Genomic DNA, 237,429 nt, shown 5'->3' on the forward strand with positions numbered 1-237,429 from the left:
GAGAGCAGACACTGTCTGATTTCTGTCCTTTTAAATATTAAAGGTGTGTTTTACAGCCCAGAATGTATTCTATGTTGGTTTGTGTCCTGTGTTCCATGTGCTGTGAGTTTATTTATAAGACACTAACAAAAATCCTTCATTCCCATATCTTTATTTGAACAATTTCTGTAATAGCTAGGAGAATACAGCATTAATGACGCACATTTACTAAGGACAACATTAGACAACTACAAATTTAGAGTGTAAATGTCAGTCTGATATTGTTTTGGTTTTCATCTTAGCACTAGATGATAACTAGTGAAAACCCATGTTTCAAAGGCTTTTGTTGATATGATGTGAATTATTAACTTATTTTTTAAAATTCTACGTGAGATATGCTCGGATGGTTTCAGTTTAAAACCAGAGTTAGTTGATAATGCCTTTCACTTCTTAGTATTTCTGCTTCTTTCCTAATGGATGAATATTTTACCTAAGAACTTTTCAATGATTAACTGTGTCATGTTTTTCGATGTAGATCAAAACAGAATTTCTTTTCCAGATCCAACAAGGAAAAATATTTGAAAAACTGCAATGTTCAGTTTCATTGTAGTTAAACAGCATATCCATTTCACAGTAAATTAATAATTCAAATTAACAATTCAAATACAATATGTTAAATGTCATGATGAGCTCATTTCTGTGTAACATTGGTAGAGCAATTTAAATTTTGCAAGGACGCAAAAAATTACTCCAGGAGTCCACAAAAAATACATAACCAGCAATCATAAATTACAACATACATATCCACATTTAAAGGAAAAAGTCACCATTTGTTGGAAAATATTAAATGGCTCAAGTAATTTAGAGAGCCTGAAATGTAGGCTAAAGTTTTATAACATATGATAACAATAAGATATTTGAAACTATTGACTGCAAAATGCATGAAAATGTACTGACCTACCAAGCATTGAATTATACATACCAGTTTCCACTCGAAAAACATGTTTCTTCCAAATATCTCAAGCTGTATCACAATACTAAGGAAACGTTAGTCATTTTCAGTCATTTTAGGAAGCTAATGACACTCATGAAGTTAAGCTAATGAACATTTTCACTAGACCAAATTAGAAAATTAAAAAATGTACAAAAATGCATTTTGGCAGCTATTTTACAAAGTACCTTTCAGTTCCTGATCTATTGAGAAATCTGCTGTATGTAACTCGAGGTTGATTTAATTTGGGGTAATGCAATGGATTAGAATTTACAGAACTCTTCTCTGTTTTCATTCAAACTTTTATATATAGTACAGGGTTCCTAAAAAAATTTTTTAAAGCATGTCTATGGAAGGTCTTACAGTTGTACCCTTTACCTGTATTAAGAAAAGATCAGGGGGAAACATGCCATTTAAGCATTACCAAGAAGCTAACTTCTTTCTTCCATATGTTCATTTGCTTCCTTGTGACACAATGCCCCCCCAAACTCAGGACCACTCTTTCCGCCCACATTCACCGGCTCTGAGACTGGTGCTGAGTTCTGATACCTGTTTGCAAATCACAGAAAAGAAAGGAAGGCGAAGTCCCAGGAGGGATAATCATGCAGGAAGGAGAGACAGGAATCCGTGGCTGCAGGCCACGCCCAACCAAAACCCTCTCAAAACCTTGAGAAACAAGGCAAGATACCCTCTCCCGGTAAGTCAGTCCCTTACAGAGGAGAAGTTCCCAGAGAACTTAAGGCAGCTCTCGGAGGGAAGGGAGCAGGGGTTAAGGCGGTCCACACAGCACAGCCTGAGAAGAAATCACACCGCACTTACCCATGAACAGTGGCCCCAGCAATCCCTGGAGCCTCTCTAACACGCATGCACGGAGCATGCCTCCCAGCTCCGGAGGCAACACTGGCAGCATGCACACACTGTAACATTCAGACACACTGACTTGTACGTGGCTGGCCCGGGGACAGGCCTCAGGAGGTACCAAGCGGCTTGGCTGCAGGCTGCTCAGCTCACCTGGCAGCTCTATGTGGCTCTGAGAGGAGTGGGCGTTGAGAGTGACCTACCTAACTTTGGGGAGGCTTGCACGCCTTCCAGCCAGGTTGAGACGCCTGCGTCTAATTAAAGACCTAAATGCAGAGTCTTGCACCCTCCAAGGGAGCTCTGACTCATCATAAAAATCAAACCTAGGTATAGCAGGGAACGGACAAGAAGAAAGCCACCAAGCTCTGGGCACTTCATCTTGTTAGCATGAAGAACCTGGGATGTGGCACTTGCTCAGTTCCTACATGCCAGTTGCCAATTCTGATAAAAGAGAGAGAAAAAAAAAGAATACCTCTTGCTGACCCAAGGCACCCCACAGCTGCCAGGAGAAACGGAAAAACAGAATGTCCCCTGCAGACTTTTCAGTCTCCTGCCTCCACCTGCCCACTGCACCGCCAGGGCAGCAGGCAGGAAAGGGACACCGCGGGAGGGCGGTGTGACCTCAGAGCGTCACTGACCTTCTCTTTCTCAAATTATCATCAGCGAGCTACCCTTTCGACCTTCCAGCGCTGTTGTGAGGATACAATGAGGTAACAGAGGACGTGTGCCTAAGAAAAGCATAGCCAGATGCAAGGTCCTGGTCTGCACTACTCTCAGCAGGAGATTTTAAGGGTCACACACTCGTTTTTGCTTTCTGTTTCATCCCCAACAGTTGAAGTTACCCAGGGGATCCTTGAGGATGCCGCCTGGGGAACTCTACATTCTGGTGACTCTGTGTGTGTGTGTGTGTGTGTGTGTGTGTGTGTGTGTGTGTGTGTGTGTGTGTGTGTGTGTGTGTGTGTGTGTGTGTGTGTGTGTGTGTGTGTGTGGGTGTGTGTGGGTGTGTGTGGGTGTGTGTGGGTGTGGGTGTGTGGGTGTGGGTGTGTGGGTGTGTGGGTGTGTGTGAGAGAGAGAGAGAGAGAGAGAGAGAGAAAGAGAGCTGGAGGGGCTCAGAGAAGGAGAAAAAGAGAAAGAGAGGGGAGGGCAGGTGGATATATGACTATTGTGTGAGGATTTCTCAGGATAGGACAGGTGCCCTTTTACCTAGGGTTAGCCGCCCTCACATGTTACTAAAAGATCTCATCTATATTCTATATGACACATAATTACCCAGAAAGAGCCAACTCAACTCTCAATTACCCACTGAAACAAAGGCAATAAAGCAAATCGTACAAACTGACCGGAATCCCCAAATATCCTTCCGGTAGGCTTTGGAATGTATCTTTTTGTACTTTTGCACTTGGTGATAGAAGTGTCAGATACATGGAGATTTTTCAAAACTTCCAAAGGAATCGCTTTCTGGATCTGACCTTCCCTCTTCTTTATAGTTACTCTCAGGTCAGGTAGACTAAAGCCTTAACCGAAGAAAAGCTACAAGGAAAACTGCTGTTTTCAGCCTTGCGTTCCCAGATGTGAGCGGAGTCTGTATGTAAGGTGAGTGGGGAGACTGTTGAGAAGGAGCTATTAAGACAGAACCCTGTTCTTTCAAGATCTTTTTTTGAATTCCCATTGTGTGTCACAGGGGAGATATGAAAAAGCAAATTAGTGACAATGTTAAGGAATGTACTGCCAAGAAGCGAGAACAACAATATCAAGCCTGAAGGGAGGCCGGGGGGCAACTGAGGACTGACTCCATTCGCTGCCTTGCACACAGTCAGAGTCAGTGAGCAGGCAGGTGATGTGATGCACGGTTGGGCTGTGGGAAGGGAAAGAGTGAAGGGTGGAATGGGCAGGTAGACGGCTGGGGAAGGTAGGTTTCCCAAGCTGGGTGAGAAAGTATGGTTGGAGAGAGGGTAAGCTGTCATCAGAGGGGCTAAAGAAAACCCCTAGTCAGCAGATTATTGTTGCAGCCTCAAGAAAGTAGCACACAGAGTCATTTACCAGGTATTGGGGGTCCCTGGTTGTAAGGTATTCTTGTTATGACTAAAGATCTTTGGGCTGCTAAGAGAAGTTAATTCAGATCCCCATCTGGGGTCCTGGGTAGGCCTCGGAGGAAGCTGGAGCCTGGAATAGTAGAATCTTTGTGTGACCATCACCGAACAGGAGAGATTCTGGCCCAGGTGTGGAATGGAGGCTCCAGCACTTTCCAGCACAAAGGCAGGAGACAAGAGAGAGACGTTTCAGGATACGAGCTGTCTGGGGTACGATAAAGGGCTGCAATGGCAGTAGAAGCTACAGTGTGCTCTTGAAGACCTGACAAGATTCAGGGTGTGCACAGGACATGTTACACAGGGACTAAGCTGGGGAAGGGACTGAGAGGATTTGCCAGTCCAAGGTGGACAGCCTACACCATGGTGGCATTTTTTTTTAGCATCTCCCCTATGCAATGAGTCAGTTCATTGAAAACCACATTGACAACTGGGGAAAAGTAAGAGAACCTGATTCAATCAGTAGTGTTTTGGCTGATTTTGCAAATAAATAAATGTATCTAACCTCAATGCAGCAGTACATGATTCAATAAAAATTACCCAAACTAATTCACGTTCAAAAAGCATGTAAATCATGTACACTTAAGAAGAGTTATAGCTACACCAACTTGTAATTTTACATTTAATTAATCCCCCAGGATTAAGAGGCACCAAACACTGATCTTTCCATTTGAGGGTGAACTTACTGAGTAACTGCATCTAGTTTCTCTATAATCAAAGTGCCAAGAGAAGAGAAATTTTAGATGTGGAAGGGTCCAACCCTCTTATTGTATAAACGAGGAATGTGAGGCCCAAATAAGTTAACAGTGTTTATCTTTTAATAACAATCTTTATCATGATTTGAAACTGACTTCCATTAATATTGCACGTTTTAATAAGATGTCATTTTTCATAGACCATCTAACAGTTAAGTTATATAAATCTATGTTTGTGATTCAGAACCAGAGTTTCTAATGAAAGTTAAGAATTTGCTCTTGCACAATCTGAAAGACCCACCGTCTAGGATTTCCAGGAAAAATTGAGAATATGTTTAATTAGGATTTCAGAATGAAACTTATAGGATCTGGGTCTTATTGAAGCATATCCTCTGTAAAATTTAGCAATCTTCTTATATTTCTTACATAAGTCTTAAAGTATTCCTAATACGATGCTCCTTAAAGTATCTAGTGGTACTGAGAACATTTACAGAAGTTGCAAAGCCTAAAAAAAAAAAATGGAACCATAGTATTTATTATACACCTTCTTTTGCATAATTTATAGGATAATCAAGGTTTCAAGACCTGAATCTTCTTTAGACAGTGACTGAGATTAATTCTTAATAAATTAAGAAGAAGAAAGAAAACCTGTCAGGATTGAAAATATGCAGTGCAGGAATCTGGTCTGGGAACTAAAAATAAGTCACTTCACAGAACACTGTACCCTGATGTGATATCCACCCAGGGAAAATGAATGAGCACATCAATGTAATACATTCTGAATAAATAATGACATCAACAGCCACTTTGCCTAATCCTATCCCTAAATGTCAAACATTTTGTCATATTACTACATGACTTCCCAGTGTCTGCTACTTGTGCAGGTGAATCTGTATATATTTGCACATAATCCAGTTAAAACTGATCTGACTGAATTGTAAACAGAGTTGATAAGAGAAGCTTATTGTTGTAGTGCCTAATAGGAATATCATTTATATATTAAAGAACACAGTATGTAGCAGCAATTTAAAATGCTCAGTAAACTACAGTACAAATGGACTTCTATGCTATATGGCAAACCAACATTCTCGTAATATCTCTATATCATAGTGACACATATAAGGAATTTTCTTGACCAAGTACTTTACATACTGCCAGTTTATTTCTTTGATCCAGTTTGACAACATCAACATAACTGATTCCTAAACTGATATAATATGTACTCAATGGCAATTTTTCTTTCAATTCTTCTGGTCCGCGTAGAGGAGGCTCTTTGTAGGTACCTTCCTAACAACAGCTCATTCCTGGAATTTACATTTTTACCATACCATTTAGATGCAGTGCTAAGGATTTAAAATAAATGCGGGCAGCTGGAGACCTTTTTTTCCCTTTTCCTTCTGTAATTCACCTGCATGTACCTCGGGATACCTAACTGGTCCAGGGTGACTGTTGCTGGTAAGGTTAACACAAAGAAGCCTATCGTTCTTTCCAAGACAATGAAAGTATTTAGGGAGATTTCCAGTTAATAACCTCTGATTTGAAAGATAATTAGTACTGTCTCTTTAAAAATGTCTTTTCAGTAGTTCACTGGAAATAACGGGTTCTTATTGTCACTGTTTGCCTTGACATCACATCACCTTCAGACCCGTGATATGAATCCCAGGCCCAGGCTGGCTGGAATCTGGATGGTTTCTAGTGCAAGGGAGGATGGGTTAAAAGGAAACGTGACAGGAAAGATGTGTTTCGCATCCATGAGCAGCTGAGGAGAGTCTTTCCTGTCTCGTAAACGCATCTGAGATTAAAAAAACAAAAAACAGAGCATCAGTTCTCCGAACCTATAAAGATTTTTTTCCCCCACCAAAAATCTACCAAAAAGTCCTCAACTAATAATGTTTATATTTGTTTTAAAATCACTTCCTTTTTCTAATAAGCTGTTATCAAAAAGTTAATGCACTGTTAAAATGAGATAATACAATAATAAAATACATTTTTTCTCAATAAACTGCAAAATTTTCATTCAAAAAACTGTGCTTGTGAATCAAAGAAAAAGAAAGCCTGGGAGATCTTACCTGTATAGTACGAATAAATGATACAGAGACTCTTTCTTCAAACTCATTAACTGGAGTATACAAATTCAACACTTTGACAATCTGTGAGAATGAAATGATCAAAGTTTTCAGCATATTATCAAACACACACTGGGTGCTTATAATCTGGAAAAGTAAAAGGATCTATGCAGATAGTTTGTAATTCTACTCAGGGCTGGGTTGGGATAAGGGGAGAGAGAGCTGGTCTAAAGGCATAGTTACCTTTACTATGTGAATTTTTAAAATAAGAATGTATTTATGTAACATTTATACATTTTAAAAAGTAATATAAATTTGGAAAAACAACAAACTACAAAAAGAACACTACATGAAAAGGAAAAGTGTCCCACTCGACCCTCTCAGTCTACCCTAGTGGCTACTGTTAATGATGTCCCTTGTTTCACCCAGCTGCTTTCTATACTTACCCTAGGTAAAATCTAGGTAAGATGTCTATACTACAAGACACATAAAGAACATTAAACAAGCCCAGGAGTCAGCACAGAAATAACTGGCAAAAGAAAAACAGGCCTTGCCTCATGCTGTTGCCACTGTCCTCAAATGCCCTTCCCCTCTTCTCACTTCCTTAAATTCAATGCCCAGCCTAATGGGACCTTCCTTGAACACAGTTATTGCCCCTCGGCACTTCCTTTAGACATCTTACTATAGAATTTGCTTCAACCTCATAGAGTAGAATCAGCTGGGTACATCTGCCTTGCCTACTACTGGAAAATTCCTTTTAGGGAAGGATTGTTTCTTATTTTTTGAAGTATCTCCCCAGCAACAGGTATGGTGCCTTGAGATAGGAGCCCCATGAGTCATTTATTGAAATGAACGAACAAGAATGATGTCTTAAAAATAGAGAAGTCTAATATCATTCAATTATCAAATAATATGGAAAATTACTTTTTGGAATACAGGCTGCACAGAATGCAGAGAATGTATACCCCATGAAAGCAAGGGCGTTGTTTTGTTCTTGGTTGTATCTCGGTGCCCACGGCATTATGCAGAACACGTAAACAATAAAGATTTATTGAATGTGGACTGCAGATGACTGTGACTCCCACCAAAACGTATTACTTTCAGGTAAAATCTCCTTTCTTTAAGATCTGCATAGATCTGTGTCTTCTCTGACACATGTGAAGACAAGAGCAATGGCCGGGGGGGACTCCTTACTTCCCTAAGCATCACCCTTGCTGAATGCTACAGGGTCTCTCAGCAGGGGGAGGCGCTTCACCTGGGCAGTAGTTAGAGCACTGCACATGGAACAGATAGCTTCTGCATCATCATCTGTCTTCTTTTTCACTTGTAAGAGCTGAGCAGCCTGAATGAGAGGTTCCAGGGTTTCCTTAGCCCCGCTAGTCATCAGATTCTTGTCACGCAGCCATTCTTCCAGTTGACTGACATTGTACCTGCCACAAAGAGAGAGAGAGGGAGAGAATGCAAATTTACTGAATGTCGTCATAGATGTCTTCATTTTTTAGGTATGGCTTTGTCAGGAATCTCAGTTAAAATGACAGGCAGTATTTTTGTTCAATTTTCTTAAATTTTACCAGCTGTGCTTAAAATTTTATTATAGCCATGAGGTTTATAATCATAATTATATAAGAGTAAATGACTGGATGATATAATTAACTTCAATGGAAGGTAGAAATAGAGCCATTACACCCAAAATTATGAAATAAAACCTGCTGAAAGACAAAACAGAATATCCAATATGGCCATGTCCTTATTAAACAGCTGACCAGAAAACGCTTCCCAGTTTGTCTTACAACATCAGAGGAGAGAATCGATAAACTTCAAGTACCCCTTCCTCCTTCAGTCAGACTCCACGGTAGTCACGAGAAACAAGATGCCCCCACACAGACCTTGTGCGGCAGCCCTGTTTAGGGAAGAGCCTGAGTGATGGAGTAGTGGCCTGAGGAAGCCCAGGGATGGAAGGAGAGAAGGTAAGTGGGGGAGGGGGAGCACTGGAAGAGACATGATCCCAAATGTGGAGAGAGATGTAGAAATTACAGATGCTGAGATTTCAAGAAGTGATCAACCAGGAGACAGTGGTTCCCATGCTAAAATGCTAAATGGACACAGGATGAGAACTTTGCAGTCAGGCAAGTAGGAGGCAGTTTGATATTATAACAGTGCTTCACATGTATAGAGAAATACATAAACAAACCTTAAAGAGATAAATTCCACTACCTGAATGAAAGGATTATCTTCTTAATTTAACTACAATGCATGTGTGTCAGAATGGAAAATTTGAAAAGAATGCCAAGGTTTCCTGAGATTAACTAAAGACTTATGTAAGAGAGATTCTTTTTTTCCTCTCTTGGTGAATATTCTGTTTTAAAATAAACGATTTGCTGGGGTGCCTGGGTGGCTCAGTTGGTTAAGCACCTGCCTTTGACTCAGGTCATGATCCCAGGGGGATTGAGCCCTGAGTTGGGCTCCCTGCTCAGTGGGGAATCTGCTTCTCCCTCTCTCCCCTGCTCGTGCTCTCTCTCTCGCTATTTCTCTCTTGCTCTCAAATAATAAATAAAATCTTTTAAAAAAAGAAAATAAATTATTTGCAAAAAAAATGCTGAGGAGTAACTGGGCATAAAAACTGAGTGCACATTTTTGTAAAAGATACAGGGGCATGTTTCCGGTTAGTAAGAGGTCTATTAGACATGTTCTTGTTGCCATGGTACAAAGGGTGTTTTGTCAAAATAAATTTCTAAGAGAAAGCAAACATTAGAAATCTTCACGATAAAAGAATTCGGTATTTTGTTAGGTACAATTAAAAACACACGCAAAAGGTGAGGAAGCAGCTATCTCAACTCGAAGTATTTTTTATCATCTCTCCATTCCCTCCAACGAATCAGTGTTCCGGGGAAGCAGGGTTCCCAGCTAGTGGAGGGGAGAACCTGTTGAAAGGCACAGTCTGGAGCAGTACCGCATGAAAGTGGAGAGGTCCAGCCAGGCAAGAGAAGACAGCTCCATGCGGGGTCTTCCCCGGCTGGTTGGCTGGTGGCAGCAGACATCAGCTACCCTGACCGCAAACAAGCCATCGGCCCCTGCACCGCGGCCAGCAGTAGGGCCGGGAGCGGACAACAGCGCAGGTGCTCTCTGCTCACCTGATCTGCATGCCTTTACTCCAGGAGCACATGTCCTTGCGCAGGAGGAGGTTGTTCAGGGTGACGGCCCCAACGATGTAGAACATCTGCTTGACCACCTGCTTGATCAGTTCAGGGTCCATGCCGTGCTGACACAGGACCGAGTGGAAGGAGTTGAGTTGCCGAAGGATGGAGTCCAGTGTGTAGGTGCCCTCGTCTGCGATGCTGGACGTTCGCTTTCTGAGCCCTGTGGGCTTCACGCCAGACACACCCTGAATGGTTTCGTGCTCCAGCATGCCAGAGACTGCAGGAGGAGTTCAAGCGTTAGAAGATGCCTATTACACGTGCATACACACTTGCTCACACATGCACACGCGTATTCTCATGCATTCAACTTAGGAAAGTGATCGGAGTATCAAAAGAAAGGGGAAAAGAACTTTCCGGAAAAGGGCTTCCAGATTTTAAACTTTAATGAAGGAATAATTCTTTTTTTTTAAAGATTTTATTTATTTGACAGAGAGAGACACAGCGAGAGAGGGAACACAAGCAGGAGTGGGAAAGGGAGAAGCAGGCTTCCCACTGAGCAGGGAGCCCAATGCGGGGCTCGGTCCCAGGGCCCTAGGATCATGACCTGAGCCGAAGGCAGACGCTTAACGACTGAGCCACCCAGGCGCCCCAGGAATAATTCTTAAATGCAAAAATTTCCCATGAAATTGAGAAATCTCAATGGTGCATTTTCTAAAATACAAAGCAGCCGCCTTGTACTAGCACAAGCTTGTGATATCTTGCGAGGGTTTTTGAGAAAGATGCACCAGTTAGGGAAAGGAGAAGAGATTCTCCAGGGACATCCGAGCCCCACAGGCAAACCAAGTGGCAAGAACAGCAGGAGACTGGGCAGTGGTCATGGAGAAGCCTTGGGAGGGGATGGTTATGTGGGGCTGGAAAACCAGGCCCTTCCTTGCCCCGAGCTTCCCACAGTAGCAGGGAGGCCTTGGGTTAGTCTCAGCCTCCCGGAACTCAGTCTTCCCAAATCTGGGGCACTGCTCCCCGCCCCACCCCTCTGCCCACTGCGCCCTCACAGTGTTTGGCTTATGCCTCCTCTAGGATGGTTGTGGGATGACCAGCCCCTGGCCTGGCAGCCCCTTGAGAACAGGGGCCACTCCTGATTCATTTTTATATCTCTTAGTCATTTTATAGCTCACAGGGCTAACCAAAGCTTCCACAGAACCTCACATTGACACAAAACATTGGCGGTTTTATCAAATCACTGGGAGATGGGGGCAGTGATTTAAAGTGGGACATCTCAGCAGTAAGCTTCCTGTTTAGCCAATAAAAATAGGCAAAAGTAGAGGATATATTGGCTGAAGTTGATCTTCTCTGCAACTGTGTCACCTGTTACAAGCTGACCTACACTGCTTTGAATACACACCTGTTAGGGGACAACTGAAGAACTGACCCCTGAAGTCATCCCCTAAGAAAAATCACTGCTGTCTCCCATGGCTTCCTCAGCCTTTTATGTTTCTGGTTGACTAACTGTGGGTCTGCGACAGAAGACAAATACTAAGGGCAATGAAGAAGTTGTGGGAATGTGGAAAACACATGGGTGGGAAAAGAAAGGGTAGCTAGGAGTAGCCTTAAGAAGCTGCTGATAGGGGCGTCTGGGTGGCTCAGTCAGTTAAGCGTTGCCTTCAGCTCAGGTCATGATCCCAGGGTCCTGGGATCAAGCCCCATGTGGGGCTCCCTGCTCTGCGGGAAGCCTGCTTCTCCCTCTCATACTCTCCCTGCTTGTGTTCCCTCTCTCGCGATCTCTCTGTCAAATAAATAAATAAAATTTTTAAAAGAAAAAAAAGAAGCTGCTAATAATTTGCCTGAAGATAACAGTTTGATATCTTAAAACAAATTTAATTCAATCCATTCAAAATTAGCAGCCTGCAATTTGTATATGCCTCCTTCCTACTTCATACATGCTACATATGCCAAGGAATATAGGTAGTGCAGTACATAAATACACACCCAGAGTGAGTACGCGAATATAAAGAGAGGTACGAGACTCACACACCTAGTTGAACACACACATATAGAAACACACACATGCACACCCCAGTCAGTTATCCAATGAGAAACCACTCCTTGCCTTTGACAATTCCATGGGGGCCTTGAGATGTGTAACTCATCATGGAGTGGCCGAGACCTAGTCTTGTTGCCATGGTACCCCCCTCCCCAGCCCTTTGACTGTAACCTAATAGGCAAAGGGCAAACTCTCCCCAGCCTCCTTTGTTTTAGGTGGGCCCCGAGGAGGCCCTGTGTAGCAGTTTCCTAGACTAAAGTTTAAAGTGTTTTTGAAAACTGGACAAGGAATGAGGTATATTGCTGGGTATAAAGCAGAACCCAAATTCAAGGAAGAGGCATCACCCAGTGGGGAGATTCACTAGATACTGCCATTTCAATCATGTGAAAGCAGTGATTTTGATGTATCCCAATTAGTCATGGCTGGGGTTCTGGGATCCCTCAGCTAATTTCAGGACTGAGTCTTACTACTTTATGTTCTTTGTATCAAGACATGCCTCCAAACAAGTGTCGCTGCTGCACACATGAGGCAGACAGAACTTGACGTCAGCCCAGCCCTCGCCTTACCGATCATTGGCTGCAGGATGTTCTCTAACACCCGCACGAGCTGCTGGTAGATCTGAATAGCCAAGTCACTTAGCACCTGCCGGTACTCAGCCAGGTCGAAATTGGTGAGGCAGTGTTCATTCTGGCGAGATGTGTTGTGTTTCATAAAGCCCTAGAACCAGAAAGCAAAGTTACTGACACCCATGAAATCAAATGTCTCTCCCAACTCCTTTGTTTGATCAGATTCCCCTGCTGTCTTTCCTCTGAAGAGTTTCCATCTGTTCCACTCTTGAATGCCAGACTGTCATTCTCAAACGCTCTGTTGTGTTTGTTTCCATCATAACCCCCTTCCACTTCTTATCAGCTTTTGAATAATATCTCAACTTGGCTAGCTAGCAGTTAAGCCCTTCCAATAGCTATGTCAGTGAAACAAGATGGGTGAACTTAATTTGGGGGGAAAAAAAAAAAGGAATGAGCGTTTTCACTTATGACGTCGCACATTTACTGCCAGACACTAAATTATCTCAAGTACTAATCTCCTAACTTCAGTTCTATTAAATAGAGTCCTATTTATAAATACTGCACCTGAAGGGCATACATAATCTTTTTAAAATAGACCAATTTCTACCGAGATCAGTGAATAAATAAAAAATTTCCCTTTATTATATTTCATGGTGACCATACATGATTTTCAATCCAAGCTTAGAACGGAATTTTTTGGTGGTATTAGTTAAAATGGAAAATCACCTGTACAGGCAGGTACTTTTGTCAGACACTGCCTACTTGATGGATTCTACCCAAAGCCAAGCATCGGCCTCCCTACAAACTACCTGACAACACGGTCTAGAAGTGAGGACTGACAGGACAGCTAGTGGCCCCTCAGAGGAATTCTAGTCTGTCTGTCCCATCTTCGCAGGGACTGCACCTTACTCATTTTTATGCCTTCCAACATTTGCCGGGACCGTCCTCTGCCCTAGCCTCTGGGTGCCCAGAAAATGCTACTGGTCAGCTTCTCTGCCTGCCCTCCAGGCAAAAAATGGAAGGCATGGACAGCCGTGGGTAGGGGCACAGGCTGCAGAGGCGGCAGCCCCAGAACCCCAACTCTGCTCCTTCTGACTAAGAGGACCTGGGCAAATTGATGAACATCACCCAACTTCAGTTTTTCGTCTATAAAACTGGGTTGTAATTCCTACCTCACAGAGATGCTGTAAGAATTAAATAACAGAGTGTATAGGAAGTGCTGTCTGATACATACTGAGTAGATCTTAATAAAGAATAATTATTAATATATTACATAGTTTTGAAGTCTGTCAAACACCTGATGAGCTTATCACTGCAAATAAAAGCAGAATAGGTTTTGGGGCCAATCTAAAGAGATATGCCTCAGTTTGATCACCTTTTACGTATTATGGAAAGCCAAAATTGATGAATTTCTTTAAATAGTTCAATATTTCTTATTATCAGCCCCCTGAAAAGCCCACTTCCACCTACTGACAAGAGGTTTCATGGCTTGTAATAATTCACTAACTAATGCCTGTTTTATTTCCGCTATGCTTTCTCATAATACAAACTCTCAGAGGGAAGAAACTATGTTGCTCTCCAATTCACGGTTTCATAAACAATGAACATCAAACAAAGCTATGAGCTTCCAACCCACCTCTGAATTCAGGTTTCTAAATTAACAAATGGGGGCCGCCTGGGTGGCTCAGTCTGTTAACCGTCTGCCTTCGGCTCAGGTCATGATCCCAGGGTCCTGGGACTGAGCCCCACAACAGGCTCCCTGCTCCGCGGGAAGTCTGCTTCTCCCTCTCCCTCTGCCCCTCCCCCCGCTCATGCTCTCTCTCTCTCTCTCTCTCTCTCTCTCTCACTTGCTCTCTTTCTCTTTCTCTCAAATAAATAAAATCTTTAAATTAACAAATTGTTAAATGTTCCATCTTTTTAATCTTTTCCTTAAAGAGGACAGAGAAAGTACATCCTGCTGGTTTTGTGATCAAGGTTTCCTCACCTCCTCGCCACTGTACTGTTTCAAACAGTGCAAAAATCGGCATGTGTTAGAGAGCCAGAAGGACACGGTTTCAAAATCATCACCTCTTTTCTGAAAGAGAGAAAAAGGCTAAATTCACTTTTCCGTAGGGAAATAGCAACCTGAAAGTAACTGAAAGACACCAGAAGGCCCACTTCTTTCAGTTACATTATAATTACAAAAATAAATCACATTGCAATTGTAAAGTCTTACATCATTGCTAGAAAATTTCAACCCTGTGTCAGTTGGTTGGTTGTTACTTTGCCTGGCATCTATTTTCTTGCCATTAGAAAAGGATGCCCAGTCATTCAGGTGATGTGAGCTTAGCAGTGCCTTTTGGCAGAAAAAAATTCATCAAACCACAGCTTACCCCAACTCACTTCCCTCAGGATTACTCAGGGGATCAGAAAGGACTAAAAGCACAAAAGGGAATCACAGACTATGAAGCAATGAAACCCAGCTCAGATGACAAATCTGGTCGATGATAAGATACAACTCCTGGGCAGAGAATCAGAAATGGGATGGAGGGAGTCCTGTGCAGAAGAGGAGAGAGGGAAGCTGAATGGCTCTGCATCGGGACCGGGGCTCCTGTCAAACAACCGGCTGCTAAATCTGAAGAGGGACTCGAGGCAAATACACTTCAATTCAAAACTGGGACTGGAGACAAACTCACATCAATTCTGAATGGCATCAAAAAAAAAAAAAAATGGCATCAGTATGCTAGTACCCACTCCTTTTTACTTTTTAAACAATTTGGTATAATAATTAGTCAAATTAGATAAATGTCTTCATGCAATTAGGATGAGAGGGAGAAAACATGAGTTGGTTTTGCTGTCTTTGTAGGAGCTGACTTAAAAGTTAGTAAAGCTTGCAGGCTAAATGTACTATAGCATCAATACACCAAAAATGAAATGAGTTATATCAGAAGACATTCATCACTTTTTAAATGTTAAATTTTCAGAAACTCCATGCTTTAGGAACCCCTGTAAAGCTAACTCCATACAGTATCTGCCCCGTAGGGATGGAGAACCCACGTTTGTCAAAGGTTCACTACCAGGGGTTGCAGGGAGGGTGTGTTTCATGAGGACAGAGCTTCAGGTGGGGAAGATGGAAAAGTTCTGGAGGTGGGCAGCGATAATGGCTGCACAGCAATGCGAACGCACTTAATGCCACCGAACTACGCACTGAAAAATGGTTAAGTGGTAAATGTTATGTTTCGTATATTTTACAACAATTAAAACAAAAGAGTGCATGAAAGACACCTTAGATTTGAGAGCGTCCACTGTGCATGTTAACTATCCACTTATCTCTGTCCTAAATGTTCTCATCCAACTTCAGTTAGATAATCAGAAAGCAAAGTACTTGGAGCACATTCTCTTAGTACCTCACAGAAACACGTGAGTTAATGTTCATTGTTTTTCTAGAGAGGCAAGAGGAGGATTATGCAAGGTGAGTCAGTGATTACTGAGTTAGGCAGGGCTTTCTGCTCTATTACATAATTCTGCTGCCTTATCCAAGTCTTTCCTCTCTGCTTAGTATACGTGTGTTGCTTCTCACATGGAACCAGGCATTTCAGGTAACAAGGAAAATTATGTGGTGAGTTGGAGAATAACAGGAAGAAAAGGTGGAAGAAAAATTTTAATGTTTTATCAGACATCTTTACGAACAAGCCATGTTGTACTGAACTTCTTTAATACCTTTTTAACTAGAGCGTCGTATTCCCTATATATATGGACCACATTAAATATTTTTAATTTACTTGTAAGGTCTCAAAACAGACTATTTCTGTTTATGAAGAAACTTAATTTACTCTGCAATTTAATGCAATTATATCATATTAATTTTGATTACTGTTCAACCTGAGCCCCACTGTACAAGAAGGCATATAGACACGTTACAAGAAAGACTGTTTCCTACAGTGGGAGTTTTCAGTGAAGACTGGAAAGTGTTCATATCCGCAACTTAGCCCCGACCTAAGGAAGGAAAAGACCTTGGTGCAGATTCTGTCATCATTTATGTTCACTACGAGAATTTTGTTGAACATGAACTGACCTTTAATACTTTTTTGATGCTGTTAATTGTTGATGTTAGCAACGACCTTACTTTCTGGTCATCATTCAGGTAGTCAGCATGTCGAACACACATGAACAGGATATATGCTGGTAACCCTGGAATCAAATTGACTGCCACCCCACGTGGCTTCAGTTCTGAAAGGAAATGAGGAAAAATAATCTTATATAACATTGAAAATCTTCATGAGGAGTGCTTTGTGAGATAGAAAAGCACAGTTCTCGTAAAAGAATTCAATCATTCAGGGTTAAGAGGTCATATTTAAAAAGCATATTTTAATAGCTCATCAAGTGGAGAAATTAAGGGTGGGGACATGTGAATCTTAGAACTCCCAAATTTATATCTCTTGCCCTGACTTCTCACTTGAACTCCAGTTTCATGTATCAACTGTCTTCTTGACACCTCTGCTTAAGCACGTCAAACTGAGTCCATCCCGAATGAAACCAATGATTCTCTCCTTCCAGGAGTTGTTCCCATCGCAGTAAATAGGCTGTTCCAGACTTCTGGCTTCTCAGGTTATAAGCTTTGCCAATATCTTTGACTCATTTGTTTTCTCACACCACACGTCTAATCCAACAATAAATCCTGTTGGCTCTACCTATAAAACACATCCAGAAACTTACTTACTCTACTAGCTACCCTACAATAGGCCACCATCATCTTCTCTTGGACTGTGGTGATGGCTTCCAGACTAGTCTCCTGATTCATCCCCTGCTCCCCAGTAGTACCTTTTACACACAATGACCAGAGTTATTCTATACACAAATGCCACTCTTGTTCTGAATATCTTCCAAGTAGCTTCTCTTCTGTCATTTATAAAGTCAAAAATCTTCACTATGGTCTGTGTGATCTGGCCCTGTTCCCCTTCCCCAGCTCACTGTGCTCTAGTAACATTTCTCCCTCTCATCCTAACTGCAAGACAGTCATCTAATTTAACTCGACATGAGTCTCCTTGCTGTTGGCTGAACATGTCAGGCATGCTCCCACCCCAGGGCCTATGTACTTACTATTTTCTGCCTCAAATGTTCTTTTCTCAGATATCAGTATGATTTGCTTCCTTACTTCCTTTGATCTCTGTCCAAAGATCTATGAAAGAGAACCTTCCTGACAACCTTATGTAAACTAGTACACTTGTCTTTACTCTTTCTCCTTTGACCCCATTATATGTATATTTTTTCTCTACTCTCCCCAAGCCCCCCAATGTAAGATCTATGAGAACAGGGATCATGAATTACTTTATTCATTACCCCGTACCTAGAAAATGTTTAGCATTTGGTAGGAGCTCACTAAATGTTTATTGATGAATCTTTGTTAACTCTATGCTTAAAAACCACTGGCTTCTTAACATTTTTGCTAAATGAAGATCATGGTGAAACTTAAGTGCCTCTGCACCTATATATAGTACGTGGTTTAATGCCATGAACCCCAAGAACATTAAATCAGGTATAACTGCCAATCACATTGCTGTCAGCCCACACCTGCCAGGAGGAATGCTATGCAAAGGCTGAACAGAGAGGTTTTTCCCTTTTTTAGTTCACAACTTTCAGGATGTGTGTATTCCCAACTCATTTCCCACTCTCCCTAAAGAGCCTTCTTGCAGAACCAATGGGCTTATGCCCCATCTTGACCCTACGCTTCTCTAAAATGCTTCTTCCGTGTCCATTTCATTTGTCCAGTCCTCTCCTTCCACAGCTGGAATCTTTCCCTTAATTCTTTTGTTTTTTCCCTATTACCAAAGTGTTGTTCTTGACATATTTAGTTGTGAAAGGAAGCAAGGAAAAAAATGAAACTCGGGAGGTTAAATGGCCCAGAGCAGTAGTGTTCAACTGTGGATACACTTCAGAATCCTCTGAAAGATTGAAAAAAATGTCTTCGACGTGGCCAGGCTCTTCCCTCTAGAGACTGTAATGTGATGAGTCTATGGTGGGGACCACACGTCAGTGCTTCTCCAGATGTTCTGGTCTGTAGCCAGAGTAAAGAAGGCCTGGTGGACCCTGGGCGAGTCTCCCTGCAGCTCGGTTGATGAGGCAGGACTGGTCAGGACGCTACAGCAGGACAAGGAACGGCGTGCACTGACGACGCAATCAACCAGCGTTGAATAGTCGAAAACTTAGTGACCAGTCTTCCCCACCACTGACACATGTACCAGAAAGACCTTCTACCCCGTGCAGAGAATACTTGCCCAGAATCAGGTTCTTGACAAGCTTCTGTTCATCCTCCTTCTTGTAGTCCAGCATGCCTTGGAAATCCTTTTCCTTCCTGGGAATGTTGACTGGACGGATGGGTTCATCAACGATCTGTCCTGGGGATATGTTCTCCATCTGGCCCACTTCATAAGAAATAAAAAGAAGAAAATTATTTTCCAGGTAGAAAAGATACAAGGGTTCCACATGCCTAGTAATTTTAAATGAACTCTATAACAACGGAAACTTGCTGTATTTGCCACCTAATTATCTCCTCTTGAAATACTCTTTTCTGGGGCACTTGGATGGCTCTGTCGGTTAAATACTCCTTTCTGCTAAAATTACGTGGATAGATGGCAAAATTATATGCTAATGTCACTCCAACAGCCACTAATGCTTGGCTATTATCAACATCAATGAACCTTACTTGATTCAAGAACTTTTTTTTTTTGGGGTAATAAAGTTTACTTTGTAGTGAGATTAAATGTCCGCAAAGTAAGTGGTTTAACTTCTTGGTTAACTAATTGGTACCGTCATAATGGTTAAAGATATTTAGACTTTAAGTAACAGAAGAAAAAAAAAAACAGTATTCTAAAAAGAGGCAGCAAGAGTATCAGAGATTTCCGCCTCACATTTAGCTCTATGAATCCAGTCATTAAAGAAAAAGAACATTTACTTTAATTAAATGTATCACTGCAATCAGTTCAAACCACATCAAGATAGCTGGTAGAATAGGATTTCTTACATTAATCACCATACATTCCATCATTAGTTTTGGATGTAGTGTTCCATGATTCATTGTTTGTGCATAACACCCAGTGCTCCACGCAGAACGTGCCCTCTTTAATACCCATCACCAGGCTAACCCATCCCCCCACCCCCTCCCCTCTAGAACCCTCAGTTTGTTTCTCAGAGTCCATCGTCTCTCATGGTTCGTCTCCCCCTCTGATTCCCCCCCTTCATTTTTCTCTTCCTACTATCTTCTTCTTTTTTATTCTTTTTAACATAAAATGTATTATTTGTTTCAGAGGTACAGGTCTGTGATTCATCAGTCTCACACGCTTCACAGCGCTCACCATAGCACATACCCTCCCCAATGTCTATCACCCAGCCACTCCATCCCTCCCACCCCCCACCACTAAGCAACCCTCAGTTTGTTTCCTGAGATTAAGAATTCCTCATATCAGTGAGGTCATATGATACATGTCTTTCTCTGATTGACTTATTTCACTCGGCATAATACCCTCTAGTTCCATCCACGTCGTTGCAAATGGCAAGATTTCATTTTTCTGATGGCTGCATAATATTCCATTGTATATACATAACATAATAAAATTAAATAAAAAAAAAGAACCTCCAAAATCTGTCCACCATAATAAAAATGTTCTCATACTTATGATAGTGATAATTTTGCAAAACTCTATTAACATATTAAAAACAATTAAATAGTATATGTAGGGTGAACTATATGGAATGTGAATTATATCTCAGTAAAGCTGTCATTAAAAAATAAAGACACCCAGAAATATCAAAAAAAAAAAAAGAATAGGATTTCTTTGCACTAGTCCAAATGAACTGTATCATTTTTCACAAAGGCCTCACAAGGCAAAGACCTAGCCTTCTTCTGCTACCCTTCATTCCCAAAGAAATCATGAGCAGATAAAACACTTCTATTTATTATGATTTCCTAGATATTTTTTCTTTTTTTTCTTTCTTGTTTGTTTTTAATCAAGTGCTAGAAGTCTTTTTTTTAAAGATTTTATTTATTTATTTGACAGAGAGAGTGAGAGAGGGAATACAAGCAGGGGGAGTGGGAGAGGGAGAAGCAGGCTTCCTGCGGAGCAGGGAGCCCGATGCGGGGCTCGATGCCAGGACCCTGGGATCATGACCTGAGCCAAAGGCACCCGCTTAACCGACTGAGCCACCCAGGCACCCCAAGAGCTAGAAGTCTTACCATGAGGTTGTAACCATTAAAGTACAACCACTGGTTAATGACCCTTTCAGATGTTAAAAACTGTCACTACTGTTAGTGGAAAGTGCTAGAGAAGGGTTATGCTAAGGATTAAAGGAAAGAGGTCTCCAATTTCATCACAAAATTGAGAAGTAAAGGGGAAATGCAAGGGGAGGAAGGGAACACAGAGTTATGATGGTGTTTGTGGAAATATATGCTAATAAGCAGGATTTTTTATTCTTTCATCTGCTGGAGGAGGCAGTTAAGAAATCTATTTGGGGATAGACTGAGTTGAATCTGTTGTCAAACAAACACAAGGCAGATCAAAATCATGAGAACCTTTAATGTTGCTGATTCTCCAACATATCAGTGGTACTTCTTGTCACTCTGGGCGATTTCCTGGGTTAGTTCTGGGAAGCTGGTTCCACAGGACAAGGTTATCAGGGAGAACACCAATACCTGCCAGTGTTCCTGCTTATGTGGCCGAGAGCCAGCCTAGTGACACCCAGTCCACTTCAGGCCTGCGGCATCAGACACTGGGCTTACCAGTGCGGAAAATCACCACCATCCATCAACACTATGGTATCAAAAGAGTGACCATACTGTGACTGGACAAGTCAGGGCTGTGGGCATCTAGTACATTGCAGACATGGTAAAATGTACGTCTCTATACAGGAGACAGGAAATTTAGGCCATCTAGTTTTACATGGATTACTTTTGGAGTTGGTTTAAACACAACAGCCTGGGGGTCTCAGAATCAGCCCATGGTGGCGTCTGCAGCTTGTGAAGTACAAAAGAGTAAAATCCCCACCATCTGTGGTACTAGTGGCTCTGAGCCACAGAAACAATTCCAAGGGGAACTGGGAGGAAACAGATTCAACATATCATGTTTATCAATAAAGGTACATATTTGGACTCTATCCAACCGCAAGAGAATGTTTCAAGCCCACTGATTTCATCCACTGATGATGAGATCTACCATTATTTTACATAACACTGAAGAAGGAAAAACACTGCCAATTAAACTGCAACCAGTTCATCAACAGTTTTTGAAAGATGCAACCTAATTTGAGATGTTAAAATGTAAAAATTTGAGTACCTCAGAATTTATGAAATATGGCAAATATTTTTACTAGGAGATTTCACGTTTTCAAAGCAAGCTTCATTTCTTTTTGCAAAACCTCTAACCAAGGTATTTTTGGTTCTGTACAAAAATGTCAGAGACAAAATTTGCCATACTTTCATTAAAATTTTCTCCCTGCCTTTGAATTCCCTCAGAGATTTGACTCTTTACAAAAATTCATAGATAAAATATGGATGTCAGATCAATACGACCTTGATTTATGTAACAAGCCATCTACTAATTAAAATAAAATGTCAAGATGGAAAAAATCACCTCAAAAAAAAAGAACAAGAGGCAGTACCGACGACTGTCAGGGACCTAATCAATACAGACATTAGTAAGATGTCAGAACTAGAGTTCAGAATAACGATTTTAAATATACTAGCTGAGCTTGAAGAAAGCATGGAAGATATTAGAAAAACCCTTTCTGGAGAAATAAAAGAACTAAAATCTAACCATGTTGAAATCAAAAAGGCTATTCATGAGGTGCAATCAAAAATGGAGGCTCTAGGGCGCCTGGGTAGCTCAGTTGGTTAAGCGACTGCCTTCGGCTCAGGTCATGATCCTGGAGTCCCCAGGATCGGGTCCCGCATTAGACTCCCGCTCGGCAGGGAGTCTAATTCTCCCTCTGACCCTCTCCCCTCTCATGCTCTCTCTATCTCATTCTCTCTCTCAAATAAATAAATAAAATCTTAAAAAAAAAAAAAATGGAGGCTCTAACTGCTAGGATAAATGAGGCAGAAGAGAGAATTAGTGATACAGAAGACCAAATGATGGAAAATAAAGAAGCTGAGAAAAAGAGAGATAAACTACTGGATCACGAGGGCAGAATTCGAGAGATAAGTTATACCATAAGACAAAACAATATTAGAATAATTGGGATCCCAGAAGAAGAAGAAAGAGAGAGAGGGGCAGAAGGTATATTGGAGCGAATTATAGCAGAGGACTTCCCTAATTTGGGGAAGGAAACAGGCATCAAAATCCAGGAGGCACAGAGAATCCCCACAAAATCAATGAAAATAGGTCAACACCCCAACATCTAATAGTAAAACTTACGAGTCTCAGAGACAAAGAGAAAATCCTGAAAGCAGCTCGGGAAAAGAGATATGTAACCTACAATGCTAGAAACATTAGACTGGCAACAGACCTATCCACAGAGACCTGGCAGGCCAGAAAGGACTGGCATGATATATTCAGAGCACTAAATGAGAAAAATACACAGCCAAGAATATTATATCCAGCTAGGCTGTCATTGAAAATAGAAGGAGAGATACAAAGTTTCCAGGGCAAACAAATACTAAAGGAATTTGCAAACATGAAACCAGCCCTACAAGAAATACTGAAAGGGGTCCTCTAAGCAAAGAGAGAGCCTAAAAGTAACATAGCCCAGAAAGGAAGACAGACAATATACAGTCACAGTCACCTTACAGGCAGTACAATGGCACTAAATTCATATCTTTCAATAGCTACCCTGAATGTAAATGGGCTAAATGCCCCAATCAAAAGACACAGGGTATCAGATTGGATAAAAAAACAAGACCCATCGATATGCTGTCTGCAAAAGACTCATTTTAGACCCAAAGACACCCTCAGATTGAAAGTGAGGGGGTAGAAAACCATTTACCATGCTAATGGACACCAAAAGAAAGCTGGGGTGGCAATGGGGTGGCAATCCTTACATCAGACAAATTAGATTTTATTTTTATTGTTTTCTTAAAAGATCTTTTATTTATTTATTTGACAGAGAGAGACAGCGGGAGAGGGAACACAAGCAGGGGGAGTGGGAGAGGGAAAAGCAGGCTTCCCATGGTGCAGGAAGCCTGATGCAGGGCTCAATCGCAGGACCCTGGGATCATGACCTGAGCCGAAGGCAGACGCTTAATGACTGAGCCACCCGGATGCCCCAACAAATTAGATTTTAAACCAAAGACTATAATAAGAGATGAAGAAGGACACTATATCATACTTAAAGGGTCTACCCAACAAGAAGATCTAACAATTGTAAATATCTATGCCCCTAACATGGGAGCAGCCAATTATATAAGCCAATTAATAACAAAAGCAAAGAAACACATCGACAACAATACAGTAATAGTGGGGGACTTTAACACCCCCCTCACTGAAATGGACATATCATCTAAGCAAAAGATCAACAAGATAATAAAGACTTTAAATGACACACTGGAGGGGCGTCTGGGTGGCTCAGTCGGTTATGCGTCGGCCTTCGGCTCGGGTCATGATCCCAGGGTCCTGGGATCGAGCCCCGCATCGGGCTCCCTGCTCTGTGGGAGGCCTGCTTCTCCCTCTCCCACTCTCCCTGTTTGTGTTCCCTCTCTCGCTGTGTCTCTCTCTGTCAAATAAATAAATAAAATCTTAAAAAAAATAAATAAATGACACACTGGACCAAATGGACTTCACAGATATATTCAGAACATACCATCCCAAAGCAACAGAATACACATTCTTCTCTAGTGCACATGGAACATTCTCCAGAATAGATCACATCCTAGGTCACAAATCAGGTCTTAACTGGTACCAAAAGATTGGGATCATTCCCCGCATATTTTCAGACCACAATGCTTTGAAACTAGAACTCAATCACAAGAGAAAAGTCAGAAAGAACTCAAATACATGGAGGCTAAAGAGCATCCTACTAAAGAATGAATGGGTCAACCAGGAAATTAAAGAAGAATTTAAAAAATTCATGGAAACAAATGAAAATGAAAACACAACTGTTCAAAATCTTTGGGATGCAGCAAAGGCAGTTCTAAGAGGAAAGTATAGAGCAAAACAAGTCTTTTTCAAGAAACAAGAAAGGTCTCAAATACACAAGCGAACCCTACACCTAAAGGAGCTGGAGAAAGAACAGCAAATAAAGCCTAAACCCAGCAGGAGAAGAAAAATAATAAAGATCAGAGCAGAAATCAATGAAATAGAAATGAAAAGAACAGTAGAACAGATCAATGAAACTAGGAGCTGGTTCTCTGAAAGATTTAAAAGATTGATAAACCCCTGGCCAGATTTATCAAAAAGAAAAGAGAAATGACCCAAATTAATAAAATCATGAATCCAAGAGGAGAGATCACAACCAATACCAAAGAAATACAAGCAATTATAAGAACATATTATGAGCAACTATATGCCAACAAATTAGATAATCTGGAAGAAATGGATGCATTCCTAGAGATGTATCAACTACCAAAACGGAACCAGGAATAAACAGAAAACCTGAACAGACCTATACCCACTAAGGAAATTGAAGCCGTCATCAAAAATCTCCCAAAAAACAAAAGCCCAGAGCCAGATATCTTCCCAGGGGAATTCTACCAAACATTTAAAGAAGAATTAATACCTATTCTTCTGAAACTGTTCCAAAAAATAGAAATGGAAGGAAAGTTTCCAAACTTGTTTTATGAGGCCACCATTACCTTGATCCCCAAACCAAAGATCCCATCAAAAAGGAGAATTACAGACCAATGTCCTTGATGAACATGGATGCAAAAATTCTCACCAAAATACTAGCCAGTAGGATCCAACAGTACATTAAAAGGATTATTCACCACGACCAAGTGCGATTTATCCCTGGGCTGCAGGGCTGGTTCAACATGTGCCAATCAATCAACGTGATACAATACATTAATAAAAGAAAGAACAAGAACCATATGATCTTCTCAATAGATGCAGAAAAAGCATTTGACAAAGTACAGCATCCTTTCTTGATCAAAACTCTTCAGAGTATAGGGATAGAGGGTACATATCTCGATATCATATAAGGCATCTATGAAAAACCCACAGCGAATATCATTCTCAATGGGGAAAAACTGAGAGTTTTCCCCCTAAGGTCAGGAACATGGCAGGGATGTCCACTATCACCACTGCTATTCAACATAGTATTAGAAGTCCTGGCCACAGCAATCAGACAACAAAAAGAAATAAAAGGCATCCAAATCAGCAAAGAAGAAGTCAAACTCTCACTCTTTGCAGATGATATGATACTGTATGTGGAAAACCCAAAAGACTCCACCCCAAAACTGCTACAACTCATACAGGAATTCAGTAAAGTGGCAGGATATAAAATCAATGCACAGAAATCAGTGGCATTCCTATACACCAACAACAAGACAGAAGAAAGAGAAATTAAGGAGTCGATCCCATTTACAACTGCACCCAAAACCGTAAGATACCTAGGAATAAATCTAACCAAAGAGGCAAAGAATCTGTACTCAGAGGACTATAAAACACTCATGAAAGAAACTGAGGAAGACACAAAGAAATGGAAAAACGTTCCATGCTCATGGATTGGAAGAACAAATATTGTGAAGATGTCAATGCTACCTAGAGCAATCTACACATTTAATGCAATCCCTATCAAAATACCATCCACTTTTTTCAAAGAAATGGAACAAATAATCCTAAAATTTGTATGGAACCAGAAAAGACCCTGAATAGCCGGAGGAATATTGAAAAAGAAAAGCAAAGCTAGTGGCATCACAATTCCAGACTTCCAGCTCTATCACAAAGCTGTCATCATCAAGACAGTATGGTACCAGCACAAAAACAGACACATAGATCAATGGAACAGAATAGAGAGCCCAGAAATGGACCCTCAACTCTATGGTCAACTCAACTTCGACAAAGCAGGAAAGAATGCCCAATGGCAAAAAGACTGTCTCTTCAACAAATGGTGTTGGGAAAATTGGACAGCCACATGCAGAAGAATGAAACTGGACCATCTCCTTACACCACACACAAAAATAGACTCAAAATGGATGAAAGACCTAAATGTGAGACAGGAATCCATCAAAATCCTAAGGGAGAACACAGGCAGCAACCTCTTCGACCTCAGCCACAGCAACTTCTTCCTAGACACATCGCCAAAGGCAAGGGAAGCAAGGGCAAAAATGAACTGTTGGGACTTCATCAGGATAAAAAGCTTTTGCACAGCAAAGGAAACAGTCAACAAAACCAAAAGACAACCAACAGAATAGAAGATATTTGCAAAGGACATATCAGATAAAGGGCTAGTATCCAAAATCTATAAAGAACTTATCAAACTCAACACCCAAAGAACAAATGATCCAATGAAGAAATGGGCAGAAGACATGAACAGACATTTTTCCAAAGAAGACATCCAAATGGCCAACAGACACATGAAAAAGTGCTCAACATTGCTCGGCATCAGGGAAATCCAAATGAAAACCTCAATGAGATACCATCTCACACCAGTCAGAATGGTTAAAATTAACAAGTCAGGAAATGACAGATGTTGGCGGGGATGCGGAGAAAGGGGAACCCTCCTACACTGTTGGTGGGAATGCAAGCTGGTGTAGCCACTCTGGAAAACAGTATGGAGGTTCCTCAAAAAGTTGAAAATAGAGCTACCATACGACCCAGCAGTTGCACTACTGGGTATTTACCCCAAAGAAACAAATGTAGGGATCCAAAGGGGTATGAGCACCCCGATGTTTATAGCAGCAATGTACACAATAGCTGAAATATGGAAAGAGCCAAGGTATCCATCAACACAGGAATGGATAAAGAAGATGTGGTATATATATACAATGGAATATTATGCAGCCATCAAAAGGAATGAAATCTTGCCATTTGCAACCCCATGGATGGAACTGGAGGGTTATTATGCTGAGCGAAATAAGTCAATCAGAGAAAGACATGTATCATATGATTTCACTGATATGAGGAATTCTTAATCTCAGGAAACAAACTGAGGGTTGCTGGAGTGGTGGGGGGGTGGGAGGGATGGGGTGGTTGGGTGATAGACATTGGGGAGGGTATGTGCTATGGTGAGCGCTGTGAATTGTGTGAGACTGATGAATCACACACCTGTACCTCTGAAACAAATAATACATTATATGTCAAAAAAAAAAAAAAAAAGAATATAGCAGGAAGGGAATAATGAAGGGTGGGAAATCGGATGGGGAGACAAACCATGAGAGATTATGGACTCTGAGAAACAAACTGAGGGTTTTAGAGGGGAGGGGCGTGGGGGGATGAGTTAGCCTGGTTATGGGTATTAAAGAGGTCACGTATACTGAAAGGAGCACTGGGTGTTATATGCAAACAATGAATCATGGAACACTACATCAAAAACTAATGGTGTAATGTATGGTGATTAACATAACATAATAAAATAAAATTTTTAAAAAAGAAATAAAAAAAATAAAATAAAATAAATTGTCAGCGTGAGGAAAATATAAGGCCTAAAAGAAAGAAGCCAGGACCACTTCTCAGTTTCCAAAGACTCGTAAGACCCTGGGGGTCATTTGGTCCAATATTCTGTCTAATACAGGCTTTCTTCTAGAAAAGCCTGAAGCAATCCCTATTTTCATTTTCTGCATTCTTTATACGTGAGGGGAAACTATTCCTGAACTTTTTTGTCCTGGAAAAGGAAAGGAAATTGGATAACTTTCTAAAAATTTATTTTTCCTCACTTTGGAACCAGAATGATCTTGACTCCAGGTTTAATATAGTCAAATAAATCCCTATAAGTCGAGAGTTTTCATCGGAAACTATGACAAAAAGGAGAGAAGTCAATGGTCCCTGAAGGCGTGTGCTCTGGTTCCAGTTTGGCTACTCCCTGGCTGAGGCCTGGGCAGTCACTGACGGTTCCTGGGCCTCCATTTTTTACTCCCATGAAATAATTAACTGATTTCTAGAATTCTTCTAGGTCTAAATTCCCTGACTCTGAAAGTCGAGATGCAACACCCACTCCTGGGTTAAAATATAGCACAAAGCGATCAAATTTGAAACACTCTCCATTTCGGCTTTATAATTTCTGCTAAAAATGATGTATGTTGGCGTTTTAAAAAAAGGCTTCACTGGCTCCTAAAAAAGTCTCCTTAATTAAGGGTAGCCCATAGGAGGAGGCAAGAATCTTGCTATTTTAAACCAGAAGAATGTAAGTATGTTATATTTAGAGAAAGATATAAGAAAACTTTTAGTTTTTAAAAGGTGCTTTGTTGTAGAAAGCTCCCTGTATTTTCTGTATAATGGAGGATACAGAAATAGGAAGAGAAAAGTGTTAGAAGAGCTTGTTACCTTTAGTCTCTAATCTGGGGGAGAAGGACTCAGCACGAGCCCAAGTCACATACATCTACCTCATTTTATTCCTTAGATATATATCATTTAACTTGAGATATAACTTTTCTTAAGAATACGATGTCTTTTTGTTTAATCTGTGAAGTGCCTTCTCAAATGCTATTTATGGGTTTGAGAACATAGCCGGCAAGATAGTTTGTTTAACTGATGAGACTGATTTCTGATTGATAATGGCTTAAAATCGCTGACATCTTGAAATATTGTAACCTCTCTCAATTAAAATATACATATTAAAGAAAGCTGAGTAAAAACTTATAAGTAGCTAATAAGCTAATAATAAGTAGCTTTGCTTTTCACCAAATTTTACTAATGTATTGCAAAGAAATCATTAAAGGTTAAAAAAAATCTACTAGTTAATATCCTTAAAATCAGTTCTTTTAGGCACTCTTGTCTAATTATCATCTCATGATATAATTAAAGCAGAGTTAAGTGCAGAGAAGTTCTCTGAATAAAGATTTTTTTAAAGTTTTGTTGATAGACATTATAGTCCATGTGTGTGACTTGGAGATTCAAAATTTTAGTGTAGTATATGAGTCGTGTAATGCTAAAGGTTTATAAATAATGACTGCAAAGTAACCTGTCTGATTTCTAAACAATATTTCAGCATTTGTACATCCAAGAGAGTACTATCCTCTTCAAAGTAAGCAACTTATGTTGCCATTCTAAGTATTTTTGGAACTTACTTATTCATTCAACAAACATTTATGATAGATCAGACACTATGCTAGGTGCTACTGGGTGCTGTGAAAACAAGGGGAAACAAGAGGTGGTCCCTATGCTCAGGAAGCTTATGTCCATTGAGGAAGCCAGTGATTCAAACAGAGAAATTGCTAAAAACATGACAGTGAAAACCACAAAAAATGTGAGCCATTGTGGTACCCAGAGGCCAGAGGCATCAAGCCTGCCTGGGTGATCAGGAGAGGCTACTCTTGAGAATGTGACATATGACTCTGGTCCCAAAGGATGAGCAGGACTTGACCAAGAGAAGTAGGAAGACCAAACAGAAAGGACAGTTATGACAGACCTGGCATGCTGGAAGAATGAAAACCACACAGAGTTAACATGGTAGACTCTTCTGAACATTCCAAACTACGCTGAGTGACATTGAGAGAATAGCTGGGTAGTCAGACTGCACAGTAACATTTTTGGTCAAAACTTCACAGGTTTGAAGGCAATTCCAAAGAGGTTCTCTAAATCTCTTGAACAATGAGAACATTGTTGGAATAAGCTTAAAACTTGGCTTTATCTCCATTCACTGCTACACGCCTGGTACCTAGGTAAATACTCAGTAAAGAAACAAACATACTAATCCAAAAGACAAGATTCATTTGCATATAATAACAATTGACATTTGATCATTTTTTAAGGTGTTTTCCCCATCATCATATATAAATCATGAAATGTTAAAAAAATCTTATTTCTTTATAATCATTCATATTTTTTTCCTCCATTAGATTCTTTGAGGACACAGACTTTGTCTTACTCATCATAGTATCCCTAGTACTAACTGTAATTATAATAATAGTTAAGTTGTATATAGCATCGACTATGTGTCAGGAAATACACTAAATACATTACACACATTAATTCATTTCATCCTTACAAACTGTCAGGTAGACACCTTTAACATTGATCACTCCCATCTAACAAGTGGGGAAACTGAGGCATAGAGAGGTTCAATAACTTGCCCAGTATCAGATGACTAATAGAAGAGCTGGGAGTTGAAGCCAAGAAGCTTGGCTCCAGAATCCATGTGCTTAACCTCTATGTTACACTGCCAAGCACAGTGTATAGCACACAGAAGATAGTGATTAGATGTTTGTTGAGCAAATTCTCTCTCTTCGCAAGGAACATTTTTCCCTACTTAGCAATGGAAACTTCCACTCCACAGAGGTCAGGTTTGCTGAAAGTCATTTTTGTTATCATTATAATAACCGCATGCAAACCTGTTAGAACACTGGTGTAGCAATACAAAAATCAGGATTCAGCAACTGTTATAAAAACATGTTGAAATACCTTCTAGTTCACCAATTTTTTTGGCAAATACTTTCAGTTGTTTTTTTCAGTTTCCGAACAGTCTTATCTTGTTTTTCAAGTTGTTCCATCAAATCCTAAAGATTAAAATGAGAAATATAATAGAAAGATCAAAATGGGCCTTCTAAAATGCACAGAGAAAAAGCACACACAAAATCACAGGCGCGACACTGTTAGTTTTACATAAAAGCTCCAGAAAAGCTCGCTGGTGGAGCCACCACCTGGCGAAACTTGGCAGGCATGGAAACGCAGCTACAGTAAAAGCCAAATGTTAAAATACACACTGCAGTAAATCCTTTACAGCGTGATGGAGAGCAGGCTCACTGGGGAGTCTTTTCCAGCAGGACTCCATGTGGGTAAAACAATTAAATGCTCGTAAAATGTACTGCTTTTTCAGTGGAATGCTTTCTCTCAAGGGGGGAGAGGCAAAATAAATGTTGACAGATGCTCAAAAAGTTCTGTGGGGACACAATTTTAGGGATGGCTGAACTGAGCTCGGGGCTTCTGACTGACACCCGTGTGTGAGACCCACCCTTCGGAGATGCTAACTTCAGTCCTGTAACTTAAGAAGTTTGGGGAATCTTAAAACGTAACTTGAAAAACTAACCACAGAGAAAGGATAGTGATCTGCTGACCTACGTCCTAATGGCAGGTGGCATAACACACCCATAACATTTCACAGGCGATAAAATTTTGCTTATAGAGGAAAAAGGGGGCAATTCCAAATGCTATATATGCAAAAAAACAACAACAACAACAACAACAAAAAACCCAGTACATTGAAGGGGACAGGGTAAAAAAGTCTGTGATGACTGGCTATTTAATCAAGAATTCTGAAATCACAGGCAATGTTAAGAGATCAATAAGTAGGGGCGCCTGGATGGCTCAGTCGTTAGGCGTCTGCCTTCGGCTCAGGTCATGGTCCCCGGGTCCTGGGATCGAGCCCTTCATCAGGCTCCCTGCTCGGCAGGAGACCTGCTTCTCCCTCTCCCACTACCCCCGCTTGTGTTCCTGCTCTCACTGTCTCTCTCTCTCTCTCTCTGTAAAATAAATAAATAAAATCTTTAAAAAAAAAAGATCAATAAGTAAGAAGAAAGTGGGTAACAGCAGGCTCGAAGCTTAGGAGAGAAGTCAGTCAGTGCTATCTATGTGTGGTTTTATTCAGGTTGTGCTGAAGGAAACATACAAACACAAATAGTCATTCACTTTCCAGTTCAGACAGCGCAGAGTTAGATACTAGGCCACTGATCCAAAGGGAACAAGTGCTAACATTTCCAAGTGTTCAGTTGTGCTTCTGGGATTTTACTTTATCTTTCCAATCACATTTCGCTTCCATCACACTGTAAGCCTAGCGTTAATAACAAACCCAACGTGACAAGGGACGCAGGACACTGAGAGAGATGACACCACTGGCTACAAGACAGCTGTGGGAAGAGATAGGTCTCGTGAAAGTTTCTGAACAGATTCCTGAGGAGGGGCGGGCAGCAGTGTGCTCTTCAGTAACAGAGGCTACAGGTAGCAAGGGAGACAACAGAAAAGCACTCTGAGTTTACATACAATCATCCGTTTGTAAAGTGAAATCCGATATGACTGATACTTCTTAGGGTCATCTGCATATAATTCCTCAAAATACTGAAAAAACAGGCACAACGGATATTTGTTTTTCTCTGTGTCTCTGAGGGGAATGTGACCTCTCAGCAAAATCAATTTAAAAATATTTTACAACACAAATAATAATAGTATATGTACTCAAAAGGCTGATTTGTCACCTGCCACTGCCTTCTAATCTTTCCAGGACAGAGGGTTCTAATTTTATATAGATACACACATACACATAAATGTTCACGTGCTCAGAGGCAACAGGCTGTGGCTCAGGCTCCATCATTCAGCAGGTTAAACAGAGCGGTGGCCCATATTCCTCTGGTATAGAGGTATTTCGCTCCTCAGACCTGCTCACAAGTTGCTGTACTTTTTTTTTTTTTCTGCAGTTAGCCACAGTGACAAGGGTGAGAAAGGCAAATAAAATGGAAGTGAAAATCATGGCAATGTTGGCACTCTTGGTGGAAGAAGAAAGCCCATCTTCGTGTTTGTGTGGGGAAGTAGGTGGGTAAGTGGGTTATGCACGGTAGAGTTTCCAAGAACACTAAGCATGGGTCCGTTGGGCTTTACTATTCTGCTCAAGTGTTTCCTAAAGAAATGCACAATTAAGATTGAGAAACTATATAATGGTTTTGAAAAGTGCATTATTCCCTATACTTAAGTTTGAAACCATTCTCCAGATCTAGTAGTCGGTGAGGTACGGGAAGCAGCTGACCTGCAGAGGGTCTTCTAAAACTCAGAGAAACTCATTAACTAGACTCTACCCCATAGAATTTGAGAGCTTAATTTACTTTTGTATAGCTATGAAAAACTGCCAAGAAAATTAATACTGCAGACAAGGTTGCAAAAGAAATGATTAATCGACTTAGTGAAACAATTGGGAATTTGCCATCCAGAAGCATCTCAATTTCAGTTTTGCCTTGTATTTTAAAACAATCATTTATAAGTACAGAATTTATACACTGATCAATTGTTATAATTCAGTATATTTATCAATTCTTAGGCATTGAAGTACTGTTAGTTTAATTTAAGCAATAATATACTTGAGAGTAATAAAAAACATTTCAAAAATATTCCATGATTCAAAACATTTCCCCCCACAAATTAGTGATATTTCAGTCACTTTGGAAAGAGTCCAACACTTGCCCTCACGTGCTTCTCCCATTCCCACAAAAGAGCCCCATGTAGCAAGATGCCTTCAGAGGGACAGAGAGTGAAAAAAAAACTTTTGGGTTTTGCATCTAATTAATACAAAAGGTGGTTGAATAGATGACACTAGAAAACTATTTGTAAGTGATCACTAATGGAGTTAATTATAATAATTCAGACTGTTAAATCTTCACAGAAAATCCAAACTATTTTATTAAAGGTCATTAAAACCCTGAATTAAAAAGAAAAAAGACAACTCACTACCAGTTCTAAATAGCTTTTCTCAAAACCAGGCTGACACTACAATATAGATTTTATATAGGTATGTGGAATTACAACTTTTTAATGACCTTTAATTTAATAAATATATTTAACAAACTTAAGTAGATTTACAAATCTGTCATAAAAGTTATTTTGCGACAGAAATATTTCAGAAAATATTTCCTGTAAAAGAAAGAAAGAAAGAAAGAAAGAAAAGAAATAGCTTGAACTCCGTGCCAGCATTCAGAATGTGGCAAGGGGAAAAAAATCTCCTCATTCATTGCGCTTTTGTTAGAACCAAAAATGTATAAACTTAACTCCTAATGTCCCTCCACCCTGACCTAGGACCTCTAGCCAATATCAAGCAAGAGCCCCCGTTTGGTTCTGCCAACTACCTTCCCTGAGCATAACTGCAACCCCTGCCTTTCTGCTAGAGATGGAGGCAGGACCAGCCCTGGTGGCCGCCTAGGGACCAGAGGTCAACAAAGCTTGTCCCGAGTCTCCATTGCGACAACCACAGAACAAACCTCCTTGAAATGGCAGAGAATCTGCAGCGAAAAGTGGAGGCAGCAGGTCACCTGAGTTCTCAAGCTTATCAAAAGCCCAGCACATGGTCAGGGGGACGTGCCAGAGCCTTCTGTCAGAAACACAACCTGGGCACGTGCCTTTTCGTTTCTACCCACATAGTCACATCTTCCTCACTCTGTCTCTGCTACAGAAGAAGGTCAGTATCAAGTGTCGGGCAGGGAGTTTTTCCCAGCCCAAACAGATGTGTTTGATCCAAAAGAAACTAGGACGGTCCTGCAAGGCCGGGCACTGCCTGCAGAGGGATGTTGTGGACCCGGCAGCTCCCCTTACCAAGTTTTCGTTGGTCAGCCTGGTGATCTCGTGCTGCAGGCTGGCCTCGATGCGGGCCTCTGGGGGCAGCTGCAGGTTCTGGGCTAGGAGCTGCTGCTGCCGGTTGTTCTCCTCCTTCAGGCTCTGGATCTCCCCACGAAGGGCTTCCGCCTCGTTCTCGTGGCTCCTCTTCTGTGACTGCAGCTGGGATTCCAGGAGCCTGAAGAGAAGCCACATGGGTGGGAAAGGGAGATGACCCCGCGTCGCTGCTTGCTGGCAGTGAGGCTTCAGGCTCACTCGCAAGGGCAGGAAAAGTGGGGAATTTCTAGTGTTTGTGTAACTTCGGACTTCGTTAAAAGTCAAGAAGCTCAAGCAAGGGCCAGCAATGGAAAGAAGTGAAGCGCTCTCACAATTGTCTTTCTGAATTGTGGACCATGCTACAAATATACCATTCTCGAAGGCCCTAAGAGATAGGAAAGTTTAGGCTCTTTTGAAAAGTTTATAAGAAATGATGACTAGGGGGCGTCTGGGTGGCTCAGTCGGTTAAGCGACTGCCTGCAGCTCAGGTCATGATCCTGGAGTCCCCTGATCGAGTCCCACATCGGGCTCCCTGCTCAGCAGGGAGTCTGCTTCTCCCTCTGACCCTCCTCCCTCTCATGCTCCTGCTCTATCATTCTCTCTCACTCTCAATAAATAAATAAAAATCTTAAAAAAAAAAGAAATGATGACTAGAATAATCAATTAAAAGACATACCTTTAATCTGGCTTACAACTTTTACAAACTAGCATTTAAGTTGGCAAAGACAGTACCTGTGTCACAGAATAACTCTGCACTGTAGAGGGCAAGATTACAAGCTCCCAATCTAATTAAATATGCCTTTAAGAATTTCAGTGTTACTAATTTCAGGCAGAAGGTATGACCAGGGTCCCATTTCTACTTTCTACTCTTATCTCTGGAGGACAGAAAGGCTGGAGTGGGACTCTGAAATATATACAGATTTACCCAAATCCAGACAGATCATTCTGAAATTTCACATACATGTACTTTAAATTTGTCATTTTCTCTCTCCCCCATAAACTTCCATATCAATAACAGAATCCTAACACAATGCAGTTTTAGAACATAGATGTTAATAGGACAAACAAAGTGGTTACGGCTTCTCTCAGCAAGCACACAAGTCAGCCGTGCCTGTAAGCAAACCAGGGCACCAGCCATGAGAGTACCAGGGAGAAACGGCATCCTCTCTTCACCATGGATCCCCACTTCTATATTCACCCCCTTTCCAAACACAAAGTTATGGTTAAGAATTAACTAACTTGAAGAAAGGAAAGACGTTCTTTCATCCTAATCCCCTTTGGTATCAACTGCTGGGCAAAAGTTACTGATGCCATTGCAAGCAGTTAACAGCAGACTAAAAATATTTTAGCGATTATAAAATTTCAGGAGTGTGAACCAGTAACTCCACAAAGTTAATGACAATGGCTTGTGATAACAAACAACGCAGAATAAGCAGGAGCTCCTTGAACAAATACTTAAGTATTTTTAAAATTTAATCACTAACGTGGTATTTTTATGAGATTTTAAAGATACAAATATTCTGAGAGCAGATGAGCGTCTGTGTTAGAAAGCTGTTGCTCTCCCAATTTTATTTGCTTTCCCCTAAACACATTTAACGTGTTGAGTTGTGTAATTATTTTGAACTGCAGCAGTGCAGGAGACCCTCCTGACTTGTGGTTTCACACATTTGGATTTCACAATAATCACACAGAATGCCAAATCAGGCACTCAAGACTGCTGTTAGGCAGCATGGTACTGTATATAAGAATGGAGTCTCACTGCCACAGGTGTTCGTATCCTTCAGATTGGTCATTATTCCAAACAAGAAACCACTAAGTAATAGGTATTAATCTCTCCCACTGTAGTTTGAGCTCTAGTTGAAAGGTTTTTTTTTTCCAACTCCTAGTGAGATATTCAGAAATTTTAGTGAGTGAAGGGAAGATCCTTCACTCATAGGCAGCAACTCTTATATTGACTATCAGTCCGTTTCAGCTTTAATTGCATCCCTTGGTGGAGAAAGTTTTTAAAGAAGGTGTTTGGCTGAATGTTCTAAGTTTTACTGAAATTCACCCAGGAAGATAATTAATGCATAAGAAACATAGAAGTTAAAGTCAGAAGGCCACTGTTAGTAAGAAAAACAAATTAATAACATTCCATTTTGAGGATACAAATATAACCTGTTGGCTTGTTTTAACCCTTCATAAACCAGCCACAGCTCTCCATCCTCATTCAACTCATGGCAATCCATAGCAGGTGATCTTCCATGCAAAAGGAACAACAATGCAAAACACAAAGGGACACAGGACGGTCATGAGATGATGATGGTCAAGAGCAGCACACGGTATTTCCAATATTTCATTAAGTCAAGACTGTTTTTATTAATTACAGATGGCTTTAAGATATTATCACAAAAATTACTTTTGTTTAATTTTTTTTAAAAATGGGTAACATGTAACATCACATGTCACTGGGTAGAAAGTAAAACAATAATTAAGGAGCTAGAGCTACTTTTTCTGCAGAATAAGAAATGACTGAAAAGGTGAGAAAGAGGTTCTGTTTTTTAACATTTTATTCAACTAGCAGAGTGATCTTATGCATCACATATTATATGAGAGACCGATCCCAACCAAGACAGTCACACACATATAGAATGAAAACTTCAGCTATTGTCTTCACGTGGCAACCTTCACGATCCATGTCAAAGTTAAGTTTTAAGTCTTACGTGCTCACTTCGGCAGCACATATACTAAAGTTTTAAGTCTTATGAGTAGAAACTTGTTTTTGCTTAATAAAATCCACTTTCTTATTTTTAAAATTGTCTTAAGAAATTCTTATAGGAGTAACATAATTAAGAATATGTCCAAAGTTCTCAGCTTTTATGATACAACTGTTAAAAAGATTTTTTGCATCGAAAACTAATGTTAAGATCTGGGGAAACTGCTTTTATATATATTTTTTAAGATTATTTATTTATTTGAGAGGGAGAGAGATAGCATGCTAGAGAGAGAGAGCACGAGTGAGGGGGAGGGAGAAGAAGACTCCCCACTGAGCAGGGAGCCCGAAACAGGGCTCGATCCCAGGACCTTGGAATCATGACCTGAGCTGAAGGCAGATGCTTAACCAACTGAGCCACGCAGGCGCCCCTGCTTTAATATTAAAGATGTGACACATTTTATTAAAAGTATGAATAGGAGCACCTGGGTGGCTCAGTCGGTTGAGTGCCTGACTCTTGATTTCAGCTCAGGTCATGATCTCAGCATCATGAGATCAAGCCCCGTGTCAGGCTCCATGCTCTGCACTGGGCATGGAGCCTGCTTAAGATTCTCTCTCTCCCTCTGCCCTTCCCCCTACCTGACTCGCTCTCACTCTCCCGTGCATGCTCTCTCTTAAAAAAAAAAAAAAAAAAGTATGTATAAATAATAAATAATGACAAAGTTGATTACAGGGTTTTTTACCTGGGGTGTAAAAATATTTTTGAGTATCTGCCATCAGACACTGTTCTACAACCTTCCACATGTATTATTTCATTTAGTTCTAGTAACCTACTGTGTGTCATTTGCCACACTGCAGAGGAAGACACAGAGGCTTAGAAATAAGATACTTTAGAGGTTACACACTGGCAAGTAGGAGAGCTCAGGACTATCTGGCTCCAGAGCCCAGGTTTTTACTCTTCCTATTAGACTTTTGTTAATATGATGTGTACAGAAAGCACATTCCAGAGAATGTTCTATTTACCATCCCCCACGGAGAGTTGATCTATTTTTATCGTCTCAATTGTATTATTAAACACTGATGACTTCAAAATTTGTATCTCAGCCCACATTCCTCTCCTATTCCAAATCTAGTTGTTCAATGGCCTAATGGATTTCTCTCCTTGGATGTCTTCCTAGCTCCTCAAATTCATTATTTATAAATCTACCAGTCATCCCCACTCTGTGCTTCCCCACACTGCAGACCCAGGACCATGAAACGGCATCACCACATCCAACCAAGTAGTCAGACACATGAGAGCCACCCTCTATGATTCTCTATCCCCCACCCACACACCCAAGCCACCGGGCTTACTGGTCTCACCTTACGTATCTTATCTATCTTTCAAAGGGTCCCATTTCTCTCAATCTCAACTGCCACCAACCAAGTCAAGTCACTGTGATCATTCAATTACAGTAACAGCTTCCTAACTGCTCTTTATGCCTTCAACCTTGTTCTACTATAATCTATTCTCTAACACAAAAGCCAGGGCTAGCTTTCTAAAATTCCAATATCATATCATTCTCCTACTTAAAACATCTCAACAACTTTGACTGTCACTGGAGTGAAGTCCAAATTGTCTTGGTTGTCTCCCCAACAGTCTACAAACTCTGTGAAAGTAAAAACTGCATTTACCTTCCTTACTGCTATATTCCCAGTGTGTGACATAGGGCTGAGCATGAAAACAGGCATGCGATAGATATCTGGTGATTCATTCAGAGTGGATGGAAGGACCGGGTAATATAGCTCCTTCTACACTAACACACTCTCAGATAGAAGATACGCTTATAATTTATGTCATAAATCAAGATTTAGGTTTAATCAAATGCTTTTTAAGCATTCTCCGTTCTCACCCATAAAACAAGATAATAAGTACCTTACATGCTGCATGGCAATATTCTTTAGTTTGTAAAGTATTTCTGTACACCAATCCTGATACTACACATCAGGAGACTTAGACTGCACACGAACAACACAACTTCCCAGAACTGTCCTTCTCTGTGACCATGACTGGCCAAGTTTTCTTAAGCATGTAGCCTGTAAGTTCAGAGCCCAAAGGCATGGAGGATCAGTTGGGAAGTGGGGCGATAGGAAGGCTGAAGGAATTCCAGAGATGAGCCTTCACTTGGTGATAATCTCAACTATAGGGAAAGTCTTCGATAAAGCTTCATCACTTAGTGGCTGTGCAAATCCTGTACCCTCAGGCAGCCTACCTGAAGCTCTTAGGTGTACAGTGACTGAGCTAAGTGCCATCTGCAACTTCACTTGGGTTTACAGTAAATAGGATAAAACTAGGGTTAGGATTTTCTCAGAACACCTTAGGGATTGAGACAAATACTTGATCCAACAGGGTCCCATCCTAGAAGTCATGGTACCCTTGTAGAATGATATGGCCAACAGTGAGGTGATTCCAGATACTTCATTACTTCTTTCCACACTAAATTTCATTCCTGAAAGCTAAAATTGTCCCTACAAACCGGGATTCACAAATAATCAACTATCCTGAACAAAAAATGAAAGTGACTACCCAAGACAGTCCAACAGTGAGCAACTGTTTTCTTCTCAAGGCTGAGACCCTAAAATATAATCCCCTGATATAAAAAACTAATGTTCTTGACACCTCTCATCAATACCTTATATTAAAAATGAGATTTTAACTGGGAATATATTGGAAACCTTGAATTCCCTCTGAAGGTCAGTTGATATCTGATAAAGCAATACATAAACACTTTGACTTACTGTACAAGAGGCTGCCCTGAAGACTAAAGATATTCAGGATTATGATTGAACTAAAATGAATAAAAAGAGAACGGACTTACCTGTTTGTTTCTTTCAAACCAATGTATGCTTGGGCTATTTCACCTTTATCTTTCATTTTTTGTACATCTTCCAAAAGTATTGTGGAATCTGTCATTGTGTTCTGAAGAGTAAAATGACACATTTCCACATTAACAGTCAATTCAAAAACTCTGGGCCACAGAGAACATTTTTCTTTCCTCCAGAACAGGGGGTTTATGTATTCTACCACACTTCTGTCCCACCGGAGCATCAGCCCAGCCTTGTGCAACTACGGGGGAGGGTCGGGCATAGGGAGTTAAGAGAAAGAGACATCTTCAGTCCCTCTCTCAAAAACCCTTACTGCTCCACTACAAGGATGGTGAAGAGTCTAGAGTACCACTGTCCTGTAAATAAAATCACTGATGGGCAGTGTGCGTTTTACATAATATATACATATTCCATTCCATATATATTTTACATTATATATATATATATATATATATATATATATATATATTCCATTAAGTAGCTTCTTGGTGTCCTTGCCTGATAATTGCTCTAATGCTCTGTTATAATATATATACTTCAAAGGGTATATATATATTTATATATATATGTATATACACTTTATATATAAAAATATAGATACATTTCCAAGTATGCATAAAGCATTAGAACAATAACCGGGTAAAAACACCAAGCAACTACTGAATGAACAGAGAACAAAAGCTATTCTTTCTACTACTTCCCATCTAGCTACAATAAAACAAATGCCCCAGTAAAACACTGTAAAGTTTGACATAAAGCTCATTTTTTCCCATTAAAAACTCAGTACAAAAAAGATAGATGATATGCTTTAGCAAAATTAGAAGTTTTTTCTCACACATTTAGATATATATAAACAGGAAGGATTTAGCTCCTTGTAAATATCTACCATCTGCTGCTATTCAGTTCTTTCTCCCCCTGTTACATTATAGCATGGTACATAAGTTTCTGGCAGGTCAGCATTACTAATGATTTTGTATAAAAAGCACTTCTCTGCTAACATTTTTACTTCCTTTTTTATTTTTCCTTTTTGGTCTAATCTGTCTGACAACCAATGTAATTTCCAAATCTTGCTTCTACTCAGCCACTCTCGGTCTCTCCTAAACCAGGGCAAGAACAGACTAAGAACTACTGCTCCATAGCCTCTAGAGAATAATACATTTTAGAACCCAAGGGCCCATTCTATTTGTCTCAGTAGTACATGTCTGATCTGTTAATCAATGTTTGCTCCAAAGCCAGGTCTCACAATGAAGTGGACTTAATAAAATACACTTTAAAAAACATGATCTTAGAGACCAGTTCTGAGATAAGTTCAAGACCAGGTCTTGATAAGAAACATACTTTTAAAAAAAAATCCCACTTTTCTCCTTGTGAGCTTATAAATGCATCCTCAGAGAAGACCAAATATAAGCTGATAAGAGCTATTAACAAGAGCTTATATTTTACTGAATTTAAAAAATTTTTCCCATAAACACCACATGGAGCATTTCTTTAGCTATGATTTCTATATATTTTAGTATATCTTTCATAGAAAAATTTTTTCTCTTTCCCTGAAAGACAGAAAATTTTTCTATTCTACAAAGGGCCATACTCAGATTTTTTTTTCATACTCAGATTTTTAACTTTTAAGTAGTAACTCTCAAAGACCCAATCCCTATATTAAATAATGCTGTATGTATTCTCTGATATCTGAAGACCTACATGATGTACTTTTGAACTTGTAGTAAATTAGGTAACTTGATCCTATTAACTAATCTAAAGGGAAGATGAGCTTCTTTATATGCTGCTTTCCTGACAATAAGCAGCCAGTCCTTCCCTCAGATCTGGCCTACCTTAGCTAAGAAGTGGTGGTTGGGCATGGGATCAGACTTGGACCACCAGCGTTAGGAAATTCCTAACTCACTGCTCAAAGTTTGTCTCCCCCAAGCCAGTGACCAGAAGTGTAGAAAGGGTTGCACCATGTAGGAAAATCCTACCCTTCCCAGGAAACGTGTGCTCTACTCCTGAGGCTCCTTCTCGCCGTTGGCCAACAAATCCACAGCTGCTAGACAAGAGCATGGGACAGCCTGTGCTTTTGGGTGTGCTCCAAGTTAAGGGACTCCCATCCTGGGCCCCCACACTTGTGGATGGCCTACCATAACTACTGTAGTGGGTCAGAGAACTGACTCTGAATTAGAAGTCATGGAGACCTCCCTGTGATCCAGACTGGAGCCTGCTACATCCATTATTTTTCCACTGACAAAGAGAGGGCTCAAATAGGAAATTAATTTGTAAATATCAAAATAGACTTGGTGGCCAGAAGCATCGACTGTGTATACTGGGGGAATACTTATAAACTAAAATTTAGAATTAAATAGAAGTACTTACTAAAATTTTTTAAAAAATTTATAATTACCTTGTCATCCTGAAAATCACAAGTCAGCAAGCACAAAAAACAAATGGAGAAAACAATAAACCCTTAGTTCCACAAATAAATCCCATCAATGAGCCCCATTATAACAGAGAAAAGCTAACTGTAAAAACCCAAAAATTAGTATTCACAGAACCAGCATAAGGTGAACATTAATATATATACTTATGTGATAATTCTTAATTTTCAGGAACAAGTGCTTGAAATTCTTTGAGTTGTTTTGGTTTTTCTAATTTGTGAGTATGTGAGAAAATGACCCTCCTGTTAATGTATATGTGTGAAATTCTTATCCTAGGTCTGTGAGAGTTACAGTAAAGTTCTGATAGGATGTCATTTGTCCAAGTGATGCCTTCCAGAATACTCACAGAGGCAGAGCAGATGAACTAGATTGGCTGGGCTGGATTATCACTTACCTCCCTAGGTGTCACGCACTATTGCCCTGCAAAGAAGTTGTGAAATGATGAGTCTCTTGGACTGGAAACTGAGTGGGACAGACAGCCATGTGTTTGAAAGGTCTCAATCAGTGTCATGGGTATTTTTCTTAGCAAAGAGCAAGCTGCTGCCATGTGTAGTCTGAAAGTTGGAGAGCAGGGGCGTTGGTGAGACAGGACCAGCCCATTTTACTGGCTAGAGAGCAGCTGTGAGCTGGGTGATACCATGCCGAGAGCATGTGATACCAGAACTATGTGCTCTTTTAGCTGGATTGTTTTTATGCCCCTTGGTTCATTTTTCTTTTCCTTTCCCTTAACTCAAGTTTCCTGTGAGAATACCACTTTGTCACAAGGGAACCAGAGAAAAGAATCATAATTTTGGACTCTGCTCCACCAGTATGCAGAGAGAGTCTTCTATCTCAAGGCCCAACCACAGCAGTAGTCATGGGAACCAAACAGAGACAGCCTTGGGGAAGGAGAGACGTACAGGGCCAGGCCAAAGGAGAGATTCCCGTTCCAGAATCTTCTCTCATTTCAGACTGAATGCGTTTGTGATTTGCTTTAAAATAAGAAAGCCCATTTCTTTATATAACTCTACTTATTCCTGGGATTTTTTTTCCCCTCCCAAGATTAGTTGCCAATATCTTATTTTCACAGAATTTGATATTTTCTGGATCAGTGTTGATCTCAGATATGAGTTGCCATTCTCAAATCCAAATGTTACATGCCAGTTTCAGTACTTTAACCACATGCAGAACTACCATATCTAAAAGAACTAGTCTCAGATCTTCCAGTTCATTAGATATCATAGTCATTTTTTATATGGTATGTCATGCAGCTGGAACACTTGATTGTCTAATTCTTGATAACACTTTGTTTGCTGCATGATCGTGGGCAGGGACACAGGCCAGGTTTTAAGATGATAACCCAGAGTCCCTCTGATGGCAAATAACAAAAAAGCCCATTTTTTACCAACACACGACAGCATCGGGTCTCAAATAACCTGAGGGCAGGAAGGACTTTGGAGGGCCATCTCTACCCTCTGGCATGGGTCCTTTCTATTGAATCACCACACACAGCCCCTCCCCAGTTGGGGCTCCCCCATTAGACAGAACTCCCTGAAGTGAACAGAAATCATCTCCATGGAACGTCTACTCGCTGATCTCATTTCTAACCCTTTTAAGTGTTATCTTTCCAGTTAAATGGGCTATTACCAACAAATAATTTTAAAGTCATATTTAATGCTTTCCCACAGCAAGAAAATTTATGGATTTTTATACTCAACAGAATTTTACTTTTTTTTTAAGTTTATTTATCTGATTTATTCATTTAAGTAATCTACACCCAACGTGGGGCTTGAACTCACGAACCCAAGATCAAGAATCACATGCTCTTCTGACTGAGCCAGCCAGGAGCCCTGAATTTTACTTTTGATGAAAACTTATCATGACCAGATTACCACTTAAAGATTAATTTTAAAAGCTCTTTGCTCCCAAAAACTAATGATGTAATATATGGTGATTAACATAACAATAAAAAAATTAAAAAAACAAAACAAAACAAATAAAAGCTCTTTGCTCATGAGTGAGAAATGACACTTAGAAGATCATTTGGGATTTCATTTATTTTTTGCTCACTTTAATTGGCATTTGAGAGTTTTAAAGCAACGTTGAGATTTTTTTAAAAAATGGTAATATCCTTTGGATATTATCCTTTGGATAATATCCTTTTAAAAAATGATAATATCCTTTGGACTATCCATTTTAGTCTAAATGCTAATTAGACTAAAAATGCTCGTGTTTGCTTCATTATAAATTGCAGGGAAAGGATAGAAAGAAAGAGTCCAGTCCCCAGACACCCACTTTAGTCACTTGCTCGTGCTTACCTTGGGTTGGATGGCCTCCTTCTGGCTCACCAGCTGAGACCTCAAGATGAGGACTTCCTCCTTACGGACATCAAGCTCCTCACTCACAGAGGTCAGCTGCTCCATGAGGACACGATAGGCTGGTGCACCTGGAGCCGTCACTTCTGGGGCACTTTTCTCACTAAGGGCCTTGCGTAGCTCATTTAGCTCATTTTTCAGTTTTTTATTTTCTGATTCCAGCTCTTGACGCTGTATGAAGAGACAAAGAATAGTTCACTGCTGTTATCCTCAACTTTACACTGGAATACTCATGTTCCCCTAAGATGGTAGAGTTCTTCTGGAAAAGATCATGAGAGCTACCCTAGTGAACGGCTTTCCAGGCTGTACTAGGAACTCTGTTCCACAAATTAAGAAAGTTGACATCAAGCGGAGTTGAGCAAGGTGAATGGTAGTTTGCTTCATCAACCCAAATTCCAGAGTCACATTTATTCTGGGCCTGCCTGGGTGTGTTCACAGGCCTGGAGAGATTGCTGAGTCCCAAGGGGCGAGTTTAGCCTAATCCTCAGAAGCCCAGGTTTTGTTTGCAGGTAAATATAGGGGCAAGTATGAGGGTTCAGCTGGTCAGGTGATTTCCAATGAACGGTTCAGATGAGCAGAACCCTGAAATCTCGAGTAGCATCCTCTTATTTCCTTTGTAAAACAGAATGGAAAGAACACTGAAATCTTAGGCTTTTAACTTTGAATTAAAAAATTACCATATCATTTAAACTAATAAAATTCCATTTAGTGTTTTGGTGACAACAAACAGTGTATTTTCCAAATTACTCTGACATGTGTATGACAGGCTTGTGAAGTTGCTGGCAGAAGTCTTCGGAGGTGGGAGGAAAGGATGGGCTCCTTGTGCAATCCAGATGGCCAGATTCATCCTTTACCTCTTCCGTACTTTCATATACTACCAGCCATCCTCCTGTCACCAGTTAGCACTGCCCTCTGCATACTCTGCTCAAACAGTGGCAATGGGAGAGTTCTGACACGAAAATACAAATGTCTCGGGAAACTGGCTGGGAAACAGTAAAGCACCATGCTGCCTTGTTTTTAGCACATTACACAGGCCTTATGAGAGTGGAAGTGAGACATTTCTATGTATAAAAGATAAAATATTTTATTGTTTCTTCCAGAGCAGTCACCTTGGGTTTAGAACACCATATCAGACCTCTTAACAGTTTATAACAGAACTATTTATAGTCTTTTTTTTTTCTAGTATAAGAATATATAATCCTTTCTCCCACCAACTAGTAACTGGTTTCGTATTGCTCATTTCTGCAACAGAAAACATGAATGTCTTTACTCGGACACTAAGCTCCGATGCAGTGTTTCCCAAACTTTTAAGTGCATCAGAATCACCTGGAGGGCAGATTGCGTGGCCCAACCCCCAAGAGTTTCTGATTCAGAAGGCCTGGTATGAGGCCTACAAATGTGCATTTCCAATAAGTTACCAGGTGATGTTGATGCTGCTGGCCCAGGGACCACATTTTGAGAAATACTAAGCTAGTACTCAGCAACTTTGTAATTTGGGCTTCTTTTTTCTTCCTTTTTATCTGGGCTTCATTTTTAACGTACTACAAAGAATGTCTTTATTTGTCCATTTTTGTGTGAGGCAGGCAGATGGAAAAGAGCTGGAGTTGACAGTCCTGCTCTCATTCTGTTGGCCTGTGCCATCCCATCCCATCTGCTGCTTGTCTTGTATGACCCATAGCATGAGTTGGTCCTCTAGACAAAGGGTACTAAAGGAAACAGGGAGTCAGGATAATAGAGATGACTCTTTGCTGACACTCTTTTCTTTCACTGCAAACATAAATACTACCCAAGTAGTACTTTCATTGAAGGAGCAATAGATTTATTCATGTTATAATTCAGAAAGGGTAAAAGGGCTCTTTAGAGTATTTTCAAATAGTACTTTTTTTTTTTTGGTAAAAATAAATTTTCAAACATATGGTGATAGGAACCTAGGGTGTTTAGAAAGTTTCCTTCTGTCTGGAGACCTAGATTCGAGATCAGACTCTACCACCTGATAGTAAATCCCTTAACTGTTCTAAACCTCAGTTTAATAATCTTTAAAAAGGAAATAACTTATCTCAGAAGTTGTGACAATGACTAAATAAGATAAGGTGTAGTTAAAACTTTTCAAACTTTATATAAAGTAAATACGAGGTATTATTAGTCAAGTGTTTATCAAATGTCAGTGGAAGAGTTCTAACTATCTTCAAGGGAAGGGGTTGATAAAGGAACTGTGGGTTGGGCAGGGTGGAGAACAGACATTCTCTATACCAATGCCACACAGCCTCAAAAGGAAGCAATAGGGGCGCCTGGGTGGCTCAGTTGGTTAAGCGACTGCCTTCAGCTCAGGTCATGATGCTAGGGTCGTGGGATCGAGCCCCACATCGGGCTCCCTGCTCTGCGGGGGAGCCTGCTTCTCCTTCTCCCTCTGCCACTCCCCCTGCTTGTACACTCTCTCTCCATCAAATAAATAAAATCCTTATAAATAAATAAATAAAAGGAAGCAGTTATCAGCAGTTCTGGACCATGGGAAATGGCAAATCCACAGAGGACAGGGTCCTATTAATGTAAATTATGTTCCACATCACGCTATTAGGAAATAATTTATCAGAACTAGACTTGAAGTATTAGTACTGAAAAAAAAATAATACAGAAATCCTCATGACAGTTTAGGGAGACCCTAGGAATTCTCAAATACACATAAAGGCTTTATAAAATAATGAGTTTCCTTATGCTATGTTGTGGCTTTTCTAACTCAGCTTTGGTTATAATCATAAACCTCACTATAGTTTTCTAGCTATTCTAGACTACAGTTTGCAAAAGGAGAAAACAGTAAAAAATAAACATAAGCAGAAAATGTCTGAGAAAGATAAATTTAAGACTAATAATTTAATAACCCAGAAAACTTTTAAAGCTGCGGGTGTCTTGATAGCTGACAGCCTGATAGCTCAAACTTCACAGGGCTCAAATGGTTCTGATTCCGGAAAGCAAAGAAAGGAGCCTAGTGAAGAACAACCTACCCTGATTTTATTTTTATTTATATTTTTATTTTTTAAGGTAAACTCTATGCCCACTGTGGGGCTTGAACTTAAGACCCTAAGATCAAGAGTCACATGCTTTACCAACTGAGCCAGCCAGGCGCCCACAACCTACTCTGTATCAAGGAATGGGCTCTTGTTTGTTTTATACCTCAGCTCTTGGGTTACCCAAGACGCTTTGTATTTCAGGAACTCCTGTTCCTTCCTAATCAGAGCCCTTCCCATGTTCGACTGCTCTGGGACCACAGTACCTGCTAGATAGACATTGCCTTCAACCATTAAGGAGACAATTCTCCACCTTCATCTTCCCCTTCCCAACAGTTTCTAAAAAATAAGTTAGAACACATTTCTATTCTAATACCTAGCAAACTAATACCTAGCTATCCTTCTCTATAAGTCCATAGTTTCAGTGGGGTTTGGTAGTTAGAGCACAGACTTTAGAGCCAAAGATACGTATATTCAAATCCTATTCCTGTCATTTTCTAATGGGGTGATCTTAGGAAGTTACTTATATCTCTTAACCTCAATTTCCTTATCTGTAAAATAAGCAGAACCCTGTAAAATGGGAACTAAAATACTTACTTGCAGGATTATTGTAATAATTACAGCTAATATGTAAAGTACAGGCATTTAAAAATGATGAGGATAATGACAGCAGCCAACTATAGGTGGGTACTTACTACGCGCTTGGCACTATCCAACTTTGCTGGGTACTTACTACGTGCTGGGCACTATTCTAAGCAGTTTACATGGATCACTTTATATAATCCTCATGACAGTCCAATAAGATAAATAGTATCATCATCCCCATTTTATAGATGAGAAAACTGGGGCAAAGAAAAGATACATAACTTGCACACAGCCATATGGTGGCAGATCTAGCATTTGAACCCAGGCAGTCTGGTGCTAGAATCAATGTCCTTTACTACTTTCTATCGCCTCAAATGGCAGCTATTACTCCTGTTTCTGCTTAGACTGAACTCTAGCTTATATGAAATAGAATCTATAAAAAGAAACAACATGAAGCTAGAAGTAATGCCTGAATAAGGGTGAAGCTAGAACCTTGGGTGCTCTTAAGGATGTTCTCTGAGAAAAAGAGAAACTCAGAGCAGGTTGCTTGCCAAAACAAGATATTCAAAGCCTTGGGCAGAAACTTCCCATTACCTTGAGTGACTCATATTCCAGTTCTGCACCTCTAATTTGTGGTTTTTCTTCTTCCTAGGGAAAATGTAAAGTTAAAAACTTTATAAATAAATAGTTATACTTTAATTTTCACATTTTTACTCAGAATATTTCCTTGCTCTGCAGAAAATAGCAGGGAGAGTTTAGCCCTCACTACGTGAACCAAATGCTGCTCGGATAAAGTACTTCTGGGCTGAGTTTCCATTAAAGAAGAGACTGCAGAATTGCACATAAGTCCCGGGCTCAGTGCTCAGTTTGCGCATGGCCCTGGGGTGCGGTAGCACTGCGTACCTTTGCCTTGCTGCGGAGCATCTGCTCCTCCTTGCGGTCCAGCTCATCCTGCATCACCTGCTTCTCCTGCTCCAGCTCTGTGACCCGCTTCTGGAGCTTGAGGAACAATGACATGTCCAGAGGCACCTTCTTCTCACTTGGCTCCTAAACCCCAGAAATCATAAGACGGTCAAGATGATCCAGAAGATGTAAAACCAATGCAGAAATAATGAGCAGTCCAATAGAGAAACAGGCAAGCTTATAGAAGAAATATAAATGGACAAAGAATGGCATGCCCACCCCAGCTAATGAGTAGAGATGTGCAAATTAAACAACAGTGAGGCACTACTTTTTCCGTTAGACTGGCAAAGACTGGAAAGATCAATAATGCCATGTATTAGTAACAGCATCTTATATAATACTGGTGGAAGTATAAGTAGGCCTTTTAAAAGGGCAAGTTAGCTGTATTTATTAAAATTTAAATGTGTATACCCTTTAACCTAACAATATACATTTAAGAATTATCCTACAAAACTTCTTACACAAGTACACAAGAATATATGGAAAAAGATGTTCATAGTAGCATTTTTTGTAACTGGAAAAAACTGGAAAAAAACCCAAATGTTAGTCAATAGAAGAGTTGCTTATAGTATAATCAAACTAAAATATTTCATAGCTGCTAAAAAAATGAAATAGATATACGAGTGGATAAGTATGTCCTAGATAAAAGTATTAAGTGAAATACACAAGTTGCAAGGCAGTATTTATGTTACGATCTTATTTTTGTTAAAAAATTAAATGCACATGACTTTTATTTTTAATTTTTTAAAGATTTACTTATTTATTTATTAATTTATCTATTTATCTATTTTGTTTTTTTAAAGATTTATTTATTTTACAGAAAGAACACAAGTAGGAGGGGCAGAGAGAGAGAATCTCAAGCCAGATGCGAGGCTCAATCTCACGACCCTGAAATCATGACCTGAGCTAAAACCAAGAGTCCGAGTGTTACAGGATTTTTTCTCCATCAGCACCCACGGTTCTTGGTCATGGCACTTCGAAAAATGAAGAGGTAGACCAGAGTGGTGGGTAGCAAAGTAAGGTTTATTGAGCGATAGCAAAGTGACGGTACATAGCTCCCAAGGAGGAAGGGGACCCAAAAGGGTTGCCCTAAAAGATTTTATTTATTTGACAGAGAGTACACAAGCAGGGGGAGCGGCAGGCAGAGGGAGAGGGAGAAGCAGGCTCCCCACTGAGCAGGGAGCCCGACATGGGGCTCAGTCCCAGGATCCTGGGATCATGACCTGAGCTGCAGGCAGATGCTTAACCGACTGAGCCACCCAGGCACCTGGTCAAAGTATAATTCTTACCTGCTTAGTGTGTCTTATATAGACTTTTTTTCAGATATCAAAACAAAATAAGTTTTTTTTTTTTTTTAAGAGAGAGGGAAGAGGAGGGGCAGAGGGAGAGAGGGAATCTCAAGCAGGCTCCATACCCAGCATGGAGCCCGATGTGGGGCTTGATCTCACAACCCTCATGTCATGACCTGAGCTGACAACAAGAGTTGGACACTTAAACCGACTGAACCACCCAGATGCCCCCAAAATAAACTTTTATAGAAAGTTTAGGAACTAAATACAAAGAAGAAAAATAAAGCCATAATCACATCTTCAGAGAAAACCTAGAATTTTTGTCCAGTCTCTTTTCTATAGATTTAAGTAACTGGAATATTTTCATTATAATTTTGTATTGTCTTTTAAATTTAGCATTTTATTACAAATGTTTTCCAAATTCATGATATGATATTTGAAACCATAATTCTTAATAGTTATACTGACATGTGTACCATCATTTGCTTAGCTATTACCTTACTGATGGGCATTGAAGTTGTTTCTAATTTTTTGCTATTGAAATATACTAAAATAGGGGCGCCTGGGTGGCTCAGTCATTAAGTGTCTGCCTTTGGCTCAGGTCATGGTCCCAGTGTCCTAGGATTAAGCACCGCATCGGGCTCCCTGCTCAACAGGAAGCCTGCTTCTCCCTCTCTCACGCCCCCTGCTTGTGTTCCCTCTCTCACTGTGTCTCTCTCTGTCAAATAAATATATAAAATCTTTTTAAAAAAAAGAAATATATTAAAATAAACATCCTAGTACATATATATCTAAATATTAATGTTTTTAAGTCTGCTAAATTAGTTTATACTTCCACCAAGCAACCACCACCATGCCTGCAACAACAATGACTGTTATCATTTTTTTAAATGGCTCATTGATAGACCAAAAGTGTATTTAATTGTAGTTTTAATTTACATATCTTTGCCTTTTGTTGAGGTTGAATTCTTTTTATATTTATTATCTATCTTTAGTCTTTTATGAATTCTTAGTAGTATTGAATTCAATATTACTCCAGTTCTAAGAAAAATCTAAGAAGAATCAATTTAAACTAAGAAGTGGGGCATTTATCTGTAGGCTATCAGGGTCATCTACCCACAAACTAGTTAGACCTGGACTTTTTCTTACTGTCCAGTCTTGTAATGTTCACCAGTAAGAAAAAGTTTAGGTATATGATCTTTGCCATAAAGTCTGTCCTGACTGAGAACAGACATGACATCCTGCCTGAATGTGAAATTACTATAGATTTTCATTCATATAAAAAATCATTTCTACACATCCCACAAATACTTGTATTTTAGCTTATTTACAATGTAAACATTCCATTCATGTGTTTTTAATGTTTGTCCATCTATTAATGATGTATGTGTCCCTGAAAATTTTCATTACTTAATCTTTTTTTACACTGTAATAGAAGACTTCACTTCCCAACTTCTTTTATTGTACTTAAAATGTCATCATTTGGGAATCATCCCTCTTAATCTTGAAAGGCATTTTTGTTTAAAAGGAATCTTCTCATTAAAATGGGATGGGGTGGGGTGCCTGGATGGCTCAGTCATTTAAACCGTCAAAGTCTTGATTTCGGCTTAGATCATGACCTCAGGGTCATGAGATCCAGCCAGAGTGTCACGCTCCATGCTGGGTGTGGAGCCTGCTTATGATTCTCTCTCTCTCTCTCCCTCTGCCCCCCACCCTGCCCAGGCTGGTGCCTGCTCATTCTCTCTCTAGAAAAAAAATTTTTTTTTAATTTAAAAGTGGGATGGGCTAACTCTTTAGATATTAGCAAATACTGCATAAAGAATGAGTTGATTGCTAGATAAAAGCAAAATTCTATAAATAGGAATATTAAAATAGGAGATGGAAGAATACAAAAAAATAACATCTGACAACCACAAAACTGCCTGAGGCATAAGGACTGGTAATTATTTAAGAGTGCTCCGATGGTGTCCATTCTCATCCCTAATGACATATCTAGTCACAGAGATACCATTTGTCTTCTCCATGCCACACAAGCAAGAAGGGAGATTGGGGGATGCCTGGGTGGCTCAGTTGGTTAAGTGGCTGCCTTCAGCTCAGGTCATGATCCCAGGGTCCTGGGATCAAGTCCTACATTGGGCTCCTTGCTCAGCGGGGAGCCTGCTTCTCCCTCTGCCTGCCTCTCCCCCTGCTGTGCTCTCTCTCTGCCTCTTTCTGAAAAATAAATAAATAAAAAATCATAAAAAAAAAAAAAAGAAGAAGAAGGAAGATTGGGCCATCTGGCTCAGAGAAGTTTCTGGGATTTTGCTTTGCTTTCCTTCCTTAGAAAGGACTTTATCATTCAGGGCTTTTCTAAGAGAGTGAAGCTTTGAAACTGACCTAAAAAATCATGGTCTCTCATCTGAGGAGAATCCAGAAGACAAGAGAATTTACTCACAAAATTACCAGCATACGTCTGCAATCATTCTGGAATTACTGCTAAGAACAGCTGAGAAGGTTATGGTGACCCTTTCCCTGGGTTTGACAGGTGTGAGGAAGCTCCAGGGCAGAAGCAGAGCTGGGATAATGAGTCGATGGCTACTAAGAAAGGTGCATGACAGAGTAGGGAGAAGCAAAGGTTCCAAAAGAAGGCAGCCCCAGACCATGGAGATGCTGTGGGTATGGGAAGGCTGCACGGCAGGTGAGTTCTCCAGAGGGAAACAGCCATGCAGGTGCCAGCCTGACTTGTGACCCACAAATTACAGGTTTGGCAAAGCTAGAAAGACGTCAATTCTTTTTTACATCCAATTTTGCTATCATTACATGACTGAGGTTGGAAACAGTCTGAAAAACTCCTATTTTAAATTAAAAAAAAAAAAATCAACTCATAACCAAGAAGGAGCCCATTATTTTCCTGGCACCAGATTCTGAAAGAGCTACTTGGGAATACTGCACATAGTAGTAAGTGCTCCTTTACTTTGTTAGGGGCAATTTGTAAACCTGGCCATTACAGAAGTAGTTGCAAGGAGAAACACAAACCTGGAAGTCAAAAGTAATCAGAAGTGCAAATTCACAGCCCATAGTCTTAGTCTGATACTTCTCTCCCACCCAACTTCCCTTCTGATAATCAATTTTTCTATTACCAGTTTTACAGATTTCTATCTTTCTGATCCTGACCACACCCAATCAAAATTGTAGGATAGTCACTGGAAACCTGTTTATTAGAACAAAAACATGGATTTATTGAACACTTACTATGTATCAAACACTGCTGCAAATGCTTTATAAGAATTATCTCAATCTTCAAAACATCACTCTAAAGTAAGATAATAATCATAGCATATCACTTCACAGATGAGGAAACTGAAGCAGAGAGAGACTGAGGCTCAGGTTATGGACTCAGTTCCAAGGAGGAGTTATTGTAGTCTGTCTAATGGTCAAGACAGCCCTTCTAACCAGAGCCAGGCACATTTCAGATGCATGCACTTAGTCACAAGGAACAAGATGACCAGTTCAGTGAAAAGCCTTTCCCATTATTGAGAGATTTCCAGGTGCATGACCTACTGCTGATGGTCAGTGCATGTGAAGGACAATACACAATACTCCAGATCTGTCTGTGACTTCTGGAGCACAGTTCATACTTCATTATTCAAAAGAGATGAGCAATATACAAAATCCCACTCTAAACTAACTCTTTTTTTTTTTTTTTTAAAGTAAGTTCCACACCCAGCATGGAGCCCAACTCGGGGCTTGAACTCACTACCCTGAGATCAAGATCTGAGCAGAGATCAAGAGTCAGATGCTTGACCAACTAAGCCACCCAGATGCCCCTAAACTAACTCAAGTTGAGAAAAGTTTCAGCAGAAATATGGGTGAGAATTAGAAACAAAAAGGTTAACTCTCCCTTCAAATCTGTAAGAATTTGGACAAAACTTGAGAAGAGTAGAGACAAATACCGTTACTAGTAAAAAGTAGGTAAAGCACAGAAGAGTTTTTGAAGTTAAAAATGTAACGTCCTCAATCAAAACTATCAATAAGAAGCCTCTTTGTCCGAGTTTAATACAAAATAATTTGCAACAAACACACCCTTTCTGTCATGGCTTTCCCCTTCCTTGCAGGAGCTGCTCAAGTTTTATTACACTGAAGCCAACAGTATATAAACATACTTACTTCCCTCAGACTGCTGCAAGTGAGTACTCCCATGAAGACCAACTGCATGCAATCCTAAAACTTTCATATCCACTAGAGGCTCAGAGGGTGTAATTTTGAAATCTTCAAAGTCTAACTTTGTGATAGTCTCCAAAGATGGTTACCAGTGATTGTTCCCAACACAAATGTCTTTTCTCCCATCAAGAGATGAAGTCCACTCCCCTTCCCCTGAGTCTGGGCTGGCCTTGTAATTTGCTATGACATAGAATGTGGCAGAACTGACAAGGTGCTGGTTCTGGGCATGGCCCCACAAGCACTGGCATCTTTTGCTCTTACACTCTCAGAACCCATTCACCATCCTGCTGAACAGAGAAGTCGCTCGGAGAGGCCCTAGGTCCTCTTCCTTGGGCTGGGATGCAGGGAAGTGCTCCAACCAACCCCATGTGCAGCAGAAAAACTGCCCAGTCAAAATTCAAAGAGTAGTGAACATGAGTAAATTGCTGTGGTTTGAAACCACTGAAATTTGGGATGGTTTGTCACACAGCAGCCAAAAACCTGGAACAACCTCTATCCTGCTATTCAGTGGCCATACTGCTCCATCAGTGGTCTGCAGGCTAACATTAGCTACAGAGAGAAACAGACTGGAGAACTGCAGTATAAAATGCCCGGATGGGAGGAACTAGAGTATGGGGCTCCAAACAGACCAGCGTCAGTTAGAATACTGGTTCAGCCACTTGCACGCTGTGACCTTGGATAAGTTAACTTAGGGTTCTTGTATGTATGATTCCAACTATATGACATTTTTCCTTAAAATAAACAATGAGATGGCAGAAACTTTTCATCCTGAGTAAAACTAAGACAAGAAAGGAAAGAATCATTCAATTTTCTTTGGCTGTTCTACCAGAAGCAGTCTATTTCTGACTTGGCCATTTTCTCAGAATACGATATAAAAATAGAAGAGTTGTGCCTGAATTACACATTAGCGAAACTGGTATCATATTTGAAAAGAAGATCTGAGAATTGGTTTGGGAACAATCTAACTTAAAGTCACTGTACTCTTGGAGTTATGGTAATGTGCCATTTTCGTTTCATACCACATAATACAAACACTAAGGCAGATTTATAAGCTACTTTTCTTGCATTTTTGTGGCCAAAAATCACATTGGTAAAAACTGTCATCAGAGGCAGCAGTTTTGCTAACTCTTGGGTACTGGTTATTTATACTATTCAAGGACAAAAGGCTTACTATTAAAAACAATTTACCTCAGTCTGAAATAAATTCATGACAAGCTATGTTTTTTTGTAATAGGGTATGTTAAGATGAAAAAGGGAATTACAAAAAGGAAAATCTGGTCATCAAAATTACATTAAAAATTAAAATGTCTATTAAAAAATATCTATAAGTATGCATGTAGATATAAGAAAATACATGTAATAATTAATAAGCTAATTAAGCACCCATTGGTCATTTATGAAATATGAAGAGTTTGAAACAACTGCTACATTTATGGGCAAATGACATCTGCTCCGCAATGGAAATGTTCTCTGTTAATAATAGCATGGTCACATCCTACTTGTAGTGATAGGTATCTAAAATGTACCTCTGTCCTCAATGGCATATCTTCAGTTTCTGCAATTTCAGAGCTAAAGGTGTATTCAGACTCATTGCTGCTGTGGGTGGAGTCTGTTCTCTTGTGTCCAGGCTTAGGCACATTCTACAAGGCAGATAAACCAAATATAATTAACACAATATAATTAAACCAGTTATAGTTAAGACAGCATCCACCATAACTTGGTTCTAACCCCCACTCACTAACTTGCTGTTTTCATGTCCAAATAGTCTGTTCCATGTTGTCCTTAACAAACCCTTATGAAAGGGTCACTTTCTGAGCTCCTCAAAGAAAAAGATGCACCATAGGGCATGACAAGAAAAGTCACAAAACCAAATGCTCAAACAAAAATCATCTGTGATTATTAGAAGAATCCCCTTTGGGTTTTTTCTTTTCTTTAAGATTTTATTTATTTATTTATTTATTTGAGAGAGAGAAAGACAGAGACAGAGGCAGAGGCAGAGAGCATGAGCAGGGGGAGGGGCAGAAGGAGAGGGAGAAGCAGACTCCCGGCCGAGCAGGGAGCCTGATGCGGGGCTCAATCCCAGGACCTTGAGATCAAGACATGAGCCCAAGTCAGATACTTAACCAACTGAGTCACCTGGGCACCCCCTGACCCCAACTTTGGGTTTTTGAAGTTGTGAGTGGCCAGTCACAATGGGTAAAGTGTAAGTATAATGCCTCAGCAACCAAACATTGACTTCAGCGTTGCAATGAAATAAAACTTAGTAAAAAGTTCATGAGATATGTTTAATGATAGCAAAATCATTTTACTGCACTGTATTTGAGCATAAATGGAAAAAAAGAGAGGGGTTCTACATCGGTGACTATAATTTCTGTCACTCTTGTGCATGAAGTTGAATCCCTGGAGTCAGCAGTGGGAAGGATGAGCTATCTGACGTCCTGGGGTTATTAATTCAGGGAATCCAGGTGACATTTCTATGACATGTGGTATTATGAAACTAACGTTCAGAAAGCTTATGGAAAACAGAGAAGTTAAACAACTGCAGTCTGTTCCTCTCTGCAGGAGAGTGACTTGAAGAAGGAAGGAATAAAAAGGCTGGATTTTGTGCCCCTCATTCCTAGGGTAGCCCCCTGCAGAAGAGGTGGAAAGGGTCAGTGGCCTGCATCTCACAGGGTTACTGGCTCTCAGAGCTTCAGAAAGACCTCTGGAAGCTTTTCTGGTCTGTTCAATTTCCTTTACTCCTCCTCCCAGCTGTAAGAAGAGCCAGAAGTCACAAAGAGCTTCTCTGCCTCTTTCCCTCCCATATCCAGCTTACATACAGCAGACCCATCCATATGACCAAAGGAAAGCCAGCATCCAGGGGCAGATGAAAGTCTCCCAGGCTACCCCAACCTGTACTCCAGTGCATAAGGAAGACCCAAGAACACCAGAACTTCTGAAACTATCTAGCAGCTAGGGTACACACTAAAGGAGAGAATCACCCCACATAAAGCAAAGGCACTCAGATTTACTGTTTACGTACACAGGTAACCTCACGTGAAGTTCCTGGCCCCAACCAACAGTTATATGGGAAGGTGTTTATTAATAAATTGGTCCTATCATTAAGAGAAACAAGTAGGTCCACAGAAATACCTGGACAAAGGTTTTTTAATAAGCTTATTAAAGATGAGTGAGACCTCTATTTTCCCTCATGTATGTGTTACTAAACAACAAATACCTTAAGGTATGAATAGAAGCAACACTGTATATTTGCTATTTAATGTAACTTTTGGATACAAGGTAGTGGTTAAACGCTCTGGGTCTGAATTAAGAGAGAGCCGGGTAGGAATTCCAGGTCTGCCACTTACTTGTCCCTTGCCCAACTTCTCCAGGCCTCACTTGGATCATTGGGAAAAGGTGAATAATAATATTATCTACCTAATAGGGATTATGTGAAGATTAAGTAAAATCGTGCAAGTAAAGAGTTAGCATAGTGCTTGGCATATAATAAGAATTCAATTAATGTGAGCGGATGCTGCCATCATTGTCAGGACCCTGCAGTAATGTAACAACTCTCCTGTGCATGGCCTTCTGTTCCCCAAGGTTTTAGCTCATATGCTATTCAAACACAAGGACGAACACCCTACGGATCAAATGCCCCTTCAAGATCTGTACCCCGTACCTCCTCTCCCAATCTGTCATGTCTCCAATAATCCCTTCTGTGCTTGAATCTGTTTTATTCCCTTTGTCCAGGTTAATGACCCCATTGTTGACATGCTGGACTCCCTCCTTACTTGGGATGAATCTTTAAACACTTCACAAGCCTGAATTCCATTGCCTCATTATCCTTTCACTGTCTGCTTGAATTTCCTTGGCCCTGGATTTAGTGTTTTCTTCCTTGCCTCTGCTCTACAACTGAATGTTCCTGAAGGAAAATCCTACAACCCTTCTTGGTACCAGGGCCAACAAATCTAGACCCTGGTAATCAGCAGCATGAACTTTGGCCTATGAATTACACAGATTACCAGAAGTCCTGAGGCAGTCTATCAATTCCCCTCCCTAACTAAAGTTCCCTGCCATCCATCTGAGGAGTCTATTTACCACAAGATGCTTCCTAAGCACTGTGGCAGTGAGGGCTCCACCTGTAGAACAGTGTCAATGAAATATTAGCCAAGTACCCATCTGCAGGTGTGAAGTTTGTACCTAAACACTAAAATAAGACATTGCTATTATTTAATTAATCCCATATTATTAAGTCCATTTTTTTTATTCACTGCAATTTTTGGAAAACATCTTCTGCAAAGACTGCAATCTTGACTGCATCTGGAGCTATGAAAGGAGACCTAAGAAGAGCTGAGAAGGAAGCAAGCAGACTCTGATCTTCCTTCCTCTGCTGTTTTCCTTTTCCCTCTGACCATTTTGTTAACTAAGAGGAATGACATGAGTCACAGGCATACAGGGGAGAGGATTATAGGCTGAGAAATCAGAAATCAAGCAGCTGAACTGCCCCCGGAACTTGATTACATTTTTTTCCACCACACTGCTGGGAACAGAATGGCTAGCAGGCAGAGACTTGCCCAGTGGGAAGGAACAGCCCTGCTAAGTTGCTGGAGGACAGCCATTACTGCTGGAGGGTCTTTTCTGGACATGGCTACCTCTCTAAAGAGGAGACCCATTAACCTCACAGATATTTCTGGGAATGTGCTCAGAAAGTGATGTATACATGGCATGTGCTTCTCTCATTCTATTTTCTGAGGCTCACAAGGCACGCAGTATTTTTTTTTTTTAACAAGGCATGCAGTATTAAAGAATCCAAGAAATTCTGTAGGAAAAACAATCTGTTTATCTCTGTTTCACCTAGTGACTCCCACACTTATATGACCCCAGTCATTTCTTTTCCCAGTGCCACTTCTTAATATCCCAAGTAACTAGTGGCTTTCGAAACACCTCATGGGACATGAAGCTTAGCTCTAACCATAACCAAAGCATAGATTCACCACAAATGTTGGCCCGGTTATCTAGTAAACGGAATTAAAATACACCCAAGAATGGAACTCTGGGGAACATGATATTCAAAGACAGAGAAAAAGGACTCTAGAGAAAGCTAAGAATGGGAGAATGTGAAGGGGGGAGGATTTCAACAAGGCCAAGTGCCTCAGGGAGATCGAGGAAGACAAGACCTAATGAGGGTCCTTCTGGGTTGTCAGTAGGTGTGATGGTGACCTACTCCTACTTCTAATTTCACTTTGTCACATATAAATCAGGACAGAGTAGCAAGGTTTGAAGTAACAGTCCAACCGTGGCATTTAAATTACCTTTTTAACCTTTTTGAGACTAGGTTTTCTCTCTTCCAGGTGACAAACTGATTTCTTTTGTGTTACATAATTTCCTTTATTTTGACTTTTTAAATGTCACATTTAAAAAAATGTCGTCAAAGGATCCAGATAGAAGCAAAATTCGAAGCAAATATTCTGTGCCACAGATATCAGATGATCTTGTTTTTGTAAGAGATATTGCAGAGCATTTCCAGCCATCTGTACCACCAGGTTACCTTCAAGGCTGATACTTACAGGGAACAAGAGAGCTAGGGAACTCTTTGTTTCCTGACAGTAGGTAGAATAAGGAGAACAGAAAGGCTGTGTAGAACTATTAAAAGTACAAGAGGTATGTTGGTAGATGCAGAAGAGTTCTTGAAATAGACAAGATAATTTGTTACAAACAGAGACTGAATTTTCTTTTTGTAGGAATATATCTTTGAAATCATAACAAAAAACAGTAAAGGAAATACTCAATTTTATAAATATTTGCTTTATATGCAAATTGTACATGAAGTCATTCAATACATATGACAAAGTCTACAGCCCGGTCTTTAAAGTGTTTGACTTTACAAAGTATTCATGAATAAAGTTATATGATTTGTGGGATCTGCTTTACAACAACTCAAACCATTGGATGGGGTGGGAAGGAGGGATAGAGTAGGGGTAGAAATGTGTTGACCGTTTTGGAACTGGGTAATGAGTACATGAAGTACATGGCGAATCATTCCACTATTCTACCTGCTTTTTTATGTGCTTAAATGTTTCCATTTTTAAAAAAGCAAGTGTTTGACTCACCACCATCAGAGTCATCTCTTCCTTGAGGTCATCATAGCGTTCTTCTAAGCGACTGAACTCATTCAGAAGGTTCTGATATCTCAGCCTTTCATCATTAAGATCGAGTTCCAGTTGTTTTGTTTCTTCTACTAACTTCTTCTCCATAGTCTCTGAAAGAAAGAGGGGAAAGCATAACAAAGATGGCTCTACAGAACTCAAGAGGACAAACATGTACACTGACTTCCAGCTTCTCTGCAAAGGGTTTTACTTTTAGCACCATGAACTATGAAGAGCACCTTGGTGAATGCAGGGAAAGCAAATATCATGACAAAAAAAGTAGTTTGTTAACAACAACAATCATCTACTGAGTTCTCCCATGTACTAGGGACACAGTGCCACTAGTCCATTCACCGGTTATAGCACATCCTTGATAAACTCCCACTAGTCATTGTTTAATAACGGAAAGTATTTTCTATTCCAATATTTTGTTTCAGACTATCATAAAATTCTTTTCTATAAATTAGACACTTCTCCAATCTCTGAGGGAGTGGTGACTTCTCAATGAACCCAGCTGTCCTATATCCTAGGTGAAACTCTTCGCTCACCTCAGTCCCCAGGCTGGGATTTTACACTATTGAACAATGCTGAACCACCACGGTCCTATTACTCCATTTCTAACCAGATAAGACCCTGATGCCCGGTCATCTGTGTTGTTACTTCTCTTGTGTGCTGCTGGGGGTACCCTGACCTTTCCATTTCCCACCCCACTCTGCTGTCTCTGTTGTCGGCGGCTTGCATTTGCCTGGGACATCATCTGGAGATGGGAGATGAGCCCCAGACTGCAGATAAAGCAAAGTAAACAGTCTCACATCTCAGCTGTATATTTTACCTAAATGAGTCCACCAGTCACATTTATCAATATTAAGCTTCCTGATATTTATATGGCCCATTTTATTCTCATGTTTCGTGGCTAAATCCAGCTGCGCTGCCTGCTTCGATTGCTTCACCATTTCTTTCCCTGGCAGCTCCATAGGGCGAGGGCTGCAAGTGTGTTGTCACAACTGCTTCCCTGATGCCCACCACAGTGTTTCCCTCATGTTGGGCTTCAATGTGTGAATGAATGAATGAAAGAATTTCTTCTCCCTATAACATTCTGTAAATTGTCTTTGATTCTCACCCATTTGCAGAAGCTGCATAAGGCTACCAAGAAATTTTCCCTAGGCAAATCCAATGTTAGTTCTTTGTTCTTCTCATCCAATTTCAAGTATTCTCATCATTCTGGATCTTTCCATCACATTCTGCATCCTAGCAGCCTTCTTTCCATGTCTTCAGTGACTGTTTTTACTATCCTCTAACAATTTTTTTTCTAGTTTCTTTTCTTCACCTTATCCTTTACTTGTGGTCATCCTATAAGGCTTAATTCCAGATTTCTTCCCTTGCCTTTACATTATGCCCTTCAGTTGGGAGGAAGGAGGTAGTGGGGGGCGGGGGGAGTACAAAGGGTTCTCTTATCATCTCAACAAAGCTTTAGTGGGTACCTTAAGGCCTATTTCTTCCTGTCTCTAATCTTTAATCTCAATTTGTTTTCAGGACTCTCTTTTTGGAGGCCCTAGCTGACATCTAAAATTTAATGCTCTAACAACTGATTTCATTAATTTTACTCATAAATAGGTACTTTTCTCCCTCAATTTCCTCATCAGTAATAATACACCATTATTGTTGTAGTACCTCATCTCAAAACTTTATATTGAAATACCACATCAAAAAGGATAACATTCTGGTGGTTCTTTTCATATACTATATCCTCACTCCAATCCATCTCTTTCTCTGTCTCCACCACCAATTACTATAGCTTTAATCTGTATCTTCTTAGCCCACATTTATATATATGTAGACTCCTTGTAAATTATCATCATTCTTATCTATCTTACAAATATCTAATAGAATAAACGTTCACATCTACTTAGTTCTCTATTCAAAAAATTAGAGTTGCCTTTTTTTTTATGTGGAAAAGAGTAATTGATCTTGGGAGGATAATATCCATTGGTTTAGCAAAAAATAAATAAATACATGTAGATACATATATATATATATATTAGCTCATGATTTCTTCCTAATTCAATGGAATCCTATAAGTCATAACTAATAAATCATACATGCAGAACAAAATTAATTTTTAAAATATTACACAGGATATTGACTATACATGAATTCACATTTGTACATAGAAAGACCAGATTTAGAAGTTCACCAACTAAATCAACCAAAATATTTACGGTGCTTGCCTCTTGGAACTTCATAAATTTACTGATGACAATCTCAACTGTTTAAAACATTTCCATTTTAAGCAAAGTTGTAACATATAAAACTTTGATCTAAGGCTGGCTGGAGTACGGTAGGTTATACCCACATGAGCCTTACCTGTCATCTCCTTAGCCTGCTCCACGATGAGATGATTGAGGGCCTCTTTTTCCTGCTTCAGCAAAGTATTTTCTTCCTTCAGATTTGATACCAGCTATAAAATAAAACAGTCAACTCAGATGGCTGCAGTAGGCAGAGGACGCCCAGTACTGAATATAAAGACCACACCACAGGCCCTCCTACCTCCACGTCTCTGCACCTCATTTCTTTGCGTAGGTCCATGTAGTCATTTTTTTGAACTTGGCTCAAGCATTAGCCCCTCCAGAGAGCCTTCCTGGAAACCCGCCCCAATTAGGTGTCTCTCCTACAGGACCCTGTATGTACCTCGTTATAGCCCTTATAAATGATTTACTTTTACTTCCCTAAATAGACTAGCAATTCCTGGACAACGGACATAATTGCTGTTGTTTTACTTTGTACCTTGAGCATTTAGCAACTGCCTGGCACCTAATAAGCATTTGCTCTTGAAAGAATGAAAATGCCTTCTCACCTCAACAACCTAACACAAAGCTTATGTGTACTCATGATTCAGGTATTAAGAGAGATGAAGGAGGTTAAGAAAGATATGAAGGGCATTTTGGTTCTGGACTTCACTGGATTCCTTCTGAAGCTCCCTGCTGTCTGTCTCAAGAAAAAGAATTTCCCTTTTTGCAAACTAGCTGCAAAACTAGTCCTTTCATTCCATGTGTAAGCACTGGCCTGACAACATTGTGAAAGTACTGAATGTCACAAAACTGTACACTTAAAAATGGTCAAAGTGGTAAATTTTATGTTATGTATATGTATATTTTGCCCCCCCATACACATACACACACGCGCGCGCAAACAAAACACATTGACCTTTCACTTTCTAGTTCCCAGTTGGATGAGGATTCCCAGGAAGCAAAAATCAAAACCAAAGGTAAATTTTGCAAAGTTTATAGTTTACTTAGTTCATTTTTGACATAAATATGTGCTTGTGATGAGTAAAATTTGAATTCCTGTCTCTAAGCATAAATTCAAGGAACTCTTTTTAAATTTTATTTTATTGTTATGTTAATCACCAGACATTACATCATTAGTTTTGGATGTAGTGTTCCACGATTCATTGTTTGTGCATAACACCCAGCGCTCCACGCAGAACGTGCCCTCTTTAATACCCATCACCAGGCTAACCCATCCCCCCACCCCCTCCCCTCTAGAACCCTCAGTTTGTTTTTCAGAGTCCATCGTCTCTCATGGTTCGTCTCCCCTGACAGCTTACTTTTTTTCCTTTCTTCCTTTCTTCCTTCCTTCCTCCCTCTCTCCCTCCCTCCTTCCTCTCTTTTTAAAGTAAGCTCTATGTCTAATGTGGGGCTATGACCCCAACTATGACCCCAAGATCAAGAGTCACATGTTAAAGCAATAACTTTAATAATAAAGAGAAAGTTATCAGGAGTTCAGAAACAGAGAAAGAGGGCTGTGTTAATATTCAGTTGGGTGGTGCACATAGGTTAAGAAAGAGTCTGACTCTCAGTTTGGGCTCAGGTCATGATCTCAGGGTTGTGAGACTGAGCCCCTTGTCAGGCTCCATGCTCAGTGGGGAGTCTGTTTCTCTCTCTCTCTCTCCCTCCCTCTGCCGCTTACCCCATGCATGCATTCTCTCAAATAAATAAAACCTTAAAAATATATATTCAGAAGTTAGTAGAGAAAAAGCACAGGAAATTGAGAGTGTTGCCAATAGTTACAGACAACAATCAACTTTGTTTTCATTTAAAGATGGTAATACTAGTGGAATTTATGAAAATCTATCACGGTTTTCAAATAAGCTTTATGTTGAGGTGCTTTTATTTTAAACAATACATTGCATTGCTGCTTGAGAACCTTAATGTTTTTTGTATTTAATGAAGTTTTGATAAAAACTTTGATATAAATTTGTAATGTAAAAGCACCAATCTATACGCACTGTTGTTGTTTTTCTATCTGCATAGCAGCCCTTGGCTATAATCAGTGTGCAGACATTTGGATTTTTCCCACTTTGGACTTCTCACACAGCCTTAATGCAGGTTTCCATAAAGATCTCTATTATCAGCTAATGACATTTCACTGCTTGATTGGCTTCTTAATCATGTTAACCCTTTTGAAGAAAAAGGAGTCTACACTTCATCCAGACCTATGTATTTAAAGAAAAAGAATGTAGAGTACGTACTTAGCCATTAATTCTCTTCTTACAATACTACTTTGCCTCTGTTCTTACTAGAGTCCAAAGGTTCTACTAAAAGACCTACAACTACTCATCCATCCTGTGGGAGACATGCTTGGAAAACACTAATAATGAACAATAAACAAACATTGTATTTCACCTTCGACTGAAACCAACCTTGAGCCACATGGGCCAGGTCATGACAACAGCACATTTCCTCTGTGAAAGGAGTAGATGGGGATATGAAAACTAGTTCCTACCTGCTCGGTTTCCTGTTTGTATCTATCTGCATGCTCCTCAATGGATTTTTTCTCTGACTGAGTTTGTTCCAGGTCTTTCCGGAGCTTGGCAATTTCTTCCTGCAGACTGAGGACCCGTCCAGTAGCAATCTTAGCTTCCTCCTCACTTAGCTGGAGACGCTCTAAGTCACTTCGTAGTTTCTCAGTCTCAGAGTTATATATTCCTTCCAGATTGGTCAGTTTCTCCATGAGGCATTTGTAGTCTTTGTTCTTTTAAACACACATATAAGTAACAGTAAGTAAACATATATATATATATATATATATATCAAGTGTATTTTGAGAAAACCGTATTTATTCATCGTATTCATGCTATATCATCATAGCATTGATGCCGTATCTAACCAAAATACTAACCACAACCTTTACAATCAATACCCTCTTGAAGTGACATAATGAGAGAAGAGAACAGGCAGAATTAATTCTGTTTTACATCATGAGCAACACAGATGTGATTTTCTCATGGTCACAAGGTAAGTTACTACAGTAAATTCTTAATTTCCTGATTCTTAAACCAGAAATAGAAAAATCTATACTTGCTTTTGAAAATAAATCAGTGTTCTACTGAAAGCCATATGCTAGCCAGGTGATTCAGAAAAATGATAAGATGGCCTCAAAATCACAAGTTACTTACAAATCTCTTTATTACCTCAAAACTCTTCCCACTCAGATGAATTCCTCCCTCTTCCTGATGAATCCCCTTTATTCTATTTTCTAGGGGTTTTTTTGTTTTGTTTTGTTTTGTCTTTTTGCCCTCCTCAGTATTTATGTATTACTAATTATTATGATATTGTTTGCATGTGCTAAAATATTACTTAGTAACTATCTCTAGGAAATCAAATTTTATCCCTGCAAATAGACTGTACATTCCTCAGAAGCATGGACATCTTCCTGCCTCTTTTACCATATCTCAATGCTAAACAACTCATCTGTAAAAGGAACCTTATACTTTATGCAAATGAATGATAATGATGAAAGAGATTTATACAGTATGAAGTACAATATGACTCCTGGTCATAAAGGATTGGAGTGCTAGTAAGTCTGGCTATGTTCTCAGAATAATTTCCTCCCTTCATCCTTGCAAGTATAAACTTACCTATGAGCTTGTCACTATTTCCATAATGACATTAATGTCATTATTATTTTACTTGTTTTTGCTATGATTGAAAAGTAAAGTCAAGGGGAGACACTGCTGAAAATAATCCAGTGGAGTTCCTTAGCAGGTCCCACTCCTGGGGCTTCTGAGTAAAACATACCTGCTCATCCACTTTGCGCTGCAGCTGCATGATCTTGTTCTCCATGCCAATGTGGAGCTTCTTGTAGCGCTCCACGGAACGGGCCTCGATCTTGAGCTTCTTCAGCTCGCGCTTGGCCATCATCCGCCGGAAGCAACACTGAAGGTAGATGATGGCATGCATGCTCTTCTTGTAGTGGGTGCGAGCCAGCCAGCCCCGGACCCACTTCTGAATGATAACTGCTTTGTGCTCACGGAGCATCTGCAGAGAAAGGTAAGTAAGTACAGGTAATGTCAGACCCTAGACCAGACTCGAGGTTCCACATTATCAACCCAGGTATGTCAGGCTGAGAATCCATATGCTGCCTAAAGGGAAGGATACAAAAAATTGAACCAACAATGTACTAGATGGATTTTACATATCACAAACCTATGCTTGAAGACATGAGGTATGACCAGTAAGCTGACTGTAGAAGCCAATGCTAGAGGTACTACAAAGTTTATTACTGATTTATTGACTTTTCCCCCTCAGAAACAAAAAAAAATGACACTCTTGTTTGCCACATTTGAGGAATACCATTTTAGTGAGGATTTCCCATTGTCATTTCAAATGTAGCAGGAATCCACGTATGAAATTCAAAGATGGTAGGGATGGAGCTTTAAAAGAAAAATAAAAGATGAAATGAACTAATCTTAATTTTGATTTTATATTGTATTTTCTAAAAAAAAGAAAAGAAAAGAAAGAAAAGATATTCCCCCAAACTTACAAACAACTTATAACAAGATTGCCTTATGAGATGAATTTGTCAGTAATGACCATCAAGTAGGGATTATTATAAACAATTTCCAGAAATGATAAAGAAAAAGTTCTTGAATTAAAAAAAAATTCTTGAAATTTATGAAAGGTTAAACTAGCAAAACTTTGAGGTCCTTCTAAGTCTATGATTTTATGGAATAACTACCATGTGATATAACTGATATTTAAATGTATGTACTTGATTAAGTATTAACAATTACTACAAATGGATATAATGTACCTCTTATGGAACTTTTTATATGTAAAAATCTCTAAAACTATTCAAATAGACAGTAGTTTGATAAAATCAGTAGAAGAATAGCTCCTGATTTTAGATTATTTAACAAAGAAAAAATGTAACGTTCTAGAGAATACATTTAATAAGTGGCTAAGTTTTCAATACAAAAAAAATCATAGGTGTTTAGGCGACCTTAACAGTCTCTTTGGCAATTGAAGGCTGCCCTTTCCAGCTGTTCTCCTAATGCTAAGGCAACCTTCAGTCTCCGCTCAGTCAGCCAGTCAGCGTGTATCATGCTGCAGTGAGGCGAGCAGACCGAGGTCTCACTGAGCATCACAATCCTGAGGGAGCCCCTTGTCTGGATGACTAGCGATGAAATGGATAAGACTCAGTGATGGAAACTGAAGGCTTTCAGACTTTAAAACTCAGGACACAGTGGCAAAGCTATTAATGCCAATTTTCCTATGCCATTTCCTTCTCTCCACGTTACTTCGGACACTGGTCCATTTCTGAAATTTCAGTCAAATGGAAACAGTATATAATTAGAGCTTCCACCCTCAATCTCATGTCCATCAATGAGTCAGAGAAATTAAATGACACCTGCTCTCCCTTTAAGATGCCCAATTCCCACGAAGGGAAAGCTTGAACTGGACATAGCTAGGAGCACTGATGGGGTGCTACTGGCCTGTATGTGAGCTAGCCTCTAACCTGCTGCCCCCACTGTGTCTAGTCACTGTGGGAGCTGAGCTGGCCAGAGCCTCTGCTAAACCGATGGCCTCACAACCCAGTTCAGATATTCCTGAGGAAAACGGGAGGGTAACCAGTTTGTTGTATCTAAGAGGTCAAATTTAATAAGGCTTTTCCCCTCCCTGAAAGCTCATGCCTGTAGAGAAAGAGCACCAGAAGGCATGGGCAGAGAGAAAGACCTGGAGAAGCTGTCTTCATAAATTTTCTTCAAAACACAGCTATATGTGTTTTACTCATTCAAGCCTCATTAACTTTCCATTTTTCTTTGTTGTCTAAAATTATTTCAAGGGCGCCTGGGTGGTTCAGTCGGTTAAGCTCCTGCCTTCGGCCCAGGTCATGATCCCAGAGTCCTGGGATCGAGTTCCGCATCAGGCTCCCTGCTCAGCAGGGGGCCTGCTTCTCCCTCTGCCTCTCTCTCTGTCTCTTATGAATAAATAAATAAATAAATCTTAAAAAAATAAATAAAATTATTTCAAAATAAGAAAGTAAGATGAACACATAAATAGGACCTGGCCACACTTATGCACTACTTGTGACCAGAGACATGTCCCTCAAATCACTCTACTGATGCTCCTTCTAATGGAGATGCGCACTGAGCTCTAAGATCCAGACTGTATTTCTGGCTTATTGAGAATATACCTTAAAGACAAACTCGAAACCTTGCCAAAACAAGAGAGAGAAAAATCTTCCATCAATTAGATCACATACTGTCAGAGGTAAGGATTAAGATTTATCTGGTGATCTGTTAGTCATGTTGATAATTGCTAGATATAAAGATGATTTGTCAAAAATTTCTGGAGCATCATATGCTAGTCAATACAACTTTTAACCACATTAATGTAATTTAGTTCCTTTTCACCATGTTAAAGTCTTCTAAGATTGTTTCATTCTTGGTATGATCTTCTACCCATCTGTCATATATTCTACCCATTCAAAGCTCATCACAGTTGGCTGAATAAAGGCTCCCAAGGACATCAGGTCCTCATCCCTGGAACCTGTGAAGATTACCTTATTTGGGAAAAGGGTCTTTGCAGATGTGATTAAATTAAGGGTCTTGGGGTGCCTGGGGGGCTCAGTTGGTTGGGTTTCCAACTCTTGATTTCAGCTCAGGTCGTGATCTCAGGGTTGTGGGATCAAGCCCTGCTTTCGGGCTCCATGCTGAGCACAGAGTCTGCTTATCCCTCGCCCTCCCCCTGCTTCTGTGCTCTCTCTCATGCTCTGTCTCTCTCAAATAAATAAAATCTTTCTTAAAAAATTAAGGGTCTTGAGATAAGGGGATTATCGTGGATTATCCAGGTGGGCCTCAAATCCATCACCAGCATTCTCGGAGGAGACAGACAAGAGAAGCAAAGTTAGACACACAGAGAAGATGATGTGAGGATGGAGGCAGAGGTTGGAGTGATGCGGCCACAAACACAAGGGACAGCAGCAGCTACCCAGCAGAAACCGGAAGAGGCGAGAGACAGATTCTCTCCTAGAGCTTCTGGAGAGAGTACAGGCCGGCTGACACCTTGATTTTGGTCCAGTGATACTGATTTTAGACTTCTGGTCTCAGAACTCTGAGAGTATAAATTACTGTTGTTTTAAGCCAAGTTGTTGGTAATTTATCACAGCAGCCACAGGAAACTAATATAGTCACTTTTTTAAAAAATTTTAAGACTTTATTTATTTGAGAGAGAGACACAGTGAGAGAGGGAACACAAGCAGGGGGAGTGGGAGAGGGAGAAGCAGGCTTCCCGCCGAGCAGGGAGCCCGATGCGGGGCTCGATCCCAGGACCCTGGGATCATGACCTGAGCCAAAGGCAGACGCTTAACAACTGAGCCACCCAGGCGCCCCATAGTCACATTTTTTCAAATTACATAAAGGGGAAAAAGGAAGGTATTTTTCCACTATCCTATTAATATATATATGTACTTTGAAACAGGATGAAATCAGAGAGGGAGACAAACCATAAGAGACTCTTAATCTCAGGAGACAAACTGAGGGTTGCTGGAGTGGTGGGCGGTGGGAAGGATGGGGTGGCTGGGTGATGGACACTGGGGAGGGTATGTGCTATGGTGAGCGCTGTGAATTGTGCAAGACTGATGAATCACAGACCCGTACCCCTGAAACAAATAATACATTATATGTTAATTTAAAAAATTTATAAGTAAATGTACTAATTTAATATTTAAAAATATATTTCAGTTGTTGGTTGTCTCCATTCAGTTCCTATGTCCACAGGAAGCCCTGTGGTATTCTGTACAAATCTGGAATTTGATTAATGTCAATGGAATGAATAAACAAAGTTGGAAATAATGCCTCACCTTGCGATATCTATTTCTGGCCAAATAACCTCGCAAATAAGACTGAAGAACAATAGTGGCCGATCGTCTTATCTTGTATCTCCTGCGGACTATATACATGCGCCAGTACTTCTGAATAATGGTTGCTGCCTTGGTTCTGCGCAGGAACTTAGTATAGCTGGCCAAAGAGAAGAGGGGTGCACAGTCAGTAATCAGACAAACCCAGGACCACATCCTGTAGAGACTTGAAGCACCAATATATGTTGTTATTGTTAGCATAATAAGTAGTACCTCCATTGCTATTATTCTAATATTGTACATGTTAAATCACTTATATTTGTATGGCAATTTATAGTTCCCCTAAACATTTTTGCATTCATTATCTGATTTGAGTCTTCCCTAACCCTGAAAAGTAGGATGTCCCATATTCCCTGATATGGGACAATAAAGAAAGTGAAGCTCAAAAAGTTTCTCTCTTTCTAGGATGGTGCTCATTACCCCAAGCTATGTCCCCTTTATACAGCTGATGGGCTGTCCACAGTAATCCCATACTTACTTACCACCAGCTTTCTTACATCTGGCCATTGCTAACATGTGATGTTTCTCCCTAATCTATCTGTTTGGGCATAAGTTCTTCACCGTCAATTCATCTCTACTGAGAGTTCTAAATTAAAATTATCCTCACATGTAAATCACAATGAAGTCTCATTCTCCTCTAGATCTTCTCAGTTAATTGCTCCTGAAAACTCCTCGGTGGAATCATTATTAATTAGTACATATTCATGACTTTCAATTTACAGATGATTTCTTCAAGACCACATAAAAGTACAAAAAAATAAAAAAAACGGAGGACACAAGTAGGCAGTGTTTTGTAATTTTTTTGAAGATGAATCCAAATGATTCATAATAAGGGTGAGTGAAATTTTATTCTATTTAACTGTCTTGGGAGTAAATCTGTTATTCTTTGAAACTAAGAAGAGGTGGGGTGTTGCCTTCTCAAATATTAAGACCACCGAAAACTGTCATCAGTTGGACAAGGAACCAGGTGAGCCGTCTGAGCTCAGGGGCCGTGAGTCAGGCTGGACAGGCCACCAAGAGACCTACCATCGGGCCTGGTAGCCTCGCACGTATCTCTGCACGGTGATGGCCGCCTTCCGCATGCGCAGGTACTTCTTTCGCAGCAGCCACCCTCGGATGGTCTTCTGGATCCGGATGCAGGCAGCCCTCAGCTTGTCTGCCCTCAGTTTCTCTAGATAGGCCACTTGACCAGCACGGAAAAAGATCTTTGTCTTACCAAACTGGTATTTGTCCTTGTCCTATTTTTTGGAAGAAATTGTACACTCAGAAGAAGAAATGATGACCATATAAATGGTCAATCTTTTCTCCAAAAGAGAAAAAAATAAGTCTAAAATCAGAATCAGTAAAGGGATCAATCTATTAGCTAAAACTTGGGCTACATCACAATTAACTAATGGAGCCAGATTTCTTATCCTAGGCAAGTTGAGCAAATAGAAGGGATTTTTAAGGAAAACTGCAGTTTAAGAGTTATTTTCCAGAATCATTCTACCTGGAAATTATTATCTGAGGCCAAAAATTTGGTTGTGGGTTACATGCAGTTATTATTTGCGTGTTTGGATTTTAAATATCTCAAGGAAATGGAGATGATGACACTCTCTCTGACTGACTCAGGCTGTAAGCATTACATCGGGCTGTATGTTCCGTGAAAAAGCTGAAGGGACAAAAACACCAGCATGAAGAATAAGGCAGGAAGCCACGCACACAAAGTAAGAATTAAACAACAAACAACTTGGCGTATTCTGATCAAGAGTTAAATTTGCAACAGTTGTCTGTTGCCTTTAATCAACAGTATCTGAAAATAAACAAACACAACACTATAAATGTATCTAAAATCCTTCTATGAATTTCAAAACTCCTTTTATAAGAACATAATCACTTGTATTGCTCACTGACTTTGTATTACAAGCAGAGTGGAGCAGTAAATACAGGCATGCATGCTATTTTTGGTCTACCACAGTCTTATCCACCTTATCTAGAAGGATGCAGGTTATTAATCATGCTCATGTCAAAAGAAGAGAAGAATTTATTTATAATAATCACTACCATGATCTGAAATTCTAAGGGAAAACAAAGAAAATCACTTTTCAGGGTAAACAGGTATCTCCTATCTTGTATGTGAACCCAGAAAAATCAGAAATCTCCATATATACCTAAAACATCTAAAACTATTTTAATTTAAATCCATAGAGTTTACATAGGCAGCTTAGCTGGAGACACAAGCAGAGCAAGAAGGTGGTTCCTCCGTCCCTCTCCCTGTCCCATCTCAGCTTCCCCACCCCACCCCTGCTCTCCTCTACCATTAGCCTCCTCTATCACACCCACACCCTGCACAGCCCTGAGCCCGGCCTGGCGTGGTCCAGGTGACAACACGGTCTGGGTGAAGGACTGTCCTTACTTTCTGCTCTCCATTCCCATCTGAACCTAGGTTAGAAAGGTGTTGGTCCAAACCCAAAAGCATGATTCTTTTTACACATTACTAAGAAAGTGGCCTTAGTTCTTCCAAAAAAACCCAAAACAAAAACAAGCTATTATTACCAAAGAAGAGAGATCACATTTACTTAATATTTAGTAATTAGGACTAATTACCTCAAAGTAAGGTAATCCATTCAAACCAGTATAAAACAAGTGAAAATATTTTTTAAAAAAACCTTTCATGAATCTTAAATTCTTCATGAACTAGATTACCTGTTCTCAAAATGGAGTCCTCAGACCAGCATCACAATCACTTGGGAACTCATTAGAAATGCATGTTATTGGGCCCATCCCAGACCTACTGAATCAAAAATTCTGTGGCTGGGGCCCAGCAATCTGTATTTTAACAAGCTGTCCAGATGACTCTGATGCATTCTGAAGTTTAAGAACTCCCTAGTTTGGCATACAAGACTTTTCAAACACCAACCTATGTTTCTTAACCAAATCCCTACCGTCCCATACATCAGTCTTATACTGGAAAAAAAAAACAACAAAAGAAAAAAAAACACTTTACTGTTTTCTGAGCAAATTCTATGCTTTCCTACTTCTTCACACCTTGCTCCCTATTAGGATGTCTTACTTTCATACAATCTTACCAATTCTTCAGGGCCTAACTCCAAACATACCTCTTCCATGGAATTGTTCCTCCTTCCCATAGCACATGCGGCTTTGTCTTCCTCTGATTTCTTTAGTATTTGATAGACACTAAGGCATATTATACTTATCTCTAAAATGCATGCATTTCCAAGAGAGACTATGTTACCTTAGGACAAGACTTGTTTTTTCTTAATCACACAGTATATGGCCTGATATCTTCCATAAATAAGCATGAGATGAACTTTTATCGATAATGATCAATCTCTAAAAGGAGTGTGTCTCAAGTCTGGGTCCAGACCTCTCCAGACCTCACCATCCTGTTCCCTGACAGTAGACCATCCCTTCACTAGGTCTAGCATCCTAAGCACAGGGAGCCTTGACCTCTAAGACACTGTGCCCCCCCACCCTCCCAACCCCAAATAATCTAGATTAGTGGTATTTGGATTCTCCAGGGCTTGCTTTGAAATGCTACAATCACAAGGCCTTTGGCCACTATCTGTTCAGATAAAGTTAAATGAAAATCCTTCTTACCAGTATCAGTTTCTCTAACACATTCTTGCACGTTTGCTTTCTGTCACTCAGCACATCCTTTTGCTTCATTAGGACACGGTAGCGGCTGAAAAATTCTTGGTAAGTCCACCTATATTTATAAAAAAACTCACATCAGCTTATTGGAAGAGGTTAAGAATCTCTCCCAGAGGATCCCTTCCATAGGAACCCTGCCACGCTCACCGTGAGGGGAAGCCCGCTGCACTGATGCGGATGGTTTCCAGGACACCACATGCTCTCAGCTGCTGCACTGCCCTCTTCTCGTCAAACCTATGTGAACGGCAGTGATACACAAAGAAGCTTGGCAACAGCCACAAATTACTCTCCCCAGTCCAGAGATCAAACTCTTTTGTAAGGAGCCAGATGGAAAAATTAGAAAAGAAAACATTCAAAAGTTGGAGTGGGGATCACAATGGAGAACTGTGTGTGACAGTGGGGAGGAGACAATTAGCAGTAAAAATAAAGAGCAGAGCCATAAACATTATCTGTACTTCACACCACAAACCTGTAACAAATACCACTGGGCATATTTAAAGAAATCTAACACTCCTCAGTACTTTGCCCATACTCATTAAATGGCTTGGTCTGATGAGCTGTTCTCTTAGTTCTTTAGCTCGCCATATATAGCTTCCGTAGAATAAAGAATGGCCAACTCTGGAGATTTCTCTAAGCACAAATTAAATATGCCCCATCCAGTTATTATTTTTTTAAATATTGGTGTTCTAAAAGTTCTATTCAACTTTGTGTGTACATACAAAGGACTTACAGTGTCCACACCGATATCAATTATTTTTATTTTGTACTATATCTTATATACTTTATTTTACTCTAGACAAATGACATCTTAACATTACACCGACACTAAGAGAGGAAGTAGCAAGGCCTGCCCCTTGCTGGATGGTCACTCTTTGTACTCTCCCAGCTAAGCCCTCAGCACCTTATCTGAGGCTTGTACTATATGTGGTCTTCTCGAGTGTTCTGTCGGCTGTGGGAGATGGAGTTGGCTGATGGAAGGTAACGGCCCCTAAGGTTGTCCAGGAGAGTGGCCCAGGCTGTGGCAGCTTTTTCTGCCTCCCATTGCCTCCGGAAAGCGCTTCTCGGCAATCAGGAGGATATAAGTCTTTCAGAACTGCCCTGCATCTAAGGCAGAACCTCAGAGGGCAGCATTGGCAAGGGGTAGGAAAATGAGCACTCGTACCCTATGCAGTGAGAGTGGGACTTACAACCTTTGGTAAGTGTGCCTAATCTGACCCACAAATTCCCCTTCTAGAAATATATTATCCTAAGAAGATACTCAGGCAAATATACAAGAATGTTTGGCAAAATGTATTTATCATAGCATAGTTGGAACGGTCATCATTTAGGGAATAATTTAAATAAATGATGACATATCTATATGATGAGATACTATGTAGTCATTAAAATGATGATGTGGATTTTTATTTACTAATATGTAAAGCATCCACAATTTATTAAGTTAAAAGCAGATACAAAACCACAATTATAGCACAAGCCCCTTTTATTAGTGTCTCTCTCGCTCGCACACACACACACACCACAGCAGAGAAGAAAGGGATATTGGTTGGTCAAGAAGGATGTATGTGAGTTAATACCAGTTATCCCTTAGTGTATAATGAATGTTTTTCAATTTTTTATGCTATTTTATATTTTTTAAAACCTGTTTTTACAATGCATGTGCATTACTTTTAAAATTAGCGAAAAACTGCCATTTTGAGGAAAAAAAGAAAAATTTCCCCCTCATACATTGTATTTGATGTAGGGCAAGACATTTGGTAATAGTAGACAGGCTCTGATGATTTCAACAGCTGGAAAGTAGCAGAGAGAACTGTGAACCTTTGCCAAAGCAGCCTTATTCCACCGGGCTCTGGTTTTAACTAATGCCCAAATTAACAAAAGCCCAGAAGGATCTTGAATTAAAGTAAATTCAAAACAGAAAGTAGAACTAGAAATGCTGGGCACCTGGGTGGCTCAGTCATTAAGCGTCTGCCTTCGGCTCAGGTCATGATCCCAGAGTCCTGGGATCGAGTCCCGCATTGGGCTCCCTGCTCCATGGGAAGCCTGCTTCTCCCTCTCCCACTCCCCCTGCTTGTGTTCCTTCTCTTGCTGTGTCTCTCTCTGTCAAAAAAATAGACTCTTTAAAAAAAAAAAAGAACTAGAAATGCCTGGTTGACCTCAACTTTTAAAATCTTCAAAAGGCCAGCTACGAATTTATTATCACATTCTCCAAAGGAAATGAAAACTTTAAAAAAAAAAATCTATTAACTAGTGATTTCCCTCTACAAGACATGAAGATGTACCCGAATATTTTTTTTCCTTCTGTTAGTATGGGAATCCTTATGAGACTCGGATGCTTCTTAATTCAGTAGTTGAGAAATACTTACGTGAATGGGAACTTGAAGTCATTCGGTTTAATGCAGCGCACATAGTGAGGGGTAGTGGCATTGAGGGTCTCCATAAGCAGGTGAAGGGAGTTTCGGAACTGCATGAAAAACAGAAGAGAAAGGGCCATCAAGTTTTATCAAAATCGATGTTGTAAAAACAATTTAAAAATTTTTCCAATGACACTAATGGAGATTTGGAGATGATTCTGCCTCCTGTGAACTTGACCCAGCCTCAGAAGGGGGCTGCTACTAAATAAGCATATAGGGCTTTAGGTTAAAATTTGCTTAAACTCTGCCGTTTATATGCTTATTCTACTAAATATACATTTGTTCTCCTCCCACCACTTTTCCTTGCCACTCTTTTCTACAGACTTATTTTCTTAGAGCTGTTTTAGGTTCACAGCAAAATTAATTGAAGAAGGATTTTCCATACACCCCCTGCCCCATCGCAAGCACCAGCTCCCCAATTATCAGTACCCCCAACAGTGCAGTACACTTGTTAAGACTGATGAACATGCTCTGACAAATCACAGCCACCCAAAGTCCATCACTTACATCAGAGTTCACCCCCTCCTTTAACATAGGCTCCTGTAGCTTTCTGTTGTGAACTCAGAATTTTGACTAAAAATATAATCTTACTTGAAGAATATTAAGTCCATTTATCATGTACACTGGGAATTCTGCCACAAGAGACTGAAAAAGTAGCAGGTGACTTCCAAGAGCGCAAGGAATGAGCAGGAGGGTGGGAGAAAACAGCCACCTTGGGGCTACCAACAGCGACATGAGGTCAAGCCTGGAGGCTCCAAACCTGTGTTGGGCCCTGCTTCCTATTTCACCTGGGCACACGGTCCCACACACGGGAAAGCAAACTGACTCGCCTCCTGTCCAGAGCCCCCAGCCTTGGTCAGGAACTGTGCATGTGTGTGGTATTTCCCACGCCCCACAGAGCCGAGGACATTGAAGAAAAGAGAGTGCTCTGCTCCTGCACTGAGGGAGCTGGTGCTCTGTACAAATACAGAGAGGAAATGGCCAGAGGACAAACCAAAGGCAGCAGTGGTCTGCGAGGGAGGATATGCACTATAAAAAACAAGACCCAGAGAAGATTATTTTGGGACAGGCTTAAGCAGAGTCATGGGTCTAAAGCTGGGTGGAGAGAGCAGGAGGGGATGGTGTTACGTGTTCTCATAGTAAGAGCTCTAGCCTTTCCCCACCTGAGGACCCCACCTGGGGGACTGACAGAGGAAGACCTGAGGCTTCAACTGAGCTGGAGGGGAAGGAGCCCTGCAGTGGCAGCTCCCCAGAACTCACCTGGTGCCCTACTGTTTTCTTGTGCTCTTTGGCCGCCTGGCCTGGTCTGCCTTTGGTGGGCTTTGCAGGAATACGAGTGAGGGGCATTCGCCCTGACGAGGTGGCTGATGTTGGACTGATGGCCTTCTCATCATCTTGAAATAATTCTGGTAGCATCTTAAACTGAGTCAGAAACAATAAAAGATAATTACACTCTAAATAAACTCAAGTGTAAACCTTCACAGAAGACTCGGAATCCACAGGGCTTCCCTTCCTTCAGTAACCCTTTCCAAAGTCTCATTCGAGAAATAATCAATATCTGTGTTAGGAAACAAAGACATGAGAGGAAGGTGACACCAATGCTACAAAAATATAGGAGGAAAAAATGCAGTGATTAAATCGCCTTCTTTGTGGGAAACAAAATCAAAACTACTCCCGTAACACTTGAAATCCTAATCTACAGAAAATGGCCACTATCAACATATTACTGGTCTTGAACTACAATTATTTTATAAGCAAAACACTAACGGAAAGTCCTATCTTATTACTTCAGTTCCACAAAATATTTTATCATCATGCTTCATTTGTCTACCTACTAACTCAAATGGTGAGCACCAGCTAAACAAAATCCACTGAAAATCTCAGCAAGAAGGGTGTCACAAACTAATTCTCCAATAAGATTAAAAAATAATCATAAATTAATAATTTTTGGAAAATAACACAGATTTATAAGGAAAAAAATTAAAAACCCTGCTCTTGTCCTGTATCCTTTTATATTTGTTAAGGGATTGATAACTTGATTGCATAATTCCTGCAATCCATTTTGTGTTGTATCAGATTAGCACTATGAAAGATTATTAAAAGATCTGGCATTTAACAAGTGGATAGATGGTATTAGTCAGTATGGAAGGGAGAAATTTTATGGAACGAAAGAGACTTCAAACTAACCTACAGGAACATCTTGACATACGTATATATCTTTTCAACAGTGACACATTCCGCATTAAGTAAATCCTTCAAATTAAATTACAACTACCTATTATTTGCCTAATAATTTCAGAGTATCTTCAGAAGAAATAATTTTCTTAGAACAGTGCTTCCATTAAAAAACAAAATCAGAGAATTTCATTTGCTCTTAATGTGTATTTAATCATAAGGGTAATTTAGGAAATAACTCATGATGTATAAAATAAATTGTTATACAAAACATACCAATAATGGTTGCTTGCTACACAAATGAATGTATCCCTTTTATAGAAAAAATAATATATTCCAGCTTGGTTGGCTATAAAGAGGAAAACATGTTGCACCACTATCTTGTATTACAATGTTAAAGCTGTGTTGCAAAGGGGAAAAATAAGAGTCTCTAATAGACTTGATTTGAAAACCCAAGCTATGTGTATCATGCACCATCCCCCAGCTCCAGCTGCAACAATGCTACAGACTGCAATTACTCCAAATGATTCCTCAGAACCCATAGCCACCTTGTGATAATTAAGGATCCACTAGCCAATAAGAAAGTTAGTCAGAAGAAAGACACGACTGATTACCGGTACCTGGGGAATAAGAACCTGTGAATGTTCCATTTAAGCTAAATTACCTAGGCAGAGTAGTGACACTAGAATTTTATGGTTTTCATCACTATTCATAAATAGAAATAATTTATAATCTAACTGAATAGTACTCCGGGATTGGCACTAGGAGAGAATTTTCTCCTATACATCAGTCCTATAAGCTATAAAGCATTAATGCCCAGTGCTTATGAGTGTAAGTAAAAAACTGACAGACACTTACAGAACTCAGTCATTATTTTTCTGAGGGTTAAAACTGGAACTTAGTCTTGGCCAACAGACACATGAAAAAATGCTCAATATCACTCGGCATCAGGGAAATACAAATCAAAACCATAATGCGATACCACCTCACACCAGTCAAAATGGCTAAAATTAACAAGACAGGAAGTGACAGATGTTGGTGAGGATGTGGAATATTACTCAGACATCAAAAAAAAAAATGAAATAATGCCATTTGCAACGGCATGGAGGGAACTAGAGGGTATTATGCTAAGTGAAATAAGTCAATCAGAGAAAGACAATTATCATATGATCTCACTGATACGTGGAATTTAAGAAACAAAACAGAGGACCATAGGGGAAGAGAGGAAAAAATAAAACAAGATGAAACCAGAGAGGGAGACAAACCATAAGATGCTCTTAACCATAGGAAACAAACTGAGGTTTGCTGGAGGGGAGGGAGGTGGAGGGATGGGGGAAATTAAGGAGGGCATGTGATGTGATGAGCACTGGGTATTACATAAGACTGATGAATCACAGGCCTGTACCTCTGAAACCGATAACACATTATATGTTAATTAATTGAATTTAAATTTAAAAATGTTTATAGAATATTCCCACAGAACTTAAAAAGACTATCTCAGAATAAACTAGGAAAACAAAAGTGCTGGTCAGTAGTCTAGATTCACATGAGTAATTATAGATTTTTAATGAATATCTGAATATTCATTTTGTTAAACTAAGTTTAGTTTCAATTAATTTGAGTGCATAAGGCCATGTTTCCAGTGCATCCGTTTAAAATGATACAGTGGGGCGCCTTGGTGGCTCAGTTGGTTGAGCATCTGATTCTTGATTTCAGCTCAGGTCATGATCTCAGGGTCCTGGGATCGAGCCCCAAGTCATGTGCCCCACTCATTGGGGAGTCTGTTTGTCTCCCTCTCCCTCTGCCCCCCAACCCCGCTAGTGCTCTCTCTGTTTCTCTCTAAAATAAATAAATAATTCTTTAAAAATACATACATACATACATACATACATAAATAATGCAGCAAAAAACCTGTTTTCTCTCATAGTCTCTCACAAAGGCACAAGAGAGTCTAGAACCACTGTGGAGACAACAATTTCACATAAAACTGAAAGACAACATTGCATAGTGGTTAAGAGCAGACTCTGAGCCAGACAGCTTGTGTTTTAATTTGGCTTGAAAACTTATTAGCTATGAAATCTCTGTGCTTCAGTTCCCTCATCTGTAAAATGGGAGTAATGATTATATCACCTCATTATAAAAATTACATGAGTTAACATTTGTAAGGCATTTAAAACAATACCTGACACACAGTTATGTATTTGATAAATTAAAAACTAATAGTAAATCTGATTTTGTTAGAAAAATCATTATTGTTAAAAAACTAATGCTTAAAAAAAACAAAAAAACTAATGCGTAAGTAATTAACACTTTAATGAATATATCCTGATTACAGAAAGCCTACATTGTTACCTTGCTGGATTTCAGAACTTTGATTTGTTCTTCAAAAACAGTGTCTTTATTCTTTTCCAAAAAGCCTTCACACTGGTATTCCACCTGAAAACACATGCAAAAATCTTCTTAACTAACAGACTTTTGAACAAATATTATAATCATTAACAACAAAAATATATTAGGTTCAGGCTATATGACTGGTTCTCAGCAAATTGGTTATCAGTTTTATTCTAAGAAACCAGTACTATTCTTGGGAAGAAGTATGTTAACTCTAGAGTAAGACTCCTCAAATACTGCTTTTCCTAGGGAACAGTGGTAGGGCTAACTAGTGATGGTCTAAAAGATCCCCCCAAGTCATAGGTAAGCAGACTCCTAAGAAGTTGACTGTCTTCTCCCATGCTGACTCAATCAGTCTCTATGCTGACCCCTCCAAGGTTTTCAGCAATCTGATGCATCAACTGTAATCAAACACATTAACATTTCTACACTGAAGTATGCAAATATCCAGCCTAAGTGAGATAAAGACGATACAGAACCTCATATTAGTTCAAGTCAGAGATCAGGTCTAGACATAAAATGAATTATGAAGACTTTTTAGTTTTGAGTTTCTTGGATTTCAGAATTATAGAGGATTGCAGGCTCATATTTATTTCATAATATAATTCCATTTAGGTTAAAGGAAGAGAAAACCAACAAAGCAACACTGAAAAATACTTTTCCTCTAAGACACTAAAGAATGCAAGTTTCAGCAAAGATAAAAATGATATCTCTTGACTATCAATTTTTTCCTCTTTGAACTTAAATATTCAAAAAGAAAAAAGATAATAAACATTCCTTACTTTGTCAGCAAAATGTTGGATGATGAAAGCTTTGTTTGATAGACGGGGCTTTTCAAAGAGTGCACATTTGTTCAAATGTGTGTTGTACAATTTTTGGGCCCAAGTGTCATCTGTGCCCTTAGGCATCTACATTCAAGGGAGAAAAGAAACAACAACAACAACAACAAAATAAGGTGAAAATTGTTATAAGGCTCTTCTGAGGCATCAACCAAAAGACCATTTTTTGGCTTTTCTAACAACTTTTATATGCAATTAGGAGCTCATTCCTCCCACATCACTCTGTTAGATGCCAAAACCTAATTACTAATGAAAAGCAATGACTGTGACCTTCTTATGGATGACTCAGCCCAATCTTTGGGCAACTCAATCTGTCTATACCAGGAATCATCAAATATTCTACCTGCTTTTAAAACAACTTCACAAATAAAAGATGAACTATCATGATTTTATGTGTGTGTGTGTGTGTTTTTTTAGGTAAGCTATATGCCCAATGTGGGGCTTGAACTCATGACCCCCTAAGATGAAGAGTCGCATGCTCTAGCGACTAAGCCTGCCAGGTGCTCCATATCAGGTATTTTCTTAAATTTGTTAAATAAAGGTAATATATGCACACAGTGAAATATTTTCATAATTCAGAAAGGTTTAAAATGAAGAAAATATATTTAAAATAAATATAATTATATTTATGGCCACTAGGTTCTTACTCATTTTTGTTATTGTAAAAATGGCCACAATTACTTCTTTTACATATATATCTTGGATACTTTTGCAAGTATATTCATAGGGTGAACTCCAGCAGTTCCACTGTTGGGTCCAAAGGTACATGTGCTTATAATTTTGATGAATATTGTCAAATTTCCTCAAAAATATGCTGTATTAACTCACATCCTACCATAAATGAATGGTATTATCAAATTTAAACTCACCTATCTGGGGCGCCTGGGTGGCTCAGTTGGTTAAACGTCCGACCCTTGATTTCAGCTCAGGTCATGATCCCAGGGTCCTGGGATCGAGCCCCATGCTGGGCTCCAGCCCCGTGTTGGGCTCCCTGCTCAGCGCGGAGTCTGCTTGAGATTCTCTCTATCCCTCTCCCTCTGCCCCTGCCCCAGCTCACATGCATTCTCTCTCTCAAAATAAATAATAAAATCTTAAAAGAAAAAAAAACTTGCCTGTCTGATAAGTAAAAAGCAGTATCCCATTTTTGGTTTGATATGCATTTTATTTAATTTCAAGTGAAACTGAGCATTATACTCATTCTTATTGTTGTAGGAAATCTGGATGCTTAGGAGATCAATCTATGGTATAATTTATGACATATAAACTAAAGAGGAGTTAAGAGAAAGGATAGGTTATTTGTCTAAGATCACTCAGTTAGCAGTAAAGCTGGAGATCCATTATTTTCCCAACATGTGGGTCTTCAAATATTAAAGCTAACACTCCCTTTCTACCATATATATCAGTGATAAAGAACAAGCAATTTTAAAATCATGGATATTTAGGACTATTATTTAAAATATCTTTTGTACAATTTCTTGCATTTCTTTAAATATGTCATAACACTGAACAAAAAAGTACCAAATATAACAAAGGTGGCTAACATTGGTAAGCAGTTGGGTGCCTGGGTGGCTCAGTTGGTTAAGCGACTGCCTTCGGCTCAGGTCATGATCCTGGAGTCCCGGGATCGAGTCCCACATCGGGCTCCCTGCTCAGCAGGGAGTCTGCTTCTCCCTCTGACCCTCTTCCTTCTCATGCTCTCTATCTCTCATTCTCTCTCTCTCAAATAAATAAATAAAATCTTTAAAAAAAAAAATTGGTAAGCAGTTGTGTCTAATGTCAATTTTTCACGTAACTGAGAAGCGACTGAAAAGAGAAAGGAAATTCTCCAAGTTTCTTTTTTTTTTAGATTTTTAAAAAGATTTATTTATTTGAGAGAGAGAGAGAGTGCAAGTGGTAGGGGAGGGACGGAGGGAGAGGGAGAGAATCCTCAAGCAGACTCCCTGCTGAGCACGGAGCCTGACGTGGGGTTCAATCCCAGGGCCCCAAGATCATGACCTGAGTTGAAATCAAGAGTCAGCCACTCAACCAACTGAGCCACCCAGGTGCCCCAAAATTCTCCAAGTTTCGACTATATTTAGAACCCTTTGGGTCTAGTGACCTTTCAGAATGCAAGTACGGTGATCTCTCACTCGTGGCCACCGTGACACCTCATGGTATACTAATGAATCTCTGCTTAAACCCACTGACCTCTGACCTTGACATATCTCTTGATAGACTAGGTACATCAGAAAATCATATTTACCTTGCATTCCTCATCCAGCAAATCTAGAATGCCCAGTTTAGATTCTATAAGATTAATGCAAGGCTGATTATCATAAAAATCTATGAGTGTCCATGGAATTTGTTCCTTCATATATTCTTCCTGTTCTAATTTGAAGACATGCTGAAATGAAAAAGAAAAAAAAAACTGGCATTACTGTATCATTATAAGTAATGTTAGTCAAGAAACAACATTTATAGAAAACACTCTAAGAGGATACAAACATAATATGAGATAGTCCATGGCTTCCAGCAACAATCTTGTGGGAGAAACATGTTTTACACACGGAGAGTGATATAAAAAGCAAATAAAAACCACAGATAGTAAAGCCTCAGCTATATAGGATGCTTGGTAAACAAGTAAATCTAGGTATGTAGATGTGTTAAACAGCTGACAAATGTAGGAATCTTCAATTTTTTTTATATGTATACATCCAATGCTGCACAATATACTTTTTGGCCTCAAATTATTGCACAGTGCTGCTAACAATGCCTTAGCTGGCCTTGGACTATGCAGAGCAGATGCCCCTTAGACTACTGAACCATGCCGGGTGACGCTTACAGCACAGCAAAGTAATTCTCTTAAGGTACAGTGATGTTGAAGTTCACGTGCCTCAGAATTAGATAACAGTGTTTTATGTCTGCCTCTATTATTTTCCACAGTCAGGGGATCTACAGCTCAATTTTCTGAATTCTACATCCAATGCTGCAAGCAGCTGCAACAAGGACCAATCCATTGCTCTTTCTGCTAAATGTTTTAGCCACCATCCTCACCATTGCTTCTAATCCCCATTCGCTCATTTAAACAAAAATATATATCGACCGTCTACTATGTGCCAGTCACTGCACACCATTAACAAAGTAGATGTGGGTTCTGCCCTCAGGGAGTTTAACTAGTGGGAAACACAGACAGAAATCAAATAATCACAAGGAATCACAAACTGTAGTAATTTTACAGAGGAAAATAATGTAAGCTATGAGAGCAAGAATCCAAGAATCCTCATCCAGTTTGGATATAGGGTGGTGAGGAAAGGCTTTCCTCCTATCACTCCTTCCTGTGTGATAGGAGCTCTGCAGATGAATGATTGTTAAGTTAGTCTAGATGGAAGGGCAATCCAATCCCTGATACAGTTCTTGCTTCAGGCTGCCCAACCAATATAGCAATCCACAATTTCTAGTGTCTATAAGATGTTAATGACCTCTACTCTTTGTTCTTGGGGATTTCTGCTTTCCTTTGTTCTTTTGTGTCCCTTCTTCTCTCAGATATTTTGATGCTTTTTCTGGAAAGAATAGCCCCCTGTGACTTTGACCAAACAACACATATTTTCTAGGACCCGAAGACCCATGAAACTTAGGTGTCACCAAGATTTCTGATACATATTCTCCTTGTGCACTTGGAACTTTCTCACTTTATTCTGTACTTATTATAATGCCCCTCTTGGCTCATTTGCAGCGTTTACCAGCTGCAATAAGCTTCAGCAATTTAAAAAAAAAACAAACAAAATGGTCACCCATATGAATATTTATGTCATGTTGATCAGAAAGCAAATTTCTTCTGCTCTTATGATGAATGAGAAGGCAAACAGGGCACGTGTCAGCAGGATGCCCTGACTGATGGCACCAATATTTTCCAAAGCAATGAGCCCTGTTCTTTTTTTAATTCAATAATTTATATGCAATCTCCACACTGACAGAAACACTGATCCAGATTTTAAATAGAGTTTGTTTCTTATACACATTTCTATGCCTAGTTTGGAAAAGTCCATGAGGCCTCAGAAATTTTGGATACTCAATTGTCAAAAAGACAATGTGGGCATGAGCTAGAGATCCTTGGTCAATATGTAATGACTGCGAGCTGTAAAAATGCCGATCATCATGTTTTTCATGCCCACTGCACCACCCACAATCCCTGCCAACGGAGTGGCCCAAAGCAGCCAAGTTCTTTACTGGGAAACCCCATCTTCCTAGTCACAGCTAGTCAAATGCTAGAGATCTGTGATGGAAAAATGAATGAAGTTAACCAGATTCTCTTTCTCAGGTGTAAGAATTTTTATATGGGTGAGAGGAGAGGGGTGCCTGGGTGGCTCAGTCGGTTAGGCGTCCAACTCTTGATTTCAGCTCAAGTCATGATCCCAGGGTTGTGGGATCAAGCCCCGCATTGGGCTCTGTGCTTGGTGTGGAGCCTGCTTCAGATTTTCTCTCTCTTTCTCTCTCTGCTCCTCCCGTCGCTCTCCCTCTCTCTCCAGGGCCAGGGCAGGGGTGGGGAGAGGATGAGAGGAGCAATCCAACCACTGCTGGGTTCACAGGGAGCCTGAAGTGATTGAGGAAGCAGAAACCTTGAGAAAATATATACAAAATAAAAGGGAAGAATAAGTCATCTGATAGTAAGAGGGAGTGGAGCAGCTATGCAGAGAGAAGCTAAGATGCAGTATAGTGTGTGTGTGTGAGAGAGAGACAGAGAAGGACAAACAGCCTTGATAGAGGCAGAGGGAAAGAGAAAGAGAAACAAGAGAGTCAGAAACACACATGCAAAGACATGGGGTCCTTGTCAAACAGACAGATGAGCCAATCCCTAATGAGGGCAGTGTTGGTTCCTCATATTTACAGTCATCTTGTGCCAAAACATACTAGGAAAGAGCCGGGGCTGTGGATGATTAAAGTATTAATCTCAGTAAAACCTTGAAAAAGATGATGCTCAGTTTAGTCTCTGATAGGTTTTTATTAATGTTTCTTATGTAAAGATGAGAAATACACCAATCACATTCTTATGGAAACAGTCATAAGTTTAAGGCTTGAAGATCACCTCTGCATTATTTCACTGTGCTAAGTAGCTTATTAACTTGCTAAATAAAGATGGTCCAAATTTTCATCAGAGTATACGCAATATTTTTTAAAAATCAAACAGTCTGGGGCGCCTGGGTGGCTCAGTTGGTTAAGCGACTGCCTTCGGCTCAGGTCATGATCCTGGAGTCCTAGGATCGAGTCTCACATCGGACTCCCTGCTCAGCAGGGAGTCTGCTTCTCCCTCTGACCCTCTTCTCTCTCATGCTCTCATTCTCTCTCTCTCAAATAAATAAATAAGATCTTTAAAAAAAAAATCAAACAGTCTGAAGGTTTGATGATGACAAGCAACAATCCCTTGTCCCATCCCTCAACCCAGTCTCACTCTCTGGAGGAAGCCATTTTTAACTTCCTTAGTTATTTCTTCTGATATTTACCTCTAAAGAGTATGTTTATCCACTATTTTTTTATGTATTCGTTGGAAACATCATCTATTGATTTCTTGAAGAGACAGATGAGGCTAAATTCATATATATCACCTCTCTACTGTGCCCCTCCCCAGCCCTCCCAATATTACTACTTTTAGTTCTTCTGATTTTTACTAATTTTGTAACTTAAAATACCCTTAAATTTCTATTTTTTGTTCATTAACTATAGACCATGCCACTTGTCCTCTCTCTTTATAAAATGAGGATACTAAGGGCTCTTTTCCTGTCCTTCAGCTCTCTTCTCTTCCATCTTCAGCTTCTATGGGTGACTTTCTTGTTTTTTGTTTTGTTTTTTGGGTGACTCATTTTTAAGATTTTATCTAGAGAGAGACACAGCGAGAGAGGGAACACAAGCAGGGGGGAGTGGGAGAGGGAGAAGCAGGCTTCCCGCTGAGCAAAGAGCCCGATGCAGGGCTTGATCCCAGGACCCTGGGACCATGACCTGAGCCGAAGACAGATGCTTAACAACTGAGCCACCTAGGTGCCCCTGGGTGACTCATTTTTAATATCCTCTTTCATCAGTACTAATAACCATCCCTAATCTTGCACTTAGAACTGTACCTGGCATGTGTTGATAACTTTACATATCCTAACTCATTTAATCTATACAACCATATTGCAGTAGGTACTATCATTATCCCCATTATACAGATGAGGAGACTAGGGCCCAGGAGGGTCAATTAACTTGCCCAAGGTCGCATGAATAATCAATGCAGAATGCAATTCCAACCCAAGCAGTTTACTTTGGAGGTCTATGATCTTCACTATTACAATCTACTGCCCCTCATTTTTAAATATCCTGAAATTCCCCAATACCATGATAATGCTTGATGATATTTGATATTACTACTCCACAAGAGCCATTCTCAAAATATTCCCATTGCCACTGTTGTGGTGAATGTCTTAGACTATTGAAAAGAGAGTATATAAAATAGAATATGTAAAAAAAATACATAGAAAAGAGAGTGCGTTCTGATTTTTCATGCTGGCATCTTGCGTATACAGCAAGTAGGAGTTAAGATAGTCTTCACTCTACAGGAACAACACACTGAAGGATATCCTGGGCTCCAAACTTCAAACTGCCTATGTTACTACCTAACACACTCTCTGCTTCCATCACTCAATTTATTTCAACCAAATTTTTACTATTCCCAGGTTGTAATCTGAAGATCACCTTGAGTCCTATCTGGGCCATACACCTTTCTTTAACATTGCACTCATTTATTAATCATAAGTTCCTCAGCAGCTCAGCTGTTCTAAAGCCCACATAATAATTGCAATTTACAACCTCATTTCAGAAACTAGACTTAAAACACAGAGTGGGAATTCAAAAGAATTAACTTATAAGAGAAATTGGTTGAAAAAGAAAATTCTTACCATATTGAATTGTTGTTGTAGTTTTTCATTTGCATAATTTATGCAAAACTGTTCAAAACTATTTATCTCAAATGTTTCAAATCTGTAAAACCAAAAATAATATGTGAAGAAGAGAAAAAGAAACAAACAGCTTTTTAAAATATTCAAAATGTGCCCATTAGAAAGAAAGAAATGGGAAATTTCTCAACATTCTGAAACCTTTTTTCCACATCAGTGAAGATAAAGGTTTATAAATCAGTAACATGGAATCTATACCCAGCAGATAGGCATCAGCCACATAGCAGAGAGATTTTTTTAAAGGCTCCAGCATGCAGAGGTGTGTATATATGTATTTATTTATTTTATTACTATTTTTTTTAGAGGTATTTAACAGTATGAGTTTTTGAGGGCTAATTCATCCCCAGGTGGGGAACAATCAGAATTATGATAAACCTATTGCTCTTGTCAATTTACAGATTCAGTGTCTAAATATTCACATAAAAGAGAACTGGGAACAGAGATCTCATAGGTTCTTTTGAAAAACTAAACAATAAAAAAAATTAGGCATTAAAAAGCAGAAATGTATAGGAAAGGTATTAACAGCTAAAGGAGGGTACCCAGAGGGGCGCCTGGGTGGCTCAGTGGTTAAGCGTCAGCCTTCAACTCAGGTTATGATTTCCGGAGCCTCAGGATCGAGGCCTGCACTGGGTTCCCTGCTTATCTGGGAGTCTGCTTCTCCCTCTGGCCCTCCCCCTGCTCATGCTCTCTCTCGCTCTCTCTCTTTCAAATAAATAAATAAAATCTTTAAAGGAGGGTACCCAGAGAAGGCAAACTAGCAAATGAAATAAGATTTTTAGAAATGCTCTTCTAATTTTTTCTCCTTACCAGTAGGAGACAGAATCTAGTACCCACTCAGAATTACTAGATAATCTCTAGAAAGAAATGCTCTGTGGCTGACCATTAAGCCAAATACACTTACCCGTATATGTCCAGTACTCCAATAAAAGAGTGTTGTTTGACAGCAGAATGGAGGGCCTGATTGACATGATCTACAATCCAGCTAAAGAGCTTGGCATAAATGTGCTTGGCCAAAGCATCACGGGCATTCGTGGCCTGAAGCTTCGAGATGGGCTTGATATATGTCTCTGTGGCGGTAGCCAGTTTCCGATGGCAGAGCCAGTGACACATCTCTTCATAGTCCACGCCCATAAGGTCAGAGAAGATGCTGAGAGGTTCATGCTTGGGCTGACAAAAGAGAGTGGGTTATTTCCTATGACCAAATCAATCAAATAAGAATTTACTAAAAAAACACTAACAAAGAAGTAACAAATAAAACCCAGCAATTTCTTTGTTATAATGAACACGCAGATCACTTGAAGCTGGTCGGTGATAATAATCACAGTCATCCATTAGACCAGCATCTAGACAGCATTTTATAACCTCTCCTAGGGCTCGTTTCACAAACTACATCTTCTTTTGTCTCTTTGCTGTTATTTGTTTGTATCTGTCTCCAGGCACCTTCATTCAGTCAGTTGATTAGAAGACCTGTCAGCTTGTCAACAAATATTTACTGAGTGCCTACAATATGCCAGTAAATAAAACCAAACATTGCCCCTATCTTCCTAGAACTTACAGTCACTAGGAGAAATGGATATTAGTCAAACAACTGCTCCCTAACATGTAAAATTACTGCAGAGAACAAGGTACTATCCTATGATTCCATATGAAAGGAGTGTGCTCTACTCAGGAGGCAGGCGCCAGTTGCCTTGAGAAACAGAGTTGAAATCTGAAAGATGGGAAAGTATTAACTCGGTGAAAGGGGGAAGAAAGGGTCTTCAAGCTGAGGGCACAGCTGGTATAAAAGTCCTGTGGTGGGAGAAAACTATAGTATGGGGGACTAACGCTGAGTGAGGGAGAAAATATCTGAGATGAAGCCAGAGAGACAGGCAGAGGCTACACCATGGCTGATCTTTATCCTGAGAGCAAAGGGAAGCTGCAGAAGGGTTTGAAATAGATAACTTGAGAGTTATTTGCATGACTTCTTAGACGAGAATGATTAGAATCTCTTTAATGACTTATATATCCCTACCCCCTACAAGGTCTTCCATAGGCCTTGCATTGAGGAGACATTCAATAAAAACTTGTTTAGTTTGATCCACATGAGTGCATTATATTTGTGAACATCTTCACTCACATGTTTCAGTTGACTCTGATGACATTCCTGGGGAAGAGCCAGGATGAACATCCCTATCACTATATGATTGAAATCCAAGAGGACAGCTTGTCAAACATCACACGGCCAGTGTTTGTCAGTGTTGTCATTAGAACCTGGGTGTCCTGGCACCCTCACCTCCTGACCCTTCCCACTGAAGCAGTCCCTTCCTTCCTTCATCTCTCCTTCTCCCAAGTGATCAATTCAGATACAAACTAGCATCATTACCAACAGCATGCTACAGCTCCCTTAAATAAGCAGCTAATTTCATTTGTATAAATATGAACGATTTGACCTCAGTACTCTCTAAACATACTCTATTTGAATGGCATTACCATACTATTAGATCGTGGCTGTAAACTTTTTTGTTCAAATTTTCTTTACTTTACTAATTTTTAGACTTCTTCATTTATCTCTTCTCTTTATCTGAGAGAAGTCAATGATCTCCCACTATGATAGAGCTGTCTATTTCTTCTTTTGGGTTTCTGTTGATTTTTGCTTTATATATCTTAAGTCTATGCCATTAAGTACATGAAAGTTTAGAAGCATTACATCTTCCTGATGAATAAAATCTCTATTATTACATAGTACTCTATTTACCTCTAGTATTGCTTCTGGTCCCAAACTCTATTTTGTCCAATATCGATATAGGCTCTGCCAGGTTTTTTCTAGCAACTATGATGTATCTTTTCTAAACTTTTTATTTTCAAACTTTCTGTACCTTTATGTTTTAGGAATGCTATTTCAAAAGTATATAGACGAATTCCTAAACCAGTTATCCAGTTGTTATCTAGTACTCTAGTTCTATATTTTTAGGGGGAACAGGGGCTGATGATTCTCTTTACTTTTTTTAACTTTTTCTTCTGAACTAATTTTAGACTAAAAGTTACAAGAGCAGTACAAAGAAATCCCTTCACCCAGATTCCCTAAATATTAACATTTTACCACGTTTGCTTGTATCATTCTCTCTCCTTCACATACATGTACATACACATTAATTTTTTAGAACCTTTGAGAGTGGAGTGGGAGGAAAAAAAAAACCAGAAAACCTTTGAGAGAAGTTCCAAGCATGATGCCATTTTAGTCCTAAATATTTCAATGTGCAGTATCACCAAGAGAATTAGAAAACTGGCAATGACACAACTCTATTTAATCTAACCTATAGATCTAATTCAATTTTTTTTCTGGTTGATCTAATCAATCTCTGCACAGGAGTGGGGGGATATTTTTATAGTCCAGGATCGAGTCTAAGTTCATACACTGATTTTAGTTGCCATGTTTCACTAGCCTCCTTTAATCTCAACAGCTTTTCATTCTTTTTTTTTTGTCTTTTGTGACCTTGACATTTTTGACTAGGATGTCCCTCAATGCAGGTATGCATGACGCTGCCTCATGATTAGATTTGGGTCATGCCTTCTCGGCAGGAATACCAGGGAAGTGATGTTGTGCTCTCAGTTCACCATATCAGAAGTTATATAATGTTCAACAGTCATTTCTCCAAAGAAGACATACAGATGGCCAACAGACACATGAAAAGATGCTCAACATCACTCATCACCAGGGAAATGCAAATCAAAACTACAGTGAGAGGGGTGCCTGGGTGGCTCAGTCATTAAGCGTCTGCCTTCGGCTCAGGTCATGATCCCAGGGTCCTGGGATTGAGCCCCACATCGGGTTCCCTGCTCAGTGGGAAGCCTGCTTCTCCCTCTCCCACTCTCCCTGATTGTGTTCCCTCTCTTTCTGTCAAAATAAATAAATAAAATCTTTAAAAAAAAAAAAAACTACAATGAGATATCACTGTATCACTGCACACCTGTCAGAATAGCTAAGTTCAAAAACACAAGAAACAACAAGTGTTGGCAAGGATATGGAGAAAAAAGAACCCACACGCATTGCTGGTGGGAATGTAAACTCATGCAGCCACTCTGGAAAACAGTATGGAATAAGTTAAAATTAGAGTTTCCAGAAAACACTCTGGAAAAAAGTTAAAAATAGAACTACCCTGTGATCCAGTAATCACACTACTGAGTATTTACCCAAAAAATGCAAAAACACTAATTTGAAGGGATACATGCACCCCGATATTTATTGCAGTATTATTTACAATAGCCCAAGAAACAGACTCTTATTAAGAACAAACTGATGTTACCAAAGTGAAGGTGGGTGGGGGGAAGGGTGAAACAGGTGATGGGGATTAAGGAGGGCACTTGTGATGAGCACTGGGTGTTGTACGGAAGTGCTATACCCTATACTGTACACCTGAAACTAATCTAACACTGTATGGTAACTATACTAGAGTTAAAATAAAAACTTAAAAAAAATGTTCACTATAAGCTGCAAAACAGAGAAATAAAGAAATATCTTTAAAGGCTTTTTAAAAGCAAACAACAACAACAAAAGCAACAACAAAAAAAGTTCTATGATGTTGACTGGTCTCGCTACTGGTCCTGTCGATTGCAGTCACCTGATTAAGGGAATGCCTGCCAAGTTTCTCCACTGTAAAGATACCTATCTTTCCCTTTGTACTACTAAGTATTTTGTGGGGAGTTCTGTCTTTTCTAGTCCAATACACTATTCATAATTACTACTGTTTTAATTAATGAAATTTTATCTATATTGGCATGTGCTTTCCTAGTTTATTGATCCACCATTCATTCTCTACTTTTAGATCTATCTTGGGTCACTTTCCTTCTGCCTAAACTATGTCCTTTAATATTTCCATTAGTGAGGGCCTCTTGGTGACAAAATCTCCCAATTTCTATTTGTCTGAAAACACTTCTATTCTCCCCTCATTCTGGAAAGATCTTTTTATGGGATATACAATTCTAAGTTAATAGTTACTTACCCTAGAGCACTGAAGATAGTGTTTTCTGGCTTCTACTGTAGTTGAGAAGTGAGCTAATGGTTTAACTGTTATTTCTTCTAAAGTAGTATGTCTTCTCTTTCTGCCTGTTTTAAGATTTTTCTCTCTGCCTTTGCTATCATTATGGTGTGCCTTGGGTGGATTTTTTTTCATTTATTCTAATTAGGATTTTGTGGACTTTCCTAATCTGAGGTTTAGAGTCATTTTCACAATTTCTGAAATTTGTAATTATCTTTTCAAATGTTATGTCTGCCTCATTCTTTTTTTTTTCCTAGGAATTCTCATTGGATTAAAACTAGATTTTATTACTTCATCCCTCCCTCTCCTATGTTTTAAGTGCTCCATCTCTGGGTCCTGTCTTGCATTCTGGATAATTTCTTCACATCTCTTCTAGCTCTTCTCTTCTCTCCTCAGTTGTGTCAAATTTGCTATTAATTTCTTTCAGCATCCTTAATAGGTTTGACTTTTATCTGTTGTTTTGCCTAGCTCCTCCTATTTTGTTTCTTTGTGGAATCTGTGATTTTTGACTGTGAGCCAATATTTCTTGTAACTTTTCTCATGGGACTCTATTGAGACCTGGATCATCCAAAGTAGATTTACATTTGCTTCTGACAGGCATCTAAGGCACCACCAATCCAGGACCAATTTAAGCTAAGTTTTCTGTATTTAGCTTTCTGGGACCATCTAGGAACTACAAAATCAGTCTGGGAGTAACTGTGAGGGTCAGTTCATTGCCGTCAATTTTTAGGAACTGTTTTCTCCTACACTTAGCACCAAGGCTTGCTCAAGCCAGATCAACTTTTCTTTGTACTCTTCGAGTAGGTAGTGGGCAAGTTTACTACTAGTTTTCCGTCTAGGGTCTCAGCTTTAGGAAGGGGTTCCCCTGTTTATATGAGTCCTGGGCTTTGTCTTTTGTCTAAGAAAACTAAAGTTCATAGTCACTGGGTTCAGTAAATGCCCTCAAGGTGAGCCTTAAATCCGGGGCTCTACTTCTTTCTCATAGCTCCTATTTTCACTTAGTTTCTGGCCTCTAAGTAGATTTTTCATATTTATTACTTTTTAAAAAAAATATAAGGGTGCCTGGGTAGCTCAGTTGGTTGGGCGACTGCCTTCGGCTCAGGTCATGATCCTGGAGTCCCGGGATCGAGTCCCGTATCCGGCTCCCTGCTCAGCAGGGAGTCTGCTTCTCCCTCTGACCCTCTTCCCTCTCGTGCTCTCTATCTCTCATTCTCTCTCTCTCTCAAATAAATAAATAAAATCTTTAAAAAAAAAAATTTATCATGGGGCATCTGGCTGGCTCAGTCAGTGGAACATGAGACTCTTGATCTTGGGAGTTGTGAGTTCAAGCCCCAACATTAGGTGTAGAGATTACTTAAAAATAAATCTTGAAAAAAATACACACACACACACACATATATATAAAATTTATCCAGTATGAAGATCACAGAACCTACTCGAAAATTGCTGGAAAAAAATGTCTCATTTTACAGATGAGGAGCGAGAGGTTCAGAGAAGTGTAAGCAACCCACGAAAAAAACACAGCACAATTAAACAGTAAAGTAGGGATTGAATCCAGGAAGAGACACTGAAACATATATTTCAAAACTAACATCTCATTTATACAAATTTAATTCATGAATTAATCTACATGTAGATTTGCTAATATCAACTTGGATATCTGAAGAGTGAAACATAAATCTTAAGATTGTTTCCTATCACAATCTTGAGGAAGCAGGATGGAAAAAGAATTAATTATATTAAAATTTCCTTCATTCTAATAAAGTTAAAAAATACCTAAAACTATTTGTGTATGTGTGTGTATGTGTGTGCGTGTGTTATACTTGATGGTGGTGATCAGCAAATACTGCAAATCATAAATGCCCAGTGGGGACAATCTGAGACCACCAGGTTTTGTTACATTTTAAACAAACATTTCCACATATGGAATTGGGTTTTAATTCTCAGTGTGCAGTTATCACTATGTGTGAAAGAATATGCAAATCCTAGTGAAGACACTCAGCCTCCCAGCCATCTAGTTCCTCTTCTCAGGAGTAACCACTGCTAATAGTTGTTTCAATAACTTTTAAACTATATTACAACTCCACAGCTGAAGACATAAAGTTTTCAATTATTGGTATTTGTGCCATGGGCCAAATGAACCCTTGTCACTAGATGGCCCCAATCCAACTTTCACATCGAATTCTTCCCATCTCTGTTCATATGGACCAGACATGTATCCAAGTTCTCTCCTCTCCCTTACACAGACAATCACTGTGCACCAGGGATTAGCATCCATATTTCCTACTTTCAGTTCCAGATTCTACTTGGATAATTTATCTCTCTGATAATGATAGGAGAGATTTCAAATATACTGCTTCCATAAAGAATCAACAAAACTGAAACACAAATAACCTGCTATCACACTAAGCATATCCTGAACTTACAGGTATTGTGCAGCTGTCTGAATCCCGAGATGTAAATGCAACGTTGCCTAAGTGAAGGATGCCAGCAAGTATTCGGAAAATTCCCATCTGATAAGACTCACTAATTCCTGAAACAGAGGAAATGAACAAGTGATTATAAACCATTACAGCAGCCAATGTTAAGCCTATTTTTAACTCTTGAATATTGCCAGATGTGCAGATGGTAACATGTCATGGTTAACCACACCTTCATCTTTGTTGCTATCAGCATGTAACAGAGTGTAGCATCATGGTTGGGAGCATGGGCGGGATGTGGAGGGAGCGAGAACTGGGCTCAAGGGCTGGCGTTGCTCCTGACCTGCCATCTCACATGGGCACGGAACATCACCCTTCTATGTTTCTGTTTTCTCATTTAGGATACGGGAATAGTAGTGACTATCTCAAAGGGCATCCATGAACATTAAATGAGAAAATGCATGTAGTCATTTAGTATACTTAGCACGCTGTGGGACACATAGTAAATGCTAAACAAATTATCATCATCATCACACCCTGGATTTAAGTATTTTACTAACATTATTACCTTTTCTATTTACTCCAAATGCAAGTGGTAGCCCAATAAGGCTATTTTAAGTCAGATTATGTTAATTACTTCTTCTAACTACAGACCAAGTATAAGCTAAAGAGATCCCGAGATGGGAAGTGTTTGGGCTCATGTTGTACCCAGCTTGATGAGGGAACATCTAAATGCAGCATTAAAGCAGCAACTGATGGATGAGGCAGGGTGAGAAAGCTGGACAGCCTTGACATTTTCTCAGATCCGGTTTCCTTTTTCAGTAAGGTAAGACTTTCCTGAATATTATATATAATTATATAGAAGTAAAAATAGTAAAATTATTTCCAAATATGTAATCATATACAGGGTAACTGAGAGTTGATCTTATAATAAATGTTCTAACTATCTCCTAATTATGGCTTTTACAAACTTGCAATTTTCTATTTACAAATAGATTTAGCCCTAGAAGTATAGCAGTATTTTTCAAACTTTAATGTGCATACGAGTCACCAATGGATCTTGTTAACATGCAGATTCTGAGTCAGTAGGTCTGAGATGGGGCTTGAGTTTCTGAATTTTTGCAAGCTCCACTATGGTCCTGGACCATACTCTGATTAGCAATGCTTTTAAATTAAATTAACTCACCTCATAGTACTCATCAAGATACCAACACATGATGTTATTTATTTATATTTTGAGGGTTTTTTAAAAAATTTTATTTATTTATTTGACAGAGAGAGAGCACAAGCAGGGGGAGCGGCAGGCAGAGGGAGAAGCAGGCTCCCTGCTGAGCAAGGAGCCCCATGCAGGGCTCCATCTCAGGACCCTGGGATCATGACCTAAGCTGAAGGCAGATGCTTAACCAACTGAGCCACCCAGATGTCCCTATATTTTGAGGTTTTTAAAATAAATAATTCACCACTAAAAGTTGTACATTGCAGTTCTAAAGATTAATTTACTTGCAGGTAGACTCCATATTTTTTAAATCTCAGAAACAAGACAGTGACATCTGAGCCATTTTTAAAACACTGGAATAATCTATATGCAATACAGTGTTTTGTCACTACACCAGCTCAACCACATTTCCCAACCACAAAAGACCAAAAAAAGGCGAAACAAACAAACAAACAAAAAAACAAAGGCGAAAACCCTATAAAATGTGAGCTTGTTCAGGAACCCATTTCATTTAGCTTTAGGTTTCAGATTTTGTGAAAATTTAAACAAAGAATTAGTTAGTCCCACCTCCCCTAATGCCCTCAATTTGTTCTTTAAACAGCTTTATTGAAGGATAATTTGCATACCATAAAATTCACCTGTTTTAAGTATACAATTCAGTGATTAGTTGTACAACCATTACTACAATCAGATTTTAGAACAGTTCCCATCACCCCAAAAAGAAACCTTGTGCTCATTTGCTGCCCAAAGGTGTTTTATAAGGAATGAATATTAAATCTCCCAACACTCACCACCTAATACAAAGCTAAGCAAATATTCCAAAACAAAAATTGCTTGAATCAGAGAACTATTGCTCCTAAGAGCTCAAAAATAAAACTGTTACCTAGCAGAGTGCAGGCCTGCCTGGTATGTGCCATCTCCTTGGTATCATCAACTCCTTCAATCACAGGACTGCCACCTTGCTTCGTGTAATGAAAGTTATTTGCATTTCCTGCAATTAACGAAAATAAAAGATTTGCAGTGTATGAAAAAGCCTTGACTCCTACCCTCATGTCCACTCTGAAGCAGAGACAGTGATAGCCTGGTTAACTGTATGGAGTCTGGAGTTCGACTGCCTGTGTACTCATCATTCATCTTAAACAGGTATCAATTCAAGGCCAATCCTGCTCCATTTATGCAGCTGTTCACCCTTTCCCCCTCCCCAGGTTATCGTGAAGCCAAATGCAGACTTCTTATCATTTTATTCATAAATATTTTAGTATAAGATAATCCTCTTTTTAATAAGCTTATGAACTCAGGAATTAATGGAAAACAATACCAGAACAATAAATCTAACACCAAATTCATACCTAATCGCAGCATTTTAAATTCAGGTAACTTTGCTGACGCACAAAGCTGATAGAAGATATGATAGTTTCTCTCCTCTTCTGCCTTTGAAATAAGAAGAGTTTTCAATTATAGCATTTTAACCTAAAACTCAGAAAATTCAATCATAAAATAAACTTAAGATTTTTTTATTATTATTATTCATTTGAGAGAGAGAGACAAAGAGAGCACAAGCAGGGGGAGAGGCAGAGGGAGAAGGAGAAACAGACTCCCCGCTGAGCTGGGAGCACCCCCCCCACCCCGACACAGGGCTCAATCCCAGGACCTGAAGATCATGACCTGAGCTGAAGAAAGACGCTTAACCATCTGAGCCACCCAGGTGCCCCAAAGTTTTTTAAGATTTATTTATTTGAAAGAGAGAAAGAAAGAGAGTGGGGGGAGGGGCAGAGGGAGAGAATCTCAAGCAGACTCCCCACTGAGCATAGACTAGGGGCTCCATCCCACAACCCAGAGATCATGACCTGAGCTGAAATCAAGGATCAGATACAACCGACTGAGCCACCCAAGCGCCCCCATAAAGTAAAATTTTAATATTTAATTATCTCAGTGTAATAAGTTGTCCCTCCCTAAATTTCCTAATATAGGTTTATGATTGTTAAATCTTATGATTTATTAGCTATGTGCATATATGTATGAATGTGTACCTGTTGGTCACATTGAACAAAAATTATCTGATAATGATGTTTTTTGAAGTAAAGACAGTTTGATATATGCTATTGTCATAAGAGATTATTGCCTTTGGGGAAAACTAAAACCATGTTTTTGAAATATAGGTATCCCCTGCTTTTCTAAAGTTCGCACTACACCACTTCATTTTTGCAGAAGGCCTACATTACCATCTGTTTTGCTAACCAAAAGAAATCCAAAGAGGATTTTTTACAGAAAAGCAAAAACTAGTGTTTAGCAGTTATTTTGCAGTGAGCCACTGAAAAGGCAGCACACCCCTAGCAGCGACCATGGGACCGCCAAGCTCCTTCCCCGGGAACTACAGCCAGCATCTCAGCGTCAAGCTGCCATAGCTTTGAACTCTGTCTGTGAGCATCTGTGCTTTATCTCGATTTATTTTGTGGATCTGTTAGCAAGATGTGTCCTAAGGTATCAGAAAAGCCTAAGAGAGGTTATTTTTGGGGTCTGGGGATGCTCAGAAATTTTTCCATATAAATTAATGGTAATTTTTTATTCATTTTACACCATTTCAGCTTACAAAAGGTTTCATAGGACCAATCTACTTTTGGAAAAGGGGGTAAACCTGTACTCAGTATTTTCTCATAGTATCTCTCAGGTTCATGGTCTTCCTAACACTTTAAATGAAAAAGGATATTCTAGCTTTGCCCTATGTCAGACCAGATCATCTACTGGTTGTTTGTAAGAAATCCACAAATGCACTACATCATCTATATCATTTTAGTTTATACATTTTAACATCAATAAAACATTTTACAAAATGTATAATTTTAATATATGTATATATATTATACATGTATAATTTTAATATAATTTCTTAGTATTTCCAACAGTCCTTTTTCCACATACATACTTTAAAAATGCAACTGTAATATGACTGTTCATACAAAACTGAATCCTTATACTCTACCATCATACCCTTGAATTCTGCAGTGTATCCAGCTGACTAAAGCATAGTGTGGCCTCAAGGTCTGGTTTGATGCCCAAAAGGGGCTTATGTCTGGTAAAGGAGATTTTTTAACCTTCACTATTCTATCTAAACAATATCATATTCTAAGAGAGGAGAAGGAAGAAAAGAGGGCAAGGAACTAGGTTCAAACTCAAACTCACTGAAAACATAACCCAATGTCTCCCCTATCAACTAGGAAATATGAGAGTTAAGAGTAAACTAATAACACCTCTTGTGGCGCCTGGGTGGAGCAGTCAGTTAGGCGTCTGACTCTTGGTTTCAGCTTAGGTCATGATATCAGGGTCAGGGGATAGAGCCCCATGTCAGCTTGTGCTCAGCACTGAGTCTGCTTGGGATTTTTTCCTCTCCCTCTGACCCTCCCCCTGCTCACATACACACTATCTCTCTGAAAGAAGTAAAAAAATAAAATCTTGAAAAAAAAAAACTAATAGTACCTCTTTTTAACTAAGCTTTTCCTACAACCATCTGCAGGAAAAAATCAAAACCATTAAACCTAAACCAATGCCCAGTCCCCCAGATTATTAGTCTAATGGGTACTGCCCTGCCTCTGACAGGTACCATTTTACAAATTTCAGCCCAAATGTGGTTTGTAGTAATATTGTCATAATATGCCCAAGAGTATCTGCAAATAAAATGCATACCAGCAAGCATGAGCTCTAGAATTATAGGGCAATCTAACACAAATACATATGTGCACCTGCCCGGCTTACCTGGAATACCACTCTGGATTTCTCTAAAAGATAAGTTCTCATATTGGCACCAATGATTCGATATCTCTTATCAAAACCAATTTCAATATACTTCCCAAAACGGCTGCTATTATCATTCCTGGTTGTCTTAGCATTTCCAATGGACTAAGAAGCAAGGGGAAAAAATAGTATTTTAGAAATACAGTTCATGACATGACATTTACAGAGTCTGTTCGGGGAAAGAAAGGACAGAGTGTAACACAACACTTTAAAACTGATTCTTTTAAGACCTGAACCAACCTTGCCCTTGCAGGCACCAGTGTATGCTTTGCCCAATGCACAACCACACAGATACCAACAAATAGTTTAGATCTGCCTTCTCACTCTCACACAAATTATCTTCAGAAACAGCAAACCTGAGCCCAGTGTCTGGGAGGTTTTCACACCATTTGTGGTATCAGAACACACTCACGCAGGTCAACAAAGAAAGAAATGGATGGGGCTGGGGGCTGCCAAAGCACAGGCCCTCTTAGTTACACACTAGGGTTTGCATTTCCTGAAAATTTAGTCTGCTTTATGTAAGTAAGCTGGTTAAGACAAATTAATATTTTTCAAGGAAATATTGCTCTGGTGTTGAGACTCTTTAACTAGAAGTTTCTATCCACTTATCCTGTGACAACAAAGGCCTAGCTGGACTGGTTATTAGCAGAATCTTAGTAATCACCCATTCAATTCAAAGCCATTTTCAGAAACCAGACACAGTAAAATTTGCCCTTGGGTTTTGACAGATGTATCTAACTTGTAAAACATCTGCCATAGAATTCAGAGAATGTAACTTTCTGCTAAGTTTTTTATATAATTTTAAAAATTAAGACAATGTATGTACTACTTTCTGACTTAGGTAACATGCTTCTAGAAATTTTTCTTCCAAGGCAAAGCAAAAAACATGGTGCAGTTAGAGAAGCAAGTGTTCACATAATGCATGCATTAAATGTTTAATAAAATATTTTATATAAGATTACTATAATTTAGTTGTGCAAAGCCTGAGACGATCAGGATTAGTAGACTGAAACCATAGCAGAAAGAAAGACATGAAAATGCTCTGGAGTGTTAAAAAAGGAATACAAATGTAAGTGATGAAAACAGTAATTACACAGTCACAAAAAAATCAACACATCAGATTCTCTGATCAATCAAAGAAAGCACATTTCACTCTTTTGCTCTGGCAATGAGAACACTGCTATATTTCAGATTAACGTTTTAAATGGAAAGAATGACAGAAAGCTATCTTCCCAGCAAAGTAAGAGTGATCTAGTGTAGCCTAGGACCATTTAACAATGCATTTCCTTAGATATTCCCCTTTTTGATATGACAAAAAGTACAACAAAAAGTCTCCATGTATTCCAATTATTTTTATTTTGTTTAGAAAAGGAAACTAATGATAAATGCAGGATTTTCTTTCAACACAGAATATTCCGTCAAAGAGCAGATGAAGAAGATGTAGTAATTGTGGCAGCAGCAGTTTAATAGTCACCGAGTGTTTACCAGGCACCATCCCAAGCACCTTCCTGCCAGCAACTAAGCAAGCTGGCAAAGGGGGTCCACAGCTTCTCCTCCCTCCCTGACCCCACCCCACCTTCCATATGCCATCTCCCTCCTATCGACTCAGAGTGCGAGTCGGAGTGGCTGAGCTGCCAAAACAACACGACACCCTGTGAGAAGCAGCGGTGAGTAGGCCAGGGTTGAAACAGACGCCTCCCCTCTGCCTTTGAGTAAAAGGTATTTAAACATAGAGCAAAGAATGGTAGAAGGAGTGAATGAAATAGAAGTCTGAAGACCGGGGTATCAGACCAGGCCCTCCTACCAACTTGCCAACATTTACTCCTCTGAGGAACAGTAGTGTCTCCAAGGGTAAACTGACTAGGATAAATGAGCTCTGGGGTCCTTTACAAAACTAGAATTATATGATTACAAGCCTTGAACTTGGTAAGGAAAGAAGGCTCTATACATAAACAATACCTTTTGTCCATTCCACTTAGTTCCTCCCTCTCCCTTATAAGTACTGTATTTACAACAGGCTCCCTTGATGCTATTTTCATTTCAATTAGCAAGAAATTGTTAATGAAAAAAAAGTTTTGTGGTCTTGATTTTACTATTGATTTCAGTGGAGTGTTGAGCAACTTCTTCTTCTTTACTAAAAGGAAGATGAAAATCTTTAACTATGGTTATTAATGTTGTAAAAGAACTATTAAGACCCACTATGACCACAAGAATCTTTCCCTGTCCCCCTCTTAGGATGAAAATGTCCTGGAGGAAAACGAGAAAAAGAAAACATGATAAAATGAGCAAAAAAGAGTCATTTATCTGTGCATCATTCATATTTTGCAAAAGGAGCCTATGCTGAGGATGAGGAACTAACTTTCTAAAGGATCGTGTGCAAATCCCAATAGCCACTAGGCTGTGATGTTAACTGTAGGATGCTCATTACCCAAGGAGGAGTTTCAGATCATGGAGACCCAGACATGCCATTCTTGACATCACAGTAAAGGGCTCTGATACAGAAACACAGTCTTGAGACAGGTTTAAAGTTACAAACCTTCTAGGCCGCATACTCAGTATTTCATCTATGTCTTCTTCCTATAACTGCAAACCCTTTGTCACCTCTCTTCAGTCCCAGATTCCATTTTGATCTTTCAAACTGGGATGCCCTCATTTGTACTCATCGAAAATTAGTTCTCTCTTTGCCAAATTTTCTTAATCCAAATTCTTATAGAAAAACTACGTAAGAGGGCGCTCGGGTAGCTCAGTTGGTTAAGTGACTGCCTTCGGCTCAGGTCATGATCCTGGAGTCCCAGGATCGAGTCCCACATCGGGCTCCCTGCTCAGCTGGGGGGTCTGCCTCTCCCTCTGACCCTCTTCCCTCTCATGCTCTCTGTCTCTCATTCTCTCTCTAGAATAAATAAATAAATACATAAATCTTTAAAAAAAAAACAACTACATAACAATATAGAAGGGAATAGCTAAGCATAACTGATGTCTTTATCTTTTTTTGTTCATCCCAGCAAATAAAGTAAATTCCTTATAACTACATATTAAAAACTAAGATCTATGGGGGCGCCTGGGTGGCTCAGTTTTAAGTGTCTGCCTTCAGCTCAGGTGATGATCCCAGGGTCCTGGGATCGAGCCCCGCATGAGGCTCCCTGCTCCGCGGGAAGCCTGCTTCTCCCTCTCCCACTCCCCCTGCTTGTGTTCCCTCTCTCGCTGTCTCTCTCTCTCTCTCTCTCTGTCAAATAAATACATAAAATCTTTAAAAAAAAATAAAAAAACAAACAAACTAGGATCTATGGCCATTTTAACCTCCCCTACTAACACAATGCAAATCTGTATTGTAGAAAAAACAATGTAGCATTTTTTGAATGAGAATATAGAAGGTCATAAAATATTCTAGACATATCCTAGAAGGTTCACTCCAGACTTACATTATTATATGGTCCAGCCTAGAAGAGGTGGGATTCCCTGATGCCATCACAATCTAGACTAACATTAGGGACTAATAATGAACTAAACTACTGCCAAATATATAGAATTTGTTGCTGTGACCAAAAATAGTCAAAACTAATGATAGGAAGCAAAGGAAAGCCCTGTTGTTTTCTGACCCAAAACCAAAAACTGGCTCTACGGATTCTATCTCCCCAATATTAACAATGGCATCCAGCACTGTATCTATAGCTTAAATTCTTTCAAAATCTTAATACTTGCTTAAAATCTTTACTAGTCTTTTTGGCACACACCTCTGTTCCCCCGGCCCCCCATCTGTGCTATTTCAGAAAACTCCTCCAGTTCTCTCTGCACAGTGCATCTGGCCCAGGCAGCCCTGTAACTCCCCCAGCACATGCTGTCCTCTTGGTTCGAGGACAGAGGTCCTCCCGCTCTGGAGGGCAGCCCTGCAGGCCAGGGGGTCAACATTCTGTTCTCAAGCGTCACACACGGCACTGCAAACCAGGCACAATTACCTCTGGACTGATTATTGCAAAAACCACTTGTACCACAGGTGCACCAGGCCAGTTCTAAACTCCATCTGGGTTTGGGTGACAAATAAGGCTTGACAAAGGAAAAAAAAAACAGGAATAAAAAATGCTGACTCAAATTTTTAATAAGAAAGGCTTGTTTCTCCCTGTCCAAAATAATTTCTGTTAGTAATGAGAATTACTTTTTTCCATTTAATGGGACTATTTACAAAAATGTGACTTTCTTAAAATCATTTTAATAGATAATTCTCTAGTTACAAATTCTGAAATACTCAAATTCTCACACAAACAGGTCCACTTTCTTTGACATGAGCATTTCCGCTTTGTATACATATTTTACTTTTGAAAGGACATCCTTTCGTAGTTCTTCCTTTCTCAGGAATTTATAGCTACCGAATTTCTTTCTCTAACCTAAAGCTGTGTGATGTACTTCACAGAAACAAGAAGAAAAGTGTTTACAAGATCATGATTTAAGCCTATAGTTCAAATCTGGAAAAAAAAAAAAAAGAAACTTACAGCTAAACAGGTTGTAAGTATAGAAAATGAAATGTGGGCAAAGGAATGATAAAATTCATCATACTTGGGTATAGTGAATCCCTATGAACTCAGAAATGGGGGGAAATGAGGACCATACTTCTAGTACAAGGAACAATAAATATGAGTCGATTAACTAGGAGAACAGAGATTTAGAAAATGAGGTACCACTGCCAGTTATTTAGAAGCAACAGCTCAATGGTAGGTTAAAAATGCAGGATTATGGAATAAAGTAGATACTTCTCAAAGAGCTTTACTCAAATGGCTACCTTACTAACTTTTTACTTTTCGTACATCTCGTCTTACTAATACGTGCAAAAGTATTTTCTTACTTTTAGCAGCTGGAAAAAGTATTTTCTTACTTTCTGATATGTGCTGTTTCAATAAGTTTTTGAGCAGGATTCTTAAGAGAATATACTAAGAAGGCCAAGGCGGCTCCTCTCTTACCTCCATGATGGGGTTGGAGGCCAAGACCTTTTCCTCAACATTGGCTTCACTGGCAGAACCACTCACAGTTGCAAAGTATCGCATGGCATACTTAGCTGAGACTGTTTTTCCTGCCCCAGACTCTCCACTTACGATGATGGACTGATTTCGTTCATCTCTGTAAAACAAAGAAGAGTAACTAACAGTGCTGCCCACTCCTGAATGTGACGAACATTATTTCTTCTGTGTTCTCATCAGCGAGCCATGGTGAATTTCTTCTGGTTCATACATGCAGCAATGTGGGAAGGAACATAAGAATGATATTTCCTATAAAAATAACTACTTACAAACTAGCAATGAACAGAGAGGGAGAAGATGATATCAAGCATCAAATTAGACAGCATCACATCTAAGGATGAATCTGTAATAGAGGGTCTCTGAATTTTTTTGTGTACAGATCTCGAACACATTATTTAATTTCTAGATAATAATTCTGGTATATTACAGTGCTGCTGTCAACCACCTCAGAAGAGAAAGTAGCCACAGCAAGGGAATTTAAAAGAAAATCCTATTTAATTAAAATTAGAAATTGTCGGGGCGCCTGGGTGGCACAGTCGTTGGGCATCTGCTTTCGGCTCAGGTCATGATCTCAGGATCCTGGGATCCAGCCAAGCAGTAGGCTCCCTTCTCAGTGGAGAGTCTGCTTCTCCCTCTCCCTCTGCCCCTCCCCCTCATACCTGTCCCCCCTGCTCATGCTCTCTAATAAATAAATAAAATCTTAAAAAAAGAAAAGGTCAAAGGAGTCTCAAGAGTGGCATTCAAGGGACGCCTGGGTGGCTCAGTCATTAAGCATCTGCCTTGGGCTCAGGTCATGATCCCAGGGTCCTGGGATCGAGCCCCGCATCGGGCTCCCTGCTCAGTGGGAAGCCTGCTTCTCCCTCTCCCACTCCCCACTGCTTGTGTTCCCTCTCTCGCTGTGTCTCTGTCAAATAAATAAATAAAATCTTAAAAAAAGAAAATTAGAAATTGTCTAGAAGTTAACAGTCCAAGAAGTCATGTCTTCCACAAACTTAAAGATACTGAAAGTATCTTCATTAGTGGAGAATAGGTCATTTACTTGTTGGCTGACGTGTTCAAATATGTCAGAACTCAAAGACTTTCTAGTATTCCATCTCTAATTCATTCACACAATGACTCAAAAACTCTAAATGATATACTTGTTCACAAGATTATCATTTCTTTGAGGATTAAGACCTAAATCATGTTTATCTTTAATATCCAGCACCTAGTGCAGAGCCTGACACATCACAAATGCTCAATAAATGTGTATTGCTTACAAGTAAATAGAACTTCAATGAGCAACCCAGCCTAAGAATAAATCTGCTTTTTTTATTATTTATTTATTTGAGAGAGAGAGATCACTAGAGAGACAGAGCAAGCACAAGTGGGGGGACAGAGGGAGAGGGAGAAGCAGGCTCCCCACTGAGCAGAGAGCCCGACGCAGAGCTGGACCCCAGGACCCTGGGATCATGACTTGAGCCCAAGGTAGATGCTTAACTGACTGAGCCACCCAGACGCCCCTAAATCTCTCTGCTTTGACTACGATTTCTACTAGGACAGAAGTAGGAAACTGCCACTTCCTGAGATGGTACCAGCAATTAACTTTTCAACAAAATAACTGAACAAGTACATAAAGATGGTATTATTTGTGCCCTTAACTTACAAAGAGACTGGATCAGGATGACTTCAAAGGTTTTTAGTGGAACTATCCTATAAGGCCACAAGATGGGAAAGTTATTCTACTATGGAAGACGATCTTTTTATCTTTTAAAAGAGAGTTATTTATCCAACAATATTTATCAAATACCTACTACATGCCAAACATTGTGCTAAACACTAGGGATACAAATTAAATAAGCTGTGATCTGCGTCCTCAAGTGGCTAATGGTCTAACAGGAAAGAGAGACTAGTAATTTGAGATTGTAATACATGTGATGGGGCAAGGAAAGGAGGAAGAGGTGATCAGGAAAGGCTCCCTGAAGAAGATACCAGAACAAGGTCTGGAAACATAACTAGGAAAAAGTAAGCAAGGGATGCGGAAGTTAGAAAGGAAACATTCCAGGGAAAGGAGATAACATAAATGAAAGCTCAGATGCACGAGAAGTTAGGAAAGAGCATATCATTCAGTTTGGCTGGAACACAGAGTAATGACGGATAAGGTTGTAGAGATGACCAAGAACCTGACCATAAAGTTCTAACGTGAGATGTTAAGGAATCCGAAGTTTACCTAAAGGCAATGGAGCGCCATTCAACAGAAAACAGCACAATCCAACCAGTAAAATCACTCTGGCAGCAATGTGGAGTATGAGTGCCAAGGGTCCAGATGAAAACTTACAGAAGTCTGAACAAAGGTTGTGTCTGTCCTGATTGAGAGAGGTAGAGAGCTTTAAGAGACACCAAAGTGGTAGAATCCACAGTCCTAAGCAATAAATTTCCAAAGTAGAAATTCAGGACTTCTCCAAGGAAAAGTTTCTTTTTCCTTTGAGAAATGAGGGTAACTGTCTTATTTTATAGACCTTGAAAAATACAGTGGGAGTAGAGCAACCTGTTCCTGACACTCTGACTCCCATATTGTGGGGAAAATCAGGAGGACCTAGGTGACACACTAAGGAATGTTTAAATTTTATAGTACAAGCTTGCACGTAATCCGTTTTTATGAAACATCATTGAATCTCATACGCACCATCTCATTTTCTTTTTATTTGAATTTCTAGACAGAACTGGACACACCCATTGCCTCTGTTCATTCATAGCTGACTAAAACATAAATCATCTAATAAAACAGTTCTCATTGTGGTGCCAGTGTCCTTTCTTTTAGTCGTTTAAAACGTCCTCAGAATTCACCTTTTTCTATACATTCATTAATCAAGGTACAGTATCAACAGTTTTTGGGTTGTCTTCTACAATATGATTAGAAAAATGATCTCTTCCCAATTCCTGCATGATCAGTTGTCACCACCCCTTGTGTGACAGCACTCCTTCCAACAGCAGACAAGGTGGGGAGGCTTCTGCTAGTCTGATGAAAATATTAATGGGAACTGCTATTTAAACTGTACTGTATTTGAAAGGCTATTTCAAGTCTTAATAACAAAATGTATCAAAAAGTCTAAAAATTCATATAGCTCTTTCCTATAATATAGGGAAGAATAAAAATATTAAAGGCAGTAAGATCAAGGCTTGTTCAAATGAATCAGAAATTTATACAACTATGTACATATGTACACTGACCTCAAGCACATGCCATATACATTTTCTTTTCCAGGATTTAGGATCCTGGATCCATACGATCAGTCGTTTTTAAGTTTTTTAAAGGACTTTATTATTCTTTTTATATTTCCCTGACTTTCTGGCAGAGTCTTCCCTTTTTTCCCAAGCTTCGTAGACCATTCCAATATATAAATAAGCACCACTCTTCCATCATATAAAAGCTCCTCTGAATCAAGGCTTTAATCCTAGATCTGTCATTTACCAGCTACACAGCTTTGAGCAATCGCCAAGCCCTCTCTGGTTCACAGTTTTCTCATCCTTAAGATTAAGCAGTACCCAGAGTCCTTCTCAAATTCTAAAGTACTATCATCTAAAAGTCTAACTCTGGAGTTGTTTTTCAGATATTGGATGACTATAACTTGCAATCTAAGCCAGGGTAAACTCTTGGGGCCAAGGACAATTGGGTAAGGATAGGTCTACAGATACTCAGAAGGTCTTGAGTGGCCATATTTAAAATGGGCAACATTTCTTCTCTGGAGGACCCCTCAATTTGAGAGGACCAAAATAACTAAAGGGCTACGAAGAGTAAAAATGTAAAATAACCAATTTACCTGCTTTTAAATTAAACGCAGGAAGTAGAAATCTTTATAAAATAGGTACAATAAAGTCTTTAAAATGTTCTTCAGTTCTACGTGGCTATATAGGAAGAAATGCCAAAAAGAGAGAATAAGAGGAGAGCTAGGTAGAAATGGGAAGCCAAGCAGAGACAGAGACGAGAGAAGGATAAGAGATAATAAAGACACACAAAAGGAAAAATGAGAAGGGTATGACAGCGATGAGGAGAAAACAGACAAAAACATCAGGGATAGAAATTTTATGGTCCACACTTGCTTATCCTGTACACAAAAATAAACCCCAAATGGATTAAAGACCTAAATTTGAGACTGAAACCATAAAATTCCTATTAGAAAACACAGGCAATAATCCCTTTGACATCAGCCGTAAAAACATTTTTCTAGATATGTCTCCTTTGGCAGGGGAAACAAAAGCAAAATTAAACTATTTTTATTTATCAAAATAAAAAGCTTTTGTACAACAAAACAAAAAAGACAACCAACTGAATGAAGTGATCTGCAAATGATATATCCAATAAGGAGTTAATATCGAAACTATTTAAAGAACTTACACAACGCAACACCAAAGAACCCCAAATAATCCAATTTAAAAATGGGCAGAATCCATGAATAGACATTTTTTCAAAGAAGACATTCAGATGGTCAACAGACACATGAAAAGATGCTTACCATCACTCATGATCAGGGAAATGTAAATCAAAACTATAATGAGGCATCATCTCATACCTGTCAGAATGGCTAAAATCAAAACCACAAGAAATAAGTGTTGGTGAGGATGTGGAGGAAAAGAACGCTTGTGTACTGTTGATGTGAATCCAAGCTGGTGCAGCCACTGTGGAAAACAGTATGGAGGTTCCTCAAAAAGTTAAAAATAGAATTACCCTATGATCCAGTAATTCCACTACTGGGTATTTAGCCAAAGAAAATGAAAACACTAACTTGAAGAGAAAGAGAGAGAGAGGGAGAGAGGGAGATTCACTCCTATGTTTACTGTAGCATTATTTACAATAGCCAAGATATGGAAGCAACCCAAATGTCCATCCACAGATGAATGAATAAAGATGTGGTATATATACACAATGGAATGTTACTCAGCCATAAAAAAGAATGAGATCTTGCCATTTGTAACAACACTGATGGACCTAGAAGGCATAATGCTAAGTGAAAGAGGTCAATCAGAGAAAGACAAATACCATGATTTCATTCACAGGTGGCATTTAAGAAACAAAATAAATGAACAAAGGCAAAAGACAAACAGAAAAACAGACTTTTTTTTCCCTTAAGATTTTATTTATTTATTTGACAGAGAGAGAGACAGTGAGAGAGGGAACACAAGCAGGGGGAGTGGGAGACGGAGAAGCAGGCTTCCTGCTGAGCGGGGAGGCCAATGCGGGGCTCAATCCCAGGACCCCCGGATCACGACCCGAGCCGAAGGCAGACGCTTAATGACTGAACTACCCAGGCGCCTGGACTTTTAAATACAGAGAACAAACTGGTGGTTACCAAGGCGGAAGTGGGTGGGGGGATGGGTGAAATAAGTGAAGGGGATTAAGAGTACACTTATAGTGATGAGCGATGAGTAATATATAGAATTGTTGAGTCATTATATTGTACACCTAAAACTAATCTAACACTGTATGTTAATTATACTTGAATTAAAAAAATAAAAATTTTTAAAATTTTTATGGTTCAAGGTGAATACCAGAGTCTACCCTCTTCTATTCATTGGAGCTATGAGCTTTATATGGTTACATATATGTAAATAATAATTTATTGTTCTTTGAAATTTTGCTTATATGATCAGCCAGTATTTATAACCTTTCAAGGTTCTTGTCCTTACATTACAAGAGAGTTTTTTCTATTTTTGGGATGTAGATATCACTTCAAAAGCCTGATCAAACCACATTAAAGAACAGAAATTCTCCACTCTTCATCAAGGACAGATCAATCTGGACAGTCTTAAGGATGCATGAAACAGATTTATGATTTCTGGTTTGGCCAATTCTCTCAAGGACCTCTATAGTAATCCTAAATACCTGGGTACTGGGTGCCTTTGGAGGTAAGCTCTTCTGACCTGTTTTATCAATGTTGATTCCAGAGGCTCTAATGTGAACTAAAAGCCCCACCTAAAAATACCGCTTCGTTCATTTATTCAACAAACATGTAATGAGCAGTCACAATGTGCCAATCATTTTATGAAGATAAAAGACTCTGGGGTCTTAGCCTATTGAGAGAGATTCCAAGTACAGTTAAAATGGATTGAAGTAATTGCTTCACTCCATTTTAAAAAGGTCTACCCAGGATACTACCCAGGATGGAATTGGTGGGAGACGTGAGGAGGGGATGTCAGGAAATGCTTTCTTGAAAAGGTGATTATTTCACTGACTTTTACATGATGATTAGGTGAAAACTAGGATGTATGGGAAGAATGCAATGGGAATGAAACTATGTAGAGGTGCCTGAAACCTCAGGAAAAGGTTTCAAGAACAGAATATTCAAGAACAGAATATCCACTCTGGGTTGATGAAAGACAGGAGTTACACTTTAGTCCATTTTCCTTCTTTGGTCCTCAGTACTTCTATCTATTCAGTCTATCTGTATCTATTTGGTCTGTCCAGCCCTTTCTTCTATCTACTCAGTTTTCATTTTGCATCAGGTATATTCTTTTATAGATTTTCCTTCTGAACTGTACCCCTTAAAAAATGTAATCTCGGGACACCCAGGTGGCTCAGTCAGTGAAGCCCCTGCCTTTAGCTCAGGTCATGATCCCAGGGTCCTGGGATCGAGCCCTTCATCGGGCTCCCTGCTTCTCCCTCTGCCGCTCCCCCTGCTCATGCTCTCTCTCGCTTTCTCTCTGTCAAATAAATAAATAAAATCTTAAAAAATAAAAAATAAAAAATGTAATCTCTCTAGTTCATCATGGTCATACTGAATACTATTCATATCTTCTAAGACCATCAACTTATTCTCTGCAAATTTAATGAGCATACTTTTCATTCACATCCTGATCATTCATGACTAAACTAATGCCAACCTCGGACCTGACTTCATGTGGAACACCATTTAATCTTTCCACCCGTGTTGATATTGACTCTCTGATAACCACTGGGTGTTGCCGTTTACCTTGGTTAAGTGTACAAGCACCTACATCTAATTTTTAGCTTATAAGTGAACATGTTTACATGAAATAAAATCTAGAGTTTTACTCTTTTGCAGGCAATCAACCTAATTGTTTCTCCCTTGTTCAAAAGAGAAAATATTAAGTTCATGTGTTATAAGGCTTTCTTCCAGAGCCTTGTTTTTACTGTAATGACTTAAAGATGTGGCTCCACTTGAGACTCTAATCCCTATCTCTCTTGTTAAGACATGTTAAGTTTTTCTACACCATTATCACTCATCAAAATCAGCTGCTATGCTCTGTGTTTTCATGATTTCTCCTTTTGATCAAGCTCAAGATGTTTTTTTTAGTTTTTATTTTCAGTTAGTTAACACAGTGTTATATTAGTTTCAGCTGTACAATATAGTGATTCAACAATTCCATACATCACCTGGTGCTCATCACAAGTGCCCTCCTTCATCCCTAGCACCTATTTCACCCAAACCCCCCCACCCACCTCCCTCTGGTAACCATCCGTTTGTTCTCTAGAGTTAAAGAGTCTGTTTCTTGCTTTGTCTGTCTGTCTCTCTCTTATTTTTTTCCCTTTACCTGTTTGTTTTGTTTCTTAAATTCCACATATGAGTGAAAGCATATGGCAATTGTCTTTCTCTGGTTTATTTCGCTTAGCATTAGACTCTCTAGCTCCTTCCATTCAAGAAGAAAAGATTTAAATTCTAAAGCTGACATTAGACAATGAGTTCACAATGACAATATTTAGTATTATTTTTGAAGTTGAATTATTTCCCATTAAAAAATGTGCAGGCAGACTGGTGAAAGCTGTGCTTTAGAGAAGCAGAGAGACTATTCAGGAAATGAAAAGAAGTGTTCCCTAGAGATACATGCTAAGGTCATTCAGTTCCTACTGAGGAACCATTCACATGACTATAAGATTCTCTCAGGTCAAACTGACTTCTGTGTTCATTAATATAAAGATGCCATAACAGAAATACCCAGTTACATATGTTTATAACTTTAATAGACTTATATTTACTGTATTTTATTCCTCCTACAACCTTATGGGGCAGCTAGTACCCACTAAGTGTCAAATTCGTATTTAAAGAATCCTGAAGAGCAATCATATACCAGGCACTGAGGTAGTCTCAAAGAAAAACCTGGGTGGGATCATGGAAAATAAATAAAACTCAGGCAGATAAAGGAGCACAGAGAAGGATATTCTAGACTGAATAAAACGTGCACAAGTAAGTCTCTATGTTATGCTATTCAGAGTGCTTTTATGTTTATCTATCTAGTATAATTTTAACCTTTGAAGTAAGCATGGTTACTTACTTAACCATGCTTTCATGTTTACATGAAATAATAATACCTTTATTTGTTTACATGAAATAATAATACCTTGTTACTTAATAACAAGGTACTATTATTTCCTTGTTAGGGAAAATAGTAATACAGTAATACAATAATAAATTACAATAAAATAGTAATACAGTAATACAATAATAATACCTTGTTACTTAATAACAAGGTACTATTATTTCCTTGTTAGGGAAAATAGTAATACAGAGAGGTTAGATGGCTTATCCAAGGTTAGAGCAGAGCTCTATGAATGACGTCACATACCACATCTCCTGGTTTCCAAGAAGTCTACACCATGTTCATTCTGCTTTGCTACACAGCTCCTTACCATAGTCTGCTCTCCACTAGGAAGAGCAACATGCTTATTAATTACTCTTCATGAAACAGAAAGGTAACAGATGCATACCACAGAACACCACAAGTGTCAAGGTAAACCATCCAGTGAAACTGTTCCATTTTATAGGTAATAAAACTGAGACCAAGGCAGACAAGGAGATTTAAACATATAGTTATTTACTGATGCAGCTGTGATTAGTACAGATATCTTTTTTATTATACCAAGGTTATACATATAAGTATCTAATTTATTTCAAGAAAACCCATAAATGAAACTTAGTCAAAAAAATTTATTTACCGGTCACAATGGGGAAAAAGTATACCAAATTAAAGTAATCAATATTACCTGGTTTTAAGGAAACAAAAGAAAAAAAGCTTGTTTTAAGGAAAACGATGCTGTCATTTAGTTGTCAAAGAGCAGTCAGTTCAGCCTGAGAAAAGACTGGCATAAATGGGACACAGGAGCATGAGAAGAAAAACAGACACAGCAGCGCACCGACATTTTCTCATGTAAGTCAACAGCACTATTAAAAGTAAGAGGCCTGACTATGAAGGTGTTCCATGAGGGCACTGTTCTCTGTAAGGGACATGCTTAGGAAGGAGTCCTGAGTCAAGGATCCTGGTTATGGCTACTGTCATTGGACATATGCCTCCTGGGGAAGGATCACTTCTGTCAGCTTTGCTTGGAGGACAGATATCTAAAATGAAACTCCAACCCTTCCTCCTGCCACTCTCCCACCCCACAAATACAACCTGCTCTTCTTTCAATGTCCTTCACCTCACTAAATGGCAACCCCCACCTTTCAGGTGCTTGGACCAAACACTTTGCCACCATCCCTGACTCCTCTTTTTCTCTCATACCCTCACATAAGCAAGGTTTTGTCCATTCTTTCTTAAAATACATCCAGAATCCATCCATTTACCTTCTTTTTTTACCTTCTCCGTTAATATCTTATTTAACTAGATTATCATTATTTCTTGCTTAGATCAATACAAAAACCTCCTAACTTGTCTTCGGGATTCTACCCTTGTCTCACTTACAACTGTTCTTTTAATTCTTGCTTTTGTTTTTTGTTTTTTTTTTCCAAATCAGTATAGCTTTTTAAAATCTTTAAAATATCACAAATAAGTCTGAAAAATCATCCGGCATCTTGCTGTTTCTGTAGATGGACAACTCAGATCTTATTTATCAGCCTGCTGAACTGTTCCTTTTTCAGAAACATAGATACCATCCAAAAATTTTCTGATATCTTTGTTTTTTAACAGTTGTGGCTTGCTGAATCAAAGCAGCTGAGTTCGATACAAGTTCAATGTCATTTCCTTCAAGAATTAACTCATCTTTTTGGGCTTGAGATATAGAACAAGCAACACCTGGCTGCATCTGAACCCTGCAGATGTATTTCTCACCCAAGAAATTTCGGATTTCAACAAGAGAACCATTCTCTTGAATAACAACGTTGATGGGGAAGTGAGCATACACAGACCTCATCTTGTAACGGAAACCCAGTGTAACGCCCTTGATCATGTCCTGCACGTGACTACAGATAGTGCGAACAGTTGCCAGCTCCTTTCTATTTCCCCACAATTTGTCAACTCGGAGCCTCTTCTTTTTCTTTCCAAAAAGACCGAGTTCTACATTGATGTGACTGAAGTCCCTTCGCAGGGTTCCTCTGGGTCCCTTCACAATAACTGTGTGTCCCTTCAGAGCGATGTCGACATTTTCTGGAACGTCAACAGTCTTGATTGCTGAGAACGGTCTTCATTCTCGAAGGAGATGCAGCAAAGAAGCTTTGTTTTTGTTTTCTAACTAGTTTTGATATTATTTCAAACTTATGGAAAATTGCAAAACTAGTAAAATGAACTCCTATATATGCTTTACTCAGATTCACCAATTGTTTATAGGTTTTGCCTGTTTATTTTACTAACTTCTCTGTTTCTCTTATTTTAATATTTTCTGAAATATTTAAGAGTGGGTTACAGACATGATGCCTCCTATATAATTTAGAGTACTATATTTCCTCAGAACAGTGACATGCTTTTACATATCTACAATAATCAAAATCATGAAATGTAACATTGATATATTAGTATTATTTAGTCCACAGTTTATATTCCAATTTTATCAACCATCCAGCAATGTTCCCTACATAGTTACCTTCCCTCCCCGTCATCAAGGACTCAATTCAGAATATGCATTGACTGGGCACCTGGGTGGCTCAGCTGGTTAAGCGACCGCCTTCGGCTCAGGTCATGATCCTGGAGTCCTGGGATCGAGTCCCGTATCGGGCTTCCCGCTCGGTGGGGAGTCTGCTTCTCCCTCTGACCCTCCTCCCTCTCATGCTTTCTATCTCTCATTCTCTCTCTCTCTCAAATAAATAAATAAAATCTTAAAAAAAAGAAAAAAAAAGAATATGCATTGACTTAACTGGCATATATCGTTCATCTCCTTTAATCATAAACAAATACTCAACCTTTGACTTTTTTGATCGTCATAATTTGGAAGAGTATATATATTTGTAGAATGCCCCTCATTTTCAGTTTTGATGGTGTTTCCTCCTGATTAGATTCAGGATACGCATTTTTGGCAGCAATCTATGGTCGATTTTTATCACAGCTGCAAGATCAGGCCATTCCTCTGCTCAAAACTCACACCCAGAGAAGAAGTCAAATTTGCTACGATACCCTACATGGCCTTATACGGTCCTTGCAGGTGATGGTCTCTCTGCCTGGAATATTCTTCCCCAGATGTGAATGACTTGCTTTATCCTACCTTCATGTAATTACTCAAAAGACAGCTTTATTTTTTATGGAGTTTTTATGCCAAAGTCTGTATGGAAAAACAAATATCTAAGGAAAGCCAAGAAAATAATGAAAAGGACAAACTATGAGAGGGTTTAATGATACCAAACATTTAAAAATATTATAAAGGGGTGCCTGGGTGGCTCAGTCGATTAAGTGTCTGATTCTTGATCTCAGCTCAGGTCTTAATCTCAGGGTCATGAGTTCAAGCCCCACATTGGGCTCCACACTGGGCATGGAGCCTACTTTAAAAAAAAATACTATAAAGCCACTATATTTAAAATAATGTGGTACTAGGACATGAATAGACAAAGGGAGGTGAAAAGAACAGAGACAAGAAGTTAATCCAAAAACATGAGAAAACGGGGTGCCTGGGTGGCTCAGTCGTTACGCAGCTGCCTTCAGCTCAGGTCATGGTCCCAGGGTCCTGGGATCGAGCCCCGCATCAGTCTCCCTGCTCCACAGGAAGTCTGCTTCTCCCTCTCCCACTCCCCCTGCTTGTGTTCCCTCTCTTGCTGTGTCTCTGTCTGTCAAATAAATAATATCTTAAAAAAAAAATGAGAAAACCTAGGATATGCTAAATGGCATCTGAAAGAACTGGGGCAAAATGGGTTTCTTAATAAGTGATGCTGGGATAATGAGGTAGCCATTTGGAAAAAAGATAAATTTAGATCCATATCTCATATCATACAAAAGAATAAACTTCAATGGAATCAGGTATCTAAAAGTATATTATAAAACAATACAAAGACTAGAAGAAAACATGGATGAATTTCTCTTTTATCCTGGTATACGGAAAGGTTTTTAACAATGACTCAAAATTCAGAGCAATTAAAAAAAAGACTGATGATTTTGCAGGGAAAAAAACACTATAAACAAAATCAAAACAAAATTTACAAATGGGGGGAGGGATATTTGCTTATATACCACAGGCAAAGGGCCAATATCCCTAACATATTTTTTAAAACTCTTAAGGGGCGCCTGGGTGGCTCAGTCGTCAAGCGTCTGCCTTCGGCTCAGGTCATGATCCCAGGGTCCTGGGATCGAGCCCCGCATCGGGCTCCCTGCTCGGCAGGAAGCCTGCTTCTCCCTCTCCCCCTCCCCCTGCTTGTGTTCCCTCTCTCGCTGTGTCTCTCTCTGTGAAATAAATAAAATCTTAAAAAAAAAAAAAGAAAGAAAGAAACTTAAAAAATATAAATTAAAAAAACTCTTAAAATTGAGGATCAAAGGACTGAAAACACAATAGAAAAATTGAAACAGACATGAGTAGACAGTTTACCACATAAACAAAGAAACTAACGCATTAATAAAATGGCTCTAAAACACATGAAAAGATGTTCAAACTCACACATATTTAAAGAAATACAAATGAAAACAACATTGAGATATCATTGGATAGTGAAAAACTAAAAAGAAAGACTACACATTTTTTTGTTGATGAGGCTATGGGGAAGCAAGGACTCTTGAACACTTTTGGCAGAAATACAAACCAGTACAACTCTTCTAGAAGGAATATGGCAATACCTACAAAACTACATTTACACCTACCTTTTGACCTAGCAATGCCACTTTTAGCAACTTATCTGAAGCTACATTTCTTAAAATACAGAAATACATATATACAAAGTTATTCATTACAGCATTGTTTATAACTGCAGAATGATGAAAACAATCTGAAGGACCATATATGGGAAAGTGGTTGAATAAACTAATAAAGTGGGTAAGACAAGAACTAACCTAAGTAACTTTGGAAATCAGAACTTTAACTATATTCTATGAGGCTATAGAGAAAATGAATTGGACACAAATATTGTACTTGAGTGGTAAATCTGCTTTTCACAGGGTTGCGGGTTAATATTTCTTAAACTACTTTTTGAGTATTCTAGGATTCAGCAAAGAAGTAAATATATTGTGGATAATAAGAGCCAAGTTTCTCAAGACCAAAGAAAGAAGTAAAAGAAGGAAAAAGAGAAAACAAAAATTAAATCTGTGGTGTTGAATTGGAATTGGATGTATCGATATGAACCCATGTTTTTTAAAATATATAGAGATACACATTAAAATAGACATAGATGTGTGTGTGTGTGTGTGTGTGTGCATGGAAAGACATTTGTATGTATGCAACTGTCTCATATTTAGAGAAAGGCAAATCAAAACAAAACCGGGATACCATTTCTCACCTGTCAGTGTGGTGAAATTTTGAAAGTATGACAACACATTCTGTTGGTGAGGCTATGGGGAAACATGTATTTCCTAGCCCTGTGTACTGGGCTTAGAGATGATGCTCCAGTCGTAGTGAGCACGCCTAGCAGACAGATCTTTGTTTCTAAGTATACATTCCCCCCAAAAAGGAACCAGGGCTCCTTGAAGAAATGGCTAATTCCAGAATGGGCAAGGAAATTAGAAAATAAGCCAGATGGTGCTAGAAAGTAAGGAAATGATCAAAAAACAATGGAGGACTGTTGAAAGGACACTTGAAAGGGCTCCCAAGGGCCAACTCTGAGAGAGTTTGAAAAAAATAAATAATGATAGTAATGGAGAATAATCCACAGAATAAAATAAATACCCATGAGTCCATATTGATACAAATAAAAATAAGTAAACACTAAATAAATGGGGGGAAAGGAATAGCTCTTCCTTAAGAGTAGAATTCCTATTCATACCTGGAGAAGGAATGATGGAAATAGCAAATGACCATTTGACAAACACCACATAATAAACTGTTGCAGGCAAGAATCATCAATGGATGTTAAAATTAGTAAAGTGAAAGTATGATGAGAAACAGGATATTTGCACAATCTCAAAGTATTTTCCCATAATATACTTACTAATTTCAAAGTTTAAAATAGTAATTATAGTAGAGAAATCTGGTAGATACCGCCATAACCAAGTGATCAAACTTAACATCGCCAGTAATTGGAATCTTGTGTTTCCTCTCTATGATGAAGGGCACGATACTTCTGTGAGGTTCCTGCCCCAAGCGCACTGCTAGCCTCAATCTAATTAGGAGAAAACCTTAAACTTTCAGGAGGGGAAGGATTTTTGCAGTCTGTTTTGCCTAATTTTTCTACTGCTGTGCCCTCAAGGCCTACAAGATAGCTGGCTAATATTCTTCCAAAGTGTCAAAGCCATGAAAAGAAAGAGGATTAATGGATGGTCCTAGATTGAAGGAGCCTAAGGAGACAGAACTAAATGCAATGTATGATTCTAGATTGGATCCTAGACCAGAAAAAGGACATCAGAGGGGAAATGATGAATGTGAACAAGATTTTTAGATTACTTACTAGTATTATATCAATGTGAATTTCCTGGTTTCAATTATTTACTATGGCTATGTAACATGTTAACATTTGGGGAAACTGGATGTAGGGTGTATGGTACCTCTGTGTACTACTTTTCCAACCTTTTTGTAAGTTTAAGATTTTTTTTTTTTGAAGTTTGGAAAAAAAGGTGGGGGGAGGCAGCTTTACAATGAGGCTTTCCCTTAGCCTAGTACATATGCCCTCTGGCCCACCTAGCATTCCTTATCTACTTTTCTAACTTTATTTTCCAGGATAGCACTTATTAATATGTGACAAACTGTGTATCTTATTTACTTCTGTTTATCATGCCTCACTTCATGAGGGTAAGAATTTTTGTCTATTTTGTCACACTTGTTTGCTGTTAGTGTCCCCCATGCCCAGGACAGTGTGTGGATGGTGTGCAGTAAAGGTCTACTGAACAAGTGACTATATATTCCCTGAAGATGTAAGGGGCCTCTAGGAGTACCAGCAATGTGAAACTCTAGGTTTCACATCTGGTAAATACGGCACATCTCCACTCGGCAAGGAAAAGATGATAAGAAAGGATCCTGCAATATCTATCTCCAACCTTATGCCTAAGAGACATGGTCTATTTAGCTATTGCAGCACATTTTATGTGTACAGATTTACTCATATAAATGGTGAACTTACCATAACTGATTGAAGTGTATTTTAAAACTGCCTAAAAAACAAAACTGAGAGGAGGGAAAAGAAACAAGCGACCCTGCAGTAATCACATTGACTGAGTCACAGGGGAATAATGGGGGGCAGGGGGATGTTAGGAAACCAGAGTAAATCCAGGGCTGAAAAGCCAGAAACAGTGATATAAATCTAACACTCTTCTTGGATTTCCTGTCACAAAAAATGCTAAGAACCAAACTTTCATATTTAAGATTAGTATTTTCAAAGAAGTCATATCATTCTCTAGGAGCAGTATAACATTTTTCAGAGACAGTTTTTAGGTCCTGACACGCCACACAATTCCCTCTCTGCCTGGTAGTTCTCTGGCTGTACTTGTGTGGTGCTAACATTGTATCAAATGCTCCAGTACTATACAAGTCAAATATTGGGCTTTTCTCATTTTAGGGAAAAAATTATACTGATAGATGGAATTTAAAAGCTTAAAAAAGTAATATTTCTGGGGCATCAGGGTGGCTCAGTCAGTTGAGCGGCCAACTCTAGGTTTGGCTCAGGTCATGATCTCATGGGTTGTGGGACTCAGCACCCCCCCCAATTCCCCTCCCTATGGAGCTCCACGCTCAGCGGAAGTTCTGCTTCAAGATTCTCTCCCTCTGCCCCTCCCCGTCACTCACATGTGTGCACTCTCTCTCTCTCAAATAAATAAATCCTTAAAAAAAGTAACCTTTCTTATACTTTTGACACTCATTCCCATTTTATAACAGAATCTGCTATAATACAGCATGTAATGCAGTACATAACTATATTTAGTCATTTTATATTTAATATAATATTTCATAGTGTTAGACTAATGCAATTTGAAAGCTAGTCTTCCTAGTTATGTGGCCTTAGGAAAGTTAAATAACTTCTCAGTGCTTAAGTTGTCTCATTTGTAAAATGAAGATTAATAATAATACCAACCTCTGCCTGACTGGCTCAGTTGGTGGAGAGTGCTACTCTTGATCTCAGGGTTGTGAGTTGGAGCCCCAAATTGGATGTAGAGATTACTTAAAAATAAAATCTTTAAAACAAACAAACAAATAAAAAAATAATAATAATAATACCAACCTCAGAAGGTTGCTGTGAGGATAAAATTACTTAACAAAATGGAAGGCAATTAAACAGTGCCTTGCACAGAGTACTTAATAATTGTTAATGATCATTAGAAGTAATATTTTATTAATAAAAGGGCATAATGATTTCTATGAATTCTGTCAATAAAATAATTCTAAATTTCTGTCACATGCTGGCCCAATTATGTACAAACACTCTCCCTGGTTGGAAAGGAGAAAATAAAACCTCTGCAGTATTACTTTTCTTTCCACTTCATAAATTGCTTGAGGGATTCCCACATCGTATTTATAATATGCTGGTTCTTAACTGAAGACTGGAGAAATGAGTTAAATGTATACTATTCTATACATCCATAGTTTTGATTTACATTATACTACATTATTAAGAGTGTAATCTAGTCTTGAAAGTAGCTTTTTTTCTCTGGTTTTCTACTCTCAAAATGTTAGGCTTCCATGGTTAATATCAAAGACATTTTACTGATGCTGTTCAGGATCACTGGTCTCTAGAACATAAGAGTAACATTAAATTCACAATTTCCTTGATATTTAATTCTCTAAGATACAGACAGATTCTTCTTGCTCTTAGGCCTTTTATTTCTAGTCTGTCATTCATTAGCTGAAGGACAGTGGGCGCATCACTTAAAACCACCAACCCTTGATCCTCTCATCTGTAAACATAACATCTCTCCTTGCACAGTCACAGGATCAGGAGGAGATTCCAAAGGCAATTTTTAAAAACTATATGTCCTTTTATAAATATGAGGTTATTTTAATAATAATGCAGGCCATCTGAAATAGTAAAGGCTGTTTATTTAATAATAATTTACCAGTTGCTCTTCACTGTGTTTTAAAATATCTGTGACTCAGCAAAAAAGAAACGATCACAACTAGTAAGAGTCATGAAAAAATAAATAGAGCTTTCACCAACCTGGCCATTTGCTTGTAAGCTTCTTCAGCTACTGCAAAGATATGTGGATCCATATCACCCATATTCTGACCACTATATGCATTAATAATATCTTCTCCATAAATAGGCAGCTGTTCATAAGGATTTATAGCTACTAGGACTATACCTGGGGGAGGGGTAAAAAAAGTAAAAGAAGAAATTAATGATATACTAATGGACATATCAAACTTAGTGAAGTGAGAATCAGAGTTAACACAAATTTCGATTTCCATTAATCTTGAACTAACAAATTGTTAAAGATCAAAATATATCACAGCCTTTGTCTCTGAGCCTATTACACCTAGACCTAACTAAAACACCATTTAAAAACTGGCCTAAGCTATTAAAAATAAAAACTATGGCAATGTTAAAAGAACTTTAAATATTTTCATAATATTTAAATAAAAAATTCACTTCTAGAAATTTATCCAAATGAAATAACCAGACATTCAAGCAAAGGTTTTTTTCATAAAGATGTTTGTCATAATATTATTCACAAGAGTGAAAAGTAGAATCAAACAAAATATATCATAAAGGAAGAGTAACCAAATATTTTGTTACATCTATATGACAGACTATTATACTACCACCACAAATTATGTTTTTAAAGAATATTAAATGCCATAGGAAAAGATGACACAAAATTATATACAGACTAATTCCAATTTCGTATCTATTTATACTTTCTCACATACACACACATATAGGATATGTCAACATAATACTGGTTATTTTTCAGTAGTGAATTACATGTAATTATTTTTCCTTTTTTATATTTTTCTTTGTATTTCCTTAAATTTTATAGTAGGTGTATATTAACTTAATGAACTCCTTCATTCAACAAATATTAATTCAGCTCCAAGTATGCCTCAAGTCTTTGCTGAGTGCTCGGTTTATAACAGTAAACAAAAAAAGACAAATCTTTATTCTCATAGTCCTTATATTCTAGTGGGAAATTTAGACAATTAACAAGATAAGAAAAAATAAATATCACAGGTTAGATACTAGAAAGAAAAAGGAGAAAAATTAAACAGAGAAAGAAGACGGAAACTGGGGTGCCTGGGTGGCTCAGTCAGTAAGTGTCTGCCTTTGGCTCAGGTCATGATCCCAGGGTCCTGGGATCGAGCCCCGCATCGGGCTCCCTGCTCGGTGAGAAGCCTGCTTCTCCCTCTCCCACTCCCCCTGCTTGTGTTCCCTCTCTCGCTGTGTCTCTCTTTGTTAAATAAATAAATAAAATCTTTAAAAAAAAAAAAAAAAAGACGGAAACTAAGGAGGGGAGTAGGGGTTTATGATTTAGATAAGGCAGGCAAGGGAGGCTTCACCAAGAAGGTAATATATGTGCAAGAAAAAGATAAGTGGAAAAATGAAAATTGAGAAACAGAAATATGTGGTTCATAGAGAAGGAAGAAAAAGAGTTAGTATCAAGGATACAAGAGGTACAAATTCCTTTAAGAAGAGAAGATAGCTGTCTCTGTCCAAAGCAGGGGAGTAAGGAAGAAATGGTGAGTGCTGAGTTGGTCACCCAAGCAAACAGACTTAGAAGAAAATGAATGAAATCCCAGACCTGAGCTCAGAGGAGAGTAATCAGGGAAAGAAAGATAAGTCAGTAGAGGAAAGAGCCAGGGACAAGGGAGAAAATAAGGTTAAGAAAAAAAAGAGAGAGAGAGACAAAAGAAGGAAAAGGGGAAAAAACCCAAAAGCACATGGTGCTTAATTTCTAAGAGAAAGAAAAAGAATCCCGAGCTGGGTCACTGGCAGCTAATACCGCAACAAGCATGTGTCCAGGCCAGTACATCAAGCAAGAACAGTTACTGTGAGTCGTCAGTCCTGCATTGAGAACAAGAGAACACTAAACTTCCTGAACCTGCACCAAAGATAAATCTTTGTACATCTACTCTTTAGGTAGCAGTTCTTGTACGAGTTGTACGAGATGAAAGTAACTGGCAAACTGTCACTGAATTTGTCAAATGACTTCTCTGGGAGGAAGAAACTCTAAAAGATGGGCCCAGTTGGGTTTTGTTTTTTTTTTTCTGAGCAAAATTATGTAAGTTCACAAAAGAGCTTATTCAGCACAAAATGCAACTAGCTAATGAACATGGTAAATCTTTTCTTTCTTTTTTTTTTTTAAAGATTTTATTTATTTATTTGAGAGAGAGAATGAGAGATAGAGAGCACGAGAGGGAAGAGGGTCAGAGGGAGAAGCAGACTCCCTGCTGAGCAGGGAGCCCGATGCGGGACTGGATCCCGGGACTCCAGGACCATGACCTGAGCCGAAGGCAGTCGCTTAACCAACTGAGCCACCCAGGCGCCCCATGGTAAATCTTTTCTGATAACTCTTTAGTGATTGTCTCTCTAGGAGAAAATCCAACTGCAGCCTTCTTTCCCCGGGCACAATAATTCCGCGGCTATATCCATTAGAGGACAGAGTTCATGGTCCACTCAGACAGCAAGGCACACTTACCACAATATGTATAAATAAGTTTGGAGTCAATAAAGCGGACTCTGAGATTGTGGAGCACAGCAGGCTCATGAAGATAGCTGAGGGCTGTGAGGTCATTTTCACCCACAAGTATGTCAGGGTTTCTCAAGTGAGGCAGCTCCTTCGTCTTTGGATCTAGACGATATTCCAAATCCTGAAAATGCATAAGATACAGCATCTGGATAAATCATGGCAATAAAATTAAAACAGCCTTATACATTTTGCTTATTTTCTATTCCTGATATGCTTCTCAGTTATTAAATGCATTCTTTTCCTGGCACCTTCCAAAGGCACAGAACTGGTAGAAATGGAAGTCTTCTTTTTCACTAGATGTATTGACTTGTATTAAGAATTTTTGCTAATATAGTTTGAGAAGTTTAGACTTTTTTAATATTTTATTTTTTATTTTTCCATTTTTAATGTAAATTCAATCAATTAACATATAATGTATCATCGGTTTCAGAGGGAAGTTTAGACTTTTTTAACCCAGTTACTGAATCAGAAGTTTTGGGTTTTAATTTTTTTTTTAAGTAGGTTCCAGGCTGGGCTTGAACTCATGACTCTGAGATTAAGAGTTTAAGAAGCACTACTCACTTTAAAGCCAAGGAAATAACGGCTTTATGGAAAAGCCAAGCATGCAAATTGTCACTCAACCATGCACTAAGGGCAAATAACATATGACAAGTAAAAAAGGGAAAAAAATGAAATTTAATTGTAGAGAAGGACTAGCTGGTTTTGTAAAAAGCCACTTTTCTTAATATTGCAGAGATATACAGAGGTCAAATATTCAAAATAGGTTGGAATGAACTATGCTAGATGGAGAGGAATTTACCATCTGCCCCTCGACCTCTACCTGCCTGTTTATTATGGATATAATGTCCTTCCCCAAACTGACTGGTCCTTGCACTGATCCCTGCAATACACAAAAGCCACTTCTGGCTATGCAACCTCTGGCAGAACTACTTAATGTCTCTGAGACTTGGCTTCCTTATTTGGAAAATAGTTATAATATTACCTACCAATCTACGGGGCTGTTCTGAGAATTAACCTAAGAAAATATAGCTCACAGTGCCAAATGTTGTGCCTAACACAGAGCAGTTGAATAAATTAATTTGGCATTCAAGGCCCTCCCCTAATTCTTCCCTGCCTTCTGCCTTCTTCCCAACTAATCTTGCCTCTGTTTTGCTCTCCTGAAATTCATCCTCCACGCGGCCACCAATGAGTCCTCTCTAAAACACAAATCCAGCATCCTTCCTGTTTTAGAAACACTACAATCACTCCCCATCACATATCACTTGAAGTCCCAGAGTTTTAGGATGATCACCAGGCCCTCTTCCATGTGGTTCCCAGCCCCCATCCTCTCGCCAGTCCTGCACTCTTACTTCACATCCTAACAACATGGAACTTGTGTAGTTCCCCAAACACACATTATTGTGCATACCTCCCTGCCTTTGCAGATGCTTTTCTGGATCCCTGAAATGCACTTCCCCTCGTCTATTCATTCTTCAGACGATGCCTCCCTGATTTTACTTATTATATCATAAGCCATACTATTCATAAATATATCTATTTGTCTTACCTAACACTGATGTCAGAGAGCACCTTTTGCCACTTCTGAACATGCTTTATAGCAGATACTTTAATATGTGAGCCCGGAACTAGAACACACATCTTTCTAAATCTCTGCTCCACTCAGCCTGTTACATTCACTATCTCCAAAATACATTCCAATTCTCATAGGGTCTACCCCCTTTCTCCTTGTCAATCCAAACTCTCTCTACCTTTAAAATTCAGTCAAAATCCTTCTTCCTTCTTGATGCCTTCCTTGACAAAGCAGCCCATAATGAAATTTCCCTCTTAGGCATCCTAAAGTCATTACTATCTTTACAAGATAGCAGAGTGATTATGAGCAGAAATCATGAAGACAAATTTTCTGGCTTAAAATCCCAGCTTCATTCCTTAATACCTGTATAATCTTGAGCAATCCCTCTGAGCCCTAATTTCTTTACCCATAAAGTGGTAATAACAGCCCCACTTCATAGGATTGTTGTGAGGATTAAATGGGTTATAGCAAGTAAAACACTTAGAACTATGCCTGGTACATAGTGTTTATTACACGCTAACTCTCAAGGTAGTATTACTCATTTGGCAATAGTTCATCATAACCTTTGGACATCTTTAATATTGTGGTGTTGAACTACTCTTTTTTTTTAAAGATTTTATTTATTTATTTGAAAGAGAGATAATGAAAGAGAGAGAGAGAACACGAGACAGGGGAGGGTCAGAGGGAGAAGTAGACTCCCTGCTGAGCAGGGAGCCCATGCGAGACTCGATCCCAGGACTCCAGGATTATGACCTGAGCCGAAGGCAGTTGCCCAACCAACTGAGCCACCCAGGTGCTCCTGTGGTGTTGAACTACTCTTTAGACCCTATGTTTTATGTAACTTTTCATGTATTTGTAGCTAGTTTCCCTGGCTGGACTAGAAGTTGTTAAAGGAAAATTAATGTCACAAAGGTTTTTAAGAAAACAGTGTGACAGGCCTTGTCAAATATTGTGGAGAGGTCAAAAGGTAGAACTAAGATGTGTCTACCCATGCAGTGAATGCAGACAGGAAAGTATAGAGACGCAATTGGTTTTATATTTTTCTGGTTGCTGGCAAACTGCTTTATACATAGCGGCGCCTGGGTGGCTCAGTCATTAAGCGTCTGCCTTCGGCTCAGGTCATGATCCCAGAGTCCTGGGATCAGGCCCCGCATCAGGCTCCCTGCTCCACGGGAAGCCTGCTTCTCCCTCTCCCACTCCCCCTGCTTGTGTTCCCTCTCTCGCTGTGTCTCTCTCTGTCAAATAAATAAATAAAATCTTTAAAAAAAAAAAAACTGCTTTATACATGACAGTTTGTCAGTAAATATTTTTCAAATGATTAGGTCCAGCAAATATCAAATCTCACACTGGCTCCTTAAGCAATATTTTCTTAGTTACTATGAAATTAATGCTAGCCTAAGCAAAATAAACAGGCACATCTTTGGGAGGATTAGAAGTGAATCTAAACCTAATCACAATAAATTGACAGACCAAAATACCATATTTTTAAAGTTCTGCCATTTTCATTAACCCATTGGGAAAGAAAATTGAGTTTGCTATTTTTTTTAATTCAGTAAGTGAAAACATTAGATTAATTCAAAATTTAATTTCCAACTGAAGTCAGGTATATCACAAGAAACTCACACTTTTGAATTCACTTCATTTTATGCCAATGACAACAAATAAAAGCAACATTTTTACCTTTCCTTCCTCAAGGCGAAGCAGGAGGACTTTATCTCCTGGTTTATAATCTTTGAGCAGCTCTGCTGACTTCCAAACTTCCTCAGGATCAGGTATCCAAACTCTGGCAAACTAGAAGACAAACAGGAAAAAAAAAATTAAACTAGCAAACCAATTACTTTATAATAATATATAAACACATCATTTATTTATAATGAAACAACTTACAAAAGAATAAATCTTGGACAATATGAAATTTAATTTTTAAATTAGTAGTTGAAAAGTACTTCAGTCCCAGTAGTACCACCATGCCCACATTATATGAAAAGTATGCTCTGTATTGTGGTAATAATTTCATAATACACATAAGTCAAATCATTCTGTTGTACACCTTAAAGTTCTACAGTGCTATATGTCTATTATATCTCAGTAAAATTGGAGGAGAAAAGTATGCTCTGAATAAACAACTACAATTAAAGTTTGAATTTGCTTTATATAATAAATGCTACCTGAAAATGTAATTTTAGGTAAAAATATAAATATAAATCTATTTTTCACTGAATGTAGACTTTAAAAAAAATCTCAAAACATGATTGTGAAGCTTGATACGGTGGCTCTGCCAGCTTCAATAATACAGCTATTTTTTTTAAAAGATTTTATTTATTTATTTGACAGAGAGAGAGACAGCACGCACAAGCAGGCAGAGAGACAGGCAGAGGGAGAAGGAGAAGCAGGTTCCCCACTGAGCAAGGAGCCCGATGCGGGGCTCGATCCCAGGACCCTGGAATCATGACCTGAGCCGAAGGCAGACGCTTAATGACTGAGCCACCCAGGCACCCCTACAGCTATCTTTTTATGACAGGATTTACAATTTGAATTTTTGATTGTGGTTTTCATCCTGTGTTCTGCAAAGACTTAGTGACTTCTCAACTATTCCTCAGAGGCCATTAAGGTGTGGAAAAGAGAACAGTAAGCTTGTGGCTTGAAGCCACAGCTGTTTTATAGACTGTGCATCTGGAATTTTCTTTGAAGAAAGTTCTGCTGCTAATTTAAAAAAAAAATTTAAGAAAGTATTGTTGTCTAGTGTTTTGCCTTTGTTATTACATAAAGATGAGTGAAAATGGTATATCTGACCAACAATAAGTTTGGCTCTCATAGCCTCAATATCATGAAATGTCTGGTAATCAATCATCAGGGGTTCCTGAAGCAGCAAATCTTTAGCCTCAACCAGACACTGTCTGGACTTAAGCCAATTTTGGACTTTAGGTCAATTTTGAAGAAAAAGAAAAATACATGTTAACATGAATGAGTCCTCCAAACACCACCCTGAAGAAATTTTATGATTGCTTGGATTCATCAGGAAGGAATCTCCCTTTATGTACATTAAAACTTGATGTTCATTTTCAGGAATATATCACACAGAAAAATAACACCACCACCAGCCTTTCTCTATTTTCTTTTAAAACTCTTATTACTGTTAAAACACTTATTACTACCGCCACTTACTTACTTGTTTACTTATTTATTATTTCTCCTCCTCCCTTAGAACAAGCTCCCTATCTGCCTTGTTCAACACTGTATCAAGTGCCTGTGTACATAGCTGGTTCATAGCTGGGCACTTAGTATTTAATGAAAGAATCTCAGAATAAAGGGCATCTTCAATTGAATAAAAGTAGTATGGTTAAAAAAAAAAAAAACTTGCCACTGCTTTACTTTTCTCTTATTATTACAGATTCATGAAAACTTTTTGTCTGAACAGTTTGCAAAAGAAAGAGTACTAAACTAGGTTATGAGTTCTAATCTCAGCACTACCATACTAGCATCTTAGCCTTTATTTCAGGCATCTGTAAAATGGGGATGACAGCAGTACTCATTTAAATCATCCTAAGGGCTTTCATACATAGAAATCTTGTGAAAAGCAATATGTAGGTACATAAACCAATATGTAAGTACAGGTTGAGACTGTTACCAAGTGCGTATTCCATAAGAAACGACTGCTAATGTTATTTGTAAATATGTTACTGAAATTTGTTTTACAACTTTCTTCCCAGTTACACAGTCCATAAACTGATTAATAGCTGTTACTAAATTTACTAGAGGTTACTAAAATGTTACTCATTCAATAAACATTTCTGTGTACCAACTGCTCCCACTCTGAAGCTCACTTTAGAAAGCAGTATTTCTACAACTTTCTCTGGAAGGATTTACTGGTTCCAGAAGAGATACGTGATATGCGAGATTCAGAGTCGTGAAATGACCTACTACCCTGACTGATGAAAGCACAAAAAAGCAAAATGGGTCTAAGTGAGTTTGTAGAAGCATAAGTGACCTGCTCTAAATAGGAGATTTTTAACTAAATCTAGAAAGATGCACCTTCCTGTGATTTGTCAATAGCAAGTTCCAGCTCAGATTTCCACAAGTGTTTTGGAAACACTTGGGTGCAGACTTGGCCAAAGGCTAGATTTCCAAGAGCTAGGAGTTAACAACACTTACAGATAGTACAGGGAGGCTACGGCCCTTACTCTCACCACGGGCAAGGTATTTGAACACCAAACATCATCCTGATAACCAAATTCCCCATTATCCTATCTCTACCTCTTGGGAAAGGATCCAAGGAGAAATAGGTCGGAACTCAGTCTATTATTACCATTGTCTTTTTATGGTTCTTTTCCATCTTAACCGATGAGAATGGTGACTCTGCAAAAACAACTATACCAGAACTGGGTCAGTCTGGGAAGTGTGTGTATATCTATATCTATATGTATATCTATCTTAGTTGCTGAAACCGAGAGAAATTCCAACCTGACAATGCCCCTTCCTATTGCCTCGGTCACCTCCAACCCTACTTTCTCCTTCTGCCCTAGGCCCCCAGTGAGAATACACACAGCAGCCCTGAGAAAGAGGACTGAACTTGTCCAGCCACATGCAGTGGCGAGACTGCAGGAAGACTGCAGAGGGAGGACAAGGCCCCGAGATCATATGAGGAGCCTGGAAATGGAAGACAGCAGCAAGAGACAGGCGGGCATCAGAAACAGGGGTGGACACACACACCCACTAAGTCTGCTCAGGATTTCCTGGCAAAACAGAAGCAGTTAGCAAAAGATAACCCTAGCCAAAGTGGATCAGACTGGACACAGCTCCCAGCAAGATAAGGGAGGGTCCAATGTCGTGCAACTCTGCTGGGTCATAACTAGCTAGTAGAGGGTGAGACTTTTCCGCAGTGCTCCTCATTCCTTTCTCCTACTCACGCTACTCTAAATTTTGTCTCTCGAATATCTCATTTATGGTATCTCAGACCTTATTTTAGTTATTTACGGATCTATCTACCTCCCACATCAGACAGTATACGCCTTAAAGCCATCCTGGAATCCCATCTAAGGCTGGCCAACTCCCTCACCCACAGCTGGTGAGCAGCACATCTGTGTTGATGTCATTTAAGACAGAGGTAGGACAAGGTATGGAAAAAACGTGGGAGAACTGGGGAGAGGCGGCAAAGGAAAACTTCACAGGCCTACCTCAGGATTTTTCCTGAGGCCACAAAGCACAGTTGAGATGGGGTAGGAGTTGGAGACTAAGAGAGAGATCTGTGAAGTGGTAGGCAGGGTAAACATTGCTGTAGGAAGTGGCAGGAGAAGGGAAAGCAAGGATTTGGAATCTGAGGGACTGTGACTAAAGCCAAAAAACTGTAGGAGATGAAGGAAAGATAAAGAGGCTTAAAATAGATAACATTAAAATGTAAACACATCAAAGAAGATTTATGATAATTCAAAGGAACGCCTGATTAGAAAGGAGAGTTAAGGACAAAATGGAGACAGGCTAAATGTTACGATAAGAGGCAAAATCTGAGTAAATAATGCTAGCACTGATTTAAGTTGCATAATAGCTTACAAGGAAAATAAAAACCATCTGTCTTTCTACAGGACAGTTGAATAAGGCCTGCCTGGCAATGATGAAGTAATACTGACAGAGTCTAATGGAAGAGCACTGGAAAGGTGGGTTTTGGGGACATGCTTGCACTGGTACTTCCAGAGACAGGCGCAAACAGAGCTGGCTCGGCCTAGCATGGACCTCTTACCTTCTGAGGGATGACGCCCACCCCTGTACACGTAAGGAGGCACCAGTCATCCTTCTTTTTGTACCCTTTCACAACGACAACACTCAAGAGGTTTTTGATTAATGCAGATGACTCTCTAGAAATTTCGATAACTTGCGCTTTGTCAGTCAAGGAACCCCGAGGTGTGGGCACCAAGAGCAGTTTTTCTGAAGCCTCAGTCACTTTGGGAATAAGACTGACAGCACTGAGTAAATGACCAATCCCTGAATACCAAAAATCTGACCCATGTGATTCTCTCCCCTCCCCCCAAACTCCCACATACATGACTCACTTTTCATACAGCACATGTGCACATCTTTCCTAGCTCCCCTATTAAATCATAAGCAGCTTGGCAACATAGAATCTGCCTTGGTTCCTGAATGTTTGCAAAGACGAATGTTTTATGTGACAATTCAAAGTTATGATAAATAAGTGTCCTAGGATATGAACTGAAGCAGGAGAAAAATCCTGAATTATCAACGCCTCCTCTGAATCCTGATACTAACATTGATACTCTATATGGTTACTAAGTAATTCATATAACTCTTATAACATGTTTTGGTATAAAAAAAAAAATCAGGAACTACTACCCTAAAGCACATAATGCACATATATACATATGTATACATATATACACACATGTATATTATATATGTATATGTGTGTGTATATATATATATGTATATGTATATAGATTGTGTTCCAGATCAAGGAAATATATGTATACATCTGGAACACAATCCCTCCCTTTTTCTGCCAGCAGACTCCTATTTATCTTTCATATCTGTGTTAAAGTACCACCTCCTCTTAGAAGCCTTTCCTCATCATTCGGCACTCCACTCTCAATGTCCCCATGACCTCATACAATCTTCACTAGAATTCTCATCACACTAAATGAAAACTTTGTGTGCCTAATATCCCTACCCTCATGGGGTCTATCTTCTTTATCCTTGTCTCTTCAGCACTTAACACAGGGCCTGCCTATAATAATTTGTGAATGAACCTTTGTTATGTGAATGTTCTTGGCCTCAGACGTTATACTCTAAGAGGGTAGACTAAAAGAAGTAGTGGCAAGGGGCTCTCAGAATCTTCTGGAAGGGTCTATAATTTCCAGAAATAGAGAAAGACGCAAGCAACATTAGATGGTTGAGTTACATAGGAAATCATGGTGTGAAAGAAGGAAAAAGAGACAGACATGTAGGGAGTAGAGAAGTAATGAAATATTCTTTCCTCTCCCCCAAAACACAAACCCATGTCTCCATCCCTTCATAATTCATATTTTTTTAAGATTTTATTTGTCTGTCAGAGAAAGCGAGAGAGAGAGCACAAGCAGGGAGAGGAACAGAGGGAGAGGGAGAAGCAGGCCCTCCACTGAGCAGGGAGCCTGATGTGGGACTCAGTCCCAGGACCCTGGGAACATGACCTGAGCCGAAGGCAGACGCTTAACCAACTGAGCCACCCAGGTGTCCCCATAATTCATATGTTTAAAGTGGAAGCTACTCCTCACTTCTAGAACAGACAGCCACACTCCCAGCCCTACCACAGATTCCTCAATCAGAAGGTGAAGAAGTAATGTGACTTCCTCCAGCCATCTGCTGGAGCAGCAAAGTGGGGGAACAGATGGGAAGAAAGGTAAGCCAGAGCATTAGGGTAGGATAAGGGGTCACACTAAAATGGGAGGAAAGAGCAAAGGTGGGCTGCAGGTGAACACATGGTGCATTCTGGTAGGGGTAGAAGTGAAGAGCATAAGTGCCCTGTGCCCCTGCCGCAGCCCTTATAGGACGCAGCTGCTGATGAGTAAGATGACAAACACCATCCCGACTTTGTGGGACTTGTCAAAGATCGTGAGGAATGAGAGCTAACATTTATTGAGCACTTTCTCTGTGTCGAGGGAGGGTTCAAATCTTTTGTCTATTCTATTTTTTTTAAAGATTTTATTTATTTATTCATGAGAGAGAGAGAGAGAGAGAGAGAGGCAGAGGGAGAAGCAGGCTCCCAAGGAGCAGGGAGCCTGATGCAGGACTCGATCCCAGGACCCTGGGATCATGACCTGAGCCAAAGGCAGACACTTAACCATCTGAGCCACCCAGGCGCCCTCTTTGTCTACTCTAAAAGCCAAATATTCTTTCCACTTTACCATGCTTCTCCCTTGCTAAAACAGTAGATCTTATTAATAAGAAACTCCCCTCCCCAATCCAAAATTGTCCCTCTTGGTATCGTACCGGGAACAGCGATTAAACTGGTCCATGTCGTCAGGTGAGACTTAATGTCTCATCTAAGATAATGTGTCAAAGCCACAGCCATCAGCCTGGCACCCATTCTGCAGTATTCCAATTGGCTCTGACCATAGAATGAGGCTCTGCCAAAAATGCGTTTAGGAAAATAATAGCAAAAACTCTTTTTAGAATTTTTTTTAGCATCTGAGGATGCTAAAAGACCGAACTTTTTTTTTTTTTAAAGATTTTATTTATTTATTTGAGAGAGAGAATGAGAGAGAGAGAGAGAAAGCATGAGGGGGGGAGGGTCAGAGGGAGAAGCAGACTCCCCGCCGAGCAGGGAGCCCGATGCGGAACTCGATCCCGGGATTCCAGGATCATGGCCTGAGCCGAAGGCAGTCGCTCAACCAACTGAGCCACCCAGGCGCCCCTAAAAGACCGAACTTTTAATAGGTGAATGATTGCAGCCTCGCTGCAATGCTTCTCCCTCTCCCACTCCTCCTGCTTGTGTTCCCTCTTCCACTGTCTGTCTCTCTGTCAAATAAATAAATAAAATCTTTAAAAATAAATAAATAAATAAATAAAAGTAAATTTAATTTGTCAGCTTCTAGTAGGCACTGAAATTATTTTAAACTTCTGAAGAAAATAAGACCTCTTCAAATTATTGGATATGTTTTGTTACCATCAAGAGCAAAAGTTAAATAATCTTAATTCTCTAGAATTTTATATGAGATGGCAGAGCTTTGGAATGAATATTTTTAGACACTGCAGTTCTTTAACATTTCTGTACAGACTATTTTTGGAACTAGGTCTCCCTTTACAAGCACAATCTTAATATGCACATCAAGAAAAATTACTACTTCCATCTATAATTAGCTAGTGGTACTTGAGGATAAATTACAAAATTTTAAAAATAAGTAAAATAATCAAAGGTAAACATAATCACCAACAAAGAAAGGAACCATATTGATCATCTTCATCACAAGGCCTTCATTTCGCTAGGCTTTGTTTCACTTTCCTGTCTTTTACTTAATTCTTGCAATATTCTTTATAATCATTATTATTAAAGAGGTTCCTCATTCAACAAACAGCCTGAGAGAGGTTAAATAACTGGCCCCAAAGTCACTCAGCTAACAAATGACAGAAGAGAGACAGGAATCAAACTCAGGATGACCCTGAACTTCAAGATGCTTAGGATGTATAAGGAAGAATAAGACCAAATAAACAATCCAAATAAACGTAATCCAAATAAATCGCTTTCTCCTGATTGTGACCAAAGTTGCCCAATTAAGCAAAACTCACACCTTCCCACCATTTTTAACACTTGCTCCCAATTTAGAGAACAGGATACAGGGTCATGTTAATATATAGACATCTATCTATATACAGGCCTCTGTATATAGATAGATGTCTTCCTCCCACATAGAGTATCTATCATTCTGATAAGTGATTTGGTGCTGGAAGAAGTCATGGGTAATTTTTAAATCTCAAATAAAAGGTCTCAACATGGTAAGTTTTGAAGGAATCAGGCAACATCTACACTATAGGAGACAATACAGACAAGCAGACACAAGCATGTAGTTCCCTCCCACTTGTAACATGTGCCTCCCTTTGTTTTGTTCCCAGCTTTGGGGACAGACACTTCTGGCTAAGATCCTGGTCTGGTGCTAAGTTGGGACACATTACAGGTCTTTCATGATCTGGCCCCTGTCAACTTCTCCAGCTTCATCTCTCACTGTTCCTGCCTTGTCCTTCACCCTCTAACAACCGCAAACACCATGTGGCTCTTCCATATCTACTTCTTTTACTCCCATTACCCCCAAGTCTGGGAAACCCCTCCCCCATCCTCATCACCCATTTAATGCCTATGTGTCCTTTATTTTTTTTTTTAAAGATTTTATTTATTTATTTGAGAGAGAGAGAGAATGAGAGATAGAAAGCACGAGAGGGAAGAGGGTCAGAGGGAGAAGCAGACTCCCTGCTGAGCAGGAAGCCCGATGCGGGACTCGATCCCGGGACTCCAGAATCATGACCTGAGCTGAAGGCAGTCGCTTAACCAACTGAGCCACCCACTTGCCCCTATGTGTCCTTTAAGTGCCCACCTTTCAGCACCTTTTGACACTGACCTTGGTGCCTACCTGGAACATTTTTTTGCCTGGTTTGTGAGACAGCCCATCCTCATGGTTCCCTCAAATCACTCTCTACCACTCCTTTTCAGTTTCTTGTGCCAGATCCACCTTCTCTGTCCTACCTCTAAATGTTGGAATTGCCCAGATCCCTGAGCTGGGTCTGTTCTCTCTTCTAATACAGTATTAAGGGTTCAGGCTTTAGGACCAGACTGTTTGGGTTTTGTTGTTTACTAGCTCTGAGGCTTTCTTGTGCCTCATCGACAATGAGAGTAATAATAATGCCTACTAAATGGAGGTATCATAAGGATTAAATCTGTTAATATATTTATTCAGTACAGTGCTTAGCACATAGAAGGCAGTAAATAAGTATCAGGTATTTTCATTAATATTATTATTAGAAATCACTACTGTTATTTTTATATTTACACTGTATTCCACCCCCCCTCATGAGTTTAAATACTAATTTTTTCCCAAATTTCTATCTCTAGTCCAGATCTTTCCATTGAACTCCAGATCCACAGACCCACATAACTACCTAAGATTTCTATTTGGATGTCTCATAGGGATCTTAAATTTAACAAGCCCGAAATAGAGGTCTTTGTTTCCACATGCCTTTACATCTGTCCTTCCTGCAGTATCCCCATTTCAGTAACAGACAGGCATCTCCATCCAGCTAGTTAGCTGCTCTTGGGAGAAAACTGATACTCTCCTACACTCTTATATCAAATTCATCATTAAGTCCTACCTCTAACATACAGCTATCTTCATTCCATCTCTCTTCACCTCCACTGCCAACACCCAAGTCCTAACACCATCATTTTTTACCCTGATGCTGGAAATAGCTCTCTATCAAGCTCTCTCCCAAATTCCCAATTCAACAGCCAGAGTGGTCGTTTTGAAATGGAAAAATCTGATGTCTCACCCTGGCTTAAAATCCTTAATAACTCAGGATAAAGCATTCATATAACCCTCTAGGGTTTTGCATTACTGGGCAGCTGTAATTTTTGGAAAACCACCCTCATCTCAGGAGAGTCCCCACTACTGCACTGCTTAGCCCCTCTCTCCACTCCACCAAGGACCATCTGCACTGGTTTTTCTTCAACTCCTTGAGCAATCCATGCGGCCTCAAGCCTCAAGACCTTCCTTCATGCTTTCTCTTGGCTTGGAACCCTTAGCCTAACTGGTTGTATGACTGATTCTTACTTACCTTTCACATCTCAGCTTGAATATCTGTTATTTGGGAAGACCCTCCCTGACCTTTCTATCTAAATAAAGCCCCTCTGCTATGCTTTCTCATATAATCCTGTACTTCTTCTTCACTATAAAGACTATGAGGACAGGGACTGTGTTATTTTGCTCAAAACTGGAACCCAAAGCTAAATATAGTGTCTGATCTGTAACAGATGCCCAACAACTATCTATTGAATAAATGAAGGTCCTATTTCATCAAATCTAAGACCCCACCAATGATAAGATGCATTCCTAATGTAAAAAAAAACGATGTGCATGTCAAAATTGAGTAAATACATTAGATCATCATTATATACATTGTTCTTACCCATACCTCTGACTTCTTTTTAATGTCTCTGCATTTTCCCCTCTTCTTCTAATTACTAACCCTTTGTCAAAAAGAAACTTTTATAGCCTTTCTTGAATAAGGCAGAACTTTAAAAATACAACAACCCATTTTAAAAACTCAGTTTCAGTGTTATAACCTCCAGGAAGCCTTCCTTGACCACCATGTTAAGGCAGGGGCTCCTGCTTGGACCGACAACAATAACTGGTTTTTCTATCTATGCACTTGCCATATTCCATTATTATTATCTTTTCACATGCCCATCTCTTTAACTAGATTGTGACCCCCTTGAGAACAAGATCTGTGATTTCTCCACTGGCATCACCTCCATACCTGGCCCAGTGGTTAGCAGATAGATGCTCAAGAGATGTCTGTTGAGTGAATAAATAAATGAAGAGATGAGTCTTTAGGAGCCACAGAGCTTCCACAGATTTGAAATGTGAAGGAATGTTATACAGAAAACCAGTCAAGACAGAAGCCACAGAAGAGATTTGAAAATAATTTAATTAGCTACAAACTATAAGCATGAGTGGACCAAGGTAACCCAGTCATCCACTCTTCAAAATACAAGCTGGTTTGCCCAAACAAAACAGCATTTCTCAGTAAGAGGTTACTTTATTTTTTTTTAAAGATTTTATTTATTTATTTGAGAGAGAGTGAGCACAAGAAAGGGGAGGAGCAGAGGGAGAGGGAGGAGCAGGCTCCCTGCTAAGCAGGGCGCCCAATGCGGGGCTCAATCCCAGGACCCTGAGATCGTGACCTGAGCCAAAGGCAGATGCTTAACCGACTGAGCCACCCAGGCGCCCCAAAGCAAAGTTTACTGAGCAATAGTTAAGTTTATTGAATGATAAGAGTACAAAGCTCCCAAAGAGGGAGGGGACCTGAGAGTGTTGCCCTATAAGAGGTTACTTTAAAAATGAAGGACAGAACTTGCACATTTGTATCTTATGTGCTACCTACCCCTCCAGCCTATAGCTTGAGTAAGACTTTTGATCAACAGAATGCCATAAAAACATTCAAACAAAACCTACAATTTCCACTTTGTAGCATTAATATTTTTAAATGCAAATACAACAGGTTAGGCTAATATATAAAGCTGCAGTGTTCATTTGACATATAGAAAGCACAACGGATGCTAAACGGATGCTAAATGCCAAGGAGACAGGTGGCCCCCGAGTTACCCTGGAAGAAAAGGAGAGCTGCAGAAGTGATGCTGGACCCAAGGAGCTGCTGGCTATGGTTGTACCTTCAGCCTGGGAGACAAGTACTAGAGAGCCAAGAAGCAGAAACACTTAGATACTGAGGTTATGAAGCACTGACTCAACAATTCCCAAATTTCTGGAGAGACCAATAGTACACTCTTTTCCCTCAAGTGTGACAGCCCTCAGGTGGAAAATGGTATGACTGAATTATTAAAGAAAATCATCTCAACTGACTGGTTGTGGGTTCTCAACAGGACGGAGAGGAACTGGTAAGACAAAAGGAATAACAAAAAGATCAAAATCAACTGTCACTCAATTTTAGGTAGAAAACTCTCACAGTTCATGAAATAAAGGACATTTGGGTTTTTTTGTGTTTTTTTTTTAAGATTTATTTATTTATTTTGAGAGAGTGAGAATGAGAGAGAGAGAGAGTACATGAGAGGGGAGAGAGTCAGAGGGAGAAGCGACTCCCTGTCAAGCAGGCAGCCTGATGCGGGACTCGATCCTGGGACTCCAGGATCATGACCTGAGCCGAAGGCAGTCACTTAACCGACTGAGCCACCCAGGCGCCCCAGGACATTTGTTTTTAAGCAAAAGTTACTTCAACTGTATATGCTGAGAGAGTATCTTGAAAGACAAATGCAGCACAAGCAAGCCGAGGTTCCAAAAGAACTTGTCCCTCAGCCTTTTCCTCAGATGTCAAGCTGGTGTCCTAGCACTGACTTGACCACACCCTTCTAGAAGACCCACATGAATCTCCCTGGAAATAAGAATTTCATTCTGTCTGTGATGAGTGAGGAAGGATATTATTTCCTTCTCCCCCTCTATAACCATTGCTTCTCATTAAAAAAAAAAAAATCCGTGAGTTTAATACATAAAAAACTAAAATTTTTAAATATTGCAAAATTATCACACCTAAAATTGCTTTCATTTTTATTATCATACAGAGTTAATTTCCCCTTTCTAATTTTTTCCAGTATTCTTAGATATTTAAGTTTCTGTTACAGAAAATTTCATTGGTATTTTAGTATTCTTCATACAAAAGGAGGTTCTGTTTGGCTAACTCACAGCACAGCCTTCTTAAAAGCTACTCTAAATTTACTTTATTTTCAATCTATATCTTGATAATCAGCTTCTTCTATTACTGCCCACTGTGTAAAAGTACTTCCCTTTATTTGACCTGTAACTACTTCTTTGAGCTTCAAAAGATGCCTCTGAGTTATCTATATAAGACCATGTTGCCCTCTTCACATGCTTCATAGGCTTCTGAGATTCCACCACATAAAAAGTTCATTCTTTATCCTTCCAGATTGAAAGGTCCAATCTTTTTTTGAACAGTGCTTCACATCATCCTACTCACTCTAACTTATTTTCATCTCTTTGAATTTCAATTTTCTCACTTACAAAGCAAAGCAATTAGACAGTGTAGAATCCAGAGTCAAGATTAAGAGCATGGGCTTTGGAGTCAGACAGACCCAGTGGTTCCAATACTTTCCAACGGTGTGACCTTGAGAAAATTATCCAACTTCCTTTCTCAGGATCCTTATTCATGAAACTGGTTATTAATAATAACATATGTCAACAGTCAATGGTACTGTAATTGTGCTGTATAGTGACAGATGGTAGCTACAGTTGTGGTGAACGTGGCATAACGTGTAGACTTGTGGAATCACCACGTTGTACACCTGAAACCAATAATGTAACACTGTGTTTCAACTATGCTTCAATAAAAATAATATGTACATCAGAGAGTTGTTACACAGATAAATGAGATAAAGTTTAAAGACCATTACATTGTATTGTCACTGCCCCTACCACATGTTTCTAATAGTCTAGTTCTAATTGGCAGTTCTTTAAACATAATCAAAAGCACATCTTGTACAACTTCTGCTTGTGATTAGTTCTTCTCCCCTCCCCCAATTATGCATATACTACCATCATTCACATTTTGTCTGAAGACAGGATTTATCTAAGATACATATAACTGCTTCCAAAATGTCATTCATATTAGACAGGGAGGTTGCATTGGAGGGACTGGGAGTCAATTTTCCCTAAGAGCAGGGGCTGGGAGGGCAGTTCAGCTGGCATTGCCTCATGAATGACGGGAGCTACAGGGGAGATTCCTGCCCTGGAAATAAGAGCCTTGGGAGTGAGGAGCGGGAGAGGGTAGGAGAAAGGAGGTGGGTGGACCCTGTAGGGAGCCAACCCTGAGAGGGCAAATGAGCAGGACACACTGCAGGCTGGCTGAGTCACCTAAGGAAAAAGGACACGGTTGGCCTGCTTCCTGCTTCCGAAAGGAAGTGTTTACTTGGGGGCTCCAGGCTGCCTCCTCATCCCATCAGCCCCCCCCTTTTTTTTAAAGTATCCTTTTAGCTGACTTTTAGCTGGAAAAAGCAGCTATAAAAGGTGACCGAGGCCCTATATTTGGAAGAAAGGCTAGCCCAAAAGATGTTTACAGAAAATTTAAAAACTTCTGGGTGGCAAAATACATCATAAACAAAGTCAAAATACAAACTGGCCAAAAATAAATAAATAAATAAAATCTGTAACAAACTAATTCCCTTAATGTATAAAGAACTCCTACAAATTAACTAAGAAAAAGATAACAACCCAGTAGCAAAACAGGCAAAAGAAAAAAAATAGGTAAATCACCAAAGCACCACTAAAAAAAATTAAACATAAGAAAAGATGTCTAATCTCATTAATACTTTAAAAAAATACAAATTTAAAACACAATTTAAAATTTCACGTATTGAATTTGAAAAGACTGAAAGGGTTGATAATAATATGGGTTGGGAAGAAAGTAGACAATCAGGTGTTTTCATATATTGGTGATAAGATAAATAGGCACAATGTTTTTAGACAGAAATTTGATAATTTCTTTTACAATGTGAAATATATATTTCAGGGATGCATACCAAACTAGGAGGAAGGCAGAACTTTTGATCTTGTACTTTGTACAAGATCTCTATATTTTACTTTTATGAGTACTACTTTTTCTATAAAACCACAAGTTTAAAAAATATTCATATCCATGACTCAGAAAATCTGTATCTAGAAATTTTTCCCATGAGATTCTAAAAAATACAAATAATTCTTTCCAAAGTTGTTCTGCAGCATTGTTTGTAAAAGTGAAAATTTAGAAATGACACAAAGCTTAGCATACACCTATATTAATAAAAAGATTAAGAAAACTATAGTAATACATAATTAACAGATTAAGGTACACCTTTACAATGGCAATACTAAAAAGAATAAAGTAGGTCTATATGTACTGACATGGAAAGATTCTGTTAATTGAAAAAAGGCAAGTTACAAAACAGCATCATTTTGTGATTCTATTTGTCCAATATATATTCACATATCCATATAATAGAGCAGCCTGACAGTCACTGATGTGCATTTAGGGTTTACACTCTTCGTGAACAATGCTGAAAGTCTACAGCATCGGAGCAATGATCTTTCTGCCCAGTCATGAATGCGTGACAGCCTTTGTGGAGACCTCTCTGGAGAAGGGAGACCAGAGCTGGACTGCGGGCCTGGGCCTGCCCTGGACTCTATCCCCGTGTGCCTCTGCTTTTCCCCATTAGCCTGTGTGCGCCCTCCTGAAGAGATATAAAAACTTTCTTTGCGGGAGAAAAGCCACCTGTTTGCACCTGTGATGGAAGTGAAGCTTACGCAGAGGTCTCTGAAAGAGACTGTTCTAACCATACACTGTGTCTCCTCTAGCCTGGTCCCCACAGCCCCACCCAGCCTTGCTCTACAGAGGCATAGCCCCGGCCCTCCACTCCCCCCACACTCCCTCCTGGCTTTTTTGTGCTCCAGCTCCATGGGCCTTTTTCAGTTCTTTAAAGATGCCAGACTCTCTCTACCACAAGACTTCTCACAATCTGTGCCCTCTGCTTGGAACTCTCCTCCCCTCCCCTCATTAACAACTAGGCTTCTTTCAAACCTCAACTTGGCTTTTTTCTGAAAAGTGTCCCTGATTGATCAGCTCCCACTGCTCTGTGTGCCTTTACAGCACTGAGAACCTCCCCTTCCAGTGCTCGGCACAGTTAGGACATGACATTTTTCTCTCTCCTCCCAGTGAGCTCCATCCTGTCTATTTCTGTGTATTGTTTCATCTCTATCATCCAGAACAGCCTGGCATATGAATGAATGGTATGTGCATGTCTGTATGGATAATTATGGATAATACATTAAGCACACTATATAAAAAGCTACCACCAGCAAAAAACAAGTGGAATTTGAAATTATAAATGCAAAACCATTTACTTAAAAAAAAAACCCAAAATGAAATACTGAGGTATAAATGTAACAAAACACGCACAAGATTGTGAATAAAATCAAAGAAGAACTAAATAGGTAGAGAGGTATTCCATGTTCATGATTAGGAAGACTCAATATTGTCAGGATGCCAGTTCTTCCCAACTTGATCTACAGATTTAACGCAATTCCAATCAAAAGCCCAGCAAATTATTTTATGGATATCGACAAACTGATTCTAAAGTTTATACGGAGAGGCAAAAGACCCACGACAGCCAACACAGTCTTGAAGAACAAAGTTGGAGGACTGACACTATCTGACTTCAAGACTTAATATAAAGCTATAGTTATCAAGACAGTGTGATACTGGTAAAAGAATAAACAAATAGATCAGTGGGACAGAACAGAGAATCCAGAAATAGATCCACATAAATACACTCAACTGATCGTTGACAAAGAACAAGACAGTGGTAATACAACAGAGCCCCAAAATAGTCTTTTCAATAAACGGTACTAGAATAACTGGACATCCACATGCAAAAAAAACAAACAAAACCCCCCAAAAACCAGAATCCAGACACAGACCTTACACCTCCAGAATAACAAACTCAAATGGATCACAGATCTAAAATGTAAAGCACAAAACTATAAAACTCCTGGAAGATAACACAGAAGAAAATCTAGATGACTTTGGGTATGGTGATATCTTTTTAGATACAATACCAAAGGCATGACCCATGAAATAAATAATTGATAAGTTGGACTTCATTAGAATTAGAAACTTCTGCTTTGTGAAAGACAATGTCAACAGAATAAGAAGACAAGTCAGACTGGGAGAAAATATTTGCAAAAGACACATCTGATAAAGGATTATTATCCACACCAGACAAAGAATTCTTAAAACTCAACAATAAGAAACAACCAACCTGATTAAAAAATGGACCAAAGATTTTAAAAGACACCTCACCAAAGAAAATATACAAATGGCAAATAAGTATATGGAAAGATGCTCCACATCACATGCATCATCAGGAAAATGCAAATTAATATATCAAAGAGAGATTACTATATACCTATTAGAATGGCCAAAATTCAGAACATAGTCAAGGAATAGAAGCAGCAGAAATTCTCACTCATTGCTTGTGGAAATGCAAAATGTACAGTCATTTTGGAAGTCAATCTGGTGGTTTCTTACAAAACCAAACATATTCTTACCATATGATCCAGCAATCACAAACCTTAGTATTTACACAAAGGAGTTGAAAACTTAGGTCTACACAAAAACACAGATGTTTAGGGTAGCTTTATTCATAATTGCCAAAACTTGGAAGCAACCAGGATGTCCTTCAGTAGGTGAATGAATAAATAAACTGTGGTACATCCAGACTATGGAGTATTATTCAGTGCTAAACAGAAATGAGCTATCAAGACATGAAAACACATGGAGCAATCTGAAAAGGTTACATACTGTATGATTCCAACTATATAACATCCTGGAAAAGGCAAAAGTATGGACAGAGACAATAAAAATATCAGTGATTGCTGGGGTGGGGGTGGGGAAAAGATGAACAGGCAGAACACAGGTGACTTTTAGGGCAGTGAAAAAACTGTGTGATATGACCATGGCTACATGTCATACACATTTGTCCACACCTACAGAATGTACACCACCAAGAGGCAACTGCATTGTAAACTATGGGCTTTGGATAATTATGATGTGTCAATGTAGGTACTTCAGTTGCACTGTGGTGGGGAATGTAGATAATGGGGGAGGCTATATGTGTGGGGGGGCTGGGAGTATATGAGTAATCTCTGTATATCTCCCTCAATTTTGCTGTGAACCCTAAACTGCTTTTTTTTTTTAAGATTTTATTTATTTATTTGACAGAGAGAGACACAGCAAGAGAGGGAACACAAGCAGGGGGAGTGGGAGAGGGAGAAGCAGGCTTCCCACTGAGCAGGGAGCTGGACCTGGGGCTCGATCCCAGGACCCTGGGATCATGACTTGAGCCTAAAGCAGACACTTAACGACTGAGCCATCCAGGCGCCCCCCTAAACTGCTCTTAAAAAAATCAAGTATTTTCAGGTGCCTGGGTGACTCAGTCATTAAGCATCCACCTTTGGCTCAGATCATAATCCCAGGGTCCTGGGATCAAGTTCCCCATCAGGCTCCCTGCTCACCAGGGAGTCTGCTTTTTCCTCAACCCCCCACCCCGCTCGTGATCTCTCTCTCACGCTCTCCCTCTCAAATAAATAAATAAAAATCTTCAAAAAAAAAAATAGTCTTTTCAAAATTTAGGTACTTTGTTGAAATTTGTCATTTTATTTATTTATTTATTAAATTTAAGTAATCTCGGGGTGCCCGAGTGGTTCAGTCGTTAAGCGTCTGACTTTGGCTCAGGTCATGATCCTGCGGTACTGGAATCAAGCCCCACAACGGAATCCCTGCTCTGCGGGAAGCCTGCTTTTCCCTCTCCCACTCCCCTTGCTTGCGTTCCCTCTCTCGCTGTGTCTCTCTTCCGTCAAATAAATAAATAAAATCTTTATTAAAAAAATAAAAAAATAAATTTAATCTCTATACCCAACATGGGGCTCAAACTCATGACCCTTAGATCAAGAGTCACAGGCTCTCCAACTGAGCCAGCCAGGTACCCCCGAAATTTGTCATTTTATATAAATGAGGCCTGTCTCCATATCAATCAGAGTTCATTCTAGGAATTGATAGTGATTATGGAAAAGAAATGGGTTCTTTTAATATTTTATTGCATGTTTCTTTTGTTTTCCATGTGTGAAGGAAGAAATAAGAACCAAACACTAATAACCATGGAAACTTGATTGTCAAACTGCAGAGTCTTTAAGCTAAAACTCAAAAGAACCTCAACTACATCATCCTCAATTTGATCTATTTATATTCAGCTTTTAACTCACCCAGGAAACACCTGCAGAATTCAGGAAAACCCCTAGCTATTTCAAACCACAAAGAAAGCGTGAAATTTTAGAACTAGAAGAGAAGTTAAAGATTATTTGGTCCAAACATCTCATTCGTAAGCACACTTAAAGCTCCAAGGGCAATACATCTAGACTGCAAAGCTGGCTCAGACCAGACCCAGCAGCAGACCCAGAATGCCCTGAGCCTCAAATTCTGAGATTCTCTTTGGTTCCTCTGGCTCTGCCTCTCTCTGCTTCTCTGTCTCTCAGTGTCTCTCTCTCTCACTCACTCTCTTCCAACCTCCCTCTCTGCCCCCTACCCCCTCCCTCTGGCTCTCCTTCTCACTGAATCTCTCTCTCTCTCTCTGAGTCAGACCTAATAGATCTGTAAGAAATTGTACAGCCGCACAAATGGCATAAGGAAAGCAAAATCAAGACTCAAATCAAGACTTCATTACTGCACGGCTCAGTTTCCCACACGTTTCCCCTAGCAGACAGAATAAAGACTGGAGACTGGTACAAGGAGGCCCACAGGAAAACTTTTTCCTTAGCATCATCTCCCCTTAGCTGTGCCTCTAGCACAATCAAATCCACAGAGCTACAAAGTGCCAAACCATAGTTTCCTTTACATATAACTAAATACACTTATCCAAATGTTTCATTCATTCAGCAAGTATTTGCTGAGTAGCAATTCTATACTAGGCATAGGTCTAGGCCCTGGGATATGGCATCTGCATGGACATATGGGCTTAGGCTTAGTTTCCCTTATGCCCATCCACTTGGAGAACTGGAGGGTCTGTGAGAGCCCTGACATTTGATTGTGGACTGGACCACAGCACAGATACTGACTATGTCAAGTCTTTATAATCATGTCCATTGACTGACTTCAGAAGTTGGTACAGCACTAGATCCAAGTCCATTTCTTCTCCACATTGCCAGAATCCTGGTCAGCCCTTGTACAGTAAAAAATCAGGTCGTGTTCCTGTGACTTATGATTGACACGTTCTTGCAATAGAGGCTAGGGTCATCCTTGTTGGAGACTTGGGTAAATGGTCTGTAGCAATAAAAAACAATGCTTAATGTAACCATGGATTGCCTAGAGATGCTACAATATTTTCTGACATTATGCCATGACTGATTGTATGTGGTTCCACAAGTGTTTATTATACCTATATTCTATACCATACACTGTTCTAAGAACGGCAGAAACAAAAATGAGAAAGTTTTTTGTCCCTCCCCTCAAGGGCACAAACAGATATCGTCACTATGATATGGTAAGTGAAGGTATACATAAGGTGGCACCAGAGCCCAATGGAGGCAAACATCACCCCAGCTTGGGCAAAGAAACAGGGCACAGAGTGGTTTCCCTAAGGAGGGGGTACATAAATAGGTAAGAGGAATAGGAGTCAGCCAGGCAAATGCGGAAATCATGTTCTAGACAGAGACAACATGAGTGAATGAAGATATAAAAGATAATGGAATATTTGTGAGGAATACAAGCAGTTTAGAATCACTGTAGCAAGAAAGGAGAAAAAACCAGAGATACCTAGAGCTCAGATCATGAAAGACCTGGCACATAGTAGGTATTCAAGAAGTACTTGACGAAGGAATTGTTTAGAACTTTCATCAAGAAAAAGGTATGAGTATGCAATTATGCATGTTGGGCATATCTTGTATATTCATTTTGTTAGCAGAAATAGAATATAATACATCAGTAGAATTATAAGGACATGACACAGTCAGCAAAAATATGGCTCACTCAGCATGATACTTGGAGATGCAGGCATCATAAAAAGGAAGTGGCTGGACAGTTTTGATATTCTTGTGACCACAAGAGAGGGAAGATCCAGGGTGTGTCTGCACAGAAGACACAGCCAAAGATCATATGGAGAAAGCTAAAAGGGGGATGCTCAGAATCTGTAACCTTCTTGAATATAGCAACCATCTCTTTCTTCTCCCACTGGCCTAGACACAACCAACATAAATAAGCCAAGTATCTGTGACTCCACCTGCCTTTCCTCAGGGCATCACGTGGAGGAAACTGAACTGGGAAAGAGTAGAACTCATTTTCCTAATGGGTGTTTTTTGTGAGTGAGCTTGAGTCCCTCACTATCGCTGAAAAGGAAAGAGGAGCTTTCCTCCCCCCCAGAGCTGAGGGAAAAGGAAGTCAACACGATCCATACCCTAACAATTCCATACTGAAACACACAGGAACTCTAAGTCAGGGTAGAGTTCCAATAAATACAAGAATATAGAAGCAGTGAAGTTAATAAGGGAGGCAGAATAATAAAAAACCTTTCAGTACACTAACACCCAAAACAACTCAACAAGGTGAAATTCATCTTTGATATTTTTTTTTGTTCATAGTATATTTTTTAAATAAAGAGGCTGTGTATAAGGGATGCCTGGGTCGCTCAGTCAGTTAAGCGTCTGCCTTTGGCTCAGGTCATGATCCCAGGGTCCTGGGATTGAGCCCCACATTTGGCTCCCTCCTCAGCGGGGAGCCTGCTTCTCCCTCTCCCACTCCCCGTGCTTGTGCTCTCTCTGTCTCAAATAAAATAAAAACTTTAAAAAAAAAGGCTGTGTTTGTATGGGGTCAAGGATATATGGGACTCTGTACTTTCTACTCAAATCTACTGTGAAGCTAAAAATGCTCTAAAATATAAAATCTGGGTTTTTGTTTTGTTTTTTAATGAAATTTGTCCAAAAAACCCCCAAACTTGTCTATTAGTATAGAAGCTGAAGCAGCACACAACTGGGAGCCTGAGTCCCAGGTTGCTAATCCCCTACTCCTGAGTTGTGACTCTGATCCATGATGCCCCTATATCACCCACCATTTTTTACTTCTTTAGGCATCGAAGGGCCTATGATTACAAGGGGCTGAGAGTCACTTAAGCTCATTCAAGTGAAGGATAGGAAGAGCATATATTAAGAACACAGTGGAAACAAAAGAATAAGGAACCAGAGAAGGGGTGAGTTTCACAGAGGCCAGTACTGAAGCACAGTTGATTCCAAGGCAGGCCCAGGAAGCTCAACAACAGGGATCTGCAGCATTTTTAAAAATATACTTTATTTATTTATTTGATAGAGCGTGCATAAGCAGTGGAAGGGGCGGAGGGAGCGTGAGAGAGAGAAGCAGACTACCTGCTGAGCATGGAGCCCGATGTGGGGCTCAATCCCAGGACCCTGAGATCATGACCTGAGCTGAAGTCAGATGCTTAACCAACTGAGCCACCCAGGCGCCCCGGGATCTGCAGCATTTCTGATGGACCACTGCAATACATCGCTTATTGCACACGTGTCTATACCACTCTTCTCTGGTTTATCTTTTCTATCCTTCCCAGTTGCAATTCCCAAAACAGAATATTTGAATGGCTCAGTTAAATACTACTGCCTCTGTTTAGACTGAACTTTTGAGACTAGACAACATCATAAGACCCTGGCCAGCCTCTGAGTGAGCTAGCCTTGGGTCAGGGCCTCCCCTGATCCAGTCAGCTTGGCCAGAGGGCTGGATCATGTGGTTCTCAGCAGGAGTCCAGAGTGTTGGCGTGGGGTGGAGGGTTAAAGCTACCCTTTGAAGAGACTGTGGGTATAGCAAGCACTGTTAATTCATTCATGATACAATGATGATGGCAATGCCCTGGCAGAAGTCTCAGGAGTAGGAGATGGAAAAAGTGACATGTGGGTGGCATTAGAGACTTAGTAATATAAAAAGCAATGTATGTGAGGCCTTTAGCAGTCAAGAAACACCTAGACAATCCTGAAAAATCCATCCTCAGCACCCAGCATTTCTTCCCACTTATTCTAATACCATAACTTAGAAAAACATCTGCCCCCAACCCCAATATCCTAGGTTCTGAAGGCATTTTAATTGAGCAAATGACCTTGAAAGACATAGTGGCGGAGCACCTGGGTGGCTCAGATGGTTAAGCGTCTGCCTTTGGCTCAGGTCATGATCTCCAGGTCCTGAGGTCAAGCCCCACGTCAGGCTCCCAGCTCAGCTGGGAGTCCACTTTTTCCTCTCACTCTGCCTCTCCCCCTGCTTGTGCTCTCTCTGTCTCTCTCTCTCAAGTGAATAAAATCTTAAAAAGAAGAAGGAAAAAAAAAGACAGTGGCAAGGATTTGAAGGTCCATTCCCAGACCCGATGAACCTTTTCCTTAGCTTATGGCTGTGTCCACATCCTCATCGTAACCCTAACTGTGGTTCTCCAACTTTTAGCATCACAAGACAGTAATCTGGAAAAATGACTAATGTCACACTATAGAAATGAGCAGTTCTGACCAAAAGCCTTGCTTCTGGTGGTGTTAATCCCTTCTGAAAGCAATGGTAGGCAGCCCTCTCCCAAACAGGAAAAGCATGGGGTTGCTAAAGCACTGGAAGCCTCCCTAGGAAGTCAGTCAGAACTAGAGACTACTTTTTAAACCTCTCTTCAAAGATTTGTTAGTATACAATGGGACTGTTGAGCTCTGACACACAGACAAAGTGAGCTAGGGGAACAGGTCGCTAACCCTTGACACTCCATTTTAATAAAAATTAAATTGATTAGATTCATTCACTAAATGACTAACTATACAAGCAGAATCAAAAGTATTCAACAATTATAAGACATTGAACACTTTATATGTGTGCTTCCTTTTTACACATTCTCCTCAAAAGTATAGTTGAGGGGCGTGCCTGGGTGGCTCAGTCATTAAGCATCTGCCTTTAGCTCAGGTCATGGTCCCAGGGTCCTGGAATCGAGCCCCACATCAGGCTCCCTGCTCGGCAGGAAGCCTGCTTCTCCCTCTCCCACTCCCCCTGCTTGTGTTCCTTCTCTCACTGTGTCTCTCTGTCAAATAAATAAAATATTTTTAAAAGGGGGAGGGGGCACCTGGGTGGCTCAGTTGGTTGAGCGACTGCCTTCGGCTCAGGTCATGATCCTGGAGTCCCGGGATCGAGTCCCGCATCAGGCTCCCTGCTCAGCAGGCAGTCTGCTTCTCCCTCTGACCCTCTCCCCTCTCATGCTCTCTCTCTATCTCATTCTCTCTCTCAAATAAATAAATAAAAAATCTTTAAAAAAAAAAGTATAGTTGAATTAGAATTCAAAGAACTGGAACACAAGAGGTCCTGGGTAGTTGTGTAGCTACAGTAGAATGAACACACACACACACACACACACACACACACACTCTCTCTCTCTCTCTCTCTCTCACACACACACACACACACACACACTCTCTCTCTCTCACACACACACACACACACACACTCTCTCTCTCTCACACACACACACACACACTCTCTCTCTCTCTCTCTCTCACACACACACACACACACACACACACACTCTCACACCCCTGTTTCCATAGGTGGGGACAGAAGAGGTGAATATTCAGGGGAAAAGCATTGCACCCTCCTAGCTCTTTTTATTACCAGAGAAAGATGGGCAGGAGGTAAGCTTTACCCTGACCACTGTTTCAATTTTCACAGACTTTTGCAGATTTAAATATTCCAAAATGGTCATTATACGAGATGCCATAGAATAGAGTGCATTTTTACGTTCCTAAATTAATAAAACAACTTTGTAGCTAGAACCAAATATTGCAGTTATATCCTTGTTTCCCCAAATACTCTCTAATAGTCTTTTTTAATTGAATAAACTATCTGTTCTTCTGAGTGATCATAATAAAGAGACTGAGTTGAATAAATACAGAACTCTTCTCAGCTAAAAAATACCCGTCACTAGGGGTGCCTGGGTGGCTCAGTCGTTAAGCGTCTGCCTTCAGCTTGGGTCATGATCCCAAGGTCCTGGGATCAAGCCCTGCATCGGGCTCCCTACTCCGCGGGAGGCCTGCTTCTCCCTCTCCCACTCCCCCTGCTTGTGTTCCCTCTCTCGTTGTGTCTCTCTCTGTCAAAAAATAAATAAAAATCTTATTTTAAAAAAAATACCCTACACTAAAAGTGATCTTTATTTCTAATCAGTCTTCAACTGATACAGAGGTTCCTAATACTTTAAATTACTCCTCCTCTACTAATGATCTGTAATGATAGAACACTGATCTTTAAATAAGAATAAAACAGAGTTGGCTATGTGTACAAAGATTGTCAGGTGACGAATCATTTCAATGCCAAAAAATGATTTGGGTATTGAATTTGAACACAGTAGAGCAGATTTTTTTATTATGTTCAGTTAGCTAACATATACTACATCATTAATTTTTGATGTAGAGCATATTTTCAAATACTATTGGAATTAAGGGGACTCCCAGAGAGTTCAAGTTTTTTCACATGAGTTAAGTAGCTAGTTTCTAAAAGAAATTAAGTTGATCTCTAGGGGCAGCTGGATGGTTCAGTCAGTTAAGCATCCAACTCCTGATTTTGGCTCAGGTCATGATCTCACGGTCATGAGATATAATCCCGCATCAGGCTCTGCAGTGAGCATGAAGCCTGGTTGGGATTCTCTCTCCTTCTCCCTCTGCCACATGAAACCTCTGATCAGATCATGAGATGCTGAATTCCTGAATAACAAGGTGCCTTTTTAGAAATTTTTACCCTAGGTAGCACTGACCAATATACTGAAATGAAATAAAAAGAAAAAATAAATCAGCATATTTACACTTTTTCTCTTTTTAGATTTATCAAGAAACCACTTCCATGGGTACTAACTATACGTGTTTCTACTATATGAATGTAATTTTATACACCACAGCCAGGAAGTGGAACGGTGAAATAAACAGACAAAAAAATAATAAAAATTCTTAGTAGAAAAAGGCCCACAACTTTAACACAGAATAAAGATTGCTGTCCTGTTTTTTTAGCAAGATAATAGTATTTAAATTTCTTAAATATTATCCATAACAAGAAGCAAATCTATTTGTCAGCTCTGAATGTTGTTCTTTTGAAAACAATATGGAAAATCCTTTGGGCTGAACCTTAGAAATGATTTCAAGAGCCTGGCATTAAGTAGCTATATAAAATTATTTTTAAATTGATAACTGTCATCATAAACAGACAAGAGGAGGGGTGCCGGGCTGGAACTCAGTCAGTTGAGAGGCTTCCTCTGGCTCAGGTCATGATCACAAGGTTCCTGGGATCGAGCCCTGCTTCTCCTTCTCCTCCCTGCTTATGCTCTCTCTCGTATCTCTCTCTCTCAAATAAATGTTTATAAATAAATTTTAAAAATGTTTTAAATAAACAGACAAGAGGATATAATCCTACCAACACTTCTATAGTAAGTTGTTTTTCATTTTTATGAATTGCCAAAATCACATTCTTCTGTATTCTTCCTATTCATTTTCAAATGAAATTTTAATTCTATATGTATTCATTGAGTCCCTCTGTGAATAAGGTTTTGTGTTAAATTGGGGGTGGGGGTAAGGGAGGGAGTGGAAAAAGGAGGCCACGGCACGGTCTGTTCCTTGCATGGGCCAGGCCTCTCTTCCTGATCAAAGTCAAAGGAGGTCAAAGAACCAAGGTCCGTTTTGCCCTATCATTGGGCATTGTCACCCCTGTCTTACAGATGGAAAAACTGAGGTCGGGTGAGGTAAGGTAGCTTGGTCCAGCTGACATGGCTAGTAAGTGGAGGAGCCAGTACCTGACCCAAGAATGTCTAGCCCCAACTTTAGTTCTCTCTCCATTACACAGTGCTGTTAATAGCTTTCTTTCTTTTTTTTTTTTTTAAGAATTTATTTATTCATGAGAGGCAGAGGGAGAAGCAGGCTCCCCACTGAGCAGGCAGCCTGAGGCGGGACTCCATCCATCCCAGGACCCTGGGATCATGACCTGAGCCGAAGGCAGGCGCTTAACCATCTGAGCCACCCAAGCGCTCTGTTAGTAGCTTTCTTATCCAATCTCAGCTCAAATGTCACCTTCTGAGAGGCATCCTCTCTTTATAGTTTCATTTTCTTCACATTTTTAAAGAGATCAGACCCGGGGCGCCTGGGTGGCTCAGATGGTTAAGCATCTGTCTTCAACTCAGGTCATGATTTCCAGGTCCTGGGATCAAGCCCCACGTCTGGCTCCCAGCTCAGCAGGGAGTCCGCTTCTCCCTCTCTCTCTCTCCGCCTCTCCCCTTGCTTGTGCTCTCCTCTGTCTGTCTCTCTCTCTCAAATGAATAAATAAAATCTTTAAAAATAAATAAATAAATAAATAATAAAATAAAAATAAAGAGATCGGACCCATTTATAAATCGTGAGAGTCTTTTCCAGCTGAAAACAAACAAAAGCCCTTTGCAGATTTTTTTCAAATAGTAACTTAGCTAAAATTCTCCAAAAACAAGAGAAAAAAGGAAATGATACACAGCACAGACAAAAATAAGGATGATGTTAAAGAAAAACAGAATTACTACACTTTCTCCCTTGTTGCTTTAGTAAAAGGCGAAGAGGAGTGGGGGCTGATTCTAAAGGCCAAGTGTGCACACCTGACTGCCATCATGCCCATGGAGTCATCAGATGCCCACAACTGAGACTCCATGGAAGATTACCAACAAAGATACACCCCTCTAAGCATGTGGGTGAAGTAGAAGATGTTCAGAATTTGAAATGTCAGCATGGGGAATGTGGGGTTTCTTAAGAAAGTATTATGTCAGTATTTGTGTTATGTATGAATGCTTCTTATATACCTTTAAAGAAGACTGTGATGGGAGTTTTTACCTCAATATTAAAAATTTCGGGGCTTGGGTGCCTGGGTGGCTCAGTTGGTTGGGCGACTGCCTTTGGCTCAGGTCATGATCCTGTTTCTGCCTTCTTAACTTCCACATCGTGTTTCCTCTATGTTAAAAAATTCCCCACTTTACTGAACTTTATTAAATTCTCCAGTTTGAAAAAAAAAAAGCAAAGAGTTGAAAGAATAATGTTACATAATATCCACTAGGACTCAAAACACTGAGGAAGAAACTAAAAAATAAGAAGCATATTTCTGTTATCTTTCCAGTGAGCTCTCATTATAGCAGTTAATAAATATATGTGGTTGATATCTGTAAATAATGAGTTCTTGGAAACCACATTCTAACATGCAGAACTGTAAAGGCAGTTTTTCCAAAAGAGCAATGCCATAACTAAAGTTTGGGTTCCTGAGACTTTGGCAGCATATTATTGCAATTATGATCAAAGAAATGCCATAGAGTAAATATGCAAAATTATAAAACTCTAAAGCAATTTCAAATACCAACATTATACTGCTGATCCTAGTCCAAGGGCTTAAAACAATATGAACTGATTACACGTTTGACCCTTGAACACAGATTTGAACTGCAAAGGGTCACTTATACATCGATTTTTGTCAATAAATACAGTACTGTAAATATATTTTCTCTTCAAAAAAATGTATATTTCTCTTCCTTATGATTTTCTTAAGAGTATTTTCTTTTCTCCGGGTTATTTTATTGTAAGAATACATTATATAATACATAAAACATATAGAATATGTGTTAATCGACTGTTTACATTATTGTTAAGGCTTCTCGTCAACAGTAGGCTATTAGTAGCTAAGTTTTGGGGGAAACAAAAGTTATACTTGGATTTTTGACTGTGTGGAGTATCAGTCACACTAACCCCACTTTGCTCAAAGGTCAACTGCGCAAGTATCCTATTATAAAGTATAGGAAAAGCACATTTTAACAAAATACATATTTGATCAAAAATCGGTATGTTTACATTAAGCGTATTAAAGAAATGAAATGATAAAATCATTGGGGTTCACCTTAAAATACTCCAGAAAAAAAAACAGCTGGGAAAGGCAATAAATAAAGCAAAATGTGCAAAATGCCGACATTTGTTGAGACCTGTACTTGGGAATTTGTTTTACTATTCTCTTTTCTTTGTTTATGTTTTAAAACTTTTAATAATAAAAAGTTTAAGAATCTAACTAAAAATTATAAATAATTACAATTTAATAGATAATAAGTATTACTTAACAATTTATCTTACTTTCTAAAACTCAGAAAGACTCTTTGGGGGGATGCCTGGGTGGCTCAGTTGGTTGGGCGTCTGCCTTCGGCTCAGGTCATGATCCCAGGATCCTGGGATCCAGTCCCACATCGGGCTCCCTGCTCAGTGGAGAGCCTGCTTCTCCCTCTCCCTCTGCCTGCTGCTTCCCCTACTTGTGTTCACTCCCTATCAAATAAATAAATAAGATCTTAAAAAAAAAAAAAAAAGACTCTTTGGGGAAAAATGAGACAGGTCAGTAACACTACCCATAGGAGGAGGCATTAAGGCAAGTTTCCCACAGCAAGCAGTTGTCAATAGTGTAACTACCTTGAGAGCCCTCCCCCCACCTTCAAGATAATGTGCTCATGCATCATTAAACCAAAGTGCAAAAGTGTAACTGCAGGGAGTGAAGTCAGTCTCCAACCTTACACCACATCTAAAAATTAACTCAAAATGAATCAAAGATCTAAATGTAATAGCTAAAACTATAAAAATTTTAGGAGACAACATAGGAGAAAAGATTCCTGACACTGAATTTGGCAATGATTCCCTGGATCTGACACCAAAAGCACAGGCAACAAAAGAAAAAATAAATAAATTAGACTACAACAAAATGAAAAACTTCTGTGCATCAAAGTACACGATCAAGAGTGAAAAGGCAACCTAGAGAATGGGAGAAAATGTTTGCAAATCATATATCCAATAAGAGGTTAACACCCAGAATATATAAAGAACTCCTACAATTCAACAGCAACAAAAATAAACAATGTGACTAAAAATGGGCAAAGGACTTGAATAGACATTTCTCCAAAGCAGATATACAAATGGTCAACAAGCACATGAGAAGATACTGAACATCATGAATCATTAGGGAAATGCAAATCAAAATCACAATGAGATACTACTTCACAAAACCATAAAACAACAAGTGTTGGAGAAGATGTGGAGAAACTGGAATGCCCATGCACTGTTGGTGGGAATGTAAAATTTCCAGCTGCGATGGAAAACAGTATGGACTTTCTTTTAAAAAATTAAAGACAGAATTACTATCCAATCCAGCAATAATATATACCCAAAAGAATTGAAAGCAGGGTCACATAAGAGATATTTGTACACTCATGTTCATAGCAACATTATCTGTAATATCCCAAAGGTGGTGTATACATGCAGAATATTATTAAACCTTGAAAAGGAAGAAAATGCTAAAACATGCTACAACATGGATGAACCTTGAGGGTATTATGCTAAATGAAGTAAGTCAAAGAGACAAATGCTGTTATGATTCCACTTACATGAGGTACTTAGAGTCGCCAAATTCATAGACATAAAATAGAAAAGTGGGTTGCCGGACTCAGGAGGGAGGAGAACACAGGGGGTTGTTGTTTAATGGGTAGAGAGTTTCAGTTTTGCAAGATGAAGAGCTCCAGGGACTGGCTGCACAATATGAATGTACTTAACATTAGTGAACTATACAGTTAAGATGGGACATTTTATGTTGTGTATTTTATTAATAATAAAAATTTTTTAAAGTGTACATCTGTATTCTAAATATTTATTAAATGCCCAAACACACAGTCATTTCAAAAAGGCATATCTCCAAAGGTGATAATTACATTGGACCCGTGCTGTCAGATTATTCCTATAGAGTTGGAGTAAGAAGAACTTAATAATTCATTAATTAGAACTTGGTTAATAAGATACTAAAGGATTCTGTTGCATAGCAAATTACTACATTTAGAGTTTACAGATTTTAGTAGGGTTCTGATGTTTGTTTGTTTGTTTAAGATTTTATTTATTTATTTGTCAGAAAGAGAGCACAAGCAGGGGGTTAGGCAGGCCCAGGGAGAAGCAGTCTCCCTGCTGAGCAAGAAGGCCAGTGTAGGACTTGATCCCAGGACCCGGGATCATCCCAGGATCATGAGCTGAGCTGAAGGCAGATGCCTAACCAACTGAACCACCCAGGCGTCCCGGGTTCTGATGTTTTCTATTTTAAGTTTTAGAACCCTAAAAAAATAGTAAGATACACTTTTTAAAACTACATTTCCACCTACACATAATATCTGGTCAGCATAGAATTGTACCAGCCCTAGATAATTAAAGTCAGCTTTAGCTCAGGGAACTCTGCCAGGTTTAATACCTGAAAGACAGGTAAAGAACACTAAGCTATATACCTTTGATTGGATTCTCTAAAGACAGTGAGTCAGGCTCCAAGTGTCAAAAGATCTAGTCTCATGCTTAACGAAAACAAAGATATTTTCTGTTAGAACTCTTTTTATCCAAGTACCTCAAAGTACTTGGCAAACATTAATCAAATGGAAATTAAGGCATAGCCTCAGGACACATGAAGGCGTTGGCGGTCAAAAACTCACACAAAAAAGCCTCTAGATCCAACTACCAATTTATAGAAGAACACATTAAACTACACCATGGCAATATAATCAGCAAAAACCAGACTGGGAAATTCCATAGGGCAAATGACCCAGTTTCTTCAACAAATGAAAGGGAAAAAGAAGAGATGGAGAGGGAGCCTACAGATTGAGATGCAGAGAAACACCAGCCAACTGCAATATCTGAACCTTGATTCAAACAAACTAAAAAGATTATGAAATTTATGATACAACTAGAAATGCAAACTGACTTGAATGTGATGATATTAAGGAATTATTATGGACATTTTTATGTATAAAATGGTACTGTGGATATTTTATTTTAAGTGCTTGTGTTAGAGATATTGTTTCAAAGATCTCCATGACCACTCCCAAGTTCAGTGATTTCCTAGAGAAGTTTCTCAGAACTCAATATATACTGTACTCATGGCTAGGATTCATTATAGCAAAAGGACACAAAGCAAAATTAGCAAGGGGAAAAGGTAGATAGGGTGAAGTCTAGAGGAAACCAGGTGCAAGCTTCCAAGAGTCTTCTCCCAGTGGAGTCACACAGGATGTGCTTAATTCCCTCAACAATGAGTTCTGAAATGTCATCTACCAGAGATACTCACTAAGAGTCTCAGTGCCCAACATTTTACTGGGGGCTGGTTACACAAGCCCTCTCTGCTTAGCATGTACCAAGATTACAGACTCCCAGAAGGAAAGCAGGTGTTCAGCATGAACCATATTGTTTGTACACAAAACATAGGCACAATGAGCTGCTAATAATTAAGGTGGTGAGAGAACCCTCCTGAAATCTAAGTTCCTAGATGCCAGCCAAAGACCAAACTGGTAAGCAAACCTTTCAAAGGACAGCAGTTAGGCCTGATACGATCACTCTTCCCTGCATAGATACACACTGAAATATATGGGATGAAATGACAAAATGTACAGGATTTCCTTCAGAATAATATAGGAGGGCAGAACTGGGCGTGGAGAGATTAGCCATGAACTGAATTGCTGAAGCTGGAGGATGGGCATGTGGGAACTTATTGTACTGTTTTTCCTACTTTAGTATATGTTTTAGGTTTTTTCATAAGAAAACACTGAATTTCTTTTTAATCATAGAGGAAAACTCAGAACTAATGCTTAGGCTCTGAATCAAGAAAATGTGATGGGATGAGAACAGGAGCTTGTAGAACCTTTGGGCTGCTACCAAGACAGGTTATCCCAGGTCACATGTAAATAGGCTTTGTAACCCTGACACTCAAGAGTTAGTTAACGTGTTTTGGGGGAAAGGGACAAAAAGGGTTGCCTCTTGTCCAACGCAAACTATATATCAGAGCGAAAATTTTGAGGGTGATTTAATTGTAGCTACTGATTAAGTGGCTGGCAAATGATCGCCAACAATCTATAGGATTTGCAAATCAGATTTCTTATACTTTTGTCATTAATTAACGAGCCATAAAATGAATATGCAGCCACTCTTTCCCACAACACATCAGCAAAGAATGGAGAATGTTTCTTCCATTTCAAAAATGTGTTCTTTAGCAGTTAAACATGCTACTTACTCACATATTATGCTCTGGAAAACATTATGCTCCTCGGAGTGACTAAAACCTTGGCAACAATTCCACAGAGATATTGAGCATTCTGACTCACCGCTACACAGCCTCAACAGACATCCTTAAATTTTGGTTTACTTAGGTGGGGTATGCAGGAGGTGGGGGGAAATATGGGTAAAAATATATCCTTTACACTAAAACTATAAATAATCTGTATTTAATAATAAATTGCTTATAACACAAATATAATGACACTGTGCTTTAGCTTGCATTATGTAAGGCTAGAAAAAGTAAGCAGAAGCCCAATGGTGAACTACCAGCATAACAAGTTTCACTGACTGGCCCCTCGCTCCAACACCCACAATATGACAGCTCAACCTGTCATAGACAGAAAAGAATGAGGCAGGGAGGACCAGCCTGAATCAGCAATACAGACTCATATATCTTCCCTCTCTCATATGAAGAAAACATGCATTCATCACTAAGTGGTTCCATCCCTAGTTTCTAAACAAAAGACATTTTGACTCATCATCAATGACTCATCATCAATAAAACATTCCCTATTAGTAGGAATGGCTTTCCACTAATCCATCCAAACTATAATCCAAATGCTAGTACTACCAAAAACATAAAATGAAACCTCTGGGCTGGGGATCAGAACAAAGCCTACAGGGGCACCTGGCTGGCTCAGTCAAAAGAGCATGCAACTCTTGATCTCTAGGTCATGAGTTCCAGCCCCATGCTGGGTATAGAGATTACTTAAATAAATACACTTAAAAAAAAAAAAAAGAATAAAACCTACAGATGAACAAGGAAAGGGCCAAGGGTATCCCTGATTCTGTACTAAAACCCTCAAAGCTTTCCTGCCAATGGAAAAGCATATCAACTCTATAAAGCACACCACCTAGCACGGAGTTACAAATATACTGCAGTATTTAGTCAGTGTTCCTTCCAGATAACTGTTATCAAGACAAAACTTATTCTGATTAAATAAAAGATAGAATGTTACTTCTTGTAATGTTACCCAGGTGCCAAGCTCTGGGCAAGTATCAACAATTCTGCTGAACTTAACTACCTAAGTATTTCAATACCTAGAAAACCAACTATTGCAGAGACTTTTAAATAAATGTTGACAATTACAAAGCTCTCCGTAATATCCAATTGGCAAATCAGTATTCCTTATGCTATTTACAAAAGCCAATGTTAGCCAATAAACCCTCTTGAGATCTATGTATAAAAAATATATTTCTGGGGGCACCTGGGTGGCTCAGTTGTTTAGTGTCTGCCTTCGGCTCAGGTCATGATCCCAGGGTCCTGGGATTGAGCCCCGCATCGGGCTCCTTGCTCAGCAGAAAGCCTGCTTCTCCCTCCCCCACTCGCCCTGCTTGTGTTCCCTCTCTCGCTGTGTCTCTCTGTCAAATAAATAAATAAAAATCTTTAAAAATATATATACACACACATATATTTCTGCCTAAAGTACTAAAAAACTTAAAATGACTTACAAAGTGGCTAAAATTCAACTATCCAGAACACTATCCAGAATAAAAGGCAAAAATAGCCTCCGAGTGTTCAAAAGAGAAGAACCCTTTGCATGCCCTAAAGCTTTACTTGAAGGAGAATCCCTTAAATTTTCATTCAGACTCTACTTGTAGTATTTTACAACTTTATCCGTTCCAAGTTTAAAGACAGAAAAAGTAATGTTGTCCTAAGTAACAAACTAATCTGAGTTAACTTAGGCAGGTAAGGAGGATTTTAAGGATATGGAGTTCTTCATAAAGCCTAAGGACAGGAATAAGGCTTCAGAAAGAACCGGAAGCAGGGCTCAGAAAGCTAATCAATCCCTCTCAGTTTCTCATCTCTGCTCCTATGTTCACATCTGCAACCTCTACTTTCTGGGCCGCATGACTGATGAAAGATGCCCACCACATAGCTCCCAAGCTTTGAGTCTATAGGCCTAACCATAGTGAGTGAGCTGCCCTCCTCTGGGAAAGTCCCAGGAAATGGACATGGAATGGCCAGGGTAGGAGATGTTGCCACCCCTGGTCTTGCTGCATGTGGCTGAGGCGAGAGAGGATATCAAGTTATACAAAATGGCTCGGGATTAAAGAAGGTTCCCCACAATCTAGGGAAGACCCTCCAAAGAGTATCCACTGCAGAAGAAAAGAAGCTGCAAAAATTCTGGGAACTAGAGAGTAGCAAAAAATAAGATTTTATAGTCTCATAATGAACAATGCAGGCCCTCTAAAACTTTTGACTTGAGGTAATATGTATTAGCATATGGGCAAATATCCTACACACCTTAGTAGACTATGAGAGCTTCAAAGTACTATTTGCCCTATTAGTCACATTTATTATGATGACCTATTATTCATAAAAGTTTAAGTTATATTCAATATCATCTCTTTGGAAAGGAGAGATAATACTTATACTAATGGGACATTTGAGAAAGGACACTGATATACTGCTGATGGGAGTATAAACTGGTACAGCCTTTCTGGAAAGCAATTTAGCATTATATACAAAGTACCTTAAAAATATTCAGCAACTCGGGCACCTGGGTGGCTCAGTTGGTTAAGCGACTGCCTTCGGCTAAGGTCATGATCCTGGAGTCCCGGGACTGAGTCCCGCATCGGGCTCCCTGCTCAGCAGGGAGTCTGCTTCTCCCTCTGACCCTCCCCCCCTCATGCTGTCTCTCTCTCATTTTCTCTCTCAAATAAACAAATAAATAAAATCTTTTAAAAAAATATTCAGCAACTCTATCTTTAGGAAATGATTCTATGAAAATAGTCCAAAACACATACAAAAATGTGTTTAACAAATATTCAAAACATTATTTATAATACTCAAACTGTGGAAATAAATGTCCAGTGATAAAGCAAAGGTTAAATAAACTCTGTCTAATCTATATTATAATCTGAAAAATAAACAATTTTAAATAACAAGAAAAAATATTCATGTCATAAATAGTGAAAAGGACTGCACAGATACATGAGAAATGCATATATATAAAATAATCTTGACTATATAAAAAATATGAATGGAAAAAGCTAGAAAAGGACTGTCACTGTTTGAGTTCCCCAGAAAGTACACTCTGAGATGGAGATCAGTACACAGGCAGTTTATCAGGGAGTGCTCTTAGGATCTAAAGCTATAGGAGGAAGAGAAGAAAACATGGTTGGGCACAGGGAGAAGATGAACTACAATGCAGACCTAATAAAAACCTCAGTGAATTTCACACAGAGCTACAAAACTGAAATGGCACAATGAGGCTGGGTCTTCATACCCTGCATCAACTAGTCATTGGACACAGGCTGCCCTAAAAGAGAGTATTAGGCAAATGGCTCATTTAAGCTGAGGAAACTCCCAACAACCTTGCAGTAGCAAGAAAGATCTGGGCAGTATAGCACAGTATCTACAACAGAAACTACATCCAAAAGTTACCATTTGTTGTCTTTGGAGAATAGTTCATTTATTTACTTTAAATTCCTCACTAGGGTCTTCTATATTTTCCAAATAAAAAATAAGTTATACTCAGTTCTTTAAGTTTTTATTTATTTAAGTAATCTCTACAACCCAATGTGGGGCTCAAATTCATGACCCTGAGATCAAGAGTCCCTACTCCTCTGACTGAGCCAACCAGGTGCCCCAGTTAGAACCCTTTTTCTTATTGTTAAGATGTTATTTATTGGGGTGCCTGGGTGGCTCAGTTGGTTAAGCGACTGCCTTCGGCTCAGGTCATGATCCCAGGGTCCTGGGATCAAGCCCCGCATCGGGCTCCTGAGCAGGGAGCCCGCTTCTCCCTCTCCCTCTGCCGCCCCCACTGCTTGTGCTCTCCTGCTCTCTCTCTGTCAAATAAATAAATAACATCTTTTAAAAAAAAGATGTTATTTATTTGAAAGAGAGAATGCACGCACAAGCAGGGGGAGGGGCAGAAGTAGAGGGAGAAGCAGGCTCCCTGCTGAGCAGGGAGCCCAAGGAGGGGCTTAATCCTGAGACCCTGCTATCACCACCTGAGCTGAAGGCAGACGCTTAACTGACTGAGCCATTCAGGTGCCCCAGCACTATTTTTAATAATAGATTTTAGAAAGATTTATATCCAATATACTTATAATATAAAAATAAATTTGCTTAATGGAAGTGACTTAGTATATAGAAAATTTAGGGGCACCTGGGTGGCTCAGATGGTTGAGCGTCTGCCTTCGGTTCTGGTCATGATCTCAGGGTCCTGGGACCGGGTTCCGCATCGGGCCCCCTGCTCAGCAGGGAGTCTGCTTCTCCCTCTCCCTCTGTGATCTCTCTAGTTCTCACTCTCTCTCTCAAATAAATAAATAAATAATCTCTGAAGAAAAAAAATTTATAGAAATATATATATGTTAGGTAAGGTTTGGTTAGTTTTAAAATTTAAGCAAATTCAAATTTATCTCTAAGACACATTGTTATTTAAAAAAAGCAAAAAACTTTTTCACAAACAGATCACAAACTGATTACTAGCCAAAATTAGTTTCCATCTTGCATGCCATACAACCAATAAAAATGTGAAAATTCTTGGGCGCCTGGGTGGCTCAGATGGTTAAGCGTCTGCCTTCAGCTCGGGTCATGATCCCAGGGTCCTGGGATCGAGTCCCGCATCAGGCTCCCTGCTCCTTGGGAGCCTGCTTCTCCCTCTGCCTCTCTCTCTCTCTCTCTCTCTCTCTCTCTGTCTCTCATGAATAAATAAATAAAATCTTTAAAAAAATCCATTAAAAAATGTGAAAATTCCAAAAATATTAGAAAAAAAGGAGTCCATCTTAAAAATGGAAAACGTTTTTTAGGGTTTACTTTACAACCACACACACATCTGCTGGGTTATACATCTTTGGAATGATTGATAAGATACCTGAAATAAAGTTTTTATAAATCATTATTTTACCTACCAGATGGTTCTTTTAAATGATTTAAAAGAAAGTTTATCTTAAGCCATCTGAAAAATTCCTGCATCTACATTAGATAAGTACTTATAAAATAGCTTACCAAATGAGTTCTGGTCCTAAATAAGATGAAGTAACTTGCATCAGAATAACATTCGCACTGAGAACAAGAAAGTTGGATAAGATGCAGACTAAAGGAGCACCTGGGTGGCTCAGTCTGTTGAGCATCTGTCTTCGGCTCAAGTTGTGATCCCAGGGTCCTGGGATGGAGTCCCACAATGGGCTCCCTGCTCAGGGGCAGCCTGCTTCTCCCTCTGCCTACCACTCCCTGTGCTTATGCTCTGTCAAATAAATAAATAAAATCTTTTTAAAAACTTAAAAAATTTTTAAAATGCAGACTAAAGGTGTTGGAGAGCAACCAAAGAATCATGATTTGAGGGGCCAAGATCCCAGAGAAAAGGGAAATGCACCTAGATGAACCCTACATTTGCTACTACTCCTTTTCCCTCAGGCATTTGCCAATTCAACCTCTGGGGTGTGGAGGCTGAGCTCTGTGTGTTGACCCAGAACTTGTGGCAGTCTCACAGGTCTAAAAAGACAAAACTTGGCTGTACCAGAGTAGCCTTGGAACTCCAAGATTAGAGGGGGCCAGAATCTTGGAGAAAAAGAAGTAGTTGCTCACAATTTCCCTTTGGAGCATTTTGTCAGTTTCTAAATTGTAGATGTGCAGGAAAAGTGTGTGAGAAACCAAACAGAAAGCAACCAATAAGAAGCTAAACAGCTAATAGAAATTAAGGCACCACAAGTGGTAAGGAAACAAAAACTGGAGTTCGGGGCTAGGAGGGTAAAAAGGTTTGGGGAATATATATCACAGCTTTCATGTGATATCCTTAAAACATTATATGCTAAGATTAAAGACAAGCTGGAAACTGATTACCCTTACAAAGCCTGAAACAGTGAAACATTTTTTTTTAAGATTTTATTTATTTATTTGAGAGAGAGAGAATGAGAGATAGAGAGCATGAGAGGGAAGAGGCTCCGAGGGAGAAGCAGACTCCCTGATCAGCAGGGAGCCCGATGCGGGACTCGATCCCAGGACTCCAGGATCATGACCTGGGCCGAAGGCAGTCGCTTAACCAACTGAGCCACCCAGGCACCCAACAGTGAAACATCTTAATCCCGAACTGGACAAGGCCATCAGTCTGGCTGCCAGAAGAAAATTAAATCATTTCTTCAAGAAGATATCACCCAGAGCCTCTATAGTTTTTCATATAGAATATGCTTCACTCAACAAAAAATTAGTAGGCATACCAGGAAAAAAAAGACGAAATGACCAAAGACCAAGAGAATAGACAATAGGAAAGGATCCACCAGGGACCCAGATATTGCAGTGATCAAACAGAAACTTTAAGAGAACTCTGAAAACCAAGCTCATGGGGTGCCTGGATGGCTCATTCGTTAAGCATCCACCTTCAGCTCAGGTCATGATGCCGGGGTCCTGGGATCGAGCCCCCCATCAGGCTCCCTGCTCCACGGGAAGCCTGCTTCTCCCTCTCCCACTCTCCCTGCTTGTGTTCCCTCTCTCGCTGTGTCTCTCTCTCTATCAAATAAATAAATAAATAAATAAATAAATAAATAAATAAAATCTTTAAAAAAAAAAAGAAAAGAAAACCAAGCTCATAAATACAGAGAACAGACTGGTGATTGCCTCAGGGGAGGGAGGAATGATATGGGTGAATGGGATCAAAAGGTACAAGCTCACAGTTACAAAATAAATAAGTCATGGGGATGTAATGTACAGCACAGTGATTATAGTTAATAATATTATATTGCATATTTGAAAGTTGCTGAGAGTAGATCTTAAAAGTCCTCATCACAAGTAACAAATTGTAATTGTGCATGGTGATAGATGTTAACCACACTTACTGTGGTGATCATTTCCCAATATATACAAATACTGAATCATTATGTTGTACACATGAAACTAAATGTTATATGTCAATTATACCTCAACAAAAAAATGGGAACTATGTTTAATATATTTAAAGATGTGCAAATAGTTGATTATTTTTCCAAAGAACTTAAATATCTTTTAAAAAGGCAAGAACTTTTATTTTTTTTAAAGATTTTATTTATTTATTTGAGAGAGACAGCAAGAGAGGGAACACAAGCAGGGGGAGTGGGAGAGGGAGAAGCAGACTCCCTGCTGGGCAAGGAGCCCGATGCGGGACTCGATCCCAGGACCCCGGGATCATGACCTGAGCCAAAAGTAGGCACTTAACAACTGAGCCACCCAGGTGCCCCAGCAAGCAGAACTTTTAGAACTGAACAATACAATAACTAAAGTTAAGAATTCAGTAGATGGACTAGAGGACTGACACAGCAGAAGAGAGGATTTGTGAAGTGAAAGGTCAACAGAAAATAACCATATTGAGCCAAAAACGGAAAAAGCAATAGAGAAAAGAGAATCAGAGACATATGGAATAAAGTGAAATGGTCTAACTTATATGTAGCTGAGTCCCAGAAAGACAGAGAGAATAGGGCAGAACTAGTATCTGAGGAGATACGAGTTTCTAAATACTAGTTTCCAAAAAAACAGATGAAAAACATTAAGCTAGAGCTAGAAGCTCTAAGGACCCATAAAAGACTAAATGAAAAGAAAACCATGTGTGGCTACGTCACAGTAAGTCCAAACAAACATAGAAAACTAAAAACAGAGAAACGCCGTAAAAGTATCCAGTGGCAGGTACAATGGGAGGATGACATGGCAAGTCTCAACAAATTTCAAAGAATGTACACAGATGTCATTTATAGCATTTAGTTTTGTTGTTGCTGCAGTGAAGTTTAAATTGTTTATATTCTTTTTCCTTTAAGGTTTGTCTTTCATTTGATGTTTAAGAAATACCAGCCGTAGACTAAGATTTATAAAGAATCACCTGTATTAAAATTAAACCCTAACGAAAAAGCATGGATAAAGATTTGATGAATCTCTACAATGTCTTGCTGGCTCAGGTACGTAGTCTGAAATTCGATAAAGCTTTTCACAGGTCAAATATCATCTAAGATTCATAAAAACAGTGGAGACACTATTGGATCTGAGACTCTGTGGGGCTGAGCCAGGAAAAGGCAAAACTGTAATGTAACTGAAATTGTTGTTAGGGGCCTGAAGTATTTCTTCCTTTATTTGCCCTTTTCAATACTAAAGCAGATTTTCCTTATCCCTAGCTCCAGATGTATCCCCTACCTACCTGTCTCATTCTCACTGAAGAAAGGACTGACACTTGTTCACCATAGACATTAAATATATTTATGCTCTCAAAATAACAATTTGCAAAAAATGCATCAGAATAGCTTTAGAAGAGACAATTCTGAGGCATTAAGGGGTTTTCTTTTTGTACCATTATTTTTAATTGTGGTAAAGTATACGTAACATAAAATTTACCACCTTCACCATTTTTAAAGTTGTATCTCAGTAGTATTAAGTACATTCACGTTGTTACACTATCATCACCATCACGCAGTCACAGAACTTTTTCATCTTCCAAAATCGAAACTCTGTGCCCATTAAACAAGAACTCTCCCTTTTCTCCCTCCCCTAAGCTGCCAACCACCATTTTACTTTCTGTCTCTATGAATTTGACTACTCTAGGTACCTTATGGAAGTGGAATCATATAGTATATATCATTTTGTGACTGGCTTAACTCATTTAGCATAATGTCCTCAACATTCAGCCATGTTGTAGCTTATGTTAAAATTTACTTCCTTTTTAAGGCTGAATAATATTCCATTGTGTGTGTGTGTGTGTGTGTGTGTACACATATATATATGTATCATGCATCTGTTAGTGGACACTGAGTAACTTACATCTTTTGGCTTTTATGAATAATGCTGCTATGAACATGGGTGTACAAATATCTCTCTGAGATCCTATTTTCAATTCCCTTGGTTATGTATCAAGTGGAATTAGTAGACTGTATGGTAATTCTACGTTTAATTTTTTTGAGGAGCTATCATACAGTTTTCCATAGCAGCCACACTAATTTACATTCTCATCAAGAGTGTATAAGGGTCCCAATTTCTTCACATCCTCTCCAACAACACTTGCTATTTCCTGGGTTTTTTTTTCCTTCTTCTTCTTCTTTTTTTTTTTTTTTTGACAGAGAGAGAGACACAAGCGAGAGAGGAAACACAGCACGGGGAGTGGGAGAGGGAGAAGCAGGCTTCCTGCCGAGGAGAGAGCCTGATGTGGGGCTTGATCCCAGGACTCTGGGATCATGACCTGAGCCAAAGGCAGATGTTTAACGACTGAGCCACCCAGGTGCCCCTGTTTTTGTTTTGATAATAAAGATCCTAATGGATGTGAGGTATTATATTAGTGTGGTTTTGATTTGCATTTCCATAATGATTAATAATGTTGAATTTTTTTTATGTGCTTACTGGTCATTTGTATATCTTTTTTGGAGAAATGTCTATTCAAATCCTTGCCTATTTTTTAATCAAATTGTTTGTTAGTTTATTGAGATGGGAGAGCTCTTTGTGGATTTTCTTTTATTTGTAGATCCTGTCAGCACCCTCCAAATCACACTGTATAGGCGGCCTTCCTCTTTCTCTCCCCACACCTGGAAAATGTGCTTAACTCAAAACTAACCTAAGATGCTAATTCCAACACTAAAAAAGGATCGGGAATGAGACCTCTCAGTTCTGAAAGCAGAGAACAATGCTTAGATAAATTATTTTAATACGTTATATATATTATATATACATATACACCATCAGACACCTTCTCTTAACTTGAAAAATGTTTCTTTGAAATATTTTCGTTTACATTACTTTTTTTTAAAGATTTTATTTATTTATTTGAGAGAGTGAGAATGAGAGAGAGAGAGAGAGCACATGAGAGGGGTAAGGGTCAGAGGGAGAAGCAGACTCCCTGCTGAGCAGGGAGCCCGATGTGGGACTCGATCCCGGGACTACAGGATCATGACCCGAGCCGAAGGCAGTCGCTTAACGACTGAGCCACCCAGGTGCCCTTTCGTTTACACTACTTAAAAAAAGAAAGAAAATATCTGTTTTCTCTAATTACAAAAGAAACATATACTGAATATAAAAATCTAAATATTATAGATATGGATAAATTAGAAAGTGAAAGTCTCCCATAATTACACCTCTAGAAATAACTGTTTTCAATAATCTACATAGTCTAGGATAAACTCTTCCAGAACACAGGCATATACACACACATCCATGCACATATACTGCATTTGCTATTTTTTACTTAACACTATATCCGGCACATCTATTCATGTCAATATGAAATGCTGTTATCTTTCCTTTCTTTAAGATTTAATTTATTTATTTCACAGAGAGACACAGCGCGAGAGGGAACACAAGCAGGGGGAGTGGGAGAGGGAGAAGCAGGGAGCCCTATGCGGGGCTCGATCCCAGGACCCTGGGACCATGACCCGAGCCAAAGGCAGACGCTTAACAACTGAGCCACCCAGGCACACCTGAAATGCTGTTATCTTTTATAATAGCAGTCAAGAAAGTATTTATGTATGTAAACTAAAACTGAATTTTTTTTTTTAATTCACAGAACAGCATGGATTCTAGTAAGATCAAAAGCATGGAGTCTAATGCTGAACAAGAGAATGAGGGCGGAGTGGGAAGCCGAGCCTGTGGTTACTCTGTATCTCCTGTACATGAGGTCTAAATCTAACAGTACAGTGGCTCTGCCCACAGTGCTTGTACAAACTCTTTCTCACTCTGTACCAGAAATAACATCCTCTGGCCATGCTGCATCTACAGAAATGTGTGATCAATAAGGCCAGCCATTTCCAAACATCTAGTGAGAGAACAATGAAGCCACCAAGCTTGCTGGTCAATGTAAAAGACAGAAAAACGTGTATAAGAGGTTGCATGTGTCAGCCTCCATTTAAAGCATAATTCTCTCATTGTGCCACTGGTAGACAATATTTTGGCTCATTTATTTCCTCAGTTACACAAAGAGTTAGTGTTTTCTTTTATGATTAGCTTTAAAAAGATGCAAAAGAGGCACTGACTTGGGAGTCTCAGCAAATGATAAAAGCTCAGTGGAAAATGTCACTATCATGTTCATCTCATCGTATTTCTTAATCTTATCTTAATCTTAATCTCATCAAATTTTCTTAATCTTCTAACTACTTTTTTCCGCAGTTCTCTGTAGTTTCTCACATATATTTCCTTCCTTGCCTACCTCTACTTTAAGTGTTCACACCAAAAATCTTAACGCCACTAGATGATCTAAAATTTAGTAAAGCTGGGTGAAGCGTCTCGTCGGTGTGGATTTACCATAAACTGCATGTAAAAGTTGAGAGACCAAATAGAACTGAACCCCAAAGATGAAGGGGCTTCTCATTTTTCTAGGCCTTCAGTGGCATTTTCTAGGCCTCAGCAGTGGCTACTGCTAGGGCTTCTCCTTTGTCTTTGAACGTCTTGTTCTCTTCTTACCCCCATTGAAATTCATGAATGCTGAACCTCAAGACACCTGAGGAACAAGCCAGGCTGGAAGACTGGTGTGGTCTCTACACACTCATCTTTTAATTGAAATCTCCCACCCACTCACCTTCACTCACACCCAGTTTTTACCTTCTTATTCAAACTTCAGTCCTTGCCTCTGTCATGTTCAGGATTCTAAGCCTGAGGAAAGCAAGACTTTGAAAAGCCATAGAAAATGTGGGAAAGGACTCAGGAGGTAGCCAGACAACCTAGAAATTATGACTAGGACTAGGTTATTTGATATTACCACCCATGTTTTGCAATGCCAGAAGATGTTTCACCTCTTGGATTCTTTCCCATGTTACCTGCATTTATTTTGTGTATAAATAACCCTGTACAGATTAGACAAATGTCTCCCAAATTTATGTTGACTTCATTCACATTATAAAAGCTATTACAACTTGTTTAAGTTGGGAAAGCTTTCAGCTACAAGGAACAGAAAAGTCTGAACTAGTAGCTTAAACTGGTAGGACTTTAATAATGTATGAAACAAGAAAGTCCAGAGAAGGTTTTCTCAGGGCTGTTCTGACAACTCGATAATATCATTAAGAACCCAGACTCTTCATCTTTCTGCTCTACCATCTCAGCTTGTTAAGTTCATTCTTAGGGATGTTGCCTCATGATTGCAACTTTGCTGCCACAACTCCATACCATAGTCTACATTTCAGAATGGAATAAAGAAAAGGATATGCATCCAAACTGTTCTCTTGCTTGTTCCTTCTACCAGAAAAGCAACTTTTTCCTTGTAGAGGCCCTCCAAAAGATTTCTGGTTATAACACATTAGCCAGAACTGAATTACACAGCTAGCTCTAACTTCCAACAAAAGTAAGAAAAAAAATTGGGTGGCTCAGTCGTTAAGCGTCTGCCTTCAGCTAAGGTCATGATCTCAGGGTCTTGGGATCAAGCCCCACATCTGGCTCCCTGCTCAGCGGGGAGCCTCCTTCTCCTTCTCCTCCCTGCTTGTGTTCTCTCTCTCGCTCTTTCTCTCTCTCAAATAAGTAAAATCTTAAAAAAAAAAAAAAGGTGAGAAAAGGGAATGTTTGTCTTGTAAACCTCTATATGGGCAAAAGAAAAGGGATTGGGACTGGCTTTTGAGATTCAACCAATAGTTTATGACATGTTTATATTATGCATAAAGTGCTAGTTACCCAGTTAATTACAACAGGGTGGAGGACCTTTAAGAGCCCTTATTTAGAATAAGTTTCTCTTTCCGGAAGAAAAAAAAGGTTGAGAATACTGATGGAGAAATTTAGAAGGGACTGGGATGAAAGCTACAGCCATGGCAGATGATGCTGACAATGTGGAGTTAGAGACAGGCTGTATGTGAAAGAGAATCGCTAGCCAAATCCTATTAGAATAAAGTGAAAATTGTAATAGTGTTCATAACTCATGTCTTGAAACCCTCCAAAATCATTAAGCGTATGAGGTGTAAGAGAGATGTATTAGGACTATTTTTTTTTTAAGCAAGTGAATTTTTACAAATCATTTAAAATAGACAAGTCAATAGGGGCACCTGTGTGGCTCACTCAGTTAAGCATCAGACTCTTGATTTCAGCTCAGATCATGATCTCAGGGTCGTGGGATGGAGCCCCACATCAGGCTCTGCACTGAGCATAGAACCTGGTTGGGATCCTCTCTCTCCTTCTCCCTCTGCCCCCCCCACTCATGCTTTCAAAAAAGACAAGCCAATAATACCAGCTAAGAGTTAATATTCACAGACTCCATTATGATGTGCCAAGTAGTAAGCTAAGTGCTTTACACATATATGTGTGTGATTTACAAACCTCTCAGCTGCCCTATGAGGTGAGTACATTCATTAATTTGCCAGGTCACACAGGAAGAAGCCCAGCCTAAAACAGGAGATCATGCTTTTAACCATGTCACATTATTATTTACCACTTTTTATTTGTTCTCAAGTATTTCCCATTCATTTTATGTACCTGTTATTTAATCATTCAGATTCATAAAGTTTAATTCTTTTTTTTTAGATCAAAACATTTATTTTTTTATGTTACAAAAACAAAAATAAATCCAAGCAGGTAATGAAATAACCATATTGTTTTAAGTGTCCCATCAGTTCAAGTGTAGGTTGCTTCGACTCTTCTTCTGGATGCTAAGCCGTCTCCACCTTGTAACCATGTTTCTCTAGTTCAGCTCATAACTGACTAGAGAAGTCATCCTTTATGTTGTCATCACCCCAATTATCCTCCCAGACATGTGCATCTTCATCTTCATCTAAACCAGCCCAGTCTTCCTCAGGGAACTCCTTGAACTCGTCGTCCTCCTCTAAGAGACCCAAGTCTACCCAACCTGCTTTTTCCCTAACATGGTGACCTTGGCGCCAAAAACCTCTCAGGCCAAGATGAAAATTGAACTCTCACTTTTCTTCACTGAAGCCACCAACCCCACTGCCGCCTCTGAGCATAAAGTTTAACTCTTGTTTACACGATGTAAATAGTTTTTTCTCTATTTTCTTTTCATAGATCTGGTTCACACAAATCCCTGCATGGCAAAGTTGTTTCAATCACATTTTTCAAAAAACCTAAAAAATCAGGTATTCCAAGCAGATTTTGTAGCTAGTTTCAGAAATCTTAGATAAAAATTACAACTAACTTGAGAGAACAACCAACCAAAATAGACATCACAACACAAAGTACAAAGGACTAAAGCAGAAACATAACCATACATCTATATGCGAAGTGTTTGTTCTAATGCCTCCTCTGTTTCATCTACTCTGAGTTTCCTACCTCTACAGCACAATGGCCAATATTATTTGTAGATAAGTCATTGGTTCCCTGAGTTATAGGGCTGTTTCCCTTCCTAGGACAGAACCCTGTTTGCCCCACACATACACGGTAATACACATTCAGGTAATCATACCCAAATCTCCCAATCTCAAACCACCCTTTTTTTAGCCTTTCTTTTTCTTTTTCCTTTTTTTTTTTTACATTTTTGTTCCCTTTTTCTTTACATCTTTATTATTATGCTTCCAGAAACTGAGCTCCTAAACATGCATAAGATCCTGAGTATATTTTCAACACAAAATAAAATCCAGACCTTTTTATTTGTGAAAAAAAAACATACATCATATGTTATATGTTAATTTCCTCTTATTCCCTTTTTACCTACTAAAATTATACGTAGATTAAACTTCCTAGTTTGCTTGAAGGCAGTGGCCTTGAAGGTTAGGTCATAAGACGAAAGCTTCCAATGTTGGGCTGGAAAACAAAGACAATCACAATATGGGAAAGGATCTTCCCACTTACCTCCTGACCTGTTTTCCCTAACTCTAGCTATCCCTGACCATTAATCCCTCTTTCCTTAACTATTTGGAAGATAAACAAACAAACAAATAAACAAAAAATCAAACCCCATAATGGCAAGATCAACTGAAGAAAACAGTGACAGGAGAACAAACATAGCCTCTTCTTCCTTACAATAACCCAGCAGGCAAGCTGACCTGGTATTTGCCACCCTACTTGTACACAAAAATTTTTACTTGCTAGGTCAACTGTATTTAAACTAAAATATGACAACTATAAATAAAATAATAAAATGGAGACCATTCTTAGATTCTGACTAAGCCAAAGTTCATGGGGTTGCTCTCTTGAAAACTGTTACTGAAGTCAGAGAGCCTCAAGAGAAAATAAGAAAAAAATCACTACATGGCCTGAATGATTCATATTGAAATCAGAAACATCAGATGAGGACTATAAGATGCATCAATAGCTTAAAATGATCTCGCGTGAACAATTTGTGCCATTCTCCTTCTCTAGTCCTTGGAAAGAAAAAAAAAGCTCTAAAGTCTTTTAAAGAGACTGTTATTCCACTAATTATTTGAGACAGTTTCTGTTTCACTGGAATTAATTAACATGACCCTTCTTCTTTAAGCTCTAGCTGCATCAGATGTCACTGTGCTATGGCAGGAAGAATGAAAACCAAAAGAATGGAGTTGACTAAAGTGAAAAGCATGCACAAAAGCATCCGGTGCTCTGCTTGAGACTGTGTTGGTCTATATATTGACCACATTCTGAATAAACTCAATCTATGTAATTTCATAGTTATAAAACCTTAACTGCTACCCAAAAGAAGACATTTTCAAGTTGGAATAATAAAGAGTGGTACTAATCCATCTATTTCACACACATATTTTAAAATAATTTTGCCTCTACTCATTCAGATTTATTAAATTTCACCATAGTCCATGACAATTACCTTACCTTTTTTCAGGAAAAAACAACCAATAGACAAGCAAGCCAAATAAGAATACAGGAGATGACTAACCTTATGAACATAATTATTTTAAGAATCTAGAATTTAATTTAAGAATTTAAGAATCCATATACAGAATGGTACAGATCACAACCAAGTCTTACAGATTTGTTAAACTGCTACTGACTTAAATGTTCCCATCACTTAGATTTTCATCAACTCAGATTACACATCCCAGTTCTTACTCTAACCAGTTAAGCTGCACACTACAGGTTTTGTCCAGATCCTTCTTAAACACACCACATTGGAGGCTCAGAAAGAGCCTCTAGCTCCAAAGACAAAACAGATCTCAAACTCCAGTGGGCAGTGATAGAAGAAGAAAGTCTGCATGGTCCACAGATTATTCTAAGACTAAGGCACTGCTACTGACACAGACTTAGAAAACCCTTGGGCCCCACAACATGCCACCTCTGCCCCAGGGGACTGGATTATCTCAAGAACTGGGCCCCTAAGGATCCTTAGCTAATATCCCAAACATTTAAGGTAGAAGCTCATTATAAGAAACATTTTATTACAGTATTTGTAAACCAAGGGGGCTTAACTGAAATACATTATCCAAAAGACTCCTTTTCAGAGCTTTAAAGAGATCAATCTAAAGTCTCAGAGATTATTTCCCACATTACTTCTCTTGATTTAGTAAATGTGTTTTTTCTTGAATAAAAACCTCTGCTTTATTTCTTCTCCCTTAGCCTAAGTCAACATTATCATTTCTACAGCCAGTTTCTGAGTAACCAGGCTATCCTGCTATTAAATATGGATGTAGAGGCTTGACAAATCCTGAGTGGCTTTTAGTAGTCAGGGTTAGTCTCCTTGATTAGCAAGAAAAAGCAAGTATATTAATGTGTAGATTACACTACAATTCATCCCACCTAGATATGGCTTCCAAAATACTGGCAGAGAAAGGGATCCACTGTCCTCTCACGCTGGAGCTAACCTACAGCTTGATTCACCTGGTCCACTAGTTAATAACCTTGATCTGTCTACGTCTATAGTCTAGAGAATTTCCTTCTAGTGGGCTGTTGTGGTTGGCACACTCCGAGATTTCAAACATTTAAGAATTTATTCCTGGGGCGCCTGGGTGGCTCAGTCATTAAGCGTCTGCCTTCGGCTCAGGTCGTGATCCCAGAGTCCTGGGATCTAGCCCCACATCCGGCTCCCTGCTCAGCGGGAAGCCTGCTTCTCCCTCTCCCTCTCATCCTGTTTGTGTTCCCTCTCTCGCTGTGTCTCTGTCAAATAAATAAATAAAATCTTAAACAAAAAAAAATTTATTCCTGAGTGCTTTGATATTCCTGTGGGTTTTGTTTTGTTTTTTAGTCCTTTTAAACTCTTATAATAAGAATAATCCTCTTGGGCGCCTGGGTGGCTCAGCTGGTTAAGCGACTGCCTTCGGCTCAGGTCATGATCCTGAAGTCCTGGGATTGAGTCCCACATCGGGCTCCCTGCTCAGCAGGGGGTCTGCTTCTCCCTCTGACCCTCTTCCCTCTCGTGCTCTCTACCTCTCATTCTCTCTCCCTCAAATAAATAAATAAAATCTTTAAAAAAAAAAGAATAATCCTCTTAACATTGATATGATAATCACCAAGTTTTTATACCAATATTGTTATGTAGAAAAATGGGATGTTCTGTTAATTATAGTCAAATTCATTAACTACTAAAATTGATTTCTTTTTAAAGGAACACACAAAGGCTTTTGGTTCTCTTCAATTTAAATGTAAACTGTCAAAAAGTTGGAACTTACCATAGTGGATTGGTTGACTAACATACGACTGACTCATGCAATATAACACTCTGAATCCATTAAAAAGATACTGTAAAAAAATATGTATTGGCATGGGAAAACGTTCATAATATACTACTTAGAGAAAAAAATCTTGCTACAAAATAGTATGCACAAAATAAACCATTCTGTTGGAGAAAATATACATAGGAAAAAAAGTAGAAGGACATACATCCAAATACTAAGAATATGTGAGGACAGTGAGATTACATGCAATTCTTTCTTTTGTATTTATGAATTTTCCAAGGATCTGCACTGAATATTTATTATTTTTGTAGTTTTTTTAAAAGACTTTTTGAAAAGGAAAATAGTTCCCACAGTAATTTTGCAAGTCATTTCTTACACTATTTCACATCTATTATTAGTAAAGGTAATGGAACATCTTTCACCATAGAAGATTCTCAATTTAGTTTTAATGTAAGAGAGGCAGTTTTTCCAGTTGCCTTTAAAAATAGCAAAAAGATTTACTGGGTCACTTCCATATGCTAGGTTTTCTCACATATTCTATTAAAAGTGAAACATTAAGGATAGCCAGGGGGAAAATGGCCCACAATGTATCTACAGTAATATAGTCTTATAATTTTAAAAAGACTCACCACCACCACCACCACCACTGAACAAATAGTTTAAATCAGCTAACTTTTACTGTGCATTTATTAGGTGGGGGATTCTGGTAAGAGGGAAATATGGTAGACAAAGTCCAAAGTCAGGCAAAGCTCAAATATTGGCTCAAGCAGCAAGGTTGGTTCTATGTTCCAGAATGGAATTCCACAGACCACCTGCATCAAAATCCTTTAGGGCATTGGTTAAAAAATGCAGATTCCTGGGACTTCCAAACCTACTGACTCAGTCTCTGAAAGCAAACTCAGTAATTTTTTTTTTTCTTAAAGATTTCTTATTGGGGCGGGGGGAGCAGAGGGTATGAGAGAGAGAGAAACTCAAGCAGACTCCCTGCTGAGCATGGAGCCCAACTCAGGGCTCCATCCCACAACCCTGAGATCATGACCTGAGCAGAAATCAAGAGTCTGATGCTTAACTGACTGAGCCACCCAGGCGCCCCTCAGAAATTTACATTTTAAAAAGCATTCCAGATGATTGCTACATATAAAGTCTGGGAAACCCATGTTGTGAAAGATCAAGCCAAGAGACTAGGGTTAGAAAAAGATCAAGGGGTGCCTGGGTGGCTCAGTTGTTAAGTGTCTGCCTTTGGCTCAGGTCATGATCCCAGGGTCCTGGGATTGAGCCCCACATTGGGCTCCCTGCTCAGCGGGAAACCTGCTTCTCCCTCTCCCACTCTCCCTGCTTGTATTCCCTCTCTCGCTGTGTCTCTCTCTGTCAAATAAATAAATAAGATCTTTAAAAAAGAAAAAGATCAAGAGTCTTAAATGTGAAGATAAGGAATGAGTTGATTCTACAGTAGATAAATAGGGCAGGGGAGGAGGGGCTGGGGACCAGCCAGAGTTTTTTAAGCTGGAGAGCAGCATGTTAAGAGCTGTGTTTTCCAATGGTACTTTAACACCGAGTTCATTCATTCATTCAATCATGGAGGTGTTACTTACTATGTACTAAATACTAGTCTAGATGCTAGGTCAAAAAACATGAAAACCACTGAATCACACACTTTAAATGAATGAATTGTAATGTATGTGAATGATATCTCAATGAAGTTGTTACTAAAACAAAACAAATGTGATATTTCCCCTGTCCTCAGGAGATAAACATCTGCAATGCAGTGTTGTGTCAGGACAGATGTAGACAGAGCGTTCTTATAAGAACACTCAGGAACATCTTAGACAGACTGGGATCTGAAAGACATAATTCATGAACAAACAGTGGAGAAATCCAGCCAAGGGGAATGCTGCAAAGCAGGAAGAAGGCAACCTGGAGAGCTCTTGACTTAAAGTGAAGACCTGAATGCCAGGAGGGAAAATGAGACAGGAGGCAGGCCCAGGGTGAAGGCAGATCAGGAAAAGCCCAGGGTATCATGGCCTCACTACTCAAGGTGTGGTCCTCAATCTAGCAGCACTGGTTTCACATGGAAGTTGTTAGAAAGTCTTGGGGCCCCATCACAGACCTACATCAGAACCTCCATTTTAACAAGATTCCTAGGTGATTTCAGATGGACACCAAAGTTTGGAAAGCACTACATTAACATATTTATTCTCAAGACAATATCCTATAGGGAATCACTGAGGAATTTCAAGTCAGAGAGTGGCATGATCAGGTATGTTCCTTACATGAAGATCACTCTGGTAACAGAACAAAAAACAGATTACAGGAGGTAAGACCCAAAATTGCTCTGGATGCTGTTACAGGATCCAAGAAAGAAGGCTCCAAACAAAGTAAGGACGGTACCAGGAAATGGTAAGTGATTGGGGGGCAGGGGCAGTTGGCTAAAGGGGGCGTAAATCAAGACAATTTCTAACTTTCTGTTTGGGTACATGGATGGATGTTGATGCCATTCACCAGACAGGGAATACAAATAGTAACAATTATAGTGGCTAACTTTTCTCAAATGTGAACCAGGCATTATTCTAAGTGCTATGCATGAACTATATCACTTAATCCTCTTAACTCTATTAAGTTGCTATTACTATTATACCATCCTATAGATGAGGAAAATAAGACACAAAGAAGTAAAGTGGAATGAAGAGGAAGGGAGGAGACGACAGGTTCAATGTTGAATATGCTAGGTTTGAGGTGCCTGTAAAGATATCCATAGGCAGGGGGCGCCTGGGTGGCTCAGTCAGTCGTTAAGCGTCTGCCTTCCGCTCAGGTCATGATCCCAGGGTCCTGGGATCTAACCCCGCATCAGGCTCCCTGCTCAGTGGGAAGCCTGCTTCTCCCTCTCCCTCTCCCACTCCCCCTGCTTGTGTTCCCTCTCTCGCTGTTTCTCTCTCTCTCTGTCAAATAAATAAATAAAATCTTAAAAAAAAAAAAAAAAAAAGACGTCCATAGGCAGCTGTTGCAGGGATTTAGGTGTAAGAACAAGCAGGCTGGAAACAGAGATTTGGAAGTCATCAGCACAGGTTCATACCTAACTTTTCAGGAGCAGATCAGGCCACAGTGGGAAGGAATGTAGGTTAAGGACAGAACCTAGGAGCACCAATATCCAGGAGGTTATAAGACGTAGCTGAGTTTATGAAGAAGACAAAGTGGCCCTAGAGAAAGAACAATAGCTACAACCAAACAGCAACAATAAAAAGAGGCAACAGTTAAGTCTGCATTATGCATCAGTTGCCATTCTAAGCATTTTTATATATATTAAAAAATTTAGTCATCATTAAAACCACATGAGGTAGGTATTATTATCCCCATTAAAAAAATGAGGAAATTGAGGGACGCCTGGGTGGCTCTGCTGGTTAAGTAGCTGCCTTTGGCTCAGGTCATGATCTCTGGGTCCTGGGATCGAGTCCCGCATCCGGCTCCCTGCTCAGCAGGGAACCTGCTTCTCCCTCTGCCTGCCACTCCCCCTGCTTGTGCTCTCTCTCTCTGACAAATAAATAAATAAAATCTTAAAAAAAAAAAAAAGAGGAAATTGAGGCACAGGAAAGTTAAGTAGCTTGGTTAAGGTCACACGGAAAGTGAAGAGTGAATCCAGGATTCAAACCAGAATTCAAATGCTAACTATAGAGTCCATGCTTGACTGCTGTGATACATTGCCTCTCTCTCAGGCACTGGGAGAGGTGGAAGCCAAGGAAGCAAACAGTTATAACCAAGTTCTCAGAATAGCATCTGGTCCACAGTGAGACCTCGGTAAATACTAACCGTTATTATTTGATCATCATATGCCTTGCATTTATGCAAGCCATGGTTTTTAGAAGAAAACAAATGACAACTAAAGAAGGTAAAAATCAACGTTTTCGTGGAGGAAGAAAGCAAAGAAACTTCCAACTTCTACTGGGTTTCCTAAAGCTTCAATACCTAAGTTTCCACACCATCAACTTTCAGCCACATTTGTGGCTACCAGTCCTTAAGCACAGCTGCTATACACAGCAATGACCCAGAGGCCTCCCAAACCCACAAATACCTTCTGAGTGCTATAAAGATTCCATTCAGGGTGCTATCTTTAACACTGGGTGTATTTTGCTCCATTCTACTTGTTTGACAGCAGGTAGGTCTCTCAGGTTCTTGACTATCCACTGAAAACAAGTTCATTCTCTGACCACTCGCGACAAATAGTAATTTGTTCTAGTTAGAACAAATAGTAATTTGTTCTAGTAAGTTGTCTACAATAAAATGATAACATACTTTCAGGTTAAAATTATACCTTGTTTATACTCTTAAGACAATAGCTTCATGGTTTGTTTGTTTGTTTAATTCTTTCTAATTCAATAATTCTGTCTGGCCCAGATTCCCCCCAAATCAAGGAGAAACAATGAATAAGAGCAACAATGAGGAAAATGGTCAGGAAAAGGAAATAGTTTAGATTTCTAAAAGGTTAGGTTTTTGAAATAAATTTATATATTTCTATCTAAGAGGATTTCTCAAAACACAATAAAGGCACTGGATGGCAGAAAGCATCTCACATAAGTGGGACATCTGGTCATCCTAGCCCTGAAGCAATGTACATAAAAAATGCTATTTTTAAAAGGAAATAAATGTGAATACCCTACCCTGCATAAATGTAAATGTCAACACTTGTCAGAGAGACTTGGAATACGAAATTGACTAAAACCGACTAATTCAAAGATTTATGTACAAAGATGCTCACCATACATTGTACCATTTGTACCATTTATGTACAAAATGCCCAGCAGTAAATAAATTATGGTACATCCAGGTGACAGAATATTATCCAGCCACTAAAAACATTCTCAATGAATATTTAATGATATAAAAATTCTCACAATATATATTAAGTTTAAAAAATCATAAAAAGTACCATATGAATACAGATGAAAGACTTAGGGAAGTAAATTAATAATTAACAATTATTATCTCTAGGTGGTATTAATTTTTAATTTTCTTCTTTTATATGTTTCTGTATTTTCCAAATTATGAGATGTATGATTTCTACAAGCAGAAAAAAAATTACTGAAAAGTTATTTTTTAAAAGTTTTTTCCAATAAATTTCTCCTTCTATTTTTAACTCTTTTTCTTACCCTAGTCTAAGCCTTAAGGTCTAGGACAGAGGTTCTCAAGTGTGGCAGAGGGGAGCGGGATTTGCTCCCCGCCCCGCCCCCAGGGGATATTTGGCAATGTCTGTAGAAAATATGAATTGGTTTTTACAACTGGGGGTAAGGGATGTTACTGGATCTAGCAGATAAAGGTTAGGGATTTGACTAAAAATCCTACAATACACAGGACAAGCCCACAGAAAGGAAGGATTATCTAGCCTACTACGGCAATAGTGCAGAGGTTGAGAAATCTTGGTTTAAGATGAAAAAAATTAGTATGAACAGGAAGAGTGAGTTAAAATACAATATTAACTCTAGTGAGTTTAACTTTTCACTTCTATAATAAGATATATAGAGAGAGCGCGAGCTATCTATCTATATATATTCTGAATTGATAAACATTTAATCCAGGTTTTGACCCAAATTCCTTATTAAAAATGTCCTGATTTTATGAAAAACATCTCCAGGACTTCTGCTCCCAGCGTGAGCATGATGCTTGTCAAATTAGAAGTAAGATTTTTCTCAGCTTGAGCATGTAGAGACCAATTCTGGATAAAAGTTTTTTTAAGGACTGCTACAAAAATATTTTTTAAAGTGAGATGGTATCCTTAAAGAAATAGCTGGTCACCTTAATTGTATATATTCCAGTATGGTAAAATGAAAAACTAAGTTCTAACTAGTCTAGACTAAAGGGAGTTTAACACAAAAATGTTTAATAGTTTAAAACATATAGATACTCCCATACACAGAAAATAATTTATGTAAACTCATCAGAAATTACTCCCTATTGTGATGTCGGATTCAGGGAGTGGTAACAAAGCAAAAGTACAACAACAGATGGGGCGCCTGGGTGGCTCAGTCGGTTAAGCGGCTGCCTTCGGCTCAGGTCATGATCCCAGGAGGGTCCTGGGATCAAGTCCCACATCCAGCTCCCCGCTCAGCGGAGAGCCTGCTTCTCCCTCTCCCTCTGCCTACTTGTGCTCTCTATCTATCTGTCAAATAAATAAATAAAATCTAAAAAAAAAAAAAAGCACAACAGAGCTTTAGGGTGAGTAGATTAAATAAAGGAGTAGGGATGTCTAGGAGCACACGACAGGGTAGAAGGCAAGAGAGCAGAAAAAGAACACTGGAAGTGAATCAAACGGGAATAACAAATTTTACAACTTACCTGTTGATGAAAATGGGGGAAGAGAATAATGTATTCAAGCAAAAATATGAAGGAAATGAGGGGAAATAAAACACTGAGGAAATATGGCAGAAAAAGTTCAGAAGGAAAGGTGACATAGGGTTCATAAGCTCCTGATTAAGACTAAATGAAAAATACTTTTCAAATCTTCCATCTCTGATATGATTTCAGTAACATTTGCTTATATGGATTCTCCATGACTTTTTTTTTTAATTCAAAATGATTCTATCAGGGAAAGCTATCCAATGTCCTTCTGGTCATGCAAAATCCTCCCATTCTTCTGCTTAAAGATCAGAAGAGGAGGGGCAGAATTCAATCGCTTTGTATTTTGGGTAACTTATTCATAGTGGATATTAACTATTCTTTCTGATGCGCAACAGCTTTCAGCCACCCCACCAGGTCTGAGTGGAGCTATCAATCCTGACGTCCTGTCCTCCACCTGGTCTTTGAGATGAGCATGACTTGACTATGCATATAGTATTCTCCCCCGCCCCCTCCCCCACCCCACCTACACAGAACAGTGAAAGGAGAGGGCACATGACTCCTAGCAAGGGCAACCAGAATTCTTTTACCAGACTTCCTCCAGACCCAGAACTAGAAGGTCATGTGGTCTGCAGGTGCCACTGATCATCTTTTTCACCATGAAAAGAGCTGTCATGTGGATGAAACCAACGGCAGACAGCACAATTTGACATTAGAGCCGGTGACAGAGAGCCTCAGAGACCAGGTTCTAGCCTTGAATCCATGGACCTGGGCGTTCAGGTCATAGAAGCAAATAAAATCCTTTTTAGCTTTGAGTTGTGTTTCTGTTACTTCCAACTAAAACAGCTCTGGCTGGTAAACTGTGTAACACTGTCAAAGAGATGTCTGTTAAGTTGTTATCTCAGAACTATGATGTATGAATTATCCAGACCCTCTTTATTTATCTACTACATCTTAGCTGTCATAACTTGAGATAATAAGTTTCATAAATATAAACTTAATGTTTAAAGAAGAAATTCATTTTAAATGACACATTTATTTCAAGATCTAACAAGTATCCCTACAGAGATTTGATGTTACAAATTTCTCTTAGTCTTGACGTTAAATACTTCATCGATTTCCACCTTCACCTTTCTAAATTAAAGAACTCTGCCTTTCTAATCTACCTTCTTTACTGCCACAGTCATTTTATTTTTCCCATTCTGAAATTCCTCTAGTTTCAGTGTGTTTTTATTAAGAGGTAGAAACCCCAACCACCCACACAGGATTTCTGGCCAGGAAAATGCAAAGGTGTTTTTGTTTTGTTTTCTGTTTTGTCTGTTTTGTTTTTAAAGGAGATAGTTTGGGATGCCTGGGTGGCTCAGTCGGTTAAGCGTCTGCCTTCGGGTCCGGTCATGATCCCAGGGTCCTGGGATCAAGTCCCACATCGGGCTCCCTGCTCGGCGGGGAGCCTGCTTCTCCCTCTGCCTGCTCTGCCTGCCCCTTCCCCTGTTTCTGCACACGCTCTCTCTCTCTCTCTGACAAATAAATAAATAAAAATCTTTAAAAATAAATAAATAAATAAAGGAGATAGTTTATTGACCCCATTGCAAAAAGGGAGCGGAAGGCAGGATAGCAAAGGAGAGGCTGTCTGCCGGAAAATGCCAGTTTCTGTATGAGTGACTAAGGAAAGACAAAACTTGTCTTATTAGTGTCCGGCCTCCCTCCAGTTCAGCAATGTGCTCATGTTTTTGGCCATAGCAGCATATCGGGCCAAAGGACGTAGAGAGGTGGTCCTCATGAACACTTAGAAATGGATAATGTACTTCTCTCTTGATTTCAACCAAGTCTGGAGCCATTATTTTGAAACCAAAACATAATCACACCATCCCTAAGTTCCACAACTGGCAAAAAGCCTCTATTGTACAAGGAAATGTTTAACGCTAACAATTGCTGGTTTAGGGGACTTCCAGCTGAGGAGGGCTTAGAAGAGAAATGGAGAAGGTCCGAGGCATGAAGAAGCCAGGGATAAGTTTCTGCAGTATAAAAATCCGTTATCACCACAAACCAAGACTGACATTACAACCAAGGTAGATGGAACAGGACAACCATTAAAAGGCAAAATTGACCAAAGGGCATTTTAGCACACTAAGGACCTAAGGACCCAAGGCATCAAAGACAGACACCATCGATAAAGGTAAAGGGGTAAGTGTGTGAAGTAAAGATTAAATATACCACCTAAGCTCCTCTGCCATCCACTCCCACCTCCCACTGAGTGACACCCCAGCTCAGTCCTCTATATTAAGTATCTCTAGTGGTTGGACTAAGGTGAAACCATAATATATATATATATTTTAATATTTTATTTATTTATTTGAGAGAGAGAGAATGAGAGATAGAGAGCATGAGAGGGAAGAAGGTCAGAGGGAGAAGCAGACTCCCCGCTGAGCAGGGAGCCCAACGCGAGACTCGATCCCAGGACTCCAGGACCATGACCCGAGCTGAAGGCAGTCGCCCAATCAACTGAGCCACCCAGGCGTCCCCATAATATATATTTTGAAAACACACAAACAACTCTTCCTGATGTCCCAGTGGGCAAGTACAACTCTAGTAAACTGGAGTTTATTTTAAAAATTATCATTTTAGCTATACAAAGAATAAACCGAGGAAGAGAAGAAGCTTAGCACAAGGAACTCCTGAGGATGATGAAAATGTTCTATACCTTGCTTATGGTAGTGGTTACATGACAGAATGTATTTGTCAAAACTCACTAAACTATACAATTAAAATGAGTGAATTTTATCACATATAAATTATACCTCACTACGTTGATGAGAGAGAGACAGAGCTGGAAGGAAAGGAGAAGACAAACTCCCCAGGGAGACAAATGCAAAAGGTCTGGGAAGACACTGTGGGAAGAAGACATGCCATTCGGGGATGGAATGGGAGGAGTAGGGTTGCCCACATGATGTTTTACCTGGGGCCAGACCTTATTCCATAGATCAGCCAGGAGTTTCTACTTCCGAGAATACCTTATACTTCATTAGGAATTGCGTAAAGTAGAGACAAAAAAATCAAAGTCTATCCTCCTCCCAGTGGAGGAGAAATCCATTATAAAGTTAAAAACAAAGAAGCTAAATTACCTTCTGAGACAAGAGGTAAGAGGGTTTGTCTCTCCTCTCCCACACTTTCCTACAGTGCACCCCCACCCTGCGCCAACCCTTCAGACGTTGTAGTTAAATCCCAGAAACCCCATTCATAGACCCTCCTCCAGAGTTCCCCTACTTTGAACAGTTAAAATCACCAGGAAGATTGGGTGCCTGGTGGCTCAGTTGTTTAAGTGACTGCCTTCAGCTCAGGTCATGATCCTGAAATCCCGGGATGGAGTCCCCCATCGGGCTCCCTGCTTCTCCCTCTGACTCTCCCTCCTCTCACGCTCTCTATCATTATCTCTCTCAATAAATAAATAAAAATCTTAAAAAAAAAAAAAAAAACACCAGGAAGATTTAAAATGCTTATCTGGCAGTAGCCACTCTCATTAAAATTAAAACCTCTTTGTACTCTTTTAGACACTGGGCAATACACCAGACATTCACACTTCAAGAGACAGTAACAAATTTCAAGAGGAAGTCATGAGCTTTCTGCTTTGCTCAAGAAGTCTGAAGTATTGGGACGCCTGGGTGGCACAGTTGGTTAAGCACCCGCCTTTGGCTCAGGTCATGATCCCAGGGTCCTGGGATGGAGTCCCACATTGGGCTCCCTGCTCAGCGGGGAGGCTGCGTCTCCCTCTGCCTACCGCTCTCCCTGCTTGTGCTCTCTCTCTCTCTCTCTGACAAATAAGTAAGTTTCAAAAAAGTCTGAAGTATTTCTGAGTAGCTTACAAGTTCCACAAAGTCTGCAAAAATTCATGATATAATGGGAATTAACTTCCAGTTTCCAAAGCTAGAGCTACTGGTGTTAACTTACACTGTTCCCTCTCCTTCCCACCCTATATCTAATCCATCACAGAGACCTGTCTCCCAAGTTTGTCCCCTTCTTTCCCACATCATCTGCCTGTGCCTCAAACTACCAGACCATCATTTTCTATTTTGTTTCCTGCAACAGTTTCTTTGGTTTCCCTTGGCTCCCAGCTCTCCTCTCTATTACTCATCCTGTTCAACATGCCTGAAAATGTGCTTACTTGTTTAACCACTTCTTTATACCCTGCTTCATTCCTACAAGTAGACTAGTCATCCCAAGCCATTATTTACAGGAGACAGACTGTTAGGGACATCAGGAAGAAATATAGATGGAAGAGGCATAACAGGATACTTGAGGAAATCGAATGTACTTGCTAAACCCCAAATCTGGCACATGATCAGAGATGAGGTTTCTGTCCTGCTTTCAGATGTTGAAAGTAGTCTGAAAAATGTAATTTCAACACCAAATATGTTGGAATTTCCATGATTGATGGTAAAGGGGAAGAGGCATAGAACAAAAAACAGGAACTATCCCAGAAAAAATCTAGGCCATGTGGCTTAAGTAGGTATGAAGGACTATGGTAGGAAAGGAAAATTACAGATATACAATCTCTTGGCCTAAATTGCTGTCTCATCTAGGAAAGTTTACATGGCTTCCTCGAGCAGGGGTTTTAGAAATTTTTATACTGTTACAAAACTCAGCATCCTGATACACAATGGGACTCTTAATTAAACAACTTCAGGTAATCTTGGCCATTCTATAGCATTTATGGCGTTATCCATGTCTGGGAAGTTCATGTTAGGAGGACTACCATGCCACTGTATTGCTGCAGGTGATCCATGTAAGCCTAGGTAATAAACTCTGCTCCAGGGGCGCCTGGGTGGCTCAGTCATTAAGCGTCTGCCTTCGGCTCAGGTCATGATCCCGGGGTCCTGGGATTGAGCCCCCATCGGGCTCCCTGCTAAGCGGGAAGCCTGCTTCTTCCTCTCCCACTCCCCCTGCTTGTGTTCCCTCTCTTGTTGTGTCTCTCTCTCTGTCAAATAAATAAAATCTTTAAAAAATAAAAAATAAACTCTGCTCCACAAATGCTGAATCCTTTGAAGTTGCTGAAAGCATCTATGGGTGACATTATGATTCAGATATCCACTGGCAAGTCAAGACTTGCAAATATTTTCAAAATCAGAAGCAATGAGATATCTTAGCCACCTTTAATTCTTTTGGGAACAAGCCAGGTGGATCTAAAAACAAAATGACCCACAACTCTGTGAATATACTAAAAACCACTGAATTGTAAACTTTAAATTGGAAATGGTATGGTATGTAAATTACATCTCAATAAAGCCTTTATTTTAAAAACCAACAAACATATTTTAACCAAAATGTTAGTTTCCAGAAATGTTATATCCTAGGAACCTAGTTATTGCCCTTAAATGTTTACACTGCCGGAAAAGTTTACAAAACGGAAGCCCTGATAAATTACTGTGACAAAACCATTATCATTTTAGCTATAAAGAATAAACTGAATGGTCTCTTTCCTTTCACCATAATGGGAGCTGATCTGTATCACACATCAAAATCTGCCTTTAAGCTCTGAATGACATTTTTTAAAAGGGCACTTTTCAGATTTAACCACTATGTTGAATACCATAATTATGACATGTCACTAATATATCTTTCTTTGCAATCTACTCCAGAACTTCCTTCCCTATAATCCTCTGTGAGGAAAAAAATCCTTGTGTTTATCCACTGACTTAACTTCTAATGATTTCCCTCTTCTAATAATCACTACCCAAGCTTTTATCTCTACAATCACTCCAACCTTCCCCATGTCCCGACCCATTCCGTAATTTCTACTTATAAATACCACACCAGCTGTCTGCCTGCTGTGGAGGTAACAACAGGTTATTTATGCTCCCAGATATTCAAAGTAGGTCAAAAATAATAAGAAACAGACTATGAGTCCTTTGAGGAAAAGGGCTGTGTCTTGTTCACTGTTAGAACCTCTCAATATTGGGCGCCTGGGTGGCTCAGTTGGTTAAGCGACTGCCTCCGGCCCAGGTCATGATCCCAGAGTCCCAGGATCGAGTCCCACATCGGGCTCCCTGCTCGGCAGGGAGTCGGCTTCTCCCTCTGACCCTCTTCCCTCTCGTGCTCTCTACCTCTCATTCTCTTTCTCTCAAATAAACAAATAAAATCTTAAAAAAAAAAAAAAAGAACCTCTCAATATTAAGCAGAGTACCTGGCACCCGGGAAGTGCTCAAGTAATATTTTGACCCACCATTAAGCTACAGCCCATTCACAGAAAGAATTAGTCAACAAATAGCCAAGAGATTAGAATATACTTAGACATAAATGTATTTAGAAGGCAATTTAAGCTCAACTCACTCTTGATGTCGAAACCAGTCTGTCTTTACAATGACTAGACGGTGAATTTTAAGAGTGTGTGATGAAGCAATGAACAAAAGCCAAAACCTTGAGATTTAAAAATCACAGTATTTAAAAAATTTTTTTCTTCTCAAAAATTATCTTGGGAGAAAAATGGCTGATCCAAGACCAAGAGCAATTTATTATCCAATCAGTCTCTAGTTAAGCAGCCTACAATTAGGCAGCTCAGGGATGGACTCCTCACTGTGCACAGTGAAGAATGGAGGGCTATACAAAGTAACTAGGGAATGTTTACAGACCTATATCTCTTCATGGGAAAATGCATCCGATATTTCTCAGTACCTACCTCATACTTTCATTATGAGGATTAAATGAGTTAATATTTGTAAAGCACTTAGAGTAGTACCTGGCACATAGTTAGCACTGTATCAATGTTTATTAATAAAGTAACCAAATCAGTTTTCAATTACATTCATTCATACATTAGAGATCTACAATGCCTAAGAAAATTACCAGATTTAAAGAGAAGTTCCAACTGTGCACTCTTTTAAGTCTGTGGCTGGAAAGAAAGGGGTCCTAGAGAATGTTTTATGCAAACTCCTCATCTCATGGTTGAATTAATCCTATACCAATTTCTTGAGAAATTCACAGGTTACAAAAGCTTTCCCATCTAATTCCCAGGTTTGATCCTCACAAGAGCCTTGAAAGAGATGCAGAGCAGGTATAATTAACTCCACTTACAGATATGAGACAACTGAACAAAAGAAGTGACTTGTCCAAGGTCACACAGTAAGTGAAAAGGCCTGGGCTAGAATCCAGATCTCTCTCTTTTTTTTTTAACATTTTATTTATTTATTTGCCAGAGAGATACACAGCGAGAGGGAACACAGGCAGGGGGAGTGGGAGAGGGAGAAGCAGGCTTCCCGCGGAGCAGGGAGCCCGAGGCGGGGCTCGAGGCGGGGCTCGAGGCGGGGCTCGATCCCAGCACCCTGGGATCATGACCTGAGCCGAAGGCAGACGCTTAACCATCTGAGCCACCCAGGCACCCCTAGAATCCAGGTCTCTTGACTTCAGGTCCAGACTTCTAACAACATGCTGCAACTTGGGTCCTGGGCTTACTTGGGTCACGTTTGCAAACAATGATTCTAAGATCCTAAATGGAGATTCTGCTGCCAACACAAACTTGGAAAGTGAAGCCCATTCTGTTAACTGGAACTAAAGGTAATTAAATCGTTGGCAAAACACCTACGTACAGTAGAGTTATAGTATAAAATGCCATGACGACACACATTCACCAAGCACCACACATTCACCAAACACCACACACTGCCCAGGACAAATTTTCAGAAGCCTTCAAAGGGACAGTTCTCCAAAATATGCCACTCAGAGATTAGCAGACCCAGAAAATACTGATGTCGGTATAAGAAAGAAAAGGCTGCCGCTTTCCTTAAACTAAACCCTGAAGGAAAAGGCTCGCCCCGGCGATGGTGAAGACATGGAGCATAACAAGGCTCTAAGGGATTACACGTAGGTAGCAAACTCCCAGGGACGAATGAGAACCGACCATCCCAGCCCGTGAATCATCTCGCATTTATCCGGCTGCATCTTCCTCAGGGGCTCACCACCCCACGGAAGCCATCTGAAACCCGGCAGCTAAAGGTGAGAATCGACTGGTGACCGTTTGCAGCATTCCAAATAATCTCACAGAAAGGTTGGCCGGTGGTAGAAGTGGCACCGCATACCAACACAAGACGTTATTTTAAGCGCCTGTCCCCACGGGAGGGACCATCTGATCTAGCCGATCAAGCATCTCCCGCGCAGCCAGGATTTTTCCAAAACCAAGCCGGCGGCCAGGGCAATCCTGACACAGGCCCCCTTCCCAATCCGAAACCCGCTGAGCACGCAGCCCGGGGAGCGTGGCAGGGGCCACAGAGACCGCCGAGAGAGGCCGCCCTCCGCCACCTTCCCCAAAAGAGGAAGGCGCCTCTGCGGCAGGCGGGCCCGGCTAGGGATTTTGAAATGCTGGGGAAGAGGGTGGTGCAGCCGCCGGGCCCTCGCGCCCCCGCCCCACGCCAGCCTGACAGCCGGCAGCGGCCCGCCGCGCGGCCCCGTCCCCACTGCGCGGCCCGCGGGCCGCCTTACCTTTGTGTAGAGCTCGGACGCGGCCATGGCGGGGCCCCACGGCGCCGACGCCCCCCCGCCCGAGCGGAGGCCGCACCTCGCCTGGGCGGCCGCCCGCGCCGACTAGGAAGCGCCCAGGCAGCCGCCGGCAGGGAGCGGGGAAGAGCCGGGTGGGGCGGGCCGCGCCAGGCTGGGCGGGGCGGGGCGGGGCGCCTCAGGCGCTGGAGGCCCGCGGGGGCCTGGCCATCACTCCCGGGCTCGCCGCGAGCAGGCGCGAGCGCTCCGCGTGCCCGGGGTCCTCGGGGTCGCCGCCGCAGCCCCTTCGGCGGCGGGTGCTGCTGCTGCCGCTGCTGCCGCTGCTGCCGCCGCCGCTGCCCTGTGCATTGTGGGAGCGGGAGGAGGCTGCGCTTCGGCGCTACCACCGCGGCTGCTCCGGGCTCTCTCCGGCTCACGCTGCCTCCCCTCGGCCGCCGGCCCCGAGCATCATCGGCCTGCCAGCCTGCGCGGCCGCCGCGTCCTCCCGCGCCGCCGAGGCCCACAGAAGCCCACCCCCGACCACTCTTCCGCGGCACACCTGCCTGAGGGCGCCTCACACACAGAACGCCCCTCTCCCCCAAGCGAGCCCTGGACCGTGCAGAATGGCCCAGCCACCGAGAGGGGTGGCGATTGCTGGTGTCACTGCGTGTGTCCAGGTAAAGGACTGGGAGTCTCCAGCTGCTTTTCCTATCCTTCCAAGCATTTCTAGGGAAAGGATTTGGGAGGAGGCTTCTTCGAAGTCAATAGAACAACCTAGAACTCCAGAAGAATCCTGTTAGGAGCAGTGGTCTGGGAGCTAGGCAGTGAGAACCAGTTATCTGAGATAGAGGATCACCAAGGTCACCTTAAACACCTAGGCATCTGCCTGGGTATCGGTTCTTGAAACAAGATGGCCCCAGGAGCCAGCCCAGGCGCCTACCTCTCCTAGGCCTATGTGTTTGCAGAGGTATACCACTACCCTTCTGCCCCAGTCCCCTGCCTCCTCCTGTTCCCCCTAGTGATTAGCGATTCCATGGTGCCGCCAGAAGCTATCCAGATGCCACCTGAAAATTGCAGGGGGCTTTTGTGGAAAGTCCATACTGCAAATGAATTCTGTATCAAAAGGTCAAAAGATGGGGCGCCCAGGTGTCTCAGTCGGTTAAGCCTTAGGCTCAGGTCATGATCTCAGGGTCCTGGGATCCAGCCAAGCAGTGGGCTCCCTTCTCAGTGGGGAGTCTGCTTCTCCCTCTTCTTCTGCCCCTCCCCCTCATACCTGTCCCCCATGTTCATGCTCTCTAATAAATAAATAAAATCTTAAAAAAAGAAAAGGTCAAAGGAGTCTCAAGAGTGGCATTCAAGGGGCGCCTGGATGGCTCAGTCGTTAAGCGTCTGCCTTCGGCTCAGGTCGGGATAGGGATCCAGCCCCACATCGGGCTTCCTGCTCAGCGGGAAGCCTGCTTCTCCCTCTCCCACTCCCTCTGCTTGTGTTCCCTCTCTCGCTGGGTATCTGTCAAATAAATAAAATTAAAAAAAAAAAAAAAAAGAGTGGCATTCAGTCTGCTCACCCTTACCCTCGCACATCAAGAACAAGAATGTGGTCTTTCCACCCCTGTGCCCATACGGTCTTCACCTTCTACCTGCTCTGCCCTCACCACACTTTCACTCCTGGTTGACTAATCTCCATATTTTTTTCAACCTAGCCTCTTATTTCTTTAAACTTTTATGCACCCGTCCTGGCAATCTGGGATGGTTTCTACCAAGACCACGTCTCAAGGCTGGCCCCTTGGTTGTGTGTGTATCCTGCATGTATGTGAAGGAAGACCATTGCCATGGGGAGTGGGGACACTTGGGACCAGTCCTCATTCCCTGGAATTCAAGCCTGTCCTTTCCTTGCTCACTGCCCACAATCCCCTCACAGATGCCATAGGTATTGGCTACAGAGTCCAAAGACCCAAAGAATTCTCTCTGTTCCCTCCAATTCTAGAATCACATCTCTTTCATGTTTTGGGGTCCTACCCTTTCTTTGTCCAGACATAAAAAGGGAAAATGTGCCACTATGACCAGTACAACAAGGACACTGGATTGAGATTTAGGAGGCTTGAATTCTACCCCTTATCATTTCTTCATGCCTTGTGTAAGGTGGTAACCACTGCTTTCTCACCCTCAGATAATTCTTACCTCTCAGGACTGTTGGGAAATGCTGATGAAGGAGCTCAGGGCATACACCCCAGAGTATGCTGCTTTGGCATAGTTTGGAGGATTTGAAAAACAGCAAATACAAGAAAAAAAACATTCTGACTTTCCTTCTTTTTCTTAAAAGCAGGAAATGAAATTCCATTATGAAAGATGTCCTCCCTATACCAGAAGGAAAGTAACATTCTTATCATCAAGGAGAAGCTGAGACCAAGAGAATTCTGCACCAACAGACCTTTGTTAAAATAATTCTTATCGTCCCTTCACCTGCCCACATAGTTTAGTCACTTTTCCACAATTGCCTCTTTGTTTGACCCAATGCAAAAGCAAGCAGGTTTTGTCATTTCTTTGGGTCTTCATTATGAATGCTCCTGTATCACATAAAATAATATAAATATATATGTTCCTTCTCCTTTTAATCTATCTTTATCAGTTTAATTTTCAGACCCAGCCAGGGATCTTAAGAGGGTTGAGGAAAACTTTTTCTTCCCCTATATTGACAAAAAACTAAAAAACTAAGAAACTAAAAAAAGGGTCTTATAGATATGAATCTGTTTTTTTTTTTTTTGGACAGGTAGAAAAAGAAACTAGAATTATTGTCTTCTAATTCCTGAACACATGCATTCAACCACTCAAATTTTGGGGGCCACAGGAGAAAGGTAGTGGGTATGAGGAAGGGGAGAAGGAGCCTCTACCCTTGACGTGACTTTACCTCATTCAGAAAAAGAATAGACTTAAAAGCCAAAAAAAAGCAACAAGGAACCCTAATGGCTGGCCTCCCTTGCTTAACCATGTATATTCACAGTCCCAAGCACTTTGTCATTAATGAAGTATGGAAACCAGCAATAGTTACAACTTTCCAGGATTTAGGATTCCCCCCTCCCAAAGAGTAGCCAAATGTCATTGTATATTTTAAGTCAATAAAGTTCTCAATTGTCACTTTATAATTGGGAGCATTTTCATGTAGTTTGTCTTCAAATAAAAACAATGCCCAAATTAATGTGAAAAATCCCTCTCCTCCAAAACATTCCTGAGTATTACTTTTTGCAACAAATAATTGAGAGCTACCATGTGCGAGAAACTGTTCTGCATACTGAAGATTTATGAATGCACAACACAAATAAAATCTCTGACCTCATGGAGCTTACATTCTAATCAGGGAGACAATTACAAAGGTAGAAGGTAAGGTGGCAAGTATTCATTTGCTGGGGCTGCCGTAATAAGGTACCACACACTATGACTTTAAACTGTAATGGGCTGTATGGTCTGGAGGCTAGCAGTCTCAGATCAAAGTGTTGCAGTGTTGGTTCCTTCTCGAAGCTGGGAGGGAGACTCTGTTCCAGGTCTCTCTCCTGCATCCTAGTTGTTTGCTAACAATCTTTGGCATTCATTGGATTCTGCTGCCCGCTCCAGTCTCAGGCTTCATCTTCCCTAGCATTCTCCCTCTGTGCATGTGTGTCTGTGTCTACATTTCACCTTTTTATAAGGATACAGTCATGCTGGACTAGGGTCCACCTTAATGACCTCATCCTAACATGATCATCTACAAAGACCTTATTTCCAGTTAAGGTTTCATTCACAGGCACTGGGGGTAGGAAGGACTTAAGCATCTTTTAGGGATGAAGAGGGGGGACACAATTCAACCCGTAACTGTGGGCAATGGAGAAAAACTAAATAGGGAAGACAGCAATGTCAGCAATAGTAGGGTGGTCCTTGCTTTATTAAAATTGAAAAAATAACTTTATGGAGGGCCTAATTTATGTCAGCACTTAAGATAATAAAGATAGAAATGAATGAAATATGGTCCTTGACCTGGGAGAGCTCACTGTAACGAGTAGCTGCAGGAGTAGGGGAAGGGACAGTCCATGCTGCATGGCCATTAGTAATTCTAATTCTGTAAGATTAGCCCAATTCTAGAGGCAGAGGCAAAGCACTGTTCCTGGTTAATTAGTTGGCATTTACATATCCTAATATTTAGTATTTCAGAGGATTAGACACTGGGCAAGAGTAACATTTGAGTGGGTGGGGAAGAACCCTAAATAGTTCACTGAAAGATCTAAATAATGTTATATATGGGAGGCGATTTATTATCAAAAGATATATAAAGGAACAGCATGAGGGAACAATGCTATGAAGCAGAAAGGCCAAAGTTAAGAACAGAGTAAGACTGGTGCTCCTGGGGTGGCTCAGTCCAGTAAGCAACTGACTCTTGGTTTGGGCTCAGGTCAGGATCTCAGGGTTGTGAGGTCAAGGTCCACACTGGGCTCTGTGCTGAGCTTCTCTCTCCCTCTCCCACTGCCCATCCCAGCCTCTCTCTCTCTCAAATATATAAATCCATCTTAAAAAAAAAGGATAGAGTAAGTCTGACCTAAAAGACTGCCAGTTTACCTAGCTCCCTCCTACCTCTGAGTTTAGGTATAGCCACACTTTAAGGCTCCTAGGGCAAGAATTAAAAGTATAGTCCTTAACTCAAAAAGGTACAATTATTTTTATTTCCAGTACCTATTACTCTAATTCTAGATTCTAATCTTGTGTGTCCTAAAATATCTGTGTGATCTCTGGCCCTTTGTTCCGTCTTCTGCCTGTGTCCTAACTACCAGCTATTTGACCGGTCTCCGCATCTCTATGCCTGGTTGTTTGGTATCTGATTCCCCCATCAGTTGATGTTCTGGATCATGAAATGCTTTCTGCCCATATCCATAGCACTCACCTGCTTTATATTGCCCAGATCTTCCTGAATTACTTGAGTTTAAGTACTTACTAGCCAGTCTCATCCTGTACCTTCAACAACCAGACACACAGAACTTCCATGTGGTAGTTGGTGGAAGGTTCTCACTAATGAAATGACTTAGATTCAAATGACCTTGATTCTAGTCCTAGTTCTTTTTTTTTTTTTTTTTTTAAAGATTTTTTTTTTTTTTATTTGAGAGAGAATGAGAGATAGAGAGCACGAGAGGGAAGAGGGTCAGAGGGAGAAGCAGACTCCCTGCTGAGCAGGGAGCCCGATGTGGGACTCGATCCCAGGACTCCAGGATCATGACCTGAGCCGAAGGCAGTCGCTTAACCAACTGAGCCACCCAGGCGCCCCTCTAGTCCTAGTTCTAACGGGACTAAGCTACCTAGCCCATGTGAGCTTTCTTTTGTTTTGTTCTTTTTTTTTTTTTAATAAACTTTTAAAATTTTAGAAGTTTTAGATTTATAGAAAAAATTGCAAAGATAATACAGCATTCACATATACCTTGGTCAGTGGACTGAATATTTATGCCCCTGCCACCCTCCCATCCCCAGCCCCACTCCCCCACCCTTGCCTAATTCATATGTTGAAATCCTAACCCCCAAAGTGATGGTATTAGAGGTGGGGCCTTTGGAAGGTGATTAGGTCATGAGGGTGGAGCCCTCATGAATGGCATTAGTGCTCTTATGAAAGAGACCCCAGAGAGATCCCTCACCCCTTCCATCATGTGACAATAGAGTGAGAAGACAGACATCTGTGAGGAAGAGGGCTCTCACCAGACACCAAATGTGCCAGCACCTTGATCTTGGGCTTCTCGGCCTCCAGAATTGTGAGAAATTTCTGTTGTTGATAAGCCATCCAATCTATGGTATTTTGTTATAGTAGCTTGAACAGGTTAAGATACCCTGTAACCATTTTAATATAGTATAGTACATTTGTTATAACTAATGAACTAATGCTGACATATTATCATTAACTAAAGTCCATACTTTATTCAGATTTCCTTAGTTTTTACCTCATTTCCTTTTCTGTTCGAGGATCCTGTATTTCATTTAATCATCTCATTTGGATCTTCTTGGCTGACAGTTCTTCTCTTTTCTTGTTTTTGATGACAGTTTTGAATAGTGCAGGTTAAGCACTTTGTAGAATATCCCTCAGTTGGGATTTGTCTTGATTAGACTGGGGTTTTTTATGAGGTAAAGTGCCATTTTCATCATATCAGATCAAGGGCCATACTATCAACATGACATCACTATTGTTATTGACCTGGATCATCTGTCTCAGGCAGTGTTTGCCATGTGTTTCCATTGTAAAGTTACTCTTTTCCCTATTACAGGCTGAATTGTATCTCCTCAAAATTCTTATGCTGAGCTCTAACCCTCAGTAACTCAGGATGTAACTGTATCTTGAGAGTGTCTTTAAAAAGGTAATGAAGTTAAAATGTGGTCATTTGGGCCTTAATCCAATGACTGGTGTCTTTAGAAGAGGAGATTAGAGTGCAAACATGTGCAGAGAGACCATGTGAAGACACAGGGACACACACAACTGCAAGCCTAAGAGAGCGAGTTTCTCAGAAGAAACCACACTTGCCAATACTTTGATCTTGGACTTCTAGCCTCCAGAACTGTGAAAAAAATAAACAAATAAACATCTGTTCTTTGGGCCACGGAGTCTGTGGTACTTGATTATGGCCGCCCTAGCAAACTAACACACAGACCCCTTTCCATACTCTTGAATGAAGTCACTCTCTAGAGCCCACACTTGAGGAATGGGGAGTTATGCGTCACCTTCTTGAGGTCAGAGTACTTACATAAATTTGGAATTCTTTTGCATGGGCAATTTGTCTCATCTTCCCCACTTATTCGTTCAATCATTTATATCAGTATGGACTCATGGATGCTTACCTTATACTCTGGGTTATAATCTAATAATATTTAACTTTATTGCTCCAATTGTTCAAGCTTTGGCCACTGGGAGCTCTTCCAGTTGGTTCCTGTGTCCCTTTGACACACACCTCCATAATTGTGTGTGGGTTTTTTTTTTTTTTTTTTTTGCTTTGTTTTTCAAAGCACTTCCTTACTTCCTGGCACACGATGCTACTGATTCATCTTACATATATTTCCTCTCCAGTCCCAGAATTAGCCATTTTTCTGAGAAACTCTGGTTCCTTTCATTGGAGAATGGTATTAGAAACTAATGTCTGAGCCTCATTGTTACTGGGGTATTGTTGCTTCTAGGACCTGTCAGCCACAGAGCAAGGACATGGTGTATACTGACCCGTGTATGTAGACCTATCCAGACTCATTTCTGTATGTTTCCACCTATGTTTAGTAAGCTGAGTATGAATTCATACTGATCTCTCCAACTCTAAACTGTTATTACATAAGTCATTCTGGCCTCCTCCCCTAGCTTATCCATAAACTCTTCAATAGTGAGGAATCTGAGTCTGCCTTCTTTTAATCAGCACTTTATATGTGTATTATTGAAGGATTCAAATGAGATAAATGAGAAAGTGTACTGGAAACTGGACTGTGCCATACAATTTTAAGAGATCATTAATTAAATTTTCAGTCCGCTCTCCCCCCACATATTCACTCCCTGCCTCGGACTGCCCGGGCCTATTGTGCTGTAGGGTTCAATGGAAGCGCAATCAAGAATTGAGTGACTTCTGGAAGGGTAGCAAAATGAAAAGAGGGAACAGCCAGAAAGGATGAATAACTCAAAGATTAGAACTGCAGAAATATACTGACTTATTTGGCTATAGCACCTGGCTGTACAGTTTAAGGCTCTTTCCATGTGAGGCACGTCAAATCAAAATGAGTATGGGAAAACTGAATTTCCTGAAGTTTTCACACATGAAGGTAGACAACCAGGCAGTGTTGTACTGAAGAGGCATCTAGGAAGGTAAAATGGCTTCTGTCCCAGTTGTTTGCCTGTCATCTTTACTGTATTTTGTGGAAATTTCTACAGGAGTCTTGCCTCCTGATAGAAAAAACCAGAACACCTCTCTCTCTCTTGCAGCTCAGATGTAGTCATATGACCTGTCTACAACATCAGATCCATCTGCACAAGACTTAGGATGTGAGAGGGAGCAAATGTGAGGAAATAGGCTCTGTCCATAACTTCCACTTGCCAATGAAGGTAGTGGCAGAAGTGGCCCAGTTCTGGAGACAACAGTGGTTACATCCAGGTTAGACTCCTGACTTTCAGTGTTTGGTGGTGACAGCAGTGGCAGCACGTTGCCTATCAGGTCATTGCTGTAGCATGTTTCTGGAGTTTCTGCAAAATTTACATCAAGACTTTCTCTAGCCTTTCCAACAATTTCATAAGTGATCAGATATTTTTTGATAAATCCCTTTTCTGCTTAAAGGAGACAGTTAAGAATTTGTGATTGAGAACCCTGACCAGCATAGATTGGAATAGCAGCAGTTAATGGGAATGGTTAAAATTCAAGGTTATAATTTCTTTCAGAAAATGTTTATTGGGCACTTAACTAAGGCTGGGCTAAATAAGTGCTAGAACAAACTAGTAAGATACTTTTTGTGGAAAGGAGAATAACTGACTGAAGGCAATTAGAATGCACTATGATTAAGTGCTAAAACAGTGTTATGTGGAAATGGTTATTGTGTCTCAGAGGACAGAACAATTAACATGATGTGGGGGAGGTGAGCATTCAGTTTTCACAAAGGTATGTTTGAATTAAGTTTTGAAATACAGCTAGGAGTGTATCAACAGATATCACCAACTAAGATAAGATAAGCTACAGACTGGAGAAAGATATTTATGATGCATATACTATCCACAAAATTTTTTAAAAATAAAGAACTTCCATTTCTTCTAGGGAACCTGACCTAAGACAAAGGCAAAAAGCAATGGTTGCCATATATAGAATCTAGAATATAATGGATTCGGTTCAGGAGAGCAGCTAAGTCCCAAGATGACAGCAGTGTCTAAGGATAAGAAAGCAACAAGTTCAGACTGAAGCAAAGAAGTATTTCCTGGAGCAAAAGGAAGACTTAGAGAATACTTGATATGATGAAGGACAGTAAAATAATTGTGGTTATGATAGTGGCCAAAAGGACGGGGAGGGGGAGAATTAAAAACACCAAGAAATTGGGGTGCCTGGGTGGCTCAGTTGTTAAGCGTCTGCCTTCTGCTCAGGTCATGATCCCAGGGTCCTGGGATCGAGCCCCCCATCGGGCTCCCTGCTCAGCGGGAAGCCTGCTTCTCCCTCTCCTGCTCCCCCTGCTTGTCTCTCTCTCTCGCTGTGTCTCTCTGTCAAATAAATAAATAAAATCTTTAAAAAAAAAGACACCAAGAAAAACAAAATACTATGTAAGGAAATGTGATCTGCATTGAACTTTATCAACTGATAAAGCTAACTATTAACAAGTTATAAAATAGAATGTAAATGTAATCAACTTTGACAATGTAACTGTAAGAATGAACACAGATGACAAAAGATGGAGGGTGGAGGGAGAGTCAAAAGGAAAGATGGGGCATTAATATTGTCATCTTACCCACCAGAGAGACAAGAATTACTGTTGACAGCCAATATAAGAAATAAAGGTCGGGGCACCTGGGTGGCTCAGTCAGGTAAAGTCTGTCTTCGGCTCAGGTCATCATCCCAGGGTCCTGGGATTCAGTCCCACATCAGGCTCCCTGCTTGGCGGGGAGCCAGCTTCTTCTGTGCCCCCCTGCTCTCTCTCTGTGTCAAATAAATAAATCTTAAAAAGAAAGGTGAAAAAATATTACTAGACATTGTAAAGGAAGCCTATAAAGGAATCAAGAGTAGTGATATTATAATCCTCAGAGGGTGGGAAGCGTAAACTAAATCCTCATGTCTTTAAAACCATTAATTTATGTCTAAAATTAAGAAATCAAGAAACAGTGATATAAATATACTATTGAGGGGTATGGAGGAAACTGTCAGAAAAATCACAGATCTGAGTGTTTCAAATAGTTCTCCCTCTGGGGAGCTAAACTTGCTGGTAGAGCATATTGTGATTCCTAGCTTTTCATGATGTCCTTTCTATACTACTTGACTTCAGAATCACATACAAGTATAACTCTAATTTTAAAAAAACAAACCGGAGTGTGTGCTCTTGGGCCTACCCGACACCCTCTCCTGTGTCCCCAGGTCTGACTCTCTTCTTCCTTTTCCTCCACCTCAGGTGGAACTGCCACCAAGATGCAGATTTTCTTGAAAACCCTTACTGGGGAAGACCATCGCTATCGAAGTTGAACCCTCAGATACAACAGAAATTGTAAAGGCGAAGATTCAGGTTAAGGAGGGAATTCCTCCTGATCTTTGCTGGCAAACAACTGGAAAGGGACGTACTTTATCTGACTATATATAACATTCAAAAGGGGTCCACTCTTACTCTGAGAAACAAACTGAGGGTTTTGGAGGGGAGGGGGTTGGGGGGATGGGTTAGCCTGGTGATGGGTATTAAGGAGGGCACATTCTGCGTGGAGCACTGGGTGTATACGCAAACAATAAATTATGGAACACTACATCAAAAACTAATGATGTACTGTATGGTGATTAATATAACATAAAAAAGGGGGGGTCCACCCTTCATCTTGTGTTGAGACTTCGTGGTGGTGCTAAGAAAAGGAAGTCTTATACTGCTCCTAAGAAGAGTAAGCATAAGCGAAAGAAGGTTAAATGGGCTGTCCTGAAATACTATAAGGTGGATGAGAATGGCAAAATCAGTTGCCTTTGTTGGGAGTGCCCTTCAGATGAATGTGGTGCTGGAGTTTTTATGGCTAGCCACTTTTACGGATGTTACTGTGGCAAAGGTTGTCCGACCTATTGCTTCAACAAACCGGAAGACAAATAATTGTATATAGGTTAATAAAAGACATGAACTAAAAAATAAATAAAATTAAAAAATAAATAAAAATAAACTTAATTTTTTAAAAAAGGAACAGAAAGAGAAATCTAATAACAATTTAGAACCAAGTTTTGCTTCTATCATTGTTTTCCATATTTTTATCCTATGATTGATGCCCTGTTTGATAGCATTTGCTCTATTTGGTTCTCTTAAAAAAGTTACAAATTTAAGCAATGATCCCAATGAAACCATTTTTAAATTTCTAGATCCTGTGTAGATCTGTTATTAATATACATACATGCTTTTATGAAGTTGTAAAGACCCTTCTGGGTCTCAAACTTCCATCCTCTTCTCTCATACCCCCCAGAAAAAAAGACCTCACCACCTCTCATGAATGGGACTAAGGTCATTTGGTGAACCCTCTTCTCTAGTGTCCCTTTCCCCACCTGAACTCGAGTCATTCATCCTCTGACTGAGACATGCCAAGGCTGATGTTCTCCATCCTTTTTTGCTTTTGCCTTTTTGCCTCCTCTTGCCTTTTTGCCTCCTCTACATCTTTGGTTTTTCTTCTCTACTTTTTGTTTTGCCTGTGACCAAACTCAAATCTTTCCTACGCTTAAAAGCAAATCCAGGGGCGCCCGGGTGGCTCAGTCGTTAAGTGTCTGCCCTCGGCTCAGGTCATGATCCCGGGGTCCTGGGATCGAGCCCCGCATTGGGCTCCCTGCTCCGCGGGAAGCCTGCTTCTCCCTCTCCCACTCCCCCTGCTTGTGTTCCCTCTCTCGCTGTGCCTCTCTCTGTCAAATAAATAAATAAAATATTTAAAAAAATAAAAATAAAAAAATAAAAGCAAATCCAAAAACTGTACCTCCACGTGCCTCACAATCTCTCAAAAGAACCACACCCTTACTACTAACTCATCTTTAGTTGTTTATCATTGCTCTTCTGTTCCTCAGCCCCATGCGGATACATACCTTCTCTACTGAAACTGTTAAAGTGACCAGGGATACAAATCTCCATTATCTACCAGCATTTCCTCAGGTCCCGCTCTTCTCATTGCTCTGCTATACTCCACACTTTTATCTTCCTTTTATTAAAACTTTTTCCTCTTTGCTTCTGACACTTACAGATCAGATCGTCCATGTGAATGTGAATTACTGCAATCAGCTGGCAATGTTGTAACAAAATATAGAGAAGTTACAAGACATGAAACAAGTACAATGAATAGTTCTTTAAAGTTTACACATAAGGAGACCTGGGTCTGCCTTTGACTCAGGTCATGATCCCAGGGTCCCGGGATTGAGCCCCACATCAGGTTCCCTGCTCAGCGGGAAGCCTGCTTCTCCCTCTCCCTTTGCCCCTCCCCTCTGCACGTGTGCACTTTCTCTCTCGCTATCTCAAATAAATAAAAACTCTTAAAAAAAAGTTTACATATAAACCTAACATATGAGAAAATAAACTTGTCAGGAATACTACTATATATGACCATCTTAAATTACCCCAACTGGCAAACACTTGAACCACAGACCTAATTTACATACAGGTATTCAAGACAGATGTTTTACAAAACAGATGTAGTAATTGTCTGCCAATTAAAAAAAGAAAAAGCTATTATTTTTTAGTCTTTTTTTAGCAAGTACATTCATAGTAATTGGGGCTTCTCATAATTGATATTAAAGTGGTTGAGAAATAACTGAAAAGATGAAAGGTTTGTTTTTTTTAGATTTTACTTATTTGAGAGAAAGTGGGAGAGTGGGGGTTGGGGCAGGGGATAAAGAGAGAGAATCTCAAGCAGGCTCTATGCCCAGTGCAGAGCCTGATGGGGTGGGGGTGGGGGGTTCAATCCCAGGACCCTGAAGTCACGACCCGAGCCGAAGTCAGATGCTTAGCTGACTTAGCCACCCAGGTGCCCCTTGTGTATCTATAACTTAACAAACACAGCCTGGCAGAAAGCTGCCCATTGGTGTGTCTGCTTTTTTTTAAATGATTTTTTTTTAAAGATTTTATTTATTTATTTGAGAGAGAGAGAATGAGAGATAGAGAGCACGAGAGGGAGAGGGTCAGAGGGAGAAGCAGACTCCCTGCCGAGCAGGGAGCCCAATGCGGGACTCGATCCCGGGACTCCAGGATCATGACCTGAGCAGAAGACAGTCGCTTAACCAACTGAGCCACCCAGGCGCCGTGGTGTTTCTGCTTTTGATCTTTATCCTTGAATTAAAATATGGCTGCTCTACAGTGGTCATTTCTGCAGTAACCCTTACCCTTGAACACAGGTTTTTTTGTTTTTAAGATTTATTTGTCAGAGGGAAAGAGAGCACACAAGCAGGGAGAGCAGCGGCAGCTGCAGGTAGAGGGAGATCAGACTCCCCGCTGAGCAAGGAGCCCAATGCGGGGTTCGATCCCTGGACCCCAGGATCATGACTGGACCCGAAGGCAGATGCTTAACCGAATGAGCCACCCAGGCGTCCCATAAATAAATCTTAAAAAAAAAAAGTAGTTATTAGTAGTTACATTTTGGAGTCAAAAGTTTATTTGTGGATTTTCTACTATGCAGGGTGTCGGGCACCTTAACCCCTGCATTGTTCAAGGGTCAATTTTACATCTGTAGACAAAGATGTTTCATTAGAAACATTAGCTTGTATGTGAGTTTACAATAACAAGAGTCTACAATACACTAATCAGCCTGTTATTGGTAATAAGGCAGTAAAGAGCCTTGGATGTCACATGGAGAATGCTTGCAAGGTTATGATCACAAGCAAGAGCAAAGCAGTGAACACCTAATCCATCCTTGCTATGAAAAATCAGGTATACCAATTTCAGTGATGTGAGGTTTATGACAGCAAAGTTCTCTGACACTTTCTCATTTAGAGAATAAAAGTATAAAGACCAACCTCAACGAAAGAAAGGCTAGGCAGAGCTGAGACTGTTTTTTCCCTGCAACCATATCCTTAATCTGGTTTACCAATTACAGGTCCAACCCAATATTCCATTTCATTTTATTCATTCCATAAGCATTTGAGTGTATGTATATGCTAGGGATACAATAATGAATTAGATCTCCCTCTAAGGAAGTTAAAAGTTGAGCCGAGATTAGAATGAGTTACTGTCAACCAAGCCATGAAAGAGGGGAAATGTCTAATGGAAAAGAAATATATCGAATACAGGCAGAAATAAGGTTGGAACATTTTTAAGTGCTTATAAGAATGGGAGCAGGACAAAGCAGGGGGATGGATGGGAGCACAAAGTGATGTGTTAGGAACCACAGCCAAGTGTCCAGCTAAGAAATATTAGCGGCTTGGGGTGTGGGGCCAGCAATGGAGAGAGATCAACAAATTCAGTATATTTTGGTGGCTCTTGGTCACCGCCTTTAAGGAATCAAGTATGACTCCAAGGTTGGTTTGAGTACCTGAGTGGGTAAATGCATGGTGGTATCATTTACTGAATTGAAGACTGGAAGAAAGGGCAAGGTTAAGGAGAAAATACAAGAATTCCTTCCTTCACATGCTACATTCTCCAACCAAACTTCATCGGTCCACATTTTTCCAAGTCCTTGCCTATTTGAAAATAACAATCCCTCTACTAAAATGCTCTTCCATCTCCCTTGCCTCCTACCCATGCCTGCAGCAACCCACCTCTCAAAAGTCTGTCCTCGGGGCGCCTGGGCGTCTCAGCCGTTAAGCGTCTGCCTTCAGCTCGGGTCATGACCCCAGGGTCCTGGGATCGAGCCCCACGTCGGGCTCCCCGCTCGGTGGGAAGCCTGCTTCTCCCTCTCCCGCTCCCCCTGCTTGTGTTCCCTCTCTCGCTGTCTCTGTCTCTGTCCAATAAATAAATAAAATCTTAAATATATATATATATTAAAAAAAAAAAGTCTGTCCTCTACCACTCATCCCATTTACCCCCTAAATTGAATAACTCATTCCTCTAGACTTCCCAGAACTTTATTTCTACCTCTCCTAAGGAATGTTAACACCTTCTACCTTGCATTAAATATCATATAATTTCTCAGAACGTAAGCTTGTCTCATCCATGTCTGACATATGGTACTACAGTGCTTTATACATGAGATGAAGACTCAAAATACGCAAACATTTAAAGTTAATCACAAAGCCTTTACAAATAGAAGATAGCTAGGATCTCATTATCATACATTATTTAAATTAAAACAAAAAAGACTAAGAAAATTCTTTATGCATATAGTAGTAACTGAAATCTAAAGGTATTAACTTTAGAAAATATTCTGAAAAATGTAACATTTAAATAAGACAAAAACTGCAAATAAAATGAATAGAAATTAAGTAGATCAATTTATTTTTTTTTGTATTTTCACAAGTGTAATTTTGGAAGGGCTATTTGACAAATTTCAGCATTAACTGCCAACTCTATAGACATGTTCAACAAAAAAGGCATTCTCCTCGCCCTTTTAATACAGGCAAAGTGTCCTATTGCATCACAAATGAGAGATGCAGTAACTGAGGGCTTATTAATTAGGTGTTTTTTCCAAACGCTATTTGGTTGATAATAACATAATACAAACATACATGAATGGTTTCATAACCACTAGCAATTTGCAGAATAAAACCCGTAAGTCTACCTACTTTAAAGGCCAAAACTAGTAAAACAGTATTAAAATTGGTGTTTTTAAATCCTTAGATTAACAATCCCAGGATGACATTTCTTTGATCCTAGTTTTATAAAGTGTGGTAGGGAGTCAGGGGGAGAAAGGATATGGGGGAGGGGGAGACTGGCAGTGTATGCTGAGTTGCAGAGTTGGGACAGCGGCTCAAATTAGTCATCCAGATTAGGATAGTGTTTTAGAAAATTAAAAATGTGTCCTAAATGTGGCTTATTGGGAAGGATATTCAAGGTTGATAATTCATTAGCCCTAAACACCATTTAACGAATGCCATCTGGAGGCTTAAGAAGTAAAGATGGGGGGGTGAAATAAAATGAGGTGAAAAAGGAAAAGGAAAAGTACAAGAAATGTGTTTGAATGCTGGGGAGTGTGAAAAGGCCACCAGAGAAACTTACTTTAGTTGCCACTCAGGTGTGCTCTTCCTATAGGCTACCTGCCCCTGGATCACCAACCACCACATTTACAGCACAATTTAAGTAGAGATTGTATTTCAGCTTTGATAAAACGTCACTAATATGAATTGAGAAAGAATACATGGCTGATTTAGTAAGAAGTATCAATAAATATCCAGAGGTATGGTTTTGTTACATCAAGTAAAAAGAGCAACTAATTCCAACTTTTCAAGAACAAGTAGAGAGAGGCCTCACCCGGCCTGCCTTGATGAATAGTTAACTTATTTTTAGGTCAGCAGCGCGTGAGTACTGAATAACTTGTAAATAGACTGCAAACATGCTACCGCCAGTTCATCAAAACAATCCAACAATTCTTACTATCTCAACATGCCAAAAACTATAATTGTTTGTCAGACGTAGCCTTCAAAAATGAAATGTTTCTCAAAATGCACTACCAAAGTGGGAGCAACTGGACATGAAACAGGTAATTCATTTCAGACTTTAGCCAACTTTCATGAAATATTTGTTACCCTGAACTTCAGTTGACTCCAACATTCATTTACAATAAATAAGAAAATTAAAATTAGCCATTTTTCAAACCACAACTCTCAAATCAGAGAAATGGGGAATTAAGCTCAACTAGTCAACATCTTCATTCAAGCAATGGTGGAACAGTCTGCAAGTATGTCTTCAGTAAACTGAGACTTGAGGCAGAACAAAAAAATAGAAAAATTAAAAACCTCTGTATCCCAAGCACCAATAATGGAGGCTAAGCGATTATACCTAACAATTCTTACTGACAGGTCTTTCCCTAATGGAAAATCCTGAGATTTTAAGCACTGTGACTTTACAGAAGGCAGGTTGGTTTAATGAGGAAACTTACTTTCAATAAAAAGACAATCAACAGTATTTTATTTTGGGCACTTACTCAGTATTTCACAGATCCTCAACAAGTTTTGAGGTAGGTTAAATATCAGCATTGTATTTTACAAATAAAACTTAGACAGAGGTTATATCACTTGTTGCAAACCACAGCAGGAGTCCTATCATGGTCAAGAATAACATGGTCTCTGTGATCTTTCAGATTAATCATCTCTAATGTGTAAATTTAATGTTGACAGCTTGCAAATATCATCCAAAAAAAAAAGACTAGACACTACACAAATTCTACTTTGGGGTATTTCCTAATTCTTAAATGGATCCTACAATGATTATACATATTGTGGAATAATCTACTTGCTCCCAACACAAATATATTTATATATAACTGATCCTTAAAATTACACACTAGAACATTACTGACTTCATTGCTTTTCTGCCTTTTGGGGTGGGTGGAACAGGAAGATAATCAGCAAGCCTTACTCAGAGTGCTAGGCAGCCTTTAAGTGCAGGTGCTATGCTCAAGGCACCATTTACAATGATTTGTTTGGAGTCACAGGAAAGCAAGTATACAGATGGAGCCAAGATCTAGAAAAAATGCCTGGATCTGAAAAGAGGGGAGGCCCCGTGCAAGTCAAAGACAAAGAAAAAAATATTATCATCTCAGGCTACTGATCTTCACTGTCATGCTATAGCATTATATCACCTATAGGAAGAGCTCTTAAAAGAGTAGTAAATGTATCCTGATAAAGTCTGTTAATTAAAATTCTTACTAACTAGATAAATCACAAGTAAAATTAAATTGATTATTTTATTAAAGTGACATCTATAGAAGTAAAATATCTAAATATTTTAATATGAGTATGTTTCACCTACCACATAAATGACTCTAAGTGTCAGAAGTGTAAGTCACTTAGCTTACTTAAAATTATTTACCAGAATTCAGCTCATCCTGACATAGGTTCCTGGGCCAGTCTTCTCAAGTATTTGTTTCAGTAAAAAGTTCCTTTTATTTAAACAAGTGTCAAATATTAGTAATAATACAGGATTAAGAGTGGTTAATTAACAACTGAGAAATTATAAGAAAAACATCATTCCGTTATAAAATATAGCATTCAGCAGAGCAAATTTCAAGAGTGAAGATACACACCTATGCTTCTGAATAGACTAAACAGCACAGCTGAACACGACTTGAGTCAAAGAAGCAAGAAAAAAAGGAGGAAGGGGCCACAGGAGGCAGAGTATCGAAGCCTTTTATTCTCGTGTCCCCCAAACTGACTGTGGAAGTAAAAAGTTTCTACATTAAAAAAGTTTATATAAATTACATGAATTGCAATTTTCATAAAAGTCAAAATGAAAATGTTCTGCATAGGACAAAAGATATGCCTAAGCAACATATCATATCTGCACAAGGCCACTGGATGTCATGGATATTAGTAACAAACGAAAAAGCTTAGGTCTATGACAGACTAAGCAAAGATTTGTTTGGTATTCTATAAGCCCAAGATTGTAAACTACTCTTACTATACAAAAGCTCTAATGACATACAGAGTTTTGTGTAGGAACTCTTGTGCTTCTGGTTGGCACATCATCTACTTTTTAGTATGTGAAATTAATACAGACATTTGTGAGAGGTTGTGCAAAACTACTGTATTTACAAAAATGGCACAAAAGTGAATTCAACAGTCGATGCACATGCACACTTCATTCACATCTTCAACAAAAGATATTCTAACACTACAGAACGGAATAAGAATACTAGCTTCAACGGCAGCTGTTAAGCACTAGTCACATAAGTTACACCAGAATGGGCAAATATTGCCCAAGTAAAATTCTATTGTTAAAGCTGAAACAGGTTTAAGGCCATTCAAGTTCAAGCACAGAGAAACAAATCTTTCAGAACCCCATCTATTTTTGTTTGAAGAGTGTGATCTTCCTTCCAACTTGTGGTCTTAAACTTGTTTTACAAAATCCAAAAGGAAAATACAGAAGAAATCAATACAATAGAGGTTATATTAAATAAGAGTAACATACAAAGCTATAATTAAGATGAATTAAAGAAAGCCAAAATACTACAATTGTAAAACTTGCTTGTTACTTGTTGAATCAGTCCTACACTAGAAGTTAGGTAATATATACAATTATTTTCAAGTAGATTATGTTGCTCTAACATGTTCTCTTTATCAGTGCACTGTTAAAACTAATCAAAACTCTACACACGTATATTCCCTTACAATAGCAGCACACACTACCGCTACCTGCAAAGCTGTCATTCTCAAATGACTTAGTGAATGAAAGGAAATAAAAAGCAGAGAAGTAACATATTAAGGAGAAATAATGGGAATTAGAAGATTCATGCAGTTCAGCTCTTTTAATCAGCCAGCCAGCTTGCTAGCAACAAGGGATGGTTTCCGTTGAGGAAGATCCTGTGGAGTGGGAATGTGATCACCAGTGACCTCTGTCTTATCCGGAGCTGCAGTAGGAAGCTGCTTGTTCTTCATTTTGGCTTTAGCCATGTTGTAATCCCCAGAATCAAAATATTTTTGCTACAAGAAAAAAAAATTGAGACTGGAATTTAAAACTCTGATATGCAATCATACTGATTAACATGTAGATAAAATAAGTTAATCTAAAAAAATTTAAACAACATTAATATAGGTGAAATAGCAAAGCTTTCATGTACTAACAGAAAAACCAGACTAAAAATCTTGCTTAAATTATTTTGAAAATAAGAACAATCCATCAACTTGCAGTTAGGATGTGCCACACACTTTCAATTAACCTTGTATTATTATAGTTCCTGATATCTAGGATGAACATTTCTGCAAGGATTTAAAATCATTTATTTGAATTAGAGCAGTTCACTAAAATCGAAATTAAGGTTAAAATATAAATGCTAGGGTAACAGAAGAAATAAAGTCATTAGAAATTATCACTTAAAATGCACATCCCTATCCTACACCTCTTGTTTTTCACTTAAGACACTGCCTAAGTACAACTATCACTCTTTTAAGGTGGAGGGATGAATAAGGTAATAATGATACCCTTTTATCGCTAAAATTGAAATTTTAAGGAGAGCTAAAGATCAACCTTAATATAGCTAATCTACATGAATTATCTGTTTCAGAGTAAAAACAGACAAATTTGCCTGGTTTCTGACTTCCACCTATCGTGTTTAACCTACCTTCACTGAGTGCCTGTTAAGGCACGTGAGAGTCCTGGATAGAGAGAGAAAGAAGCACAACAGTCAAATACTCCAACCATTATACTGTTTTTAGTACATGAGGTGCTATGAGTGCTCAAAGGAGGGTAACCTAACCTTTCTAGGTAAAGAGGGAATAATCCAGAAATGAGATGAGTGCCTCATGGACAAAAGGTGAAGGAAGAAAAAAAAAATTCTCTTTGAGACTTCAGGGGTTATCTCGTGTGGTAAATAAAGTAGATGAGAATTCAGAGCTTAGTCTAAGATTGTTGAGTGGCCTGGGAAAAGGTCTCAGTGGCTGCCTCCCTCAAGGGACTATTCTTTGATAAGCCAGATCAGGCCTAAAGCCAAAGGGCCTAAAGCCAGAAAACTGCTTTTTATGTGTCACTATACATGTAACACACTGAGCAGTAACAAGGGAATGTGGACCAGGTCCTTTTTAAGGCTTGCTGCAGCTTTATTTCTGCATGGTTTTTTTGTTTTGTTTTTAAGATTTTATTTGTCAGAGAGAGAGAGCATGCACACAAGCAGGGAGCGCTGCAGGCAGAGGGAGAAGCAGGCTCCCTGCTGAGCAAGAAGCCCGATGTGGGACTTGGGATCAAGACCGGAGCCAAAGGCAGATGCTTAACTGACTGAGCCACGTAGGCGTCCCTATTTCTGTATGTTTTAAAATGAGTATAGTGAAAAGACATCTCAGAACTTCTGAATGTCATATTAGAAAGTTACTTCTGAAATTTAGTAGCTTCTAGGGGAGAACAAAGCAGACTGCCCAATTCTTCACTGAGTCAAAAGCACAAAATGAGAAATTTAACACACAGTACAAAATTTAGGAGTATTTTCCCCAAAGTAATAAAGTTAGTTGCTAATGATACCTATTTTATAGTAAGCAAAAGTTCATCACAAGGGGTTCTCACTTACTTGTTAGGCTACTCTGCATGGGGAAAAGGAATTAAATTTATTTAATGTGGCCAGAGACAAAACTAAAATCAGTGTTTAACAATTATTATAACTGCTCTAGAGAGAGGAGTGAACTAAATCGACGTCTCTCACCATAGGATAGACATAGCCTAACAAGGCAATATTAGTTGTCTTCAACAATGTAAAAATTTTGCATTTTAAGTGATAATCTTTAAAACTTAAAACATTCTGGATCGTCTGGGTGACAAACTTATAAAAGCCTCCTCCCACCCAAATTTAGGAGCCACACTTACATCAGTATTTATAATTGCATTGACACTAAGTGATCACCTAAAGTGACAAACTTTTAAGGCCATGTTTCTTAAAACTGAATCCTTGGGGCGCCTGGGTGGCTCAGTGGGTTAGGCATCGGACTCTGAATTCTGGCTCAGGCCACGATCTAGGGTCATGAGATGGAACCCCGCATCAGGCTCTGTGCTCAGTGCAGTCTGCTTAGCCTTCTCCCTCTGTCCCCCACCCCCACGCGTGCTTTCTCCTTCAAATAAATAAAATCTTAACAAAAACTGAATGCTCAGTTTTTCTGGGGCTTCACGAATTCCACAAATATGAAAAAATATGGGCCAGACTGCTTCTTGATATCCCTCCCAGCTTTAACAGTCTGTGTGTTACAATATACAAGCTACACTGTGAAAAGCCTAAAACAGATGTAATAACATTAAACATTAACGAGTACAGTAAAACAGAAAGGGACTAAATATAAGTTATCTAATCGACCCTCCCAAATGAAGAAGAAACTGTTTAAAGATACTAAGGTAACTTAAAGACCAAAACCCAAGACCCTCCCTGTGATCCAGACATCTAAAAAATAAATCAAAACCCTTTTAAAATAGTAAGAAATGATATAGCTGAATGTAAGACTTCATTTCCCTAATATAAAAGTGCTTATTCACTGACATTTTGGTATAATGCAAAATCATCCAAGAGTTCCCTTCTCAAATTCTATATAATTATTTCTTGATTCAAGCACCATTTTCTCTTTCCCAACTATTTACAGTACCAACTCCAAGATACAATGTTTATAAATTCTGACTTAAAGAAATTTAAAAAGCCATAGTGAAGCTAGAGGAAAATTACAAAGACAATAGCCCAAATGTTGGAAGAAAGCTTGTTAGCATAAATAATGCTAGAGATTAGCAAAGGAAAAAAGTTTCCTAAACACTTAATAATCAAATCCAACTAATAATTTAATAGAGATGATTACATAATTTATTTCATAACTAAAACCACACCATGGGACCATTTCAAAATTAGACTAGATATAAATACATTCTACATAGCTATATTGGTAATGAACATGTTTCTCATTCTGCTTTTCTATTTACTCCCTCATTACATTATCTTTGTAATAATGCTTTTATTTTTTTTTAAGATTTTATTTATTTATTTGAGAAAGAGAGAGAGAGATAGCAACAGAGATAGTGAGAGAGCACACGAGCAGGGAAGAGAGGGAGAAGCAGCAGGCTCCCGGCTGAGCAGGGAGCCAGACATGGGGCTCGATCCCAGGACCCCAGGATCATGACCTGAGCCGAAGGCAGTCACTTAACCAACTGAGCCACCCAGGTGCCCCTTAGAGGTTTTGTCTTTATATACCTGGTGTAATTCCTACCTGCCATCCTAGTATTTCAAAGCTGTGAACATTATTCTTTCATATAAAACAAAAAAATTCTGTAGTTTACCACTTTTAAAAATAAGTTTTTATCTATTTATTTTTAATTCTGTTAGAATTTTTATTAGGTGAGCTTTATTTATTTTTTTTAAAGTAACCTCTACCCCCAACATGGGGCTCGAACTCACGACCTGGAGATCAAGAGTCACATGTTCTACCGACTGAGCCAGCCAGGTGCCATGTTACTATACTCTCTTGGTATAAAGAAAAAGAGTGTATGATTTCACTTACATGTAGAATCTAAAAACAGTGAACTCATAGAAATGGCAGAATGTGGTTGCCAGGGGCTGTGGGATGGGGGAAATAGGGAGATACTGGTCAGAAGGCATAAACTTTCAATTGTAAGATGAATAAGTTCCACGATCTAATGTACAGTAAGTTAACAATATTGAATTGTATAGTTGACAGTTGCTATGAGAGTAAAGCTTCAATGTTTTCACTATAACAACAAAACAGTAATTATGTGAGGTAAGGGATGTGTTAACTAACCTTACTGGTAAGCATTTCACAACATGTATGCGTATCAGATCATCAGTGTACACCTTAAACTTACACAACGTTATGTCAATAGTATCTCAATAAAGCTGGAAAAAAACTATCCTTTTGCAATTTGATTTGAGAAAATAATCCATATATTAACTATAGCCAATACCTATACATATAAACATACATGTACATACGGACATGTGTTTATTAACCAAACAGCAGATACCAGTATGTTCAAGGTATTTATTCAAGGAAAAACATGATTTGGCACCTGATTCATTTAACAGTTCTCTTCATCTTTCCCTGTTCCCTGTGTGGTAAATCATTTAAATGTACTTTAACCAAAGATGGAGTCCTTTAATTTTTTTCCAAAGGGGTTAGAAAAGAAAACCTAAGGAACGAACAAGTAGCATTATCTCAACTCAGATCTCATTATTAAGCAATGGTTTCCACCTCACAAAGAATTGGTAAGATTTTGAAAAAATGTTTTCAGTAATATGAACTATTAAAATTACCATGCATAAATTGTATTAGAGTAACTCTGTAAAATATATTATGTAAAGGAGATAATAAGCTCTGCTTTTATAAGTGACCATTTCATCCAAATAAAAAATATTTCTGGTCTTTGCACGGAAATCATCTTTAAAACAGGTAAAGGTTAAAAAAAAAATATGGGCAGAAGGATATATACCAGCTTCTGGATAATCGCTGCTTTCGAAAAGAAGGGTAGAAGGATATATATACACACACATTTGGTAGGTTTCAACTATATCTACAACATTTTCCTTCTTACAAAGATAAAACTGAAGTAAATATGGCAAAATATTAACATACTAAATCTGGGTGGTGGGTACATGGGTTCTGCTCTATTATTATCTGTACTTTCTACATGCTTCAAACAGTTTAAAGTGATGAGCTGCTCATTCTTATCATACATATTTATACAATAACCAGTATAAAATATTGGAAAAATTATATATATCTCTATATATATCTATATCTGGTAAGGTACACAGTTATATATAAACAGACACCCATTTCATAACTGCAATCACACTGAGTTCATAGGGTTTAAGCATTTGAAGATTACACATGAGAACTTACCCCCTTCTGTAATCGTTTCCTTAAGAAATCTGAACCTCCAGGCTTTTGTCCCAGATGAGGATACCTTGCTTTTAATTTTGCTTCTTCAGCTTTCTCTGGACTAGTCACTTTATCTTCCATTTCCTGAAATAATTTAAAATAAATTACTTGTCTATTCCAATTCACTTTTATTTAAAATAATTAGCCTTTTAATATCTGGATCCTGACTTTAGTTGTCGAGTGCCAAATAATGCAGCATCTGACTAAGAAATCAAGCACAGAAGCTTTTAAAACATCTCTGTCTTGTTTTTCAAATGATCCATGTGATAGTTCTATTATAGCTGTGATGCATGTGTACACCCCACACACTGGATAAAAATATCAAGATAACTCAGCTCTGAAATCTTGCTTGCCATTACTTTCCAGTCATGTATAATACATTTATAGTTAGTCACCTTCCATGGAATTCATCAGCTCTTTGCCTATATTTAGAGAACCATCTTAATACTGTTAAAATACAAAAAAAGATCTGATCTCCTGTTAATGCAAATTCATGTATGACTGGACTCTCTGAGATTCTTTAATAGGAATTAACAACAGCTTATTTACCAGCAGGTTTTCCCTAACTCAATAAAGAAGACCTTGGTTATTTTTATTTTATTTTTTTTAAAAGAATTTATTTCTCTTACCTCTACACCTAACATGGGGCTCAAGCTCACAACTCCAAGATCAAAAGTCGCATGCTCCACCGACTGAGTCAGCGAGGCACCCAGCCTCAGTATTTTTTTTTTTTAAGATTTTATTTATTTATTTGAGAGAGAGAACATGAGATAGAGAGAGAGAGCATATGAGGTGGGAGGGTCAGAGGGAGAAGCAGACTCCCCGCCGAGCAGGGAGCCCAATGCAGGACTCGATCCTGGGACTCCAGGATCATGACCTGAGCCGAAGGCAGTAGCTTAACCAACTAAGCCACTCAGGTGCCCCCAGCCTCGGTATTTTTAAAGAAAAACATCTTTGTCAACCTTCATATCAGTGTATATTATTCCCTAATTTGTCCCCATATTTAATAACACTGCTCATGCCAAAGGTCCCATTCTGTAACGTATCAAAATGTGTTTTCTGACCAAATGACTGTCAATATTTTAAGATTAACTTTTTTCTTTTAAAAGATTTTATTTATTTGAGAGAGCGAGCGAGCAGGAGCTGGGAGAGGGGCAGAGGGACAAGCAGACTCCCTGCTGAGCACAGAGCTTGACACGGGGCTCAATGCTAGGACCCTGAGATCATGACCTGAGCCGAAGTCAGATGCTTAACCAACTGAGCCACCCAGATGCCTTTTTTTTTTTTTTTTTTTTTTAGTAAGCTCTACACCAACATGGGGCTTAAACTCATGACCCCAAGATCAAGAGTTGCAGGCTCTTCCAACTGAACCAGCCAGCTGCGCCTAGGCCTATTCATTTTTTTTAAAAAAACATAAATTTACCTAATACAAATTTTATGTCATATAGGAGGCTTCATAAGGATGAAGACCAAAGATGGTTAAACCTGATTTTTATACTAGCTTTAATCAAAAGTAGAGAGAAAATGAAAAAAATACGATAGGGCAAAAAGGGAATATGAGATGAAAGTGGTAAATAGAGGAAAAAAGCAAGGCCTATTTCTTCAGTCTTCTCAGTGTTCCTCTATCTCCGATTATAGGGAAGGCACCTCTCATTTGAGGATCTAATGACCTGCTTCAGGGGAAGGTCAAAAAGTCCTTCCTGCACATACCATTTCTCAAATTCCTTCAGCTTAAAGATCCAAAATCCCAAGGTACCATATTTTGGGGCAGCATGTCCTAAACTCCATCATTCCCCCATTTGAAACTTTCCCAAGAAGTTTCATGGTCCAAAAACTGAGTTGGCAAATTATCCCATAACCCACTGAATCAGTCTCAGTCCTGGGAATAGGTCAGTCCTTTCGAATAATTATGTCTCATTTCAGGACATGGTGGTATACCCCCTACATTAGGTGTCTATACAGTATAACTGCTCATACCACTGGCATCTAAGAAGGGACATTTTTCTTGCATTGACTTTTTTCAGTTTTCCCAAGATCCCATCTACAGACTCTGTGGAGTGATTGCGGTGTCCTAGCCATCCCTTCATGGTCAACAGAAACTATCTGTCAAGCTGAAAGAGGTCCTGTCTCTTCTCCTTATTCTTTCTCCTCTTCTCAACTCCTCTTCATTCCCCCTTTCATGTGTATATGGTCCCCGCCTGCAGGTTGGGGCTGCAGGGCCGAGAGGCAAGAGTCCACTCAAGCCTACTCACTTTTAACACCAGTTTTGATTTGGTCCACTTTCTTCCCAAGAGCCATATTTTATAGGGGAGCAGTGTTTATCACTTTAAGGTAAGTACTGAAGAATGAATGAATCAAGAAAAACAAAGTTTCCCTGATAGGCAATGCTGAAGTGCACCTTCCAGCTAATGGACTCATTGCCGCATACCAGCTAGGCAAAATCACATACCTCTCCATATCTCAGTTCTTCCAAGTTATTTAGGGATGTCAAAAATGAATGAATATCCATAAATGCCAAGCCTTCTGTTCCTGTACAGCAAGCAAATCATTTATGCCCAAAATGACTTAGGATTTTTGCATGCATTTTCTTCAAAGTTATATTCATACATGCTTTATAATCAGCTCTGTTCGGCTTATACGTCGTCAATGTTTCCTTCATCTTGACCAGCTTCCTCATGTGTTAGAACGTCTTCTCATTTTTAGTCTTGGAGTATTTTGAGATTAAAGCTGCTGCTGCTGTCAAATACACTTTTTCTATGGGGCTTCCTTTTTATGTATGCTCCCTTCTGCTTTAAGTGTTCTACCTTCCTTTTATGCTACCGTTCCATGCATCTATCTAGATTTTCAGTCTCTTTAAGTGGTCACATCACTCACTTGATATACACAAAATTCAACTAAGTATGCTCTGCCAGAGATAGAGACTCTAAATAGTATCAGTGATTCTGCCAGTCATTCCATTCAAGAAGAGTATGCCCCAGAGAGAGCTCAAGTGTGAGGTGTGTGATGCAAACCTGCTAATCCCATGATGACCTCAATCCTGGGTCTCTTTCAGAATTTAAGTGTATCAATGTTTTGTTTATCATTCTAGTATTAAAAAACTCAGCCACTACAAGTCTACCACCTCAGCTGTCAATCAACTGAAGAATCAGCCCAGACATCTGTTCAACCATTAGATTAAAAAAGTGACTATTTTTCCTTTTGAGAATTGATGGGACTGTCTCCACTATGATTATGACTTCATTGGGGTTTTTCAAGAGTGATTTTAATTATATGCGATTCCTGCCTTACTGACTTTAGAATCTAACCCCTATGTAATATGTAAGGTAGGACTATACTGTATTCACCACAAAAGCTAAAGAAATAATATAAATTTAAGGTTACCAGTTTAGTGCAGGAAGGCAGGCTGGAGTTTCTCTTCAGTGGCTCAGCTTTCACTGTAGTTAGCTGCTATAGGTCCAGCTGTATTGACAGTGGTGCTACTTAGGGGAACTGGAGAAGGAACCTATTCTTGGGTCCCCCTATACAGTTGTTTTATAAATTGGTTAACATTAAATTTGGATGTTAGTTGAAAAGGACTGTAACTTGATTACAGCCTTTGAGTCCTCCCACATTCAAATTAAAGGATGTTAGCAGAGTCCTACATTTCCACTAAAACCATCCAGCTTTTTTGGGCCTGGGAAATAAAGGCTCTCCACTTCCTTTGTTTGAGTTGATTTATCGGTTCTCTATTTGTAAGAGAAATTCCTTAAAGTTTCTGGTATAAGGGTCGCAACTTTCCCTAATTTCCAGTGTTTCTGCAGGTTTCCCTCATTTAAGAGAAGGAAAGAAAGTTGTACACAATATACCACTGTACCTGGCATTCCCTTATTTTCTAAATAAGGAATATATTCATGTTTATGTTTACATATAATGTTAAGCATGTTCAATTAAATCAAAATAGTTTACTATAAAAAGTGTTTTGGGCAACAGCATCTACAGAAGAAAATATCATTTAGGTTTAGAATGGATTTATAATATGTCCTAGAAAAACAAATTAATCCTTGAACTTTCTTGCCAAATACACAGCACAAGAGCAAGTGTCTGCTAGCTCCAACTTTGTAGCTGGATTCCTAATTTCAGCTGCATTTAACACCAAAAGGGGGAAAAATATGACCAAAGCTACATTTTTAAAACACAGTACATACCATCAAGACACCTAGGATACTTTTCATGGATCACACAGAAACATTCTTAACTTTTTGCAAATGTACAGTTATAAGACCTTACTGATAAGGAAGTTGAAATGCTTGGACCTTGTAGAGTGAAGTATAAATAACATGTCAGGTGGCAGACTGTGTCCATTGGCATTCAGCCCACACTTATCCTTCTTTAAAACACTCCCCTAGGGCGCCTGGGTGGCTCAGTTGTTAAGCGTCTGCCTCCGGCTCAGGTCATCATCCCAGGGTCCTGGGATCGAGCCCCGCATTGGGCTCCGTGCTCCGCAGGAAGGCTGCTTCTCCCTCTCCCACTCCCTCTGCTTGTGTTCCCTCTCTCGCTGTGTCTCTCTCTATCAAATAAAATAAAACAAAACAAAACAAAACAAAACACTCCCCTAAATCACTATAGTTAGAAGCCTGAAGCTACATTTCCCAGACTGAATTCCTATTAGGTTCTGCCCATGACACCTACAACCGATTAAGAGATGGGAGAAAGAATCCACACTCCTGGTGAGGAGCCACCAACAATGTGAAGATGAGCAGTAGCCCAGGAGCTCCTGCAGAGGGGCATCAAGCAGATAATCAGGGGCTACTGCAGCTGCCACATGAGAGTATGCAGAGAGGATGCTGAGCTCAGAATAGTGCTCACTTGTGCAGAGTCAACAGCTTTCTGCAATCCTCACCTCCAGAAACAATATCATCTTCCCCCTTTATTCCTTCATCCTTCTTCTAATAATTTGTATTCTAATTCCCTAAATCACATCCCTTTCTGTTTAAAATACGCAAAGTGGTTTCTACTCTCCAGACAGGACACTAGTTGATAAAATCAGGTAAAATAAGCAATTCATCCCTATGGTCATGTTAAAAAAAGCAAAAGGGCACACAGAATTTGGTGTGATTCCATGTTTCTGGACATCCTATAAAGTAATTGCTAAACATTTATTTCAGCTAGAATGAAAATAAATCTTGAAAAAGGCTTGAGATTGGGCGCCTGGGTGGCTCAGCTGGTTAGGCGACTGCCTTTGGCTCGGGTCATGATCCTGGAGTCCCGGGATCGAGTCCCATATCGGGCTCCCTGCTCGGCGGGGAGTCTGCTTCTCCCTCTGACCCTCTTCCCTCTCGTGCTCTCTATCTCTCATTCTCTCTCTCAAATAAATAAATAAAATCTTTAAAAAAAAAAAAAAGAAAGAAAAAGGCTTGAGATTTAGGAAGTAATAGCAAAGAAATTGGCATACATTAATGTATACTGACAAGTCACTTTAATAATTTCCCCCCAACTTCGCTGAGATTGACACATTAGCTTTTCAAATTTTAATGTCTTAATATATGAGATTAAAAACAAAACAAAAGGGGAGCCTGGCTGGCTCAGTTGGTACATGTGACTCCTGATCTCAGGGTTATGGGTTTAAGCCCCATGCTGGGTGTAGAGATTACTTAAAAATAAAATCTTAAAAAAAAAAAGAGCCTCAAAATATTTAAAGCAAAAATTGACAGAATTATAGTGTCTATCAGCATAGGAGATTTCAACACAGCTTCCTCAGTAACTGATAAGTGAAAAAGAAAAAGTAGTCAAGATACCAGATTTTATTTCTGTACCCAATAGCTGGGAAATACGTATTCTTCTCGAGCACAAATGGAAAAATTGATGAAGTACTAAGCTATAAAGCAAGTCTTAACCATTTTCATCCAGATCACCATCTATGACTATAATTCATAAGATTAAAAGTCAATAGGGGCCCCTGGGTGGCTCAGATGGTTAAACGTCTGCCTTCGGCTAAGGTCGTGATCCCAGGGTCCTGGGATCGAGCCTCACATCTGGCTCCTGGCTCAGCAAGGTGCCTGCTTCTCCCTCTGCCTCTCCCCCTGCTCATGCTCTCTCTCTCTCAAATGAATAAATCTTAAAAAAAAAGACAATAAATAAAAATATTTATATATCCCTACTATTTGGAAATTAAAATACATTACTAAAATAGCTTAACTCATTAAAACTGCAATGTGTATAAACCTAAAAAACTACATTACTGAAATAATTAATGGTTAAAAAAATGGGAATAAAAAAAAAACACATGGAACTCACTGATAATAAAAACTTTAGGCGCCTGGGTGGCTTAGATGGTTAAGCGTCTGCCTTCGGCTCAGGTCGTGATCCCAGGGTACTGGGATCGGGTCCCACATCGGGCTCCCTGCTAGATGGGAGCCTGCTTCTCTCCCTCCGCTTCTCTCTCTCTCTCATGAATAAATAAATAAAATCTTAAAAAAAAAAAACAAAACTCTATACTAACCAAACTTGTAGGATACAACAAAGGTCCCCAAAAGGGCTTATATTTAAAAAAGAAAACGATGGGGCGCCTGGGTGGCTCAGTCGTTAGGCATCTGCCTTGGGCTTGGGTCATGATCCCAGGGTCCTGGGATGGAGCCCCACATCAGGCTCCCTGCTCAGCAGAGAGCCTGCTTCTCCCTTGCCCACTCCCCCTGCTTGTGTTCCCTCTCTCACTCGCTCTGTCAAAAAATAAATAAAATCTTTAAAAAAAAAAGAGAGAGAAAACGAAAACTCAATGAGCTATGTATCCAACTTTACTAAACAAAGAAGGGAACCCAAACAGAATAGGAGAAAATAAAAAGAAGTTAATGAAATAAAAAACAGATACAATAGAAAGGATCAAAAAACTAGGGGAATGATAAGCTTAACCAGGAAGTATTTTTAAAAATTCAAATCTGGGGGCGCCTGGGTGGCTCAGTCGTTAAGCGTCTGCCTTCGGCTCAGGTCATGATCTCAGGGTCCTGGGATCGAGCCCCACATCGGGCTCCCTGCTCGGCGGGAAGCCTGCTTCTCCCTCTTCCACTCCCCCTGCTTGTGTTTCCTCTCTCGCTATCTCTCTCTCTGTCATATAAATAAATAAAATCTTAAAAAAAAAAAATTTCATTCCTCTTTATAAAAAATAAATAAATAAATAATAAAAATTCAAATGTTTTCAAAATTTTATCCTCCAAGAAACTTTTATGTTATACAGCAATTCTACTACTTCGTTGAGTAGATGCTAGAATGTGAGTGGATTCACTCACCTAAGTGGTTCCTATGCTGATAACACCTTTGGTGGGGAGAAGTGTAGAAGGGCCATTAGAATTCTGGAACATTTACTGTGGCTACAAACTGGGAAACCAGAAACCCAGGATTACCATGACAAAGATATATGCATATCATGTACAAAAAAAAATTCCTAAAAACATTATTTTAAATGAGGGTTATCCTCAACAAGTACATAAATTTATCTTTTGTATACTCTACACCTAGCACACAGCCTAATATTGTTAGGCACTTGAATTTTTGTGAACTAGTCTATTGAAATACATTAGATATCCTTTTTGTAAGTAGGTGGGGCATAAAGAATAAAAACATACAGAAAAAAGAACATTCAAAAAATTAGGGATTATGTAGTCTGTCATGGACTGCTAATAAATCTGAATGATTGATACCACTTTTCAGACTTCAGCAGAGAAGTTACACAGCAACATCAGCAATAAAAATCTGATCACTCTAAGCAAATTCTCCTCTACCTGCTCAGCAATATGTTCACTGAGGCACTGACTGATGAATAAATAGAAAAGATTAATGAAAGCCAACAAATCCTTTGGGATATTGCCAGGAAAGTATCAGTACTGTTATCATCCTCTAAGGGAAAAGTACTGTGGTCCAATTAAATCCTTGCTACTTGCACAGTGCCTGGCATTTAACAGGTGTTCAATAAAAGCCTAATGAATGAACACAATGTACTCCAATTGTTTCAATAGCTAAGAAACTTCCTAAACACCTGACAGTTTCACCCTCAGTTCATCTTTGAAATATTTCATGTTATAGTAGCACAGGTTCAGGAATAAAAGTCTAACAACAGAGGCAAGCCTAAAACAGTTATATAGCACACTTGTTAAGATAACAAAGAGAAACATTTTAAAACTTTTCTGAGGTTTATCTCTAGATTAATAAGAATCAATGGTTGCACACAAAGCAGACCAGCAGGTTGTGGTTTAAAAATTAAAATTAAAAACACCCTTGAGCTTTTTAGTTACCAAAGGCAGTGTTAAGATAGCCCCAGAAAATGCCAGTATTAACAGCAATTCCTTAAAAACTAGGAAAATAGGAAAGCAATTTGTATCCACTCTTTAATGATGATAAATGGAAGTAATTTACACAATATTTCTCTTCCTTTTCTACTACTTGAAAAAGCACCAAGCATCATCTTTTATTTTTTTTTAAAGATTTTATTTATTGTCAGAGAGAGAACGAGAGAGAGCATAAACAGGGGGAGCGGCAGGCAGAGGGAAAAGCAGGCTCCCCACTAAGCAAGGATGTGGGACTTGATCCAAGGACCCTGGTATCATGACCTGAGCCAAAGGCAGGCGCTTAACCAACTGAGCCACCCAGGTGCCCCAACCAAGCATTATCTTTTAAACTGACAAAAATATTTTAGTTGAGAGCCCTACTTGAGTTAGTTTCTTTTAAGACATCTTACTAATTTAATCAATCTTGTAATTAAATCTCTAGAAAACCTATTGAGATTTTTAAAAAACTTAAAAACCATTGTATATATGAAAAAATATATATATATGCATTCCTCTACTTTCATGCAGATTTTTTTTTTAAGATTTTATTTATTTATTTGACAGAGAGAGAGCGAGAGCAGGAACACAAGCAGAGGGAGTGGCAGAGGGAGAAGCAGGCTTCCCGCTGAGCAGGGAGCCTGATGTGGGACTCGATCCCAGGACCCTGGGATCATGACCTGAGCGGAAGTCAGACGCTTAACGAATGAGCCACCCAGGAGCCCTCATTCAGATTTCTTAAGTGGGTCTAATCAAAGGTTTTTATATGACTATAGTCTATCCCTCTTCTTTATAAACTGCAGTACAAGCATTGTCATCTGTATTGAAATAGTACTTCAGAAATGGTTTCAACTGAAAATTTCTGAGAAAAATTCATTCAACCAACATTTTCCGAACAATGAAATGAATGGAATGAATCAGGTAAGATAGATCCTATGGGAAAATAAATAAATAAAGGAGGGTCCCTGAGCTTAAGATGCTCACAATGAACATAGAATTATGTGTTTTAAGTCTCCACATGCCTCCTCTCACCCCAGGACAAGACCGTACACCAGTCCGACTAAACTTAGTGTTATTCAAAGTGGAATTCACAGATGACAGATCCAAGAGGTCTCTGCTAATTTTTTTTTAACGTTTTGTTTTCACTTCAGTGATAATCTAGAAGAAAAAAATATAACCACACACTAGCACATCTGAATTCCCATCTCTAATAAGTGCTACATGAATTCCATCTGAGCTTTCATTTATGATGACAGAGACTAAGCAGTACTCTGTCCAAGATAATAAGAAAAGAACAGAGCTGAATTTAAAATGTAATGATGTATTTTTGACCTTAGAGTTAAATGATCACACAGATTACTCTTTAAAAAGGAGAACTGAGTCACCATTCGACCAGGGAGAGCATTAACTTGCTATACTCAAAGAGTTCCTGCACTTTAACTTAACAATTGCTACCACATTCTCAATACTTTGGAAATTTACTTTCAGCAAAATACCATGCCACAATGAATTAATAATTTACACTAATTTTGTATTTAATTGTTTTAATTAAAAAAAATTTAAAGTAATCTCTACGTCCAGTGTGGGGCTCAAACTCACGACCCCAGGATCAAAAGTTACATGTTCCACCAACTGAGCCTTCCACGTGCCCATTTTAATTTTAAAGCAGTATTAAAGAGATAGATGTTTATATATTTTCATGTTTGTACATATTTAATTAATATCCCAATAAAAAACAGTGGTATCTACGGTTTTCTTCTCTTATCAAGGGGCACTCAAGAGAAACGGTGACTTAGCTTTTTACTCCATGCAGGCTTATCTCTTTACCTTAATTTTTCAGAGGCAATAGGCTAACGTACCATAAAACTACAAAAGTATTTTAGCTGGGGGCACCTGGGTGGCTCAGATGGTTAAGCGTCTGTTTTCGACTCGGGTCTTGATCCCAGGGTCCTGGGGAGCCTGCTTCTCCAGGCTGCGGGGAGCCTGCTTCTCCCTCTCCCCTGCTCATGCTCTATCTCTGTGTCTCAAATGAATAAATAAAATCTTTAAAAAAAAAGTATTTTAGCTGAATACTTTGACTTTAATTGAAAGGTCAACTGGGTACACAGAGAATAATCCAATTTTTAGGTCATCTAACTATTCTTCCAAATAGAAGAAACAGGTGATTTGGCCCACAGGAACACAGAAGTGACTCTGCACATTCTCCTCATGTTTAGGGATGGTATCCATGCTACGGGCACATAACACCTACAGCCAATCCCTAATTCAAGAAGGGACATTATATTACCCACACACTTTGGTATTAATGACAGTAGCCCTAAAAATCAAAGGACTTGAATTAACTTTTTAATGTAGACATTCATGAAGAGAAAACATTCAAGACATGTTAATAGTGTTAGGGACAGAATATTAGGCAGTTCCAAGTAAAAAGTATTTACACTGTAGAAATCAACACTTTACACTCTGGCACCACACTAACAAATCTCATAAAAGAAAATTACATAGCACACTATTGTACATGAGAAGTCAAAACTGAGATTGATTTCCATGTTAAGGACAAGACAGCACAGACACAGTTTGTATTTTTTTTCTGGATTCTTAAATCCCAAGCAATTACAAACACCATATGCATGCCTTTTTGTTAAGTGTAAAAATTAGTTTAACTCTTAGAGGGCAATCTTATTTCCAAGTTTCTTGAGAGACACTTCATTGCCAGTAGCTATTCAGATGTCAATTAGAATGAGGATTTTAATGTTTTTGTTAAGTGTAAAAATTATCCAACATAATTTTCACTGGAATATTCCCGAATAATATCATAACTTGGCCTATTATTTATGTTACTGTTTTCTTGTTAAAAAATACTTACAATATAACAAAACCATCCAACTAAAGGAAGGTTACCACGGTTAAGAACATATGGAATGGGTTTAGAACACTAATACACTAAGCAAATTTCCAACCTGATTAGGAGCATGGGTAGAACATTAAGCAGAAGCCCTTAACAAAGTCCAAGCATTAGGCCAAATCTATCTATGATAATGCCCTCTGGTTTTTCAAGAAAAAGTGCTGGTAACTTTCCATCAACAATTTAAGAAACAAGATATCATGGGCCTTTGCAGGCCAGCCACAAGTACCTTGGAGGGTAGGGCAGCAGAAATAATAATGGTGGAAGGGGTATAAAGAACTTAGCATCGATAAAAGAGAAAGTCTTAATATTCATAATTTGAATTATACTGATTTGTGGCACATTTTCCTTCAATATTACAAGTGCGTTTAAAAAATATTCCTATTGGGCGCCTGGGTGGCTCAGTTGGTTAAGCGACTGCCTTCGGCTCAGGTCATGATCCTGGAGTCCCGGGATCGAGTCCTGCATCGGGCTCCCTGCTCAGCAGGGAGTCTGCCTCTCCCTCTGACCCTCTTCCCTCTCGTGCTCTCTCTCATTCTCTCTCAAATAAAATCTTTAAAAAAAATTAAAAAAATAAAAAAATAAAACATATTCCTATTTACTACGAAAATCCAGACCAATTAAGTTGGTAAAAAAAATTTAAATTCCAAGTTTTTGATTTTCAGTCAAGTACCATATGCAGATCTCAGTGGCTCACATTTCTGCGCAGAGACGGCGCTAAATATTGTAAGTTACCTACCTCATTTAAGCCTCACAACAACCTTATGAAGTATTATTATTATTTTACAGATGAGGAGACTGAAAACTAAGGAGCTGAGCAACTGGTCAAGGTTACACAGCAAACAAAGACTGGAACTGAAATGCCAACCCAGGTCTATCTCACCGCGCAAACACGAGCTTGCGGACAATACCAGTAGTTGGAGAGTTAGTTCTCCAAGGGAGAAATAAAACTTCCTACGCAAGTGAAGCTCACGGTAAAACTTAGGTTCCACGCACAGAAACTGCTCCTATGTATAGTCGAGTGTAAGGGAAAACGCGACACACCAAGGCGCTAGAAAAGGCAAGCCTCGGCGAAGACGTGGACAATGTTCAAACTCCCACCACGTTGGCGCTAGGCACCAGAGTTCCAGCAGGCAGCAGACGTGGGAGAGAGCTCGGCCGGGAGGGCCGAGGTGCACTGGCTTCCCCCGCTCTCTGCACCAGGCGCCCGGGGCCGACTCCCGGCGCGCCCCTCCGCACGCGGCTGGAGCAGGCCGCCCGGCAGGCCCGGCCCCCGGCAGCCTCTCCTCTGGGCCTTCCGAGTCCCCGGGGCCGCTCCCCGTGCACACTCACCTTCTGCTCCTCCGCGGAGGCTGCCTCAGGGACTTCCGCGGACATACTGCTCCCTCTGAAACGAGACGCCGGGAGAAGATGCGATTACCGGGTGGCCGAGGCCGCCCGGCCGCCGCACCGCCTCAGGCCCGCCCGCCCTCGCTCTCTGAGCGCCCGCTCGGGCCGCCTCCGCCCGCGAAAATGGCCGCCGCCTTATGACGACACGGAGCCTCGCCGCGCTCGGCAGCAGGCGACTGCGACCCGCCGCGGCCCGGCCGCCCCTCCCGCACCGCGCCCCTACCTACCTTACCCTGCTTCTCTGGCTCTGCGACGCCGAAGCACTTCCTTTCTTCCTTCAAAGGTCGCGGCTCGCGCCTCACCTCACATCCGTCTGCCAGATGCTTCCTGGGAATTGTAGTTTATAAGTGGAGCCACCTCTCCCCGCCCTTTTCTGCCTGTTCCAGGAGCTTTACTCTTTGTACTTTCCCGGACTCGCCTGGTCCGATTCTCTTACTCGCTCTCCGCAGTGTAGCCATGCATATTTTCTTTTGGGCGCTCCAAAGCTCTGTGCTGCTTTCCTCCACAAGTCTCTCCCCGCTCCGCTTTGCCTACTTAACCGTATTCATTCACATCTCCCATTCTGCGTCATCGCCTCAGGCTTTTCTCGAGCCCCTACCCTAGGTCAGGTCACATCTCTGTATAGCTCCCCAGCAACACTGTATCATTAAACATTAATTGTTTTGATTACTCTGTTAATGTCACCTTTCCAGCTCAGATAAGCCACATCAGGGCAGGGACCTCGTCCATATTTTGCTTATATTTCTTTCGCAGAGCCCAGCATATCCTAGATGTTCAATAAATATTTGACGAAGGAATTAAAATTCCATTCATTTGCTTACTTCCGGGGGTCCACTCCTACAACTTTACTGAAACCCCTGGCACCAAACTCATCCAATGACTTTCTTAATTACCATATCTGTTGACTTTACATTTAATCCTCATTCTAATTGACATCTGAATAGCTACTGGCAATGAAGTGTCTCTCAAGAAACTTGGAAATAAGATTGCCCTCTAAGAGTTAAACTAATAAACAGCAACAGATAATGAATGCAATTCTGGGAGAATTTGGAAACCATCAAAACATTCAACCAGAGTTTCCTTGGAAGAATCTCAGACAGGAAGAACTGCATTGGGATTGCAACTTGAAAAACAAAGAAAACTGCACTCCTTTCATAGAAAAGAAGGAAGAGATTTGTCAGGCAAGCAAGTACTTAGAATACAAGAGCTCAAGAGGCCAACTCCTTGAGGAAGATACCCGTTGAGAGTGCTCTAAGCTGAGCCGGCTGAGAAATATAAGATCAACTATTTGTTCTCATTCCACAATCACGAAGTAACTTACTGAAAATTTGCCATCCCTTCATACAGAACTATAGGGAGAAAGGAGACTGCACTAGTTAGGCTAACTGAAGCTCTAACAGTTGTACTTCTATTAATAAATTGACATTCTGGTATAAATCTTGTATCAATGTATTTGTGAGCTTGACTTAAAATCTGAGACCACGTATATAAAAAAAATCAGTATATGGGATCTTGGATGAAAAGATTCTGTTCCTGAAAGATAGTGACACTCACATGAAGGCAAGTTTGAATTTCTGGGAGGCTGACTTTGGTCAATGGGGAATTTACAAAGGTCAGTGACACATTGTGGGGACCTGAGAAGCCATCCTTCCACAGGTAACAGTCCTCTGCATCATTAACCATGTACCTTAATGTTTAAAATTGCACGCTGATCACCAACATCCTGTTTTTCAAAACTGAGTTCTCTTGACCTCTAGGATACTGCTCTATTATTCTCTCCTACTTCTCTGGCCATTCCTTCTTAATCTCCTTTGTTGAGTCTTTACCTTCTTCTTAATGGGAGGATTCTAACAATTCTGCCCTTGGATCCCCTTCTTTTTCAAGTTTTACACTCTCTAGATCACTTCCACCTCATAGCTTCAAGTGCCATCTATATATTCAGATCAGTGCTGATCAATAGAAATTTCTATGATCATGGAAATATTCTGTATCTGTGCTAGCTATCCAATACAATTGTCACGAGTCAGGAGCACCTGGGTGGCTCAGTCCACTGAGCCTCCAACTCTTGATCTCAGCTCACTCAGGTCTTGATCTCAGGGTCGTGAGTTCAAGCCATGTTGGGCTCCATGCTGGTCATGGAGCCGACATTAAAAAAAAAAAAAAAACCAGGGGCGCCTGGGTGGCTCAGTCGGTAAGCGGCTCAGGTCATGGTCCCAGGGTCCCGGGATCGAGCCCCGCATCGGGCTCCCTGCTAGGTGGGAGGCCTGCTTCTCCCTTACCCACTCCTCCTGCTTGTGTTCCTTCTCTCGCTGTGTCTCTCTCTGTCAAATAAATAAAAAAACAAACAAACAAACATGAAACAGGATCACCTGGGTGGCTTAGGCGGTTAATTGTCCAACTTTTTTTTTTTTTTTAAGATTTTATTTATTTACTTGAGAGAGAGAGCACGAGCAGGGTGAGGGGCAGAAGGGGAAGCTGACTTCCCACTGAGCAGGGAGCCCAACGCTGAGCTCTATCTTGGGCCTCAATCCCTGGACTCCATCCCGGGACTCCGGGATCATGACCTGAGCTGAAGGCAAACGCTTAATTGCCTAAGCCACCCAGGTGCCCTAAAGTGTCTGATTCTTGATTTCTGCTCTGGTCAAGATGCCTGCTTAATACTCTCTCCCTCTGCCCCTCCCCACCCTAAAAAATACAAAAAACAAAAAACAATTGTCTCTAATTTGACTCTCAAGCATTTGAGATGTGACTAGTGCAACTGAGAAACTGAATTTTAAATTTTATCTAATTTTAATTAAATTAGCCACAAGGATTAGAATCACTGAGAAACCCTATTAACAGAGATCCTCATTAGGTATGGGGCAAAGTTCAAGTATTTATGTTTAACCAAAGCTCCCCCTGGTGATTCTGATCCACACATGCACAAATTTTTCAGGCTTGGAACTTGGTAGGTGTAAAAAAAAGATCAGTGGTATTTTAGAGGTGTAGGTGCCCTAGCTCGAGTTTGTAGGAGCAAAGGAGATAATGTCCCACCCCATCCATTCCTCAAGCATCTGAGAGAGGAAATCCACCTGCATCGTTGCTGATATTGTGGCAAGTATCAAGAACAGAATTCATTTTTCTCCCCTGGGGTGGCTTTTAGCATTGTGGGAAAATGTAGGCCCCCTCCCCTGGGGAGGGGGCCTACTCCATGTCACCGGAGGTGCTCACAGATTCTTCAACCATTCCAAACTGGAGACGCGGGCATGTCGGGCATGTCCCCCTCATCTCGGAGGGGCACTGGATAGTTGTAGGGTGTGGCCTGGTTGATCATGGTGGTGTATTTGGTGAAGGGGCTGAGGGTGGGCAGAATTGTAGTGTGGCCTCCCAATGGTGAAGGACAAGACCAGCACTGGCTCCTTAGCCCGAGCATTCTTGAGGAAGGCTGAGTCTCCTGGCCATCTTGGTTGCAGTGGCAGCGGCACCAGCTCATTCTTTTAAAAGATTTTAAAGTAATCTCTAAACCCAATGTGGGGCTCAAACTCACAACCCCAATATCAGGAGTTGCACACTCCACCAACTGAGCCAGCCAGGCACCCCAAGAACAGAATACATTTATGAAAGGAAGATATAGGAAGAGCCTGAAAGATCAACCTCAGGAAGCCAAGTGAGATATGGAATGCCCAAAACCCTGAATATAAATGGTGACTTTGTGAGCTAAGCCTAGGGAACAAACATTACCTGAATAAGGTCAGTTAACTGTAAAAGAGAGAGCAGTTTCAAAAACTTCAGTGTTGGAAATGGAACCTAGAAATTGGAGGATGCTACTTCTCTAGGGACTTAGTGAGATGAGATCTTTATATGAACTGAAAGTACAAACAGGAAAATTTTGAATGAGTTAAAAAGAATGATGAACAGTGGGGTCTGGAAGAGACTCCACAAACTTTAAAACTTTAAAATTTCTTAAAATGAGGTGCCTGGGTGGCTCAGTTGGTTGGGCACGTGACTCCTGATTTTGGTTCAGGTTGTGATCTTGGGGTCATGGGATTGAGCCCCACATCGGGCTCTGCACTGCTCACTTGGGTGTGGAAGCTGCTTGAGATTCTCTCTTTCCCTCTCCCTCTACTCCTCCAACCCCCCAACCCACTCTCTCTCAAAATTAAAATCTCTTGAAATATTTACCACAATGTGTTTCTAAAATTTCCCTGAACTTTATTTGCATGCTTCCTGACCGTATACTAAGTTGAATGGCCTCTGAGTGGCTTTAGAACGTTTCTTCCTAAAGCCTTTTTTTTCTCCAAGTCTTTTTTTATCCCTAATGATTAATAGATTAATAGGTATTGCCTTATATGTCTCACTTATCACACACAACTTATAAACTTTATTGCCAAGAATATTGATGAAAGTATACTTTATGCTAGACCATAATTACTAGTGGAAAAAGAATAAAAAAAGAGGCAAAATTCCAGTGTAGTGGAGTGGAAAAGACTTAAGCTTTAACTCAGATTTGAATCCTGAGCCTTCCGACAATGAGACCTTGGGCAAGCTTTTCAAGCTTCCTTTTCTTTCATTATAGAATAGATTCATACTCTCCGCAGTATGGCTTTAAGTATTAAATAACATATAAGTTGTTTATACTGTGTGGCACATTCATATTAGGCATTCATATGTTCTCTTCCTCCTCCCAGGGTCCAAGTTTAAAACACGTATCTCACCAACTATACTTCCACAATAAAAATTTTTAGAAACGACATCTTTCTCATAATGATCCATGATGGAGTAGCATGGGCCGATTCCAATGCATATATAATTTTAGGAATTGAAAAAGAATTGCTACTGTGATGAAAAAGCCTTCTTCGCATCTAGACTGACACTGTATTCCTAGGTCTTGTAGACCATATAGAATGTCAAATACCGAAATTTCAACAGTGACCACCTCTGTAAAGTGATAGCTCAAAGGATGAACAGAGAAAGGGACTTTCATATTGACTTTACATCATTAAGTAGTGTGAAAAAAATCTGATAATGGACATGTATTGCATGAATCTTTTAAGTTTGAAAAAGAATCACTGCTTCATTCACAAAACTAATTAGGGAAGGGTGGGAATCCTTAGAATGAAGCCTTGAAAGAGAAATGTTTTCCTTTCTTTCATTCTGGGAATGACAAAGACCTGGTGGGGGAAAATGGCAGGAGGGAATCTTTTTTTTTTTTTTTTAAATTTTTATTTGAGAGAGAGCAGGTGTGGGGGTGGGGTGGGAAAGTAGGAGAGGAGGAGGGAGAAGCAGGCTCCCCGCTGAGCAGGGAGCCTGACATGGGGCTCGATCCCAGGACCCTGGGATCATGACCTTGGAAGGCAGATGCTTAACCGACTGAGCCACCCAGGGGCCCCAGGAAGCAGTCTTCTTTTGGATGCCTTCTATTCAGTCCCCATTTCATCACTTACTCTCATCTGATAAGAAAATTTCCAAAGACTTTCTGCAGGTTGTTTGTGACCTGGAGTTTTTAAATTTTTTTAAAAAGATTTATCTATCTTGTGGGTCACCTGAGTGGCTCAGTCGGTTAAACTCTACCTGCAGCCCCGGTAATGATACCACAGTGCCCCTCTCCCTCTATCCCTCCCTGCCTGTGCGCGTGCGCACACACACACACACAC

At 39.7% G+C, this 237,429-nt stretch overlaps 2 protein-coding genes and 3 pseudogenes across 4 annotated transcripts; 1 reads left to right on the plus strand and 4 right to left on the minus strand.

Moving 5' to 3' along the window:
* Nucleotides 1–2,860: 2,860 nt before the first annotated feature.
* MYO5A (myosin VA) lies at nt 2,861–195,138 on the minus strand. Its single transcript, XM_027570252.2, is given in 43 exon segments — nt 2,861–6,402; nt 6,680–6,760; nt 7,932–8,106; nt 9,808–10,090; nt 12,421–12,571; nt 14,405–14,494; nt 16,475–16,629; nt 18,675–18,821; nt 30,882–30,927; nt 30,929–30,976; nt 32,457–32,531; nt 34,767–34,965; nt 36,981–37,061; nt 40,374–40,474; nt 42,773–42,781; nt 45,104–45,331; nt 49,342–49,395; nt 49,651–49,794; nt 56,726–56,839; nt 61,292–61,440; nt 63,692–63,785; nt 66,113–66,361; nt 67,408–67,647; nt 71,474–71,630; nt 72,557–72,768; nt 75,131–75,239; nt 75,332–75,418; nt 77,551–77,648; nt 78,859–79,020; nt 82,126–82,209; nt 82,947–83,072; nt 85,246–85,386; nt 89,909–89,990; nt 90,867–91,132; nt 97,407–97,513; nt 99,500–99,607; nt 99,966–100,047; nt 102,367–102,510; nt 107,355–107,511; nt 124,823–124,967; nt 127,302–127,473; nt 130,603–130,713; nt 195,075–195,138. Coding segments are annotated over 43 exon segments (5,643 nt in total). The 5' UTR covers nt 195,102–195,138; the 3' UTR covers nt 2,861–6,249.
* Nucleotides 117,225–117,805, minus strand: LOC113909142 (annotated as a pseudogene).
* LOC113908671 lies at nt 176,385–179,594 on the minus strand (annotated as a pseudogene).
* Nucleotides 195,139–205,186: 10,048 nt separating the features above from the next.
* LOC113909787 lies at nt 205,187–205,841 on the plus strand (annotated as a pseudogene).
* Nucleotides 205,842–211,740: 5,899 nt separating this feature from the next.
* On the minus strand, nt 211,741–232,120 carry ARPP19 (cAMP regulated phosphoprotein 19). 3 transcript variants are annotated; one of them, XM_027570915.1, is made up of 4 exons: nt 232,024–232,120; nt 231,740–231,794; nt 219,173–219,295; nt 211,741–214,282 (listed from the first exon to the last, which is right to left on the minus strand). In XM_027570915.1, exons 2-4 carry the CDS (start codon nt 231,782–231,784, stop codon nt 214,112–214,114), a joined length of 339 nt encoding a protein of 112 aa, XP_027426716.1. In that variant the 5' UTR covers nt 231,785–231,794; nt 232,024–232,120; the 3' UTR covers nt 211,741–214,111. The 3 variants fall into 3 exon arrangements, with proteins under 3 accessions (XP_027426716.1, XP_027426718.1, XP_027426715.1); XM_027570917.2 differs by having other exon boundaries at nt 232,029–232,117; XM_027570914.1 differs by lacking the exon at nt 232,024–232,120 and having other exon boundaries at nt 231,740–231,939.
* Between the last annotated feature and the right edge of the window lie 5,309 nt (nt 232,121–237,429).

The sequence above is a fragment of the Zalophus californianus genome, chromosome 6 (genome assembly GCF_009762305.2).
Source record: "Zalophus californianus isolate mZalCal1 chromosome 6, mZalCal1.pri.v2, whole genome shotgun sequence".
Classification (NCBI taxonomy): Eukaryota; Metazoa; Chordata; class Mammalia; order Carnivora; family Otariidae; genus Zalophus; species Zalophus californianus.

Coding starts and splice junctions, on each gene's coding strand:
- ARPP19 (XM_027570915.1), bottom strand. CDS start 231,784: ATGTCCGCGGAAGTCCCTGAGGCAGCCTCCGCGGAGGAGCAGAAG. Junction 219,296..231,739: donor CCTCCGCGGAGGAGCAGAAG/GTGAGTGTGCAC, acceptor AAATTATTTCAG/GAAATGGAAGATAAAGTGAC. Junction 214,283..219,172: donor GGAAACGATTACAGAAGGGG/GTAAGTTCTCAT, acceptor TTTTTCTTGTAG/CAAAAATATTTTGATTCTGG.